Source organism: Melospiza georgiana, chromosome 18 (assembly GCF_028018845.1).
Source record: "Melospiza georgiana isolate bMelGeo1 chromosome 18, bMelGeo1.pri, whole genome shotgun sequence".
Classification (NCBI taxonomy): Eukaryota; Metazoa; Chordata; class Aves; order Passeriformes; family Passerellidae; genus Melospiza; species Melospiza georgiana.
The window spans coordinates 3,747,095-3,977,517 of record NC_080447.1 but is presented as its reverse complement, the minus strand read 5'-3'; the positions used below and the strand labels follow the sequence as shown (position 1 = coordinate 3,977,517).

General features: G+C 50.7%; 11 protein-coding genes across 17 annotated transcripts; 6 read left to right on the top strand and 5 right to left on the bottom strand.

Annotated features, from left to right (window-relative positions):
- Positions 1-418: 418 nt before the first annotated feature.
- On the top strand, positions 419-40,682 carry CORO1C (coronin 1C). The gene is made up of 11 exons (XM_058036634.1): positions 419-482; positions 16,897-17,096; positions 27,354-27,476; positions 33,013-33,142; positions 33,888-34,069; positions 34,568-34,687; positions 35,520-35,624; positions 36,485-36,630; positions 37,105-37,162; positions 37,246-37,491; positions 38,146-40,682. The coding sequence occupies exons 2-11, from the start codon at positions 16,902-16,904 to the stop codon at positions 38,263-38,265; spliced, it is 1,425 nt and encodes a 474-aa protein (XP_057892617.1). The 5' UTR covers positions 419-482; positions 16,897-16,901; the 3' UTR covers positions 38,266-40,682.
- Positions 40,683-41,912: 1,230 nt separating this feature from the next.
- Positions 41,913-44,070, top strand: SELPLG (selectin P ligand). Its single transcript, XM_058037164.1, has 2 exons — positions 41,913-42,022; positions 42,756-44,070. Exon 2 carries the CDS (start codon positions 42,761-42,763, stop codon positions 43,958-43,960), a length of 1,200 nt encoding a protein of 399 aa, XP_057893147.1. The 5' UTR covers positions 41,913-42,022; positions 42,756-42,760; the 3' UTR covers positions 43,961-44,070.
- Positions 44,071-47,655: 3,585 nt separating this feature from the next.
- On the top strand, positions 47,656-49,754 carry TMEM119 (transmembrane protein 119). The gene is made up of 2 exons (XM_058037241.1): positions 47,656-47,869; positions 48,967-49,754. The coding sequence occupies exons 1-2, from the start codon at positions 47,656-47,658 to the stop codon at positions 49,752-49,754; spliced, it is 1,002 nt and encodes a 333-aa protein (XP_057893224.1).
- A 1,587-nt stretch (positions 49,755-51,341) lies between these two features.
- Positions 51,342-53,901, bottom strand: ISCU (iron-sulfur cluster assembly enzyme). Its single transcript, XM_058036971.1, has 5 exons — positions 53,601-53,901; positions 53,414-53,527; positions 53,082-53,192; positions 52,394-52,472; positions 51,342-51,980 (listed from the first exon to the last, which is right to left on the bottom strand). The coding sequence occupies exons 1-5, from the start codon at positions 53,682-53,684 to the stop codon at positions 51,874-51,876; spliced, it is 495 nt and encodes a 164-aa protein (XP_057892954.1). The 5' UTR covers positions 53,685-53,901; the 3' UTR covers positions 51,342-51,873.
- Positions 53,902-54,240: 339 nt separating this feature from the next.
- SART3 (spliceosome associated factor 3, U4/U6 recycling protein) lies at positions 54,241-69,002 on the top strand. Its single transcript, XM_058037063.1, has 19 exons — positions 54,241-54,421; positions 54,892-55,018; positions 55,638-55,742; positions 56,682-56,866; positions 57,945-58,050; positions 58,761-58,885; positions 59,300-59,455; positions 60,215-60,353; positions 60,703-60,810; positions 61,183-61,260; positions 61,466-61,524; positions 61,966-62,075; positions 62,272-62,384; positions 62,857-62,933; positions 63,315-63,480; positions 64,550-64,992; positions 65,652-65,804; positions 66,896-67,080; positions 67,922-69,002. The coding sequence occupies exons 1-19, from the start codon at positions 54,254-54,256 to the stop codon at positions 68,100-68,102; spliced, it is 2,784 nt and encodes a 927-aa protein (XP_057893046.1). The 5' UTR covers positions 54,241-54,253; the 3' UTR covers positions 68,103-69,002.
- A 473-nt stretch (positions 69,003-69,475) lies between these two features.
- Positions 69,476-75,694, bottom strand: FICD (FIC domain protein adenylyltransferase). Its single transcript, XM_058037064.1, has 4 exons — positions 75,653-75,694; positions 74,586-74,915; positions 72,895-73,342; positions 69,476-71,447 (listed from the first exon to the last, which is right to left on the bottom strand). Exons 2-4 carry the CDS (start codon positions 74,863-74,865, stop codon positions 70,835-70,837), a joined length of 1,341 nt encoding a protein of 446 aa, XP_057893047.1. The 5' UTR covers positions 74,866-74,915; positions 75,653-75,694; the 3' UTR covers positions 69,476-70,834.
- An 8,709-nt stretch (positions 75,695-84,403) lies between these two features.
- On the top strand, positions 84,404-94,582 carry CMKLR1 (chemerin chemokine-like receptor 1). 3 transcript variants are annotated; one of them, XM_058037021.1, is made up of 3 exons: positions 84,404-84,497; positions 90,952-91,041; positions 91,480-94,582. In XM_058037021.1, the coding sequence occupies exon 3, from the start codon at positions 91,556-91,558 to the stop codon at positions 92,642-92,644; it is 1,089 nt and encodes a 362-aa protein (XP_057893004.1). In that variant the 5' UTR covers positions 84,404-84,497; positions 90,952-91,041; positions 91,480-91,555; the 3' UTR covers positions 92,645-94,582. The 3 variants fall into 3 exon arrangements, with proteins under 3 accessions (XP_057893004.1, XP_057893002.1, XP_057893003.1); XM_058037019.1 differs by lacking the exon at positions 84,404-84,497 and adding an exon at positions 85,735-85,954; XM_058037020.1 differs by lacking the exon at positions 84,404-84,497 and adding an exon at positions 87,188-87,257.
- A 3,796-nt stretch (positions 94,583-98,378) lies between these two features.
- On the bottom strand, positions 98,379-114,062 carry WSCD2 (WSC domain containing 2). The gene is made up of 8 exons (XM_058037050.1): positions 113,522-114,062; positions 110,756-110,870; positions 108,743-108,927; positions 107,910-108,031; positions 106,677-106,851; positions 105,167-105,331; positions 103,250-103,450; positions 98,379-99,944 (listed from the first exon to the last, which is right to left on the bottom strand). The coding sequence occupies exons 1-8, from the start codon at positions 113,895-113,897 to the stop codon at positions 99,592-99,594; spliced, it is 1,692 nt and encodes a 563-aa protein (XP_057893033.1). The 5' UTR covers positions 113,898-114,062; the 3' UTR covers positions 98,379-99,591.
- A 23,574-nt stretch (positions 114,063-137,636) lies between these two features.
- Positions 137,637-171,097, bottom strand: RPH3A (rabphilin 3A). 5 transcript variants are annotated; one of them, XM_058036864.1, is made up of 22 exons: positions 170,980-171,097; positions 168,205-168,260; positions 162,803-163,000; positions 162,049-162,063; positions 160,790-160,924; positions 153,517-153,646; positions 153,260-153,346; positions 152,795-152,957; positions 151,988-152,014; positions 149,557-149,691; positions 149,354-149,452; positions 149,123-149,182; positions 148,846-149,049; positions 148,167-148,246; positions 147,544-147,618; positions 145,176-145,285; positions 144,473-144,599; positions 143,997-144,053; positions 142,560-142,711; positions 141,397-141,478; positions 140,899-140,995; positions 137,637-140,030 (listed from the first exon to the last, which is right to left on the bottom strand). In XM_058036864.1, the coding sequence occupies exons 3-22, from the start codon at positions 162,877-162,879 to the stop codon at positions 139,900-139,902; spliced, it is 2,043 nt and encodes a 680-aa protein (XP_057892847.1). In that variant the 5' UTR covers positions 162,880-163,000; positions 168,205-168,260; positions 170,980-171,097; the 3' UTR covers positions 137,637-139,899. The 5 variants fall into 5 exon arrangements, with proteins under 5 accessions (XP_057892847.1, XP_057892846.1, XP_057892848.1 ...); XM_058036863.1 differs by lacking the exon at positions 168,205-168,260; XM_058036865.1 differs by lacking the exon at positions 168,205-168,260 and having other exon boundaries at positions 149,123-149,179.
- A 22,867-nt stretch (positions 171,098-193,964) lies between these two features.
- Positions 193,965-214,790, bottom strand: PTPN11 (protein tyrosine phosphatase non-receptor type 11). The gene is made up of 16 exons (XM_058036871.1): positions 214,727-214,790; positions 210,424-210,546; positions 209,204-209,398; positions 208,009-208,201; positions 206,824-206,940; positions 206,232-206,345; positions 203,511-203,607; positions 202,925-203,004; positions 202,664-202,822; positions 199,867-199,998; positions 198,642-198,796; positions 198,007-198,074; positions 197,703-197,854; positions 194,936-195,048; positions 194,623-194,724; positions 193,965-194,319 (listed from the first exon to the last, which is right to left on the bottom strand). Exons 1-15 carry the CDS (start codon positions 214,738-214,740, stop codon positions 194,655-194,657), a joined length of 1,782 nt encoding a protein of 593 aa, XP_057892854.1. The 5' UTR covers positions 214,741-214,790; the 3' UTR covers positions 193,965-194,319; positions 194,623-194,654.
- Positions 214,791-215,191: 401 nt separating this feature from the next.
- Positions 215,192-218,921, top strand: RPL6 (ribosomal protein L6). Its single transcript, XM_058037247.1, has 7 exons — positions 215,192-215,286; positions 215,840-216,088; positions 216,180-216,278; positions 216,656-216,799; positions 217,601-217,649; positions 218,162-218,346; positions 218,727-218,921. The coding sequence occupies exons 2-7, from the start codon at positions 215,840-215,842 to the stop codon at positions 218,877-218,879; spliced, it is 879 nt and encodes a 292-aa protein (XP_057893230.1). The 5' UTR covers positions 215,192-215,286; the 3' UTR covers positions 218,880-218,921.
- Positions 218,922-230,423: the final 11,502 nt, after the last annotated feature.

Below are 230,423 nucleotides of genomic sequence, written 5' to 3'. Positions count from 1 at the left end.
CAGGGCAGACACGGCCGATCCCTCAGGGATGAGATGATTGATCCCCAGGGATGACATGACGGATCCCTCGGAGCGGACAGGACTGGTTCACAGGGAGGGCATGGCCGGTCCCCAGGGCGGACACGATCGACCCCTCAGCTCCCTCATGACCTCCCGCCCCCACTCGCCGCTGTGGGGCGGCGGGGCGGGGCCTGAGAGCGCGCGACCGCGCGTGGTGGCGAGAGCAGCACGGCAATTGGCTGGCTGACCCGTCACTCACTGCTTTGACCCGCCCTCACCGAGCGCGGCTGGAGCGGGCGGGGCCAGACTGAAGGGGCGTGGTCCTTTCTGGGCGTGGTCACTGAGGGGGCGGAACCCGCGGCCGCTCTGCCCCGCCCCGCCCCGCGGCGCTCAGTCGGGCGGCGGCGGCGGGCGGAGGAGGAGGCGGAGGCGGCGGCTCCGCCGGGCTGAGGAGCGGACGCGGGAGGCGGCTCGAGATCGCGGTGCGGCTCGGGGGCGGCTCGGGCGAGCGGGGAGAACTGGGCAGCACCGGCCAGCGGGGCTGCGGCAGAGCGGGCGGCGCGGCGCCCATGGGAGGGAGCCGGGCAGGGCGGGGGTCCGGCCGGGCGGGCCCTTCCCGCGCGGGGCCGCCGAGCCCTCCGTGAGGCGGCGGCCGCTGTCAGCGCGGGGCCCGCGGCGGCAGCGCCCTCCCCGCACCGCCTCGGCCCCGGCCGCTCCCCGCTCCCTCCTTATTAGGCAGCGGCGCGGGGTCGCCGCCGCATCCGCATCCGGCCGGGGCCGCCGGGCAGGGCAAGCCCGGGGCGGGGCGGCGGCGCCGGGCGCTCCCGCCGCGCACCTGATGCCGCGGCGGGGACAGCGCTGGGGGGCTTTTGTTCGGCACGTTTTCTTTTTTTTCTTTTTTTTCCTCCCCATTTTTTCCGCCCGGCGATGCAGCAGCCGCTCGGTGCCACCGGCGTGTGCCGCCCCCGGAGCGCCGTCCCCGCCGTGCTCCATGGCAGAGGACAAAAGATGAGCGCCCTGATGGGGATTTAGTTTGGGGTTATTTTTCGGAGGCTCCTGTAGAGCAGGTCCTTGTCACGCTGTTATTAGGGGCTCTTTGGAGGCTGTGCAGATGTGTGGGCTCCTCCTGGGCTGTGTGACATGTCATTGAATCACCAGGGGATCCCAGAATGGTTTGGGTTGGAAAAACCTTAAGGACCATCTCATCCCATCCCTTTGCTGCGGGCAGATGTCCCTGGGCTTTGTTTTCCTATGCAGGAAGCCACGTTGTTTAACAGTGATGTGCCAAAGGCTGGAATTTAAATGCTGGTCCATACCTGTGCTTTATGAAATTCCCACTGATTCCATTAACAGCACGAGGGAAGATCTTGGACACATGGACAGGTGTCTGACACAGAGAGAGCTTCAGCTGTAGGACATTGTGATGCCTTAACTGACTGATTGCACAGGAGACAGGTCTGAAAAAAGCAGGAAATAAAAAAAAGGCGGTGAAAGGTGCCAGGAAACAAAAGTGAGCCCGATGGAAGCAGTTTTATTGTTGAAGATAAGTGAGATGCGTTAGGGTTGGGGTTTTTTTTAGCAGCTGGAGTTGGTCTGAGCACGTCTGTTCGTGCAGATGTGCGTGGGGATTACTGGAGCAAGACCAAGGACGGTGGCAAAATCAGAGAGGGATGTTCTGAACGCACCGGGCTGCGGCTGATTTTTCGTTTCGCTGCTGAATCTCCCGATTTTGTTTTAATTTTAGGCCAGGCTGTTCCCAAATTACCTGGTGCCATCCTCTCCCTCTGTGGCACGCACGAGGGGAGCTCTGGAGTGTGGGAAGATGGTGTGAACTGGCACAGCACGTCCCGGGAGCAGCGGGTTTGGATGTGGGGAAAGCAGCGGGTGCCGTGTGCGGGAGGCAGGAGAGGGTTTATTCCATTTTTCATTTGAATAACCAGCATTGAATCATCTTTTCTGCTCAAGGAGGAGTGGGGGGAAAAATCCAGATGGCTGTGTGCTTGCAGGAAGGTTTTATTGCAGCTAATAGTGGTGTTTGCTAAGGACTGTGTACACAAAGGTAGAAGATCAAATACTTTTGTGGCAATGCGTGTTTATTTTGGGTATATGTGTTTTTTTTGTGTTTTTGGTAGCCCCAGTCAGACCTGACACACATGGGGACATGTCAGGCAGCATTTGCTTGGTGTTTGTTTCAGTGCAGCACTTCATAATAGTAATTTTTCAATGGTCACTGGTAGCCTTTTATCCAGATTGCTTTAATCAGCATTTGTGCTCTCTGTTGGCATTGCTCTGTCTTCTCCTGAGCTGTCTTTTCAAACATCATTGGATTTTTTCGAGTGAAATCTTCATGCTTATTGCATCTGTCACTTCTGGGATTCACTCCAAGCGAGAGGCAGGGATTCAGTTTAGTGGCAATGAGGAGGAATGTGCAGAAGGGGGGAATATCAGCTTTTCCCTGGGTGATGCAGCACAGGGTGCCCGGCTCTGCCCTCGGTGACACCGCGGTGGCCACGTCCAACATTTGATTAAATGGCTCATTAAACCAAAACCTTGTGTTGTGATGGGGAAGGGATTTATGCTCCTGGGTTTCACTTGGTGATCGATTCTGAGAATTATCCCTGGGATGCCAGCTTCCTATTCTGAAGACACGAGCAAAACACTTCCTGGCCTGAGTTTGCAGCTGGGTGAGGTCATCAGTGCACCACTCCCAGGGCCAGGAATGTCCTCTTGGGCAAGCTCACAGGCACATTTTCACTTGACTTTTAAAGTCTGGCTTTGTTTGTTTTGATTTTTGTTTCACCGAGGTTTTTGCGATAATCTCAGCCCTTCTCCGAGGATGTGTTGGAACAGAAACTCACTGAGGATTTGAAGTGCCCCAGTTTAAGCCTTTGCAGGGCATAGGAACAAGAATTAAATGTCTGTGCTCTCCTCTAGCTTGCTCCCTGTAGTCTCCCCTCACTTAATATTTTTTGGGCTGGCATATTCTGGTGGGTAACCCTGAAATTTGTGTGATTAGAAACTGCTTAGAGCTTCGTTTTGGAGCCATGTGTGAGGAGTCAGGCTGCTGGTGGCTCGTGGCTGACAAGATGGGAACTGCTGAGTTTTTGTCACATTCTGCACAGTTGCTGGTGGTGGTGAACACCAAGTTAAAATGAAGCCCAAAAAGGTTTTGGGCTCAGCTGAGTGACTCAGGAAAGCAGCAGTGAAAGTTCATTTTTCTGCATGTGTTGGCTCCACCAGTATGGTTGGGAATTGTTTACTGGGCCCTTTCTTTTTATCTGTTAATGGGATTGCTTTGTTCTGCTTTTCCTCCTGTGAGTAACTGTGCAAAAAAAAAAAAAAAAAAAAAGGATTATTTGTTTCTTTTTGAGGTTATAATTGTTCAGTACATGACTTTTTGTGGCTTTTCGCATCTCAAACCACACACAGGCATGTGAAATACCAGCGTGACACAGAACTGCTCAGCTGCTCCCAGGTTCCACTGGCAGCTTTGCAGGGCTCGTCCTTGGAGGAACAAATTGTCTGGAGAGGATCCTAATGGAATATCCCAGCCATTAGTTGTATCACCAGCCATTAGTTGTGTTCATGGGCTTGTGTAGGGAACATAAATCCAATCAGGATTAATGGCTGGAGGTAATGATGTAGGGAAAGTAGAGGGTGGCTGTTGGTGTGGCAAGTTGATGATTTGACTTTATTCCCCTCCCATGAAATTCCTGATGCTGATAAGACAGGGGGGATCCCTTGGAGAAAACACCTTCCTAAGGAGTCACAAAGTGCTCCTCAAATGGAAGAGGATTTTCTGATGGAACATCCTGAAAACTTTAAAATGCTGCTCTGTAGGTCAGGAAATTGACAGAGAAATATTGAAAATGGCATCTGCTGGGAAATACCTGTGGGTTTTGAAGGTTTCTGATGTGCCCATGGTGGATAGAAGAGATCTCCTTGGTCTGAAAGTGACAAATTGTGGCCTTTTGGACAATTTCTCCTCTGTGCTGATGATTTAGAGGGAGAACCAAGGCAGAATCACTGCACTAGGGAAAGGATAATTTCTTCAGCACGACCACTTTGCTTCTTCAGCACCCCTGGCTTTGTTGGTGATAACAAAAATGATCTCTAATCTGCTTTTTGCTGAGCCTGTGGTGATGTTTGAGGTCTGGCTCTTGGTGGGAGAAGTTGCAGCGACTCTGACATTGAGCTGGGCCTCTCAGCCCAGCATAATTAGGTTTGTCTTGTTTTCCTTTTTTAATAATTGAATTTGAAAGAGCAATGGAAATAAACCAGTGGTGGGATGTGACTTAAAGTGATTAAAGCTCAGCCTGATGCTGAGATGAGCTCACAGCTCTCCTTGGGGTGTTGCTGAGCTGTGCTTGAGGCCAAATGTTCCCCTTAGGAAGAACCAGGGTTTCCCTGTGGTTTTCCACATTTTGGCTGCCATCTATGTAGGAACAAGCACATAGGTAATAATTCTTCTGAGCTGAACATTAAGGCACATTTCTGCATTTGTAGCAGGAAAAATAAAACTCCATGGGAATGGTGTGCCTGAAACTACTCCTTGTCTGCATCCCTGTATGAACCTGGGCAGTGCTTTGCACCTGCAGCTGCTGGTTTAAGTAATCCCTGGAAAATGGAGTTCAAATCACTCAGTTCTGAGTATTTGGAAATATGGGAACTTCCCCTCCCTCCCCCTGGTTCTGCATAGAGTTGCCATGGAGACAGTGTTCCGGAGTCCTTGAAAATCCATTGTTTCTCCCAAATAAACACAAAATCTGCAGTGTTAAAGCAGCACATTTTCCATCATCCTTTTCCTAAGCATTCCTTCATCAGGAACTGTTGTGGCAGGACAAGGAGCAATGGACTCAAACTGAAACAGGGGGAATTTGATTTAGATTTAAGGAAGAAATTCTTCCCTGTGAGGGTGGCAAGGCCCTGGCACGGGGTGCCCAGAGCAGCCTCATCCCTGGAAGTGTCGAGGGCCAGGCTGGATGGGATTTGGAGCAACCTGGGAGCATGGAAGGTGTCCCTGCATGGCAGCAGCTGGAATGGGTTGGGCTCTGAGGTCCCTGCTAACCCAAACCAGTCTGTAAACCTGATGGAGACTTGACATTTTACAGCGTGCCAGACCTGGATGCTGGACAAACTGATAATGGGTGTAATTAGCAGCTCCAGGGATTAGCAGGCAGCCACAAATTCAATCCTTGGGAAGCAGGGTGTCCCTTGGGAACTGGGCAAACTGGCCATGCTGGGCAGATGATGGCTTGATAGGGAAGATTGTCATCAGCAAAGCCTCAATGCTCAGGCACCTGCTCAGGGCTGGAATCACCTCCTGGAATTGCTTTTTTTTTCTCCCCCTTTTCGCTTTAAATACTTAAAAATCCCTCATGGTTGTTGCTTCCTGCTGGAATCTGGATTCCCCAGCTGACTCAGGGTGTCTGCTTGGCATTTCCTTAATTTTCCATCATACCTGTGTGAAACAGATTGGGATCCTTCCTTCCAAGCTGGGAATGTGGGGTGACACATTTTACTCAGGGTCTGGCAGGTCCTAGGCAGGGAATACTTTTAGCATGTACTACTTGTAGCATGTACTACTCAGTGGAGTTGTTGTTTTACACATGCTTCAGGTATTTGCCCCAGCACACATAGTGGGGTGTGTACATGTGGATAAATTACAATTGTTACACTTTTAATTTCTTAATTCCCTTCTGCAGTACTTATATAATGATACCTTATCTTGGAGGCCCAAAGCTGTCTCATTCACAACAGGAGGTGTATTGCATTTTTTTTTAAGTTTTCAGTGATACTTTTTAAAGTTTATTTGAATTTTTGGATCTGCTGAGAGATCAGTTTGCAAGGCAGGAGAGAATCCTGAGCCAATTTAGGCAAACACAAGTTGCCAGACATTCCTCGGCAATATATTCTGCTTTAGCACAGCCTGAAGGGTGGGCACAAAACCCTTCTAGCTCAGTGGTGCTGTGCTTCCAAGCATCTTTTTCTTGGCCACTGCCAGGAGAATTGCTCCTTTCTGGAACAATTTGTTGTGTGTGGTGTTTTAAGGTGGGTGCCCCTGGTTAGGGTCAGGCTACCCTGGGGTTATCTCTCTGTTCTTCCCTTGGCTCCCTGATGTTTCTTTGGGGGTAAAGGTTATCTTTTTGTTCTTTGTATCCCTGCTTTGCCACATCCATCTCCTGCTCCACTCAGGGTATTCTTAAGTGCTCTGCAAGCTCCCCATGAAAACCAGCTGGGCTTATCTGGGTGTAATTGTGTTGTTTTGGCTGGGCTCCTCTGGAGCTGCTGGAAATGCCACAGGGATTCCCAAAGGCCTGGAAGTGTGGGCTGCACGTGCAGCAACGTGACTGTCAAAGCAACAGGTAAGTAAAGCTTAAAGGTCATCAAGGCACAGGCTGGAATTCTTCACTGGAAACCAGTTCTCCAGCTGAAGGGCCAAGAATTCCCCAAGGAATCAGCCTTTGCCCAGTGTTGGGGTGGGGGTGACTCTCCCTGTCAGGGAAGCTCAGACGTGGATGTGGGGCCATGGAGGTGTCAAGGACATGGGTAGGAATCTGAAATCTGTCTTGACAGCCTAGAATGTTTATTAAAGCTCCTTAATAGATTAATCCACTTCCCTAAGTTAATTTTTTGCTTCTTGCCTGCCCAGAGAAGAAGTGAGATAAGTGCTTTGTGTCACCCTTATGGTTTGACACCAGGTAGTGCCCCCTCATTGTCATCCCACAACAGGTCGGTGACAAAGAACATCTGTAGGACAAAAAAAAGTGTTCAAACTTGGAGGCCTCTGCTCAAACAGATGTTTGGGGGGCTGTAATTGACACCATGAGACAGGGGTTTAAAATCAAGTGAGCAGATTGAACTATCTGGATTTGAGTTTCAGCCTCCTCCTGCCCCGTCCTCCCTCCCCCAGCCCTGATTTCAAATTGCACGGTACGGAGACAGGCCGGAATGACAATGGTGCTCTTGGAATTATAGGCTGCTTGGCCAGAAGAGCTGGCAGGACAGCAAATGGAAATGTGGAGAAACACAAGCCAGTTCCAACTGGGAGCACTGAGATTCATTTTGCAGCTTGTTTGTACTGCATTAAAATCTGAGATGTTGGCGTTGTCCGGCCCAAACCTCCCACGTCCTGGGTGAGGATGGTGTCTTGTCTTTGACAATCACTGTTGTTTGGGTTATTTGGAGAGCATTAAAAGCAGTTCAGTGTGGGGCCTCACCTGTTGGGTGGCTGTTGTTGAGGAGTGGAAGAAGGTGCTGCTCAGAATGTGGCAGCCAAGCTCATTGTCACTTTTTGGAGCAAAGCGTGTCCACTGGAAATTCCAGTGTGATGCACCACGCTGCTCTGTGCTGTACCTTCAACCTACCTGAGATGTTCTCCAGGACTCCAGCCCATCCTGTTAGCTGTTACAGCAGGAGATGTGGTGTTACCCATTGCACTGGGCCATCCTGCTGCTCCCAGCTCCGTTCCCCAAGGCAGCTCTGGCTTCTCCCAGCTGAGCTCGGAGCCGCTGTGGTCAGGCCGGGTCATGTGGAGAGCGCTGCTCCTCTCTTGGTCAGTCTGACTCACTCTTGGCCAGGATCTTTGGGAGCCTTGGTTGTGCTGATCTGTTGTTTCTGCCTTATTCCAGATCTGGGAGGAATTTTGTTCATTTGGTGTTTGGAGCAGAGGGTTCTGCAGGTCCTGGTTCCCTGATGGTGCAGTGCTCTGGGAGAACTGAGACCTGCAGCCTTTTATCTGTGAGATTGTTTATCTCTTAAATCACCTTTAATGTTTAGAATTTTTTCCTATGGATGCCAAGGGATGTTGCAATTGAGGAATAAAAAACAGCTTATCTGTTTCTTTGGGGATTGGGCTGGAGCCCTTCTGCCATGGAGCCAGGCTGGGAGAGCTGGGGGTGTTCATCTGGAGAAGAAAAGGCTCCAGGGAAACCTTAGAGCCCCTTCCAGTGCCTAAAGGGGTTCCAGGAGAGCTGGAGAGGGACTTTGGACAAGGGACAACACCTTTAATATTAGAAAAAGGTTCTTACTTGGTTGGTTGGGAATGCTGAGATCTGGTGGTGATTTGAGAATTTCATGAAGCTGTGCTGGGGAGCAGCTCTTTTTCTGTTCATAACCACCAACCTTTGCCTAAAAAAAAAAAAAGAAAAGCCTCCAATGTATCTCAGGAATAAGGTCTGGAAAACGTTGGCATGTAACCTTTGAGTGAGAGAGGAATCCAGCGGGCTGGGGCAGCAGCTCTGACCAGATTGCTACTTCCCTGTTAGCTCTGATAACAGAACTAGGTCAGTGCTGGGGAGAAGCATTTTCTCACTGGATTCCCTCTGCTGGAATCCTGGGAGAGCCTTGCACTCCTGCTTGTGTTTCCCTTGGGATCACAGCATGGTGTGGAGCCCTGCTCTTCCCTGCTCCCCACGGGTGTCAGGAGCATCCCTGGGGCTGCTCTGGTGTCTCTGGTGCAGCTCCCAGGGCTGTTGTTCAGGATATTGCTCTGTCTCTTGGCAGTGGATGGGATACAGCGTGCAAAGAAGCTTCTCTGGTGTTTATTCCAGTGGAAAAGGAAAGGAAGGATTTTTGCAGGGGATGATGTGAAAGGCCACGACCTTCTGTGGTCGGCTGCTGGAACAGCGGCGTTGGAGGTGGGAGTGTGTGGGAGGCTTCCCTTTCCTTGTCCAGCAAAAAGCTTCTGTGGTGTCCAACCACCGTGCAACTGTCTCTGCTGGCAGCAAAAGCAGAAGCTGAAATGCAGAGATCACAGAATCCCAGAATGGTTTGGGTTGGAAGGGACCTTAAAGCCTCATCTCCTTCCCCCACCTTCCATGAATGCACCGAGGCACCTGGAGTGTTCAATCCCTGCTCTCTTATTTTGTATGCTACTTGCCTTTATGAGGTTTTGTCCTGAGTTTTAATCCTTTATTTTTAGCTCCACTTTGCTCTCCTCTTTTTTGTCCAGCTCCACTTTGCTCTCCTCTTTTCATTTTAATACCCTTTTTGTGGTAACATCCCCCAGCACCTCTGTGGTGCCAGCTGCCAGAGGATGCTCTAAAAGACATAAACCCAAAAGAAAAGGTTGTTTGGAGTGCAGCAGAACTCCCATTCCTGCTGGTGTCTCCCTTTGCTGGTTCCCCATCACTCTGTGGCTCCTGCTGAATTATTTTGTGTAATGATTTTTGTGTGCATTCATTGCTCTGCCTTTCTGGTAGATGACACAGATTAAATGAAGCCAGACAACGCTCTCAGTTCAGGGTAATGACTTTAACTGCAGCGTCCTTTTGTCACTGCAAATTATGGTCAATGATGTAAGGCTGGATGTGGAGATATAGTGACAGAGTGTGGGAGTGGTAAGATCATCCCAGAAGGGTTTGGCTTGCAAGGGAGATTCAAGCTCATCTCATTCCACCTCCCTGCCACAGGCAGGGACACCTTCCACAAGCAGGTGATTCCCCAAGAAGATGAATTACACATCCCTGGAAATCTTGAAGTGAAAGTAGCCCCAGGGGGAGATGTGAGACGAGCACACACAGGTGAACCCTCAGGAAATAACGAGTCCTTGGTGATCCTGGGAGATTTGAGCTCTACAGGCACTTCTGACTCAAGAGTTCTTCATATTCTGAAGGTTTTCATATGATCATTTCAGGTTAAAGCTCTGAAATCCAGAGTTGTATCAAGTGTTTCACAGGTTGCAGCCAACACCTTGCTCTTGGTCCAGAACAGAAATTTCAGTTTATTCAGAGTTTGGGTTGTGTTAAATTTTTGAATGTGCTGGGCTCCCCAGTTGAGATATAATCAAATTCCCTGGTAGTTTGTGGTTTAGGTTCCCATCCCAAAATAGAATCTTGCCAGTGGTAGAACAGCTGGAAATTTCAGTATTAAGTTCATATTCCAGCTTTTTGTCTTTAAAATGAAGTGAAATCAGATGGCAGGGTCTTGCTCAACCTAGGCTCAAGTAACCAAAGACTGAAAATAATCTGCACGCAAATAAGATGTGTTTTGGAATTGTGACCATCTGTAGTAGTGTTCACCTTTGTTTTAAATAACTCTGAACAGCTGAAAACAACAATTCTGTCAGCAATGGACTGGATATGGATTGATGGGAAAAGGGATCCACAGAGGGAACAGAATTGTGTTTAAAAGCACAGAAACTGCATCAAGGCATTCGTGGCTGTTCCCTTTTTCTGCTGAGCTTTCATGTGAAGTTGTGGGGTGAGCTGAACCTTTTGTGGCCATGTGACATTTCTTCTCCCACTTCCTTCTTTGCCTGAGTCTTGCAAGACTTCAAATCACGAGACTGAGTTCTTTGGTTCCATGGATTCTTGGAGAGGGGAGATGAAATTTTCCAAGAGCATGGAGTGACAGGACAACAGGGAATGGGTTCAAACTGAACCAAGGGAAGGTTTAGAGGAGATATCAGGAGAAATTGTCCCATGTGAGGGTGGTGAGGCCCAGGCTGGCCAGAGAAGCTGTGGCTGCTCCATCCCTGGAAATGTCCCAGGCCACGTTGGACAGGGCTGGTGGAAGGTGTCCCTGCCCATGGAACTGGGTGAGCTTTAATGCCCCTTCCAAACCAACCCAAACCTTTCTGGGATTTTATTGTACTGATTCCTCCTCCAGCCTTGCTGGTGACAGTGGTGGCAAGGTTTCCCTGGAATAGGTGTGCAGCTGGACTGAATGTGTCCCTGTCCCTGGGTCACTGGGAACCCCAGAGCTTGCACAGCCAAGGCTCTGAAGTGGAAAAAAAAGCCAGAAAGGAAGGATTAGGAAATAACCTGGAGGTCTCTGGGCTCAGTCCCTGCTCCCTTGGGCCCACAGAGGTGGGATAGAGCCATCCTTGCTGTGAGGAGCACGAGGGCATGGAGGTGTTTCAGTGGCCTCAAACCCCCTGAAAGCCTCTGCCCTCCCTTCCAGTGTGGCTCTGTACTTTATTTTTTATATTTATTTTTATATAGGATGTTCAAAGTGCTCCGAGGAAGGAATTGGCAGATTCCTTGTGGGCTTTGCTCTGGTGCTTATCTCCATGATGGCAAACTGCTCTGCAGATGTGGCTCAGCCCTGCTCCCAGAGGGAGTTCTCTCCATGCCAGGGGCAGCTTGGAACATCCATGGCCTGGTTTGGATTTAGGATTATCACACACTTCCTAGATTTTTTTGTAAGATTTTTTTGTGCTCAGGTTTTTTGTACGATTTTTTGTACGATTTTTTTGTGCTCAGAGCTGGTTTGCTGGTGAGGTTTTGCTGATGAGGCCACTGAGGCCTCACAGTTGGTATTTGGGAATCCTCTGGGCTGTCCCATGTTGCAGTTTCACCAGTGGGACCATGCCCTGTCCCTGCTGACCCCAGCACCCCCTCCATCCCATAGCACCATTCATAACTGCTGTTGGTGCACTGCCTATAGAACCATGGAATTATTGAGGTTGAAAATACCTTTAAGATCATCAAGTCAACCCATTGACATCTTCATTTTTATTTTTCTTAACCTGCTTCTCATTTTTTTAACAATTAAGACTGGACCTTTATTCCAAAGCTCCTCAGCAAGGCTCAGACTTGGGGATTCACCATCAACAGCTGCAACTTGACTTTTTCCACTTAAGGAAGAGCTTTTTTAGTCCCAAATACCAACCTTTTATAAATGCTGCTCTCCCTATCCACTGGATTTGTATCTCCTCACCCCCCTTAACAGCAGCCTCTGGCTGTCTGACTTCAACTGGCCTTTTATTCCAATGCCTCCCTTTCCAGAAGGGATCACAATCACATGGGCTGAGCAGGATTTTGCCATTAGTGGGGGGTTTTCCTGTAAGTGTTCCCTAGCAGGATGCATTTCCTCTTGCATAAGCAGGCTGCAAACCCTCTGAAGCCACAGAAATCCATCTGTTGGATTCTTGAGACAGATAAATCCTTTATAAACAGGAAAATGGGCAAACTCATGGCAGCTCTTGTGACACATCGTGATGGGAGATCAGAGAGGAGTGGGATGAAAAGTGTCCCTGTGTGAGCATGGCCACGAGCAGCATCCAGCCTTGCCAGGCTCCTTTCAAAAGCTGCCACAAGGGCTGGGCTCTTCAGAGGGCAGATGAACCCCAAGTTTTGGTAAAATTCAGCTGGAATTCACTCAGGGAGGGAATAAAGGAGAGGTTTGCTGTGTCCCCACCAAGATGCCGTGTGCGGCCGAGCGGGATCCAGGAGCTCAGCAGCCGTAGATCTGTCAGCACTTCTATTGTGGAGGCCTTTGCAGGGTGTCCAAAGCTTCTGTTTTAATTCTGCTGAGGGTTGTAACTCTGGCAAAATTTAAAGGCCTTTCAGCTCCCAGTCAGGAGGTTTTAAATGCTCTAATTTTGCACTTTACCCCCCCCCCCCAAAAAAATATATTCTGCCTAGCAAGTGGGTAGGGAGTTCCTTAGCCAAGGTTTAACAGCATAGATAATGATCTAATTAATTTCTTTTTTTAATGCTCATGTTCCAAGTCCACTTCCTAAGCGAAAATCCCCAGCACAGCCCCATTTGCCATGGATACACTTCCTTACCCACTTGGGTATTTCCAAAGTCACTTCCCAAGGCTCCCTGAACCACCCAGGTCATCCTTCTGCAAGTGTGATAGAGGCTGAATCAGCCCTTCCTTAGGGTGAATCATCTCAGGTGTTGGTGTCTCACTTGATAATCCCAAAAGTGGCACAAAAAAGACATGGACCTGTTAGAGCAGGTCCAGAGGAGGTCACAGAGCTGCTCTGAGGGATGGAGCCCCTCTGCTCTGGAGCCAGGCTGGGGAGAAGAGAAGGTTCCAGGGACACCTTAGAGCACCTTCCAGTGCCTAAAGGGGCTCCAGGAGAGCTGGAGAGGGATTTTGGATAAAGGATGGAATAACAGGACAAGGGGGAATGGCTTTAAGACAACAGAGGGTAGATTTAGATGGGATTTTGGGAAGAAGTTTCTGACTATGAAGGTGCTGAGGCCCTGGCTCAGGTTTCCCAGAGAAGCTGTGATGCCCCTGGATCCCTGAAGTGTCCAAGGCCAGGCTGGGAGGTGTCTCTACCCATGGCAGGGCGTGGAATCGGGATGGGACCTTTCAGGTTCCTTCCAAACCATCCCATGAACTGGCCAAGCCTGGAGCTCCTGCCTGTGACTCTGCTGAGAGAATTTGCAGGTACCAAACTGAGCTGTGGATTTTCTTGGAGATGGATGAGGAGGAAGAGGAGAAGGATTGAGAAGCAAAGAGGAAACAAAACCCCCTTCCCATTTAGGGACATTCTGTGGCAGGGCTAGGGACTCTTTTTGGGGTGCTCGGCTCTCCCTGCCCCCGTTGGGTTTTTCACCTGCTCTCCCTGGTGAGCTGAAAGAGCCACAGCGCTGCTCCTTCCAACCACAAGCAGCACATTCCCCCTTCCTTCTCCTTGGAGAGCTGCCAGATCAAAATGGCTCTGATCCAACGCCAAGAATCACTCCCTTTGCTATGGAAATGAGCGCTTGGAGGCTGCTCACCATGTGTTGATCACAGAGTTCCTGCTAAGGATGACGAGCTGTAGGTGGGGAAGAGGGCAGGGAAGGTGTGTTCCAACAGATCCCTTTGGAACAAATAAGGGTATTTTTGGAGGCATCTGAACTCTCTGCATTTTTAAAAGGTAATTTATAGAAAATCGAATGATTACCCTTTGCATCAGAGGGTGAAAATGAGGGAAATCAAACAGTAGGATTTTACCATGGGGTAAAGAGTTTCTCTTCTGTTAAAGTGGAAGGGGGTGACAGATCCCCAGCATCAGATATTTGAAATTTAATTTTTTTTTTCCTGCTGTTCTGGTATTGATCAAGTGAAGAAGTGATACAATTATCCAAGTGATACAAATAATCCTTTGTAACCATCACACCTGAACTGCCAGCGCTGGAGGTGCCCCATTCCCACCCCTTGGCCCTGTGGGATGTGAGTCTGGGCAATTTGCTGTGCTGGCTCAGCACGACAAGTTCAAACCTTCTCTTTACCTTCTTCCCAGCAATCTGATTTTAATCTGGATTCACAGCAGGGTGGGAATGTTGCCAGGGGGTGAACACTCCTGGAAATCCACCCCGCACAGAGCAGGAGCCTTTTCACAGCTCCTGGATGATGAGAAGGGGTGGGAAAGGGCTGAGGTGTCACACTGGGCTCGGGAGAGCATTCCCAATGTCCTGGGGGTGGCCTGGGGTCACCTGCAATGGTGTAAGATGATGGTGCTCACTGCCAGACCTGGCCACGGCCTCAGAGGTTCAGCTGAGCCTTCCCAGATCTGGGAGGAGCCCTGGGGATGGAATTGTGTGACAGGGCTGGGAATGAGTCGACACAAATCAGTCACTGGGTGTGGAACTGCATTTTTTATCATGTGTCTTATCTGAACCTTGAGACTTCAGCACTTCTTGTCATTTGGGCATCTTGGAGTTGAAATCCACCTTTTGTTCGTGTGCATGATTTGGTGAGGCTGGGATTGTGCTGGAAGTGTCCCAGGCCAGGTTGGACAGGAGTAGTGCAAGGTGTCCTGCCCATGGCAGGGGTGGAACTGGATGGGTTTTAAGGTCCCTTCCAACCCAAACCATGCCACGATTTTGTGTAGTGCTCTCACCTGCTGGCTGGAGCTGGAGAGCAGCTCCTGGTTTGTGATTTCCCATCACTCTCTGGTGTTCCGGGGCGTGTCCAGGCCTTTGATTTGTGCTCTGAGGGAAACAGTTGGCAGAAAGTTCATTACACAATTCCAGTAACTGATGGAAGCAGGGAGGGAGCCCAAGTTCAGCTTCAATAGGAGAGAAATCATTAACAATTTCCATGTAGCTCTTTTCTGTGGACATCTTAAACACCTCAGCTCTTCCCAAAATTTTGCATTTAAAATCCATTTTTTCTTAAATGTTGTTAATTATCTTTAAAATATCAGTATGGCAGAGGTAGTGTGGGGAACCCCTGCCTGCTTTCCATGGCTGGGAATGACCATGGAGCCCATGGAACATGAAGGTGTTCAGTGGCCTCCACCCCACATCTGGGACAGGTGTTCCCACCACAAAACTGACCCCAAATCTGCCTTTACTGGAGACACTGGCACTGGTACATCCCTGTCCCAGCAGCTGAGCCACCATGGAAGTGACCAGTGCCAGTCCCCAAATGGGCTCTGGTGCAAAACAAGTGCTCTGCTCCTTCTCACTTCCCTCTGCAGAGCTGGAGAGTTTCACTGCAGAGCTGTCTGTTTGCTTAATTGGAACATTTCCCTCCTCTTCAAACACATTCCGTGGCATTTCCCGCCTCTGATGAGCGCTTCCCTGCAGTTATCCTGCTTTTTGTCCTGGTTAATTTTTTATTTCACCTCCCAGACTACAAAACAGCCATCAGCACTCGCTCAGCTCTTCCCTGGGAGGGCTTTGCAGTCACAGACAGCCCTGGGAGCTTTCATCACGTTTGCAGCAGACAGCCTGGGAGCAGGGATTTGGGATGGAACCACATTCCCAGTCTCTCACTCTGGAACATTGCACTGGAGTGAGGAGCTCCAGGGACTGGGCAGTTTTTCCCAGCCTCTCCATGTGCTTGGGGACCTTCTGGGAGGAGAGATAGGAGCTGGACTCTGCTTATTTTTATTTTTTTCCCTTTTTTTTTTGCTATCCCTAGAGACTGGGACAGAAATATTTTTCCCATATGTAAAAGCAAGATGCTGTATGGAGACTCCTCTTCTGCTCCATCTTCTCTGAGGGAGAAAGGGTTTTTATGACTGGGATGATGGGAAAAGCCCTTCTCAGATGTGAGGACTTCATAGGTTGCATCCCTAATCCAAGTGTTGTCCCTGTGTCTTCTCCCAGGTGCTGGAATTTTCCACACCAATTCCCTTTCCCTCTATTCTAACTCCAGCATTCTTGAAAATAATTTTTCTCAAGAAATGCTACAGACACACCAAGTTAATTGGAGTCATTAACTTGTTTCCATTACTCCTTTCTGCCTAGGAAACAAATTTTTTTTAGGGTGATTTTGGAGTTAGAAGAAAGAACTGGAAGCTAGGGAACATGTGGAACCACTTCACAGGAACACCAGATTTTGAGAGCTTGCATTTTTATTTACATCTTCTGGACCCTGTCTGACTTGAAAGTAAACAAGTTCAATCCAAGACTAGATTTATCCCTGAAAATATGTGGAGACTTGTCTAAAAACTGCTTTTGGGATTAGGAACTTCCTTTACTGCAGTCAGGGAACAAACACATTTACAGTGGGGAAATTAACGCTTAACTGGCAAATTCTGTAAAAGCCCCCTGGAAATGCAGTTGGGTTGGGTTGGGTGCAAGACAACCTTAAATTTGAGTTAATAAAAGAAGGAAAAGGCAAAGCTGGCTGAGAATTTGGCAGGTCTTGAGATGGAGGTGTCCAAGGCCAGGTTGGATGGGGCTTGGAACAACCTGGGATGGTGGAGTGTCCCTGCCCATGGCAGGAGGTGGAATGGGATAGATTTTAAGGTCTTTGGTGCCAAGAGGATGGTGCCAGACTCTTTCCAGCAGTGCCCAACAACAGGATGAGGAGCAATGGCCATAAACTAAACCAGGTGGAATTCCACCTCAACATGAGGAATAACCTCTTCCCATGGAGGGTGGCCGAGCACTGGAACTGGCCAGGGAGGGTGTGGAGTCTCCCTGTCTGGAGAAACCCCAAACCCGCCTGGATGCATTCCTGTGTCACCTGCTCTGGGTGACCCTGCTGTGGCAGGGGGGGATCTCCAGAGATCCCTTCCCACCCCAACCATTCTGGGATTCTCCCAACCCAAACCATTCCACGATCCCGCGAACCGCGAGCGAATCTGTGCCGAAAGCGCGGCCGCGGAGCTGCTGAGAACATCCAGCGTTGATCCTTGTCCAGGAATCTCCTGGCCAAGCAGGACATCCCATCCCCTTGCCTGGAACTGACCCTCTCCTTTTGCAGACACCATGAGGCGGGTGGTACGGCAGAGCAAATTCCGGCACGTCTTCGGCCAGGCGGTGAAGAACGACCAGTGCTACGACGACATCCGCGTGTCCCGCGTCACCTGGGACAGCTCCTTCTGCGCCGTCAACCCCCGCTTCGTGGCCATCATCGTGGATGCCAGCGGAGGGGGAGCCTTCCTGGTGCTGCCTCTGCACAAGGTAAGAGCTGCTGGAGTGTTTCTGGAGTTCCCTGCTCGGCTGTGCTGTCACCCCAGCACTTTGGGGGATGATGAAGGTTGTGGTGACAGCGGGTGCTCGGTGGTGTCGTGTATGAATGTGTTTAATGTCTGTAATCAGCCTGATGCTTTCTGTGTACATTAAACACAACAAACAAGCTGTTTGCTTGACTCATCTGAGCTGATCTGGCAGAATTTTCCATGTAGAATCGTATTTTAGAAGCCTTTTTATGATCAAGTCTGGTTTTTGTGCTGTCAGGGATTCAGCTTTTTTTTACCACCTAAATCCAACTGCTCCTTACAGATTTAAACCAGGAACCACCTGAGCCCAAATTCTCCTTGAGACTTAAACCAGGAACTATCTGAATCCAGCTGCTCCTTGCAGAATTAATTCAGGAACTATCTGACCCCCAGCTGGCTCCTTGCAGATTTAATTCAGGAATGCATCTGAGCCCAACTCCTCCTTGCAGATTTAATTCAGGAATACACCTGAGCCCAATTGCTCCTTGCAGCCCCACGTTGGAGGGATGCAAAGGAATGAGCTGGTTCCAAGAAGGGCATTCCTGTTGCCACTGGTCCTGCATGGAAAAGTCACATCCATCTTCTAGAGGAGATTCTTCTCATCTCTTTCTGTAATGCTTAACCAGCAAATTCTTGTGATCAAAAGAGTCTTTTTTGCGACACTCTTTTCCCTGTGACCCTCAAACTCCTCTCTTAAGACTGTGGTTAAGTTGTCCCCAGTCTGTCATCAGTTCCCAGCTCCACTTCCAGCTCTGCCCTGTGGAACACAGAATTAGTGCCCAGGATTCAGCACCACTTCCCTCCTGGCCAGGGCAGAGCGGAGGCAGCGACGTCTCCGTCGTGTTCAGCAAAGCCAAACCCCAACCTCCCAAAATAGCTCAGTTTGCTGCTCTGATGAGCAGCCCTTCCCTGCTTAGGGCTCATCCTCAGGCCACGTGTCCTCCTCCTGCCTGGACCACGCGTGGTGGCACTTGGTGGCACTGCCCTAGGTTAGGAATTCCTCCTTCAGCTGCATCACGGCACAGATGTTGACAGCTGGGGATGTGCAGCCCTCTTGTCCTCTCTTAAATCCCAATGTTTGGAGCTCAAATCTGATGAGGGAGACTGAGGACTCAGCCTGGACAAAAGGAGGCTCAGGGGGGACCCTCTGCTTCTGCACAACTCCCTGACAGGAGGGGACAGCCAGGGAGGGTCAGGCTCTGATCCCAGGGAACAAGGGACAGACCCAGAGGGAACGGCCTCAAGCTGTGCAAAGAGAGGTTTAGATTGGATATTGTGGAAAATTTCTTCATGGAAAAGGTTGTCAGGCATTGGAACAGGCTGCCCTGAGCAGCCTGTGATGGAGTCCCCATCCCTGGAGAGATTTAAAAGCTGTGTGGATGTGGCACTTGGGGACACGATGGCCTTGGCAGTGCTGGGGGAACAGTTGGACTCAGTGGTCTCAGAGGGCTTTTCCAACGTTAATGATTCCAGGATTCTGTGTTTTCTCAGTCCTTGGCAGAAATTCCTGTTATTTCCGAGTGCCCTTTTTGCATTTTGAAGTGCCATCTTTGTCATTATGTTCACATCCATTCTGTTCTTCCTCCCACCCTCTGATTTATCACTGCCTCGGTGCCCTCAGCTCCATTCCTGCCTTCCACAGGCATTTAAATCCACATCTGAGGGGGTTCCACGGGAAGCTGGAGGAGCTGTGGCCCTCACCCCCAGCCTGACACGTTCTTTTGCAATGCAGTGCTTTGCTGGCTCTGCTCTAACCAGTTCCTGTGTTCTGCATTTATTTTTATAGCCTGGGCTGATGAAATTGTTCCTTTAGTTCCTTCAACACCCTAAATAACATTTGGATTTCTCTTTGAGCTTGTTTAGCACAGATACTTATTAAGCTCCCCGCAGCAAAATCTTTGTTGTTATAGTCAAAAAAAAAAAAAAAAAAGAGGCAATTTTAAACCATGAGATTGGGCTGATTTTAAAATCGAGCCATAAAAATACACTTGCTGCATTTCTGCAGGGGATGTCCCATAACGACATCGTGGCTGCTCAATCCCATCGCTTTGCGGCTCACTGGGAATTACCTGGGATGCGACTGACCCTTGGGGCGGGAGCACAGAAAAGGGGCGATTTTACTCCTTTTAATGTGCTTTTCTTGCCAATTCTCAGTGACATTAGAGGGTTTTGTTACGGCCGGGGTTTATCGGTGCCGGGCTGGAGGCTCCCAGCTCCCTCCGGGCGCTGAGCGGGAGCTCTGGGGATGTTTTTGGGGTATTTTTGGGGTGTTTTTGGGGCGGGACGAGCCCGCCGGGACCCCGCTCCATGTGCTCGGGAGGGGGGGGGGGGGGGGCGGACACCGGCGTGAGGGGAGGCCCCGCCCCTCGGGGCAAGCCCCGCCCCTCGGCGCGCGCGCACCCGCGCTCTCCGCAGCGGCACTGCGGCGGCCGCGGCTTTTTACCTTATATGGTCATGGCAGCGCTCGCGGCCGCCGCGCTGATTGGCGGGGGCGGGGGCGCGGCGCGGCAAGTGCGCGGGAATTAACCCGTGAGCGCGGGAGAGAATTAACCCGTGTGTGAGAGCGGGAATGAATTAACCCGTGTGTGTGTATGTGGGAATTAACCCGTGTGTGTATGAATTAACCCGTGTGTGTGTGTGTGTGTGTGTGTGTGTGTGTGTGTGGGAATTAACCCGTGAGCGCGGGAGTGAATTAACCCGTGTGTGAGAGCGGGAATGAATTAACCCGTGTATGTGTGTGGGGGGGGGAATTAACCCGTGTGTGTATGAATTAACCCGTGTGTGAGAGCGGGAATTAACCCTTGAGCGCGGGAGGGAATTAACCCGTGTGTGAGAGCGGGAATGAATTAACCCGTGTGTGAGCGCGGGAGTGAATTAACCCGTGTGTGTATGAATTAACCCGTGTGAGTGTGAGCGCAGGAATTAACCCGTGTGTGTGCGCGGGAATGAATTAACCCGTGTGTGTGTGCGGGACTGAACCCGTGTGTGTGTGTGTGTGTGTGTGTGTGTCTGCGGGGAATTAACCCGTGAGCGCGGGAATGAATTAACCCGTGTGTGTGTGTGTGTGTGTGTGTGTGGGAATTAACCCGTGTATGTATGAATTAACCCGTGTGAGTGTGAGCGCGGGAATTAACCCGTGTGATTGTGAGCGTGGGAATTAACCCGTGTGTGCGGCAATGAATTAACCGTGAGCGCAGGAATTAACCCGTTAGCGCGGGGATTCATTAACCCGAATTCATTTACCCATGTGCAGGATATAACCCGTGTGTGTGCCCGAATTAACCCGCGTCACCCACGTCCCCGCCGCCTCCCCAGCTCCCCCGTGCTGCCGAGGGTCTCTCCGTCCCCTTGCACCCATGGCAGGCCCAGGAGCTGCATCCTCTTCCCTCCCTGCATCCTCTTTCCATCCCCGGAGCAGCGTGGCCGAGCCGCCTTTGCTGCTGTGGAAATGCTTTGTGCGAGCTTCCTGTTTTCCTGCACGCACATGTGCAGGGGCTTTGCCAGGAATCGCCATTCCCATGCTCCGGCAGGAGCTGCTGAGCATCAGACAATCTGAATTCCCACAGGTTGCTCGGTCTGGGGGTTTGGCCTCTGTTGGAATGAGCCACATAGTTTGGGAAAGCTGTAATTCCTCCCGGTCAGGGTTGTGGAGGTGATAAGAGTCAAGATAATCAGTGTTAACTCTGCTCACCAGAGGAGCTGGAAACTTCACTGCTTGTTCTGGGCTGTGGTTGTAGAGTTGGTTTTCTCTGAGGGAAAGCTCTGAGTACACAGGGAAGGTACCAGATAAAAATTCCTTGGGTTTCCTGATATGTTGGGCAGGATGACTTGGAAACACCTGGATTCAGGGGGTGGTTCTGGTGCTGGATGTGTGCTCCAGCAGGACTAGAGAAAAATTTCTTTTTTTTCCCATCCTCCTTCTTCCCTTCCCATCCTGTGCAGTTTTTATCTGCACAGAAAAACCTGCTGCAAATGTTCCTTTTTGTTTGAGTTCACGCAGAAAGATCCATTCAGCCACGAGCTGTGTTACATAAGGCTTTTACCAGAGGTTTATTCAGTCCCTTTTGGATATGGCTTTAATTAGATTTTTCCATTTTCCTGATCCCTTCGTGCACCCCCTTCCCAGCAGGATCTGGGATCAGATGGTGCCCTCAGAGGCAATTAGCATGTGGGTGGGGGCGTGCACACCTCGGGAATGATCTCCTCCAAGGAATATGTTGTTCTGCAAGTGACAGGCCTTGGTGTTCATCCATGAGAGCTGTTAAGCAGCTCTTCCCAATTCCTATTCCACCAGGAAGGATCTGAGGGAAAGGAAATCATCTTTTTCTGAACTGTGTGTAGAATAAAACCAGGAGGTTTTTGCTGTGATGGGTTTATTGAGCCTTTCCTGCCCTTTTAGGGGGAGTGTGATGGATTTTGTCCTTTTATTTCACCTTGGATTTTTCTCTATAAAAAGAAGTTTCTATTTATCACTGTCAGCTTGATTCCAATGGATCATCAGGTTCTAATGCAGTGGGGAAGAGAGGGCAGCAGAGGGGCTAATGGATCTCATTCCTCCAGGGAAAAAAAGCAGCAAATTCCATCCCCTGTCTTACAGCCAGAGGTTTGTACAAATATCTCTGCAATTTTAAGGGTTTGTCCAATAATAAAAATTGAAGTTTTACTTGGTGGAGCTCTGGATTATGTGTTCCCAGCTCATGGGGATGATTTTTGTGGATTCTCGTGGATCTCTGTCTCCTTGCCCAGCAGATCTGCTCTCTCTGGGTGGATGCTCATCCTCTGAACAGCAGCAGGATTTTTCCACTTTATCCAGAGCCCTCAGCTTCTGGGATACCCATTGGCTTTCCTTCAGTTGGGAAGGAGCAGGGGGATGAATTGCTTTGGGAATTACATTTTAGAGAGGGAAAAAAGCACTACTTCTGTCCCTTTTAATTGTAATGTCATTTCTGGGACAGATATCTATGGAAATGCTGGGGCTGAGCTCCTCTCCCAGCTCCTAATGCTGGGATTTTGCAGGTTGGGTTGGTTGTGAGGGCTGTTTTGTGTTGTTTTTTGGGATTTTTTAAAAAATTTTTAAAGCCAGCATGTGTCCATTCTGTGGCAGCCTGGGATGGAATCCTTGAGGTTGGAAAAGCCCTCCAAGCTCATCAAGTCCAACCTTTGGCCAAGTGAACTACATCACAAAATGCTCCAACTTCTTGTATTTTAACATTTCCAGGGATGGTGACTCCCCCACTTCCCTGGGGAGCCTCTTCCATGCTTACCCACCCTTCCAGTGTGGAAATTTTCCCCAATACCCAGTGTCACAGCCCTGCAGCTGCCAAGGTGACAACAGGAGCACTGCTGAGGGATTCTTGGAGAGCACAGTGGCCTCTTATTGCCTGACTTTGCAGTGGATCTTTAGGGAATAACACTTCCTAATCTTCCAGATTAGTTCAGGATGCCTGATGGCTGCTGGGCATGGGCAGGAATTTCCATTTCACCCCAATTTTCTCCCAGTTGCCTCCTCCAGGCCCAGCTGCTGCAGCCAGAGATGGAGGCTCAGTGCTCAGAAGTTCCCTGGATGAAATTCAGGAGTGGTTTTTTTTTTGTTTTTTTTTTGAGGAAAACCCACAATTTAAAGAAAAGAGGAGTATTTTCTCTAGCAGAGAAAAGGTGCAGTGGGTTGGGGTTTCAAACTTTGCAGTTGTGACCTGATTTCCTTCCTCAAACTTGTGCAGAGTGAGGGGGGGGAGCTGCTTTGGCTTGTGCAACTCAATGCCACTTCCCTAATTTAAATGGAGATTTCAAGGAGCACAGCCATGGGCTGGGGAAGCAGCTGTTCTCCCTGATATTTTTACCATAATCCATGAGCTGTTTCCTGCCACCAAATGCCCTTTTCTGGCAGAGAAACGATCACAAGACACTTAAATTAATTCATAAAACTCCTACTTTTAGGAACACTTTTCTTGTGTTGCTTATCCATCCCTTTTGGATTTAATCATAATTTTTTTCTTCTCATCTGTCACTTTTTTTTTCTGGTCTGGGTTTAATATTTCTGATGATTTAACTATTTTTTAAATTTAATCTGGAATACATTAAATACATTAACATTTAATTTTAATAATTTCAATTATTTAATAAGGCAGATTAACCCCTTGCTGAGTGTGTATTCAGAAAACACCATCTTTATTTAAAAATCCTCATATTCACCTTTTTGACCAACATTTTATAAAATACAACTCCAGATTTCAAAAGTTATCAGGGATGTGTCAAACCACAACCCCGGTGGATTATGAGAAGGATTGAATTTCTTGAAGTTAATTTTAAGCTGTGTATCAGCACTCGAGATTTATTTCAAATCCTCTCCTAATTATAAGATTACATTTTCCAAATAAATAAATAAATCCCCAAACCTGGGAGCATTAGGGTAGCATGGAAACACACCCAGCTGCCAAACTTCGTGGTGTCCTGATTGTAAAATAATTGTGTTGAAGACCATGGGATTGGTGATTTTTGCAGCCTGGTGGGTTTTTATAACCCTAGTGCAGCTTTTCCTTTTGGCAAATCCCTGAAAATACTGATTTTTTTTCTGAGCACAGTGCAGTGCTGGGAATTGGGGTTCTCTGCTCCAGGGGGCAGAATCTGATGGAGGAATCTCCGGGAGGAGGAACCCGATGGATGGAATTTGCAGAAGCCACGCTGAGAGGTGGTAAAGCACATCCCTGAGTTCAAAGCTGCTCATTGCTCACTCTGAGGGCTCAGCCCTGAGGTGGTGCTGAGGGTGGCTGTCCTGTGCTGTCCCCTGTGGGGTGACAAGGCTCTGCTGGAGGTGTTGGTGACGAGGGGCGGATGCGGCGCCGAGCTCTCGGAACGTGCTCAGGAAGACGCCGCGGTTTCCTCTGCTCTGCAGAGACCGTTGGGTGCCTCTGACCACAAGGCAGGAGCTTCTCCCCAAGGGTTGGAGCTCCTGCTCGCCCTGCTGGGGCCTCCTGCAGCACTTTTATGTCCTTATTTAGTCTCGTTTTGGTGTTTGCTGCTCATTTTTGTACATCCCCAGAGGCGGCCGAGGAAGGGCCGGACGTGGCACGCGGGGCTCTGGGCTGGGTGACAAGGTGGGGATTGCTCACAGGTTGGGTCATCTTGGGGGGCTTTGCAACCTGAATGATTCTGGGATCATTCCTGAATGATTCTAGGATAATTTCCAACCTGAATGATTCTGGGATTATTCCTGAATTATTCTGGGATTATTCCTGAATGATTCTGGGATAGTTTCCAGCCTGAATGATTCTGGGATTATTCCTGAATGATTCTGGGATTATTCCTGAATGATTCTGAGATAATTTCCAACCTGAATGATTCTGGGATTATTCCTGAATGATTCTAGGATTATTCCTGAATGATTCTGGGATTATTCCTGAATTATTCTGGGATAATTTCCAACCTGAATGATTCTGGGATTATTCCTGAATGATTCTGGGATAATTTCCAACCTGAATGATTCTGAGATAATTTCCAACCTGAATGATTCTGGAATTATTTCCAACCTGAATGATTCTGGGATTATTCCTGAGTGGTTCTGGGATTATTCCTGAATGGTTCTGGGATTATTCCTGGTGAGCAGCAGAGTCTCTCCTCTCAATCCCAAGTGAAGATGTTGATGCCCCTGGGCTCTTCATCTCCCTGGGATTGTCTTCTTCTGCCAGATCCCATGGAGATGCTGTGTGGGACATCTCCTGCTCTGCTTTGTCCTCTCTCCCTTGGTTTGAGAATTCTTTGTGGATAAACAAGCCTGAGGTTGCTGCCTCTCCCCCACTGCTGCTAAATAACATCTCCTTTCCCCGTTGTCCCTGTCTGTTCCCTGTTGGGAATGGGGTTTGGTGTCACTGTCCTGGTGCAGGTGGGACAGGGCTGTCTGTAGGTGATGCACAGGGAATTCTGTCCCTCTGCCCTGCTCAGGTGAGACCCCACCTGCAGCACTCTGGAGTTCCAGCACAGGAAGGACGTGGAAGTCTTGGAGAGAGTCCAGAGGAGGCTGTGGAGATGCTCTGAGCTGAGGGAGCTGGGGGTGTTCACCTGGAGAAGGCTCCAGGGAGACCTCAGAGCCCCTTCCAGTGCCTAAAGGAGCTCCAGGAAAGCTGGAGAAGGATTTGGGATAAAGGATGGAGTGACAGGACCTAGGGGAATGACTTTAAGACAAAAGAGGGTAGATTTATATGGGATTTTGGGAAGAAATTCCTGCCTATGAAGGTGCTGGGGCCCTGGCTCAGGTTTCCCAGAGAAGCTGTGGCTGCCCCTGGATCCCTGGAAGTGTCCAAAGCCAGGCTGGATGGAGCTCAGATGGTGGAAGTTGTCCCTGCCCGTGGCAGGGACTGGATGATCTTTAAGGTCCTTCCAGCCCAACCCCTTCCATGATTCTGGAAGTTCTGCTCCTCGAGGAAGTGCAGGATCCTGGTTTAGGAGCCAAGCTCCATCTCAGGTGGTGGGAAGCAGCTCCTGGGTGTCACTGCTGTCACAGGCTCTTGGCTGCTCCTGCTCAGCCTGTGCAGGTTCATCATGATCAAAACTGAAAGATGAAGTTTGGGGTTTAATTTGCTGAAATTAATATTTTTTTTTTTGCTTCCCCACAGTAATAAATGACTGTAAAAGCCCAAAACTGAGCTGACAAGTGCTTGTGCAGCCTGGAAATAGTTACCAGGAGCTCCTCCTGGAGGATCCCACTGATTCCTGCCAGGGAGCCAGAACAGGCAGTCCCTGACATTTTACATTATTATTCCTATTTTTCCTTTTTGGTTCAGGCCTGTATTTGTCTGTGGCCTGTCATGTGCCTTCTGCAGTTCATGTGCTCTGCATGGTTCTCCTTTTAATTGAGTAAATTAAAATGGATGAATTCTACATGGCAGTTGGGTGTATTAATTTTTTAAATCCTATTTCACATTATGGCATCCAAGAGGGATTACACAGGCTTTAATTTTTGAATGGCAGGTTTATGGCTTTCCATCTCCAACTCTTCCCCTTTTAATAATTCCACAAGCAGTTGAATCACTGAGTCTTTTTTTTTTTTATTTTTGAGGCCTAAATTTGGCCTTTTAGGTGCTAGTGGGATTTTTTTGGGGATCAATATCTTGTTTTGCTGTTTGTGGAAGGCTTCAGGTCAGTCATCCTCTAAAGCCAGTGTCCAGCATTATTCTGGTTATCAGCCTTGAATAGGAGGGTGGGAGGCATAAATTAAGGAATGTCACCTCCAAGGTTGGGGAATGTGCCCATCCAATGGCACAAGTGAAATTCCAACCATTTCTTCTGCATGTTTAAACACAAAAGGAGACGACCCCATCCCAGACCTCTCCCTGCTGTGTCTCTTCTCCCATCACTCATCATGAAAAGGTCATTCCCTGGAAACAAAACCCCATGGAGCAGGACCAGGGGTGAGGCTGTGGAAGTGGAGGAGTTTCCTCCTCACCCTGCTGTTATTGCTGTGCATCTTCAGCATTGTAAATATTGCTTCCCTTGTGGCCAAGAGAGAGGATGATGAGGGTGATTTTCCTTTTCCTTCTTTGTGGGATCAGGTCTTTCAGGGGCTCCTCAGCAAAATGTAGACTCAGGGGCAGAATTGATGTTTCAGCATCACTGGATTTGTGCCAGTTCAGGTTTAGGTGGCTCATTAGCTCATTTTCTTGGAGATGTTATCCCTGTAGGGAGCTTGGCATTGGTGGCCTCGGTCCTCTGGCCATGGAGAGGTTGGTGTGGCTGTCACAGTCCATGTTGGCAGCTTTTATTCCTCAAAACAAATTTTCCTCTGCACAACTGCATCCTAAAATCTTCCCATCCAAGCAAAAGCCTTCTGTTTTAAGAAACCAAGCAGACCTGGTGAATTCAGTGACCAGCAATGCCCTCCAATGACATTTTTAGCTTGGTTGTCTTCAGCTCTCTCTGTTGAGGAGCACAGAGGAAACCAGAACTTTGCTCTTCCCAAAAAGCTGGGATGGAAAAAGGGATGGTGTGGCAGCAGGTGCTGAGATGTGGGATCACAGCCCAGCTGTGCTGGATCTCTGAACCCTTTCCTTTGCTCCATGGGGAGCTTCCAGCTCATTGATGCTGGAGAGCTGCTGGTCTGTTCCTCTGCTGATCCACGGGTTCAACTCTCATGGAATTGTGGATATGAAAGAGCAAACAGAGGGTTGGGAAGCACCTTCCTTCAGGATATCACAGCTCTCTTTCTTCTTCTTCTTCTTCCCTCCAGACAGGCAGGATTGACAAGTCCTACCCCACAGTGTGTGGGCACACGGGGCCGGTGCTGGACATCGACTGGTGTCCCCACAATGACCAGGTCATCGCCAGCGGCTCCGAGGACTGCACTGTCATGGTGAGTGTCCCTTCTGGGGTGGGCTTTGCTCCTGCTCCAGAGGATGCTGGAATTCCTGGAGGTGTCTCCAGGAACCTTCTGTTCCGAGGTGAGGTGAGGGCAGAGTCGTCGTGGAAGGGTTTGGTTGGAAGGGACTTAAAGCTCATCCCATTCCAACACCTTCCATGGACCAGGTTGCTCCAAGCCCTGTCCAGCCTGGCCTTGGACACTTCCAACCTGTGCCAGGCCCTCACCACTCTCACAGTGAAGATTTTTTTTTCCATTTTTCCTTCCCCTTGGCATTTGTTTGCTGTTTGGGAAGAGGAATGAGAGTGCTGGTCTGTGGTGAGGTGTTCTGATTTGTTGAGCTTTGAGAAGACAGATGGCTCCTTACCTCAGATATCCCAATGGATGTAGAGGTGTGTGTTGGGAAGAGGTAGGGATAGGAAGGAATTGAAAGGGAATGAGCCCAGCTCATTGGTAGGAGCAGGGCATGGATGTGAGGAGCCCAGGGATCCGGAGTTGGAAGGTTCCAAGATTCCTTCAACCCTTATTTAAGGAAGTTGCTTGAAATTTTCCCTGTATCTCCCAGTTTTGAGCAGGTGTCAAAAGGTCTGTTTTTAATAAATAGATAAAAATAATTTCACAAATTCTGCACCTGCCAGCCTTGGATTTAGACCTGTTTTAAGTCAGTGATGGCCCAGCCGGGCTCGCTCCGTGACGGATGTGGAATCCCACGTATGCAAACACAGCAGAATAAGTGAAAGAAAATCCTTGGAAGATGAAATAATGCCAAATAACTCCAGGGATCTTTGGCCATATTTAGAAATGCTGTAGGCTGAATGTTATATTGAAATCTTATTATAGATCATGTCAGATAAATTCCTTTGCTTCTGTTCATCGTTAAAATGTTTGAGAGGGGATTCATCCCAAGAGGCTTTTCCTGGGACAGCTCTTGCCTGTGATCTCTCAGTCTTGGAAGCTGAAACATGTTAACAAATTGGGCTATATTTAATATTAAACAAAACAACAACTTCTGTGTTAGCAACTCTCACTACTGGGCTGGAGCTGAGCTTTGGAAGGATGCAGGAATGTTTCTCCAACCAGAATGGAGAAGGGCTGCACATTGGGAATGTTTGTGAAATGTGAGCATCAGTGAAGGGCCAGAGCTGCCTCCTTGGAGGCAAAATAAGTCTGTAATCCAAGTGCAATGAGAAATATGTTTGGGAGGCTCCAGAGGGACTGAATTGTGGAGAAAAACTGACAGAGTTCAGTTGCAAGTTGTCCAAGTGGCCAAGCTCTCTCCCTCGCACCATCCCAAACCCACTGTGTCCCTCACACCATCCTGATGGGGACACAAACTGCAGGAATCTGCACCTCCTGCTGGACTCTGGGGGTTCTCCACACATCCCAAGGTGGGGATGAGCTTCCCATCCATCCCTGGAGGCAGGAACCGTGTGGGAAGGAGGGTGGAGCAGGGTGGGGTGGAGCCCTCTGGGGGTTTTGTGTTTGATGTGACCTGTCTGGAGTGGAGGGGGAAATAGGTGAGTCCTTGCTGCACTTCTAGGATCAGGGATGTGCAGGGTTTGGGAGATGCTGGGAGTGTGTCAGCTGGAGGTTTGGAATGGGAGATGATGGATCCCAAGTCGTTCAGGACAGTTGGGAACTGCACATCCCAAAGAACACCCCTGGCTTGGACTTTTGGGAATGAGCTAATGAGCTTTCCCAATTTGAATTGCTTTTCTGGCCTGGCATGGAGAGTTCAGTGTCCTTTATTTCCTGGAGAAAGGGTTTGGGTTCTGATTCCTGAGCAGAATAAACCCAGGGAGCTTTACAGGACACGAGGCTGCTCGTGGGCTCCGAGCTCTGCTGATGGGAGGCACAGAAAGTGACGTGGGGGATTCTGTGCAATTCCAGCTGCTGGAGAAAAATCCTGGTTCTTAAAGACCATCTGTGCCCTGGCACTCAGGGATTTAGGATCTCACAAGAAATCTCAGCTACATCAGCCAGACGTGTATTGAGGGGGGAGAGCGTGGATTTGGGGTGGTGTGAGGGAGAAAATGTGAATTTGGGATGTTATTGAGGGAGAAAATGTGGATTTGGGGTGGTATTGAGGGGGAGAATGTGGATTTGGGATGGTGTTGAGGGATAGAACATGAATTTGGGGTGGTATTGAAGGATAGAATATGGATTTCGGGATGGTATTGAGAGGGAGAATGTGGATTTGCCATGGTATTGAGGGGGAGAATATGGATTTGGGATGATCTAAGGGAAGGAACGTGGATTTGGGACTGTGTGAGTGAGAGACAGCATGGATTTGGGATGGTGTTGAGGGATAGAACATGAATTTGAGGATGGTATTGAGGGATAGAATACGGATTTGGGATGGTATTGAGGGATAGAATACGGATTTGGGATGGTATTGAGGGATAGAATACAGATTTGTGATAATATTGAGGGATGGAATACGGGTTTGGGATGGTATTGAGGGATAGAATACGGATTTGGGATGGTATTGAGGGATAGAATACAGATTTGTGATAATATTGAGGGATGGAATACGGGTTTGGGATGGTATTGAGGGATAGAACATGGATTTGAGGTGCAAACCACTGTCTCCAGGTGGACAGGGCTGATTCCCTGCAGCCATAACTCTGCAGCCCCCCTGTGGCACAAGGAAGATTCACTTGGCCCTATCCAAAGCCAGAAACCTTTTCCTCTAAAGAAATTCCCAGATTTTTACAAAACCTGTCCATAAACCTTGAACAGGTTTGGTGTTAGGAATACCAGACAGCATTGGAGACAAGACTGGGAAAGAGGAGAGGACCTGACATCCCTCTCCAAAGGGTTCCTTGCAAATACCTTCTGTGGCCTCTTCCCTTGGAGGAATTGTTTCTTTGTGCCAGCAAATGAGGAATTACTTAAATATTCCTGCTTGATGTTGTGCTGAATGGCTCTGATGTACTGCAGGCTTTTTGTTCAGCTGGAAAATGTTTTAGTGGATAAAGATTTCTAGATGCTATCGAGGCCCTTCCTCAGAGATGGAAAATTTTCTTCATCAGAAGGTGGATTTTAAGGAATTTGTGTGGAAAGGCCAGAGCAGAGCTCATGTGATGGAGCAAATTCCTTTAAAAATCAAAGAGAGCTCTTGCAGTGACCTGAGCCACCAAGCAGGGCAGGGGGAATGAGGAGAAGATGTGACCCTGCAAAAATGATGCACCAAGAGCCTCTTCCTGCAGGGCCATGGATAAATCCAGGCCCCAAATTCAGTTGTTTCCTTACTTAAAGTGATAAAAATTGATATATATGATGTAGGAAGTAATGCTTTTTATAAACATGGATTTAATCTTCTTTTCAACTTGTGCAGAGCCAGAGGAGGCCGTTTTTGCTTCTCTTTAAAGGGGGTGAAAGAAAAGTTTGCTTTGTTTTCTTTCTCACATGCTGTTTGTGCAAAACCTTCCCCTCCTGCCCTTCCTGCAGCCCCAAACCTCTCCCTCAGCTGTGCCACCACTCCACTTCCTCTTGCACAAACAAACAGCCTTGATAACATCATAACCCCCTTGATAACAACATAAACCCCCTTGATAACAACATAAACCCCCCCAAAAACACTCAGACACCCACGGGAGGGAGAGCTGACAAACCCTTCCCAAAGCCCAGGCAATCCTGCAGCAATTTGAGGTTTCATTGGAGTCATCCTGAGTCCTCCCTCTCGGCAGGGTAAGTCCTGCATCCAGAATTCTGTGATTTCCCTGTGAACCTGATTTGATCCCAGGCTGAGGCCAGACCCCCACCCTGTGCAGGAACGAGGGGCTGGGCCATGCCCTGACCTTCCACATTTGTTTCTTTGTTATTTTTGGGAATAGCAGGCAGGATTATTGGGGCAGTAGTCTGAAATCTGCCCAGGATTGCAGTGCTCTGCAGCTGCTCCCAGCTCTTTACCTGACAGAAAATTCCATCTGTCTCCAGTGGCTTTTTTAAAAAAAAAAATCTTTTTCACTGGGATTTTGCCTCCCTTCCCTTTCCCACCCCTTGCACTTGCTGTCTCATGTTTAAATTTGGTTCTGGAGTTTTCTGGCTCCTTTGCACTTGCTCAGAGGGATCTCAGGATCCTTCCTGGCTGAGATGGTGCAGAACAGAACTGAGTCCTCCCCTTTGGCAGGGTGAATCCTGCATTCAAAGCTCTGTAATTTCCCTGTGAACCTGATTTGATCCTGGCTCTGCACAGACACCCCAGCAATCCCACTCTGTGCCTGAGAGCTCCAAAGGCTCTGGAGCTCTGGCAGCCTTGGGGCTGTGACCATTTTCACCCCTTGCAGTGGAATCCTCTCCTGGGGAAGTGTTCCCGTTGTGGTCATTCCTCCTGGAAGCTGAGGGTGTGGGAAGGAGGGCACTGGGAGCTGTGTCCATGAAAAGCCAAATCAGTTTTGGGTTCTTTAGAGGTGAGCTGGCACCCACTGAGAATCTCTGTATCTTGCTGGGTTTTTTTCCAGTGCAAGTCATTTTCCTTTGAGAAGGGAAAAAGGGATGGGATTAGCACAAAAATCCACGTGTCCATCTCAGTCTGCCTCACTTCCTAAATCCACTCCCTCACATCCCACAGCTTGTTGGGCATGGTGGGCAGGGGCTGGCAAGCCCCATTCTCCCAACTGCAGGAAAAGCAAACAATGGGAAGCAAAGCAAACGTGCTCTGATGCTGCCACCTACCTACAGCAGCTCCAACTGCTCCCCGAGGAGCTCTCCCTGGAATTCCATGGCATTTTTTAATACACTCTATGTAGGTCAAATTCAATTCCAAGATGATTGTCCAGTGCTGAATTGCAGGAATAGTTTTGGTGGGGCTGATCCTGCCCTGGGGCTTTGGGGTGATGGGTTTGTCTGTCCCATCCCTGGTCGCTGCCAGCTGCAAAAGCCACCTCCCTCCTGCTGGAATTCCAGTGCTCTGGCATCCCTGGGGGGCTGTTCCTCCTCCTGGTGGCCCTTCCCTGAGGAAGTTTGCAACACAAGGGTTGTGTAACCAGGCAAGAAGTGAACGGGCAGAGCTGATTTGGGCTGCTCTGGCTTCTTCCAGGACCAAACTGCTCTTCCCTGATTAAATGGGATCTGGAAGAATCCTGAATCTAACAGGAAAATGAATTGCTGGTGTTCCTAAAATAACCAAAAGTAGGCAGTGGTAGAGCTGCAGCAGGACAGGCATAGTTTGGAAAGACAGCAGCTCTTTCCATGGAATTGGAGCTGCAGGGGAGATTTTCCAGATTCCTTGGGGAGCAGGAGCAGAGTGGGTCTGTGCACATGGAAATACTGGGGCTGCACCACGAGGAGCTGTGGGTTTGTGCTGGCCCATGAGTGAGGAAGGATGTTCCTCATGGGTCAGCCAAGGGTTTATTGACAGCTGGGGGTGATTCCCTCCCTGATTCCCTCCCTGATTCCCTCCCTGTTCACACGGGGCACTGACAGCTGCGGCGGCTGCGGGACGCGGGAAGCAGCCGAGCCACGCACTCTGCAGAGGGGCTGCCCTTGCCTGAGCAGCTTTCCTTTGCTTTCCTGTCCCTCCCAGGTGTGGCAGATTCCCGAGAACGGGCTCACCCTGTCCCTGACAGAGCCTGTGGTAGTGCTAGAAGGCCATTCCAAGAGAGTTGGCATCGTGGCCTGGCATCCGACGGCGCGGAACGTGCTGCTCAGCGCAGGTAGGAGCACAGGAATGGGCATCAACAGCTCCTCTCCCTGCCTTCCTTCCTCTCCAGCTTTTCCTTCTTCCCTCTCCCAGCTGCTCAGATCCCTGGGTATCACAAGACCTGTGGCAGTAGCTGGGAGCACTGGGACACGTGGCTCACAGCCCCTTCTGTATCTCAGTCTTTTTTTATCCTCAGTTTACAGGGATAAGCACCAAGGAATTGTCTGGAATTGGAGTATGAAAGTTGTTCCAGACTTTATTTGATCTGCAAGAACAATTTACATCTGCATTTCCCACATCCCTGTTCTTAGATACTTCTAGAACAGGCCCAAGTGTTTCTCTTTTCCCTTGATCCCTGCAAGGTATCCCAGAGTCCAGTTGTTCCTTCCACAAGCTCTCATGGTCAGCATTTTCCAAATTGTCTCCTTGGCCAGTACAGTCCATAGAATGAGATTCTTTTGACCACTGAAAATTAGTCACACCATTATGGAAATAAATTGGATAATTCATTATCCATTGGTACCATCTGAGACTTCCATAGGTTGGATCCCAAGGAAAGAAATGAGTCCTTTCAGCTGGATTGTTGGATGAACTGGGTGTTTTCCATTGATAAAAATCCCTCCTGAGCTCCCAGTCTGGGTTTTGGTTTCCCCAAAAACCACTTTGGAGCTGTAGGGGGTTTATCCCTTGTTCCCCACCTCTGGCTTTGCCCCTGTGTCCCCCAGTTCTGTGACTGGAGCTGTTATTTCCCATTTTAGGCTGTGATAATGCCATCATCATCTGGAATGTGGGAACAGGAGAAGCCCTCATCAACCTGGATGACATGCACGTGGACATGATCTACAATGTGAGCTGGAATCGCAACGGCAGCCTCATCTGCACAGCTTCCAAAGACAAAAAAGTCCGAGTTATCGACCCCAGGAAACAAGAAATTGTTGCTGTAAGTTTGCTTAATCATTAAAGAAATAACTGGATTCGCTCCAGCAGGAAGTGAAGAAAATATGGAAGAAATATGTGGGTTTTACACACCACGTTCAGTCTCTTTCTTCAGAAATTACAGGAGGAATAGCAGGAGTTGGAGGATTTGTCTGGGTTTATTGGGATTAGTGTTTGAACTGGGATTTTAGGGCTCAGTTTTAAACCTGCAGGAGTGTAATTCCACATCTAATCCTTTTGTATAATTACAGTTCCAGAGTTGTGCATGCAAAGCAGAGCTTTAGCTGTAGCTTACAAAGAGGTTTTCCTTCAGCCTTGCAAGAGGCAAAGCTGGAATGAGCCAGGAGTGTCCCCTTCTCCCCTGGCTCAGTGTTTGGGCTCTTCCCTCAGGCAGCAGGGGAGGAGAGCTGGGTGCTGGAGAGGAGCAGTGTGTCCAGAGAGGAGCCACCACTCCAAGGATTTTTCTGTTCACTGCTGATCCTGATCTGCTCCTCTCTTCCAGGAGAAGGAGAAAACCCACGAGGGAGCCCGGCCCATGCGAGCCATTTTCCTGGCGGACGGGAACATCTTCACCACCGGCTTCAGCCGCATGAGCGAGCGGCAGCTGGCCCTGTGGAACCCGGTACGAGCCCAGCCTGCATCCCTGGGCTCCTCACATCCATGGCCTGCTCCTCCCAGCCCAGCCCTGCAGCCATGGAATCCTGCAATGGGTTGGGTTGGGTTGGGTTGGGGCATTAAAGCAAATCCCGTTCCAATCTCTGGGCAGGGACACCTTCCACCAGCCCAGGTTGCTCAAAGTCCATCCAAACAGGGATGGAGCAGCCACAGCTTCTCTGGGGTCTTCTTCAGGGCTTCACCACCCTCACAGAGAAGAATTCCTTCCTAAATTCATAGTTTATATACTTGAGGTTATTCCCACTCCATCTGCTGCCTGCTCCTGCTTCCATGATTTTGGCTGTGTGGTCACTCAGTGAAGGAACTGAGCAGGAGCTGCAGGTTGGAAGTGCCTGGGAAGATGCACAGGGAGCAGAGGGGCTGTGGGAAGGTCACTTCTCTCTGTGCATTGTGGAGAGCAGGCCAGCAGCAATCCCAGGAGGGTTCAGGGTGGAAGGGACCACCTGGATTGTGTCCAGGTGGCTTTTGAGTGTCCCCAGGGAAGGAGCCTCTGTCCCATCTCCCTTCCTACTGACACTAACTCACTGTGTCACATATTTCCCTTGACTTGGTGAATTTTCCTGGCTCCTGTTTTTATTTAATTTAGTGATTAAAATGCTCTTGGGGAATGAATCAGTTCATGAACATTCCCAGCATTTGTTGTAACACACGGATCCTTCTGGGTGGTGCAGACACCACTGGGAGCTCACTGCCTACAGAGTGTTAATAATTTAGACCCTCCCTCTATGAACAGAAGCTTTTCCAGACTTTATTAACATCCCTGGCATTTTTATTTCCAGAAAAACATGGAGGAGCCAATAGCCCTTCACGAGATGGACACCAGCAACGGGGTCCTGCTGCCCTTCTATGACCCAGACACCAACATCATTTACCTGTGTGGGAAGGTAAGGAGAGGCTTTGGAGGCACCTGGAGGGACTGGGTCCTGTGAAGTGTTCCCCAAAATATCAGTGCTGCTGTGAATTTGGGGCTGCAGAGAGACCAGGCTGCTCTGGAAGGGGCTTGATCCTCATTCTGCAGAACCTGAGAAGGACTTGGATGTTTCTTGGAGATGGGTTCGGTAAAGCTGCTCCTAATGCAGTAAGTCCCACACTGTTGCCTAAACATTTCTTGCTGGTGTTGACCTGGATGATTTTATACTGGTATGGGTGGAAGGTCCATTTTGGATGTTGTCCTCCGTGTCCTCAGAGATGCTGGAGCATGTGGCAGCTCTCTGATTTTATGGGTTTAAAGATTAGAAAACTGGAATTAGGTGCTCCTTTCTAAAAGCAATTTGTAGGAATTTGGTGCCCACATGTGATGGACTCCTACAAATAGGAGCCCAAGCCAAGATGAGCAAGGAATTGCAAAGGAAGATCCACACAAGTATGTTCATAAATCCCATCTTTGTAGCAGCTGATGAGGAACATTTGGTTTCTGTCTGCCACCCCTCCTGCAGTTTCAGAGACAGCAGTGTGGTGGAGTTGCTTGGAATTAAGGATAAACTGGTTTATAGCATTTCTGCCTGATTGTGGCAGGAGGTTTTTCCACAGGAGGTGACTTGGGGCCACTCCCAGCCTGGGAGCAGAGCTCAATCCCTGTCCCACAGTGTTTGGAACAGGACTTGGAGGAATTGTTCAGTTGATGGACTCAGATTGTGGAGGGCTCCAAAAACAGCTGCGAGCTGTCCATGGCAGCATTCCTGGAAGGAAATGGGAGCAGCAGTGTGGGCACAGGTGCTGCAGCTTCTCCTGGGGTTCCTTGCAGGGTGACAGCAGCATCCGCTACTTCGAGATCACGGATGAGTCCCCGTACGTTCACTACCTCAACACCTTCAGCAGCAAGGAGCCGCAGAGGGGCATGGGGTTCATGCCAAAGAGGGGCCTTGATGTCAACAAGTGTGAGATTGCCAGGTGAGGAGAGCTCATCCCAGGGCTGGGAGCTGGGGCTGGGCATTTCAGGAGTGGTTAAAGCAGCAGAGCAGTGAGCACAGGGCAGTCGTGGTTCAGAAAACCTGGGGAGGGCAGGAAACATCTCAGGATGTCACTGTGGTGGCTCCAGGAGGGAACATCACTGCTGGTTGGGAACATGAGCCATCTCTTCTTCCAGGAAACAAGTGATAGGACAAGGGGAAATGTCCTTGGATATTAGGAACAATTTCTTCATGGAAAGGGTGTTCAGGCATTGGAAGGGACTGCACAAGGCAGGGGTGGAGTCCCCATCCAGGAGGGATTAACAGCACTTGGGGACGTGGGTTATGGTGGCCTTGGCGGTGCTGGGGGAATGGTTGGACTTGATGGGCTCAGGGATTTCTGTGGTTCCTTGGGGTTGCTCCTTTCCCATCTCCCTGATCCTCACTCCCTGTCCCACCTCTCCTCTTCCACCAGGTTCTTCAAGCTCCACGAGAGGAAGTGTGAGCCCATCATCATGACGGTTCCCCGCAAGGTGAGCACTGCCCTGGGGCCAGGCTTTGGAGCCAGCTCCTGCCTCCCAGAGCTCCTGACTGATCCATGTCTCCTGCCTTGCAGTCTGACCTCTTCCAGGATGACCTGTACCCAGATACAGCGGGCCCAGAAGCAGCTCTGGAAGCAGAGGAGTGGTTTGAGGGGAAGAACGCTGATCCTCTCCTCATCTCCTTGAAGCACGGGTACATTCCAGGCAAAAACAGGGATCTCAAGGTGGTCAAGAAGAACATACTGGACAACAAACCTGCTGGCAACAAGAAGGGTGATCTCATAAACGCTCCAAAGAAAGCAGTGGATGCCTCAAACTCCGTGAGTAAACTCCAGGAATTGTGGGGGTGATGGCCTCTGGTGGGAATGCCAGGGTGGGACCAGTGACAGGACCTGAGGGAATGGCTGGAGCTCTGCTAGGGGAAGGTTAGATTGGATATCAGGAAAAGATTCTTCTTCCCCCAGAGGGTGCTGGGACACTGACCAGGCTCCCCATGAGATGTCACAGCCCCAGGGACAGCCTGGGATTGTTGGGGTGTCCTGGGCAGGGCCAGGAGTTGGACTGGATGATCCCTGTGGGTCCCTTCCAACTTGGGATATTCCGTGATTCTGTGATTTTAATGCTTCTGTAGATTGGAAGATTACTTGAAATTGCTTTTTCTAAATCACAGAACCACTAAATATTTGAAAATATTTTCAAGATCCCCCAGTCCAACCCTAATTCAAGATCCCCAAGTCCAGTCCTAACCCAGCACCAGCACCTTGTTCACCACTAATCCCTGTCCTTTGGGACAGAGAGGAAAGTATGGCTCTTATGGTCCTGGATGGGTGCACTGGAGATGCTGCTCCATGCCCTGAGCATCCCAACTGCTCCCAAATCTGTCACAGCCTCATCCCTCCAACAATCCCACAGGGAGGAGCCCTTTCCTTGGAGAACCCCAGAGCTCTCCTCACTCATCCTTTCTGATCTTCCAGCAAAACGACGCCAAATTGGACGAGATTTTGAAGGAGCTGAAATCCATCAAGGACACGATCTCCAGCCAGGACGAGCGCATCTCCAAGCTGGAGCAGCAGATGGCCAAGATCGCGGACTGAGGGGGCCCCAGCCCAGGCACAGCCCAGCTCCCAGTTCAGCCAGCAGCAGCCTGCAGCATTCCAGTACGAGCTTTCCTGTTCTCCTAAATCCACGTCAAGAGAGCCGATGATTTCAAGCCAAGCTTTTTAGTGAAAGATCTTTTTCGTTTCCCGATGTTCCAATGAATTTCTGTGACTGTGTCAAAAACAAGAAGTGCTACTTTTACAGGTTTTTTTTTTTTTTTTTTTTGGGTTTTTTTCCCAGATGTTATTATGAATCCTTGAAAAACGAATCCATTCTTGACTTCCAATGTCATGCCCAAATATCTTTTTCTAGATTTAGGGACCAATGCCACATTGTTCTTAAACCTTTTTTTTTTTTTAGAGTTGCCAAAAAATAGAAAAAAAAATTGCTTTTATTTTTCTTATTTGCCACTTTGCAGTATTTGTGTTTCCATTCCAAGGGACAGGGGGTGTGGGGGGTGTTTACACTGTGCAGAGAACAAAGCTGAAGCTATTTTGTATAAATCCTCCATTTGGAACAATCAGGTGGGTTCCCTTCCTTTCCCTTCCCTGTGGAATCCCCTTGGAGATGGGATCAGCTGCCTTTCCTGCTCCACAAAGTGTCCCCAGCCCTGTTGGTTGACAGAAAAATACAAATATATCATTCTGAGTGAGGGGATTTATTTCCTACTGAAGTTTTAAGCCAGCACCATGTTCCCATTTTCCTACAATCCCAAAGTTTGTTTCCATGACCAAACTCACCCGTTTTTTACTTGCTCATTTTTATTTCCATTTCAAGGCAGAAATTACTTCCATGCAGGAATGTTTTTATCCATGGAGCATGGAGTTCCAGGTGAGCTGTGGGATGCCAGCAGTCATTGCTGTAAATCCTTGCTCTTGCCCCCCGACACTCCTGAGCTCATGGATTTTAAGGAGCTTTTGGAATCCATCAGCCCTTCACACTAGTGCTGATAATAGGAATTTTCTGTGCTTCCAAAGCAGCATTAGCAGCAGAAAGATGATTTTTCCATGATAATTCTCCACAAACAAAATGGCTCTGTTGTTACTTTTTTTATCATTTGTTTTCTCCTGTCCATCGTTCCCATTCCTGCCTCCCACCCTTCCATGCAGGAGAGGATTTGTTCCCAGATCAGATGAGCGACGTCCAACCCCAAACCCCCCCTGCCCTCCCGGCCCTTCAGAGAGCAGAAGGGACTGGGAGGGTGGATTTGATCCCAGTTTGGAGAACTGGTTTCTCACACAGCTCCTTTGGGATCCTGCAGGGAGAGGCCCTGTGAGTGCTCTAGGCTGGCAAGCTCCTCCTGGCATTGCATGGCAGCTCAGCAAAGCTGTGCCCTGTGGAGGGGCTGTCAGGGATGGTGGGGCAGGCTGGCTCCCTGCTCCCAGGCCGTGTCCTTGTGCTGGGAATGGGATCCAGGACACCCCACAGAGCTGTGCCCAGCACGATTGGTGCTGCCGTTCCTGGCACAGCCCATCCCTGCAGTGCCAGGGAGTGCTGATAACCCATCCTGAATCCAAAGGTGGGCAGAGACCATCAGGTGTCTGAGAGCTCTGGATCCTCATCCCAGCTGGGCTCTGTCCCTGTGGCAGCTCCATGTGCTCCCACCCGGAGCACCCCAGTGGACACGAGTCCCTCATCCAGGCTGAAGTGATTGATTTTTTATTATTTTCCATTAGTTTAGCTAGGAATTCTCTGATTTTCCATTTTCCCCAGTGTTTGCATGTTCAGAATTCCAGGTTAAGGATTCCCTGTTGTGGAGGGATGTGTGTGTGGAGGCAGAATCGGCCGGGGGACGTAGCTGGAGAGGCATGAGGAGGACGGGATGGAGGAGACAGAGGATGTGGTGGGATTGCAGAGCAGGAAAGCTTCAGAAAAGTGGGATTTCTGTGTTTTAGGGACAAGTGGCATCCCCTGCCCTGTGCCCGTGGATCCACAATCCGGCTGCTCCAGGTTCTTTGGCTGTTTGGTGACGTTTCTGTATTGCAGTAAATGCCTGAGATGTGTATTTTTATGGATTTTATTTTTTTTTTTTTTCCTTTTGGATCCCAAACCCGAAGGTTGTTCTCCCCACAGTGGTGATTTCTGTGTTGATTTGTACGTGTGACTTCAGGGTTGTGTGCTCGGGGACCTCGGGTTTGTTCCTAACATTGGAGGGAAATCAGTTTTGGGAGCCGCTGGATTGAGGTGCCCGGGGGTGGGGGTGTGGGAGATTTTAGTTCCTAGCCTGTATTTTATTTAAATGAACTGATGCCTCGCCAGGCTCAACCGGAGTCAGTGCCTGAAGCTTTTTGTAGCCGTGATATCCCGGGAGAGAACCAGCCCAGTCCGGAAAGACGCGCTCTTATAGAGCGGCCAGAGTATCTGTCCAAATATTTGCTTCCATTTTCAAAAGATAAAAGTCATTGATTATAAACTGCCTCTGCTTGGCTTTTCCTTTGGCTCTCGGCATTCCAGCTCTGATTGATCACTGGGATGTGGAATGAGGGATGCTTCAATAGGGGGCTGTGGATGAGGGGATCCTTGGGGACCTTTTGCTCTTGTCCCAGGAGAGCCAGGGCCATTCCTGGGGTCACACATGGAATCTCCCTGGTGATTCCCAATGAGGAACCCAAGAGCTTGGCTGGGTGTGGGATGTGATGGGATCTCGGGCTGGATGTGGGTGATGTGTTCCCAGGAAGGAACAGCCCTGCTTGGGAGCTACCCTGGATCTGGGGGGGCTCACTCTGCTCTTCCCCAGGTGAAATTTGTTTTCAGGCTGCAGAAAGTCTGAAATCACACAGAGCTTGGGCTGGAAACAGCATCTCTTACCCCACCCAGGTTTGAGCTTTCTCAGGGCTGAGACATTTCAGGGGATGTTGCACAACCTCCTTCAGAACACCCTGACCCTGACACCACCCCAAAGCCGTGCAGGGATGCTCCCAGAGAATCAGTGCTCCCTGATCCCATGGATCCATCCCGGGGATGCTCATCCCACATCCTGAGCCCCTTCTCTTCCCTTTTCCAGCCCCCTGGCCAGGTGTTTCGGAGCGGGGACGGGCCGGCCTTTCCGAGGGCGGGGGGTTGGTGACGCCCCGAGCCCGTTCCTGCGGATGCGGCTCTTGCAGCACCTTCCTGCGGCTGCGGCTGCCCCGCCCGCCCGAGCCTGCGGTTGGGGCGGGGGCTTTCCTGTCGTGCCAGTGCCACGAGGCCGGGACAACACCCAGGACAACACCGGGCAGCCCCCCCGAGCATCCTGGGCATGGTGCAGAGAGAAGGAGCCCGGCACAAGGGCTGTGCAAAACATCGAGTCAGGCCCTCACCCTCCTCCTCCTCCTCCTCGTTTCCCGGTGCTGAGGTGTCTCAGGGCACCCTGGCCCCCTCCCCGGCCATGCCCACACCGTGCCCGCGGGGGTGGCAGCCCTGGCACCAGGTTTGCCGTCACTTCTGCTTTCGGAGCGACGCCAGCCCCGGCGCGCAGCTGCTCCGCTGGGGCCGAGCCCTCCGAGGAAGCCCCTTGGTGGGGAGCAGCCCACGCCGTGCCACCCTCGCCGGGGGTGCCCGCAGCCCCCGGCCCTCGCTGGCCCCGCTCTCGCCGTGACGTTCTTCCCCTCCCCGGGCCCTGGAAACCGCAGCTTTCCGTGCTCCCTCCCTGCCCCGCCCGGCCGGAGGTGCAGGCGGAGGGCGGCCCACGACGCCCCTCGGGTGCCGGTGCTGCCCTCGGCCCTCCGTGCCAGCCTCGCCGCTGATTCCTGAGGTTGGCATCCATCAGCACAGGTGAGCCCTGCTGGGAAGGGGCTGGATCGGGGTTTGGCCCCAGGGATGCTCTGGGTGCAGAGGGGATGCTCAGGGAGGGACCCTGAGGGTGCCACGCTCCGTGCTGGTCCCTGGGGTGTGGGGAGGTGGGAGCCTCCTGGGGATGCTCGGAGCGTTCAGCCGTGTCCGGATGCTCTTGGGTGCGGATCCTCGGGGACCGCGGTGGCCGCCGCCCACCGGGGCTGCCGAGGGAGCTGTGGGGGGGTTGGTGATGGAATGGGGGGATTTGGGGTGAGTTTGGGGTGGATTTGCCCCTCTCCTGCTCCAGCACAGAGACACAGGCTCATGGTGGCCTCAGCCCTGGAGCCCTGTGCCAGCCCAACCGGCGGGTGGAGGGGGGGACGGGCACCCTGACAAGGGGTGTCTGTCACAACGAGGGTGACATCCCTGTGGTTTCATTTCCACATGGACGCACTCATCCCGCAACTGCCCCGTCCCGCGGCAGCCGCCTCCATCGCGGCTGATTTCCCATTTCCAGACACTCAACTTCCTTATCAAAACTTGCTCCTGGAGCAGAGCCGGGCTGAGCTCCCGCAGGTGGGGGCCGTGGCAGGATGCTGGGTGCCTCCTCCATCCCCCCAAACCCGAGGGGGACAGGAGGATCCTCTGTTGGAGAGTGATCCCACATTGGGGCTCAGCATTCTCCCGCGGGGAGCAGGACCCCGATGTCACCTGCCCTTTCTGTCCCCTGCAGGTGCCATGGCGCCGGGCCGGGCCCTGCTGGTGCTGCTGGTGCTGAGCCCCCTGTGGCCGTGTGGGGCTGAGCCAGGGCTGCCCTGGGGCGGGCAGTGGGTCTGGGGGGAGGCCAAGCCCCTGCCCCTCTCCCGTGGCAAGAGGGATGACAGTGGGCAGGAGCCCGGTGCCACCGCCATGATCAGCAGTGACAAAGGCGATGGTGTCTCTGTGCCACCGCCAGCACCTGGCACCAAGGCCAGCCTGCTCCTGGTGCCAACCACAGCTGATCCCATGGATGATGATTCCCCCGAGCCTGAGCTGCTCCTGAGCTCTGCAGCACCAGTGCCCAGCACCAACTCCAGCCTGCTCCAGGCGCTTGCAGTGCCCACCACAGCCGAGCCTATGGATGAGACAGATTCCCCTGCTCCTGACTTACTGGAGGACTCTGTGGCACCAACAGCGACCAGTGCCAGCACCAGCCTGCCCCGGGTGCCCACCACAGCTGATCCCATGGATGAGACAGATCCCCCTGATCCCGAGCTGCTCCCAAGCTCTGCCCCACCAGCAGCACCCAGCACTGAGGCCAGCCGGGCACTCATGGTGCCAACCACAGCTGATCCCATGGATGAGACAGATCCCCCTGATCCCGACCTGCTGCCAGGCTCAGAGCCTGGCACACCATCAGCAGCCCAAAAGGGCATCCCCACCACCACCCGGGGCTGGCTCACGGCACTCATCGAGGAGGACACAGTGACTGATGGCCTGGACAGCGACTCCTCCACAGGGCCACGCTCAACAGCCCCCCCAGCCTTTGTCCTCACCAGCGCGGGCTACGGGAAACCCAAGAAATCCGGAGCTCCGCCTGCATCGACCCTCGCGGCCACCTGGGACACGACGCCGGTGGGCACCGCGGTGCCCTGGGAGCCCAGCGGGGCGATGGGCAAGTGCCTGCTGGCCATCCTGCTGCTGGGGCTGGTGGCCGCCGCCTTCCTGGTGAGCACGGGCGTGCTGGGGACGCTGCTGTGGCGGCGGGCGCGGACGGGGGAGCGCCGCTTCAGCCCCACGGAGATGGTTTGCATCTCCTCGCTGCTGCCCGACGCCGAGGCGGCCGCGGGCCCCCGTCCTGTGCCAGCCCGGAGGCACAAGCTGCTGCTGCCCGACGGCAGCTCCGAGCCCGACGGAGACAACCTGACTCTCAGCAGCTTCCTGCCGGAGCACTCCTGAGCCCCAGCGACGGCTCCTGCATCCCGCAGCGCTGCGGGGCCCGGGCCCCCGGTGGAACCGCCGGCAGGGTGTCCCTGTCCCCTGATGTTGTCGCTTGGACCACTGAGACAGAGCTGCTCCCCCGCGTCCAGCTCGGCCCCCGAGACCCATCCCAATAAAAAATTACACGGACACGGTGGTCTCTTCCTGGCAGGGACCCGCCGGCCCCCTCCCGGCCCCGCCGCCTGCCCACATCCTGCTGCCAAAATTTCGCTTCTCCATCCTCCCCCTCAAGCCCCTGCGGGAGCAGAAACGAAACCCGCGGCCAGGCAGGGACCGGAGCCCCCGGGACCTTGGGGATGGGACCGCAGCCCCGGGACCTCCTGCCCGGCCTCGTGGGAGCTGGAAGGGCGGCGGGGACGGGGCGGAAACGGGGGGGACGGGGACAGCTCGTGGCACAACGTGTTCCTGCCTGCGGTCGCTGCAGCGAGGCGGGGACGCCTCCGGGGCCGCCGCTGCCTGTCAGGGGCTCGGCCCCGAGGGGAACGGGGGTGCAGGGGCTCGGCATCATCCAGCTGGGACTGGGAGGGATGGGGAGAGCAAATCCATGAGAGGCCAGCGGAGGTCCCAGCGTTTCACCGGCTCAGTCACCCCTCAGGCCACCAACTGATCCCTTCCTTGGGGGAGTGAAAATAGCCCAGGACTGGCCCTGTCCTGCCAGGCTCAATGTCCTCATTTTTCCATTTTTCTCCACCCAGGCTCCCCATCCCCACATCCTCACATCCCCATCCCTGCTGTGACCAGCTGCAATGTCCCTATCTCTCCATGCTCCCCCCTGCCCCTCCAGATTCAGCATCCCCATTCCCACACCCCCACATCCCCTTCCCCACATCCCCAAGCTTGCAGACCCCTCGAAGGCCACTCTGGGCTGGTTATCCAGGAGGAATTGCCAGCGTGGACATTCACCTGCATCCCAGCCCTGCTGCCTGTTTACATTCACCCTGAGCTCGGGATATTTTCCATCTGGATGCTGGCAGCTGCACAGCCCCGCTCCGGCTGTGAATGTAAATGTTTATGGGTGAGTCAGCCGGGCCAGGGGACCCACAGCTGGTGGCCATGGCCGGTCCCCACGCAGGACACCCTGGCTGTGGGCTCCTTGCTGATGCCACCCTGCTCTGTCCCAGTGTGTCCCCATGCCAGCCAAAGCAGCCGTGGGGGAAGAGGGATGCTCCCATCCTCAGGATTCACCCCACAGCAGCTCATCCAGCCTCTGCCCCCGCTGAGGATGAGGTTGGTGAGGAATAGGATGGGTGCAGATCCGAGGGATTGCTCCCACTCTCCCAGCCCTGTGCCAGCCACTTTCCAGCAGGAGCCCAGCGAGGAGAGACTTTCCTCCACCACGGGAGCAGGAATCGCCCTATTTGGCGCAGTCAGCAGCTCCTGTCGGGCTGCCACGGCCCGCCTCACGGCACAGGAATTCACGGGAAGCCTGCGCGGTGTCACAGCAGGATCCTCAGGGCAGCGTGTGCTGGGGTGGCACCGGGCTGTGGTGGGTGACAGCGGGCCGGGGGTGGCACCGGGCTGTGATGGGTCACAGGAGCCCGGGGGTGGCACCGGGCTGTGGTGGGTCACAGGAGCCCGGGGGTGGCACCGGGCTGTGATGGGTGACAGGGCGCTGGGGGTGGCACAATCCCACTCGCGACACCGCACACGGAGCTCCACACGCCCCGTGCCGCTCTGCAGGACGGGCGCCCTCCGGGTATTTTGCTGGCACAGCAAAGCGCAGCCCAGGGAAGCAAATTAGAAGCAGAGCAAGGCTGCGATGCCTCAAATTGCCGGTTCCCCGGGCGGGCTGTGCCGCCGAGCCCAGCCCTGCACGCCGCGCGTTCCTGCGGCCCCAAATTACACGGCGGCACCGGGCGGTGCCGGCCCTGCCCAGCTCCGAGGGGCCGGGCCCGCGGCCGCGGCAGGCAAAAACGGAATCGTAATGGGATGGTGGGAGCTGGCACCGGGAACCGGGCCCGGGATCCCGGCTGGAGGGTGGGGACGCTGGGCAGGGAGGGACGAGGACTCTGAGGTGGGGACGCTGGGCAGGGAGGGACGAGGACTGTGAGCAATGAAGCGGGGGAAGCGAGGGCACGGTGGGATGCAGATGCCGGACAAGGAGGGATGGAGACTCTGGGGGAAGCAGGATGGGGATCCTGGCTGGAGTGGGATGCAGACCCTGGGCAGGGTGGAACGGAGACGCTGGACAAGGGAATTGAGCCCAACACGGGCATTATTGGGTGCGTGGGGAGAACTCGGCCCTGTCCCCACCTGGGCTGCAGGAACAGGGCCGGATGCTGCTGGAACTCTGGCCTCCCCTCGCCTTTCCCCCTTCCCCTCTAGGATTTCATCACTGAGCACTTAAGGCCGGGAAAAGCCGCCCGAGCAGCTGCAGGGAGCCGCCGGGACAGACAGACGGACGGGGCTTTTATTTTGGGGAGCGGCGGCGACGCCGCAGAAACCCCAGCGGCGCCAGCCCCGCTCCGGCCGAGGGGACAGAACCCGGGCCCCCACCCCGCGGGGGTCACGGTCCCCAGGCGCTGGCCGCGGCTTTTTGGGGGGTCTGGCAGGTCCCCAGAGAGGAGCAGAGGAAAATAGCAGCGGGATGAGGTCACACAGCGGCTGCAGCCTCTTGAGCAACCTCAGGCCAGGCCGAGGGGACCAGGGCAGGGGGAGATAGAGACTGGGGGGGCTCAAGAGATGCCCCCAGACCCCAAGACTGGAGATCCTGGGAGCTGAGCAGCTGCTGTGTTTGTCTGGGGAACCAGGGGTGCCCCTGCCTGTGTCCCTGCCTGCACCCCAAGGCAGAGGTGCCCAGGCCAGAGCGTTTCCAGGCTGGGATTTTAGGAAATGCTCTTCTGAAATTACGGGGATGATCCCAAGCCATGTTTGCCCCACTGCCTCAATAATGCCAGGGCACTGAGCCCACATCCCTCACTGTCCCCCTTGGACCCTTGGATGGGCATTACCCCCATCTTCGTGGATAAAAACATTAAAAACAACCCCCTGTGTGTGACCCTCATCCCCACTTGCACCCCAAAATGTGGCCCCTTCCGGGGTTGGTGATGGGGGGCACCGTGGCTCCTTTGCTGATGGGATAAGCCAGGAAACACCCCCAGCCCCAGCTGGATTTCATCTGGGAGGGGGCTGGGGGCTGCCTGCCTTTCCCTGGCCTCCCACACCCCCTCCCCATCCCGGCCGTAATGAGAACAAGCTGGTCCTGGGCTGCGACGCAGGAGGAGGAGGAGAAGGAGGAGGAGAGGAGGGAGAAGGAGGAGGCTCCATCCCAGCAGGCTGCAGAAAGGGGCTCGAGGTGTGTGGGACAGATCTCGTCTTCCCGGCTGCCTCCCGCCGGCCGCGGGCGAGGTGAGGATCCCACTGGATGTGCCAAGCTGCTCCCCAATTTTTGGGGGGCTCTGGAGCAGGGCACAGGCTGTGCCACAGCCAGGGGTGCTGCAGTGAGGGCTGGGCATGGTCCCCACGGCGGGACAGGGGACGGAGTTGGCCACACGGCTGCATTCCTAGGCAGGAATCGGAGCGTGCTGCCTGTGGACAACACCGAAATCCTGAAATTCTGCAGCGGTTGGGAAGCGGAGCTGGGAAGGAGCTGTGGGTCTGGGGGTGGGCAAGGAAGGGCTGGGATGGGATTGGGATGGGGTGGAGGGCTGGCAATGCCCGTGGTGCCAGGCCCAGCTCTTGGCACTGCTCTGGGCTTTGCTCAGCCCCTGCATGGCCACGGCTGCTCCTCAGCTCTGATGGCTGCCGGGGAATCGGTGCCGTCCCCATCCCGGTACCCCTTTCCCGCTGAGGGGCCCCTGCCTGGGGCGGAGAGGAGGATGAAGGGGCTCATCTCAGCCCCTCCAACCCTTCCTTCTCCCGGTGCTGGTCAGTGCTGTGACCCCACAGCCGCAGCAGTGCCCATGGGGAGCCGGGAGGGTTGGGGGTGAGGGCACCTCCCACCTCCGCTGCCGTTTTTTTGCACCGGATTAATGGAAACCAGATTGTGCAGCCAGGAGAGAGTCTGGAAGCCAAATCCTGCTGCTGGAGTCCCTCTCGTTCTGTAGAGCTGCTGGCTTGGGTTTGTTTGGGGGGGAAAATGGGATGTGGGCTGGGATTTGGGGAGCCTGAGGCTGGGGAATTGTCATGGGGGGGTCCCTGCTGATGTACCTGGGGAGCTTTTCTTGAGACCTCCCCGTGTGGAGGGGAAGAGCCCCGGGAATGGCTCGGTGGCGTTACGTGGCGCGGCACGCGTGGATCCCTGGGGAATGTCTCGCAGTGGAGACGGTCACGTCTCTCTCCCAAACCCCAAATCCCGTGGGGTGCAGAGCCCAGCCAGGGGCTCACCCCAGGGGTGGGAACCGTGCGTCCTGTGTCCTACAGCACGCTGTGGGCTGTGGAATGGGGCAGATCCAGCCCCATCCGAGTGAGGAGCACAGCACAGGGACAAAGCCAGGCCTTCCCCCTTCCCAGGGACACTCAGGCAGCTGGAACCCCATTCCCTGCACCCCAGCTCTGGGGCTGCCCCTTTGTCCCACACCCCATCCCGGCTCCACTCAAGCACATGGTGGCACCAGGGTGAAATCCTGCCCCAAACTATTTTTAGCTGTGTTCCAGCTGGGAATTAACGGTCTGGGACGGCGGTTGGGAAATGCATCTTGCGCCGGGCCGGCCCTTTTGTAGCGTTGCCTGTGTCAAAGTTTCCACTGCAAACCTCCATTTTTCAGGAATTCTCTAATCAGCCAAATGACCGTTGTCTGGAGCCGGGCGCTGGCAGCAGCCCCGGTCCCCAGCCTTGAGCAATCCCACCCAGCTGGCTTCGAGCTGTGCCCTTGGAAAACAAACAGAGCCCCCTGCTCTGTCGGGGCGAGAAAACCAGAGCTGCCTTTCCACTTCCATAAGGAAATCCAGGCGGGTGAGGGCTGGCTTGGGGGGCTCACTCTGCTGGGGTATTAACCTGTCCCTCACCTCTCTGCATCCCACAGGTTTCCGGTTTCCTGCAGGAATCCTGGGAATGGGCTCAGCCATGGGCACGTGGTTGCTGCTCTTGGTGCTGCTGGTGGCAGCCCCGGCGGAGGCGGCGGCGCCGCGGCACCGCCCGGTGCTGCCGGACACTGCGGGCAGCGGGGACGGGGATGAGGCCTCAGCCACGCTGCCCGCCCAGCCCGTGACCCCCCGCATCAGCCCCACCGTGGGGGCGGCACCGGGGACCACCGTGACCAACAGCTCGGCGCCGGGCGTGCTGGACGGGCTGGTGGACTTCTTCAAGGAGTACCTGCTGCTGGTGGTGGTGGTGGGCTCGCTGTCCTTCGTCCTCCTCTTCATCATCTGCGCCGCCGTCATCGTCCGGCAGAAGCACAAGGCCTCTGCCTACTATCCCTCCTCCTTCCCCAAGAAGAAATATGTGGATGAGCGGGACAAGTCGGGGGGAGCGCGGGACTTCAGCGAGGTGCCCGACAAAGCCCCCGAGGCCGGCGCGGAGGAGCCGCTGGACGGCGGCCGCCAGCTGCAGGCCGACATCCTGGCTGCTGCCCAGAACCTCAAATCCCCCCACAAGGCACCGCTGGCCAACGGGGCCCAGGGCGAGCAGAATGCCCCTCAGGAGGAGGAGGAGAAGGAGGAAGAGGAGGAAATAAAGAAGTTGGGGGATGAGCAACCCAAGCCCCGTGCCCAAAATGCGGGCGCGGAGGAAGCGGCAAGCGCAGGAAGCAAGGATGGAGGATGCAGCCCTGCTGCCTGCCAGGATGGCTCCCAGGCTCCCTCTGGAATCTGAGGCAGGGACACGGTCCCAGGCAAGCCTGAGGAGCTGCTGCCCTGGGACACACGATGGACAGGGTGGATCAGGCTCTGTATGTACGTGGTGGCTCAAGGAAGCCCCGATGAAGATCCCGTTCCCTCCCAGCTGCCCCGACCCTGGTGCTGATGGGATGCTCATGGGGGGGATTTGCCAGCTGGTGGTTTTCCCCAGCACTGGAACGCTGTCAGCCCCAGCTCCTGCTGCCCAAGGGGCTTCTCCCACCCCAGGCACTGCAGCTCTGCCCGCCCTGTGCCAAGAGCTTCCTCCCAAATGTCATTTTAATCAGCAGCAGCAGCCTGGTCTGTGCCGGGCTCCTGGCTGGGAGCTGTGTCCCTCTGGGAGAAGGGATGGGACCAGGGCTGGAGGTCTGTGGGACATGGGCCAGCTTTGCCCAAGGCCATCCAAGGGAAAGAGGAATGAGGATTTAGGGACAAGGACTCTCCTTTCCTTCTTCCACCCCAGATCCCAGCTGGATTTTTTCCTCACTTCCTGAACCCCTTCAGCTAGAAATAAACGTTTCCTCCGCACAGCTCCTCTCCCGTGTGTGTCTCGGCCGTGGGGTGCCCAGGGGACAGTCCCTGTGTCCCTGTGCTCCTGCAGGGGCACAGCTGGATTGGACTCCAGGGCCAGTGGAGCCCTGGGCAGGGTGTTATCAGTCCCCACATCAGCACATGACGTGCCCTTCCAGGAAACCTTTATCTTGTACCCACAGCTGTGGGGCTGAGGAGGGGCTGTGGGGACTCAGCCACGGCCCTGGGGTGCAGCTGCTGCTGTGGGAACAGCAGGGAACCCTGGAAGGTGAGTGAGGCCGTTCTGCCCCAAAAGCAGCACAGCCCTGTACCCCTGAACCTCCTGTGTCCCCGTGTTTTATCCTATTATGTCCTTGCCCCAGGACAACCTTCCCTTGGGAAGCGTGTGTCACCACACAGAGCTGGTTTTCTCCCAAAGCAAATGTAGAGTGGGTGAAGTTTCCCTGGTTTTGTTTTTAAACCAGGAAATAGCAGGATGGTTCCATGAGGGAGAGGTACATTCCTCACTGCTGGAGGGTGCCAGGAGCTGAGGAACCACAAGAGGGACCTTGTGAGTGACAAACTCGCAGCAACGTGTGACCTCTGTGTTCAAAATTACAAATATTGTGCCCGGATGGAGCAGGATGAGACAATTATTTTTTTTTTTTTAAATGTGGTTTTAAATGTTTAACAACACCCTCAGTATGAAAAATGGGAAGTGATGTGTCTCGTGGGGGGTTAGAAGGTTAAAAAGTGAAGTCTGCCAATGTGTTGTCTGCTTGGTTTGGAAATACTCCTTCAGAAAAGAGGAACTCTGGGAGCTCCCCCTCAGCTCTGCACTCCAGCTCTGCTATTTCCCCACTGGGGTTCCACTCTGAGGGTGTACTTTAGGGAATATTGGAGTGGGGTTTGGGTATGAAGGGATCCTTAAGGTCATCCAGTTGCAAACCCTTTCCTTGGGCAGGGACACCTTCCTCTAACCCAGGACTTACAGCTCTAAGAGAGCACCTGGTGAGTGAGGAAGTGAATTCTTAGAGAAAACACCCCAAAATTCAGGCTGCTCCTCAAACAAGTGCTTCAAAAATTAAGTGGTGACAGGATGAGAGCAGAAACCACCGGTGTTTCCTGGTCACTTTTCCCTTTGGCACCAGCAAAACATTCCCAGAATTCCAAGAGCAGGAATTTGCTCCTGGATTACGAAACCAACCCTGACCCAGCCAGAGCCAGGGACGGCCCCACATCTCACACACACACACACACATCCAAACCAGGGCAACGCTTCCCACCAAATTCCATGAGATATTAGGCAAAACTAGACATCTTCCCAAAACAAAAATGAAAAGTGCAGCCCTTCCAGTACCGGACAGCGGGGTTGGGTCTCCGGAGCGGAGTCGTCCCGCGGCATTCCCGAGGGGACAGCAGCCCCCAGCCAGGGGAGCACTAGGGGGTGCCTGGACACCACAGGGACACGTTGTGCGTAACTTGTGCGTATCTTACAGCTTGAGTAGTGCACAGGGTCCTACAACAGCTCGGGAATTGCACTGCAGAGTGAGGAGGGAGTGAGGAGGGGAAGCTGCGCAGGCAGTTCAGGCATTGTCGGCTGTTTTGTCGGATTCTTTGTTGGATTCTCTGTTTGGATCCTGCTTCAGTTTGTAATCAGCCAAGGCAGCCTTGATGGCGTCTTCAGCCAGCACTGCAAAGTGAAAAAAAAAAAAAAAAGGATTTGCATTTTAAGGACAATTCAATGGCTTTTAGGACAAAACAAATAAAAACAAAAGCAGGCAGCAGTAAGCAAACGACCAGCAGCACAGACTGGCCTTAGGAGTAGAATCTGAATAGAATTCCTAAAATATTGAATTCCTACAATGCTGATTTAATGTAATATAACTTCAGATAATAACAGAATTCAAAATCTGATTGTTTATTATCAGTCTGCTGAGCTACAGGCTCCAAAATATTGAAGTGATCTGATAATTCTTGAATTAACCCTGAAATCTGAACATGTTTTCTCTTAAGGACAAGGTTGTGCAGAAATTGTTTGGAAAACAGCCTTCAGAAGCATCTGTGCTATTTCCAGAGTGTCTGAGATCCAGGGTTTTTACTTACTGGAGCAGTGCAGTTTGACAGGGGGAAGGCAGAGTTCCTTGGCAATATCTGTGTTCTTGATTTTCAGCGCTTCATCAACCTGGAACACAGGCAGAGGTGGTCAAGGGCCCTGCTCTTTGTGTTTGCTAAGAAGGTTTAATGCCCCAGAGCCAGCAGAATCCACAGGAGAGATCCTCTCAGCTGCCCAGGGCAGTGAGGGACGTGGGAATTAAGGAATGTCTGATGACATATCAGTGTCACACACTGTCCCCACTTGGCCTGTTTTGAGTCTGTTCATCCTCTATCACAACACTGAGGTGCATTTGCTGCTGACAGAAATTATCTAAAGGTCCTCTATAATTAAAATTTCTGCCATCAGCCTGGTTTTGCTCATTGCATAAGACACAAAGAAATTTCCTGGTGGAATTGTTCCACGTAGATGTGGCGCTTGAGGATATGATCAGTGGTGGAGCTGCCAGTGCTGGGGGAATGGTTGGACTTGATGTTCTTAGAGGGCTTTCCCAACCTTAATGACTCTCTGATGAGAAAAAGACAATTACTGCCCTACAAGTGAAACCCTGACAGTGCTGCCAGTCACTCCACCAGCACAGAGCAGTGCAGGGACCTCCCTGAAGAGCATTTCCTCCACGATCCCAAAAGAGAACACAGGCACGTGGGAAGCCCTGCAGCCTTCCCGGAGCTCCCTCACCGTTTTCCCTTTGACCCACTCCGTGGCCAGCGAGCTGGAGGCGATGGCTGAGCCGCAGCCGAACGTTTTGAAGCGAGCGTCCACGATCTTGCCGTTCTCATCCACTTCCACCTGCGGGAGCATTTTGGGGACACTTCAGTGCCCATTCTGGGGACACTTCAGTGCCCGGTTCAGCGCGGCCAGGTCCCCCCAGCCGGGCCCGAGGGGAGCGGGACTGGCCCTGCCCCGGGCACAGGGCGGGCATGAGGGAAGGTGAGGGGACACGGGCAGCTTTAAACCTAGCAACAGCGCCGTGTGACCCCACCCAGGTGCCAACGAGTCCCCAAGGTCACCTGCAGCTTCATGACGTCGCCGCAGGCCGGGGCGCCCACCAGGCCGGTGCCCACGTTCTTGGAATTGCGGTCGAGGGAGCCGACATTGCGCGGGTTCTCGTAGTGATCCACCACCTGCCGAGACACGGCGTCAGCGAGGGTCACCCCGCGCTCCCGCGTCCCTCCCCGCGTCACGCTCGCCCCTCACCTTCTTGTGGTAGCCCAGCACAGCCGGGGCCGGCCCGGCCCGGGGCCGCAGCAGCGCCGCCCCCGCCGCCCTCAGCGCCGCCATCTTGACTGAGGGGAGGGGCGCTGTCCGCCTCCCTTTTATAACCTCGGTCTTGGCCACGCCCCCAGGCACGCCCTGACCACGCCCCTTCGGCTCCGGAGCTCGCGTCTCATCCCGGTCATTCGTTGGCGGCGCAGACGGTGTGAGCGCTGGAGGCCGCGCTGCGGCTGAAACGATCAGTAAATAAACAAAGGCTGGGAACGGCCTTTCGGTCGCGCCAGGGTTTCTATCGCGACAGACGGCGCGCGTGCGGCACGCGGCGCCACACTCAACATGGCGGGCGAACGGCGCCGCGCACGCCACGGACCCTCTCGGAGGCCCCCTGATGGCCACACAGCGGGGTGCCCGCTGCGCTGCCTGCGCCACGGACCGGCAGACAAAGGGTCGCGCCGCGGCCGCACTCGGCGCAGCGCGGCCCCGGTTCGCGGGCGATCGAGGGGCGGGGAGGGCTGAAGATCCCGGTTCTTCCCGCCCGGTTCGGCCGGCAGTGGGGCGGAGCAGCGGGACAGGCGGCGCGGGGGCAGCCGCGGTGGCCGGCGGAGCGCGGCGGGCGGCGAGCGGAGCTGCATAAGATGGCGGCGGCGGGAGCTGAGGCGGCGGCTGAGGAGGAGAAGCGGCTGCCAGAGGGAGACCCCGAGTCGGGCGGCGACTCGGACGATGAGGGCGATTCAGACTCGTCTGGGGACGGCGAGGATGAGGAGAAGGAGAACGAGGCCGAGATCCAGCGGCTGGAGGAGCAGGTGGGCCCGGCGGGTGTGGCGGGAACGGGGATAATCCGTGTCTGCCCTGGCGGTTCGGTGCTGGCACTGGCAGGGTGTGAATTTCCCTGTCAGGATGTGAATTTCCCTGCTCCTTGTGAGTTTCCTCAAACTCGGGATATTCGTTCATTTTATGCCGTGAATGTTTGGTGTCTGAGATGGAAATTGACCGGCTGGGGATTGTTTTGGAAGGAGGGAAGTCCCCGTAAGCAGTTAGTGTTCATTGAGAAATCTGAGCCGGCTGCCCGCGGGTTTTTATTGCCTTTAAAAAAACTTAAGCATAATTCTATGGTGGGACCGAGGGAGCGGCTGGGGCTGTGTCAGGGATTTTATTAAATCTGAGAAAACTCTGCGTTGTCTGCCTCTGTGATCACACCACGAGAATTGTGTGATTTGTTTTCTGACCTCACTCAACACGACTTCTAAAATGGATTTATTTTTATTTTTTTAAGCTCTCCATCAATGCTTTTGATTACAACTGTCACTTGGATCTGATCAAGCTGCTCCGGCAGGAGGGAGAGCTGGTGAAGCTCCGCAGAGCTCGGCAGAAGATGAGCGAGCTCTTCCCCCTCACTGAAGGTACGGAGCCTCCTCTGCTCTCCGCAGGTGCAGGATTTTATTTCAGCAGTGAAATAAAATATTTAGGCCAATTTTCAGCACCCTCAGTCAGGGAATGTGATCCAGAGCTCACCAAAGTCCTGCTAAAAATTTCATAGGCGGACAGCAAAGAAAATTCCCTCTTGGTGGAAATTGTGGGGGCTTGAAGTGGGGATTTCTCTTTTTGCTCATAACTCGGAGGTGATGGAAATATTGCAGCGGTTGTGGGATTTTATTCTTGGAAAGGGATGGCACAGAGTGCTCAGAGAAGCTGTGGCTGCCCCTGGATCCCTGGAACTGTCCAAGGCCAGGCTGGACAGGGCTTGGAGCAGCCTGGGAGAGTGGAAGGTGTCCCTGCCCATGGCAGGAGGTGGAATGGGATGATTTTCAAAGTCCTGAGAAATTTCAACTTCTCCCTTTAGCACCAATTTAGGAGGTCTCTGCCCAACTTTTATGTGAAATTAATTAGAATTTGTGGAGGTTAAAATTCGTCTCTTTGCCTTGCTCTCCCTCCTTTAACTCTGTTGTTAAAAACTCATCAAGTGGACATAACTTATTATTTCTGAATATTAATGATATGTTCTAAATGTTTTCCTTCCAGAAATCTGGCTGGACTGGTTGAAGGATGAGATAAAAATGGCCTCAGAGATCTCTGAGAGAGAGAAGGTTTATGAGCTGTTTGAAAGAGCTGTCAAAGATTACATCTGTAAGTCACCCAAAAATGCTCTAAAATGGGGCCAGATTTGGCTTTGTAGGGAGCTCTCTTGCTTCTGTTTGTAGTGAAGAAGTTGGGGCAAAATTTCAAATTAATTTCTGAAATTGGAATGTGAAGTGATGCAAGGGAAGGATGTGGTGTCTGGTTTCTCTATTCCTCAGGAGCTGCTGCAGGTGTAGTTTAAAACTTTGGGGACAAATCCCTGAGTTCTTTGGGGATTGGGGTAAAGAGCTGGAAAAGCAAAGCCTGAGGAAGTGGAGGGAATATGGAGGTAAATCCCCCTCAAAAGCTGTGTACAGAATGTCACATCAGTGACAGTACCTGGTGTTGGTGATCCCTCAGGAAGAAGGAATGGAGGTGAAGGAGTGAGGAATTATCCTCTGGATCTGCTGGATTGTATCTGGGGTTTGGAGGCACCTCTGGAATCCAGGGCAGTCCCACCCTGGGGGTCCCTGAATGGAATTTGGTGTTGGTGGGAATGGTGCCAGGCAGCCAGTGCTGTTCTCCCACCTCCCCTTCAGCTGCTTCAGGAGATGCTGATCAGGAGTTTGGAAAGAGGAGGAGGAGGAGCTGCTTTAATCTGAATTATTCCAGAGTGTGACAGCTCTGTGGTCCCAGCTCAGGAAATGGGAATTTGCTGTTCAGGCATCTTGGTGTGGTTTGTGTGGCAGAGATGACAGCCAGGGCCAGTCCCTGTCAGCAAAACCACAGGAGTGGCACCACTCAGAAGGAAACTGGGGCTGCTGCTGCTGAACCAACAGCATAAACACAATTCCCAAATATTTTAACTTTTTAGGATCAATAAAACATCGCTACGTGTTTTTCTCTTTATATGCAGCACATGAGGCATTTGGGGAAGCAGAGCTGCGTTTCCTCGTTATTATTTTTGAAAAAAAAACCAAATCACCTGCTTCTCCTCACCTTGTTTAGGTCCTGAAATTTGGCTGGAATATGCCCAGTATTCCATAGGGGGCATTGGGCAGGAGGGAGGCATCGAGAGGGTCCGGTCCATCTTCGAGCGGGCCCTGACGGCCGTGGGGCTGCACGTCACCAAGGGCACGGCCCTGTGGGAAGCCTACAGGGAGTTTGAGAATGCCATCCTGGAAACAGCACAGGTGAGCCCCCTTCCCCTTTGCTCCCACCCCAAAAAAAGCTGTGATGCAGCTCCTGGAGTCACCTGGAGCTGTCTCCTCTCTGTCATGTCCCAGTTGTTTCTTCCCAGCTGTAAAAATCAGCCCTGTGCTCCAGGAAAACCATTCTGTGGATTTGGCTGATAAAGTAAAGGATTTGTGTTTCTGTATCATGCTAAAATCATCTCGAATCCAGGAGCAAAGTTTGGCTGTGCTGCTGACTGAGGTGCCAAAACCAGCTTTAAATTGAAATGTTCCATTATTAAATAATGTTCTGTGGCTGTTTCTGCACAGAGTCAACCAAGTTTAAATTCCTAGACTGTTCAGCTTTTAACTTACTCATTATTCCACAATTTATGGATGAGGGTACTTTATCCACAAACTTTTGGATGAGGGTATTTTATCCACAGGCTTTTGGATGAGGGTATTTTATCCACAGGCTTTTGGATGAGGGTATTTTATCCCTGGAAAGTACAGTTTGGTATCTGCAAAAGTCACTTTTCCAAGATGACCAGAATGGGAATATTTCCTTATTTTTGATAATTTGCTATATAAGAGATGGAAGTTGAAAGATGTCCCTGCTCATGGTAGCAGTGGGAACTATTTGGTTTTAAAAGGTCAGTAACAGGAGGATGTTCTTTCATTCCTAACAAAGGAGTAACAGGAGGATGTTCTTTCATTCCCAAACACAATTAATGCTGGAAGTTTTAGATCCTCTCCCCACTCCCTAGGGATTTACTGAAACCCTCTTTGGCAGCATGATGGGGTTGTGAAATGGCACAGTCACCTGCTGCTTCCTTGTTCTCAGGTGATCATTTCCCTGTGCTTGTGTCAGCTTTCAGTCAGGAATGCTTTTCCCATTCATCCACCTTCCAAAGGCAGCAATTCCCAAGTTTTAGCTTTCCTGACAATGACAGAGATGCAGCTTGGCCCTGTGTGCCCTTCAGGTATCACATATTCACTTGGATCTCAGTTCCCTCAGCTCATAAACAATTCCCTCTCGTGTCCATCAGCTGGGGCTGGAGGATGGATTGAATTTCCCTGGGTTTTTTTTTGCTTGCAGCCAGCTCCTGGCAGCATTCCATCCCCGGAGCAGCAGCAGGTGCTGTGCAGCCAGCTCGAGAAGATCCACACGCTCTTCCGGCGCCAGCTGGGGATCCCTCTGCTGGGTAAGGGCTGCACTGCTGGGACAGGGGCCTGGGGGTGCTGCAGGCATCAGGATTCTCCTGGCACAGCCTCACCAAGTGCAGCTGGAGGTCTTGTGCTCCCTTGGAAGAGGCAGAGATCCCTCCGGGTCAAAAATGTTCCGAGTTGTTGGAACTTGGCTCACCAGGTTTGGAATTTGAACATCCTCAAAGTGCAAGCAAGGAGCACAAAATGTGACTTAAAAATGAGGAGTTCAGCTGTGATTGCTGCATAAAAACCCTTGGTAGGAAGTATCTGGCAGCTGGATGGTTGGAATTCTGCCTTCTCTAGTTCCTGCTTTAAACTCCTCAAGTCCCTTGTCTTGCTCATGGAAAAAATTTAAGCACAGTTCTTTTGACTTCATTTCCATCTAGAAAGAATTTGGGTTCTCTTTTTTCTGATGCCTTGGGGAAAATTTTGCCACTTTGGTTTTCTAATTCCAATTAAGCAGCTTTAATACAACTTGCCTTGAGTTTGTTATAGGACACTGTATGAGATGAAATGTCTGAATCCTTTAAGAATGCAGCAGTGTGGCAGCAAGACCAAAAGAAAATAAAAGTTTAACTATTTGTTCCAAATAAATTATAAATATCATATAAATAAAATAGGAATTTGTCTTAGAACCTAACATAGGTTGAAATCTGAATTTATAGTTTCATAAGTGCATTATTGATGAGATTTCATGTTTTAATAGACATGGAGGCTTCATATGCTGAATATGAGGAGTGGTCAGAAGAGCCCATTCCAGAAACAACAGTAAAGAACTACAAAAAAGCTCTGCAGCAGCTGGAGAAGTGTAAACCCTACGAGGAGGCACTGGTAATGCTGGCACTTACACCTTCCTTCCAGACTAAGAGGGAATTACTTTGGGGGGATTTATTTTTTTTCGAGATTTAGTATTTTTCTAGTCCCCAACTGAGGGACTTTGTTAGCAATGGGAATACTGACAATTATATACTGGGAATACTGGAAATTATGGGGTGCATTGAGTGTGCCACACCACCCTGAGGTGCACATGAGGACTCTGGGTGTGTTTTTGGGTTAAGGGGAATAAACCCAGGATCTGACTGATTTCAGGCTCAGTCAGAGATGTCTGAAAATCAACAGCTGCTGATACAGAGACAAATCTCTTGTGTGAAATCTTGCACAGGAGCTGCTCTGAGGAACAGCTGAACTGTTGGAGTCTTGCTTTGCTGAAGAGTTTGATGTTGTGTCTCCCTGGTTGTTTTCCAGCTGGGTGCTGAAACCCCAAAGCTGGCAGAATACCAAGCTTACATTGATTTTGAAATGAAAGCAGGTGACCCAGCTCGGATTCAGTTGATCTATGAGAGAGCTTTGGCTGAGAACTGCCTTGTCCCAGACCTCTGGGCACGCTACAACCAGTATTTGGTAAGGAAATAAACCCAGGAATGTTTGCAGATTTGTTTTCCTGTCTTTACTTTTGTTTATTTTTAATCTCAGTTCCTGATAAACAGCCACTAAGTTCTACCTCAGTCCTGTCCTTTAATCTGTAAATCTTCCAGAAAACAGATTTTCACCTCACCTTTGGTTTCCTCCTGTTTTTAGGGATGTGTTTATTCCTCTTGTGAGCATTTCTCACTTTTCTCTGCTCTAGCTGTGTTTTCTCTGCAGAATAACAGGGTGTGGGCACTGAAGCAAACCCAGATGTTCAGCCCCTGTTTCCAGGGGGGTTTGTTAGTGCACTTTGAGCTCCAGAGGCAGGACAGAAGGTGGCTGGATTAAGGGATCAGGGCTGACTCCCTGCAGGAGCTTATCCAGGCTCAGTTTTTCCATCATCTCTTTCTCTTCCCAGCTGGACACAGCAGGTTGCAGGTGGAACAACACCTGCACAAATAGGCTGGGTGTGCTTCTTCTTTCTATCCTTGACATTCTAGGAACAGTTGGGAATTCACTCAGTGCCTTTATTACATTTATTTCTTTGGCAGAAAACACCTCAATGGCCTGGTAGTTCCTTCCTGAGCATATTCTTCCTCATGAAGGTGTTTTTAGGAATACAGAATTTAAAATACCCATCTGAGCTTTTTAAATACAAAATGAAAATGCTGGCTTTTAGGTGTTGGCTCTTTTTTGTCTCAGGTGGTCTCTGTGGCTGACAGGAACTTCACTTTTCCTGTGTGATCCTTTCAGGACAGGCAGCTGAAGGTGAAGGAATTGGTGTTATCCGCTCACGACCGCGCTGTCAGGAACTGCCCCTGGACTGTTGGGCTGTGGATTCGGTACCTGCTGGCCATGGAGAGGCACAGGGTTGAGCACAGCATCATTTCTGGTGAGGAAAGAAGCAGCAGTTGCAGTTCAGAGCTGCTCTCTGCCCCCAAACAGGCTGGAACAAAAATGGGATTTGCAGGATCTGTTCTCTGCCTGCAGGTCCTGCAAGGGGCAAAGCTGCTTTGGTTGAGCAGCTTCACCCTGAGCAAGCAATGAACAGCTTGGAATGAACATTCGTTAATTCAGCTGCCTTTAAATTCACTTCCTAAACCAATTTATTGTGTAGGATTTCTTTTCCTGTCTTCCTAGAAACCAGTGGTGTTTGTCTAGTATTTCTTTGTGCTATCACTGCAGCTTGCTAATTTTGACAGTATATGGAAGTAACTGTTTTTGCCCCATTTTTCTTTCAGAAATGTTTGAAAAAGCTCTGAATGCAGGTTTTATTCAAGCAACAGATTATGTAGAGATCTGGCAGGCCTACCTGGATTACCTGAGGAGAAGAGTGGATTTTACACAAGGTCTGTATGATAAATACAAAATAAATATCTATACTAGTTTCTTTGTACTTCTTGAGTGTTACTTTTTTAAAGAAAATTAACAGCATTTTCATCTTTCACAGAAATTAATGTCTGTAAAAAATAGGAATTTGGTTGGTTTGCTATTGCAAAAGTGCCCTGCCTTATATTTCTGATAATTTTAAACATTATTCATGTAGTGAGTTTTACTCATTATAAAATCATAAATTTAAGCAATAATAACAACGAGAAATAATAAATTAAATCTCCCTTTGCTACCCAATAAATTAATTGTGGGTATTAAGGAGATGGTTTTATTGGGAAATAAAAATTAAATTATTATTTTAAGGCTGTTCTTTCTTTTTTTCCCTGCAGACTCCAGTAAGGAGCTGGAGGAGCTGCGCTCTGCGTTTGCACGAGCTGTGGAGTACTTGAAACAAGAAGTAGAAGAAAGTAAGTGAAATCATCTCAAGTAGTGTTTTCTCCTCTTCAAAACCACTTTTATGAGACCAGTTCTCCACACAATATTTGTCTTCAAGTATCTTGACCATTTCAGAAGGCTGCAGATAAAGATTTCATCTCCTTGTAGGACTTGTTTAATAAACACTTTTATTTGTGAGAGCCAAGTGCAACAAACAGATCTTGTGTTTCTTCTTAGGGTTCAGTGAAAGTGGAGATCCATCCTGCACCATCATGCAGAACTGGGCAAGAGTTGAGGTGATATTTCTCTCTGCTGTATTTAAAATTGCTGAACCTGATAAATGCATTTAAAATAAAATGTTATAACATTCCAACCATGGAATTCATTCCTTTCCCAATCCATTTCCCCTCTTCCTAAACACAAACCAAGTTCTTAGTCTGGGGAATTATTAGGTACATTAATCAAAAAACAAAAGGAAGAAATTCGGAAACAGCTCTGTAATTTATTTTATAATGACCAAAATCAAATGGATGTGGGAGCCAGAATCAAGATTATGGGAGAGGTGGGCAGAGAAGGATTATTCAGTAGTAGGATTGTGTCAGGTGTTTATTTTGACCCCTGTAAGGCTCAGATGTGTCTTGCTGGATCTGTCTGCAGCGTCTGTGGGGTGTTTTTGGTTTGAAATTCATGATGTTGAACAAATAATCCTGAAGGATATTTTGGGTGCTCCCTTGCAGGCCCGCTTGTGTAACAACATGCAGAAAGCCAGGGAGCTCTGGGACAACATCATGACTAAAGGAAATGCCAAATATGCCAACATGTGGCTGGAATATTACAACCTGGAAAGGTAAGAATTCAGTTTTTAGCTTTCTCATCTGTGGGAGAAAACAGTTTAGAATAAATGTGTTTTGTTTGTGTTTACAAAACACCTTTGAGCTTCTTGGGGCAGCTCTGCTGTGGCTCCCAGGAGTGTCCCAGCAGCTGGGGAAGGAGGGGCAATGTTTGCATGGCTGGAATTGTGTGTGGTCTGTCCCCTCCTGCAGGGCCCATGGGGACACCCAGCACTGCAGGAAGGCTCTGCACAGGGCAGTGCAGTGCACCAGTGACTACCCCGAGCACGTCTGCGAGGTGCTGCTCACCCTGGAGAGGATAGAAGGTACCTGGGCACTGCCAGGGCGTGACAGGCAGGGGGTAATTAATTAACAGAAGGTAACTCAGTGACTGGCAGAAGGTAATTAATTACTGCATCTCTTAGCCTGGTTAGGCAGAGGTGGCACACAGGCTTTTGATCCCGTGTTTTGTGCTCTGCTGAAGTCTCACTTTTCACTGCTGTCAAATCCACAGACAGCTCTTTTCTTCCTTGCTTTTCTGAAATCACTGGATTTTTCCATGCCTTTTTGGAGTCTTGCATTATTAATGAGAGGTTTCTGCTCTGCTTGGCTCTTGGGTTTTTGTTTTTTTTTACCTTGCAGGCTAGTTGTTATAATTAGAATTTTCATGTGGAATGTTAAATATGAACAGCAAGTGCCATGAACTCAGTGACTCTTATTTTTCCAGAATTGTATCTTTGAATTATGAGGAAGCTAAATAAAAGGCTTTTTAAAATTTATTTTAATTTTATCCTTTAGGAACACTGGAAGACTGGGATGCAGCTGTTCAGAAAACTGAGAACAGATTGGCTCGAGTGAATGAACAAAGAGCAAAGGTCAGAACTTTCTGTGAGCTACCAAAGCATTTTATACCCCTAAATTAAATCCATGCTACTCTGAATGTCACATTTTTAATGTGGCTTCCCCCCAGATAAACCTGACATGCCTTCAAGCCCTAGAACTATTGATTTTTACTTTAAAACTATGATTAACAACCTCTTGCTGCTTTTTATCTTTGTCCTTTTGCCTCTTGGCTGGCCACAAGAGTGATGTGCCCTGCAGGAAAGCTGTGAGAGCAAAGAATTGGGATGAGATTTAAATGATGTCCCTGTTAGTGCTGGGCTTAGGAGAAAACCCTCTGGGCTCAGTGCTCTGGAAAATGCTCTGCAATCTGCAGCCAGTGGGAGAAAAAAAGAAATAAATCTTCTGTGTTTTAGGCTGCTGAGAAAGAAGCTGCTCTGGCAAAGCAGGAGGAGGAGAGAGCTGAGCAGAGAAAGCAAGCAAGGGCAGAGAAGAAAGCTTCCAAAAAAGCCAAAAAAACCAGAGCTGGGGACAAGCGCAAAGCAGACGAGGATGACGAGGGTGAATGGGGACAAGAAGAAGGTAAAAATTAAATTAAATTGAAACTTCAGGGCTTTTGTGGTAGAGGGAGCTGAGGAATTGCCAGCACTGGTGTCTTTCCAGGGCTGCTTTCTCCTGGGAAGTGTTCAGTGTGGGAGTGAAATGCAAACAAGGCTAAATGGTTTTATACCAAGAGAAAAACAGGTTTCTAGAACTTCCAGAGTTTTCTCGGGGTTTCTTATTTTGGATATTGTGATTTTTGGTTTTTTCTTCCTTAATGTTCCTTTAAAGTAATTTTTTCTGACTCATCCTATGATACTGAGCCATGTGTCTAAATTGGGTTATTCAGAATTGTAGCAGCTTCTTGGAGGTGGGAACAGAACACTTTAATAGGTTGTTTCCCCTGGGATTTTTGTGAGCTTTTAGATTTCTTTTTTTTTTTTTTTTTTTTTTTTAAATAAAGAACTATTAGACAAAGAAAAGAACATGAATCAGCGACTGTCAGTTATGACTGGCTGAAAAAAGGAACAAATATTCCAGTTGCTTTCATCTAAAGCATGTCTTGGTGAAATAATCTGTTGTTATTTGTTCTTTAAAACCTGAGATAGGTTTTTTTTGTGGTGTCTTTTAAGACCTGTCATTGTATTTTTGCTTCCATGTGCCATTTCCAAGCTCCACATGGGAATGGAGGGCAGAGGAGTTTCAGCGGGGAAGGAAATGGGGGAGTGGGGGGAAAGGAGGATAGAGTGAGGTGTTCCTGTAGTTAAATTTTGTAAAAATGGTTTTTCAGGTCATAAATCTCAGAGAGAGGCCAAGTAGGAATTTATGATAGGATTTGTTTTATTTTTAGGGTTGTGCTTTGCTTTGGGGGGTTTGGCAGTTGTGTCTAGCCCATCTCCTTATTATGGGTTGGTTGTAGTGGCTGTTGCAGGGTGTGGTTGGGGGTTTCTTTTGTGTCTTTGGTGCTTGTTATGGTTTATTTAGGGGGATGTTGGTAGTGTTTGTTTATTCAGTGTTGTTGGTGGTGAATCCTTATCCTGAGGCTTGGGGGTTGTTGGTTATGGTCTTGGGATTTTCTCACAAGGGATTTTCTAACAATTCCATCAATCAGAGCTGCCCAGCAAGAGGCACAGGGCAGAGGGTGATGGAGTGCTCCCTGAAGAGGACATGGAAGTGGAGACTGGGCTCTTTGGGAGGAGTGAGAAGCCCGATGGCCCCGCAGCCCCGAAGGAGAAGGCGTCCACCAGCCGCAAGGACGTCCCCAAAGTGTTCCACGACAGCAGCAAGGACAAAGTCACTGTGTTTGTCAGCAACCTCTCCTACACCATGGCAGAGCCCGAAGCCAAGCTGAGGGAGCTCTTTGGGAGCTGTGGGGAGGTCGTGGAGGTCCGAGCAGTGTTCAACAACAAGGGCACCTTCCGGGGCTACTGCTACGTGCAGTTCAGGGAGGAGGAGGCGGCTCGGCAGGCCCTGGGCTTGGACCGCACGGCCGTGGAGGGCAGGCCCATGTTTGTGTCCCCTTGTGTTGACAAGAACAAGAATCCTGACTTTAAGGTAAAAGTTTTGGTGGTTCCTGTTGGACAGTGGGTGTGGGGAAGGGAGTTGGTGGAATCCGTTGCGTCAAATCAATTAATGTTGTACTTTAAACTCTTTTTTGGGAACTTTCTGCATCTTGTTACTCTGCCAGACACCAGGATTGACATAATTTACTCAAGATTTGCAGAAATCTGCTGATGTGAGCAGTTTCGTAGTGGGACCTACCCAGGTTCAACCTCTGAAGAGCTTTCTTGGTCAGCATTTGTTACCCAATCCCCTGGCTGGGGATGTTCTGTACCAGAACTCAGTTGTGTAATCAGGAGATTTCTGCATTCTGGAGTTCCTGCACAGAAAAATTCAATGTTCCCATAGTGATAGCTGAGTAAGAAGGCAATATTATAAATACATTATTATAGGAATTGGGCTCTGATCCTTCTGGATCCCTTCCAGCTCATGATATTCTATGATCTCAGTGTCTTTCCTCATTGGGAAAGGGTTTAGTAGCATTTAGTTGCAAGTCCTTGGGGCTTATATACAAATATCTTCCAAAACACCACTTTGCTGCTGCTTTGAGGCACTTTTGGATCCCAAAAACAGGAATTACTTTTGGGGTGTGGAATTGAAATCCTTGGAATTTCTGGCTGGTTTTTGAACCAACATCCATTTTGTTCCTCCAGGTGTTCAGGTACAGCACTACCCTGGAGAAACATAAACTCTTTATATCTGGTTTGCCATTTTCCTGCACTAAGGAGGAGCTGGAGGAGGTGTGTAAAGCCCATGGGAATGTGAAGGACATTCGACTGGTCACCAACAGAGCTGGCAAACCCAAGGTAGGCATCCTTAACACACTCCTGGATTTAAGGAATCCTTCAAAAAGAAGCTTGTCATGGAGTCTGGAGACAAAATTTGGGTTTGTTAAGTTGCCAGTGTGGTGTTGTATTAATACTTGTGGAAGAGCTTGGATTTATACAGCCCAGTGTGCCTTTGTGCAGAAAACCAAAAGGAATTTTTCCAAAGTACTTCTTAAATTGCCTGAGAAAAATGGGATGGAGGGGGAATTGTTTAGAGCACTTTCAGTACTGTAAAAACAGGCAACTCAGTAAAAGATTAGTTTTTAAATAACTGGCTAAATGGGCTTTACCTGGTGCAACCAATTCCCATCCTCCTTTCTTCATTTTCCTGAGGCTTTTGTTCCTAACATCTGCTGCAGGAAGGGATTTGCCAGTGAGAAATGATCCCCCTCTCTGACAAGGCTCATTATTTCTATCCCTGAATAAATGACTCCTTGTTAAATAAGGGATTCTGAACCAACTGCTGCTCTGCCAAAATTCTACCTGACACCTGGGCTGTGTCTCTGTGGTGGGTCCTGTCCACAGGGACATCCTGGGAATGGTGTTCATGGATTTAAATTGAATTTTCTTGCCCTCGGGTGAAGTTCCTGTTGTGTGCACACCTTGTAATGAGTGCTCTCGGGAACCCCAACTCTTATTCTGAGCTTAGTTTGAGCAGGGATTGTGTGTAAACCACAAATAAATGTATTTTGGGAAAGTTATGTAAAACCTGAAGCCTCTCCTGTGAAACTGGATAATCCAAAAAGTGCAGCTTAAGGCTTTGAATGTCATTTAAAAGAGTAACAGCAGGGAGAGGTGATGCCCTTCTCTGTGTGAGCCTGCCATGGTATTTCATTATATTTATTTAATAGCATTTTTAGAGTGGTTCTTTGCTTTTTTAGAGTGGTTCTTTGCTTTTTTAATACTTTGTCTATACATGAGGGCATCAGGAGTGAGAGACCAGAAATACAGGTTGTAAGGAGAGTGATGATTGGAGTGAGCCATGTTGAGTTTCCCTCATTTACAAATTCCTCATCAGCTGTTACGGAAGAACTAAAACCTAATGTAGGTTTTTCATTTTCTTAATTTAGGGCCTGGCTTATGTGGAATATGAGAATGAAGCCCAGGCCTCTCAGGCTGTGCTCAAGATGGACGGGCTGACAGTGAAGGACCACGTCATCAAGGTGATGATCAGCAACCCCCCTCTGCGGAAGCTTCCGGAACGGCCCGACCCCAGCAAGGCCTCCCTGGCACTACCCCGGCAGATCTACGGAGCGTGAGTCAGGGAGGGAAATACTGGAAAAGGAAAGGAAATGCTGTGTTTCTTCATGTGCTGAAGTTGAGGAATCTCAGCTGGAATATGATGGTTTAGAAAAAGGAGGAGAGGGATTTTTTTTGTGTGGGCAAGGGAGAAGGGGTTCCTGCAAGAGGGCAGGGTTAGGTGAGATATTGAGAGGGAATCCCTGTGAGGGTGAGGAGATCCTGGCATAGGTTGCCCAGAGAAGCTGTGGCTGCCCCTGGATCCCTGGAAGTGTCCAAGGCTGGGTTGGATTGGACTGGAGCAGTTTGGATAGTGGAAGGCATTCCTGTCCATGGCAAGGGTAGGACTGGGTGGTCTTCAAAGCTTCTTCAAACCCAAATAGTGTAGGACTCTGTGAATCTGAAAGAACATTTAAAAGGTACTGCACCATAAAAAATGGGTTGTTGGATTGATGAAGGAAAGATTTTTCCTCTTTACCCACAGAAACAGCTCTGTAGCAACAGGAGGATGAGGCACTGGCCATCCCCTTGGATCTGTTCTTGGCACTGATCCCTGATAACCTCTCCCTCTGGAGAAGCAGCCATTGTTCCCAGTGAACATTAAAGCTGCTTCTTCATCTTTTAGTGTTCCTGTATGGGATGAGCCCCTGTGGATAAACAGAGCTTCAGCCCTGGGGACTGTGGGGCAGTTGTTGTCTGCCAGAACTCAGGGATGCTTCGAAGACACCCATGGAAAGCTTTATCCCTGAAACAAATGACAGGAGTGACATTGAAATGTGCATTCCTCATAGCAAACAAGTCCTTGTTGTTCCCCCAAGCTAAAAGAGTGTTTTTAATGGGAATTTTTTCCCTTCCAGGCGAGGGAAGGGCAGGACACAGCTCTCCATGATGCCCCGGGCGCTGCAGCGTCAGAGCAACCCCGTGGCCAAGGCTGAGAATGGGATGGTCCAGAACTCACCAGCAGCGTCCTCTGAGCCCCCTGCAGAGCCTAAAAAGATGTCCAATGCTGATTTTGCCAAGATGCTCCTGAAGAAGTGAGCGAGGAGTGTGCACTCAGCGGGTCTGGTCCAATGTGAAATGCCTTTCTGGAAGCCATGTTGTGTCCTTAAGCTTTGCAAGGAGAGAATGCCCGTCCCAATCCCGTGTAAATACTGGACTGCTGCATTCCTCGGGATCAGTGGAGGATGGCACAAATCCAGGTGGTGGTTTTTGGTGTTTTTGTTGGTTTTTTTTTTTCCTCTAAGAGCAAAGAGTTACACTTTTGTTCTGTTGAAATGGCATTAATGTGATCCCTCATATTGAGGGTAACGAGGGGGGAAATATTTCCTGCACAGCTCGGATGCCACATGGAGTTTCTTGGAGTACTTTCCAACAATTTTCTCTTTCATTAACGAATGAGATGCCATGGGAGGACCTCAGCAAGCTCCACTGGTCAGCTCAGATTGGGATTGCAGACATTCTCTCTGCCAACAGCCCCATTCTTCACCCAAACCCACGCACGCAGGGACTGTCGTCTCCTTCCATGCAGAATCCAACAGCAGATGCTCCAACTTCACCACAATGGCCTCTTTTAGTATTGGGAGAGTTTCTATACATATGTGTGTATATGTAGATACACAGATATACATATATATGTATCCAGTTCCTGTTCTGTTCCAGTTGCCCTGTTTTTTATATGGTGTATTTGTAAAGGACATAGAGATGATTCTTTTTAAGTGTCAGGAGCTGATCCTTAGGTGGTAATTTCTGTTTCCCATGAAGCTGGACGTGCTGTTGCTGAGGACCAGGTTTTTTGGTTGTTTTTTTTTTTTTTGGTTGTTTTACCTAGCTAGCTCATGTCTTTTTGCAGGTGGTTTCTGTATGGTTTTGTACAACTGTGAAGTGCAAGCTGACGTTTCTCGGTTTATTAAACTCAAGTTCTCAAAGGTTTTCTATAAATACTGTTGCTTTTGTTTAAATGTGGGTGTTGGAACTGCACTTCTCCTCTGGCAGTTGGGTGATAGTGATGTACCTCACCTCTCAGGTGTGCTCAGTGTCCCTCAGGCCTTGAAGCTGCTCATCCCATCTGCTCTGAATATCCTGAAATCACTTCAGTCATCACATCAGACTTTCCAACAGTGGTGTGACTTTGGCTAGAAACATCCCTGCTTGTCAAATACCCTGGAAGTCATGCCCCAGAGGGGTGGATGTGAGGGGGGACCCCAGTGCTGAGTTCACTTGGACCACACTGCTGCAAATAAACACTATTTTCTGTGCTGATTTCACTTGGCTTTACTTTGAAATGATGACTCTTCTCATGTTGTCACATGGCTGAGGGAACCAGGATCCCTCCCATGGCTTCTCCTCCTCCACAACCACTTAGTTCACTGCAGCCAAGTGTGCTCTGACAGCAGCCTCTTCCAAACCAAGGCTTTCATATTAAAATAGTTTATTAATCTGTTACTAAAATAACATTTTTTCCCCCCACAGAGCTCTAAAGTGCATTATTTATACTCAGGTTGCACTACAAAAATAACATGCTTTGTAAAGACAGGACACCTTTCCTCCTGTGTTGTCTGCTTTCCCTGGCAGCAGTGCTCACAGAGTCTCATCCTGGTTTCTGCTCCTCTAAAACATGTCCTAAGCTGCCTGTCAGGTAAGAGAGAGTTAAAAGGGAAGAAAACTAAGCCTAGGACAACCTGGCAGCTTTTGTCAAGGGGTTAAATGCTCTAAACTGGGATTTTAAATGGAAGTTTTGTGAGCTTGGAGTCGGTGGGGTCAATGATGCTGTTACAGACCTGGCAGGTTTGGGGTAGGGAGATCTGTGGGTACTTTTACCTTAAAAACCAAGGAAAAGGGGATTCTTTGAACTGCTCAGCAGCTCCAGGCACTGCACTGCCCCTGCAGCACACAGAGGCCTCGAGTGATTCTTGACACATTTAGCAGAGTAATGACGTGACCAGTGATTAATTGTGGAAGTTCCTTTACCTAGACTAAAGAAATGGAAGTTTTTGGCAAACTTCCTGTACACATTCTTCCCAAATTGGCACAACTGGTGTCTCCTGGCTCTGCCTGATGACCTTTTCTGCCCACAGTTCTGCAGACAAGCTCCTTCCAACACCTCCACTGAAATGTCTAAGGACAATTGTGCTTTCCCAGGGCTCCTCTTGGCTGAGATTTTCTGAGTCCTCCCTCAAGTAAGTCAGAGCTTTCTTCCTCTTGTTCCACTCCTGTCACCTGCACCAAACACTTCCCACTTTTACAAAACTCACCCCAGGAAAGGCAGCTGAAAGTAAACATGCAAAGTGCCACAGAAACAGAACTGGGAGAGGGGAGAGATGCCTTTGGGCTGGAGTTCAGCCTCCTTCCTGCTCAGTACTTGTGTGACTGACACCAAAGTGTCTGGGGCACACAGCTGGGAGAGTGCTGTTCCTTTAGGGATGTGTTTTGGAGCTACAGGGAAGAGGCCACACAGAACCAACTCAGTTTAGGCTTTGCTGAGGTCAGACAGTAGAGCTCACTGCCTGGGTAAAGGGTTGTGATGGAAGCAGCTCCTCAAAGCTTATTTCTAAGGAGAAATTCAATTTCAGTTCCTCTCTTTGAGCCCTCTGACATCTCTCCCCACCTCCTTCCAGTGCACAGCCACCATCCCCCAGCTCCGTTTGGCATCACGTATATAAATAAATTATATTAATTTAATCAAATTTAAATAAAACACTCAAGTGCCACCTCCCATCCAGTCATTTCCCTGCAGGAACAACTTGGAGTTCTGTTGAACTTGCCCCAAACCCTCAAGTCTTGACGGGGATGGTTTGTTTGGAGCCAGCCTCGGGCAGGCCCACGGAGTACTCGGTGGTGGCGATGAGCAGCATGTCCAGCGTGGTCTCGGCGCACTTGGCGATGAAGCGGATGAAGGGGCGCACGTCGCCCTCGTTGGCCACCTCCAGCACGTGGTAATACTCGGCCCGCTGCTCCTTGCGGATGGTGATGGGCGGGTACCCCGCCTGCATCAGGATCAGGTTCATCAGCAGCCGCGACGTGCGGCCGTTGCCGTCCACGAAGGGGTGGATGTAAACCAGCTTGTAGTGCGCCAGCGCCGCGAACTCCACGGGGTGCAGGCTGCTGGCGTCCTCCGAGTTCATCCACTGCACGAACTCCTCCATCTGCTTCTCCACGTCCTGCGGGTGCGGCGGGATGTGGTGGCCCACGAAGACCTGCGTGGCGCGGAAGCGCCCGGCCTCCACGGGGTCGGCGTAGCCCAGCACGCGCCGGTGGATGTCCAGGATGTCCCTGCTGGTGACGGAGCCGATGCGCGACACCAGCGTGGTGTTGACGAACTTGAGGGCGGCGTGCATGCCCAGCACCTCGTTCTGCTCCGCCAGGCTCTTCCCGGGAACGGCGTACCTGCGGCACACATGGGTTCCGTGAAAAACACTTTTGTAAAGATTTTTTTTCTTCTGAGAAGCTGAGAGGATGTGGGCATTTGCAAGCAGCCCCAACACGGGAAGAGATGAGAATCTTGACTCCAGCTTTCAGAAGGCTGATTTATTATTTTATTATCATTATAGATGATATTATTTCTTTTATTTTTTACATTATTATATTATATTATATTATATTATATTATATTATATTATATTATATTATATTATATTATATTATATTATATTATAGTATATTATAGTATATTATAGTATATTATAGTATATTATAGTATATTATATTATATTATAGTATATTATATTATAGTATATTATATTATAGTATATTATATTATAGTATAGTATAGTATATTTATTATGTTATATTTATTATATTATATTTATTTTATTATATTATATTTATCATATATCATTACATTAACTATTTAATTATATTATTTTATATCTTTATATATAATTCTAGAAATTAATTATTATATAATTCCATAGAATTATTATATAATTCTATAAATTATATAATACCATTATATAATATATATTTTATAGATTATATAATATAAATATATATTGTAATAAAATAATTATAATATATTTTAATATATATTATATAATTATATGTAAATATATCATACTTATAATACTAATATTATACTATATTAAATAGAATATTGCATAATATTCTATTTATTGCATTATCTAAATATATATTTCATATTATTTTATATTATGTTATATTAATTATATCTTTATATATTATTATTTCTTTTATTATGTATATATATATATAAAATATATATTGTATTAAAACTACACTAAAAGAATAGAAGAAAGGATTTCATCAGAAGGCTAGCAAAGAAAAGGAATGATAAAAGCTTGTGACTCTCAGAGAGTCCGAGACAGCCAGACTGTGACTGGCCATTAATTAGAAACAACCACATGAGACCAGTCACAGATGCACCTGATGCATTCCACAGCAGCAGTTAATTATTTTCTTTTCCTCTGAGGCTTCTCAGGAGAAAAATCCTGACAAAGGGAATTTTCAGAAAATATCATGGCTTCAAGAGGCCTCAGAAATGAAACATAAACAATAATTATCTGTTGCTATGGGATGCAACAGGTGCATCTTTGATTGGTCTCCTGTGGTTGTTTTTAATTAATGGCCAGTCACAGTCTGGCTGTCTCAGACTCTCTGAGAGTCACAAGATTTTATCATCATTCCATTTTCCTTTCTATTCCTTGCTAGCCTTCTGATGAAATCCTTTCTTCTATTCTTTTCGTATAGTTTAAATACATCATTTTCTTTTAATATAATACATATCACAAAATAACAAATCAGCCTTCTGAAACATGGAGTCGAGGTTCTCATTTCTTCCCTCATCCTGGGACCCCTGCAAACCCTCCCAGCGTACCTGGTCTCGATGATGTGCCGGATCTCGGACAGCGTCAGCGTGTTCCCCTCAATGGCCACCGTGTGGTAGATGTGGTGGTAGTAGGATTCCTCCATCACCCTGCGCAGGGCAGAATTCCCCTTGGGAATGGCCATCACCTTCTTGACCTTGCTGTCGATGATGCTGAAATACCTCTGGTCAATCTCCTCCACCAAGGGCAGCGTCCGGCCGCGGTTGCTCAGAGCCTTCTCGTTGTGGGGGGAGATGGTCAGAGCTTTGGAGTACAGGTAGTCAGCCTGCAGGATGTCCTTGTCCTCCTCTGAAAAGATCCCAAACTCGTTGAGGGCATCCACGTAGTCTGGGTCCATTTTGAGGGCGTACAGGAAGAGTTTGTGAGCCTTCTCCCGCTTCCCTTGGCGCTTCATCTCCAGGGCTTGATTCAGAGCTGCTCTGGCTTCCAGCTTCACCTCTGGAATGAAATGGTAACAAGAACAGATAAAGGGCCGTGAGTTTTACTGGAAACCTCTGGAAATCTGGGTTCCACCATCCTTGTGCCTCCCTTCCCACTCAGGATGTTCTATGAATGCTCACTGATATAAAAGCTGAACAAGAACTGGAACAGAATTTGTGTTCCAGAGGTTTATGCCACGTTTCCAGGCTGAATGTGAGGCAGCAGAGCCATTCCTGGCAGCAAGTGTGGGGAGGGCAGGACCTGTGGGCAGCAGGCTCAAGGTGGCCACAGGTGGCCACCAAACTGCTTCAGGTGGGAGGAAACTGTTTTAACAGCGTTTTCTTGGCATTCTTTTAGGTGAAATTATAATGTTAACATGATTATCTTGGCTGCCAACAGCACTTCTGTTTTTCCACTCAACTATCCAACGTTTTCCCAGCAGTAAGAGCTTTAATGCAAACACAGATACAGTGCTGGAATCGGAATAATTCCTTTAAGTGTTTTCCAAATGAATGTCCTGGCTGATACTGGCCATGGCTACAGCCTGACATTGCCTGAAAGGCTGTTCTGTGCCAGGATTTTGGGATTAATGCTGTGTAGCCCAGATTTCTGTGCATTAAACCACCTCTCTGTGTTCCAGTTACCTCCACAGAAGTTGCTAGTACTGAAAACACGAGGAAAAACTCTGGAGTAGACAGAGCAATGCCAGCACAGGGCCCTGGAATGCAGTCAAGGAGCTGATGAGGGCCTGCCTGACCTCGGGGGCATTTACAGCCAGTGTTAATTACAGTTAATTACAGTTTGTTACCATCAGGGTACAGTGTCACTGCCATCAGGGGTACAGGACACGGTCAGGAAGGGGGTGAAGATCTCTGGGTTGGTGTCAGGGTTGGAAGGGCCCTCTGGAAATCACTCCAAGGCAGGGTCACCTGGAGCAGGAAGGTGTCCAGGTGGGTTTGGAATGTCTCCATGGAGGGACATTCCACCACTCCACGGACAGCTGTCCCTCATGGAAAGACGCTGCTCCTCATGCTGAGGTGGAACTTGTGTTTTAATTTAGTGCTCTTTGTCACCACTGAACAGAGCCAGGCACCATCCTCTGGAGATGTTTGTATGGATTGCTGAGATTCCCTCCTCCAGACTGACCAGGCCCTGCAGTCTCCCCTCATCACAAAGATGCTCCAGACCCCAAATCACCTCTGTGCCCTCTGCTGGACCCTCTCCAGCACCTCCTTAACCTGAGGAACTCAGCCATGCTCACCTGGGGATGCTTTTCCCTTCAGCACCAGCAGCTCCAGCCCGCGGGAGGTGACGCTCAGCTCGGTGCTCTGTCCCATGATCCTGCTGATCCCCGAGGAGGAGCCCAGCCTGTTCCTCAGCAGGGACAGGCCCTTGAGCACAGCCTGGCACTGGTTGTCCAGCGGCAGCAGCAGCATCACCAGGGAGCTCAGCAGCAGCACCAGCACGGCCGCCCAGCGCACGCGGAGCCACAGGGACACCCACTGCAGCTCGGGGTCGGTCGCCATCGCCACGAGGCTCATCCTGAGTCCAGCACCGGCACCTGGGGCATCTCCCCTGTCGCTGCTCCCACCTGGGAATGCACGGATTTAGCCAGAGCTCTGTGTGGGGTAAGAGTGGGTCTGGGTGATGTGGTGTGGGTGATGTGCTCGGGGTGACGTGCTGTGGGTCTGGGTGGTGTTCTCTGGGTGTGGGTGATGTGCTCGGGGTGATGTGGTGTGGGTCTGGGTGGTGTTCACTGGGTGTGGGTGATGTGCTGTGGGTGATGTGCTCTGGGTGATGTGCTCGGGGTGATGTGGTGTGGGTCTGGGTGGTGTTCACTGGGTGTGGGTGATGTGCTCGGGGTGATGTGCTGTGGGTCTGGGTGGTGTTCTGTGGGTGATGTGCTGTGGGTCGGAGTGGTGTGCTCGGGTTGTGGGTGATGCGCTCGGGGTTTGTCACAGCTGTCCCTGCCACCCCCAGCCCCATATGGGATCCGCTCTCGCATGCGCTCCCATGGATGCCCGGGAGCAGCGTGGGCACGGGGCTCTGCCAGCCGGTTCCGTGGGCATCACGGAGCTCCCCGTCGCTTCCCCACCCTCCTCCAGGCTTGCGCCCCCCGCCATGCCAAGGGTCCCTGCAATCCCTCCCCATGCTCCGCTTCTCCCGCAGCCACCGCTCCTTCCTCGAGCCCGAACCGGCCGGAATCCCCCCCAGCACCACGGCTCCTCTCTGCCCGGTGCACCCCAGGCTTTCCCCCCGATCCCCTCTGCCCAAGACCCTCCGGGGCTGTCCCGGCCCCTGCCCGGTGTCCCCCCGGTCCCCCCTCACCTTTGCCGCCTCCTGGAGCCGCCCGCTGCCGGCTCCCGCAGCCCCGCCCCCGGCCCCGCCCCCGCGCGCTGCCATTGGCTAATCCGCCCCCAAGCTCCTCTCCCATTGGCTGCAGCAGCGGACGCGTCTCTCGCGCTCCTCCCCTCCGCTTCCTGCACCGGCTTCCGGGTAGCGCCGCGCCCCGGGCGCGGGAGAGGCTCGTGGAGGGTGGGGATTGGTGAACATGCACGTCAATCACAACGCACACAGCCAATGAAAAGGAAGGACGGGGAGTGGGCGGGCACGGTTGCCATATAAGGGCATGGCGTGCTGTTGCTAGGCGATGGGAGCGCGGCGGGGCTCACAAAGGGTTAAATTCCATTGCCTTCAATTTCTGACCATTTCCATGGAAAATCACCTCGTTCTGTTGATACAGAGTTCCCGTCGCCTCTCCGTGGCCCTTCTGCATATTTCGCTCTTTATTTTTGGCCTTGAGCAGCAGCTGTTCCACACCTGGAGGCCAGGAATGGAGAGAGAGTGGAAGAAAATTAATACAATACAATACAATATTTAAAAATGTATAAATATTATAAATATTATATAATCTATTAAAGCATTATTAATAGAAATTATATTATATTATATTATATTATATTATATTATATTATATTATATTATATTATGTCATACTATTATTGTATGATACTCTATAATAATATAACATAATAGAATGAACATAATAGAATATATATAATAATATATATAATATATAGTATATATAATATATATGATAATATATATTATGATATTATGCATAATATTATATAATATATTAAAATATTATATATTTTAGTATATATTAATTTATTAATTATTTATTGATTTATAAAATGAATACTTGAAAATTATCCAGAATCATCAAGCTGTAATGACCAGGAGCCCACTGTTCCTGTCTGTCCGGTGGATTTGGGAGCTGCAGCCGGCAGATGGCACTGACTCCTCTCGCTGCTCCACGGAAACATTCCTGCCTGCTCCATTCCCCTGCCAGGACCTGCCCAGCACCGATCCCGAAAAACATATTTGGAGGTTGAGTGAGGCCCTGGCTGCCTTCTGGAACTGTTTGTGCTGGGATAAAATTCCCTTGTGTGTGCACTCAGAGATTCCCGGGTACACCAGCAGCTTGGAGCTTCCCAAAGCTTGCGGGGTGAGGCTGATCCTTGCGATCTTCCCTGGCCTCCATGTGGAGGCTGTGATCAGGCAGACACATCAGAGCTGTTTATTTCTGGCTGGGCTGGAGCATCCTGGGGCAGGGAAGGTGCCCTGGGATGATCTGGTCAGAGTGACCCCGAGATGAGCTAGAAAGTCTCTTTTCCCAGCCTGGTGGTTGAAGGAGTCAGGGCTCTTCATTTCTCGTTCTCAAGGTTGTTTATTGTTCCTCATCTATAAAATTTTTTCTCCTGTCCAGCCAAGGTCCACTCAGCAGGTCAGGCAAAGGCACTCTGCCCGCCCTTGGGGTGGTGTTATCTTTTTATACTAAAAACTCCATCATTTACATGAACTTCCCAATACCTATCACCTGTGTTAGACAGTGAGCTTCTACTCTAAACCAATCTGTAAGTGCCACCATCACAGCAGAAGATGGAGGCCAAGAAGAAGAAGGAGAAAGGCTGGACAAGCCCAGATCCCTCCTTCTTGCCCCCTGAACCCCTGTTCTAAAAACCCTAAAAAACATATTTTTCACCCTGTGATAAATTCACTATCATTCTACTTAAACTTTCATGGCTTGTAATTCTTCATATAAAGGTTGGTAATTGTTTGTTTGTTTTTGGTTTTTTTTTTCCAAGGGCTAAATCAAAGGCACAGAGGTCTTGGGCTCTGTGCCAAGGTCTCTGAGCCCTCCAGGGCAGCCAGAGGGATTTCCTGTGCTCTGATACCAGAACAAGCACAGAGGGGACGTCACCGAGTGCTGCATCCTCCAACAGGTGTGGCTGTGCCCCACCATGCTGCCCTTACTGGTGTTACTGGTCCAGCTCTCCTTTTGGGATCCCTGTCCTGGAATTCCTGTGATCCCTCTTTTCCTGTCATCCTTTGGAGCAGCTCATGGAGCCCACGCAGCCTCAGCACCATCCTGGCACTGGTTTGTACTGGGAGCACTGGGAGGGGGAGGCTGTGGCCATCTGGGATGGGGAAAGGGCTGATCCATGAACTGGATGGAGCTGGGGGATTTGGGTTCCCTGTGGGAGTGATCTGGGTGTTGGGGACACCCAGGAATCCTTGGGATGAGCTCTGGATCCTCCACCTACAGCACTGATTCCCACCCAGCACAGATCCCTTTTTTTCCCCATTTTTTATCAATTTCTTTCCCTCTTTCCATCCTGGAGCAGCTCTGGGCTCCGTTTGGCGGCAGGATCCCACATTTTCCTTGGCAAGGGATGGAAATTTTCCCAGAGGAAGGGGAATGCACTGCTGCCATAAATGCCAGGAGCCATGCCAGGAGCTCTCCCATGGCAAACCCACTGCCAGGGCTCCTGAAGGAGGAGCTGTGCTTTGGATGTGCCAACCTCTAATGAAGGAAGAGCCTCCAGGCTTCCATTAATTAACAAATTAGCTCATCAAGAGGCTCCCTAATTTGTCGACTATAAAACTGCCCTATTAATTAAACAAGAGGACAGATTTTAATTTGCCAGAGCACACGTTTAATTGATAAATGACTCATTTAAATCCTTCATGGTGGAATTTTCCAGGAGCAACGATGGGAGAGGAGCAGGTGGGGTCCTCAAGAGCAAGGAGGGATTTGGGATCTCCAATATCCCATCACCTCTCTCCTAATTGACCCATCCACTAATTGGCTCTGCTTACATCCAGCCTCTCATTCCTCTTCCCCTAAATCCCATTAGCTCCCTGTTTTCCACAGGGGAATTGTTTTGCAGGAGCTGGGGATTCGCTGGGTTGGGAAAATGCCAGCGTGAGGGATACCCCAATTCCAGCTGGGATATCCAGGGAAATGCTTAAAGTTTTAATTAGTTTTTAGCTTTAATTCCCTTGGGGATTGTGGCTCCTTGAAGGCAGCTTCTGCTGGTGTTGGGAGTGGTTGGAATTCCGTGGCCAGAATTAATTCCTGCGCTTGAAGGCCAGGGATAAATCAGAGGTCCCCTGACATTCCAATGATTTCCACACTGAATTCATTCCTTGGGCATCCTCTCCCCAGCCAGATGTGCCAGGGAAGCCACGTCCAGCCAGGTTATCCCAAATTCCCCTTTCCCAATCTGTTTTTTCCCCAAAATTCTCAAGGGAGGGTGGGTGAATTATGTGAAGTCCTGCCCGAATTTTCAAATTTTCAATTTATCCCGGTTGATTTATAAGGTATTCCCAAGGTGTGAATCCTTCTGGATGTGAGCTCCGTTCTCCATCAGCCAGGAACAGAGCTGGGGACTTTCTGCACCCACTCCAGGCCATGGGTGACAGGGATTCCCTCTGTTTAGGGAATAAAAATCAGGAATTCATTGGAGTTGGTGGATCTGGCTTCCATCAACAGCACCCTCTGGATAGATCCCTACATTTGTGGATCTATTTAAATAATTCTGAGATAACAGCTGGATTTTGGAACTGGGAAAAGGTTGTATCCAGCACGGGGCTGAGCTCTGGATATTGGGATCAGTGATCCAGATCCCTCCAAGGGAGATGCTGTGGGGAACCCCAATGAGGGCACAGGTGCCCCCACATCTCCCTGGCACCACTGAGCGCTGCTCCCTCATTTCAGAAATAATCCCAGCCTGGCAAAGGCTCAGGAATAAATCATATTTTGCTGTTATTTTTACAAATTCCAGGGCAATTGGAGCCCAGGGAACCTGCACCGAGGCCACCCCCAGCCAAAAACACCCCGAAAAAGGCATGGATTGCTCAGAGCTGGCAGGAATGCTGGAATTTCCCACAAGGAGCCCAGAGCTGGGCAGCCCCTGTGCCCATCCCAGGGATGGGGAGCAGGATGGGGCCATTGGCAAAGCCAACTTCAAAATTAATTGTCCCTGCAAAGCTCTGCTCCATGGAATGGTGAGTTCCCAGATGCTGATTGCAAGGAAAACTGGGTTTATTAATTAAAAAAAAAATCATGAATAAGGCAGGTTTCTTTATGGATGTTTGGGAATTTGAAAGAATCTATTGCTATTAAGTCATTGTTATCAGACAAATCCAGCTGGTGCCTGAAAGGATTGGGAGTTTCCTGAGGGGTTTTATCAGCCAGATCCCACTGATTTTTTTAAATTTTTTTTTTTTTTTTTTGCTAGGAAATTTCAGGAATACTCTCTTCTGTCCCTGTTTGGTGTCTCAGCACACCAGCAGCAGGAAAAGCACATCCAGAGGATTTTAGGATGATGCTTAAGGAGTTCAGGGTGAAAGATGAGCTTGAATTCAGCTCCAGCAGTTCTCAGCACAAGGAATTGAAACCTGGAGCCCTGTAGGCATTTTAACGGAATTTCTTATTTTTTTAATGGAATTTCTTAATTTTTTAATGGAATTTCTCATTTTTAATGGAATTTCTCATTTTTTAATGGAATTTCTTGTTCCAAGGCCAGGCTGGACGGGGCTTGGAGCAACCTGGCCTGTGGAAGGTGTCCCTGTGCACGGCAGGTAATGGAATGGGATGAGTTTAAGGTTTTTCCAAACCAAACCACTTTGGGATTTGGTGCCACCTCTGCTCACAAACCCCCGGGCAGGTGACATCCTGTCTGTCACCTGCTGAGGGGCTCCAAGGCAGTGATAAAATGCCCATGCCTGGCAATTCCTCATCCCTGCTCCAGGAGCTGTCAGCGGCCTTTGATTTGGAATTGGAAATCGTGGATAAATCTCCTGATGTGGCACTTCCATCACTCCTGGGGAGCAGGTGGGGGAATCCGTGGAAGAGCTGTGCCCTGGGGATGTTCCCATCAATCCTCCTCTGTCAAGGGTGGGGTTTGGGAGCCCAGAACTGGGAATTCTCCCCTGGCCTGTGGGCGTGCATGGCTCAGATCCAGCTCCTGGCACAGCTCTGAGAGAAGTGGAAAAATGGGGGAAATCGTGCAAGATTGGAGGCAAAGACAGGCTCTGTGAAGGTGTTTGGGGGCTCAGCCAGGTGGAGATCCCTGACCTGCCCATCCCAGGGCTGGAATGCAGCAGGATAAGGTGCCAGCCTTAGGAGCGCACATCCAGCTCCTGGCACAGCTCTGAGAGAAGTGGAAAAATGGGGGAAATTGTGCAAGATTGGAGGCAAAGAGAGGCTCTGTGAAGGTGTTTGGGGGCTCAGCCAGGTGGAGATCCCTGACCTGCCCACCCCAGGGCTGGAATACAGCGGGATAAGGTGCCAGCCTTAGGGCACAGTGGGTTTGGCCACCCTGTGCCAGCCCCGCTGTGTTCCTGGGGCTATTTATAAACTCGAGTTGCACAAGGTCGGCGCTGGGATTTTGGTTTTTTGCTTTTTTTTTTTTTTTTTTTTTTTTTTTTTTTTCCGTGGTTGTATCAAATCAGCGAAAAAAAGGGAACGGGAGCCGTCTCCCGAACATCCTGTCTGTGGCTTCTTTATTTGTGCAGGGAGTTTGAGCCCGGATCGGGAGGCGGTGGCGGGATCCGGAGCTCGGCACCGCAGCGGGTGCGGAGCCAGGGATGAGCTCCCGGGGGAAAGGCAGGGCACAGTCATCCCCGGGCACAAAAACCCGGGATTTGGAGCTGGGATATGCAGTGGGAGCCTCCCGTCTTGTCCTCGTGGCTGAGCTCAACTCCTTTTCCAGCCATTCCCATTATCCCCACGGCTCTGCCCGGGGCGAGGGAAAGCGCTGCTGGATGCCTGAGAAAGCTCCCCCGGAGAGGGAAAACTTCCAAAACTTCCTCCGATTTCTTCCCCATTCACCGCCGCAGCTGTTTCGGGATGAGTCAGGCGCGTTCCCAGCGCCTGCCTGTGTGGGAGGGAAGAAGGGCGAGAACCGGAGGGGTCGGGTCGGACCTGCCGGGCTCCGGCCGCGCATCCCGGCCCCATCCGCGCATCCCATCCGCGCATCCCATCCGCGCATCCCGGCCCGATCCGCGCATCCCGACCCCATCCGCGCATCCCATCCGCGCATCCCGTCCGCGCATCCCGGCCCCATCCGCGCATCCCATCCGCGCATTCCATCCGCGCATCCCGGCCCGATCCGCGCATTCCATCTCTATCCGCGCATCCCGGCCCCATCCGCGCATCCCATCCGCGCATCCCATCCGCGCATCCCATCCGCGCATCCCATCCGCGCATCCCGGCCCCATCCGCGCATTCCATCCGCGCATTCCATCCGCGCATCCCATCCGCGCATCCCGACCCCATCCGCGCATCCCATCCGCGCATCCCGGCCCCATCAGCGCATCCCACCCGCGCATTCCATCCGCGCATCCCGGCCCGATCCGCGCATTCCATCTCTATCCGCGCATTCCATCCGCGCATCCCGACCCGATCCGCGCATCCCATCCGCGCATCCCGGCCCCACCCGCGCATCTCATGCGCGCAATCCTGGCCCGATCCTCGCATTCCCGCTCGATCCGCGCATCCCGACCCCATCCGCATCTCATCCGCGCATCCCGACCCCATCCGCATCTCATCCGCGCAACCCATCCGCGAATCCCATCCCCGCATCCCGACCCCATCCCCACATCCCAGCTCGATCCCCTCATCCCATCCGCGCATCCCGGCTCCATCCGCGCATCCCATCCCCATCCCGGCTCGGCAGGGAGCAGCTCCAGGGCGTTTAATCAGCCCAAATCAATTTAGGGCTTTAATTGCTTTGCTCGGTGTGGGTGGCACTCGGCGCTTGCCAAGGACACGGAAACTGCCAAAGGCTGCGGCGCCTGCAATTGCCGCTCCCCGCGGCTGCTCCTGCCCGGATCCCGCTCCATCCCCAGCCCTGGGAACGGGGATTTGTCCTTGCTGAGCAGGCCCGGAGGGAAACCCCAACCCGCAAAGGCTCGGGATGGGAAATCACATCCCAAGTCAGCGTGTTTTCCTCTCATCTGGCCAAACACAGGGGTGAGACCGGGATCCTGCGTCCTGCCTGGGTGTGGGGAAGTGGTAGGTGCCTGGGGAAGGAGGCACTGCCCAGGGATGGGCTGGCTCTGTGGGGCTCAGCCTTGCTGGGAACGCCGGGATTGTGCCAGATCTTGGCTCTGGACCTCTTGGATCTGCTGGAATTTTGGTCGTTGCTCCATGGTCTGAGCTCAGGCCTTGGCAAGGCCACGCGCAGGAGCATCCATGGCTGATCATTCCCAGCCCCAGCAGGTCCTGGGGAGGTTTTGGGAAGCCCAAAGATCCCCCCCAGGTCCCAGCTGGTGCCACCTGGAGCTGCCTGGGCTGAGCATCTCTTGGTGGCACTGCTGCGCTCCGGACACACAAAAGGAAATCCCATCAGTTTGTGGTTGTTTCTGTCCCTTGCTGGCTGGATTCAGGATGTTTTTTGCTCTGTCTTTACAGCTGGGGGTAATTAATTAGCCTTAATTAGCATCCTGTGGTAGACAAACTTCCTTTCTGCTGGGGAATGGCTGGTGACAAAGTCAGGGCAGTGCTGGGGTGTCCCAGTGGGGCAAATCCTGCTCCTTTTCCAGGCTGGAGGAGGATGGGGGGGGGTATCCCTGCCAAATTTTCTTGTGTTTCCTTGTGCTGCCTTTGCTCCCAACACCTGCACTGACTCTTATCCCACTGGGAAGGATGCTGGGACTGGGATGGATGCTGGGAGTGGGATTGGGATGGATGCTGGGATTGGGATGGATGCTGGGGTTGGGATTGGGATGGATGTTGGGGTTGGGATTGGGATGGATGCTGGGAGTGGGATGGATGCTGGGATTGGGATGGATGTTGGGGTTTGGATTGGGATGGATGTTGGGGTTGGAATTGGGATGGATGCTGGGACTGGGGCTGGGATGGATGCTGGGATTGGGATGCCTGCTGAGGTTTGGGATCTGCGTGGGGAGGGAAGGAATTTTCCCCGTGCCACATCAAGCCCGGGGTTATCCAAACCTCCTGCTCTGTGTGGGTGGGGGCTGCGCTGCTCAGTGCTCCCAAAAACCTCTTATTTATCCCCCTGAACGCCATCCCTGCATCCAGCCTTCCCCATTCCTCCCACCCAGGAGACCCTGGAGCCTCTCCCAGCCCTCAAAGAACTTTTCTGGCAGGTGTCAAAGGGGCTGGGGGGTGACGGATCTGCCACCACAGATCCTCTGCGGGCTGGCGGGGGGCTGCCTGGGAGCAGCTGCAGCATCCTGGTGCTAATGAAATCCATCGGGGGAAAAAGCAGCCCCTGAGCAGCAGGAGCGGCGTTTGGGAGCCAGATTTTGCCTGAAGGGGAAGTGACTCAACGTCTTGGAAGGAGTTGGGGGCGGTGAGGGGAGCAGAGGACAGCGGCTGACCCAGGGTGGGGACAGCACAGCCAGGGTGGGGGGCTGGCAGCCACCTGCCCGCCGTGGTGCCCCCGGCTGGAGCAGCATCCCCACGGGATGGCGATGAACGCAGCTCCGGGCTCCGTTATCCCTCGGTGGGACGGCCCGGGGGGCGGCACAGGAAAGGAGGCCCCTGGGGAAGCAGCTTTGTTGCTTCCTCACGCTGGGTTGTGATCCAGGCCAGCGTTCCCAGCTCCCGGCGTCACACCCTCTCTCTCCCAGCTGTTGCCTCGCCGAGCATCGCGGGCGCTGCCAAGAAAACCTTTGGTGGTGGATGCAGCTCCCGCCCCGCTGCCTTAAAAGCGGCGGGGAGCGGCACCGGGCCTGTGTCTGTCCCGGCACGCCGGGATCCGCCTGGGAATGGGATCCCGCTGGCACCCAGGGCACCCCCAGCTCGTCCTGCCCAGCCTGGAGCAGCGGGACAGCGTTGGCACCGCACGAGGTACCGGGAGATGTCACTTGGTGGGGACACTGGGCAGCACAAGGGACGGGATGGGGTGGCAGAGTGACGGGGCACATCCAGCCCGTGCCAGGTCGGTGTTTCTCATGGTTTTTATAATTTTTTGCTGCGTTTCCCACTGTCCTGAGGCAGCTCCTCTGCACCTGAGCACCCACCACAGGTGCCACAAGTGTGGAATATCCCGGAGCTGCCACCCCATCCTGGCTGTCCTGGGAGAGAGGGACACGGGGCAGCCGGTCACGAGTCCCCAGCCCGGTTCCACACGGGGATTGGCACATCCCTGCCCGGTTCACACTTCTGGGGCTTCTCCTTTCCCCGGAGCAGCCCCACGAACCGGCACATCAGCATTTTTTCAGCCCTGATTCAGCTCGGGGATGTTGCGACACGGAGTTGTGCAAAGCTGGCAGTGCCTCCGATTCCTCTTTCGGGGCTCTCACGGGAGCTGCCCCGCGTGGGACGGGGTCAATGTCCCCACCTCGGGCTCCCACCTGCTGCCACTCCCTGCTGGCATCACCCCCGGTCCCCTGCTCACACGGGGCTGGTGCTTTCCCAGCTTTGAGCTGGGATTTGTCCCCTGGAAAACTCGTTGTGGATCTTGGTGACACAGAGCAGGTGGGGGCTCTGGTGGAAGAGCCAGCACGGTGCAGCTTTTGCTCCAGGTGTTTTGTATCTCCCTCTGGATGAGCTGTCCTGGCTCAGGGCAGGGATTTGTGTCCAGGGATTTGTGTCCATCCAGGCTCAGCTTGCTCGGGATCACTGGCAATTTCCAGCTCCTGAGGTCAGGATGGTTGGGGACAGCCCTTGGCTGTCTCTTTAGGGTACAAACCAGGCCAGGCTTGCTGATTTCCTCACTGGGAATGCACTGTGGGATGGGCAGGACCTGATGAGCAGCTTCTCCTCTTCCCTGCACCCCAGGAAAGGCTTTGGGTTCCCCCTCTCCTGTGTGAGTGAGGCCAGGAGCATCCCAGGAGCAGGGCGTGGATTTGGGGAGCTGGATGAGGGGCAGCCATGGTGGAGGAGCCCAAGGGGACCCTCTGGGGATACCCAAACCCTTCCCAAAGGCTCCCAGGAGATTCCAAGCCCCTGTGGGCAGGCGTGGTGGACGGGACATGTCACTGCTGCCACATCCCCTTCTGTGTCCAGCCAAACCCTGCAAACCCAACATCCTCCCCCAGAGCTTCCCCCTTCCCCTGCAGCTCTGCTGAGGCCAGCAGCTGCTTCATCCCACGGGCTGAGTTTGTTTTCCTCATCCTCCCATCCCATGTGCTTCTCCTGGGGATGAGAAATCTCGGCAATATCCGTGTCAGCTCCAGCTGGATGCCAAAGCCACCAGCCCGGGGTGGTTCCCATGCCAGCCCCCAGCGGGGCTGTAGGAGAAGCAGAGATGTCTGATCCAGCCTCTAAATGCTGAAAATTCCCTTGGGATTTATCCAGCTCAGGTAAACACCTCTGGGTTTATATATATTTGTTAATTTGTGTTTTTTAATAGGGATTTGGGAGCAAGGGTTTGCAGCCAGCTGAGGTTTTTTGCTGCCCTGTTGTTACACAGTGGGTTTGGGATCTCTGGGATCCCACTGCCCTTCACTCCAGACCCCCTAATTTTCCCTAAAATCCCAACCTCTTTTGGAAGCTGGGCTTTGCAGCCTGCAGGGTGGGAAAGCAGCACGGAGGAGAGAGGAGCTGGCAGTGGGTTTGGGGGGGTTGGTGCCCTGACAGAGTGGCAGTGTCCCCTGCCTGGGCACAGGGAGAACAGGGTGGCTTTTCTTTGAACGCTGATCAGCATTCAGCTGGGGACACAGAGCACAGCTGGGAGGATGCTCCCATGGATCCAGGGTGACTTCCTCACTCAGGGGGGGCTGAGCCTGCTGTCCCCAGCCATGCCACATCCCCTCAGGGGTCACGTCCCTCCTGCAAGAAAAAAAAATTTCTGTTTTCTTGGGTTTCTTTCCCTTTGTATTCCCCAAATCCAGAGCGATGTCCCCAAGGTTTTGTCCCCTGCCATGGTCGGGGACAGCATCACTGCACTGCTGGGATGTATCAGGGAGGATGCTCTGGAAAAGGGAGGTTTTATTGTCTTTGTATTGCCTGAGAAGTGCCAGGAGAAAACCTTGGATTATTAGAGGAGAGCAGAGGAGATGAAAGAACTTTCATTATCTTTGAAGCCAAGTCACTTTAGGCAGCTCAGAAGTACAAACTGCCCTTTTTCAAGGGAATCTTTGCCTGTTGTAGGTGCAAACGCCCCAAATTTTCCCCTTTAATCCTCAAACCTTCCCAAGAACAGAAGGGATGGAGCAAAAGGCCAGGACTTTACAAACAGGGTGGCTCTTTCAACACTTGGTGCCAGGGAAGGCTGGGTTCCTCTGCCAGACTTTCACCCTGGGAGGGGCTTTCCTGACCCAAATTTTGAGGTTAAACCCCTTTTTCTGGCAGGATTGGGGCGCTTATCCCATGGGGGTGACCCCACACTGTGGCCAGGAGGATCTGTGGGATCCATCCCATCCTGTGCTGCTCAGCCTGGCTGCCTGTGCCCAGATAAACACTGACTCATGTTTTTCTGTCCCACCCTGGGCACAGCAGCTTTTTTAAGGCTGCCTTTTCCAGCCATTCCCTTTTCCCTGCGCCGGTCACACGGGCGTGGTGCAGCCTCAGGGATGCAGGGACAGCCTGGGGATGCCCGAGGCTGCTGCACAGGGGGGTCCTGGATCCAGGATGGAGAGCTGGGATGTGTCTGAGCGGATGCAGGTAGGGGTTACGCTTCCCACTGCCCTCTGTGCCTCAGTTTCCCCCTTAGCTGTGCCTCCTCCATTTGCTCTGAGAGTCTCCAGGTGCTGGGGGAGGTTTGGGAGAATTTCCAGCCTGGATCCTCAGCCTGCTGCTGCTGCTCCCGTGGCATCCCACGTCCCTGTGCCCTTCCCAGCCTGCTGGAGCGGGACAGACGGGTCAGGGGTGGTGGCAGGGCTGGAATCAGCCAGGAGCAGCTTTTGGGCAGGCTGGAGCTCAGGGTTTGGAGTTGCAAACTCCCTTTTGATGGGCTGGTGGTGGATTAACACCCAGGAATGGGGGCTTCATGCCGGGTATATCCCGGTGGGGAGGGGGATGCTGGGCAGCCTCATCCCTGGGGCATCTGTTGCCAATTTTGGCAGCAATCACCTGCTAAAATAAAGGGGAATTGGAGCTGGGTACCCAGAGCTGCTTTGCCATTTGGTGCCTTCTCCCTAAGACTCCTGAGAGCTGGATCCCCGCAGGGATGTCCCTCCTGTGTAACCCTGGGCTGGAAACACGTGGGGATTGATGGGGTGGCCTCGGGTGCCAGCTTGGAATGGGGTTTCCATCCACTTTTCCTGGGCCGTGGGATGCCATGGAATTCTCAGGGATGCTGGGATCCAGCCAGAGCTGTGAACCCCCATGGAATTGGGACCAGCACCTGCCACATGTCCCCAGGGACATCCCAGCCCTCCAGGGATGATATCCCTGCCCCTCAGTGACATCCCTGTCCCTCAGGGACACCCAGAACTGTCTCAGGGCTCGGTGGGGGCCGGTGCCAGCAGCTCCAGGGGGTTGTGGAGATCCCGTTTTGCCCCCAGCCCTTCCCACAGCCGAGCTCCGAGCATCTGCCGGCAACTCCCCTGTGCCGGGGCTGTGCCGGGGCTGCCCGCGCCTCCCACGCCCGCAGGAAGTGGGTTTGGGGTTTGGGGTGCGCTGGGAGCTCGGAAACCTCAGTGGCAAGAGGAGAGGGAAGCGCTCCAAGGAAGGAAAGGCAAAGGCGGAGCAGCTGCCGGGGAGGAGGCGGCGGCAGGGCGGGCACGGACCCGGCTGATCCCGGCGGATTTGTTCGTCCTGTTCCGGGGATAAGAATTTTCTAGAGGGGACAAACACCCACCCAAGGGCTCCTCCAGTTCCCCCAGAGCTGCAGAGCCTGGCAGGTCCCAGCCCGGATTCATTTCATGATATCCATCAGAGCGTGATGCGCTTTGACAGCTCAGGCAGGACCTGATGTACTCAAAAAGCTGCTCCGCTGGTTTGATTGGATTTAATTTGATTTGATTTGATTCGATTAGGTTCTATCAGCTCTCCTCAACCTGCCCCGCTAAAAGCCGGGCCCGGCGGGCAGCAGGCGGTGCTGGCAGCCTGCCCATCCCCATAAACCCTGGAGCGGGGATGCGGCACCGCCCTGCCCGCCGGGATGCGCTGCCCGAGCATCCCCTGCCCTCCGCGCCTCCCATCCCGCCGCCTTTCCCCGCTCGCATCCGTCCCCCGCCCGCCTGCCTTGGCCGGGGCAGAGATTTATTTTTTTTTTTCGCCCAGAAAAAGCTGGATTTGAACATTTTCTGCTGTTCTCTCGGTTTCCTGTTGCTTTCCCAAGAACAACATCCCTGACCTCATCCTCCCCCGGTATGCGCCGGGATGCTGCCGGTGCTCGAGCCGCCCCGTCGGGAATCCCACCCGGCCTTCCTTGGGTACCAAGGCAAACACAGCTGCGGGGATGACGGAGAAAAGGCTATTTTGGGTAAACCCTCTGCTCCTTTTTGTTGAGGTAGGAGGACAAGGATGAATAGATTGAAGGGAGAGCAGTGGTTTTGGCTTGAGCAGTGAATTTTCAGCCCGGAGAGGAGCGATGAAACACTCTTAGTGTTCTGCGGCTTTTTTTTTTTTTTTTTTTTATTTCCTCCCAGACTTCTGAGGTTTTTTTGCTGTGAGAAATGAGGAGGTTTCAGGCAGCTGCCCCTGATATTCTCCATTTTTGGGAGGGTTTTGGAGAGGCAGGTGGGAGTTTGCTGGGTGATTTTTCCAGCAGGTCTGGGCTCCTGGTGCCCATCTGGAATGTTCATGGTGGGATTGTCCTGCTGCTGCTGTGGAGTTTGGGATTGCTCCTCACGAGCCCTGGAAACAAACCCATCCTCTGCCAAATCCCACGGGGAAGCAGAGTCCTGGTGTTCCCATTGCTCTCTGCCATCCCCCTCCCAGCTGGGAGCAGAGACCAATCCCTGCCCAGCCTGCCAGGGCAAAATTAACGGAGAATTCAGGTAAATAATCCAATAAAATCAGCTTTGGAATGAGCTGAAAATCATCAGGGCCAGCAATTAAAACTAAAGGGAGGATTTTACATTAAAAACGTGGGAGTGGACACAGTGGGAAGAGGAGTGGGAATTTCCTCTGCCCCTCTGGAGCAGGGGCTGAATGTGGGGTAACAGTGAGGGGTGGGAGTGTCTCACTTGCCCCGTGGATGACACCACAGTGGAAAAGGTGAAAAGGGGGCTGTGGGGCATGTCCAGGGAGCTTTGGGGTTATTTAGATGATGGGAGATGGGGATGGGATTGGGATATGATGCAATGGGGTGTGGTGCAATGGGAGGCAATGAAGCGGGATGGGATATGAGGCAATGGGGTGGGGTGGGATGGACGTGGGGTTCTGGTCTCCCCCACCTTTCTGGAGCTCAGCCTCTGGGAAGGGGATGGCCTGAAATCCCTGTTCCATAAAGCAGCCCTCATCAATCACCATTAACATCTCTGGGAGAGTCAGTTCTGCTGATTCTGTTCCTTCCACCGGATCATCGACTTCAATTCATCTCTGTGGCCATCGAGCTTTTCCTGGGACGAGGCCTCTCCCCAGCTCCAGCCCATTCCCAGACTTTGCACTCAAATCCCATTTATTCTGGCTGCTTATCGTGCCCAGGAGCTGGGCCAGGGGGAGGTGACAGGGTGGGATTTCACCCCTGGCTGGGGACTCCGCAGCAGCAATGGCAGGAAGGAACAGCAGGAAAAGCCCAGGGAGGAACAATAGACTCCAGCACAAACACCATGGGAATTTCAAAGCAAGGCTGGTGGGAGGGTGAGGCTCGGGGACCTTTGGGGTGAAATTCCTCGGGAACAGGGAGGGTCCTTGGGCGTCCCCATGTCCCTCCTGCGAGGACACATCCGGGTGGGATGCTCTGGGCTTCTTGTCAGCCTTTGGGTGTTTTGGTTTAAACCCCCCTGACCCAGGTAGGAGGTTTTATATCCTGTATTCTCACAGGGGAGAGGTTGAACCCCCTCAAATCCAAGCTCTGGAGCCTGGAGTCTGACAATGGCAAATGATGCTGCTGGTTTACCACAATTAACATATTTAAACATACAGGGCATCAATTGAATTGGGAAAACAACCCTGTGAGAATGCAGGATATAAGATAGACAATGTCCTCCTCATTTATACCTTGAATTAATTATTATTTAATTTATTATTTATACATTTCTATTATTTATATATTTATATATTATTTAATTATTAGTAACTCGTGGTTAACTGGTTCTTTGTGTGCACCTGAGCATCCTTGGCCAGCACAGTCCCCCGAGGGAGGCTGCACAGGGTTAATTATTGCCACACCCTGATTGGGTTTCCTCCCTTAACCCCACATCCGGGGGTGAGTGGCCTTTCTTTGATCCTGGCTTTCATCTTACAGCTCATGCCTTAGGCCGGTGTGGAGGGAGCTGCCGCTGTGCCCTGGGACACTGAAGTGCCACCTGTCCCCATCCCAACAGAGAGGAGAGAGGTGAGAGGGTGCCTGGTGTCACTGGGGTGTGTGGGGAGCTTCCCTTCGGGTTTTCAGTCCATTAAAAAAAAAAAAAAAAATAGAGGAGCCATAATATGTTGCAGATTGGAAAGTCAGAGCTGTTGATGAGCTGTTAATGAGCATTATCCCGGTTTTCCCGCTGGAAGTAGGCGGGCAATCAACGTTTTCTGCAGGATGAGGCTGCAGCCACATCCTGGTGGAGCTGAGGGGCTGAATCACGTCCTGATGTCTCACGGATGGGGGTGGGAATCAGGGAGGAGCTGCGGGAGCATCTTGTTCGGGACCAGTGGGGTTCCATGGGATCCCCCATTCCTGCATTTGCCCCTTCTCTCCCTGTCCCCAATTCCCACATGTGTCGGGGTCCACTGTCCCTCCTGCTCTGCTCACTGTGATTAACACCGAGTGTTTGCCCATCAGGGGCAGATCCCTGGCTGCAGATCCCAGCATCCCATCTCCCCAGGATCACACGGATCAGCTGCCATTCCCAGGGACGATGGCGCTTCCCAACCTGTCCGATTACCTGGACGGCCTCAACAATAACTACAGCGACTACCCCGACTACACCTACGAGGACACGGGCAGCGTGTGGGCAGACCCGGCCCATGACCCCAAGGACATCACCAGGATCCTGTCCGTCATCATCTACAGCGTGTCCTGCATGCTGGGCATCCTGGGCAACGGCCTCGTCATCGCCATCATCACCCTCAAGATGAAGAAGTCGGTGAACGCTGTCTGGTTCCTGAATCTGGCCGTGGCCGACTTCCTCTTCAACATCTTCCTGCCCATCAACATCGCCTACACGGCCATGAGCTACCACTGGATCTTCGGCACGGTCATGTGCAAGCTCAACTCCTTCCTCCTCATCCTCAACATGTACACCAGCGTCCTGCTGCTCACCACCATCAGCTTCGACCGCTACGTGTCCGTGGTGTTCCCGGTGTGGTCGCAGAACCACCGCTCCACCAACCTGGCCTACGGGGTCTGCGTGGTCATCTGGACCCTGGGCATCGTCATGAGCTGCCCCTCGCTCGTCTTCCGGGACACGGCGCAGACCCGGAGCTCTGTGATTTGTTTCAGCAATTTCTCCCTCTCCAGGAATAAATCCTACGAAGGGCTGGCTCTGGTGAGGCACCGCACGGTGAACATCACCAGGTTCCTGGCCGGCTACATCCTCCCCATCACCATCATCACCTTCTGCTACGTCGCCATCGTCCTCAACCTGCGCCGCAACCGCCTGGCCAAGTCCAAGAAGCCCTTCAAGATCATTGTCACCATCATTGTCACCTTCTTCCTCTGCTGGAGCCCCTACCACCTGCTGAACCTGCTGGAGACGGTGCCTGGCGCGGTGCCCTGGTCCGTGTTTGAGATCTTCATCCCGCTCACCACGGCTCTGGCAGCCTCCAACAGCTGCATGAACCCCGTCCTCTACGTCTTCATGGGCCAGGACTTCAAGAAGTTCAAGGTGACCCTCCTTTCCAGGCTGGTGAACGCCCTCAGCGAGGAGACAGGACACTCCAGCATCGTCCACAGGAGCTTCTCCAAGGTCTCCTCCATGACTGAGAAAGAGACAACGGTTGTGTAAACTCAGCCTGCAGGAGGGACAGGATCTCCTGGTGCTGGCGCTGTGATGGTGACCAGCCCTGGTGTGGTCAAACATTGTCCTGCACTGCCCATTTTTGACTGGTGTTGCTAGCAGGGGATGGAGACCCCTTAAGGGATGGAGAAGACACAACCACCCTTGATCTGGGATTGCAAAAATCCTCGTGCCAAACTAAACGCATTTTTGGGCTTTCCCTTCCAAACTGTGCAGTGCCTGACCCAGGAAGGGCTTTCCTGGTGTTTCCAGAGTGGGGTGCAGGATATCAGGAAGGCATCTCCTGTGCCATGGCCAAATTAGTGACACTCCTCTGTCCCATGTCTGTGTGTGGCTCCTCATGGTAAATTCCTGAGGTATTTTGGTACCAGAAGAAGGTGTTTGTGACTTTTTTTGGGAAGCGTCCTTATGAGGGGGTTGGATTATCCCACCTCAAAGAACTGGGAAGTCTCAAATGTCTTCTAAACGACCCAGACCCAGGGCCACCTTCCAGTGTGGGGATTGGGCTCATGCACAGGGTCACCAGCATGGAAAACTGGGAGAAGGAAGAGGGAAAGGTCAATTTGAAATGTGTTTTTAACCCTCCTTTTGATGGGCACATTCCACACGGTACATCCTGCAGGAAAGGTGGGTGTTTGGGACCAGGAACGGGCCCAGGAGCTGGGAATGAGCTTCTGGGGAGGACCTGCTGTCCCCTCATGTACATCTTGGGACACTCTGGGAATCTCCTGGGAGACTCTGCTGCCACACACCGATCTCTGCAGGAAAGGATGAGCCACCACTTCAATCCCATTTCACACCCAGTTAATTTGGGAGCTCCTTCTCCATTAGAGCTCCTTCACCACAGCCCTGGTGTCACCCTCATTTATGTGTCACTCCCTGGAGCTGGAATTAGGCAGCCCTCAGTAGCCCTTGGGGACATTTCAGGAGGTCCCTCGGGAGGATTTGTGCAGGTTTTGGCGGTTGAGAATCTGCTCCCAAGTGCCCACAGGGGCCGAAATATTTATTTATAGCTTTCCTTGGAAATCAGAAAATGGAAAATAAAATGGAGAACCATCTCCCAGGAAAAGGCAGGGAGCTATTTCCAGGCAACAGATCCTGAAATCCTGTGGCAGGAGTGGAATTTCAGATTTCAGGATTTCAGGTTTTTCGGTATTTCAGGATGCCAGGATTTCAGAATTTCAGGATCTCAGGATTTCAGATGGATTATCCAGCATCCTCTCTGCCCTGGCACTCCTCGCTGCTCCACCTTGATCTCATCACCTCCTCCATGTGATGGGACACTCAGCACCTGGATTGTCCCTGTGTCTCCTGGGGTTGGGATGCACCCTGGGGAGCACTGCCAAGCCCAGGGCTACTCCCAGTCCTGATCCACAGAGATTTTTCACCCCAAATCCATGCTGGATCCATACCCATGGAAGATGAGGTGCCTGAGGAGGCTGCAGGGCATCTCTGGTGGTGGGAGGAGGCTCCTCTTGCTCATTTTCCCCAGTATTTAATTAATATTGCTGGAATGTTGCCAGGATCCTATTAGGAGTGGGATGGGACAGATGGACACACAGAACTTGCAGAGGATCTGTTTAGGGAGCACTGGGAATGGGAGGTACCCAGACACAGCAGCTTCTGTGGCTTTTTGGGCTCAGGGTTTGGAGAAGGCCTGGATGTGGAACAGTGGGATGAAGCCTCAAGGACTGGATGCCATCCCACAGCCCCTCAGGCTGGTGCTGGGATGTTCATAATGGATTCAGGATTTTCCTTCCTAATTCTGGTGTCTGTTTTTCCCAAGCCCATCTGTTATTGCTCCAAACAGCTTTCAAAAAAAAAAAAAAAAAAAAAAAAAAAAAAAAAAAAAAGCAGTGCCTTGGTACTTACCCTGGGGTTAAATCATCCCTGTAATGGCTGCTTGGCAATCCCAAGTTTCCCAAATATTTGGGTGCATCTTTGTAGCTGTTTTGCTTATTTAATAAAACCTCTGTTTTCCAGACAAATAGCTTGATGTGTGGAGTGGGAAGGATCCCAGGGTTTTTCACTGAGAAATCCCTTTCCTGTGTGTATGCCTGAGCCCTGGGGTCCAGTTTGGAATTATGGAAAGAGGGATGGGGCTTGAGTGGCTGAGGTGGGGTCTGAGCCTCTTGGGTGGGCTTTGGGAGAGCTCCCATGGATGATCCAAGTGCTCCACCCCAACATCCATCCAGACCCCAGTGCTGCTGCTCTGTCCCCTCCTCTTCCTGATTCTCCTCATCCTGACAGGGTTTGGGAAGAAAAAGGAAAAATCCACTGAGTTTTTTTCCTACTGGACCCTGTTAGCTTTGAATTCAGGTCCCCAAAGAATATCAGTGATTTCTGTTCTTGTGTCACCCACTGAGACAGCAAACGGCTCACCCAGGCAGCATTAAAAAAGCACATTTTTTATATGTCTATAAAATAGAAGCAGGGGAAAAAAATAACATTCCTCAGAAAACTTCAGCCTCCTCAGCCAGGTTTTTTCTTCCCTTTTTGGCAGAGTGGCAGAGAAATGCAGCTCAGTATTGCCCCAGTTCCTCTGATATTCCCAAAATACTGCAGGAGCTGCAGCTCTGGAATCTCCCGGGGTGCTGAGGATGGATCCTGTCAGCATTCCTCGGGTTTTTTGCAGTGCTGGATGTTTTGTTCATGGAGAGGAGGGGGCTGCACTCCCCTAGAGCGTTGGGAAGCTGCAATATATTAAATTAAAGATCCTTGGATGCATCCAGGTGACCCCAATCCCACCCCTGTGCTGCTCAGCTGGAGACATCCTTAGCTGTTAATTAACAAAGTCCTCTTGATTAACGGCAGCAGGAGGTTAATGACCAGGGGCAGCTCCAGGGGAACGTGCACAAACTGGAATCAGCATCCAGGGAAAGGGCTGGGTAAGAGCTGCAGCTCCAGGGCTGGTGGTGCCGGGATCTGCTGCACTTTTTGGGGCAGAAATCGGTGAAATTGGGGTGCAGATGGATTCAGCACCACCAACACCCCATGAAATCTGGAATTAGGGCAGTTGTGAGGATTTTAGGGTCAGTCAAGGGTCATGGTAAAGAAGAACAGCAGGTTTTGGAGCTGGGGCACAAATCCCCCTATCCCAGAACACCCATCCCCAGCCTTGGAGCACCAATCTCTGTCCAGGACCTTTATCCCAAACCCTGGGACCCCCAATCTTCAGGCCAGAACCCCCATCCACATCCCTGTGATTCTCAGGCCAGAATCCCCAGCCCACACCCTCCGTCCCCACCTCCCAAATCCTATTCCAGCCATCCTCCCTCGCCCTCCCTCAGCTCCCCAGATGTGCTGTGGGGTTCAGCACCCCAGATCCCAGAGATGGGAGCTGTGGCAGGACTGCTCCTCGCCCAGCACATCCCAAACCTGCCCCATTCCGTTTTCTGCTCCCCTGGATTTACCCAAACCCAAGGCTGGCTCTCATTTTCTGGGAGAAATTACCCTGGCATAGAACAAACCCTGCTCCTGTGGAACGTGTTACCATCCTTAATGACAGCTCTTTTTCACTTGGCTGTCATGGCCCTAAAATAAAGCTGTGCTTTCCCTCTCCCATAAATCACTGTCCTTATTCCGAATTGGAATGAAATTTAAAATTAAGGCAAAAAAAAAAAAAAAGAAAAAAAATAGAGGACTAAATGTGTTCCCCTCTCCCTTTGCTGGGAGCCAGGCAGGTTGGAGCCAGGTTTAAATTATCCCTGCTGTGTTCAGGCACGTTGTCAGCTGTAAATTTTAGGGGAAACAGCCAAGCTGATACATAAACCTGTTGGTTTTGTCAGGGATGGAGGTAGGTGCTCTCAGATTTATGGCCCATCTCCCCATTCTGGGGTTTTTATGGAAGTTCTGCTACTGAGGGGTGGGTGGGGTGGGGTGGGGGGATTTCCCTTTTTTTTTTTTTTTTTTTTTTTTAACACAGCTTTATGGGATTTAATTTGGGAAGAAGAGGAATTCCTTCTCTCTGAGCCCCCCCAGCATTGTTCGCATCACATTTGCGGATTCTTGGATTTAGGGGGATTCAGGAATTCCTGGATTCAGGATGATCCAAAGGATCACCCACTCCCTTTGCCAGGAAGGGACCCCAAGCCCTCCATCATCACCACCGCCAGGGAGCACAAACCCCACCCGGAATTGGGGGAAATGCGGGAGTTTTTGGTGCAGACGCCGTTGCTACGGCAACAGCCGAGCAACCCCTGCAGCCCTGGAGGCAGGAAAACGCTCCCGGGGATGCGAGATTTGCCGAAAATAGATGATTTTTCCTGCAGGAATCCAGCGAGGAGGGGAGGTCGCGGTCCTTCCAGCGGGGCAGGGCGGGCTGTGCCCACCCAGGGATGCTCAGGCTGAGTCAAGAGGAAAAATTTCGGCTCTTCAGCTTTTCAAAATCCTCATGGAAAGGCTGAGTGCTGCCTCCCCCAGGCAGCCGGGCGGGCTCGTAAATGTCAAGAGCTTTTCCCAGGAAAATCATGCAGGAGGGGGTGGTTGGCTCCTTTTTTCCAGGGGGAATAGGAATTTTGTCCTTAAGCGCCAGTTCCACGTAGTTGAAACACAGCCCAGCGTTTAATAAATAAATAAAAAAAATCAGAGTATGAAGCTCTGGGATGGGGAAGCTGCTCCTGCATCAATGGGATGAGGGGAAGGGGGATCCCAGAATCCAGAGGTGCAGCCAGATGTGCTGACATGGCCATAATATCTTCCAACTGCTCCATTTTGGTGCAATTTAAATGTGTTAAAAAAAAAAAAAAAAAAAAAAAAGCAATTGCGGTACAATAAAAGGGAAAATAAAAAATAAAATATGTAAATTGATACTGGGGAGATTCCCAGGTTTTTTTTTGTGGTGTTTGTGGGGGTGCAGATGTGGGGTCCCCTCCCCTCTCTCCTCCTTATCTGCAGCCCAGGCTCCGAGCGCCGCATGCGATGTCATCCCTTAATTGTTTTATCTGGCGATTAATTGGCTTTGAGGGGTTAATTACTGCCGAGGGGAGGCAGGGAGCTCTGCCCCTTGGGCGGCCGGGGCCTGTCAGAACAAATCAAGGTCTAGGTTGAGGCTCCATCCCTGCTAAAATAAAAAAATAAAATAGGAATTTCACCCACTCCAGATTAGAAATCAGGGATAAATTGCACCCAGCTCTCGCTCTGGTGCCGAGGAAGGTCAGGAATAAATCCTGCAGCGAATCTCCCCCTTCTCAGCACACATCCCATTAAATCTGTCTGTAAGGACACTCTCAAGGTACAGAAGATCCCAAAAAGGAGCAGCTTTGGCGGCGCTGCCATCGCAGAATTGACATTAATGGGATTGAAATACCTGTTAATGGGTTTAAATACAGAAATGGATTAATGGGATTAAAGGGGAGAGGAGCTGTTCTCCCTTTGCTCCCAGAGCCCTTGTCTGGGGTGAGTTGGGAGTGCTCAGGTGGCCCCACAAACACACAGGGAGGCAGAACAGCAACAAAACCTCTCCTTTAATTGCTGGGTTACCCTCGGGGTTTGTTCTGACACGACAACCCCGGGGCTGCCATGAGCCAAGAAGAGTGGGCTCAGCTCCAATCCCACCCCCAGGAATCCCAAAATAACCTCCAGCTGCTTGTCAAGGGAAGAGTTAAAGAGTTAAAAAAGAGTTTAAAAGAGTTTAAAAATGGGGCAGCTGCTCCGTCTGATCGCAATCCCCCACCTCCTTCAAGAAAAACAAGGAGCAGCCCAGCTCTGCTCCGCACACACGTTAGAAAAATAGATTTTTATTGAAATTCTCCTTTTTGCTCCAGGGAGTTTTCTTCTCTCTTGGAAACAGAGACCAAGCAGGGTCTCTGGATTCGAGCTGTGCCTGCATTTCTATCAGGATCAAGAGTTAAAAGCCAACTGGTGAATCTCTAACTCTAGAAAAGGCTGCGTACAATATATGGCTTTTGCACCTACATCCAAGGGGTTTTGCGGGTTGGGAGCTCATTTGGGACCAAGCCAGGATGGGGAGGGTGGCGTGGGATGAGGGGACAGCCAGGGACCACATGCAGCTGTGCACAAAGCCAGCCCGGAAATCGGCACATTCCCGGTGTGTGGGATCCTTTGGTTTGGCTTTGGGGCACCCCCAAAGCTCAGCCCCAGGGTTTGCTCCCCACGGGGGTTGGGTGCAGTGTGGACCCTGCTTTTAGTCCCCCAAACTGCCCCTGGCCCCCCAGAAATGCTCCTGAGGGGATTTTCTGGCTCGTGGGCTCTGAAATGAGGCCTGGATGAGCTCGTGGGGCCCAGCAGCTCCAGGGAAATTTTCCTCCTCTGGAGCTGCATCCACAGGGAAGGGGAGCTTCCCCTGTGGCCACACTGGTGGGGGTCATGGGCCCCCCCAAGGGCTGGAGCAGCAACTTGGCCTGGGGCTGTGGCTGGGGAATTCCAGGGAATTCTCAGAGAGCCACAGGATGGCTCAATGGGCCGCAGGCACCAGGTCTGGGGACATTGCACAGCACAGCTTTGCCATCCCATAACCTCAGACAGGATCCAGGAGAGTGCCACACCCTTGGTCCATCCTCCCTTGGGACGGCTGAAGATTCCATCCAAGGACAAGTGGAATCCTTGCAGGGCTGGGATTTTGGGGACACCCACCCCAAGGAGCTCAGCTCTGGGTACACCAAAGCCTGAGCAGCTCGACGTCCCCAGGAGAGCCTGAGGGGACACAAGCATCCCCCTGCCCTTCCCAGGAGGGCTGGGGCAGCCAGAACAGGAGCAGGGGACCCTGTGGGGAGCAGGGAAGGCACCCATGTCCCCAGGTTGGCCAAAAAAAAGCTCAGCAGTGGCTGGGGACCTGCGGCGGCTCATGCAGGGAGTGACCGACAGCTACAGCAGCACATGGAGGGTTAAAAGAGGAGCCACCCACTGGGTGGAATTAGGCAGAATCTGGGAGGACAGAGCCACCCCTGGGCGCCATCCCCCCGCTGTGGTCACCATCATCTGGGGTAATAATCCTCAGGGACCCCCGAGAGGTTGCGGAGCTTCAGGGCGGCGTCCACGGTGCGGATGTAGCCGCTGATGGCCTTCCTCATCTCGGCCGTGTAGGGGTCATACTCCAGCTTCCTCAGCCCAGAACGCTTGAAGTTTCCATCCTTCTGTCCCTCCACGCACAGCAGCCTGTCCTCACAGGCCGTGACACCCAGCAGGGCCACCATCCTCTGCAGCTGCACGAACAGGTCGCGTTTGAGGTCCTCAAAGTGCACCACCAGCACCTTCTTGCCATAGCGCAGCCAGTCCAGAGTGTGGGTTGCCCACCACGGGGCATAATTAGCCACAAATTCCGGCCATTCTGGGGGAAAAAAAGGAGAAGGGGATGTGTATTGGGGTTTCACCCAATTAGAGAAAATGTTGGAGCCCAGGAGAATCCTCTGGAGGACTCAGGACCCTGGCAGGGGGTTTGGAGACCTTGGCACAGAGTCAAAGACACCCGTGCCTTTGATTTTAACCCATGGAAAAAACTACCAACTCTGTGTGAAGGTGTACAAGCCACAAGGGTTTGAGTAGAATGTTAGTGAATTTATCACAAGGTGAAAGATGTAGAATTTTGGGGGTTTTAGAATGGGGGTTCAGGAGGCAAGATGGAGGAATCTGGTGGGTTCTGTCTTTCTCCTTCTTCTTCTTAGCCTCCATCTTCTGCTGTGATGGTGGCACTTTTGGATTGGTTTAGAGACAGACTGTCTAACATAGGTGATAGGTATTGGAAAATTATTGTAAATAATGTACAGTTTTTAGTACAAAAAGATAACACAGTCTCCAGGATGGTCAATGTGCCACAGACTGACTTGCTAGACAGACCTCAACAGGTCAGAAAAGGAATGTTATGGATAAAAGAAAATAAACAATCTTGAAAACCACAGCTGAAGAATCCTGACTCCTTCTTCGATCTCAGGGCTGGGAAAAAGTGATTTTCTAACACCTCAGGGTCATCTTGACCACAGAGACTCAGAGAAGAAAACTATGCAGATTTGTGAGGAAGGAGGTGCAAAAAAGACACCTAAGCCACGCCCAAAATTCTCCATCTTGGCACCCATACATCACCATATACTAAATCCCCAAATCTAAGTTTTTTCACACACTTCTAACCAACTCCATCCACACCTGTTGTGGTGTGCTGACACACCCATAAACCCAGTGCTATTCATCAATTTTAGAAGCCGTCTCCACAGCCTCAGGTCAAATGCAGTGTTCTCTTGGGGGTCTGTGCCTTTCAGCACAGATAGTTTAAAATTCTCAGCATCCAGGGTTCCAACAGATGTGAGTGGATGTTCCCTGTGTCCTCTCCCATCCCTGCTGGAACATCTCAATTAACCTTCTGGCTAATTGATCCTGCCATTCAAATCAGGTGGTGAGTGGGATGATGAGACGCCGATAATCAGCCGCCTCTCTCCTGGCAGTGCTGCATTAAAGCTCCAGGCATCTCCCTCTTCCTCGAGTCCTCCCCACAAAACCAAGGCCTGATTAACAGCTGGACTGGGTTAAATTCCCTGAGGAATCGTTAACCACAGGATGTGTTCCATTAAACAGATCCAGGACAATTCACCTTGTGTAATCACAGCACATAAAACTTTGCTTTGGAGCCGCTCCAGGGATGTCGTAAAATTAATGCCACGGAACCAAACAGGAGTTTGGCCTCTGCAGGACTGGGAATGGGCTGGGAGAAATGGGAAAACACCCCCTCAGCACTGGGCGTGAGGCTGGAGAGAGGGCCCAGGGATTTTTTTCCCAAATTAGCCCCAAAATTAGTTACTGGGAGAAGAAAATAATATGGAGAGCTGGGCTGCAGGGAAGGCCAGAAATGGGACCCTCATGCTCTGTGTTCAGGGGCCTCTCCAGCTGGGAATGGGGTCCCCAACCATGCAATGGAAAATCTCCATCTTTCCCAGTAGTGGTTAATTTACCTGACAATTAACCCTAATTACTCCACATATCCTCTGGAAAAAAATTGGTGATATATTTGAAGTGCATCCAAACAAGGCTGTGCTGGCATGGTCCCCTCTGGATCTCCCTCCCCTCAGAGACACGAAGGGACAGGCTGGGGAGGAGGTTGGGATTGGGAAAGCTCAGGAGGCTCCCTATGACCCGTGGACAAGGATTGAGAAGGCTCAGGAGGCTCCATGTGGTGCTGGGATACCAATCCTGGCTCTATCCACGAATGGATGGGGAAAAAAATCAACCAACAGTGTGCCACCACAGTGGGGTCAGTGCCAGCCCAGGGATGTTGGTTGAGGAAGTGGGGGACACCACACCCCGCTGGTTTTATGGGATGGGGAGAGCAGGGCTGGGCTGTGCCCAGCACTGTGAGCACATGGAGATAACGAAATCCAGGCACATCCCAGCCACAAGCAGCCAAAGCTCCCCTTAAATAAACTCAGAATTAAGGGTAGCAGATGTTCAATCAAGCTAAACATTTTAACTCTTTCCAATGAAGTCAATCCCACAACAGCAATTTGGAAATTGCTGTAATTAAGCAGCCTCTGGCACGTGCCTGTGCGTGGGAAAGGTGGTGGCTGGGGAGCAGCTGGACACGTGGAAATAACACCTGGAAACCACAGGGATGGGCTGGGGACTGCCACCCCTCCCTGGGGACAGGAGATGCCCATCCTTGCCTGGTCCTGCTGTCCTGCTCCATCCCTTCCCATCTTATCCCACCCAACACAGGAACCTACGACCAAGAGATGATGGTTACACCAGGAGATGGCCCAAAATGGTGGCACAGCCCAAAATTTCCCCCATGCACACCCAACTCCAGCTCTGCTGGGCTTTCCCAACTGTTGGGGAAGGTGAAACAGGAAAGTCTTATAAATATGATTACCTGGCAAAAGATTTTGAGAATATATAGAAACTATAGGCGGGATTGAAATGAAAGCAAGCTTTGAGATACCTCAGTTACTGAACAACTGGAAAACAATGGTGTGGCTGGCTGAAGGTAATCCCCTTTTGATGAAACAATTCCTTCTGCTTGCAGATAGGTCCAGGGGTCAGAGCAGATCCTACTAGCTTGGCAGAAGGGGCCCAAAGAGGAGTTTTTAGGGTTTAAAATATAACACAGTATGGTGATGTAGTGATTCTTATAGGCTGTATGGAAATGCTATAGGATTTGTATATTGTACTAGATTGGTTAGTGAGAATTAGGATATTCAACACAGAAGAAGATTTATTGTATTGTAACGGAACCTGACTCTCTTACACTTTTGATCTCTTATCCTTTTACTCTCTCACCCTCTCATCCTCTCTAGCCCTCTCTTCTCTCAGGCCTGCTCCAGCTGTGGCTGGCAGCTCCCAGCAGGGCCCTGCACCCAGGCCCTTTGCAATAAACCCCAATTTCCAGGACCAGAAGATTTATTGTATTGTAATGGGAACCTTGCTCTCTCATCCTCTTTACCACTCTCTTTATCTCTCTCTCCCTGTCTGGGGCCTGCTCTGAGCTGTGGCCGGCGGCTCCCAGCAGGGCCCTGCACCCAGGCCCATTGCAATAAACCACAAGTTCCTCAACCTGGCTGCAGAGATCTCTTCTCTCCGTCCATCCTGACCCCCCAACGCTCCTACACCCAGAGGATTCCACCTAACCAATTCCCAGAGGATTCCTTGCCCTACCTTTGCCCTTCCAGTGGGCGTGGGCGGCGAAGCCGATGTGTCCCCCGTACTTGCGGTTGAACTCGGCCATCAGGGCCTTGTAGGGGTTGCGGATGAGCAGGATGGCAGAGTCAAAGGACTCGATCTCCTTCTGCCCACTCTCGTGGGTCTTGATGCAGATGGTCCTCCCGCTCCTCCAGTGGTCCCGCTCGCCCTTGAATCCTGCCCGGATAGAGCTGGGATTAATGGGAGTAATGGGGAGATGGGAAAGGGGGTCAGCCTGGGGAAAAGGAGGCTCAGGGGGGGACATTCTGGATCTGCACAAATCCCTGACAGGAGGGGACAGACAGGGGGAGTCGGGCTCTGCTCCCAGGGGAAACCAGACAGGATTAAAGGAAATGGCCTCAAGCTGTGCTGGGAAGGTTTAGATGAGATATGAGGGAAAATATCCCCACCCAAAAGGTGATCAATCCTTGGCACAGCTGCCCAGGGCAGTGATGGAGCTCCCATCCCTGGAGGGATTTAAAAGCCTTGTGGATGTGGCACTTGGGGACGTGGAGGCCTTGGCAGAGCTGGGGGAACAGTGGGATTCAGCCTCAGAAGGCTTTTCCAACCCAAAGGATCCCACGGTTCCATGAAAGGGAACATCACAGGGATATCAGGTTGCAAAATCCAGTTGGATGATGAAAGCAGCTGGGGCGTGAAGGAGGATTTGCATCCCTCTCCCAGATGGAAATAATTTATTTTCCCATGTTATGAGTCTCATAAAATTGATGAGTGGGTGGCTCACAGGAACAGAGGCCTCTCAGGGTGACATCTCCCTGGCCACACTCGGCTCTTGTGCCTGTTCTGAGGGGTCAAGGGCAGATTTAATGGCTATAACCTCCCTGAGCACAGCTGAAACTCTCCCAGAAATCACAGAATAATGAGGTTGGAAGAGACCTCTAATAAATAAAGAAAGGGAAACCCTTGTGCCTGTGGGGCAGGGGATCAGCCCAAGGTGGGGGTGATGCCATGGGGGGGTTCAGAGAGGGGACCCTGCACTGAGCACGGGGCTGAGCCAGCATCAATCCCAGCCCCTGGAAGGCACCTGGAGTGGGGGATAAGCTGGAAGGAGCTGTATTCCATCAATTAGAGAGGTGTAATTGGCTCTCAGCAGTGGATAAATCTGCTGGTTGCCTGGATACCTCCTGGCCCCTCCGACAGGGAACGAACACGGAGCCCACGCTCGTGTGGCTCAGCAAAACCCAGCCAAGGCTTTTCCCACTGCTGCTGCCTTCCCTGGGATGCTGCTGCACCCTGGGGGCTGGGATATTGCTCCCTCACTGAGCATCGCCCGCCTGCAAGGCTGGATTTGGCAGGAATTGGGAGGGAATGTCAGGAAAATGGGGATTTAGGGAATAACCTGGGTACAGACTTCACCAACATGGCACAGGCATAGATCCCAGCTCCACCACAGCTGAGGAGGAGGGAAATTTCCTCTCAAAGCCACAAAAAATGAAGGAATAACAGGGGAAATCTTCAATGTCTCCAGATAAAATTGTCATGAGTGGTTCTAAATTGAGGGAGCTGGAAATGGGGCGGGTTATTAGAACCAGAATCCCCAAATGCTTTGGGGTGGAGGGGATCTTACAGCTCATCTCATTCCCACCTCCTTGAAAAGGAACATCTTCCACTACCCCGGCTTGCTCCAAGCCCTGTCCAGCCTGGCCTTGGACACTCCCAGGGGTGGAGCAGCCACAGCTTTTCTGGGCAACCCCTGCCAGGACCTCCCCACCCTCCCAGGCAGGAATTCCCTCACCAGGACGCTCCAGCCCAAACCACCCCACGGAGCAGCAGCGCTCACACCCAGCCCTGCTCCGCCCTTCCTGCAGCCCCTGGGATGCCACCAGGGCTGTCCCCAGCTGGGGTGGCACCCCAGGAGTGCCCTCCCCTCACCTTTGTTGTACAGGGAGCCATCAAAGTAGTAGCTGCCGGTGTAGAAGCCGGTGGCCAACTCGATCAGGTGCCGGGCCCAGGTGTTCCCAGCTCCAGGAAAACTGGCCAGGGCCACCAACTGCTTGGCACGGCTGGGCAGGAACCTCCTGTCCATGCAGCGGTTGTCTGCAGGGAGACACGTCAGGAATGTGTCATGGAAAGCTGCTGGTCCCACTGGGATGTCTGAGGAAACGCTGCCTCTCCCGGGAAAACGCTGGGGAAGGGGCTGGGCAGGGAAAAGGGGCCTTGCCTAAGGCTTAGAGAGACTTCCCAAAGGATTCTGGGCATCTCAAAGAGCCCTAAACACTCAAAAAGTCCTAAGAGGATTTTTCCCAAGTTCCCAATGGCAAGTTCTCTGCCATTCCCAGCTGCGTGCTTAGGGAAGAGTGACTAACAGGGATTCCTGTGCCAAGAAACACTCCTGCTTTTTCAATGAATCAATGGAACAGCATTTCCAGCACAGCCCCAAACACCAAAGGATCGTTGTCTGACAAGACAGACCCAAAACCACCCGAATTTGAGTCCTCACTTGCTCCCTTCAGCCTTTTCCTCTCCCGGGAATAGTTTTCCTTTCTCCCAGTGCTTCCCTGGCTCACTGCTCTCTCAGGAATGTTCTGCCTTTTGCCACCCCACATTTCTCCCTGGAGCTTGTCTGGATAGCAGACTCCCATGAGAACACAGAGAGGTGGGAAAACCCTGGGAAGGAGGAATCCTGCCAGAGGCAGAATCTGCTGTGCCCTGCAGCTGAGCCAGGCACCAACCTCAGCTCACCAGGGGAATTAAAACCCGCTCATTTTTAACGGGATCCTCACACTGAGGTTGTTGGCAATGATTAGGATGAGTGTTGCAATTAAGGAAAATAGTAAGTAAGTGAAGAATTTTGTGATGTAAGGGTCTGAGGCAAATCATGTTGCAAATTGTATAATAGATCATGACACAAACAGAGCCATAGGGAAGAAGGTGAGTGAGTAGAAGTCTCCCTTCTGTCACAAACATCTTTTATGAAAATCTTTTCCTCAAGATTTTTTCTCCTGAGAAGCTGAGAGGCCTCAGGAACAAAATTTAAACAATGATTATCTGCTGCTGTGGAATGCAACAGGTGGATCTTTGATTGGTCTCATGTGGTTGTTTCTAATTAATGGCCAATCACAGTCAGCCTTTATTATCATTACCTTATTTTTCTATTCTTAGCCAGCCTTCTGACGAAATCCTTTCTTCTATTCTTTTAGTATAGTTTTAAAATAATATATATCATAAAATAATAAATCAGCCTTCTGAAACATGGAGTCAGATCCTCGTCTCTTCCCTCATCCTCAGACCCCTATGAACACACTCACACCCTTTTACTCACTCAAAATTCCCATCATTTTTAATCCGATGGGAATTTTGAAGTTTATAATGAATTTCCATCCTCAGAAGGAGAATAAAAACTCATTTTTTTGGGGGGGAAAAGGTCGGGGGAGAAGCTCACCCTGCACTTGTGTCTGGTAGACCAGCAGGAAGTCGGCGGAGCCGCAGCTCTCGAACTCCTCGGCGGCGCATTTGTGGGCGCAGAGCTGCTCGTCCTCGCGCTCGTGCAGCGGGAACAGCGTGCTGGGGAAGCCGCAGCGGCACGTGGTGCCCGCCAGCGCTGCCAGCGGGAATTCCTGCCGGGATGGGCACAGGGAACGGCGCTGGCACCGCCCCCCAGCCGTGGCAGAGCCTTCGCGCCCCCGCGCTCGTCCTCGCTGGGCAGGGCGGGGTGGTTTGTAACAGCCTTCCAGAACGTTCCAGCATCGTTCCAATTCCAGCATCATTCCAATTCCAGCATCATTCCAGAACATTCCACAATCATTCCAGAACATTCCAACATAATTCCAGAACATTCCAACACCCTTCCAGACCATTCCAGCATCATTCCAATTCCAACATCTTTCCAGACCATTCCAGCATCCTTCCAGAACATCTCAGCATCATTCCAAACCATTTCCAGCCTCCTTCCAATCCCAGCACTGTTCCAGACCATTTCCAGCATCCTCCCAATCCCAGCATCATTCCAGAACATTCCAGCACCATTCCAGACCATTTCCAGCATCCTTCCAGCATCCTTTCATTTCCAGCGTCATTCTAGACCACTCCTACATTCTCCCAACTCCAGCATCTTTACACCTTGTTTCCAACTTCCTTCCATCCATTTCCAGCATTCTCCCAGACCATTCCACCATCATTCCAATTCCAGCATCCTTCCAGACAATTCTAGCGTTGTTCTAGCCCATTCCATCCCATTCCAGCCTCCTTCCAACCCTTTCCAGCATTCTTCCAATTCCAGCATCTTCCGCCTTATTTCCAGCATCCTTCCAACCTATTTCAAGCATCATTCCAGACCATTTCCAGCATCCACCCTCCATCAGTTCCCACTGCCAACTTTTCCCCTCCTTTTTGGAGGCACCACGCCCCAGGATGAGACCCCTGGACCAGAGCAGGACCCCATGGTGGCTCCTGTAAATGTCCCTTCCAACCTAAACTCCAATTCTGCGATGCTCATTCCCAAACTTTCCCAGGGCTGCTGCTGACTTCACTCCCTCCTGTGGCAGGGACACAAATCCATTTATCCCTTTCTTGGATACACAAAAATGATATCCCTAAACCAGGTCCAGATCTCCCAAGTGTGACTCTGATGATGGTGATGGAAACAAAGATGAAGAAGAGGGGTTTATCCCAGTACCTTCTCTGTGCAGAAATCCACACATTTATCCACAGACATGTTGAGCATGAGCTGGCTGGCAGGCAGGGCGATGGAGACGTTTTCCGGCCGGCGGAAGCACCCCCGGAATATCGCGCTTCCATCTGGGAGAGAGAGACAGAGAGAGGCCCCAGTGACACTCCAAAAATGCCACTGCTGCCATTCTGTGTGGCACGGCGTTCCCAACTGCTCCAGCGGCTCCAGCAGTGCAGCCACAACCAGAGCAAAACACTGGTAACAAAATCAGGGATAATTTTTTTTCCTGGCTGTATTTATCAGCTCCGTGATCCCAGGGATGGAGCAGGGCCAGGTTTGGTCAGGTCTGGAATCCCACCCTTGGTCCTGGATACCGTCAGCCCCTGGTGCATTCCTGGTTGTTGCCATCCCCTTTCCCATTCCTTGGACATGAGGAAAGGTGAGCAGGGAATGTGGGTAATTATAATTGGGAGCCAAACAAGGGAGCACTCTCAGCTCTGTCTGGAATTCCCACACATCCTGCATCCTGCAGCACACACAGGAGACACTGGCGGTCCTGTTTGTCCATGGGGAAAGAAATCTCCACCCAAAATCTCCCAAAATTCCCTGAATCCCCGCAGGAATCCTTGGGGCTCCTCATTCCACCCAACCCCAGCCAGCAGCATCCCCACAAGGAGACTCCTGATGTTTGCAGCAGCAAAACTACCCCGGACTCAAGAACCACTCTCCAAAAACCTCCATGGAGCCACGACCTGGCTCGGGAATGCCAGGATCACCCCTCCAGCACCAAGATAAGTCCCCCCCATCCCAGAGCTGAGCTGGGGTCAGCCCCCACTTACACCTGCGTGCGGACTCCTGGGCCAGCTCCAGGCGGTAGATGGAGAGCCGGTTGATGCCGCCGCAGGTGTTGCTCCGCTCCCCCTTGCACTCCATGTTGCACTCGGACTCGCTGGCGTTGGAGGCCTGGATCTTGTGCCCGCAGTAGCACTCGGCCCCGAATTCCAGCCCCGCGTACAGGTACCCCCTGCCCAGGGGAAACGGGGTCTCAGCACATCCCCCCCGGCTCCAGGGGGTGTGGAAGGAGCATTGCTGCTCATCTGGGATCAGCAGTGCATCCCAGGGATTCATGCTTTGGTTAATGATCCTTTTAGGGCAATTCCAACTGAAAATATCCTATCCTATCCTATCCTATCCTATCCTATCCTATCCTATCCTATCCTATCCTATCCTATCCTATCCTATCCTATCCTATCCTATCCTATCCTATCCCATCCTGTCCTGTCCTATCCTATCCCATCCCATCCTTTCCATTATTCCATCCCAATCTGCAATTCTTTCATATCCTATCCTTATCTATCCTTATTCTTTTCTAGTCTGTTCTATCCTATTGCTCCACTCCATTCCATTCTATCCTATCCCATCCTACCTCCTATCCTACCCATATCCTAATCTATTATATAATATAATTTAATTCCATTTCTATCCTATCCTATCCTATCCTATCCTATCCTATCCTATCCTATCCTATCCTATCCTATCCTATCCTATCCTATCCTATCCTATCCTATCCTATCCTATCCTATCCTATCCTATCCTATCCTATCCTATCCCATCCCATCCCATCCCATCCCATCCCATCCCATCCCATCCCATCCCATCCCATCCCATCCCATTCATTCCATTCCATTCCATGGAGCATTCCTGTTTATGGCCAGTGCTGGGATCAGCAGTGCCTCCCAGGCATTTGGTTTTGGGCTAATGATTCTTTTAGGGCACTTCCAACTGCAAACATGAGATCCTATCCTATCCTAATCCTATCCTATCCATTATTCCATCTCATTCTGCAATCCTTTCCTATCCTATCCTTATTTTTTCTAGTCTGTTCTATCCTATTACTCCACTCCATTCCATCCTATCTTATCCTACCTCCTATCCTACCCTATTTTCCTATCATATCCTAGTCCGTTATATAATATCATATAATTTAATTCCATCCTATCCTATCCTATCCTGTCCCGTCCCGTCCCGTCCCATCCCATCCCATCCTTTCCATTATTCCATCCCATTCTGCAATTCTGTCCTATCCTATTCTTATTTTTTCTAGTCTATTCTCTCCTATTACTCCACTCCATTCCATCCTATCCTATTTTCCTATCACATCCTAATCCATCATATAATATCATATAATTTAATTCCATTTCATCCTATCCTATCCTACCCATTATTCCATCCCATTCTGCAATTCTTTCCTATCCTATCCTTATATTTTCCTGGTCTGTTCTATCCTATTATTCCATTCCATCCTGTCCCATCCTACCCTATTTTCCTATCATATCCTAATCCATGATATGATATGATATATGATATAATATGATATGATATGATATGATATGATATGATATGATATGATATGATATTCCATTTCTATCCTATCCCATCCCATCCCATCCCATCCCAACAGACCGATGGAGCCATTGCACAGGGATTGATGGAGATGGTGGGAAAGGATTGATGGAGCTGGTGGGCAGGAATCGAGAGGGACAGTGTGCAGGGATTCATGGAGATGGTGGGAAAGATTGATGGAGCTGGTGGGCAGGAATTGAGAGGGACAGTGTGCAAGGATTCATGGAGATGGTGGGAAAGATTGATGGAGCTGGTGGGCAGGAATCGAGAGGGACAGTGTGCAAGGATTGATGGAGATGGTGGGAAAGGGTTGCTGGAGCTGGTGGGCAGGAATTGAGAGGGACAGTGTGCAGGGATTGATGGAGATGGTGGGAAAGGGTTGCTGGAGCTGGTGTGCAGGGGTTGATGGAATGTGCAGGGGTTCGTGGAGGCCCTGTCCCCGTCCCCACCTCTCGGCACAGTTGTCCTGGCAGCGGAACACCGTCATCTTCTTGTAGTCGAAGAAGGACATCCCGCGCAGGGTCCTCTGCCGGGTGTTGTCCTCGTAGCAGCCGACGTACCGGGCTGGGGACACACAGGGGACAGGGTCACAACCCTCTGAGCCCACCTCCCTTGGTTTATCCCTAAGTAGGGATGTGCAGCAGCATTCCCTGGTTGTTTGGTTTGGAAACTCCGGGTCCAAACCAGGCAGGGACACCTTCCACTGTCCCAGGGTGCTCCAAGCCCTGTCCAGCCTGGCCTTGGACACTGCCAGACTCTCCAGGCACCCTGTGCCAGAGCCTGTCCATCCTCACAGGAAGGAATTTCTTTCACTGTGCCTCTCCAATTCCAAGCCACACTCTGGGATAACACTTCTCACCTCCTCCCTGCTTTCCACACCTCCGTGGGGTCCCTGAGCCAGCTCACCCCATCCATGGTGTGCCCCAAGCACAGATCCCCCATCCCCAATTATTCCAGCACAGCACAGACCCCACCAGTGCTGGGGCCTCCTTCCCAAGCCAGCCTGGAGGCCAAAGAGGAGGAAGATGGAGAGAAATGTGCCAGATAACTCCAACCAGCAGAGCCATCACTCCCAGTTACTCCACACAGCATTCCCACAGGGATGAGCAGGTCCTGGCAGGTCAGAGGGTTCCAGTGGGTGTGGGATGGCTCCAGACACTTGCACGGAGCCAGTGACTGATGTGCATTACCTTCAACCCAGTGCTCCTGGCATATGCGTGCTGCCACTTATTGGGAAGCCAGCTGGAATAATTAGGGACAGACAAGGACACAAGAGGAGGGGGAGAGTGGGACTGGCAGTTTGCAGGGAGAGCTGGACCTCTCCAGGAGGAATTCTGGAGCCTGCTGGAAACACAGCTGTGAACAGACACACACATCCACCCAGTGATTGTCACTAAATTCCCCAAGCACCCCATTTTTCCCAGAGCTGGGGATACAGGGATGGTTCCAGCTCCCTGCCTGGGGTGGCTGCTCCCTCCATCCTCATGGAATTGCTTGGTTGTGTGTCAGAGGTGGGAATGGCTGGACTTGTCCAGGAAGGCACCAGAGATGGATGTGGCTGAGGGTTGGGGTCTGTTCCTGCCTAAAAATCCTCCTGGATGGAGGCAGGAGAGGCCCCTTCCCACAGGGATTTGCATGGGCAGACAGGGCTGTTCCCCACCCACACCTTCACCTGACACTGCTGGGAGAGGGAGGAAGAGGAAGAGGAGGAAGAGGGAGCTGCACATCACTCCCTAAACCTGATTTTTGGAGCAGTATTCCCTCTGGAATGATTTCATGTGGCAACCACCTCGTTAAGCTGTCCCCACTTAATTACCAGCACCATTAAATCCACCTGTTCCTGCCAGATATCCCAGGGCTCCAGAGGAGCAGGGAAGCGAGGGGGGAGCTCTGCCAGCCACACCAGGAACACCGGGCACGTGGGATTTCTCAAGATGCTGCATTTCTCTCCACACCATCCCACTCAGGAGCTGCCAAGATGCTCCAAGGGGAAAATGATATTCCCAGAGCAGCTGGGAGCAGATAAACCCAGGAATCCCAAGGCCAGCATTCCCACCCCTGCTGGCAGAGCTGGATGAGGTTAATCTTGGAGCACACGGGACATATGGCCTGGGACATGGGCACTGCTTGGGGTCTTTATAAGGACAGACAGCCTGGCCTCAGGGACCTTCTGCTGAGGCTGCACGGCAGTCAGTTTGCATTAAGAGAGACACCAAAACACCCCAGAGACCCCTCAGAGAGGGGTCACAATGGGGGAACCCCTCCAGCTCCTTTTAGCAGGACAAAATCCTGTGAGCATCACTTTTCCTGGACCAAGCATCATTCCTGGAATGAACAAACCACATCCTGCTGGAGGAGGAGGAGGAGGAGGAGGAGGAGGAGGAGGAGGAGGAGGAGCCCTCGATGCCCTGGGAGCAGCCCAGGTTGGGGGGATCAAGCCTGGACCCCTGGGAAAGCCCCAGTTTGCTCTGGGGTTGGGCGTTTCACCCAAATCCCACAGAATACACAGTTTTGGCTGCCTTCGGGATAAATAAATGTAATTTTAAAAATCAGTGGGAATTATTCCATTTTTTCATCCTTGATCGTTAATAATGGACCCACTTGACAAGACCCCAGCCAGGCAGGGATCTCCTGGCTCCAGAGGCCACAGCCCAGCCCTGTGTGCACTTCCATGGGAATCACAGCCAGCCCCTGCCTCAACACAACACCCACACAAACCTGGATTTTGGGTTGATTCAGGCCAACAGAATGAAAACTGAATTTGGCCCCTGGCAGAGCCAAAGGGTGGGAGGAAGATGGGGCACAGCATCCCCCCAAAATCACCTGTAACAGCAAAGGGGGGGCTCAGAACTCGGTGATGCACCGGGGGGAAAGAGTGAAGATGGAACAATAAAAGCACATTATTGGCACTTGGGGAGGGAGGAGAGGAAAGAGGGAAGAAGGAGGGAGAAGATCCTTCTGGAAACATTCTTTGGACTGATGTTCTCCAGAGTGGGATGCTGCTCCCCAGAGCATCCCCGAGGGATGGGGGAAGAAAACCTTGGCGCTCCAGTACCGCATGCATGGCGTTTATGGATTAATAAATAAATAAATATACATTTCCTGGGAGGGATTGTGGTCCTGCCTAGCTCAGACACCACTTCCCCAACTCGTGATGCCCCCATGGAGAGGCAAAAAGCAGGGACACCCCTTTGCCACACGTCCCCTTCCCTCACCTCTGTCCTCCTCCTTGTCGCGGCCGCTCCTGCCCCGCACCGTCCGGCTCCTGGTGCCGCCGTTTTCCCGGGGTTTCCCCCTGTCCGACGGCTCCTTGGAGGTGCTTTTGAACCATGGCCCGTGTCGTCGGGCCCCCGCCGGCATCGTGGCCGCCGCCTTGAAGCCGCGGCTGAGCTGCATCACCCCCAGGTAGGGCAGCCCCGGCCCCTCTGCGGCCGCGGGGCTCCGAGGGCTCCCCGGCACCCGGGGCTCCCCGGAGAAACCGGAGTGCAGGAACACCAAGCTGCCCGCCGCCAGGTACAGCGCCAGCAGAGTGAAGAAACGCACGGGTCTGCGCCGAAAATAGCGCTGGAGTTTCAGCAAAAGCTTGGCCATAGCGTCTTCATCCCTTCCCCGGCAGCCGGCGCCGCGGGGATGATGCTCTGCGGCTCCGGGGATGCTCTGAGCGTGGGGATTATCCCGCCTGGCTTGGAGGGGAAGCCCAGCGAGCAAATGGGGTGAGAGCTGCAGGGCGAGGTCGTGCAGAGCTGCTGCCCGACCCTAAAAAAGTCTTGGAGCGCTGGGGAAGGTGGATTTTGTCACCCCGTGGTTCCAGCGCTGGCTGTCACCTCCAGCCCCCGGTTTATTCTCCTGCCCGGCTGTGCCCCGGGGACCGCGCTGATGGAGGGATCATGTTAAGGGAATCGAGGTTTGAAGGTGATTTGAAAGCCGATCGGCTGCCGCAGCTCCTCGCTCCCGGCGGCAGCGGCTCCGTCAGGCATCGCTGGGGTGGGAACGGCCCCGCTGCCCGCTCAGACAAAGGATGGAAGGTGCCTGGACGCGCCTGGAGCCTGGAATGCTGCCCGGCACCCTTTGTGTAAGGAAACCCCTTTCAGCTCACTCCCAGGGCAAGAAATCTCCACCTGCAAGTCAGAGAGAGAGGCACACTCAGGAGAGCGCCCCAGGATGGTGGCCCTGTCCCTCCAGGTGGTGAGGAAGGCCACCTGTGGTCTTCATGGCCTTCCACCCCCGAGGAGGGGCAGCTCCACCTCTCCCAGGTGAGGAACTGGGTGCAGTGGGAGCGGGGCTGGTGGGGTGAGCCCAAATCCCAGAGCCTGCACATCTCTGTCTTATCATACAGGACAGGTGCTCCGGGATGGCTCTGGGATGTGGAAAATTTCCAGTTCCACCCCCACGAGGACGAGCTGTGCACACACACATTGCACCCCGAGATCCAAACATCTCTGCAGCAGCAGATCCCAGGTGAAATCCATGCATGGGCAGTGCATGGGTACCCCAGTTGATATTCCAGCATCCCACGGGGTCAGGAGCACAACATCCCCGAGTGTCCCTCCAGTTCCTCACATCCCCAGGGACTGGAGATTGCCACGCCATCCTCTATCCTCCAGCCAGGAGCATTCCCTGGCGGCATTCCCACCCTGCCACCGGGATGGCGCTGTCCCAGGAGCACCAGGACCATCCCTGGTGCCTCTTGGCACAGGAAGGGCAGAGATGGGACAGTCCCCTCCAGCCCCACCAGGATGGATTTCCCTATAAATCCAGCTGGATTTCTCTCCTTCCAGCCCCCCCCTTCCCCCCCAGCTATGGGAGATTTGCTCCAGCCCTTCCTGGGAAAATTCCACGTGGGAAATGCCCCTGCTGACACATCCCAGTGCCCGGGGTGTGCTGCCTGTCACGGCCTCCTCTTATTTTAGGAAAGGAGACGGAAATAAATGGAAAGACAAAGTGCCATTAGTTTAATGGCCTCTATGTTCCTGCCATCTGTCTTCAGTTGATTAAATAAAAAATATTGGTGGAACATATGGCATGAATTATACATCAATATTTTAATTTGGTTTCCCAGAGTGGTTATTCAGATACCTCCGGCTCTGCCGCGGGAATTTCGTGCAGCTCAGGGCTGGAGAGGCCGGGGCAGAGCAGTGGAGGGGCACAACCCCAAACAGAGCTGGAGTAAAGGCTGAGCAACGTCGGAGTAGCAGCATTTTGGGCTTTCCATGTGCAGGATGTGGCACCACCATGGCCATGCTGGGAGTGCAGCCCCCAGCCCGATGATCCCGGGGGTGTTTTGCTGCTCTCCTGCACTCCCTGACCAGGAATTCTGGCTCCCCTTTACCCAGAACAAATCCACCTTGCCGGGGTTGGGATGGGAGCTGGATTCGGGGTGGTTTGGGGAGCAAAGAGAGCCTCCCCAGGGCTGTCCCTGCTCCCCAGTGTCCCCAGTGTCCCCAGTGCCACCTCCCTGCCCTCCTCCCCTCCCCGGCTGGGCGCTGCCAGGCTCTGGCACAGAATATAAAGAAGGGGCTTAAATTACTCTCATTAAGCCATCTGGAGCTCATCCTTCTCCATCATGAACTGCGGAGTCACAGGTCAATTACTGCGCATTTGCATATATTCCATTAATGCTTCTGCTAATTGTCTGGAGCGGATAATGGGCTCCGGCTGCCGGGGGCGGCACCAGTGCTCCCAGTACGGACACCAGTGCTCCCAGTATCAGCTGGAGGTATCGGGAACCATCCCAGAGCGCCGTTCCCTGCATCCTGGGTTTTAAGGATGGATCCACCCCGTGCAGCAGCGCTGGGGTGAAGGAGCGGCCACCGCTGGTCCCCACGGCCACTGTCACCGCCACGGTGTCCCCAGGGGTCCCATCGTGTCGCCGACCCCGCTGTCTGAACCCTGCCGTGCTCGGTGCCAGCGCAGCCCGCGGCGTGGCCGGGGGACAGCGGTGACACACTTTGTCATCCGGACTAATGAAGCAAACGGGGACAGTCCCCAGCCAGCGCAGTGCAGCGGCCTCAGCCTGGCCTTCCCGCGGCTGCCTGGATGGAAAACTGCTGGGGCAGCAGGGGACGGAGGGAATCATCCACCAGGGAATGATCTGTCAGCCCTTGCTCGGGTAGGACCCGCTGTGATCCAGCCCAGGGGAGGGACCCAGCCCTGGAAGCTGCAGTGTGGGAAAATTTCCCCAAATCCCCCCCAGCTGGCAGTGCCAGGGTTGGGGAATCCCTCCCTGCCCCCCCAGAGCCAAAGCACAGCGGTTTCCCAGGATGTGGGGCCAGCCGGGATCAGGGAATGATTCTCTGCCTACATCCATCACCACACTCCCACCAGGAGCCAAAATCCTCATCCATCAATGGGATACCCAGCTCTGCCTCAGTATAACCCCATCCGGAGCCAAAATCCTCATCCCAGCACTGAGATAGCCAGCTCTGCCTCAGTATAACCCCATCCGGAGCCAAAATCCTCATCCATCGATGGCACACCCAGCTCTGCTTCTTTATAATCCCACCAGCAGCCAAAATCCTCATCCATCAGTGGGACACCCGGCTCTGCCTCAGTAAAATGCTACCCGGAGCCAAAATTCTCATCCATCAATGGCACATCCAGCTCTGCCTCAGAATAATCCCACCAGCAGCCAAATTCCTCATCCCAGCCCGGGATACCCGGCTCAGCATCACTCCACACCCAACCCACCTCCCTGCACGATGTCAGCTGTCCCCAGCGTGAGGAATCCTCCATAATTTACCAGCTTTTCCCAGGTTTATCCATCCCTCTGCGCCTGGAGAGGTGGGAGCAGGTCCGGGAGCGGCGGGAGCTCGATGAGTGAAGGGCCCATCAATTATGGATTTGGGGCTTGTCTTCAAATTGCCCTGCAATTATTGGGCGCCAAGGTTCACTGGTCTTCAGGCACCACCTCCCAAACACCCTCACGTGGCTCCCCCAGCCGGGGAGAACAAAGGGCCCATTAAAACCAGCAAATTAACCACCAGCAGAATTCCATTAGGAGGAGGAGAAGGCCGCGGGAATATCCAGTTTCACCCCCTCGTTAACATTTCTTATCACAGGGACGGCGAGAGAATAGGGCTGGCAAGCGGAGGGGGGGTGACATCAGCGGGGTGACCCCACGGGAGGGCTGTGACGCAGGGAGTGACCCTGTCCCACGCCATGGGGACATGGGGACAGCAGGTTCTGGGCACCCTGGGAGTGCTGGAATGCCTGTGCCAAGCCTGGAAATGCAGTGAAGGATGGGGGGAAAGAGCCCAATCCATGGGGTGCAGGATTTATGGGACACGGAGCTCAGGGCATGGAGGTTCCCTGGACTTGCTGTCACCAAAAGTCACCCACTTGGGTGCAGGGACCACCAGAAATTCCCATGTCCCTGTATCCCAGAGCAGTTCCTGCAGCTCCACATCCTCCCCAGCACCAAAGAGTGACTCCAGTACAACCCCAGTGACACCAGCACAAACCCCAGTGGCACCAGCTCAAACCCCAGTGACACCAGCTCAAACCCCCAGTGACATTGGGCACCCTGGGCACAGCCATCCCTCAAACTTTCAGCCTCCATCCCCCAGTGCCAGCCTGGAATTGCTGCCCAGGCAGAGTCTGGGCAGCCCAAATTCCAGGTGGAGTTGCCCATCCTCTTTTCCAGCCCCGTGGAAATGGATTTTCACCCTTTTCCACTCGTTAAGGAAGCAGCAAATGGGATGTACAGGGCTGAATTTAAACCCCATAGTGGCTGGGAATGAAGCTGAGATAAACCACAGGATTATTCCAGCCCAGCAGGGCAGACCTGGAGCATCCAGAACCTTCCAGCGCCTCTCCCAGGGGCCAGCCGAGCACAGGGAGCTGTCAGTCGCCCTCAAATCAAAGCCAAGTTTATTTATTCTGCTTCTCTCTGCCTTCGTTTTGCTGAGAAATGGATTTGTGCCTCCTCTCCTCTGGGGGAAGCCTTAAAAGCAGCTGAGTCAGCAGCTCCCAGACTCATCCCAGGATCAGATCCTCATCCTCAAGGGTGAGACACTTCCCAAGCCTGGGCTTCCCTCTGGAGCCACCAAATCCCCTCCCCAGGCCAAACCAGCCAGGGCTGCAAAGGGAAAACATCTCCTTAGGGAATTATTGGCTCGATTGGAAGATCCAGGGCAGGATTTGCCCATCTGCTGGTGGATTTTTGTGGGGGATTTCCATTTTGTGGGGTTTGCAAATCCTCCTCCTTGCTGGGAGTCCATGGAGGAGTTTGGACTGGAATTAAGGAGCTGGTTTTGTTTATGGATATAAAACCGATTTTTAAATATTCTGGGGATTTATTGGTGGCCTCAGCACTTTCCCAGGGCGTGAGGCACCGAGATCCAGAGGGATCCAGACCCAGCAGGATCCAGGATCCATTCAGGGCTGCCCCAGACTAATTGATTAAGGCCTCCTCTAAAAGGCTCCTCTGAAATGAGGTCGTGCTAATTGCACAAGCTCCTCTCAGTGCTCCCTGTGCTCTCCAGAGGACAGAGCCCACAGGGCACCAGCCCCGTTTCTGCCAGGGCCGAGCTATAAATAAACCCAGGAAGACCAGGATGGATCCTGCCCTGGCTTATTCCACTCACTGGACAGAGCTGCACGAGCCCAGGGCCTGCAGCCTGGCCCAGAAAGGCAATTTTGTTTAATCAAGTTATTTAAGGAAGTTTAACCCCATTTTTAATTATGACATTGAGCTGCCTGGCATTGCAAATTCTCAGACCTCCATCTAAGGGATGCCAATTCTTGCCCAGGGGATGCTGATTCCTGCCCTGGGCATGCTGATTCCTGCCCAAGGGATGCCAATTCCTACCCAAAGGATGCTGATCTCCGCCCTGAGGATGCTGATTCCTGCCCAAGGGATGCTGATTCCTGCCCAAACCCCACACCCGTGGGCCGGCACAGGGTGGGATCACCATGATGGTGGTGGGAATTTGCTGTAGGACAGCTGAGAGACTCCCAAACCCAATCCCAGCTGGGATGAGCAGGCTGCTCCAGCTCCCAAAAGCAAAGATCTGTGTGGCCTCCAGGCCACTTAATTCCCAGGTAATCCCATCTCCATGGCTCTGCTCCTCTCCCTGGGTATTCTCCTCCACAATGGCCCAAGCGGAGCTGAAAATGGGGAGTTTTTTACTTCACATTCTGCTCCTCCACCCACAATTCCATCAAAGCCCGTTCCGGGTTCTTGGAGGCTGAATTCCCCTCACAAGTGTGAAAAGCAGCTCATAAAGAAAAATGGTTTAAGCCATGAATCATTTAAAAAAGCACCCGGCGCTGCCGAAGGCAGGGAAGGAAATAAGGGAGGAAATCGCTGTGGATTGCTGAGATTTGGGCAGAGAGAGGGGCCAGGGAACTGTGGGATGATGGAAATGAGGTGGCACAGCCGGGATCCAGCTGTGGGACTCACTGTTCCCCTGCCAGCATCGTTATGATTTTCATTAATTAATTAATCTGCAGCAACCCCGGGGGTCTGGGCGTTCCAGTTCTCGCCAGCAGCATTATCCCATCTGCCCGGGGTGTTTGGGGTGAGGCTGTCGAAGGAGCAGGAAGCTCCCTCCTTTGGGATCAGGGTCATTAAATTTGGGTGCAGGATCCCAACCTTCCCCCACCACATCCCTGCCAGCTTCCAGCATCCCTTCCCTGAGCATTCCTGCTGCTTCATCAGCCCCGTCCATGCGACCAAAGCTGAGAAACCTCCATTTCCCCGTTAATTCCCTATTTTTGGGTGGTATTTAGGAGAGGCCGCCCCAAATTGCGGGGTCTCAGTGACACCCAGGGATGCTCCCAGCCTCCCTCTCCCGCTCCTTCCCACCCTCCCGACACTCAAGCCCTCGGAAAAGGTGATGTAATTCCTTCGGAGGACGCTGAGTGTCTGTGACAGGCTTTAGCCCGAGCAGCTTTCACGTCTCACGTTCGGGGGGTTTCATGCCCAGCCTGCAAAATCCAGGCACGGTTTTCAATCAGGCTTGGGGAGCCGGGATGTGCATCCCAGGGAGGAGGAGGAGGAGGAGGGGGCGGGAGGAAGGCCGGGGCTGTTCCCTAGGGAAGCACAGCTGGATCCGAGCCAGCTGCTGGCTCAGCAAAGCTCCCCCCCAGACGGAGCTGCCTGAATCCCGGAGGAGAAGGAGGTTTGGGACACACGGGATGGACTTTTCCAGAGGCAGTGCTGGGGCTGGAGGGATGCACGGCCCTCCCTGTGTTGCTCACCCTCCCCAAATCCTCTGGGCTCTCCATCCATGACACCTGCACGTCCCTGTGGCTGTGGGAGAGCATTTCTGAGCCTCAGCTGCTGGCACATCCCGAGCTGGCAGCTCCTGATTCCAGGGAAAGCCAGGACGCTGCTGTTCCCCTCCTTGTGCTTAACGAGGAGGAACAAACCCCGCAGCAGCCAAAGGGTTTCACCCCGAGGTTTGGAGCACCAGAACCCAGGCGCTCCCCAGGATTCATGTGGAGATGATGAGAAACACCAAAAGGAGATGGAAATCCAGGTGCACCCAGCTGGACATGCCTAAATCCCATCCCTGTGGGATCCATGGGGACAATCAGGGGGAATTTGGGAAGTGTGACCCCTCATGGGTGTGACAGAAACCTCTTCCCATGGGAGCACCCAGCACACCCAGCTCGGGATGGAGCCCCCAAGGGCTCCCCAGGTAGGGAACAGCAGAATCCAGCCTCCCCACAAATCCCACGCTCAGGTCTGCTCCATGGAGATTTGCCTCAGCCCTCGTTAATCTGGGATTACAGCAGCACTGGGGCAATTAACTAACGAGCTTTTGCAGCGGCAGACAATGCCTTGCACAGCCCACAGACATTAATGGAGTGAGAAGGAGGATTTCGTGCAACACTTCCCTCAAAACCTCCTTCCCCAGGAGAGCTGATTCCTCTCCTTCCCCTCATCCAGGGAGGGATCTGCCATTCCCATGGATGCTGCAGGCTCATCCCTCAGCACCTCCTGTCCCACACTCCCTCCCCAGCCCCAGAGAGAGCCAACACGTTGGGAAGGACAAAATCCCACCCCAGAGCTGCCTGTCCTGCTCAGTGAGTCCCTGCTGGCCCAAGGAGGGGTGGGAGAAGCAGAGATTTTCCCAGGATCTGGACTGAGCTGGGGATGGTGCTGAACACTCCTGGATCCTGCCTCAGCCATGGGAATTGTGACTCTGGATGGGAGCCTGGAGCTGCTGAGGCTTGGCACAGCTTTCCACGGGGAAAAGATCCCCCAGGAATAAATGAGCTTTTATCTGGGAGGGAAAATCCATCCCCAAATCCCCCAGTGGGGGGTTCCCATCTGCCAGGATCCCAAACATCAAGGACCCTAAAACACAGGGACATTCACATGGAAGAGCCCCACTGGACCCAGGTACCTGCAGCCGTGATGCTGCAGCTGGATTTGGGTTTTTGAGTACCAGGATTTGGGAAAGGCATCCCAAAAACCAGAGCAAAACCCTCTGGGGAATTCTCCCTGTGCCTAATAACTGCTAGTAATATGTGGAATATTATAATATAATGTATATAAAAACCATGGTAGGGGCTAATAATATAACAATATTATAATCTAATATAATAGAACAATAAATATAAAACCATAGCATCTGCTAATAATATATAAAATACATGTAATACAATCTATATACAACCACAATAATTGCTAATAATATATATAATATAGTAATATGCATTAAAAAAACCCTAACAAGTGCTAATAAATCCTATCTTGGAGGAGCCCCTGGAGCTCAACAGCTTTGGATATTCCAAGGGAGAGCTCTTTGCCAAGCCCAGGGAAGGGACAGCCCCTCGTGAAGGATAATTCCCAGCTAAATTCCCAGAGGAAGGAAGGATGCAGCACTCACCAGACGAGCAGGTGCAGTGGGCCAGGGCCAGGCTGTGTGGGGGCACCCCGGGCTGTAATTCCCAGGGCCAGGCTGGGATTCCCAGCTCTGCATTGCCAGCAAAGTTTCTTTAATCCTGCCTTGACGGAGGCCGGGGTTTACAGGGCTCAGCTCAAGGTTACCTTCACGCCGCTCTGCAACAGCCTCTGCTCTCCCTGCTCATCTCTATGTTAAATTATTCCCCCAAGTTGCTAGCATGGATGTGGGAAGAGGAAAATAAACAGGGGAGAGGCTTCTGGCAGGATTACGTTCCCTTATGTTCCTTATTTCCCCGGCGGAGATGTTCCTGCACAAAGTCTGGGAAGGAGGATGAGGATGAGGGGAGCTCTCTCCTGCCTGGCTCCCTCAGCGAAGCAAAACCCTTCCCAAACCAGCGGAAACCAGCGAAAAATCCCTGCCGGGATGAGGCGGGAACCATCAGCTCCCGCAGAGCCGGGGGGGGACCCGGTGCCCCCCAAATTCCCGCAGCCGCCGCTTCCCAAACGCAATTCCCGGCGGGCCGGGCTCCCCGGTCCTTTTAAAAATTTTTATTTTGCGCAGGAGGGCTGGGGAGTGGGGGCGGTGTTGTTTGTTTTCTCCTCTTATTTTTTGGTTGTTAATTCGGGCTTTTTGTTTTTTTGCATTTTTTTTTTCCCCCTTAGCCCCGGTTTCAATGCGCTCCCCGCACCGGCAGCTCCTCTGCTCCCTCCCCCGATCCCTTCTTCCTCCCCCGAGCGGTTTTTCCTCGCCCGCCTCCTCCTCCTCACCGTGCCCGGGCCCTGCTGCCGGCCGCTCCATCCCTGGCTCCATCCATCCCTCGGTGCCTCCATCGGGAGCGGCGGGGCCGGGGGGGCTCGGGGCGCTGCCCGCGGCCCGGCCCCGCTGCCGGGGGGGCTCCGCCGGTGCCGGTGCCGCCCGGGGAGGTTCCGCTGGTGCCGCTGGGGCCGAGGAGAGCCCGGCCCGGCTCGGGTGCTGCCGCCCGGCTCTGCCCGCAGCCGCTGCCGGGCGCCGCTTCTTAACGTCTCCATCCAGCGGCTCCGCTCCCTCCGCCGGCTGCCGGCCTTAACCCCTTCCCTCCCGCCGCCCCGATGGGAAATATATATAGATTTTTTTTAAAAATTTATTTCTTGTTTTTCTCTGTTTTTCAGGGATGCGGCAGCGCCGGGAAGCCGCTCTCGGGTGGCCCCGGCCAAAGCGCCCAAAGCGAGGGATGCTGAGGATCGGGATCCCCCCCCCCCCCCCGGGAATCCGGTTCCATCCTCCCGGCACTCGGGACCGGCCCGAGGGTTATTGAATGGAGGCAGCAAGGATTAAACCAACATTTAAAATATAAATAAATAAATAAATAAATAAATAAATAAATAAATAAATAAATAAATAAATATAAACACGTACATTCCATATATAGCTACATATATAAATGTAAATACATTTATATATATATATTTATATTTATTATAAAGTATATTTATCTTATATATTTATTATAAAGTATGTATATATTTATTATAAAGTATGTACTATGAAGTATATATATTATCATGAAATATATATTTATTATTTATATATAAATAATACATAAATAATAAACATAGATATTATATAATATATAATATAAGCATTTAATATGTATTTATATATTTAATATGCATATTTATATATTAAAATGTATAGATAATAATATATAAAATAGAAATAGTATAAAAATATATTTATTCTAATTAAATATATTTATTTAGAATAAATATATATAGCTACATATATAAATGTAAATACATATATGTATATATTTATTACAAAGTATATATTACAAAATATATATTATTATAAAGTATATATTATTTATATATAGATAATAAATAATATAAAAATATAAATAATATAGAAATATATTTATTATAAATAAATATATCATAGCTAAATATATAAAAATAAATAAACATATAAATATATCACCGGATATATCTGTGGGTATATTTGTTTGCGTATATGGATTTTTTTTTTTTTTGGGTGCTGTCAGATCAACTAAAAATAATTAATTCCAAAACTTCCCGAGCCTGAGAATAAAAAAATTGCGACTCAAAAGGGATTAACTTGAGCGGGAATTTTTTCCCATCCCTTTTATTGCCAACTTTAATCGCTGGGGAGGATTTTAGGGGATGCTGGTGGCAGCTGGGACCCTCATTTCCTTCTGCTGTGATCCCAATCCCTCAGCATTCCCGGCTGTGGCGCACAAGGATTCCCTCCAGGTGAGGAGAGAATTCCAAAGGGCTCCAGATGAAACTCCTGAACCTGATTAGGGCAGCGCCTTCTCCCAGGTTTTTGGGAATCTCCGCTCCCAAAGCCACATCCAGGGATACGAGCCGGGAGCGCGGGTTTTTCCCGGTACCAGGAGGACTGGGGGTGTCCAACACATCCACGGGGGTTCCTTCATCCCGCGGGGATCCCCATTCCTGGAGGGCCGGATCCATGCGGGATTCACATTCCTGTGCCAGGATTCACCCGGGAGGGACGCAGGGAATGCTCAGGGAACGCTGCCTCAGGGCCAGCCTGGGGATGAGGAGCTGGATTGTGCTGTTTTAATCCTCCCGGGATTGTGTTTGGCCACGCAGCACTCCCTCCCTCTGGATAAACTCTGGGAATTGCGGGAATGGGGCGAGGTGAGACCCCCCATGAGCTGGGCCAGTGGATCCCATTGCCCAAGGGCTTTACAAACTCATCCATATTCTCCCCAAACCCGGCGATTCTTCCTTGTATTTCCTAAAAACAGGGATATCCCCTCCCTCTGCAGCTCTTCAGGGGGTGTTTGCAATTCCAGATGCAATTCCAGATCCCTCTTCTGATGGGATCACCATCTGTTGGAATAAAGTTTGGCTTCCCAGGACCCTCCTGGGACGGCAAATCTATTTTCCTTATGGAAAAGGAGAATGGCCCTTACAGACTATGGTGCAATGGAAGCGATTCCCAATCCCTGCTCCCAGAGATGCTGTACCAGAAGGACCCAATCCTGCAGGGTTTTCAGGGGTTTTTTAATCCCAAAGCCATCGAGGTTATTGACAAGGGACTTTTGACATTGGCCTGAAGTGTCCCCAGATAAATCCCTACGTCAGGGACGCTGGGTTTTGAGCCAAAAGTGATTGTGGAGGTTCCTGGCACCAGCCTTATCCAGGGAAATGCAGCCAGTGGCTCCCAGTGCCCAGCACCGGGGTGGATTTCACTGGAAAAGGGCAAATTCTGGGTCCCCACCCCTGTGGGGACACTGGAGTGACAATCCCCTCCTCCCCAGCCCTGCACCCCTCGTTTGTGGGCATTAAAAAACCTTCTAATTACCTGAGGGCTCTGGAAAAGGAGGATGCAGTGCATTTTAATGTTGAAAAAGCTGCATCCAATCTCATTTGGAGGATTAGGAAGTGCCAGCACACACACAAAAAATAAATAAAAAAAGCTGGAAACAAGATGGCTGGAAAGATCCTCAGCAGAAAGGTCAGAATCTCCAATTTAAATGGGATGCCTGCTACTGTTGTGCTCTGCTCCATAACGAGCCGGGGGTGTGGGAAAACTAATTTTGGGATTGAAGCCACACTTGGGGCCTTTTGGGAGTGGAAATTCAACTTATTTTTTTCAGCTGGGGGGTGCAGGGTGCAGCTGAAAGGGAATTTCTCTCCTGCTGGTCCCTGCTTTTTCCTATGGTTTTGCTTTTCCAGAGGTTTTGCCTCCTTCCCAAGGATGAGGCTGTGCTTGTGCTTCCAGGTCTGGATTATGAGTGTAATGACATCCAGGGAAGGGCAGGATAAGGAGCCTCATTTCATTTCTTGGTGGATTTATATCCCTGCTGACCTCCCAGGGTGGAAAATGCAGGCGGAATATCCCTGCAATCCTGGTTTTCCCGGATTGGAGAGCTGGGCTGAGTTATCAGGGATTAAAACTCAATTTATCAGCTGATTAAAAGTCAATAATCAGCAAACTTTACACTCTCGGTGCCTCTGCTCCACCTGGAGCCATGTGGGGCAGGAAAGGGAATAAGGAATCAGGAAATTTGTGGAATAATGAACTCCTGGTGGCCTTTCCTGCTCTTCCTTCCCACATTCATTTTCCAGCAGTACAGCCTGGGCAGGAACAAGCTGGAATCACTGAAAAGGGGGCTGAGCAGTTTTCCCGATGGGTTTGAATTGCTTTTAGGGACAAATTTTGGGATCTGGAGGGGTTGGAGGCAGGAGATCCATGCGAGGAAAGGACGGGGTGGCTGCGGGGGAATTTTGGGAATCCTCTCTTTGGAACGGGAAAATCCAACACCCCGTGGTCCCCCTGGAGCTGCTGAAGGCTTTTCCTGGGAATTCCATGAGCCTCTCCCACGAATTCCCCGAGGGCTCGCACCTCTCCTGCCCCGCTTTTCCTTGATTAACTCATTATGATTCCAGGGACAGCGATGTGCCCATGGGGGAGCGCCTCTCCCGGTGATGGATTTCCAATTCCCGCTGCCTGCAATCCGAAAAAACGCCCCGGGGATGCAAATCCGGGGTCATTCTGGGGTAAAAAAGAGGAGGAAAAAATAGGAATTGGGATGATGTAATGCTCAGGCTTTTGTGGATGCTCGCGGAGCCGGGAGCTTGGACACGGAGCTCTGGAGTCTCGGTGTTGGTTTTGTGATTATTTGGAGTGGGGGGAATTAATAAAAAACCAAACAAGAAAGAGGCAACCGTGTGGATTAGAGCTGGAAAGAAGAGGATTAAGGGATTGGAGGGGAAAGAAGTGCTGGGAATGCAGATGGAGGGGATATTTCCCCTTTCAGCCACCGTGCCTGTGGGAAAAGGGGAAGAAAAAAAAAAAGGTTTTGATAAGCTCTTTAAAAAATTCATGAGGTTTCCAGCGCTGTGTTTGTTTATTTGCTCCCCGGGGATAAACTCCTGGAATACAACATCCCATTTGTCAGCAGGGCCTAAATGAGATTGTCCTGCTAATAAATTATAAAAACCAACACGTTGGGATCGTGCTGCTGGCACGGGGTGGGGGGGGGGGGGGGGGCGGGAGAAGCATTTTGGGTCAGGAAAGAAAGATTTAGGGCAGGAGGGGATGCTCCATCCAACCTGGCCTGGGACACTTGCAGGGACCCAGGGGCAGCCACAGCTTCTCTGGGCACCCTGTGCCAGGGCCTGCCCACCCTGCCAGGGAAGGATTTCTTCCTGAAATCCAATCTAAATCCCTCCTTTTTTAGTGTAAAACCACACCTGCTTTCCCCCTGCAGCACAATTCTCTCCCAAAACGCAAAGCATTCCTTAAGCCAGGCAGGAATTCCCAAGCAATGGGCATTTTGCAATCCATGCCCCTGCCTGCTGCTGATTTTGGGCTCAGGGCTTTGTTTTCCAGAGCTGGTGGAATTCAAAATGAGATGGAGATTCCTATCAGGAGTGTCCTGAATATTCCTGGTGCTCTATGAGGATGGGAGGCACATCCATTCCCCCAGCCCCCCTCAGGCACAGCACCTTCCCTTTAAAACTCAAAAAGGGATCAAATTTCCATCTCTTCCCACTAATTCATGGATCTGGGTTTGTCTCTCACGTGTTGTTGTTGTTGTTCCAAGCTGCCCTGGGAGCTCAGCAGGAACTGGGATGATGAGTCTGTGCCAGGTCCTGCCTGGAGAATCCACTGGTGGCATCACCAAATTGGAATTTCTTCCTGCCCTGCAGACTCAGGGCTTTTGGAGGAGGGAATTTTGGGGGGGGATGAGGGGTTCGGATCAGCGAGGGGTTCCCCAGCTGCACCCACCCTGGAAGGGCAGCATGTCCTGGGTGCAGGGAAATAAATCCTGCAGCAGCTCCTGGGAGCCTCAGGGATGATGAAACCCCCGGGATAAGGGTGATGGATGTTTGGAAGGGCTAGAGCAGAGGCAGGGATGATGATCTGCCCTGACCTGGGCAAGAGGCAGCTCCGTAAAGCCTCAATCATGGGTGGACAGGAAGGCAGGGCTGGAAGTTTTCCAGTGAACATTTGGAGTTTTGGAGGCTGTGGCTGCTCCTTGGTGGTGCTTTTGGTGTGGATCAGGACGTTCCCAGCTGGAGCAGGTGCCCAAACCCTGGTGGCAGCGCAGGTGTTTGGCTGGGGGGGAGCAGAGGAACCATCTGTGTGCACTGGGATCATCCTCACGCTTCCATGGAGCTGTGAATCCAGAGGCAAAGCTGCTTTGCCACAGGATTTTGGCTCTTCCCCCAGCTCTGGCTGATAAATGAGCTGTGAGCTGCTCCTCACCCTCCAGCTTTGCACTCCAGAGGGGGAAAGGCTGGAGAGCAGCGAGGCAAATCCGGATTTCTTCCAATGTGGAATGGGGAAACTCAGGAAAACCTTCCAAAATCCCAATTTTTGCCTCGTTTTGCAGCTTGGCAGCTCCTGGCAGAGGGATTTGCTCTGAGGATGAGGAGCATCTCAGGGCCGGGATGAAGGCAGTGGGAAGGAGGAAGTGCCACATCACTGTGTGATGGCCCCCAAGCCATCCTCCCACAAAACAGGAGGAGATCCCAGGGGTTCCTGGGGAGATCCATGCCCTGCAACCTCTCCTTGCTGGATTTAGAGCCCTGGAGCACCTGGAAAGCTGCTCCTGGCCAGAGAGCTCCCAGCACAACGATTCCCCAGCCTGGCCAAAGGCAGGAGATTATGGAGCTTTGGAGCAGGCACGTGGAATGGCTGTGTCCTACTTTTGGAGAGCAGAATCCAGTATTTAAAAGGAGGGAAAAAAAAAAAAGAGAAAAAGGCACGGTTGTGGTGAGAACAAATATAGCAACGGGCTCTTCTGGAGTGCTACGAGTGACAGAGCCCTGCCAGGGTGACATCCCCACCACAGTGACATCCCCACAGCCTGGCATGTCCCCTGGGAATATGGAAAAGGGGTTGTTTGTCCCCCAGAGTCTCCTCTCCCCACTGGAGAAGCATCTCCAGACACATTTCAGGCTGACACGAGCAGGAACTCCTCTCCCTTCCCTGGGGATGAGCAGCCAAGCGGCTCCTTGGCAGTGTGCTCCTCTTTGTCCTTGTGATCCCATCCCTGTTCCTGCCACTATTCCTGTTTATGGCCTCATCCCCATCCCCACTCTGTTATCATCCCTCATTCCCCATTCAATTCCATCCCAGCCCCATTTCTCACCCCCATTCTATCCCCATTCACCATTCTCCATCCCATCCATTTCTCCCTTCTCATCTCCATCCTAATCCCCATCCCATCCCACTCCTCATTCACCATTCCCCATCCCATTCTTAACCCCATCCCATTCCTCATCCCATTTCTCCATTCTCATCCCTATCCTAATTCCCATTCTATCCCATTCCTCATTTCTCATTCCCCATCCCATTCCATTTCATCCCATCCTAATCCCACCCCATTCCTAATTCCTCATCCCAGCTCTCCATTCTCATCCCCACCCTAATCCCCATCCCATTCCTCATTCACCATCCCATCCCATTCCTCATTTCTCATCCCCTTCCCATCCCATCCCATCTCTCCATTCTCATCCCCACCCTAATCCCCATCCTATCCTATTCCTCATTTCTCATTCCCTATCCCATCCCATTTCATCCCATCCTAATCCCCATCCCATCCCACTCCTCATTCACCATTTCCCATCCCATTCTTATCCCCATCCCATCTCTCCATTCTCATCCCCATCCTAATCCCCATCCCATCCCATCCCTCATTCCCCATTCCATCCCATTGTAATCCCCATCATAATCCCCATCCCATTTTATCCCATCCCATTCCCCATCCCTCATTCCCCATCCCATCCATTTCTCCATTCTCATCACATCCCATTCCATATTCCCCCCCCCATTCCCATTCCCCATCCCCTCCAGAAAACTGGTGATTCCACTCCCTGACTGGGAGCCCTCCCTCACCAATCCATGCCCAAACTGGAACCAATTAACCCCTTAATGACCGTGTGGAGGCAGAGGGAGCTGGGGCGCATTCCCAACCTTCCCCCGGGAATTCTGTGGCTCAGCCATGGATTTACTGCCTGTGCTCCATTATCCCCGATCAATAGAACAGTTATTACTTAATGGGCTAAAATTGTCATTCTGAGGGCCCAGATCTGCCTGTTCTGGCACTGCTAATTGGGGGGGGGGCTTAATGAAAATGCAAATCCAGGCCCATTAATCAAACAATTATTTGGGAACCACGAGACAGCCGGCACTGAACCTAATTAAGAAATAAACAAAGTTAATCAGCGAGCAGAAAACATTTACTAATCAGAGAGGTAGGCTGTGAGCAAGAAATACCAGGCAATCATTTATTAAACATTCCCAAACCTGCTCCTCTCCATAATAACCCGAAATTCTGGCTTCCAGGAAGGCCCATCCTGGGTTTATTACAGCATTTGTTCTGCTTTAGGGTCCGCTGGGTACTGCAGAACAGAAACTTATTACTCTGCCAGAAGAATAATTGCATCAATTTGAAATAATAGGGCCAGGGCCCCTTTGGGGACAGGGGGTGGCACCTGATCCTGGGGCTGTTTGGGTTTAATTATTGGCATTTAGAGCTCCAAAGTTAATTCTGATAAAAATAGAAAGATTGCAACGACACCTAAAGATGGAGCTGGTGACATTTCCTTTCCTGGAAAACCTGCTTGTCTGGGATAAATGGGAATATTCACTCTGAACTTCCTCCTGCCCAGTGCCACTTCCCGTCATCTCCAATATTTCCAAAAATAGGAAAAGCTCCAGGTCCCTAAGCTGCTTTGCAGTTTCCCCTTTGACCCTGCAGCAGGGCTGGGATGTTCCTGGGGTTTTATCCATAAATCCGTGGCTGGGCAGGATGCTGGTGCTCCCATCTCATTCCCGCTCCTTTCCACCTTCAGGAAGGAGAGGGATGGGGCTGGAATTGGGGAAGGTGGGAGCAGACCCCAGCCTTGATACCCCCAAACCCCCCAGCACTCATCACCATCTCTTTTTCTTGTCTTTTTCCAGAGCCACAATTAAGCTCATTCTCCCCCCGGCCAGGCTCAGCAGCTGTTTATCCAAAACCTCCATCATTAGGTTAATGATTCTCAGCAAATTGTTTTACCCACAGCCTGGCTCATCTCTAAAATGGAGCAGGAACGTCAGCAGCTCCATCAGGAGAGATGGACACCAGAACCACGGGATAATCAGTCCATTATCCCCCCTTGGATATCCCTTAAATAAATGTGCAGCATTCCAGTTGCTGCTCCCAATCCCAGCTCCATTGGTGCAGGATCAGATCTATCAAGGTGTGGAGATGGTTTTGGTCTCCATCCATCCATCCATCCATCCATCCATCCATCCATCCATCCATCCATCCATCCATCCATCCATCCATCCATCCATCGTTTCAGAAGAAACAAACTTCTTCCCACCTCAAAGGCGCTGTTAGGATTCGGATGAAGAAGTTGATGCTGACCAGACAGAATCCTGTGTTTGAATGGAATTTCCACATCAGGTATGAGGCGTATGAATATGCAACAGGCTGTTGCTTTTAAGGGTTAATCCTTTGTTAACGTGTGTCCCTTTTCGGGCTCGTGAAAAAGACAGAAAGGTACCTGCCCAGAAAAAGCTGCCTGGATGTCCGTATTTGCATTTATTGTCTCATATTGTCCTAATTCCATTTGTCCAAATCATTATCACTCTAATTGTATTACTATTTTTTACAACCATTTTATTACTACTAAACTTTCAAAATTTTAAAAACAAGTGATTGGCGTGCAGGGGTTGGGAAAAGGCAGAGTGACCCCCACCTGTGTCCCACCAGCAGATTCCCTCCCCCTCAGCCCCGGGATGATTTCCAGGGCACCCACGCCATGCCCGGGTCATTTTTCAAACAATTAAAGATAACGAGGCCCGAGCGCGGCTCATGTTTCAGCGTTAACGCCGCTGCCAAATATCATCACGTCAGCGGCGCTTGTAAAACAAAGGAGATCGATAAGATTCCCACTCCAGGGTTATCCTGGAGCACCGGAGCCTGCCAGCTCCTCTGAGCCCTTCCCAAGGATCTGCTGGGCTTTATTTCCCATTTTTTCCCAGGTTTGGTGAAAAACCCCAATCACTTGTTTTTAAAATTTTTAACGTTTAATAGTAATAAAATGGTTATTAAAATAGTAATGCAACTAGAGTGATAATAATTTGGACAATTTGAATTAGGACAATATGAGACAATAAATACAAAGAGTTAATGACATCCAGGTACCTTTTTCTGGGCAGCAAAAAAGGACCCCCGTTAACAGAGGATTAACCCTTAGAAACAACAGCCTGTTGCATATTCATACACCTCATGCATGATGCATAAATTCTATTCAAACACAGGATTCTGTCTGGTCAGCATCAACTTCTTCCTCTGAATCCAAACAGCGCCTTCGAGATGGGAATAAGTTCATTTCTTCTGCTAAGACGGCAATAAATTCTCTTTCTCTGAAAGATTCAGATGTCCTGTGGCTGCTATCTCACTGCAAGCCCTTTCTGTTAAACAAAGCATCTTACATAGCATCGTTTCTATTTTAACATTGTTTATAACCTAAAACTATATTTAATGCAGTACTTAAGAGAGTTAATACAGCATCACTTTCTAACACAACATATATAATATTCATTTCAATATTTGCAAAAGCCAATCATAAAATACATGCGTTTTTCACACCCCGGAAAAAATTTGGGTTGGAAGGGAAATTAAAATTCACCCCATTCCTCCCTCCTGTTGTTTTCCACTGTCCCAGGTTGCCCCAACCCCACCCTGAGCCCTTGCAGGGATGAAAGGAATGCATTTTCCAGGGGTATAACCTACCTTGATTACACCTGGCACAGCAGCTTTTCCCTCAAGCAGGTTTTCATTCCCGCTTTTCCTGCAGGTCTCCAAAGCCTTGTTCACCTGAAAAAAACTTTCCAGCTGCTCCATCACAGCCAATTTGCGAGGCCAAGACATTGAAAACACCCTGGGAGCAGCTGGGGATGAAAGGTGTGAGCTCCAGCCAGGTGAGAGCTCCTGGAAACTCATCCTTTGGGAGAGTTTTGGAGATAAGGCAGGGCCTGAATTCCCCCTCTGGAAGCGCCACCTGCCTTTACAAAGGAGCAGGAGTCACACGGAGCTGAATAACTCGGGTTTTGAAAGGAAAATACTCTTTGTTGGAGGCTGGATAAAGCGCTGATTTTGCCGAGGCTCTGGAGATCTTGGCTGTGGCACTCAGGGTTTCCATGACAGGGCTCTTATCAGGGTGATACCGATCAGCTGGCCCCTAATTAACGATGCTGACCCTCATCAGGGGACAAAGAGGAGTGACAGAGACACCCGCGAATTTCTCAGACTCCTTCCCTCTCAAATTCGGCCCATCCTGTTTGCAAACACCCCCAAGGCTTCTCAGTGGCAATTCCCTTGGACCCGAACTAAATTAAATTTTCTTTTTTTCTCCTTTTTGTCTGTCACAGCTTTTATTCCCTTTTTGTTCAGGCAGCTTTTGAAAGGAGATTTTGTGGGGATTTTTTTTTTCCCAGCAAACCTGAGAAATCCGTTATCTCTGCGGCCCTAATGGATTCAGGGAGCTGGTCAGATCTCTGAAGGCAGAAAATTCAGTTTTCCAGCCTCATTCCAGCTGCTCCGTCCAGCATCCTGGCATCCTGACCTTTGGTAAGGGGCTTGCTTTTATTGCCCAGCATTCCCAAAATGTCCCCAAAGGAGGTGTGGCTGTGTCCCCACACTGAGGGTGCAGCACCTGCTGCTCCCCAGCTCCCATCCTGCTCCTGCCAGGCCCATTTTCCACTCCCAGATGATCATAACCCACCTGGATTCCAGCAAAAAGGAATTTTCCAGCTCTTGGTTCAGCAGCAGGATGGGAAGGGCTGGATGCACATGACAGGGAGTGGGAGAGGGACTGATCCCCTTCCCACCCCTGCTGGGAATAACATCCCAGCTAAACATCCCAGTTTAAACCCATTCCCTCTGTCCTGCTCTTTGAAATGCATCCCCAGGAGCAGCTGAGGTGAGCTCAGCACCACAGCCAGGCTGGGATGGAGTGGGGTTGGCTGGAAAACAGCAAAATCATGGAAGCAAAGCCAGGGGATGATGGGAGCAGGGTGGAAAATGTTGGATTTTTGTGCTTGTTTCTAATGAAATACCACTATCCTCGTTGGGCAGCACGGGCAGGTGCACAAATCATCCCAGTTAAGTGGGAGAGTGGCATTGAGACATTCTGTGTGCTGGAGATCCCATCCCATCCCATCCCATCCCATCCCATCCCATCACCAGGTGCATCCCTCACTCTGACTCCCCCTCCTGGGCTCTCTCCCAGTACAAACCAGTCACCGTTGTGCCCAGTTAATATTTAAGCTGGGCTTAATCAGATTCCCTTTCCGTTTCCAACTCCCTTCCCATTTTCCCATGCTTGGAGTGTGGAGTCTGTTGGAATCTGGGATTTATGGCAGCTGCTCACCACTCCTCTCTCCAACTGCCGTAAGTTACACTCCCATTCTGCTGCTTGCAATAAAAAAATAAATTAAAAAAAAAATCTGATATTTACTGTCTGGATTCTCCTTTCCAAAAAAAAGTCAGGAAATTCTCAAACCACTCAAACACAGCTCCAAATTTCACTGGCACGGGAAGAGCTGAGCATCCCCTGGGGGTCCCCACTGGCCTCTCCCACTCCAGATCCAACATTCCCCTGTGGAATAAACATCCCAAAACTCAGATTTTTTTTCCCCCCAGGAAAGTCTTCACAGCCTCTCCAGATGGCAGCAAGACCCTCAGCACTGCAGTGGCCAGCAGCCCAGAGGAGGGGTGGGAACAGAACCATTTATTGGAGGCTGATGAGATGAAAGCCATTGATCCCAGCTCCTAATTACATTGTTATCTCTGCCCTGGGAGATAAAGAGATTTCTCCCTGCTGGCTTTTGGAAAAGCGGATAGAGGAGGGATTTATTTATTTGAGCTCCTCTGTTTTTTAAGTGAAATGTTGAAGAGGAAATGCTTGGTTTATTTATTTTAATTTTTTCCTCCCAGGAGGTGGGAAGCCAGGGAAGGTTTATGTCCTGCTCCTGATGCCCCAGGATCAGGCAGGAGATGAGGAGAGCTCCATAAAATAGAATTTTAAATGAATTATGCTACAGGAAACAATCAGCTGCCCCAGGCCCTGGCAGCTGCTGAAGGTGCTGCTGCCATCCCCATTTCCCAGCTCCTAGAGGAAGAACAAACTGGAATTGATTTCCCAACCACTGCAAATTCCTGCTCCTGCCTGGCCTGGCCAGCACCAGGATGAGAATCCAAATTTTGATTGCTCCAAAGGTGCAAATCCAACGAGCACAGGAGGAAAGGGGCTGGGAGAGCAAAATGGTTCTGATGTGCTGAGCTGGAATTAAAACTGGGGAGCGGCCTACAGAAGCAGGAGACTCAAAGGGTGGTCCTGAACGAGCCAAATTTGCAATTCCTCCTGGAGAGGCTGAGAAGAAAATGGGAGGAGAAACAGGAATTAGAGGGAATAAATGTTCCTCTCTTATTCCCATGGATTTGAGCAGAATTCCTCTTTGGAACAATTTCCCATGCAGGAAATCACAACAACCATGGTTGGTTCTGCCTCATCCACAAACACCACAGCACCTTCATCCCAGAGGATCCTTATCCCAATCTTCATCTCTGGAATCCATCTCTTCAGCTGGATGGTCTCTGCTGGGACCTCCTGGGTTGGATTTCTTGGCTGGGAGGTCTTGGGTGGCACTGGAATTCCTCTCCTGGGATTTCTCTGCTGGAAATGGAAAAGAGGATGAAAAATCAATGCGGAGAACACAACGCCAGAAAACAAAACTATAAAAAGAAGTTAAAGCTCAGTTTTAAGGCTGCTGGGAAGGTTTTTTTCCCAGAGGACAAAGCCTCAACTCTTCCCTGCCGCTGAAGGTTTGAGCGGCAGGAGGAGCGATTGCCCCAAAAATTCCCGAATTCCTGAAAATATCGGGACATCCTTGCGGCGCATCCTCCCCGCTCCGTGCCTGGAGCTCCAGTGACATCTGCTGCCGTCTCCGGGCATCGCCACCGGCCCGGTGTTTGCAGGGGTCTCAGGACGAGGGAAGAGACAAGAATCTTGACTCCGTGTTTCAGAAGGCTGATTTATTATTTTTATTTATATATTTATATATTTTTATATTTATATATCTATATATTTAGATATTATTCAGATATTATATTATAATAAATATAATACTACATTATATTATTAATATAATATAATATAATATAATATAATATAATATAATATAATATAATATAATATAATATATATTTCATATATTAAATATATATAAATTAATAAATATTAATTATAAATATTTATAAATTAAATTAATATTTATAAATTAATTAAATATTATTTATAATAAACTACTATTAATATTAATAGATTAAATATATTTCGTGTTATTTATTATATACTAATAATTTATTCATTCATTTATTATATTTTTATTTATTATATACTAAAAGTATTTTATTATAGTTATTATTGTTCATTATTTACTAAAATATTTATTATTTACTATTTATTATATACTAAAACTACATTAAAGAAAGAAAAAGCATTTCATCAGAAGGCTAGCAAAGGAAAAGAATGGAATGATAAAATCTTGTGGCTGACACAGCTGGACTGTGATTGGCCATTAATTAAAAACAACCACATGAGACCAACCACAGATGCACCTGTTGCATTCCACAGCAGCAGATAATTATTGATTACATTTCGTTCCTGAGCCCTCTCAGCATCTCAGGAGAAAAAAGTCCTGGCAAAGGGATTTTTTATAAAATATGTCCATGACACCCACCAGCCCTGCCCTGGGAATTGAGCCTAAAAATGCCCCGATAAAAGGAAATAGAAGGATAGAAATAAAAGGAAATAGAAGCATAGAAATAAAAGGAAATAAATAAAAGTAAATCCTTTCTTGGTTGGAGCTGCCACTCCCCAAGGGAGAAGCTCCTGTTCCCCAAACTGGGGGTGAGAGGGAACTGGGAAGGAAAAAATTCTCCCAGCACCATTCCTGCTTTTCCTCAGGGCTTTAACTCCCAGGCACCAAGCGAGGGGACCCCATGGATGATTTAAACCTGCACTACTTTACCCAGGATATTCCCAAACCCAGGAATTCCTGTTACCCCAAGCCAGGATCTCCCTCCCAACCACCCCAAACTTCTCAACATCTCCAGCCCAACCCAATTCCAGCAGCCCCAACCCACCAGGAATTCCCAGAACCAGCCCCTTTGTCCACCCCACGAGGTTCCTGTTCCCACAGGCAATGAAAGAAGCCAAAAATCTGTAATTTTTTTTTTGTTCTTTTCCAATAGTCTCACTTTATTAGATACCACATCAAGAGAGGATGTTGTGCTGCATGCAGCGGAAGACTGGAGGATTTCTAATTCCTGTGTAAGGTTTTCTTTTTCTCTTTAACAGTTGTAAACTGATATTTGGCTGTAAAATCACTGCATGCGAGTCTGAATGCAAACAGCAGTAGAAGAGGCTTTTAATTTTCTTTTTTTTGCTTTTTTTTTCATTTGTTTGTTTTTCACCATTCCCAATCCATAGGTGCATGCTTTATTTACAACAAAAAGAACTCATTCAGGGCAGGAATAACCATCAGAAAAACTGAGAAGAGGAGGGGGCAGAGACCAGGGCTGTGGTTTTGCACATTACTGAGGAGATTGGCAAGTTGCACTTGATTTTTGGAGGTGCAAAGAGATGATCTGAGTATCCTTTTCCCAAAGAAAGCAGGCTGAACAGGGAATGGGAATACAGGATGGGAAAAGGGTAACCTCGAGTGAGTTGTTCTGCACATACAAAGGAGGCTGGGCTGCTGCAGGACTGGGAGAAATTAAGGAATTGCTTAAATAATGATTTTTAAAGGTTTTTTTTACCCTCAGCCACACATTTCCCCAGCACAGCTCCGTGCCCAAGGGCTGCTCTGGGTATGAACAGGAATTTTTTGGGCCAGGTCCATCCCTCTGGAAAGGGTGGTGGCAGCTTGGAGTCATTAAGGTTGAAAAAGGGAGAATCCAACCATTGATCCTGGATCCCACCATCCCACAGCTCAGCTGGGCCTGGAGCAGGGAGGTTTCAGCACGGGGTGCAGAGGGGAACAGTCCAAAAAAAAAAAAAAATGGAATTGTTTCAGTCTGGTCCTAGCTCAGGGATGCCACCGTGACTGGCACAAAAATTCCGTGAAAAAGAGGAAAATTTCCAGGTATCCTCTTCCATTCCACCCCAAGAACCATCAAATCACCTGGGGTGATGGAAGAGGATTCCCAGTTCTGGCTGGACCCTCTGGGATGGGTTGGGTTGGCTTTTCCCACCTGGAGATCCAAGGAGGGAGGGAAACCTGTGCCAGGCTGGGGTTTGTGTCACCCAGGGCTGGGGACACTCAGGGCACCTCAGCAAGTTCTGCTAGGGCTGGGGGGAGATAAAGAAAATACCAGGAAAACCAGAATTCATCCAACTCAAAGAGAGGGCAGCAGCAGCAGCAGCAGAGGGTGCAGGGGGATCAGGGGGGAGGTTTCACACACCATGCTCAGTGTGACAAAAAAATCCATATATTCCATTAGTGCTTAGTGTGCTCCTATCCACAGGGCCTGGGGTGTTCCAGAGCCAGGGAAAGGTTCCAGAGCCCAGCAGCAGCAGCAGCAGCAGCAGAGAGTCTGTGCTCTCCTGCTGTCCAGACCAGATCCAACAGCTGCAGGCCACCCTTAAAGTGCAGACTGAGGGGTTCTTGTGCAGAAAACTGGGAAAAATGAAAGGAAACCAAACCAAAACAACCCAAGTTTGGAAGATCTCAGATTGTTCCAGCTAATTCCAGGAGTTGTGGAGGTTTAAAGCAAAAATCCTTGCACACATCAGGGGTTTGGGGGGAAGGAGCAGCTCCCTCAGCTTCCCTCCTGAGGAACCAAAAATCCTTGGGAGCAGGAGGGGTCTGAGAGGACCTAGGACCCTTCAGGGCTCGGCCAGTCACTACTACACAGCTCAGGGGTGAGGAGGAGGTAGTCACAACCCTAAAACACAGCTGGGCTCCTGCAGCAGCGGAGCCCCCAATTTCCTTGGGCGAAAGGACAAAAACCAACCCAAACCTGCTCCCCTGCGAGCACAGAGCTCCCTAAACCCTCCTTGTCGCTGTCATGGTGTTGGTGGTGGATCTTCTCAGCAAAGGATGTGCCACAACATTGCTCAGGTGGGCCAGAGCAGAGGTGAAGCTCAAGCAGGACTCGCAGGATGACTCCGGTGACACCGGATTTTTTGGCCTAACCACGACGACACGGACACCAGGCGAACGGTGACACCCACACCAAAGCCAAGGAGCTTTTTTTCCTTATTGCAACTGAGGTATTGAGATCACACAAGCGAGGACAGGCTGATGCTCCCTCCCAAGCCCAGCACTCCCATCTCCTCCACGGGGAGACGCGAGGAGCGGAGGCTGGAGGGACACGGAGCGTCAGAAACGCGACGGGAACGGAGAGAGAGGGGGGAACAGTCAGGAGGGAACTATTGCTTGCCAAGATTACACACCAGGAGAACTCAACAGCCTCCCTCCCCCAGCTGAAAATAAATAAAGGAGAATAGAAAAGATCTGGGGGAGTTTCCAGTGGAGGGGGTTTGGAGGAAGAGGAGGAGGACCCTGGGATCAGAGGCTGTAGCAAGGCGTGGCTGCGCTGGAAGACGGGACACCAGGGACATCGGGGACATTGGGGACCTACAGGGGTGTGGCAGAGGGCAGGGAGGGCTGGGCAGAGGCTCCCTTTAATCACTGGCCACGTGGTTCTCGTTCTGCAGGGTGTGCCAGCGCTCGATCTTCTTGTCCTTGTTCTTCAAGCACTCGTACCAGTGTTTCAAGCGCTCGCCCTTGGCCGTGATTCCCAGCTGGCAACCGCCTGGGGAGAGGGGAGAAGAGCAGAGTTTGTATCCACAGGTGGTGCTGTCATGGATGTATTTTATGAAAAAAATCTTTTTGCTAAGAATTTTTTTCTCTTGAGAAGCTCAGAGGCTTTAGAAACAAAACATAAATAAAAATTATCTACTGTTGTGGAATGAAACAGGTGCATTTTTGTTTGGTCTTATGTGATTGTTTTTAATTAATGGCCAATTACAGTCCAGCTGCCTCAGACTCTCTGGTTAGTGACAAGATTTTATTATTATTTTTTCTTTTCTTTTCTAGCCTTCTGATGAAATCTTTCTTTCTATTCTTTTAGTATAGATATAGATACATATATACTGTTATTAGTATAGACATATATAGAAATTATATATATATATAATTTTCTTTTAATATATATAATAAAATAATAAATCAGCCTTCTGAAACATGGAGTCAAGATTCTCATCTCTTCCCATGTCAAGATTGCCTTGCAAATTCAACATTTAGTGAACCCTGAGTGAAGAACATTGCCACATTTGGTGACCTCCAGTAAGTGGCATTGATTATCCCCTCATGGAGTCATAACCACATAACATGGAGTCATAACCATTTCCTGGCTGATGTGCCAGGAAATCCTGCCATGGGCACACACCTCACACCTTGCAACTTTTTTTCCTTCTCCTGGCTCAAAAATCTAATGGAAACACCTGGAGATGCTTTTCCTGCCCAAAAGATGCTGGAGGCGGGGCCGTGTAGGGGTGCACCCACCAGATTCCATCATCCCACCAGGGCAGGTGACCCAGGACCCCCCTGACATCCAGCAAACCCCATTCCAGGCACCAAACCCTGCCCCAGAGGGCAGAGCCTCCCAGCTCAAGGCTCACCAATGTAGTCATTCGATTTCCCAATGTCGTAATCCCAGACGGAAATGTCCAGGGATTTCTTGGCCAGGTCGCTGTGTTTGATGTCATAGAAGAACTCCTGCAGAAAGGAAAACACACCCTAAAAGCTGCAGTAATTAATGCAATTAATGAAGGAAAAACTCTCCCTCCCTGTGGCACCTCTTTTCCAGGGGCTGAGCTCACCCCTTGCACCTACGTGAGCCCTTTCCAGCTGTCCCATCAAAGCAGCACCAGTGGAGAATTTCCAGCTTCCACCCCCAGGAATGCTGATCCCACCCACATCCCCAGCTGGGATGCAGGGAGCTTTCAGGGTGTGTGGTGCTGCCATGGCAAAGTCATTCCCAAAAATATTCCTGGGCACAGGAGTGGGAAAGGAGCTTGAGCAAAGAGCCAAAGCTTGGGGAGTTTGTCTTCCACCTCCTCCACTCAACACAGCACTCAGTGAATTGATTTAATAATATAAAAAATATCCATCCATACCTCATTAAATTCAGGATTCAGCGTTTTCTTCTTTATCTGTGTCTTGTGCTTGGCCTTTTTTCCCATGTCAGGTTTCAGCCAACTAGGGGCAAGAGAAAACAGTTCAAAATTCAAGTGCAAGAACAGTGGGAGTTCATAAGCTTAAAAAGTGAGCTTCTGGGCTGGAAGAGATTTATTTAGAGCCAGTCTCTCCTCCCACCTTCCAGAGGATGTGGGAAAAGTGTGGGGCTGGGGCTGTGCAGCCTGGCTGCAGATCCAGAACTCAATTTAGGGCTGGGATTAATTAGATCACTGATTTAAAAATATAAAGCCACCATCTTCTGCTTCTGGAAATGGAAAATGCAACATATTAAGAGAGAATGGGAAGGGAAGCTGCTCAGCTCTACTGAGCTACAAAAAGATGAGCAGAATATGTTCAACATGAGAGTCACTGAATGAGTTTTAGCGAGAATAGAGGTTTTTTCTGAAGGCAAAGGAAAACAACAGGAATGGCTACAGGGATTTCTCTGTGGTGCAGCTCACAAGGCTGGATTAGAAACCCCACAGGATTCCCAGGAGCCATGTGGGTTTATGGGGCAGCAAGCAGGGCACAGAGGGACACGGAGCCAACTCTGTCCTGCAGCCAGGGTTGGTCAGAGTTGGAGAGAAGGATTCCCTTTCCTCCAGCTTCCACTGTCCCAGGAGTCCCACCACGCCCTTGGTGAGTCACGGGTGGGAATCCCACACCTATGGATCCCAGGGAAGTTGGAAACTGGAAGTTGGAAACTGGAAGCTGGAAACTGGAAGCTGGAAACTGGAAGCTGGAAACTGGAAGCTGGAAACTGGAAGCTGGCACCAGCCCTAAACCCATCCCACATCCCCCACGTGCCCTCTGCTTGCAGACACAAGGTGATCAGTCAAAGCTTGGACTCCTGAAGTCTTTTCCAGCCTTTAACAATTCTGGAATTCTCCATGAGGCAACCACAGAGATCTGGGCACTTGGAGAGCCACAGACCCAAGGGCTGGGCCAACACCACCCACACTGGGGACACCACCAGAGGTGAAGCTCCAGCAGGACCCTCAGGATGACACCGGTGACACCGGGTTTGCCCCGAATTCCCTTAATTTGCTCCAGAGGAAGGAAAGCGGGCAGCTCCAGCCCAGAGCCGCCCCCGGTGACTCACAGCTTGACGAAGGGATCCGAGTATCCGTTGGCGTCCATGGCCGCCAGGTGCACGCAGCGCACGATGCCCACGATGAGCCCGCCCTGCTGGGTGCTGTACATCAGGGACACCAGGATCTTGCCGCGCTCCTCCACGTCCCCGCCGCGATCCACCTGCGGGAGGAGCCGCCAAAAGCGGGTCACGGATGCGTTTTATGGAAAAATCCTTTCCTTAGGATGTTATTCTCCCTAAAAGCTGAGAGCCCTCGGAAAGGAAATGTAAATAATGATTATCTGCTGCTGTGGGATGCAACAGGTGCATCTGTGATTGGTCTCGTGTGGTTGTTTTTAATTAATGGCCAATCACAGCCCAGCTGTGTCAGGACTCTGGTCAGTCACAAGATTTTATTATCATCCCATTTCTTTTCCTTTCAAGCCTTCTGATTAAATCCTTTTTTCTATTCTTTTAGTATAGTTTTAGTATATAATTTTCTTTTAATATAAGATATATAATAAAATAATAAATCAGCCTTCTGAAATATGGAGTCAAGATTCTCATCTCTTCCCTCGTCCTGGGACCCCTGCAAACACCACCACAGGTGTGGGTGTCAAATGTGGTAATAAAGTTTGCTTCCTCACACCTCTTCTCTGGCTCATCTGTTTGAAACCTCAGCCATGTCATGGGCTGGAAATGACCTGCTGTAAGTTAAGATCACAGCTATGGATTGTAAAATCCTGGTGGGAAGGACTTGTAATCTTTTTTTATAGCATCTACCAGACTGGGGCCCTGATCTTGGTTGACGCCTCTAGACCCCAACCTAGGCTTAAGGTAGTAAAAATAGTAATATTACACCTAGTACTCATGTCATGGGAGCAGATATTTTGCCTTAATTTTTACTTCTCCTTGCCAAGCTTCTGTCAGATCAGAGTGCAGTTTTCAGAGTCAAGTTTTCAGTCAGGTTTTTTTTTTTGTTTGTTTTAAATTAATTTGGTGTTCTATGAGACAGAGCAGACTGCGTTTTAATTATAATTTATGTCACCTATGTGTTTTAATAATAATTTATGTCAGACCGTGTTTTAATTATAATTTATGTCACCTATGTGTGTGTATATATATAATTATTTATTTATTTTTATTGTGGGTTATTACTGCCTATTTGATAATTCCATTCAGAACGAAGGTGCAGCAAACAAAACATTAAGGTCAGAGCTGGTTTTGAACATTACATTTTCCTAATTTTTCTCTTTCTCCCTTGGTCTCTTTCAGTTACTTCCCTCCAAAGCCATCTCTTGTGCCAAGGAACCTCTCTTGCATCAGGAGGGAAAATTTGGCGTGGAGGAGAAGGGATGGGATGGATATCAAGGAATGTGGGATTGCTGGGACAGGGGGACAATGGGGTTGTACACAAGGGATGGTGGAAAGGACGTGGGTGGAGCTTGTGCTGCTCCAAGGACTCACCTCCTCCTCGTACAGAGCCATCCCACGGGACGCACCGGTCGTTCCGGCACGCTTCGTCTGGGGTGGGAAAGGGACAAGGAGAATGCCATGAATGACTGGGAGAGGCACCATCCCACAGCAAAAAACACCCTGGGAATGCATGCAGCCCAGCTCCTGGAAGAGCCTCAGGAATCTCCATCTGCTCCATCAATCCCCATCCTAGTGGATACAACGGAGGACAAAGCAACCTGTGCCCTCCTCCACAGTGACATCCATCCCCAAGGGCTGGCAATGCCAACAGGAGCAGGCCCTGGAGTCACTTCCCATGGATTCCCACCAGGCTCTCATCTCCTGGCCTTGGAATATCACATCAGCCCAGGCACAGGTGGGAATGCAACTCTTAAAGGTGCCAGGGAAGTCAGGCACGTCCAGCCCATCCCTGCATCCCTCAGGTGCCATTTCCAATGGGAACAGAAGGGATTTTCACGGACACTCACTGGTATTACTCTCTCCAGGCAGATGTTGAAGTTCTTCTTCTGGTTGGCTTTGAGTTTTTTCAAGGCAACTCTGGTTTCTCCAATGAACTCGTTGTGGCCAAATTTGTCCTCGTCACACACGGAGATCCTGGAGGGAAGAGGGGAAAGGGAACATCAACCAGGCTGGAGCAGTGCCTGACTCCAGAGCCAAACCCATCCCTGCAGGGGCACTGCTGGGGGGAGGGAAAAACAAAACAAAATCCCCCAAACCCACCCTTGATGTGGATTTCCTCTGAACAACAGCCATCAACCCCCAAATTTCTGTCTTGATTAAAAAAAAAAAAAATCAACATTTTTAATATTTGCTTTGTGATGGGGCAAGAAATCAAGGGGTGGAAGTTTTCTGAGGGGGGAAAGAGCCATAAATTTTAAGAGATATTTATATAGACTTTTTTTTCTGGGTTATTGTCAAATCAGCAGAGACGCACATCTCTATGATGATAAAAATGATAGCATAATCAATGATTTACTATTAAATTACAAGGTCAACATGCCAGTTCTCCTGTCTTCAAACAACCATCCAGATGACCAAACTCACGTTGATTTTAACCCAAATCTGCATTTCTCACAGCCCTAACCCTCCCTGCACTCCTGGGGGTGGTGCTGTGGGTGAGGACACCCCAAACCCAACCCCGTGGCACCCCCGGGCTCCTGCTGGCCTTGCCTGAGGGTTTTCCTCTGCATGTCCTCGTCGGTGATGCCGTGGTACACCAGGGTCTCGTTCCACACCGGGTTCCGAGTGTTGCGCAGCGTCTTCGTCCTCAGCTTGTTGGACTGTGGGGTCGCACAAACACAGGGGAATCAGTGGGAGTTCAGGGTTTACCCCAGAACCCCGGGTTTCTCCCCTGAAGATTCCCTCCCAGGTGTGTCAGTCACCTCTCCTTTCCCCTCCCAGCACTCTCCTTTCCCTTCCCAGGGTCTGTCAACCCTGGAATTCCAGAAGGGATTGGCAGATTCAAAAGATGCCTTCTGCTTCTGGGGGGCATTTGGCCATCCAGGTGTCCTTTGTCCCTTTGTCCCTCCCCTCCTGTCCCTGCTTGGTGGCTCCCTGCCCCTCTCCCCAGGTTAAAAGGAAACACAAGGTCCAGGAGTTCTGTTGGAGCTGGTGCTGCATTCAGAGGCCTGTGGGCCAGAATAAAGCTCTGGATCCAAACCCTCCATCAGAACTGACTCCTTTCCTTCACCATCGCCTTAAAGCTTCTCCAACAGAGGGAAACCTGAGGAGCAGCCCCTATTATGGGGGGAAGCTCCATCCCAGCACCACCAGAGCTCCTGCAGGCCTGGACTTGTCCCCACGAGCCCAGTGCAGCACCCAGCCAGGCAAAAGTGTCTGTGGGGTGAAACACCACACACCCACAGCCCAAAGTGTCTGTGGGGTGAAACACCACACACCCAGCCAGCCCAAAGTGTCTGTGGGGTGAAACACCACACACCCCACAGCCAAAAGTGTCTGTGGGGTGAAACACCACACACCCAGCCAGCCCAAAGTGTCTGTGGGGTGAAACACCACACACCCAGCCAGCCCAAAGTGTCCGTGGGGTGAAACACCACACACCCAGCCAGCCCAAAGTGTCCGTGGGGTGAAACACCACACACCCAGCCAGCCCAAAGTGTCTGTGGGGTGAAACACCACACACCCAGCTGGCCAAAAGTGTCTATGGGGTGAAACACCACACACCCAGCCAGCCCAAAGTGTCTGTGGGGTGAAACATCACACACCCAGCCAGCCCAAAGTGTCTCTGGGGTGAAACACCACACACCCAGCCAGCCCAAAGTGTCTGTGGGGTGAAACACCACACACCCCACAGCCAAAAGTGTCTGTGGGGTGAAACACCACACACCCACAGCCCAAAGTGTCTGTGGGGTGAAACACCACACACCCAGCCAGCCCAAAGTGTCCGTGGGGTGAAACACCACACACCCAGCCAGCCAAAACTGGGGTGAAACACCACACACCCACCAGCCCAAAGTGTCTGTGGGGTCAAACACCACAGAGCCACTGCTTGGTTCAGCACCAAGGGCCAGACAAGCCAAGGCACGTCCTGTCCACAATGTTGGTGGTACCAATACCCCAGGATTCCTCCCTGCCCAAATCCCAGCTCCTGGCAGGGGTGCCCCATCACAGCTGGCACAGGTGAGCTCTCAGGGAGGATCAAGGTGGAATTTTGCACAAGCATCGGGAATTTGGTGACATGTGGTGGCCAGGAGAGACTGGATTTTGTCACTCCCTGGGGTTTATTCCCTCAAGGAGAGGGGAAAAGGTGCCCAGGGCAGGATGTGGGGTATCAGGCCACAGCTCTCATGGTCTAAAGGAGGGGACAGTGAGGGATTGAGGAGCTGTTACTTTCCTTGAGTGTCTTTCACAGCCACACATTCAAAATTTAAAATAAAATTAAAATAAATATCAGCAAATGAGAGCAGCAGAAATCAAATTCCCAACATCACACCTGAATTTCCTCTGAACAATACCAATACCCCATGCATAAAGCAAGGCTGTAAAATCAATCCAATGATTTTATTATCAGTTTTCCCCTGGTTTTACTCCTGGTTCCTCTGAGCAAAACTCTGCTGCACCCTCTAAGCAAAGAGCCAGCACTGCTGGTGCTCATTCCTTCCTCAAGATTTGCCCACCCAGATCAGCTCAGCCGGGCTGGGGAGGGACATTCCCAGGAATTTCCATGATGGAGACAGAGTTTCCCCCACAGTTCTCTCCCCACAGCTCCAAAAAGAACGTGCTGCATCTTCCAAGCAAATGGATAATTCCAACCCTGGGCATAATTAGATTTTTTGGGCAGATGTTTTGTGATGCATTAACAGCAATGCCTCCTCTGGAGCTCCCTTCCATTCCTGAGCAGATTCCTGCCTGCAGGATGAGCTGTTCCTCGGGTCTGGGAGAGCATCTGGGAGCATCCTCCCTGTTCAGAGACACCCCCAGGGAAAACAGCAGCCAGCAGAGAAATCAACAGGGAAAATCTGATCTGATTTGAGAAACCTCTGCTCCATCCCCAGCACCAAACCTGTCAGAGCCTCACCTTGCTGGCTCCAGGCAGGAGGTGCAGCTTCACATAGGGATCAGCCAGGCCATTGGAATCCATTGGTTTTAAGCCCTAAAAAATGATAAAGGAATCATAGAGTGTGAATCCTCCTTCAGCAAAGAGAAAAACCTGCTCATGAAAAACACAGAGAGAAAATGTGTTCAGTGACCCAGGATCCTCTGCCCTGAGCAGCTGTGGGTGCCAGGATGTGCTGAACCAACCTATCCTGGAAAAATCAGCATTGTAGAATCACAGAATGGTTTGGGTTGGAAGAGACCTCAAATATCACCAGATCCCACCCCTGCCACAAGCAGGAACATCTTCCACTATCCCAGGCTGCTCCAAACCCTGTCCAACCTGGCCTGGGACACTCCCAGGGATGAGGCAGCCACAGTTTCTCTGTGAGGACTGTTCCAGGGCATCACCACTCCCACAGATCTCTTGGATCCACACAAGGAAAAGTCCCCCAACCCTCCCCAGCCAGGAGCAGCTGTGCCTGGAGCCTCCCAAGGGAGCAGCCTCTGCCAGCGGCCACATGGCTGCCTTCTCATTGCACCAGAGAAACTGGCAGCCAGATGGATTTAAATCAGGAAAAAGAGGGGGAAAAGAGGAGCTCTTGCCTTGGCCTTGATGAGGGTGCAGTGCAGGGAGCTGTTGTCCTGGTCGTAGAGCAGGCTGAACTCCAGAGCTCCCAGCGTGGCTGACAGCGAGGGAAGAGGAGGAGGAAACAACCTCGTTAAAAGCCCAGCCAATAACTGCATTTAATCATCCCCGATTAGTAATAATTAGAAAGATTTGCGGGTCAAATGTAAAAGCTGTTTAATGCAGTGACACTGTGCTGGCAGCAGCCAAAGCACCACAAATCCAGGCGGATTTGGGAACTCTGCACAGCCCAGGGAGAGCAGCCTGGGGCTCTGGAGCTGACTCCAGGCAAAGGAGGAGTAACCCTACCAACCCTTCCCACAGCAATTCCACCCTGGATGACCCTGAGGAGATGCTCCAGCTTGGGCTCAGCACCTGGCTCCTCTCTTGCCTCCCTGGAAACCATCTCAGGCTCATGCTCCTTCATCCCAGGGATGAAGAGCGGGCACAGAGGGCATCAGCTGCTCCAATCCAAGCACCTGATCCCGACCCCAGCAGCTCTTCTCACCCAGGATGTTCCCAGGGTGATCCTCCCCATCAAACTCCCACCCATCATTCCCCAAGGACTTTCCCTGCTAGACACCAACCCGAGTCACACCCACCCTCCTCCAAATCCCACACTTCCCAAAGAATCTCCCTCCCTTCCCGGGTACATACTGCCTTCATCCGAGTCGTAGCTGTTGGCATCCTCCTCCTCCTCCTCTCGGGGCTGCTGCTGCCTCTGCGGAGCTGGGGCTGCAGGCTGGGGCTGGCTGGGGGCCGGGGGCTGCCAGCCCGGCCTGTCCTCCCTGCCGGGGGGCGCAGCCAAGCCCCCTCCCCGCTCCTCCCTGGCAGCTCCACGGGCCGGCTCTGGGGGGCTCGCTGCGGGAAGGGGGGACCCTGTTAGCGCCCAGCCCGCGGTGCCCCCCAGACCCCACAGCCAGCCCGGGGTTACCTTGTCTGTCCGGGAAGCGGGCAGGACCCCCGGGACCTGGCCTTGCTGCTGCTGCTGCTGCTGGGGACAGAGGTGGCATCAGCACCTGGGACATCCCCTGGTGCTGATGCCCGTGGGGTGTCCCCAGGGACAGAACCATTGGCCACACTTCCATCCCATCCCATCCCATCCCAATCCCACCCACATCCCAATCACATCCCCATCCCCATCCCATCCCCATCCCCATCCCACCTGCGGGCGCTGCCGCTGCCGGGGCAGATCCAGCGGTGGCTGCAGCGGTGGCCGGCGGGGGTGGCCGCTGGCCTTGCACGGAGTTGGTTCTCTTCACACCTGCAAGGACAGGGGACAATCAGCAGAGAGCACCCGCAGATGGCTCCCGGCGTTGTGTCCATCCATCTGTCCGTCCAGGGATGCGGCAGCAGCATCACTCTCACCGGGGCTCCTGCTGACGCCGCTCTCAGCGTAGTCCCGGCTGTCGCTGTCCCCAGCGGTGTCCTCGCTGCCACACGGACCCGGCCGGCCCTCGGCCACTCTGCGGCTCCCCCGGGCGGCCGCTGTGCCCTCGGTGCCTGCAGGGAGAGGGAGGAAGGAGCAGTGAGGCCGGAAAAGCGAGATGCCATCCCTGGCCTGGGTGCCAGCAGCAGGGGGATGTCGCAGACATCTTTTATGAAAAATCCTTTTCTTGGGATTTTTCCTCTCGAGAAGCTGGGAGGCCTCAGGAACAGAATGTAAACACTGATTATCTGCTGCTGTGGGATGCAACAGGTGGATCTGTGATTGGTCTCATGTTGGTTGTTTTTAATTAATGGCCAGTCACAGTCCAGCTGTCTCAGACAGAGAGCCCAGCCACAAACCTTTGTTATCATTCTTTCTTATTCAATTCTTAGCTAGCCTTCTGATGAAACCTTTTTTCTATTCTTTTAGTATAGATTAGTATATAGTAATATAGTTTAGTATATAGTAATATATACCATAAAATAATAAATCAAGCCTTCTGAAACATGGAGTCAGATCTTCGTCTCTTCCCTCATCCCAAGACACCAGCACAGGGGGACAATGGGTACAGCCACTGCAGCAGGAGGGCTCTGCACCATCAACCCTGCACTCAGGAAATCCCCAAGGACACGGAAAAACAAGGCCTGAGGTATCCATCATCCATCACCATCCTCAGCACCCATCACAAACAAACCCCTGATGGCACCACAGCTCCACATTCCATTTGAGGGGTGAATCCTATTTTCCTTCAGCCGATCATGTCCCATTTGTTAAGCAGACAGCCGTGGCAGCTGCCTGTGCCTCTCCCTTCCATCACCAGCAGTCCCAGCGGATCCATCGCAGCCCGGCGCTCCGGGGTGATGGATGGCGACCCCGCGGACGTGACGGAAAAGGTCCCGGCGCTCACCTGGCTGCTGCTGGAGACGCCAGGGATAAATCTTTGCCGTGACATAAATGGGCTGTTTCTCCTTGGCTGGGCTCTCAGGGTCACCGGGCGCGAGGACAAAGCAACAGATTGTGGCGGGGAAAAAAGGAGGAGGGAGAGAGGGGAAAAACACCGGGAATGCTGAAGAGCAGGGAGAGGGGGGGCATGAGCAGCCAGGAGCAGGAGCCCCGTGGTGCAGAGAGAGCCGTGCAATAAATAATTTTCCGAGGGAGCTGTAGGAAGATCATGGGCACGGCAGGAGCATGCTGAGCACCAGGAGGGACGGGCGGAGCTGGCAAAGCATTCCCGACTCCAGGAGCAGTCCGGATTAATAAAAGCTGCCCTTGGGGCTGGGAGGTTTTCTAGGGGAGTGATTAAATTGTCTTAATTAAGTGCTTCCCCCAACTGCTGCTGCATGGGAAGAGGGAGATCATCAGTTGGGGCATCAGAACTTGTGCTAAAGGAAGGATGGGATAGAGGGGACCATTCCAGGTGGGAACTGTCCCCTCAGCCCCTCTTTGCCTCTTCCATGGAGCCAAGGAAGAGAAGAATTTGCAGCCACTGCACTGCTCCCAATTTAATTATTGCCCAAATGAGGAGCAGACGGTGTTGGAGGGGGATCAGGGATCCTAATCCCCTTGGCATCCCATGTGGAAGTGTGAAAATGGGGGCTGTTACTCAAAATGAACTCCCAGGGAGAACTTCTCACTCTCCACATCTCCCGGACGGGACCCACATGGGGTTTGGGCTCTTCTCCCAGGCAAGAATCAACAGGACAAGAGGAAACGGCCTCAAGTTGTGCCTGGGGAGGTTTAGGTTGGATATTCGGGAAAATTTCTTCACTGGGAGGATTGTCCAACCCTGACACCACTGCCCAGGAGTCCCCATCCCTGTGGGGGGATTTAACAGCACCGTGGATGTGGCCCTTGGGGACATGGGTCAGTGGTGGCCTTGGCAGTGCTGGAGGAATGGTTGAACTCCATGAGCTTTGAGAGCTCTTCCAAACTGAATGATTCCACCACTGGAAGTGCCGGAGGGTGCAAGGAACAACCAGAACAAGCCACTGCTGCGCTGTGCACAGCACAAGGCTGGGCTGCTCCATCCCCCACCAACCTCCTCAACTTTCCCTGGGAGGTTTTCCAAGGATTTCTGGTTAAATAACCAGAAAAAAAAAACCCAAACCCCACCTGCCCCTCCCAGCAGGACCCACCACCCACAGAGGCGGCTCCGGCTCAGCCCCGGCGTGTGCGGGAGGTGGGGAAGCCCTGGAATAACCCTGGAATAACCCGGACCCCCGCAGGGTGGGTGGCAGCAGCAGCAAGGAGCGATCCTGCTGCAGCATCCCCAGGGAAACTGGGCAGGAAAACACCTTGGGAGGAGAAGGAGGCAGGCACAGGGCTCAGCACAGGGCTCAGCACAGGGAGGGGACAAAGGCCAGTGCTTACCCTCGGTGTCCTCGGCATCCGCCTGGCCTTGGGGGCACAAACAGAGCGAGAGGGGGTGAAGCTGCGGCTCACACACCCCCATCCCCATCCCAGGATGCCCTGCCACTGTTTTCCCAGATTTCCCTATTTTTTGAAGGCTTCCCCATCACCACATCCCAACCCAGGCACTGCCCAAGCTCTCAGCAGGGCCCTGATCCCCACCCGGGGCTGCTTCGTTTGAGGATGTCCTGCAACCCCATCTGTCACAGACATCTTTTCAATAAAAATCCTTTCCTTAGGATTTTTTCTTTCTGAGAAGCTGAGAGGCCTCAGAAACCAAATGTAAACAATGATTATCTGCTGCTGTGGAATGCAACAGGTGCATCTGGGATTGGTCTCATGTGGATGTTTGGAATTAATGGCCAATCACGGCACAGCTGACTCTCTCTCTGTCCGAGCCACATGTTTGTTATTCATTCCATTCTATTCTTAGCTTAGCCAGCCTTCTGAGATGAAACTTTTTCTTTTTCTTTTAGTGTAGTTTTAATGTAATATACATCATAAAATAATAAATCAAGCCTTCTGAAATATGGAGTCAGATCCTCGTCTCTTCCCTCAGCCTGAGACCCCTGTGACCACCATCACACCCATCTGGATAAAACCTGGATCAAACACCTCCAACTGCACACTGCCATCCCCTTTAGGACACAGGCAGCAGCCACACGACTGCTCTGGATGCTTTTCCCCCACAATTTTCCTTTGCTGAGGATGGGAAGGAGCTCAGAGCCTCGCTGGCAGTGCTGGGGGGCAGCCCCTGCTGTCACCTACCTCGGGTGGGTGCCCGGGAGGGGACTTTGGGGTCGGGGGCGGGCGGCTCGGCCGGGCGGGGCTCGCTCGGGGTCTGGGGTCCCTTCTTGCTGATGGGCATCGGCTGTGGCAGCATCTGCTTGGGCAAACCCTTGAAGAACCAGGCACCGGAGCGTTTCCACACCTGCGGGAAGAGGGTCAGGCCTCTCAGGGCTTCATACCACCATGGTCCTCCTCCAGTGACCCCACACCCCCACCCTGCAGCCCATCTTGCTAATTTAATTAATCAATTAACTCACAACAGCTCCTTGGAGCCCCGAAGCTCTGTTTTCATGAAATAAAACATCATTTTATGTAGAAAACAAAGCCATCCTGTAAGAACGATGCTCGAACAGCCGCTGGGTGAGACTGGAGGCCCGTGGGAGGTGAGTCGGGCCTGCCTTGGAGGTGTGGGGTGGGGACAGAGGGGGCAGGGGCCACACTCACCTCCCGCTGCTCGCTGCAGATCTTGCAGAGCCAGATGGCCTGGGGCCTGTTGTTGGTGGTCTGCACCCCGCACTTGGTGCACACATTCTGCGGGCGAAGCAAAGATCTGAGTGACACCGGCGCCACCAAAATGTCCCCAACACCAGCAAGGAGAGCTCTGCCCGCGCAACCGCCAGCGAGCCATGGAAATGGGCACCCAAAATCAGCTGTGCCCCCCAGCTGGGGGGGTTTGTGGGGCTTGGAGGGGGGGGTCTCACCTTCTTGCAGTCCTCACAGACGACACAGGCAGAGCCCCTTGTCCCCAGCTGCTCCCCGCAGAGGATGCAGCGGTTGACGCCGTCGCCCAGCACGCTGCGGCGCATGTCCTCCAGCCGGGTCATCAGGCGCCTGCAGAGGGGACAGGGATGTCAGGAAGGGCACAGGGAATGCCAGGAAAAGGGCAGGATACAGGGGCAGGCCCTGCTCCCTGGGGGTGACCACTGCCTTGGGTTTGGTTGTTCCTTTTCCAGGTGTTGCTCCCCACGGAGCATCTCCCTTTTCCAGCTATGGGACAAAAGCGCATCCCGGAGGGAAAGAAGATTCCAACAGGTGTATATGGCACAATAGCGACTTGCAGGGAGCTCCATGGACATGGAAAATCCATCCAAGGCAGCAGCTCTGCATGGAGCAACTTGTCCCCAAATGGAAGCCTTTCCACTAAGTCCAGGCAGCTGCCCATGAAGAGCTGAAGGAGGAGATCCTGGAAGGGCTCAGATGAGGACTGAATTTTAATTAATAAATTTTCTTATTATTTGAGGAAAAAATGCTGCGTATATTTGATGACAATTCCTACAATGAAACGAAAGCCCACTGGAGATCAGGCTGTGAAAACACACCTGGTTCCTGCAAAGGTAAAAAAAAAAACAAACCAAGAAACCAAAATCAGCTGAGGAAGTTTTGGGAAGGCAGCATTGGCTGAAGGAGTTTGGGAAGCAGGAAGGAGCTGCAGCGTCGGCGTCCTGAGCTCAGCTAACCCAGAATCCTGGCCCTAAAAATAGCATAGCAAGGGAAAAAAAGCTGCATTATTTATGTCATTCAGTGAGGAAGGAACAGAGAAAGGGAGGAGGAGACCCGAGCCCACCGGAGGGAGCAGCCCCCCGTGGCAGCCTGACCCAAATCCGACAGAGCCGCGGCAAAAGGAAACCAGCTGGCATGGAAAAGGGGTGACAGACATCCCATGAAGGGTGACAGCTTCAGATTTGTGGTGACTCGGCTGCCAGGGCCTCCGGAATGCTCGTAAACCATCCACAGGTTCCCTGCACACAAAAATGCCTCTGGGGTTGGGGTTGGACAGCCAGAATTCCATGGGGAAAAGGTGAATAAACGAACAGCAGCACGAGGAGGGGAAATTGTCTGAGCATGGAATGGTTTTGGTTTGGAGGAGCCTTAAAATCTTCCAGTTCCACCCCTGCCATGGGCAGGGACACCTCCCACTAGACCAGGGTGTTCCAGGGATGGGCAACCTGTGCCAGGGCCTCACCACCCTCCCAGGGAGGAATTTTTTCCCAAAATGAAGCATTTTGGGACGTGCAGCCCATCACAGCCCAAAAATCCTCGCTGCAGCCAACAGGAGCACCTCAAAGCCACCAAGCCCAGCCACACTCAGGGATGTGGATCCATAATTCCACAAATTATCCAAGCAAAGCCACGTTAACACCTCAGCTCTGCCCAAACCCAGCCAGGGATCTCCCACTGCTCCCCACGCGGGGGCTGATCCCGCTGGGCTCCTGCCACTTCCAGATGAACCTGCAGCCTGTTCCCAGCTGGAAGCTGGGCTGGGTGGGCAGCAGCAGAGCCAGACAGAGCCAGCAGCGGGGACCAGGCTCTGTTTTCACAGCTCTGGTGTCACCAGACAGCAGATGGGAGAGTTCACGGGTTCCTGCCAGCGCCAGGAGCACGGAGGTTGGAAATGCAGCAATTGCGGTTCTCATCCTGGTGCTGACAAACAGCACCCTCAGAACCACAGACAGGGGGGTTTGTGCTTTCCCACTTCAGGGAGAAGCCCCCTGCCAGTCTAACTCCCTGCTCCAGGGTGGGATGCAACCCCTGGAGCAACCCCTGCCCATGGAATGAGAGGAGATTTGACATCCTTCCAACCCAAACCATTCTGGGATTTACTTGTGGTCCCATCCCTGCCCTTCACATCCATGGGTGATTCCTCCCCAGAGAATAACCCAGCCCTGGAGCCACCATCCAGCCCCTGGTGCCTTCCCAAGCTCCAGAGCCCGTGGCAAACACAGAAATCCCAGAGAATCCATCACCCCACAAACACCCAGCCAGCAATTCCAAATAAAACCTGGAAGCTGGCTGTTCCCCAAGTGTTATTTAAAGCAATTAACCCCAGCCCACATCTCATGGAGTGCATGATCCTCACAACAGCCAGCTTTTATCATCCCCCACCTCACCAAGGGGAACATTTTGGGGGAAAAAAAAACCTCTCTTTTATTCATGAAAAACACCAAATCCCCTGCAGTTCCTCCTGCTGAGCTGCAGCAGCTCCAAGCAAAGCAGCTTCCAGTTGGAAATCTGCAAGCCCAAACAAACTTATTATAGAAACTGGAACAAATGGCACAATCAAAGGGAGGGAGGAAAAAAAGTCAAAAAAAGAGGAAAAAGCCTTTGCATTTCAAGAGGTTCATTATTTAGCTGCAAAAATCTCTCCCAGGCTCTCATTTACCACGAGCTTCTCCTTAAGTGGGATTTTTGAACCACTGGAAGAGCTCAGCAGCCAGGACACACCTGTGGCACCACTTGCAAGCCAAGTACATTTCCCTAATTAAAACATCCATTCAAGAGGGAGAAATTGGGCTTTTTTTATTTTCTTTTTTTTTTCTTTTCCCTATGACTCAAATGCTGCTGGGAGAGAAAAAGTTCAATTTAAAGTCCTGGTGTGAACCTGGCAGGAAGAAAAGGGGGGTTGTGCCCAAACCCTTGGGGTGAGAAGATCTTGATAAAGGCTAAAATTTGGATTAAAAAAACCCAGGTTTGCTTCCAGCTCCATCCAGCCCCTCCAGAGATCCAAATCCATCCCATTCTCCCATTAATAAGCAAGGGAAGCCCTGCCCTCACCAGGAATGAGATTTCTGCCTTCCCAAAAGCTTTTCTCTCCCCTGGAGAGCATTTCCTCCTCACTTTTATTGCACACAACCAGCCTCCAGCTCATACCTTTGCCTTCCACAGCTCCAGCAGCATCTTCCTCCCCATTACCTGCAGTTCAAAAAGCAGGAAATATCCTTCCAATTGTTAAAATAGGGGGGGAAAAATTGGGAGTAGACTAATTGGAGCCAGTGGCAGGGAGCTGGCTCAGCCCAGCCCAGGGATGGGAGAGATCCCTCACCTGCCAGGAAAACAGGGATTACAGGGTTTGGGCACTGATAAGGGAGCAGCTTTATCAGCTTTGAAACAGGGCCCTGGTGATGGAAATCAGCCCAGTCTCTGGAATGTGGTTTGGAATGGGGAAGGTGGGCACTGAGGGACATCCCTGGGTGCTCCTGCCCCATTCCAGAGCCCTGGAGCAGGCAGGGAAGGGCCCGGGGGCACATCCAAACATTTTCCATGATTTTTGGAAGGAAAAGGATCCCACAGGGATGAGGGATCGCCTTAAGCTGGGTTCTGGATGGGACAGAACCCATGGTGGCTTTGGCAGGGCTGGTTTGAGGTTGGATCCCATGACTCCAGAAGCCTTTTCCAACCTAAAAGATGATCCCATGGAACTCTCAGCATTGCAGCAGGAGGAGAGGGATGGGAAAGGGGACAGAGTGACCAGAATGAAGCCCTGATGATCCCAGGAAATGAAGCTTAACAACAGAGCAGGAGTTTGCTGCGTTTAAATATTCATCAGCGCTGCAGAAATGAATGGCCAGGATGTCCTTAACGGGCTTTAAATTGTGGGCAGGGAGGACTTTTAATGCAGCAAAAAGGGTGGGAGAAGGACCTGATCCACGAGGAGGGACCTGATCCAGGACACCAAGATCCACGTGCTCCTCGGTGCAGCAGGGATGGGCTCAGCCACCACATCCATGGGGAAAAAACTCCAGAGAAACACAAAGGAGGTCACCAAGAGCCTCCAGAATGAAGCCCAGCCTCGTCTCCATGGGGAAATCGTGTGCCTTAAAGGGATGAATATTAAATTAAGGCTCATTTTCCTGGTGGGAAAGGGACAAGAAAAGCAGCCAAGCTCCAGATTAAGGGAAGCATAATTAAAATTGGGACGAGAAATGAGAAGCAATTTTCCTCGCCTCCAAGTGGGCAGGGAGCTAAAGGTAAAGCACCACTGGGGTTATTCCAAGTGTCCCATCCCATGCTCATCCAGGTGCTTGCTGGATGTGCTACAGCAGGCTGGGAATTTTTGGAAATAAGAGAGGAGGGGTTTTTAGGAGGGGAAAGCTCAACCAAACCCCCACAAAATTTCAAGCTTTCCCCTGGTCACCATTGAACCTCATCTCCTGCAGAAATTGCCATCGCAGGAGATGCTCCCAGCTGTCTGCAGTAACCCCCCTGCCCTGAGCCTGAATTTTATCCCTGTGCTGTCTGCACACAGGGATGAAGATCCCAGGCTGTGGTCCCCAGACAGCTTCCCTGCCACTGAGGTTAATGATTTAATCCCCAGGGACTCCCATCTGCTCCTGCATTGTCCCTGTGTCATCCCGGCCATGAGCAGCCGAATGAAACTGGAATCCAATCCTGCTGCAGAGCAAAGGTGGCACCCAGGGGGACACAGCCAGGCCACTGTGCTTGGAGAGGGAACCACAGGGCCAGAGCCAGCTGACAATTCCCACCTTGGGATGGTTTCAGATCTTCCCTCAGTGCCAGGAGCTGCTGGAGCTCATTAGGCAGCAGAGCAGCCCGGCTGGGTTATTGATGGCCCCCAATTAGAGATGCAGAACGGAGTCAATTAGTGCCTGCAGGTGCTCCTGGAACACAGGATCCTCATGGATGGCAGCTGGAATTGCAGCACTGTCACCAGAGTGTCACCAGAGCCACCACAGAGACCCCCGAGCACAGAGCTGGACAAGAACAGATCCATCCCTGCCCACGTGGATGATCCCTTTTCCCTAAAAACTCCCAGCCCCGCGTCCCTGATCCCAAAGGCTGATCCTGGTCACCCAGCAGCTCCTGCTGTGTCACGTCCAGGATGATTTTCCAGCTCCTCTCGTCCTTCCCTGCGCCACGAGACACAGAAAGCTCCCCCCCACAGCAAGTGTCCCTGTCCTGCAGGCCTCATCAGCACCCAGCTCACGTCTCCCACAGGATCCAGCCACCCTCAGAGCTAAAAATACTCCTTGCACAGGATTAATCTGAGCTGGGTTTGACACCGAGTCCGATTCCACAAACAACAGCTCGACGAGAGGCATCGATTTCTTCCCAAGACAAGGGGCTGGGGGGGTGGAGGATGCAGCAGATGGAGGGCAAAAAAATTTGGGGAGGATTTGAGGCATGAGGAGGTTCATTCACAGCCTTGGTTGTGGGATTCAGGATTCCTCAAGGACTGGGTGTAAAGCTCAAATGAATCCCTCAAACACCCTCCACTTATTGAGTCACCTCCAAGTATTCACCACAAATTCCCCCTTTGGAATCTCACTCCGTGTGAGCTATCCCTAATATTAACCCAAAGCAGTGTTTTCGTGGAATAATGGAATGGTTTGGGTTGGGAAGGACCCCCTGCCATGGGCAGGGACACCTTCCACCATCCCAGGTTGCTCCAACACAGCTTTGGACACTTCCAGGAATGGGGGAGCCACAGTTTCTCTGGGTGAGTTTTAATGGATTTAACTTTCCTTTTACAGGAATAGAAAAACCCCAGAAAATCCCCCCCAGAAAAATCAGGCTTTCCACGAGAAGCCTGGCCAGCCGAGGGCCAGCCAGCACCGCTGCCCCCCTGCCAGAGGCCAGCCCGGATTATTCTGTAATAGAAGCAGCCACCCTGGATAAGGGAATGATTCCCGATTCCCTGCGAGGCTGATCCAGCCGCTGTCCCACATTCCCGGGGCTGAACATCCTACAGAGCTCTTGTTGTGCAAGGCGACAAACACAAAGGGGCTGGCAGGGCTCCCGCTACGCCTCCTCCTCCTCCTCCTCCTCGGGGAATCAGCTGCACATCCGCCAGAATTCCCGGCTCCAGCAGCCCCTCCGCCCGGCTTTTCATGAATGAGGATGAGCAAACCTCCGCCAGCTCGGCGAAGGCAAGAGCTGGGAAACAGCTGCACGGAATAAATCCCTCCCCGAGATGATTTGCGGCTCATCCAAGGAGCATCGCGCCTTGGGAAGGGGTTCTTTTCTCTCCTTCTTTTGCAGCGGGCTGCAAAAAGGGAAACGCCAGGGAGAGCTGTTTGTGAGCTCTCGTTGGGTGTGAATCACCGTCAATGAGAGAGAGAGAGCCGCTCTCACCTGGCTTCTGCCAAAAAGCGAGGTGGGAAGTGATGCCGAGCGCCTCCAGCCCGAGGGAGCTGCGCATCCATGGGGCAGGAGCCGAGCCCAGGCAGGCAGAGCTGCCCCTGGAGAGGCAAAACCTTCCCAGGATGGTCAAACCCTGGCATTTCTGAACACGAGGAAATGAATCCAGCGCCTCTCCACAGCCGGAGCATCCCAAAATTTTAGGGGCAGCAAGCTGTCCCTGAGCTGTGAGAGGGAATTTGGCACTTCCCAAAGCAGAGGGGAGTGTGGCTCCTGCCTGGGGCTGAGTGGGTTTTCCCTGCTAGGAAAAAAAATAAAAAGGAGCAGTGGGTGCTTAAAGTCAGTGAGAAGAGACTGCTCCTCTGTCAGGAAAACAGGATTGTGGAGATTCCAATGGGATCGGGGAGATCCCCTCTGGAAAACCATTGCCAGCAGAGCAAGGGGATGGATGGGGATGGACACCTTGGCTTTAGCTCGTTTCACCTGGCAGGAAAGGAAACAGGGGCACTTCCCAGCCTGTGCATGGGCACCAGGAATGCCCCTGGTGGAAAATGAAGTACCAGTGGCTCTGGGAACCCCAGGACCCAGAAGAGAAAAATCCCAGAAGAGAAAAATCCCAGGAAATCAGGCTTTCCATGAGCAGCTCCCTGAAGCAGCCTGGCCAGCTGAGTGCCAGCATCGCTGCTGCCTCCCTGCCTGGCAAACCCGAGCATCACAGCCCTGGGCACCACACAGCTCCTTCCAGAGCGGGATGAACCCCAAAGATGGATCCATCACCCCTCCAACAGCACTCCCAGAACTCAAACTCCTCCGGCTCTGCCTCAGCACTGCACAAGCAGCGAGCTGCTATCAACGATCCCTTTTCACTGATAAAAAATCTCAGTGATCCCTGGGATGGGAGCAGAAGGCTCCAGCCCCCCGAGGCACTCAGAGCCGCTCCCTCCCTGCCTGGTTCCTCCTGGCCAGAGCCCAAAATCCCCCGCAGGCTGCTCCAGGAGCGGCTCCGCAGTGCAGAGGCTGCTGCCCAGCAGAGCAGCCAAGCGGAGCCACCCCGGGGTCCCCGCCGTGTCCCTCCCGGGTGTCGCCAGCCTGCTGTACCCGATGCGCTCCTGCTCCATCTCCTCCATCTTCTCGGCGCGGGCGATCACCCGGTTGATGATTTCCTTCTCCTCGTCCGTCAGCTCCTCGCCCTTGCGCTGCCGCTCGGGCTGTGCCGCCCATCCCGCCGGGAGCCTGCGGGGACAGCGGGGACAGGGATCCAGACACGGATCCAGCCCACACCTGGATGTGTCCAGGCGCCGAAACACAAACCCAGCCCAGCTACCCAAGCTCCAGATCCCAGACCCAGCCCAGCTCCCCATCCTGCAAACCCAGCCCAGCTCCCCATCCTGCAAACCCACCCCTGGCTGTGCCCAGGTGCCAAAACACAAACCCAGCCCAGCTCCCCATCCTCCAGATTCAGCTCACCTCCCCATCCTCCAAACCCCAAAATCAGCATTGCTCCCCATCCTACAAACTCCAAACCCAGCCCACCTCCCCATCCTCCAGACCCTAAACTCACTCCACCTCCCCATCCCTCCAAATCCCAAAATCAGCCCTGCTCTCCCATCCTCCAGACCCAAACCCAGCTCACCTCCCCATCCTCCAAATCCCAAAATCAGCCCTGCTCTCCCATCCCCCAGACCTAAACCCAGCTCACCTCTCCATCCTCCAGACCCTAAAATCAGCCCACCTCCCCATCCTCCAAACCCCAAATCCACCTCCCCGTCCTCCAGATCCCATCCAGCCTGCAATGAGCCGGCACCCACAGCTGGGAGCTCTGATCTCCATTTTTAGGGGCTTTCATATGGAAATGTTGGTTTCATACAGAGGGAAAACCCCTTTTCAGAGCCATTCCCATTATTTCCACATTTCCTTTGGAGCATCTTTCCTTTCCTGGAACACCAGTGCTGGCAGCCACGGGACTGGGGTGGTTCTGCAGGAGTGGGTGGCTTTTTTTTGGGAACACTTCTCCAAACATGGGAGTGTTTGTCCCTCTAACACCATTCCCAAAGATCCTCTCTCCCTCCCAGCCTGGGTGTCAGGCAGTGCTAACCTGGTGACAGGGACACGTCTGCCACTCAGGGGTGCAAAAGGCAAACATTCCTCACCTCCCTGCTCGTCCACAGACCTTTCCTGGCTCTTTTCCTCTCTGGATTAACAGACCCACATGGCCTTGAGCCTTAAGTTCATTAAAATCCTTAGTGCGACACTTCCCAAATTTAATTTTTTTTTTTTTTTACATGCAAACCCAGTTTTTTTCCTGACTATCAAAGCAGCAGGAAAAGAGGAATAAGTGAAAAATAAAAGATACTTACTGCTCCTTCTCGCTGCTGGGAAGCACAGGGAGGGAGAGGGAACAAGGATTAGGTGAGAGCAGGGATGAGGAGAGCCCAGCCAGTGACAGTCCCCAACTCCTGGTCCCTCCCCATGGAGCCCCAATGCCCCCAAAGAGCAACCCCAAACCTCCAGGCACCAAACCCAGCCCCCATCCTGCTCCAGAGTGGACATGGCATCACCTTGCAGGGTGCCAGGACAGAGGGACAGCTCCATGTCCCTGCACACCCCGGCTCTGTCCCCTCCACCCTGCTCAATATCACAGACGTCTTTTATGAAAAATCCTTTTCTTTAGGATTTTTTTCCTCCTGAGAAGCTGAGAGGCCTCAAGAACAGAATGTGAACAATGGTTATCTGCTGCTGTGGAATGCAACAGGTGCATCTGTGATTGGTCTCATGTTGGTTCTAATTAATGGCCGATCACAGTCAGCTGGCTCAGACAGAGAGGCGAGCCACAAACCTTTGTTATCATTCTTGGCTTTTCTATTCTCAGCCAGCCTTCTGATGAAACCCTTTATTCTATTCTTTTAGTATAGTTTTAATGTAACATATATCATAAAATAATAAATCAAGCCTTCTGAAACATGGAGTCAGATCCTCATCTCTTCCCTCATCCTCAGACCCCTGTGAACACGCTCACAGCTCAGGGAGCAAACCCAGCAAAACGCCCCCATGCCACAGCACTGAACCAACTCCTGGTGTCCCCACCCTCGCTGGGAGTGTCCCTGCTGTCACCTGGCTCGGAGGGACATGGTCCTGTCACTGGGGCACATCCACCGGTCAGAGGAGCCGCCCAGCACCGCGTCGGTCATCGCCGGCCACACCAGAGCCTGGGGACAGCAGTGCCCTGCTGGCTGTCACCAACCCGGCGCTGCAGGGACTTCAGACACTCTGCTGCCAGGGGCCAGCGAGGGAATGGAGCTCCCAGCCAGGCTGTAGGGAAAAAACAGCAAAAAATATCCCTGAAAATCATGCTGGGAAAGGATTTGTTTGTGGGATTGTAAGGGGGTTTGGAGCAGGAATGTCACTTGAGTCTGGGTGTTGAGAGCTTCCAGTCACCTCCTTCCCATGAGGGCAGCACAGCCTGGATGTAATTAATGAATGCCCAACCTCACATTAATTATGAGGCTTCAGAGCCAGGAGGGAAGAGGGGGATCCATTTCGGAGAAACAGCTGCAAACGAGGAAACTTTCTCCCCAGATTCCAGCATTCCTCACTGTCCTTTCCCACACCACCCTCTGGAAAAAAAAAAAACAAAAAAAAAAAAAACCAAAAAAAACCAAAACATCAAAACAACACCTTTTTTTCCCTCTAGAAAAACAAAACCTCCTCCTTTCCCATTTTGGTTTTACTGAAGTTTTTTGCCAAGTAGATCCAGGAGGGAAAACACAGCACCAGGACTCAAACAGGAGTATCTGTCCACTCCTCCCCAAAGGCTCATCCAGAGAGGGTTCTCCAAACCCTTCTCCTTAAAATCCCAATGGATGTCGAATCCACAGCCTGACTGTTGCTTTATTCCAATTTTTGGAGGGGTTTTGCCCCTCCACCCACTGCTCCTACTCACTGCAGGGGGATGGGGATGGATGGATCCATTCATCCATCATCTCTTCTGAGGGAAAAGCAAGGATTTGATAGATTTGCCTGCAGCAGAGCTAAAAAACTCACAAAAAACCAGACATGGACAATGAGGCTGCTCCCAGCCCATGGAAAATTTTCCTTCCCATCCTGCTGCCCTGGGATGATGCTGCCTTGGATTCCTCCCTGCCTGGAAGAGACCTCTCAGTTCCCCTCATCCCACCAGATCCTAAAATCAGCATCCCAGCAGGACCAGAGCTCTGCCCACACTGGTAAAATGAACCTTTGTAGGGCACAAAGCAACTCCAGCAAAACTCCAGCAGAGAAATTTGGGGGATTATACCAAGGAAATGAGGGAAAACGGGAGCTTGCAAAAACTGTTCCAGCTCCAAGCCAGGAAAAAACACCCAACACCCAAAAAGGGAAAAAATGCTCTGCAGGTTCCTCATCACTCCCTGAGGAGTTGTGGAGGCTTGAGGCTCACCTTGGCTCCATGGAAAACTTGGGGGATGCAAAAAAAGTATTTTTGGAAAAGCAGGAGAAGCGAAGCACGTGGGTAATTATTGCTCTGCTGGTTCACACAGCGCCTGTTCCCGTGCCAGAGCAGGAGGCTCCAATTAACAAGGTCACTTAACGAAGGAAATTGTTCATTTAAGTCCCCACCACCACCTCCAGAACCCGCACTGCAGCACAGAATTCCTGCTGGGAATGAAACATCCCAGGGTGGGCAGAGATTGAGCAGGGAGCAGGGGCAGCACCGCGGTGCCAGCACCCAATTTTGGGGGGATGCAGGAGGAAAAGGGGAACTGTCCCCTTTGTCACATTTTGGAGAGATGCAGGTGGGAAAGGGGAACGGTCCCATTTTTGGGGGGATGCAGGAGGGAAAGGGGAATTCTCCCATTTTTTGGGGAATGCAGGTGGGAAAGAGGAACTGTCCCATTTTGGGGAGACGCAGGTGGGAAAGGGACTGTCCAGTTTTTGGGGAGATGCAGGTGGGAAAGGGGAATTCTCCCATTTTTTGGGGAATGCAGGTGGGAAAGGGGAATTCTCCCATTTGTCCCATTTTGGGGAGATGCAGGTGGGAAAGGGACTCTCCTGTTTTTGGGGAGATGCAGGTGGGAAAGGAACTCTCCTGTTTTTGGGGAGATGCAGGTTGAAAGGAATTGTCCCAAGGTCACCAATGTCCACCCCAACCCTGCAACAGGGGGAAAGAGTGGAAAATCCCTGTTTTTTCCTAGCCAAGAAGGATCAGGAAGGAAAACTCTTTAGCCCAACTGGAACTTTGTGCTCATAAGAGCGAGGCCAGGAGCGTTCTGTTCTGCTTTTGCTGCTCCTGGAGGAATACACAATCCCTTTCTCCACCTATAAATAATAGATTTGGAAAAATCTACTTTGCATTACTTCCAGCAACTACCCCCGCTTGCCCTAATGCTTCTTCCAGCATTTTTAGCACATGGGAAAGAACAAAACAACAGCTCAGGGTGGCTCTTCCCCCCTCCCCTGCCAAACCCTGGCTCCTGAGCAGCAGGATGTGGCCATCCAAGCGGGGATCGATGGGATGCAGCAGCGTTTCCTTAATGAAATGGAAATATCCCAAACCTAGCAGGGTGCCAAGACCTTCCAGGGCTCGGCTGACCCCGAGGGGTCCCGGATCTGCTGCCCTGGTGTGGGAGGGGATGGCAGGAGGTGCCTCACGCCGAGGTTTTCCGAGGGATGCTGGCAGCTCCCGCCGGCGCCAGCGTGGCACGTCCTGGGCAGAGCCAGGAATAGCAGTGAGGTCTTAATTTGTGGCCTTGAGGAAGGGCCACATGACTCCAATCATGCAGCTCCATTGCTGCTGTGTGACAGAGCCCCCGGACTCGGCCGTGCTTTGGTAAAAGGGGATTGAATGCCTCCCGTGGATCCCTCTCGCTGCCAGCACCCAGAACCTGGCAGGGGCAGTGTGAGGGCTCGGCAGGTCCCACTCACCCTGCAGCAGCTGTGGGAGGGCTGGGAAGGCAGGGGGACGTCCATGGAATGAGCCCATCCCACCCCATGGAGCTGCAGGGCACAGAACCACCCACAGCTGGGCACCTGCAGGGAGCCCAGCGTCCCCGAGGAGCCACCTGGGAATGCCAAACCGGGGGGGAAGAGGGAAAATCCCACCTTTCCCACGCTGCCAGGGTGAGGGTGAGGTTTGTGCAGCCAGCTCCACGCTTGCCAGCCGATGCCTGCAGAGATTGTCTCCAGCAGCAGACACTGACACAGGCAACCTATTTCTCCCTCCAGCCTCCTGAGCTCTGCAATGCAGCTTTCTTAAATATTGAATAAGTCTGCTGCTCTCACCACCTGCCAGTGCCAATGATGAGGTAATTTTTCCATTGACAATGTGATTAATCCGGGTGGAAAAATGCAGATTTTGGGGCATCGTCCGCTCACCTGGGACACGGAGCAGCAGCCAGACCCCAACCAACCAAGCCAAGCTGCTGCTCTGCTGCCAGGTGGGAGATTATTGGGTGTCCTCGGCAAGGAGGAGGTTTGGAAGTGGGATGGATCCAAACTGATTCTCTGTTGGGATGGCGGGGTTTGCACGTTGGTGTCAGAGTGGGTTTATGATCCACAGCTGGAGCCAGGGGTGGAAAAATTGGGGATGAGGATGGAATTGATTAATGGGGCTCAATTTGGGGGTGACAAGGACCCACCCAGATGAGCAGATGCCAAAGCTGGAATTGTCTCCCCAGCACTCAGGGCACACATCCCAAAACACCAAGGTGGGCTGGAAACACTTCCCAGCTCCTGGAGACATTTCCAGCCATCTCCAGAGTCCACCAGCACCAGATCCTGCCCTGCTCCATGCCTGGCACCCAGGAAGGGCTGCAAACCACAGGGAATTCCAGATGCTGCCCAGACACCTGGCACAGACACCACACCCCACATCCAGGCTCGTCCTTTCCCAGGAAAAGGAGTTTTCCCACTGCCCACCCCTCACCATTCCCTGTGGAACGCCCTCATGGCTGCAGGGACAGGCAGCAGGTCCCCACTGTCCTCTGCTCCAAGCAGGGTTTGGCACTGCTGGATTTACCTAATATTTGGGAAATATTCCCCAAAATAGCTGCAGGAGCAGCTGTGGAACACTGCAGGGGGATCAGCAGGGAGGGGTAGGAGGGCAGCCCAGCCATAGAGGGTCCCACACACCCAAACTCCCTCAAACCCCAAAATTCCAGCATTGGTGTCATCATGTGCAAATTCTTGTAGAAAGTTTGGGCAAAATTGGGCAGTCTGCCCACAGATGGTGCTCAGGGAGCAGCCCACAGGCCAGGCTCTGCTGTAAAAGCAGCAGGGAAGGAGGGAGGCAGAGCTCAGCTGGCTGGAGCTGCTGGGAATGGAGCTCCTCCCAGACACCTGGGCAAGGGACAGGACAGTCCCAGAGGTGCCACAGGCATGGCAGCACACCCCGTGTGTCCCCACATCAATCAGACCCTCGATTGTCCCACGGGAGCTGAGGGCTCCTGGGGATGCAGCTTTTGGGAGAGACCCAGAGCCACAGCCCTGGGCTCACCTCATCCTTGAGCTCCACACCAAACCCTGGCAGGGAACCCCACAACTCCCCTGCTCAGCGTGCTGCTAATGAGTTAATTAAAGCTCAGTGTGACAGCCTCAGCCCACAGGTGACGGTGAGGGAGCAGAGACAGGAAAAGCAAAGCGATGCCTCCAGCGCCCTCCGGTTAAATCCACACCACAGCCTCTGGGAGTCTTGGGCAGCACCAACTCCTTGTGGCTTGGCTGATGGCACTGCTGCCTCCAAACCCCCACGAGGTGCTGAGAACTGCCTTTATTCCTCGCCCCCTGAATTCCCAGCTCATCCTCCAGACAAAGCCTCGTCCCAAAGGCAGCTGAGCAGCAGCTCAGTCAATTTTGTTTAAGCAGCACGTTGACATTTCCTCCAGCAGCTCCCTCTCAAACCAAACACTGTTAGGATGCTGTCACAAGGATTTACTCCCCTTGATTAATTACAGGAAAGACAACGGCAAAAAAAAAAAAAAAATTAAAAATGAAATAAATAACCCACTGCTGGGTGTATCCACCTCACCCGGGCAGATCCAGGTGAGCTCTGAGCCCACCCGGTGCTGCCATCGCTCCTCAGGAGCTGCTTAGCAACGGGAAGATCCCTGCAGGGCTCGGGCACGGCGAGCTGGCATCGCACCCTCCGTGCCAGGGACAGGGAGAGTGGCCAGAGCCGCCAGAATTCCAGCAGGGACCCTGGGGCAGCGACAGGACCAGCCCTGGGGAAAGGCTGGGAAGATCCAGGTGAGCTCGGGGGTGGCGGCAGGCGCAGGAGGGTGACAGTGCCCGGCAGGGGTGGCGCAGGGCTGCGGTGTCACCCGCAGGAGCCTCAGCGGGGCTGGGCTGTGGGGAGGGGTCCCACTGCTGGGGGGGACCCCTGAGCACCGCAATGTCGCCGTCCCCAAGGGCCACGGGCAGGGAGGAGCACAAAGCCACCAGCCCGGGACACTCCGGGCTCCCGGTTCATCCCGTTCTCCCGGTTCATCCCCGTTCTCTCCTCCCCACACCCCACTCCGTACCTGGGTTCACGGAGCCCCCATCACGGCACCCCAGATCCACAGAGCTGCATCCAAACCTGCCGGGGATGGAGAAGGGAATGGCTGCCCCTATCAGTGACCCTTTATCAGCCACACAGCCCCACCGCAGCCAGGGAATCGCTGCCCCTGACCCTTTATCAGCCAGCACAGCCCCACTGCAGCCAAGGAATCGCTGCCCCTATCACTGACCCTTTATCAGCCAGCACGGCCACTCCCCGGCCTGGGGAAGGCGGGCAATTCATCAGCCCGGCCTGGGCGAGCCGAGCCCCCTCCCTTCCTTCCTTCCCTCCCTTCCTCCTTCCCAGCCCTTTTGGGCTCGGCTGGGAGCACCTGGAGCGGTTCATTACCATCAGCGCTAATTAGCGGTGACTGCAGTGACAGCGTCACCGGGCTGCGGAGGGCACCGAGCCGGGGCTGGCCCGGGGGTCACCGCTGCTGTGGCGACACGGGGGACACGGGGGACAAGGAGCGGTGCCATGCCCACCACGGGTCCCTCCAAACTTGAGCACAGAGCCGGGTGAGACCCCGCATCATCCCGCAGCAGTTTCCCACCCTTCACCCTTTCCAAAACCGGGAATGTTTCACCCCACGCAGAGCCCTCAGTGGGCTCCGGGCTGTCACCCTCGCTGGCAAAGGGGCATCCACAGCAAAAAATAAAACCTTTGCCACGGCCAGGAGAGCAAAGAGAAGTGTGTGAAGGAGCAGGGAGAGGAGCTGGAGCCGGCACCGAGCAGGGCTGGCATTCCCTGCATGCCCACCCTGCAGGTGACACTCAGGGCTGTGGGGCTGGCATTCCCTGCATGCCCACCCTGCAGGTGACACTCAGGGCTGTGGGGCTGGCATTCCCCGCATGCCCACCCTGCAGTGACACTCAGGGCTGTGGGGCTGGCATGCCCACCCTGCAGGTGACACTCAGGGCTGTGGGGCTGGCATGCCCACCCTGCAGTGACACTCAGGGCTGTGGGGATGGCATGCCCACCCTGCAGGTGACACTCAGGGCTGTGGGGATGGCATGCCCACCCTGCAGGTGACACTCAGGGCTGTGGGGCTGGCATTCCCTGCATGCCCACCCTGCAGGTGACACTCAGGGCTGTGGGGCTGGCATTCCCTGCATGCCCACCCTGCAGGTGGACACTCAGGGCTGTGGGGCTGGCATGTCCACCCTGCAGGTGACACTCAGGGCTGTGGGGCTGGCATTCCCCGGGTCCCCACCTGCAGGTGACACTCAGGGCTGTGGGGCTGGCATTCCCCGCATGCCCACCCTGCAGGTGACACTCAGGGCTGTGGGGCTGGCATGTCCACCCTGCAGGTGACACTCAGGGCTGTGGGGCTGGCATGTCCACCCTGCAGGTGACACTCAGGGCTGTGGGGCTGGCATTCCCCGCATGCCCACCCTGCAGGTGACACCCAGGGCTGTGGGGCTGGCATTCCCTTAATCCCCACCCTGCAGGCGACACCAGCAGCTCCCACCGCATCGCCCAGCGCTGCCCGAGGCTCTGCGGCGCTCCCGGTGCCGCGGGATGCCCGGCCCGGCGCCCACGGGATGCGACAGCGACTCCCGGTGCCGCGAGTGGGGCTGAGCGCTCCCCACGGAAAGGCTGAGCGGGTCTGAGTCAGCCTCGCAGCTCGCCGGATCCCTCCCGGATGAGTGATGCATCATCAAACAGAGCCCAGTGTCACAACATTAACAATATTTATTTTCAGGCTTAAGCTGCAGCCTGGGCTTTTGATACCAGTAATTAAAGCAAATGGTTCATCTGTTCTCGTCTCTGCATCCCTGGAGCCAACTGGCCGCGTTTGGAAGCTTTATCTGTTAATTTTGATTTTTGTTTTTTGGTTTTTTTTTTTTTTCCTTGTAACCTCATGGGAAGAGGGGGATCAGGCTGATCCACACACATTCCCAGGATCCCGGGAGCAGCGTGGCATGGCCCGAGCCCCGAGCAGAGCCACGGCCGGGGCAGCCGCCTTTGCTCAGAGCAGGGAAACCAAGGAGCGTTCATCACCACACAAAGACAAATTGCTGCTCCAGCCTATAACCAGAATTATTAGAAAGACACCAGCAAAGCGACACAATCAGGTGCCTTTTCTGGAAGAACGCATCGCTGGGAGCGACAGCTTCCAGCAGCCTCAGCCTCATTCCCGAGGAGGTTTTGCCTCCTGGCTACTCCAGAAAGGTTTTTGGTGCCGTTTGCATCACTCGGGTCCATCCTGGGAAAGGAGCAGCACCTGCCACAGCCCGCGGGCCACCCTGATGCCCCTGCAGAGCCCCGACAGGGAGCAGAGCCCCCCAAAATGTCCCAGCAGCAGCGTCAGGGCTCTCCCCCCATCCCCTCACTGCCAGGATTCTGGGATAAGGGGCTCAGCCTTGGTGCCACCGCCGGGCACGCTCCGGGAACGGGGGAAAAACCCCAATTTTGGGGGCTTCAACCCCCGCAAATGCCCAACGCGCCTCAAAGTTGCCCGCACACTGCCCGGACGAGCCGCAGCACCCAGAGCCTCGCCCCACCCGCTCCCAGGGGCGCTGCCACCCCCACACCCCGCCGGGGACCCCTCCGGCCGCTGCCACCCCCGGCGGTGTCACCCCCGCCCGCCCCGCGCTCCGGGATGCCGCAACTTTCCCCGGGCCGGGTTGCGGGGCTCGGAGCACCCCCGGAGCAGCGCCCCGAGCCCCAGAGCCGCATCCCCATCCCCGTCCCTGCGGTACCTCCGGAGATGCCCCCGCGCTGCGGCGATGGGGGAGCCCCGATCCCCCCTTACCTGGGCCGGGCTCCCGGGTTTGGGGGTCCCGGGGGTGCCGGGTTTTGGGGGGTCCCGGCGCTGCGGGGCCGCTCCCCGCGCTCGGCCGCGCTGGCGCTGCGCGGCTCCGGCTCCAGCACTGCGGAGGGCGCGGGGAGGGGACACGGGAGGGGACACGGGAGGGGACACGGCCGGGGCCGCCCCCAGGAGCCGCCCCCCGCCCAGGCGCAGCCGCTCGGCCCCTTCTGGCACTGCCCCCCGGCCTGGGGGGACAGCGGGACCCCCTGCGCTCGCCCTCTCCTCCAGCCCATCCCCTCCCTGTGTTTTCCATTCGTTCTGCTCCACAACCCTCTCCCACCCTCATCTTCCATCCCCCTTTCATCCCATCCCATCCCATCCCATCCCCTCCCAGGTGAGCCCCCTTCCCCTGCAGAGCCACCCCCAGCCCTGGGGTCCCAGAGCCCCTGGAGCAGGTCCAGAGGGACACAAAGAAGGTCCCAAGGCTGGGAAAGCTGGGAATGTTCACCTGGAGAGGAGAAGGCTCCAGGGAGAGCTCAGAGCCCCTTCCAGTGCCTCAAGGGGATCCAGGAGAGCTGGAGAGGGATTGGGACGAGGGATGGAGTGACAGGACACAGGGAGTGGCTTCCCACTGCCAAAATGGATGGATGGATGGGATATTGGGAAGGAATTCCTCCCTGTGAGGCACAGGGTGCCCAGAGAAGCTGTGGCTGCTCCTGGATCCCTGAAGTGCCCAAGGCCAGGTTGGACAGAGCTTGGAGCACCCTGGGATGGTGGAAGGAGTCCCTGCCCATGGAGGGGTGGAACGGGATGAGCTTTAAGATCCCACAGTCTCCTCATCTGCAGCATCCCCCAAAAGCTGTGGGAATTGCTGCCCCTCCCAGATTCCTGCAGATCCCACAGCCTGGCAGCCCTTCCCAAATCCCAGAGACCCCCTGAGCCCCAGGACCACGCTGCCTCTGGCCAAGACCTCGGGGGAGCAAAGTTCCTCATTCCTCCAGCTGCATTTCACCACTTTCCCCATAAAAGGTTTTTTTCCCCAGCTGCAATTAAACCTCCCTCGTGGAAACCCTGCTTTTGGGGGGATGTAAACAGAAATCCCTGGAGAGAGAAATCCTTGAAGGATGGAGCTTTTCCCTGCCTTCAGCCAGGCAAGGATTGCAGCACTGAAGGCTGAGTGTTGATTGGCATCAGCTGGATCCTTGATGGACATTTTCTCCTCTTCCAGGCCCAACTCTGTGTTTTTATTTAGCAAAAAGAATTGCCTCACTTATGCAAAACACTCGGGGAGAGCAGCACAGGCACTTTCAAGCTGATCTGTCTTGACACCTTCCTTGGAGAAAAAAAAGCTGCAGCAATTTGAAAATCAGATCTAAAAGTGGCTTTACAGAAAGGAAACAAAGCAACACCTGCACTTGTCTGTTCTAAATCCCTGGCACTTCCACTCTCCTTTTTTTAGCCCCTCTTCAGAAATAAAAAGAGCCAGTTGGAATTTTTTTTGTGGAATTGGAAGTACAGTTTGGCAGTCTGGCAGATCCTCCAGTGGATCAAAGCAGGGAGGGCTATATATTTATTTATATATTCATTTTTATATTCATTTATTCATTTATACATATATTTTATACTTTTATATAAATATATTTTATATTTGTGTTTATATACACATATTTGTATATACATATATTTTATATTTTTATATACATGTATATATTTATTTTATATTCATTTATTTGGTTTTGTGTTCATTTATATTTTATAATTTATAATGTAATTATTTTATAATTTATATATATTATTTATATTATAATTATTTTATTATTTATATTATTTTAAAATATTCATTTGTATACTTATTTATATATTCATTGAAGGATGAAAAGAGTGCCGGTGGCAATGGATAAATTCTCTGGCCCACAAAAACTCTGGATAACTCTGCTGTCACTGATTCCAATACTGGGAAAATAAATCAGGAGCACTTCAGGCCCTCCCTGAGCAGCCCCAAAGAGTTAAATTCAAAAACACAAGAAAGATGGGAAAGGATCCACAATCCAGCCCCCCAAATCCATGCCCAGCCTCCCAGAGCAGCTCCTCCAGGGAAAAGATGAGGAGGAGAATGGAGAAGGAGTGATGGGAGCAGCAGGAGCTGAATCCAGTGATGCTGTCCCAGAACTTTGGGGACCACAGAGTTTGCATCTCCTTTTTCCAGGAGAGAAAAGCCCAAGCCAAGATTTAGGCTGGAGCAGGAGAAAACCATCGCTGGGAATTCTCTGAAGGACACAGCTGGATCCTCCCCCATTTCATCAACACCTCCAACCCTCCATCCCACCCTGAGAAAACACCAAACCAGGCACAAGCCTAAGGAGGCATCCTTGATTCATCCCCCCCAGTGAAAGTGCTGGGATTAAAAAAAACCCCAAAAATATGGAAAAAGAAGAAAGGAATTTCCCCCCTTGTCCCTCGGTTCGGCGGCGCCGCAGGGAAGCTCCAAGGGCTGGGGAAGGGATTTTCTCCTCTTGAGGAGGAGCAGCACCTCGGGAGGCTTCCAGGGTGTTTTTCACCACCTCCTGTGCCTCCCCCTGGGCTGTCAGTCCCCTGCTCCCAACCTGCCAGGAATCACAGGGAAATTCTGCAGGGAGGAGGTTCCACCATCCCACCCTGCTCCATCTCATCCTGGGTGAAAAATTTCCCTTCCCTGGCACTTCCTGCCTCACCCCAAAGCTGAGAAAACCCCAAACAGGGACCCCAAACCCCTCAGCAGCACCCCCATGTCCCCTCCCAGTGGTGGCACAGGCAGGATCTGGCAGAGCCCCGAGCTCAGCAGGCCCAGCTCGTTGTGTCTGCAGCTCATTACACCCTTTTAATGAGTTCTCTGCTGGTTTTACATCCATTTCCCATCCCTGATAACGCCCTGCCCTATAAAACTGCGCTGTTATCCTTGCCGAGGTGAGGGGAAGAATACATTTCCTCACAGGCTGCCTGCATTAATTTTGCAGCAAGTGCCATCAAAGATTTAATCTCCGGCTCCTCTTTTGTTAATGGGATTAGGAGAACTTATTTACTGATTTAATTAATTGGCCTGTCTTGCACTCAGCTGAAGGCAGCGGCCCAGAACCTTCCTGGGTTTGGGGCTGGGGAGAGCTGGGCCTTGTTTCATTTCTGAGGCTGCAAGGAGCACGTACCTGTGAGCTTTAAATAATTGAAATTCCTCCTGACAGCGCATTTAAAAAGAGGGGAGGAAGCAGCTTCCTCTTCAGCTTCATCTCCCCTCCCACCCCTCCACGAGGAGCAGCAGCTTTGCTGAAATATTCCATGGATTTATTCCATAACCTCCAGAGGGAGGGACCCCCCAGAGCTGCTCCTGCTGCCTCCTTCCCAAACACGGGAATTTATCAATTTAAACTCCTCTTATCCCTCTGAAACCCGCAGGGATGGTGCTGGGAGGGTGCTGAGCTGCAAACCTGGGGCTGGGGGAGCAGCACCCCTGACACAATTAAATCCATGGTTTAATTTGGGGGAGCAGCACCCCAAACACCTCTCCATTATTTCATTTAGGGGAACAGCATTTCCAACATCTCTCCATGGTTTAATTTGGGGGAACAGTACTCCCAACAGCTGTCCACGGTTTAATATGGGGGAGCAGCACCCCTGACACTTCTCCATTATTTTACTTAGGGGAGCAGCACCCCAAATACCTCTCCATGGTTTTATTTAGGGGAGCAACATTCCTGATCCCTCTCCATGGTTTAATTTAGGGGAACAGCACCCCAAACACCTCTCCATGGTTTAATTTAGGGGAACAGCATTCCGAAAACAACTCCATGGTTTAATTTGGGGGAGCAGCACCCCCGACCCCTCTCCCTGATTTTATTTGGGGAAGCAGCACCCCAAACACCTATCCATGGTTTAATTTAGGGGAGCACCATTCCCAACACCTCTCCGTGGTTTAATTCAGGGGAGAAGCACCCCAAACACCTCTCCATGGTTTCATTTAGAGAATCAGCACCCCAGACACCTCTCCCTGATTTAATTTGGGGGAGCAGCACCCCAGACACCTTTCCATGGTTCTGTTTAGGGGAACAGCATTCCCAACACCTCTCCATGGTTTAATTTGGAGGAGCAGCACCCCAAACACCTCTCCATGATTTCATTTAGAGAATCAGCACCCCAGACACCCCTCCCTGATTTTACCTGGGGAAGCAGCACGCCAAACACCTCTCCACGGTTTAATTTAGGGGTTCAGCACCCCCGACCCCTCTCCGTGCCTTTATTTAGGTCACCCTGTGCTCGGCGGCCCCGCTCGCAGCGGGGGAGGTTGGACTTCACACTCCTGCTCCCGGAGCTGCTTTTCTAGGTCACCAACCCACAGCGGTGGTTTAAAATAGAGCCTCTCTGCACTCCCCATCCCCGCGGCCGGGGGCTGCTGCCGTGCCCGGGCTGGGGAGCCGCCAGCCCCGGGGAAGGGATGGGGACAGGGAGCTGCGATCCCGGGATTTGGGATGCTGGGGTGGGCATCCCAAAATCGCCAGCCCCAGGATGGACAGGGAGCTGCGATCCCGGGATTTGGGATGCTGGGGTGGGCATCCCAAAATCGCCAGCCCCAGGATGGACAGGGAGCTGCGATCCTGGGATTGGGATGCTGGGGTGGGCATCCCAAAATCGCCAGCGCCAGGATGTGCCCGGGCTCCTGGAGGTGCTGCTGTCCCCAAACCCGCGTCCCTGCGGCACCAGCCGGTGACCAAGGACGATCCCCACGTGGCAGATTTGATGGGAAGAGATCCCAGCTCGCAGCTCAGGCCTATTTTTGATCCACCCGCATCAATTCCCAGCTCCAGCCGTGTCCAGGCTGCATTCCCAGAGCCCGGGAGCGCTCTCCCGTGCAGAGGGGGCGGCTCCAGGGAAGCATCGCCCCGCTCTCATCCCGCTCCCAAATGGAAATTTTACACTGGGAAGGACGAGCCCGGCACGGCGGGTGTCTGCTGGCTCCAGGAATATCCATCCTGCCGTTCTGGCAGCGCACGGAACAGGGATCAGCCCGTCCAGAAGGGGATTTCAGCTGGCGGGCTCCTCCGCCCCTTCCCAGCACATGGATCACAGGGAGAGGCACCGAGGTTTCTCCAAGCCACCATCCCGTTGTTATCCCATCCAGACACTCCCTGGTGGGATTTGGGGTCCCAAATTTGTTGTTATTTCTCTTCTCTCTTGATTTTTAGGGGGTCCCTTTTCCCACACCCTGGGCATTCTGCTCTGCTCTCCCAGACAAGCTGGGGCTGCTCCATCCCAGGCCAAGCTGGAGCACCCTGGGATTAAAACAAAATAATGAAAAAAGAATTATACCCCCTATTTATATAGTGAGAGGTGTCCCTGCCCATGGTGGGATGGGATGGGATGGGATGGGATGGGATGGGATGGGATGGGATGGGATGGGATGGGATGGGATGAGCTTTTTGGTCCTTCCAACCCAAACTGTTCTAGGAGTCCATGAAAATCTCACTTCCCCATGGAATGGGGAAAATCTCCCTGTTGGATCAGGAGCTGCTGCAGCAGCACACACCATTCCCAAAGGGAATGAGCAGGATGGGAGAGCCTCCCCAGGCACAGGAGGTGTTTGACAAGCCCAGGGATCGATTCTGCCCTCAGGAGTTTGGCTGTTCAGTGTTCCCAGCATGGAATGATCCATCCCATGAGCCAATCCAGCCTGGCCAGGAATAATCCAGGAGCTGGATTTGGGACCCCAGCTCAGCACCTCACCAGGAACCAGCTCATTCCAGGGCTGTTTTCTGCCTTGTTTTTTCTCCCAGCAATTCCTGCAGGATATCGATCCCTGCTCTGAGGAATTAAAGCAGCAGCAGCCGAAATTCCCACAGGAGAATGGGAAGGTGGCTGGGCCCGCAGCACAAGGCTCTGATTTGGGAGCTGGTTGGGATATCCAGAGCTGCCAGAGTGCCCTGTTTTGGGAATAAACTCAACAGATATGAGTTTATATCCCAGCACATCCTGGGATGCTCCAGCAAAGGCAGGAGGCTCCTCACAGAGCAAACTCTGCAATTCCCCAGCCCTGGAAGGGTTAATCCTGGAGCATCTCTCCATGAATATTCTCTCCAACACCTGCATCTCCTCCAAGGGGAGGGAGAAGGTTTGAGAGATGCCAGAACTGTGGCTTTGATCTTCAGTGGAGTCACCTCGGTGCTGCTAAAAGGGAAAAACAACCTCTGGGCTTTGATATTCCTGAATGCACAAACACCGGGGGAAAATGGAAATATTCCTGAATGCACAAACACCAGGAGAAAATGGGAATATTCCTGAATGCACAAACACTGTGAGAAAAGAGGAGAGGAAAGGAAAAGGGAAAAAGGAAAGGGAAAAAGGAAAGGGAAAGGGAAAGGGAAAGGGAAAGGGAAAGGGAAAGGGAAAGGGAAAGGGAAAGGGAAAGGGAAAGGGAAAGGGAAAGGGAAAGGGAAAGGGAAAGGGAAAGGGAAAGGGAAAGGGAAAGGGAAAGGAAAGGAAAGGAAAGGAAAGGAAAGGAAGAAGGAAAGGAAGAAGGAAAGGAAGAAGGAAAGGAAAGAGCAAGCAATGCTCCAGCCAGGACAGGAATCACCAATCCTGCACCACAACTGGAATTTCACACTCTTTTTACCCCTCCACTTTCCCAAATGTGCCTCTCCCTGAGCCTGCAGCATCCCAGAGACCCAAATCCCTTCCCAGACCCTCTCCAGAGCTCCAGGCAGCCTGAAAACCATTTCTCTTTTTCTTTTTCCCAAATCTCTGCCCCAGGAGGGAAGCCAGGAGCGGTGCCAGCCCCTTCCCAGCCACCCAGGCTGAGCCTGTTCCTTTCCCGGCCTGTAAATCCTGACACAGAGATTTTTTTTTTTTTATTTTTTTTCTCCCTGCTTTTTCCCATTTGGCAGCTGTTCAGGTTGTATTTGTGTTTTGGCTGCCAGCAATGCAGCATTTACAAACCTGCCCTGGATTTCTCCGCTGCAGAGCCGGGCTCTGTGAATTGACTGACACAAAAGTTTGGGATGGGGCTGGGAAATGCAATTTATAATTTAATAAATTATAAATTTATTATAATTTATAATATGCTGCTGGGCCTCTCCCACCCACATCGTGCTTCTCCTGCCTCAGCTCACTCCCCAAAGTGGATTAAAAACACATTTTTCCTTTTCTTCCCAGCTGAGTTTTGATGCATTCCCAGGGGGATCCAGCACTCAGGAAGGGCTGAGGAGCGCAGCTGGAACAGGGATATCCCTGCAGAAAGGCAGAAAAATCATAAAGAAAAGGTATAAAATCAGGGAGGGAAAATTATAAAGAAAAATATTAAAGAAAAATACTAAAAAAAAAAAATACAGAAAAATAATACAGAAAAATAATACAGAAAAATAATACAGAAAAATTAAAAAGAAAAATTATAAAGAAAAATTATAAAATCAGAGGGAAAAAAACCCAAAGAAAAATGATAAAGAAAAATTATAAATCATAAAGAAAAATTTAAAAAAACCAGGGGGGGAAGTAATAAAGAAAAATTATAAAGAAAAATTATAAATCATAAAGAAAAAATATAAAGAAAAATTAAAAATCATAAAGAAAAATTATAAAAAATTAGGAAAAAATCATAAAGAAAAGTTACAAAGAAAAATTATAAATCATAAAGAAAATTATAAAAAGAGAGGGGAAAAGCAAAAAGAAAAATTATAAAGAAAAATTATAAATCATAAAGAAAAATTATGAAATCAGGGGAAAAAATAAAGAAAAATTACAAAGAAAAAGTATAAATCATAAAGAAAAATTATAAAATCAGGGGGGGAAAATCATAAAGAAAAATTACAAAGAAAAATTATACAGAAAAATCATAAAGAAAAATTATAAAATCAGAGGGAAAAATCATGAAGAAAATTTACAAAGAAAAATTATAAAATCAGGGGGGAAAATAATTAAGAAAACTTATAAATCATAAAGAAAAATTATAACATCAGAGGGAAAAATAATAAAGAAAAATAATTAAGAAAAATTATAAATCATAAAGAAAAATTATAAAATCAGGCCTGCTCTGCCTGGCCTGTCATTTCTCCCAAGTCAAGCTGACACTTTGCAAGTTCCCACGTGAAAGCAATCCTGAGCATTTTGTTAACAAAACAATCCATTCCTGGGTAAAATAATAACAACTTACACCTGTATAAACTGTTGAAATAAAAAAATGAAAACTATATCCCACAAACAACTTTTTCTGCTTGTACACACCGAGGGTTTGAGTGACCAATCAATGCAGAATAACAGCTTGTTATTAATAATTGCTATTAATAACAACCTGTTAATAATAATTGATACGGTATGAAAGACATAATTAGAAATAATAAGATATAAAAAGAAATAATGAATATGGTAATAGTGGCAAGAAAGCTCCTGACCGATCGGAGTCACACATGAGGGCTGTAAAAAAAGGGAAACTGTAAAATTGTATAAAAAGGGAAACTGTAAAATTGTATAAAAAGGGAAACTGTAAAACTGTATAAAAAGGAGTTGTGGGGATAAAGAAGGGGCTTTTTCCACCATGGAGACAATTGGGTCTGTGGGATTTATTCCCATAATATCCCTGCACCATCCTGGCTGTCCCAACTCCTGTGATTCAGTCCTGTGCTACCAAAATTGGCTGATAAAGAGGTTTCCCACCCAGAACTGTCAGAAATTCACCCAAACAGAGCCTGGTGACCCCAAACCAGAGGATTTTCCAGAGCTGGATCCAACAGTGCCGCGTGGAGTTTGTGGCCAGCTCCTGACTGGCATTTTGATGAAAGATTAAACACAGATTAAACCCCTGCTCTGGCATTTTGGGCTTTAATTGCTCCAGGGGAGAAATGAGCAGCACAATTAAACTTATTAGATGGAAAATGATGCTCAGAGCAAAGAGTTCAGCTGAAATTTCGGGGGTGAGGTGTTCCTGAGCTCCCAACCCCCCAGGACAGAGAGAACATCGATAATCCCAGACGAGTTGGCACTCACAAGGAAAAATTGGCACCTCCTGTTCCCAATCAGAGCTGATGGGGATTTTGGAGCAGGATTTTGGTGCATTCCCCTGCAGGACAGAGCCCAGCCAGATCCTCCCTGAGCCACTGGCACTGAGGTGTCCGAAAATGAGGGAATTTTGGGGAGCAGGGTGATGCTCAGCGACATCCCTGCCTTCCCAAGGCACCAGAGCATCTCCAGCAAACCCAGATTTTAACTCCTCTCTGAGCTTCCAGCTCCCCCTCTCCCCTTTAGGATTTAACCATTCCAGCTCCCCCTGCTCATCCCTGACCCTGCTGGTGGGAATTGAAGGATTTGGGTTTAATTCTGACTCCCCTGAGGGCAGAGATTGGGGCTCAGCAGGTCCCGGTCTCTCACCAGCACCCCCAACCCGACGCCACCATTTCCCCCTCCCCTCATTTCCCTCGGCATAATTGATATTCTGCCTCGTTAGGTTTTAATGCACATCTCCCGGAGCTTATTTAAAATTCACCGGGCGCTTCCCCGCTCCAAGGGATTTAAGAGCCGGGAAAGGGAGGGGAGGGCGGGGGGGTGGATGGAAATCCGGAGGGGTTCGTGGAATTCTGCACAGCCCCCGGAGGCACAGGACGGAGCGGCTCCGCAGTGCGGGGATGGATAAATCAGGGGTGGATAAATCAGGGGTGGCGCAGCGATCCCTCCCCGCCATCGCTGCCAGCACCGCCGCTCCTCCCTGCAGGGCACGGGGAGAAACCCCCTCCGGCAGCGGGGAAATTCCTGACCCCATTCCCGGCCTTCCCTTCCCTTCCCTTCCCTTCCCTTCCCTTCCCTTCCCTTCCCTTCCCTTCCCTTCCCTTCCCTTCCCTTCCCTTCCCTTCCCTTCCCTTCCCTTCCCTTCCCTTCCCTTCCCTTCCCTTCCCTTCCCTTCCCTTCATCCTGGGATGGCTCCAGTGGCTGGGATGAGCATTGGGATGGAGCTGAGCTCAAAGGGTGATCCCAGGAATTCCTGGGAGTCCCTGAACCATGGAATCCTGGGGTGGTTTGGGCTGGAGTGACCTCAGACATCAGCAGGTTCCAAGCCCTGCCATGGGCAGGGACACATTCCACTAGGGATGGGGACAGGGGCATGGCTGCAGGCTTCAATGATGAGAACTGGGGCTTTCCTTTCCTTTCCTTTCCTTTCCTTTCCTTTCCTTTCCTTTCCTTTCCTTTCCTTTCCTTTCCTTTCCTTTCCTTTCCTTTCCTTTCCTTTCCTTTTCCTTTCCTTTCCTTTCCTTTCCTTTCCTTTCCTTTCCTTTCCTTTCCTTTCCTTTCCTTTCCTTTCCTTTCCTTTCCTTTCCTTTCCTTTCCTTTCCCTTCCCTTCCCTTCCCTTCCTTTCCCTTCCTGCCAGGATTTGGGATCAGCAGGGACTGGGCACCCCCTGAGCTGCACAGCATCCACGAAGGAAGGAGAGATTCCTGTGGATTTTCCTTTCTTTTTTCCTTAATTCCCACTGAACCCAAACCCCCGTTCCAGGACAAGCTGTGAAATATTCCAGAATAAAGGAAGATGAGACAAGGAGCAAGAGGGGAAAGCAAATCGAGTTTTTCTGCTGCCTGAGACTTCTTTTTCTTCCTTTCTTCTTTTTTCCTTCCTGTTTTTCTTTCATCTTCCCTTTCTTCCTCTATTTTCCCTTCTCTTTCCCTTTACACCCCCGCCTTTTTCTTCCCTTTGTTCTTTTCCAAGGAATCCTTAAGGTTGGAAAGGGCCTCTCTAAGATCATAGGATTCAAATTTTCACCCCCTTCTTATTATTATTCCCTTTCTTCTTTTTTTTCCCCTTTTCTTCTGTTCTTTCCTTTTTTTATTATCTTCTTTTTTTTCCTTTTATTCTCTTTTTTTTTTTCCTTTTCCCTCTTTCTTCTGTCTCTCCCTTCTTTTTTTCTTCTCTGTCTACGTTTTTTTCCCCATTTCTCCTTTCTTTTCCAGCCTGTTTTTCCCTTTCTTCCTTCCAACAGCCCGGGAACCTCTCACCCCACAGAGCCAAGAACCGGAGGCTTCAAGAGAGAGCATGGAAAGGGAAATTTTAAAGGATTTTTAAAATCCCCAAGGACAATCGCGGATTGTGCATCTTCGCCCCCAAGGCTGAGGCGTTTCTTCCTCCTCTTCCTGCTTTTTTTCCACTCCAAAAGAAAAGAAAAATAAGCGGGGAACGAAGCGAGTGAATGTTTGAGAGCAAATCCCTCGGCTCGGAGCCTCTCAAAGGAATTGGGGTTTTTATTTACTCCCGAAAATGACCCGCTAATGGCATTCGGGAGGATCCAAAAGCACAAAACCTCTGGCCAGGGGCGGATTTGGTGGGATGCGTTTGTCAGCAGCTGTCCAGCTGTGCCCACAGCCCTGGAATTGCTCCTGGAAATCAGGGATGGGGATGCTGCTGCTCCCCCAAAATCCTCTGGACGCGAGGTTGGGAATCCAACATTCCTGTGCTGTTCCCCACAAAAGGGAATATTGGATTTGTCTTTCCAAACAAGCTGTGGATAAAACCAGCACTGGGAGATAAAAGAAACAAAGGGAAGGGTTCCACTGATTGATGAATGGAAAAGGATATTTGCTTTTACAGATAAATTTTAGGTTTGCTGATAGATGAAATGAGGCGTTGAAAGATGAAAGAAGCAATGGGGAAGAAAACCCCCTAAATTCCATAAGAATTAAAAGTTAAAAGGGAGGGTTGTCCATTAGAGGGAAATCTTTGGTATCAGGTGTATTAGCAAGTCTGAATTTCTCAAGTACCTCGGCCAATGGGGGAAACATGGAAGGCTTGTATGGAGGTAAAAATACGAAGTGCACTTCCTATTTCTAAAGAGACATGGAACTGATCAGAAAGCTGGGTTAGCTGTGGAAAGGTCTGTGATGTGGGATGCTGCTGATGCAGTTTTGATAAAGGATCATGAAAACAAATAAATTCACTAAAAAATTGAATTATTTTCCAGACAATAGTAAAAAAGGAATGCTGATGAAGCTCCCAAAGAGATGTTCAGCTATCCATGTAGCCTTATTGGCTATGAGACCTGATTTCTTCTTCTATCTTAATGTATCAGCAATAAAAAAAAAAAAAAAACCATGCAACTACTTAGGAGAAAAGATTTTCCTGTGCTGACTTGTGAAAATAAGGGAAAAATAGAGATCATTCAAGAGAAGAAAGCATCAAAATCTATCAGTTTTCTTATAAAATTCATAAGAGGAGTTGAAGATAAGACTTGGAAGGAACCCAACGATCTATAGTTCGAAAGATTTCTATTAAAAAAAGACACTTTCTCCTTTTTATGCCCATTCTAATGAAAATTACTGAAAACTTTGAAGCACACTGAAGGCGCCAAAAACACTTGGCTTTATCAGAATGACTGTTTGGGCTCCCAACTATTACAGCATCCTGAGTGGGTCGCTGAGGGTGAGAGATGCACGAGAATCTTGTTTCTTGATCAGAAGGCTGGATTTATTGATATATGATATATAATACATTATAACTACACTAAATAGAATAAAGAGAGAAGTTTGCAGATGCTTGCTAAGCTAAGAATAGAAAGAAAGAATCTATAACAAAGTTGTGTCCAGGGACTCTGTCCCTAGCTTGCACTTGTCATTGGCCCTTAATTATAAACATGGGAACATGAACCAATCACCAATCAAAATAGGTGCATCCTATTGCATTCCACAGCAGCTGATAACAATTGTTTACATCCTCTTCTGAGGCCTCTGCCTTCCAGAAGATGCAGAAATCTAAAAAGAAAGGATTTCTGTGAAAAAATGTCTGCGACACCCAACACACCTGCCTGGAGAGTTCCACACCTGGACAGGGTCTCGTGGTTCAGCTCCAGGCTGTGCCCATCCGCGCCCTGCCCCGCACCAAGGATGGATCACAGCAGCTCCGGTGCCCAGGGACACCCAGCCAGGCTGTGACAAGGCTGGATGGAGCCTCCAGAGGTGACTCAGCCCCGGGAGGACACCCAGGGATGCTCACCCAGCTGCAGTGACCCGCGGATCCCAGCCCTTCCCAAAGGCGCGGATCAGCGGCTTTGCTGCTCCCAGGGCAAAGCAGCACAGCCCGAGCTTCCCTGAGCTTCCCAGGGATTTGCTGGATCAGTGTGTGGAGGGGACACTCTGCAGGGGATTCCCACCCAGCAGCAGCCACGGGGAGGGCTCCCAGCAGGATCTGTCCTGGAGGATGCAGGGATGAGCTCTGATCCCCCTCGGAGCAGGTTCATTCCTGTGATCAGAACATTACACCAAATACCAGCAATTATCCCATCAATCCAGACACGACCATGGCTGCAATTAATAGGGTCCCACACTGGCACTAATTACCCTGGGACCCTCTGGAGCAGCAGATCCCAGCACCAGCTGGGAATATCACTGGAAATCCCAATGTGCCAAAACAGAACCATCAGGAGTGGCTGGGGGGCTCCAGGGGTTCTCCTGCCTCCCAGAGCCCCCAGTGTGTTCAGGGCCTTCCACAAAGCTCCTTAAAACTCCAGGAACCCAATGCCTCTCCTGGCAGCACTGTGGCACATTCCCAGCCCTTGGATGTGCTGGTCCCTGGCCCTGCTGTCACACAGGATTTCATCCAGGGAAGAGGCTGATCCCATCCCCATCCTCATCCTCACTGGGCTGCACATCCCTCCAGGACCATCCCAAGGGTGCCAGGAGGATGCAGAGAGCACCCTGCCTGCTCCAGGCCTTTTTTTGGGAATGGGAAAGCACAGGGACACCAAGCACAGCCATACAAAACCACCCAACCCCTTTTCCTTCCTGTCCCATCCCCATCCATCCCATCCCACGGATCCCAGAGCCACCTCCCCTCATACCAACAGGTTTGAGCTGCTTCCTCCCAATTTCCAGCTCCTCCAAGAGGGATTTTTCCCTTTGCAGAGAGCAAAGGCTCTGCTGACAACCACTTTACTCCTGGAGTAACCTGTTGGTCTCTGCTCAGATCGGGCTGCCACGGAAGGGATGTCAGCAGGAATTAAACCAAATGTCAGGAGAAGATTCCAGGGGGAAAGCCACTTTCCTGATTCATATTGCCAAGCAATTATCCCCGTGACAGCCCGGACAGCAGGGCTTTGTCACAGCTGGGAAGGGGAATTGTGCAGATCAGCTCATCCAGAGCTCCTTTCCCAAGCCCACTGCGGTGATCTGCGCCATTCACTCTCTGGAAAAATCCCTTTGCCCAGGATTTTTCTCCTGGGAATCTGAGAAGCCTCAGAAAAAGGGAAAACAATTGTTATCTCATTTGCTTCTCCTCTGTTTTACTCATGTGGAACATGTTTGGAGATTGTTTCATTGGGTTCTGCTGTGAGTTGTTTTCACTCTTTGGCCAATCAGGGCCAAGCTGTGTCGGGACTCTGGAGAGAGTCACAAGTTTTCATTATTATCTTTTTAGCATTCTGTCTGTATCCTTTTTGTATTCTTTAGTATAGTATAGTATTCTTTAATATAATATAGTATAATAAAGTAATAAATTAGCCTTGTGAGAACATGGAGACAGAATCATCATTCCTGCCTTCCTTGGGCATTCCCAGCAAACACAACAGTGATCAGCAGCTCATGCTGGGTTTGTCAGCCCCCAGGGACACCCAGTCCCCATTGTCACTGTTTGTCAGCCCCCAGGGACACCCAGGACATGCCAGAGCTGAAGGTTTCCCAAGGAAAAGCAGCTCTGACAGGGAAAGGATGGAGATTTCTGCATTCTGCCACAGGCACGAGCCGGGCTCAGCCATCCATCCTGGGATCCTGTCACTGTCCTGGGATCCTGTCACTCTCCTGGGATCCTGTCTCTGGGAGCAGCTCAGGTGCTTTGGGCAGGAGATGGAAAGCCAAGGTCGGGATTCCATCAGGAACACAAAGGGATTGGATGTGGTTCCAAAGGGACTCAAAGTGGTTCCATTGGAACACAAAGGGATTGGACGTGGCTCCAAAGGGACTCGATGTGTTTCCATTGGAACACAAAGGGACTCGATGTCACCCCAGGCAGGGACATGGCCCCGGGTGTCCCCGCAGTGACACCGCTGGCGTCACCCAGGCGGCACTAACGGGCCCAGCGAGGCTCACTGGGCTCTGCTCAGGCACAGAATTCGTCCCTGGTGTCTCAGCAGTGATCCCACACAGCCCCCAGGGTGGAATCACAGAATTCACACAGTCACTGGGTTGGAAGAGACCTTAAAGACCATCGAGTCCACCCCAGCCCCAGCACCTCAGTTCAACCCTGGCCCCCAGTGCCACATCCAGGCTCTGTTAAACACACCCAGGGATGGTGACTCCACCACCTCCCCGGGCAGAACATTCCAGAACTTTATCACTCTTTCCATAAAAAACTTTTTCCTAATATCCAACCTGTATTTCCCTTGGTGCAGCTTGAGACTGTGGTTCTGTCAGTTCCTGGAGAAAGAGCCCAACCCCACCATACCAAAATCACTTTTCAGGGAGCTGTAGAGAGTGATAGGGTCACCCCTGATTTCACCACCATTCCCCACATTTTGGCCATCCAGAGGAGCTCCCATCACCACAAGTGTCGCAGCAAGGTAGAAAAATCATAAAGAAAGGCTTCATAAAATCAAACCTGCTCTCCTAAACCAGTGGCTGGCCTTGTCAAAGTGGCACTTTGCAAGTTCCCATGTGAAAGCAATCCTGGTGTGAGCAGCTCGTTAACATAACAATCCATTCCTGGGTAAAAAACCAACTTGCACCTGTATAAACTGCTATTTAATATCTAATAACAGTTATATAACTGTTTTTACATTGTTGGATAGAAAAATTAAAATTATCTCTCACAAACAACTTTTCCTGCATGTACACACCGAGAGTTTGAGTGACCAATCAATACAGGGTAACAACTTGTTATTAACCAATAAACTAATTAGCAAGAAAGCTCCTGACCAATTGGAGGTCTGCAAAACTGCATAAAAAGGAGTTGTGTGAATAAAGAAGGGGCTTTTACCACCATGAAGAGAAATGGAGCCCATGTGATTTATTCCCACCCATAACCCCACAGAGGCGGCCCTGGGTGTCCTCCCCACACCCCAAACACTCTCCCACCCTTTCCACGGGCTCGGATCCTCAGCAGGGCAGGATCCCACATGACACAGCATCCAAAGGGCCTTAAAATACCCAAACACCCTCCCAGTACGTGCCCACTCCTGCCGAATTCCCGGCGGGATGCAGGAGCCGGCACGTGTGCGGCCACAGCCCCGCGTGTGCTCCCCAAAAACAAAAAAAAACAAAAAAAAACCCCAAAAACCCAACAACAACAACAACAAAAAAGCGTTTTTAAAACCTCTCAGAATTTAGCAACGATCGCCATGGAGACCAATCACCGAAATCCCTGCGTTGCCATGGCAACGCCTTTTTTCCCCCCCATCCTGCCTGTTTATCCCGGAGCTGCCGCACCGTTCATGGGCAGGGAGAATTTCAGAGCAGCCTTCCCTTCCCTAAGTGCACGGAAGCAGAAAAATCCTCCGTGAGGAAATCACTATTAATAGCGATAAAACAGCTCCGGCGCGGATCAGCCCCGGCCTGAGGAGCTCTGGGAGGGTGCAGAGCTGCTAAACCCCAGGGAAAGGCTGGGAGAACACAACTCCAGCCGTGGGGAAGGCAGGCAGAGCACGCAGGGATGGAGAACACCAACTCAGAGCAATTTTTGCACATTTAAAGCAGAAATAATTAACACCTAGGTGTGTGTGAGAGAGGCTGGGCTGCAAAGGAGTGGGATCCTGGATTTGGGATGGTTTGGGAGATGCTGCTGGGAGCTGCCCTGGAGTCTGTGGGTGATGCCCACATAGCCCAAAATAATCTCATTTCTTGCAAAATTGGATCTTCCAGGGGTGGATTTATCAATCCAGCACCTGATGTCTCACTCAGGTTCTTATGGTGTTCATTGGGGTAAAGAGAGAGGGTTTAGATGGGATATTGGGAATATCCCACCCTGTGAGGGTGGTGAGAAACCTCTGGCACAGGGTGCCCAGAGAAGCTGTGGCTGCCCCTGGATCTCTGGAAGTGCCCAAGGCCAGGTTGGACAGGGCTTGGAGCAGCCTGGGATGGTGGAAATGGCAGGGATTGGGACAGGATGAGCTGTAGGGTCCCTTCCCAAGCCAAACCAGCCTGGAATTCCCTCTGAAGTTTCATCCCTTCAATAGAAGTCACGACTCAAGGCCCTTTGATGGACTCAGCTGAATTCCAGGAGCAATTCCCCAGCCTGACATTCCTGGTAGATCTCAGCCTGGGAAATGGACCAAAGAGAGCAGGAATTCCTGCAGCCACTGCTGATTTGGACAACTATGAGCTTCTGGGGATCAATGAGGTTCACTTCCAGCAGATCCTCGTGGGAGAATCCTCAGGGATTGGTTCCAGGCAGTGTTTAGCCCAATCTCCTTAGCAGGGGCAGCAGCAGCAACTGGGAATGGCAGAGATCCAGCAGGAATGCTCCAAGCGCTGCCTTCCCTCAGCTCAGCAGCCTTGAGGGATGGGAAATCAAGGTGCAAGATCCCAAATTTGTGATGGGCAGGAGCCTGAAGGATGGGAGAACATCCCACACCCACCCCAGCAGCCATTCCCCAAATACAAAACATCAAATGCACAGTGGGATCAAGGAGTTCGGAAAAGTTAGCACTCTTCTGGATTTCCCTCTCCTGTTTTTTATGCAGCACTTTGTGTCCCTCAGCTGTCATCCACAGCAGGAAATATCCATGGGACTGCCAGCAAATTAAAAATTCCAGCCAGGAAAACAATCCTGAACTCCAGCTCAGACATAACACTGTTAAATAAAAAGAACAGAAGGAGTCACAGCACTTCCCAGCCTGATTTCCAGCCCAAGAGAGACGGGGGAGTTCCTCCCCCTCCCATTCCCAATGACACAGATAAAGAGACTGAGAAAAGCACCAAAAATCCAAGGATTGTTCCTCCATCAGGAACAAACCTGCAGAAAGTCAGGAAAAGCAGGGAGCTGTCAGGATGAGATGTGCTAAAAATGTCACAGCCCTCCCAACACTTGAGGCATTCCTTGGGAGAGCTGGGGATTTTCAAATCAAACCTTTTGATCTTGGGATTGTTCTGCTGCCTGGCTCCGTGGGGAAAACGGGAAGAGAGCAGCATGTTAAGGATCCTTTGAAGGTATCCTGCCCAAGATTTACCAAAGAGGAAAAAATAGAGACACAGCTGAGCCTCAGGCCCCCCTGTTCAAGGCAAAGGAAGATTCCGGGAGTTGAGACACAAGAGCTGAGGGAGCTCCAGGGTGATCCTGAGCAAAAGTGAGCATGGGAAGGCTCCAAAGGCACCACCAGGGACATGAGACAGGAATTGCCACCCTGCAAACAGAGCCTGGTTTGCACCAGCTCCGCCAAGGGAGTTGGGCTGGGAAAAGAATTCCTTGGGTCACAGCAAAGATGAGGATTGAAGGACACCTTCCCCTTTCCTGCGTGACTCAGAACTCCCCCACCCCAAAGCGAGCAAGAATTCATCCTGGAGAAAGAGTCAGCCAAAGTTTCAAGGGTTTAGGGAGATAAGAAACTTGTCCTTGAGCAGTATCTGATCACCTCAGTTTGTACAAACACCGAGGACGCCGGGAGAATAAATGGATTTGTACTCACCTACGTGGGAGACACAGAGAGCTGGGAGCTGCAGGAGGGGCTGGAAGTGTCACCTCAAAGCAGGAAGGGCTGGAAGTGTCACCACAAAGCAGGAAGGGCTGGAAGTGTCACCACAAAGCAGGAGTCAAAGCCAGGAGACACCAAGTGTCACCCCAGCAGCATCACCTTCAATCTTCGTCAAAGTTCTCAGATTGGAACAGTCCCTCCCTCCCCTCCTTCCCTTTCTCCCTCCCTCCCCAGCCCTGGCAGGGATTATAAAAACCCCCAGAGATGGATGCAAACTGTTGGATGTGTTCATAAAAACAAATCAATCAACCTTCCCCTGTGGGATAATCGCCTTAGAGGCAGCTGCTGCTCCACAGAGCTCCCGGCCCTGTTTGGATTCCAGGGCTCTGCCTCCTTCCTGCCATTTCACTGGATTATCCCTGGGATGGGCCTTTGCCATGAGATTAAAGCTTGTTTTACTCCAGATTCTGCTGCTGTTCAACCAGCACTGCTCAGGCTGAGCTGATTTATTCCCTGGAAAGTTTCAGGTCTGTTGTTAAAGCGGGATGGAGGGAGAGGCAGCACTCGGTGGGATCTCCCTGGAATACAAACCCCTTCGTGCAGGCTGATTTCTGGGATCAACAACAGCAAGGACATCCCAAGTGGGAGCATTCCCAATGGATCTGAGAGGTGAAAACCAGACAAACCAGTATTGATGGAGGTAAGAAATGGAAAACCTCAGGGCAGTGTTCACTCCTCTGCTCTGGCCCTGGGGACGTGACACTTTGGGAAGCGTGTGGCTCCAAGTGTGAGGGATCAGGGATGCTGAGAGCTTTGAAATGTGGCAGGAGCAGCTGGCAGAGGAGCCTGGGACAGAAACCAGCTCCTGCTGCAAGCACAGACCTCTCCTTGAATGAAAAGACCTCGGAAACAGCAGAGCCACAAAAACAAACAGAGCAAGAGCTGAAGATGGAAGGAAGGAGCAGCAGGAGTGGGAGCAAAATCTCCTCTCCCTCATCCCAGGAGAGCTGGCTGTGATGAGTGGGATGTGGAGAGAAAAGAACAGGATTGTCCTTCCTTCCTTCCCAATTCCAATTGATCCTACACAAAGAGCAAGAGGAGAGGCCAAGCCCCATCCAGCTTTGAGCAGGAATCACAAAATTCTGGAATGGTTTGGGTTGGAAAGGAGCTTAAGGATCATCCAGCTCCATCCCAGGGTGTTCGTGTCCAACCTGGCCTTGGGCTCCTCCAGGGATGGGGCAGCCACAGCTTCTCTGAGAATTCTATCCCAGTCCCTCCCCACTCACCCAAGAAATTGGGAAAGAATTCCCAAGAAATTGGCAAGAATTTCTTCTTCTCAATATCCCATCCTTGGTGCCTGCAGCTGGAGAACACAGGGACTGACAAATCATGGTAAGAAAATGATTTTTATTTCTTTTTTTATTTTTTTCTATTTTGAATTTCTTTTTTTTCCCTTTTTTTTTTTAATGGAATTTCTGCTGTTTACAGATATGGTTTATTTCTGACAACACAGCTTGGCAGCAATTAAAAAAAAAAAAAAAAAAAACAAAACAAACCAAACCCACTGCAACTGAATTAAACCCCATAAATACCAGCCCAGAAAACAATGGACAACCACCACTATTTCTATACAGGAACTATTATTTAATGTCACATTTTGACAACTGTAAATGGGCTACAGACTGTGGGCAAAAGGCAAGAGGTGAAATCTTTTTGAAACACCAGATGTAGAATAAACAGCTCATTTCTCAACATTTACATGATTCACATCAAATTGATGACATCCTAAATGTATTCCTTCTAAAGGATAGAAATTTTGCAATAAAATATTACATTTCATTTAATACTCTGGTACAATACTTCATACATTGCAGGAAAAAAAAAATAAATGCAAGGCCTATTCCACCTAATAAGATCCTTTTTCATTAGTCTTTAGTACTGCAATAAAAAAAAAATCACAGTAATGTCATAAATAAACAGGCTTGAAATTATTCATTACCTTTCACTATTGAAAAAGGAGAAATGAACAATTAATTTGAAATAATGGAGTTATGGGTAGAAAATCTAACCCTGACAACACATCTTAGTCCCAGCTGCAAATTTCCTCAGCCCTACAACAACAACAAAAAAGGGAACAGGTTGGATACCTTTGTTAGCTGTGTCCTGGTTAATCAGGTCTCAAACACATCTTTTAGGAGGAAAAAAGGACAGTTTGGTCAGGATTAATAGAACCAATCAGGCCTAACAGGAGTTAGCTGAAATTAAAGTGTATTTCTCTAAAACATTCAGTAAATGAAGTCTGCAGCAAATTCACACTGGCATCAATCATTGTGCCTTGGGAGTTGGGGGAAATTTCCCCTGGGATCCCTTTTCCAGCCCTGCTCCAGAACAAGCTCAGCCAGCACAGCTTCCCACTGAATTCCCTAAACTTGGGAATCCCTGAACCACATTCACGATCTCCCCTGAGCCAAAGGATGGTTCTCTTTGTTGTTCACCTGCCAGAACCCCAAAGTTATTTGGGAGAATTAATGCTGGAATTAATGCAGGAGACGCTTTCAGAACCCTCCCTGTCTCTGGGGACAGATTTTAGGGTGCAGGGGCTCCCCTTTGGTGCCCACCAGGACCCAAACCAGGTTCAGAAAGGAGAATTCATCCCTTTAGTCACAACCCCCTCACTGACATTCCCCCACACATTCTGCACAAGAGCTCCCTGCTCCCAAGGAGAACAATTCCAAGTAAAACCCTGCAGAGGCAGGCTCTGAACGAGCTCAGGAGGCCACACTGTGCTGACTGCTGCTTGCACAGGCCCAGCTTTTAAGACACTTCACATGAACTGAGTGCACAGAGTTGAGATTCCCTCAGGATCCTTCCCTCCTCTCTCCTGACTTTTCCGCTCCAGCTTGGAGCAGAGCAGCTCCAAACCCCACCTGGGTGTGTCCCTCACCTTGCTCCAAACTCTGAAGGGCAGAATTTGACTTTGCACAGAGTTTGAGGCAAATATTTAATTACTCCATGCAAATGTCAACACTTCCAAGTGATCCCTGCTCAGCTGGGAACAGGGACAGGCTGGCAGGGGATGGAGAACAGGATTCTCTCCACCAAATCACCACATTTCTCTCTTCCATCATCTATTACCATCTAGGAAGGGCACAAGGATTCAGGGCTAGAGCATAAGGCTGTGCCAGTCAAACACATTTATGGTGTGCTGGTGACAGGAGTTCCAAAAAATCAAGTCCCAAAGCCCTCAAAGACAAAAAGGACAAGAGGCCAAGGAACAAAATTCTGCTTAATATTAACGAAGCACCTTCACTCAGGCCAAACAAACTGCTCAAATATCGGGATTTGCAAAGCACTCAGGACCAGTGATGGCATCTCCCACTCCACCTCTCCCAAAGCTGCATTAATTAATTACATTCCAGGCTCCAGCAGGATTCCACCAGCAAAGCAAGGCCAATAATGCCATTCCAGCCACACAGGAAGGTCAGGCATCCTGTGTGGGGATGGGAATCACTCCTCAATGTCACTGAAGTCCCAGAATGTCCCCAAAATCAGGGACAAGGTGCTGGGGAGACACCAGACCCCACTCCTGCCATCCACAGCTCCAAGGGGAGCTGCTGGTCCAGGAGAGAGCCAGGGGAAGGAATTACATGGAAGCTCACCAGATCTTCCTTGGGGAGTCTCTGGAAGAGGCTCTGTCTCCCTACAAGTGGTGCCAGGGGGTTTTCCATGCACTGGGACAGGAAGGTGCAGGCAGCTCCCAAAGGCACTTGGGGTGGGACAGTGCCCCCAGTGTGGCCTTGCTGCCCCTGTCCCACCAGGAATCCTGGGATCCTTCCTTCCCTAAAAAAAAAAAAATCCAGGAGGCTCCTGCACAGCTTCCGCTTCGGTTACTGGTTTCACTGGGTTTAACATCCTGCAATTCTTAATTAACACCTGAATTCTGCCGGTTCAGTCTCACTTAATTGAGCACAAAGTCACCACAGAGTGTCCTCACAAAGCACCCCCAGGTCACTGAGTCTCCTGAAGGACACAAGGAATTCCTATTCTGGGCACAGATCACGGAAAAGAAACTTTGTTTGATGTAAAAAACAACTTTGCATAAATGCCTCCAAAATAGCCCATCCAGCCACACAGCAAAATTGGAATCAAAGCCACCAATTATCACAAAAAAAGCACCTTCATCTCAAGAACTGCTCACCCCAGGAAGCTCAGTCTGAGTTTGAAATGTATCAGGACTAATTTGATCATGCACTTGGTTCTATCCACGCTGGTGATCCACTGTTTTCCAACAATCCACATTGTTCCCATCAGTATTTTACATTTCATGGCATGGATTTATCCATGGCATTGCTCTCCCACCACCCACCCCCCACCCAGTGCCCCCCAAAAACCCCACAACTGCTCAAATAAGGAAAAAAAAAAACAAAACCCCACTAACAGCCATACTGTGAAACCAAAATACTATTTAAAAAAACAAATGGATGACAGTCCAACAGTTTGCAGGATTCAAAACTGACTCTACAAAGTAATTGTCTACCTTGTAGAAAGGATTTCCTTTTATTTGGAAAATGAGCAATTGGAAATTGGAGAGAAGAGATAAAAACAATCTTTAGATGCTCTGAAGTTTTGCCTACTGAAGGATTAAAACCGTAAATAAAAAGGTACCAAGCCCTCAGAGTTCACTGCTCACGTGAAGCTTCTTCCATCTCATTCTTGACCTTTTTAAAAACCATTTTCATGTCTGGGAAAGGAAAACAAAAAAGAAGAATTATTGAGGACAAAAACCCAGCAGGTGTTTGAGTTGATTTTAAACTCAATAAAGTTTAAACTCAACTCAAAGTCTCAAGCCTGGCTTAGAAACTGTGTGGGTGCTTTGGCAGTAAAGATGAGATTGTGTATAAAAGTCATTAAAGTTAAATTTAAATTAGCTTTTGGAACTCAGGCACCCTGTGGGGATCAATTCCAAGCATTCTGGGCATTTTTGGGGGCACTTTCTCCCAAAAATGCCCAGAATGGACACAGCCCCTCCTCTGGCCATACACACCTGCCTTGGCTGGGAAGGCTCTGAACATCTTCTCATCTGAAACTCTTCTGCTGCTGCATCAGCCCCACATTTTCATATACTCTAGCACTATCTTCTCTCATTCTGAAATGAAATCAGGATTTAGAGTCCCACCAAAAATACACAAATGTCCTATAATACACACCCCATAATTCAGAGACAATTAATTTCACTTGATTTATTTTCAGAGGCAAGCCCAGCACAACAGGGCAGGTTCTGGGGTAACTCAGCCTCGTTTGAGGCCTCTGAAGATGAGACAGAACAGCTCAAAAACTGAGGGCAGGGCTGGACTTACTCTGGACACGTTGGGGTTGGGGTGCAGGGGGGGAGAGGGCTCTGATCCCCGCCCGTCTGGTCCGATAAGGAATATTTAATGTTTGTGTACTCGTGACCTTTCCTCTTGCTCTTCTGTGAAGCAAAACACACAACAAAAAGCCAGGTTTGGGGTTAATCCCAGCAACCAATCATTGAGAAAGTGCAGCAATTCCACAAGGAGATACCCATGGGTGTTTTTAGGTTTATCTGTGAGGAGAGAGCTCATCCTGCAGTGAACACATCACTGAGCACACCTAAACCTGAAAATCCCCATCTTCCCCCATCCCACCATCTCCAGCAGGAGAGACCAACCCTCTGAAACGTACTCAACCCTCATCTCCTTGGCAGAAAAGTCCCCATTTCATTCTTGAGCAGCCAGTGGGCTTCCCACTGACCTCATTTCCAGCTCGGAGCTGGGGCCAACAGAGCAACACCATTGTTTGCAGGAGCTCTAATAAAATAATATCTGAGCCCATTAGGTTTGATATAAAAAGCAGCCAAGCTGTTATTTGGACTGTGCACATATGCTCCAGGCTGCAGCCAATTGTGCTGGCACCCAGCTCCAGATCCTGCCAGGGAACCACACTGGGAAAGAAACGGGAGATGGATTTTTCCTCTTCCCAGGCATCCACAATGCCTGCAAACACTGAAACCTGCAAGGTGGAAATCGAAGTTTTGCAGAGAATTTGAGGTTTGGGGAGGGGTTTGTGGGTTTATTTGGGGTTTTTTAACGCTGCAACAAGTCCTGAGGGCTGACCCAATCTCACAGCAGAAGCTGGCGGAGCCTCTGGGGAGTTCTGGCCCCTGAATTCCCATTAAGAACATTCCTGGGATTGAAGCTTTTCCAGGATGGACTCCTGAAACTCCCTCAGCTCCTTCTGCTGATTCCTAAACCCCTCTTAGCCAGGATTTATGACAAAGCTGTCCTGAGCACTTTGTGGGAACACAGCTTGGGAAAAGATTTGTTGAGCAAACCTGGATTCGCTTCATCGAACAAAGTCTGGGAGAGAAAGATGGACTGGTGGACACATGGAAGGTAGGATTTGTGGGATGGATGGATTGGTGGACACAAGGAATGCAGGATTTGTGGGATGGATGGATTGGTGGACACAAGGAATGCAGGATTTGTGGGATGGATGGATTGCTGGACACAAGGAATGCAGGATTTGTGGGATGGATGGATTGGTGGACACAAGGAATGCAGGATTTGTGGGATGGATGGATTGCTGGACACAAGGAATGCAGGATTTGTGGGATGGATGGATTGATGGACACAAGGAATGCAGGATTTTTTGGGATGGATGGATTGGTGGACACAGGGAATGCAGGATTTGTGGGATGGATGGATTGCTGGACACAAGGAATGCAGGATTTGTGGGATGGATGGATTGGTGGACACAGGGAATGCAGGATTTGTGGGATGGACCACAAGGACATTTTGTAGGAACCAGCTGATAAAGAGGAACTAACTCAGTAAGTGTTGGAAAGTCCCCAGCAGGGAAAAAGATACTAAAAAGAGGAAAAATCTGGACTAATTAGCATAGAAAGCAAAAGGTACAAATCCCAACTGCTCTGAGGTCAGGGCAGGGAGCAGCAGGGACAAGGAGAAAACATCAGCTCTTTATCACAAAACCAGGAAACTGCTGTAAAACCCCCCAGAACTGGAGTGCAAGGAATTCCCTGAGCAGGAAGGGGCAGGGGAAGGTCTCTGTGGCTCTCACCACTTATTCCCAAACATTTCTGATCCCTCCACACTCCTGAAAGTGCTTTTTGTTGGACCACCACACTCACCCTTTCGTTTTCCACTCCAACAAACTGATTTCCTACCAATAAACTCCAAAAACTGGAATTGGAGTGATCAGCATTTGATTTTTCCCTTTTAGGAATGCAGGGAACAAGCTCTGAAATCTCTTTGAAACACAAAGAGCACGAGGTTCTGCTTTAATTAACAGACCCTTATCTTTTATTCTTCCTCCACAGGAAATTTGATAACAGGAAGGAAATTTGAGATATGGGGACAGGGAGGGTAGGAGAGAATTCCACTTAAATTAAGGAGAGAATTCCACCTAATATTTTGAAGAGAAAATTCCACTCAGTAATTTAAGGGCAGGGTTGCACTCAATAATGTAAGGAGAGGATTCCACCTGATAATTTAAGGAGTGGATTATAATTGATTTAAGGAGAGGATTCCACCTGATAATTTAGGGAATGGATTCCAGTTGATTTAAGGAGAGGATTCCACACAATGTTTTAAGAAGATTTCATCTGATAATTTAAGGAGTGGATTCCACTTGACAATTTAGGGAGAGGATTCCACACAATGTTTTAAGATGATTTTACCTGATAATTTAAGAAGAGGATTCCATTTGATAATTCAAGGAGAGGAATCTACCCAATAATGTAAGGAGAGGATACCACCACATTTAAGGAGAGGATTCCACCTGATATTTTAAGGAAAGGATTCCACCTGATAATTTAAGGAGAAGATTCCACCTGATAATTTAAGGACAGGATTCCACTTGATAATTTAAGGAGAGGATCCCATCCGATAATGAAAGGAGAGGATTCCACCAAATTTAAGGAGAGTATTCCACTTGATATCTTAAGGAGAGGATCCCACCTACCAATTTAATTATTTCTTAAGCACAATGAACTAAAATACAGGAGACAATTCACACCTTCAGCCTTCCTAGAACACAATCCCCAGCACTGCTGCTCCCTGCTGGGATCCTTTGGGGTGGACCCACCTGCTCCTCCTCGATCCTGCGCTGGAGGGTCTCGATGTAGTGCTGCACTGCCATGTAAATGAACCTGTACTGGGCCTCTGTCTGCACCATCCCTGAGCGCTGGGACCTCACCATCTGGATGGTCTTGGGGACATCGATGTCACAGTCCACCCCTGGGCACATCCACGGCATTGGGGAGAGCAGGAAAAGAACCAAGGTGAGGGTGGAGCTCACCTGAATCCTCTGTCAGCGTTCCGGGGTGGATCCAGGAGCAGGCAGGGAAATCAAAGGGGTAAGGGCAGGGCAATCAAAGGGTTAAAGGTACCTTTCTCTCGGATGATGTCAATGAGGATGTCAATGACAATGAAAGTTCCTGTTCGACCAATCCCAGCACTAGAAGAAGGGGAAAAAAAAAGGAATGTTATTGTTTTGATCTTTCTGAATGCACAGCAAAACCTCAGGTAAAGGAATTCTGGCATTAGGAGACAGGAGGCTTGCAAATTATAGCTAGGGGCTTCCAAATTACAGCCAGAGTCAAACCAGAGACCCCAGGGAAGGCACAGAAATCAGCACTTCTGTCCCTCAGTGTTTATAAATCAGAAAAAAACTGTAAGGTCAGATCTAACATTTCTCCGCCTAAAAATGATACCATTTACAAGGTGAGAACACCCAAAATGGACAGAACCCTCACAGGTGGGATGAGATGCCAGAATTCCCATGATCCTGCACTTGAAATGCCCCAGCCAAGACTGATCCCATCTTCTCATCCAACAGCAGAAATTTTCATTTATCCAAAGGTTCAGAGCCTGAAATCCCTTCCCAAGGGGACCCTGTGCCACCCACCCAGGATGCGACATTGTACAGACAGAAAACAGAGAATTTTGAGCAACTCCCAGGGGAAGTTGTTCTTTTTAAAGTCTCATCTCCCTGGGCCAAAAGGAGGAGCGGCAGGAGCCTCACCTGCAGTGGACCACGACAGGTCCTGCATCAGGGATGCTCTCCTGCTTGTGGTGCACCTCCTCCAGGAAGTCCAGGACGCCCCCGGGGTCGCTGGGGACGCCGTGGTCGGGCCAGGTGCGGAAGTGGTACTGCCACACCGTCCTCTCCGTGTTCCCCTGCAGCACAGGGACACAAAACTGCTGCTCAAAACACAGCCCTGCAGCACAGGGACACAAAACTGCTGCTCAAAACACAGCCCAGTCCTCATGGAGCACAGAGGGATCCCCCAAATCCAGCCTGAGCACAGCTCCACAAATCCCAAGGGAAGGAACAAGGCAGGGCTCTCCCTGGCCTGGCACATCTGTCATTAAATCCCTAAAGCTAAATAAATCCCCCAAACTAAAATATCCCAGAGGCCAGGGAGCAAGACAAGATTCCTGTACTCCCCAGATTTTTTGGGATACACCATTGCAGGGAAAATTCCTCTTGACAGCATTAAATCCTGCCAGGGCAGTTCCCAGCTAAGCAGCAGCATCTATATGTTCAGTCCTGTAAGAATAAAATCCCATAGTTCTGCTTTTTTTAGGGAGGTTCATACAGGCTTGATGAGAGAAAATAAATGGCAAGACTTTTGCTGCAGGAGCAGGGAATTTTTCCCCTCAAGCACCCAGAATTCCTGCTTGGCCACATCTCCCATAAGTTTGAAATACAGAGATTCACATCCAGCAGCTGAAATTTCAGCAGGCAAACCTTAAGAAAGGGAGGCTTGATGTGACAGGAATCCATCCCCAATTCCCCTGCTCTGCTTCTCCTCCCTGATCCAAACTGTTCCTTAACAGGAATTGCCATTTCCACACAGTTTTCTCACCCTTTTTATCCCTTCCCTTAAGTGAATTTTCCACACACAACTTTTCCTTTCAGTGCAACCATTTCCATGAGGGAGCGAATGCCAGGCTGGATTGAAGTGCCCTCAGTTAAAAGCATTTTCCCTCCTCCCTGATTCCCTGCAAGCTCTGCAGCAGCTCCTCTCCTGCCAAAAGCTGCTTAGGTAGGAGAATTTTCAATTATCCCAAGGGCAAAAAGAGAAAGATGGATGAACTGAACGTGGAGCTTCAAAGAAAGGCAGGGCTCCATTTATTCACCTCCGAGTGCTTTTATTGATTCCAGAGAAATGGGCTAATCCTGACATTTTTCCTTTGGTGATGCACAAGCTGGGCTAAAAGGACAGAGCTGTTTTTGTTCTCACCTGGCCAACTTTGGAAAGTTTCAGCTCCCTCAGGGTGTAGTCATGGGCTGCACTCTCCTTCACGTTCCGGACACGCATCACCCCGTACTCCTTCAGGGAATATTCATCTGGCCAGTACTTCACACACTTACTCTGCAAGATTTCACATTATAAAGGAAAAAAAACAACAAAAAGAAAAGGAACAATCAGGCAGGAAAAAAAAAAAAAGTTGTATTGCAAACTGATTAATTCAACCCTGAAGGTTTTGTTTCAGAGCCCACAGAGGACAATCAGCTGATGAGGTGAAGAATATTTTAATGGGGAGTTTCTCCTCTCCATAACAGCCACTGGATAATTTCAGACAGGTACAGGTCACCTCTCCTCTTAGCATATTTTGGGATATTTTGTGCCTGGGTATTAAAATCATGCTTTTTGTACCCCCTGTCACAGATCTCAAGATTCCACCAGAATTCAGCCCCACAGCCCTACAGGCTGCATAAGAAGAAAGGTCAAAGGTATAAATCATTCCCAGTGGAAATTAAACTTGGATATTTGCTTTTCCATGGCTTGCAGCAGGAAGGGCTGACCCAGCTCTGGTTCCATCACCAAAGAGAGCTCAGGCCCCTGCAAAGGGAGCAGTTCATAGGTCTGTAGGTTCTAAAATGCAGAGTTTTTGGTGTGTTGCTGCTCCATCAGGATTATCTCTGCCCAGGAATAAATTCCATCCACTGAGGAATGGATTCACCTATCAGCACTTGGATTTGGCTCCTGTGACAGGTCAGGAAAGAGCAACTCCTGGGAATGCAGCATCAAAGCAGAAATTACTGCAGGGGCAAACACAGAGCAAACACCAAATCCTACAGAGCAATAGGGTCTATTTGCAGTTATCCTGAATATTCAGGAAAAAACACAGCACAGGGAAGCTCCTTCTGCCAGCCCAAGGCAGAGAAGATGGCTGAACACATGCCCACGTAGGCAACAAGATGCTTTCCTGCTATTTTTGCCCTTTTTTCCCTGTCACAAGGGGAGAAACAAGCAAATACTCTGAAACTGAAGCAAATACACTGATTTTTGGGGGGTGCCAGCAGAAATAACTTTGCAGCTTTCAATGCAGAGCTCTGAGCAGCAACATGATGTTAAAATAAGCTTTACTCTGCAGGGCTGGGTTGCTGAACTGCCTCCAAAAGCCCAAAACTCCTTTAATTTCTAAGGATTTGCTGCTTCTGCACTTTAAAGCACATCCAGGACTTGATGAAGGGCTGGGATGTTCCACAGTTCCTCCCTTCCTCAGGCTATGGAGGCAGCTCTGCTGCAAAGGTTCTCTCTTCCTGCAAAGAGCTTGGCCTGAGATAAAAAAGCTTTGATTTGATACCAGGACTGGCATTTGCAATTCTGTAAGAAGTGAAATAGGCATCACAAAACAATCAAGGGTACAGAAAGAAGAAGCAATGCAGCACTGATGAATTAAAGTGTTTTCTCCAGCAAAAGGGATGAGCAAACTTTGGGGAAAAAAATGGAGAAATTGCAGAGGAGCAAAGGCCATTCAGGAGGTTCTTAAAAAATAATAAATAACTTGAAGGAAGAAAGGTGTATTCAAATCAACTCCATAATTTATTTCTCCTCTTCCAAAACAAAGATTATCACTGGGAATGGGGAGCTTCTCCTCTGTCAGTGAATTCAAAGGAAGGAAAGACAAATCCTGCCCCTTTATCAGGGTGATGAAGTGGCAGAACTTTACAAAGACTTTAAAAAATAAATACACAAGACAAAGTCTAATGGCTGCAACAAACAGCACCAGTGGCAGCTTTGACACCTTAATTAGGGAGAGAATTCTGTAAAATTTTCTGTTATTTGTCTCCAGCCCACACACACAAAGTTCCTGGGAGTGAGGACCCCCTGCAATCATCAGTCACCCACATAAAAACTTCAGCTCTTAATTTGATTTGTCCCACAAATGATGCTCCCCTAAAAAAGCAACAGTTTTCTATTCAGGAACAGATAATGAGAACATGGAAAAAGGTAAAAACGTGGACAATAGTGTGTGGAAGAAGCAGAGAAATTTAAAAGGAGAGAAGGGACAGTATTTATCAAACAGAAAAAAGATCAGAAGCAACAAATTCCAAAGATAAATCCTTACAAACCCCAGGAAGCTGTGTGTGGCTGCTGCCAGGATATCAATGTTCAACTATTCCTATTCCTTCCTGCCTTGTGTCATTAGAAACCAGAAAAAAATTAAAATATCCCCAGGTTTGCCAGAGGCCAGGGAGCAAGACAAGATTCCTGAGCTCCAAAGGGAAGTGGGGATTTTTGGGATACACCATTGCAGGGAAAATTCCTCTTTCAGAGCATTAAATCCTGCCAGGGCAGTTCCCAGCTAAGCAGCAACATCTCTATGTTCAGTTTTGAAATAATAAAATCCTATAATTCTGCTTTTTTAGGGAGGTCCATCCAGGCTTGATGAGATAAAATAAATGGCAAGACTTTTGCTGCAGGAGCAGGGAATTTTTCCCTTCAAGCACCCAGAACTCCTGCTTGGCCACATCTCCCATCCCAGTGCCTCCTTCCCTAAGTCTGAAATACAGAGATTCACATCCAGCAGCTGAAATTTCTGCAGGCAAACCTTAAGAAAGGGAGGCTTGATGTGACAGGAGTCCATCCCCAATTCCCACAGACACCAATAAAAAAAGGACACTCAGCACTTTCCAGAATTCCAAGGAATCCTGTGCCTGATTCCAGTCATAAATCAATTTATCCCTGTCAGATCAGCTCCTACTTGTACTCAAATGTACAAGGGCCTTTCCCACATGTCTGGTTTTACCTTTCCTCTTTCCACTTCTTTCGTGGTCATGACAATAACTCTGGAATTCTCCTGGAACACCATCCTCCAGAAATCATTCACTGTGTTCTGCAGGCAGCCTTGGGTAGCAATGTAACTTTTTTTTGGCTTTGAGTTGTTGCACTTGGTTTCAAACTCAGGCTAGAGGGAAAAAAATCAAACCAGCAATTCAACAGATTGTGTGTGACAAGATTCCCTTGGATTTAGGGAAGAGGAGGTGGGAATACACTCAAATACACTCACCATAATAATATTAGCATTGATATAGTCTGAAACAGGTTCATTGGGATCACCATCGTGGAGAACAACTCTGGTGTGATCAACTGCAAAAACACACATGGATGTCAAGCACTTGCATTCCACAGTTGTGAACACGCAGCAGCTATGAATTAATTATCAAACTTAGTAAATAAGTGATCAGAATATTCCAAATTGCCTGTTTTGCTTCCTTTAGACAAGTGGCTGTGACCAGCTGGACCAAAACATGTCCATGTCTGGGAATTCAGGAACACTCAAACACCAAGTCAAGGCAAAGCCTTGGGATTTGCATGTGCCAGTTCTGGCCCCCAAATTAATCCTCTTAAATTTAAGTATTCCAGCCTGTTGAGTTGAGGGATATGAGGCTTTTAAATGAAGATAAAAACCAATATTACAAATATCTACAAAGTGCAAATGTGTGAACCCAAATTGGAAATCACTGGATAATCCTGATAAGAGGGGAAATTATCATTAAAGAGAAGCCAAAGGCCAGTGGCACTTAATTAACCCTGTACTAATGAGGAAAATAAACCAGAGTAACGTTAAATGGCAAGGAAGGGTCGATACTTACAGGGTAAAATGTTTTTGTATCTATTTTTGTTCTTGTTTTCCTGGCGCTGCCCTTCCTTACGGCTGTAGAGGAGTTTGCATTCCTGCTGCTGCAAGGTCTGAGGGGAGAGCACAGACAGGGGGGCTCAGAAAAAGCAGGATGGACTGGCCCATGCCCACAGCAATCCCAGAGAAAAGGGAGGAGAGGGGCATTAGCTGGTGGGCTATCCATAATTTATTTATCCATAATTTATTTATCTGTGAATTATCCCAGTGAAGGAACAAGCTGCAGCGGGGATTTCTGGAACACAATGTCCCAGGGACAGCAGCAATTCCATACTTGCACAGCCAGGCTGCTCATGGCAAATCTCCCCACTCCCAAAGCTCCCTGGAGCTGGAGGCACCAGGATCCCCATGCTCTGCTCCAAGTTTTCATCCTCAAAGCAGTTCTGGTCCCAGTTAAAGGAACATTCAGGTTTTGGGAGCTGCTCCCCTCAGCATTCCCACCCTCCAGACTCTTACTGTTTATTTAACTGGCACATTTGCTCACTCCTGTCTCAGTCTGATACTCCCTCACTTGATGACCTTGGATAATTAGGCTGATCCTAAAGGCAGGGAAAGCAAAAGAAATTTAAGAGATGAAAAGTTTCAAGCTTGTGACAAAGGGCAGGAAACAGCCCCCAAATTCCAGCCTGTGGAATTCCAGGCAAAAGGTCTGAGAGCCAAACTTTCCCAGCAAGTTAAAGAATTGGAGCAATTAAATGTGTGTGGAAACCACATCTTCCTTCCTAGAGTTAATTATCATTGCTTGGAGCATCCCTGAGGAGAGATCCATGAGCAGCAGTGATCCCAACAAGCCCATTCAGAGCTGGAACAACACAGCCATAAATCTGAATATTCTCCTCCACCTCACCACAACATCCCAGCACTAAGCTCAGAAATAACCATTTTTCAGAAGGAAAAACACTACAAGGGCTGTGAACATCCCTGTCTGGTGCTTCCTGGGACAAGAGGCTCATTCCTGCCTGGAGACAAGTAATTTAAATTCACCATCTGGGCTGGCAGCTCCTGAGCAGCACAGACAGGGATCCATGGACAGCCTGGAGTGTGCTCCCCCCTCCTGCCACCATGGGGGACAGCTGGAGCTTCCCTGAGGGAATGGAAAACAGGGCACTGAAACTGCTAGGAGAGGGCTTCAATCCCAAAAAAATGAGGGTTAGTGCTGACCTCAGTGACAGCAGCAAAGGGGGAAAAAGAAGTGCAATGTCCCACAGGTAAAATCCTTCATTTATTTGCTTTTCCTGCTAGACTTTTCCTGCTGTAAGGAAAACATTGAGAAATCCACTCCAAGAAAAATTCCTTTAACGTGTAGCAGAGGTCAGGAAAGAACTGTGAATTAATAGTTCAGTTGTGTTTTGCCAAACCAACAATCCCTTCCCACACACATGACCTCTGCTGACTTCCTTCCCTCTCCAGATGGAATTCTGGCCATTCTGACCATCCAGCAGCCCTGCATCAAGGACTGTCCCCTCTCTCTGGAAGGAGAAAGGAGAAAGCTCAATCCTCATTTTCTCATTTCCCAATGCCATCACCTCACCATCTGACATGCCCCTCACACACCTCTGTGCTAATTCCTTCACTTTTCACTGATTAATTTTCCTTCTCCAGGCAATAATCAGAGCACACTGGCCAGCACATTTAGCTAATGGATATTTCTGATCAAGGAAGGTTTCTCCAAGGATGGTCACTTTGCAAATCCATCACTATTCAGGAAGTTTCTCACAGCAGCCTCTCTGGAGCTCCTTGAGAACTTCCCAGTTTCCTGTTGCCATCTGCTGGTGGAATTCCAGACTCCACTGGTGGTTTTGTGTGTGTGAGGTATAAACCAGTCCATTATCCAGCCTGGAGTGCTCCAGACCAGGCTGGATGGGGCTTGGAGCCACCTGGGATAGGGAAAGGTGTCCCTGGCCATGGCAGGGGTGGGGTAGAATGGGATTTAAGGTCCCTCACAACCCAAATCATTCCACTATCTCAGGTTGCTCCAAGCCCCAGCCAATCTGGCTTTTAACACTTCCAAGGACTGGGCACCCACAGCTTCTCTGGGAAGAGTTTCTTCCAGATTATGGAAGGATTTCTTCCCAATATCTCATCTAAACCTCTTCTAGTTTGAAGCCATTCTCCTTGTCCTGTCCCTACACACTCCTTCTGGAAAAAAATTGGAATTTTTCCTACAGAGAGAAATGAAACACCACAACAAACCAAAAATAAACCTCCAGAAGTCCAAGGAATGCATATAATCCATGTTGTTTCACCCCAGAACTTTCTACCACTTCCCAATGGCTTTAAGATGCCAAAAAAGGAGCATCAAAAAGCCACAAGGGCAATGGATGGTCTGAGAAATGGAAGTGTCCCTAAAGAAATGGGACACAATTTGGTTCCCAACTTCCCAAACAGCAGAAGGAATTGGAAGGATTGTCCTGGTGGGACAAACAGGGAAGGATATCCAGGAGGATATCCTGGATAAAAAGCACTCTGAGAATCAGGGAAAAAAGGCAAATATCTCAAGCCACGAGAGTGGAGCTGGCAAAGCCCTGGAGATGGGAGCAAAACCAGGGATCTGAGGTGATGGAGAGGAGGAAACACCAGGAAGGCAGAACCCAACTTTGGCAGTGTGAGAGTGAACACTGCAGGAAAAACTGCAGGAAACACTGCAGGAAACACTCCTTGGAATGTAAGGAATTACCTCAAACTCTTCCCAGAAGCCCTGCTTGACTTTATCCGTGGTCTCTGCCAGTTTGCTGAGCTCCCTGACTCGGCTCTCGATCTCGGCAGCGTTGATCCGGGTGGTGTTCAGGGGCTGGGGGACACAAACAGCACAGGCTCAGCAAAGAACAGCCATGGAAAGACAACTCAAACACAAATCCCCCAAGACGAGGATATTTTAATGGGATTTTAGGATCCAGGCGTTTTTTTGGATGTCAGTGTTTTGGGATTCGAGCAAAGGGCAGTGAGGACGGGGAGGGTGAACAGTTGGTTTTAAAATGTCACGGTTTTTATTTAATTATTCATTTAATTATTTAATGCATTAAATTGTCTCATTTCTGGACATGCCCTGCAACTCTGACAGACCAGGATGACACCAGGAAATTCTGCACATCAGAGACAACACAATCCCTTCCCAAGCCTAACAAAAATTGACTTTTTCATCCATTTCATGAAGTTCAACTCCTCATTTTTTCCCTCAGAAAAAAAGTCTTGCAGAGCATATGGAAAAGCTGCATTTCAACCAAATATCCTGGAGATGGCAAAGCTCAGGGGTGGCCTGTCCTTCTCACCTGCTTGAGCTGCAACACAGTGCCCAAAGTCTCCACCATGGGGTTCTTCTTGTAATGCTCCACCAGATCTGTCAGAGAGTCAAACTTCTCCCCTCCACCAACGTCATATTTGAGATCCTGAAAAGACAAATGCTCCTCCAAATAAATGCACTTCCCACCACCACAGCCACAGCACCTCTAGGCTGTGCCTTGCATCAGAAATAACCTCCAAAATTATGGGCAGAAGGCTCTACTGAAATCCTTCTGCTAAAGGATAGAACTTTAATAAATAGAAACAGACACACTGCAGGACATTTCCTTTTTTGCCATCTCCTTGAAAATCGGTTTATCTGCTTTTTTTAGAGAGCTGATTCCCTCTGAACCAGGGCTCAGGCAGCTCTGGAGCTACAGGATGAGAATTCAGGAATTAGGGATTTGAATTAATTTCCAAAGTTAAGTGTATGATTGGGTCCTGAAAGGCTGGCACTGCCTGGCACCATCTCTATTTTAAGGAAGCAAATGCCAAATTATTTTCCTCAAAGGCATAAATGCTAACTGCAAATCAGAGGGATTTTCTTGAAAAAATAAACATATTCTGGTAATTCAGCATTTACAGTCCCAGTGGGTCATTTCTACCTCCAAACTACTTCTGTTACTGCATTTTAGGTGTTTTTATACAATTTAGTTATTGCACTGCCTTCGGGCACAATAGAAGTAAAAGAGAATAAGAAAAATCCACTTTTTTTTAAAATCCGTGATTATTTTTTAAATAGCAGCCCATGGAGACAGATTAAATATGAAAACTGTAATTTAGTAATATTTCAGTGAAGAACTACCTTATACTAAACAGAAGATTTAGATTTCAGGGCATTCCTTGGAGTGAACACTCATTTTCACAGACTGTTGATCATCCATCAGGTGTAACTGCCTGAACTGACAGGAGAGAGACATCTGTGGATAGATCTCCATTTATCCAATCACTCCTATTTTGATAAAACCCATCCAGGAGACTGCAAAGGCTCCCTGAGCGCAGCAAAGTGTGATTTGAGCCAGAAGGCCCTGACAGGAGCCAGTCAGCCAAAAAATATTGGAATTTTGATGCCATCAAAGGAGACATTTTGATCAAAGGGATGACCTGCAGCAAGCCCAGGGAAAAGAGGAGTGGATCCAGAGCTCCTGTGCCCATGGAGTCCCTGCTGCTCCTACCTGGCAGTGGATCATGACGTGTGTCACTTTGGATTTGCCGTCGTTGCTCTCTCCTTTGTCATCCCCCGTCCTCACAGAAAGGACAAAGTCCCCAGGGTGGCTCTGGCTCTCCCTCACCAGGAAGCTGCCATGTTTTCCTTTCTCTGTCAGGAGTTTCTCAGCTTCTCTCCCAGAGAGATGCCCGTGAAACCACCTGGAAATGAAGGGACATAGAGGGAGAAACCCTGCTCAGCATTCCAGCTGAATCCATTTGTTCCAGGTGTTTGTTATGGAATTGAATCCTTCTGTTCACTCAGCAACAGCCAGGTCTAGGGAAAACCTCAGTTGGTAAATATAATAAATAAAATAAGCTTTGGGAGTGTCCAGGTGCACATCAGTGAGGACAGGAACACTTCAAAGCATTTCCATGGCATTTCCAGTGAAGCTTTGATTTCGATCCTTCACAACAATCCAAATAAACACCAGGTTACACTCCAACATTCCCCTCAGTCAAGGCATTCATTCTTTTATTTCCTTCATGAAATTTCCCTGATGAACTTGTGGAAACTTCATAGTTTTGAGACCCCACCCTTCTATCCCATTAGGAACTGGAGAGGGCAATCCCAGCAATCTCAATTCTTCAGGAAATAGGGCCAAAAAAACAACAATCCTCCCCACCTCTGTTAAGGCATTAAGAGAACTTGTTTGATTATTTTTCCTCATTTTTTCACTTCAAGGAATAAACAGGCATCTGCTGGTTTAGTTTTGACCCCTGGTATTTCCTCAAATCCAGAGTCCCAAATTCTCCTTATTAACCACACTCCTCAAAAGAGGAGTTTGAGGAATCTGAGGATTTGTGCAGCCCTCACTTTCTACCCACTGCTAGGAAAACCACAAAAAGTTATGCCCAGAAATATCCCTGGGAATTCCTTGCAGCAGCAACAACATCAGAACTTCTCAGATTAAACATTCTCCCAGTAAAAATAAAGGGAATTTTGCCCTCTGTTTCAGTCCTGTCCCACCCAAGAAAGAATCCTGAAGGGAACAGGTTCTGAGGCTTGGATTCTTCACCTTTAACCACATTTATTCATCTATTTTGCAAGAAACCTCCCTGAAACAAATCCAAAGTTGTGGCCACCCTTTTCCCAGAGGGAGGCAGAGTGTGAAGAGGGATTAACACAGCATTTATTAAGCAGCACAAGGACACTTCTCTGACCTTTCTGAGGTGGGATCAGCACAGTTGAGGGGATATTTCAGCTCTATGACATCTCCATTCTTTTCCTTGAGCTGCCCATGGTGTTCCATGTAGTACTGCACCAGCTCAGCCAGCGTGGCAAACTTCTCTCCCCCATAGAGGTCATAGTAGTCACCTGTGTTCTGGATCTTGATGTGGGTCACAGCTCCAGTTCGTCTGAGATTTGAAAGAGAGGACACAAAAACCCTTCCCAAGTCAGCTGATCAATCAATCAATCAATCACTTTTAGATTTGGTGATGCCTGAGGTGGAGAGATCCATATTCACAATTCCAGCATGGAGCTACTGCTCCTCTGCTCCAGCTTCTCTGCCCACCAGGCAGGGAGAACAGGAGAAGAGTTCTGTGCTGGAAGTGGCAGCACAAACCCTGCAGCCTCAGGAGCCCCACCAGAAACCCCTCAGAGCCACACAAAATTCCACACACAAGCACAAAGTGGAGGGTGAAAGTTGAACATTCTGGAGATCCAGCAGAGCTGGTTTGCTCCTTTCTCCAGAATTCCCACCAGCTCCCAAAGTCTCTCCCTCAGGAAATATTTGCCTTTGCCTGCTGCCACAGTCTCAATTAATATTAAGGAAGAGCAGCTCCCAGCAGGAATCCCCTCCTGTGCCACAAGGGCTGTTATCTCACAAGTATCCAAGCAGCACAACTCTTATCACCAATCCCACTTTTCCCTTTTCCTTTATCTACTTCCTCTTGCTGTCTTTCCCCCATCCCTACCACGCAGTGTCAGGGGACAACTGCCACAGAAGGCCTATTTTGGAAGCTGAAAAAGCCACAGTTGCCCTTAAAAACTTGCTGACTTTTCCTGTGCAAGGAGAGTCTGGATTTCCTGCTGGATCACTAATTCCCAACACCTCTGGCTCCTTCCAGTTGGTGATCAAATGGATTTGTAAAGGGCTAAAAGCAATGTTACTATCAACCTATTTCTGCTTCCCCTCAGCATTTTTGTCCTGCTGTAAAATCAGAATTCACTCCCCTCCAATTTAGAGCTCAGTAAAAGTTTTTGAGAAGTTCTTCAGGGAAAATGGGAGAAACAGAAGAGGGAAAAGTGAACAACACTAAAAAGTGACCAGAGCATTCTTTCACCTCTTTCAAGGAGTTCATCCACTATTTCTCCACAGGACAGCAGCAAATTAAGATCATCACCAACCTGGGGCAAGATTGGGAAGATCCAAACTCACCTAACAGAGAGTGTGAAGTCTCCTGGGTTACTTTTGCTGGGCCGTGCCAAGAAGCTGCCATCGACTCCTCTTGTTAACAGCAGGTTTTCTGCCTCCACCCCAGTGATGTTTGGATGAAACCATCTACAAGAGGTTAAAAATAAAGAATGTTAATAAATAAACAGCAGGTTCTCAGAGTTAACTCACAGAGAGCAATGTGACAGCTTGCAAACTGAGTTTTGCACCTAAATTAATAAAATTTCATTATTAGTTTCACACTGCAACTTTATATATTGCAACTTTCTGTAAGCCTAAGAATTACACTTATCCCCACTCTGAGTGCCTGGATTAAAATGATATCAAAGGTACACAACATAAACACAGACCAGAAGTGGTATTTCCTTACTCCAGCAAAACACAGCACACAAAGAAACTGAAAGACAAACAGGAAAAATACCTAAAAATAAAACAAAACATCCAAAGTGACACTTGACAACATTTTGAAGGTTAAAAACTGAAACAAAACCTCATGGTTTAGGGCACAGCTGAGGGGGTCAGGAAGGAACTCCCTGCGTGGACACCCCACTGCTCTTCCTCGCAGGGATGTGGAGCCGGGGTCGGATCTGTCCTGTTTAAATACAACCCCAGAGGAATCTCCCATTGATCCTCACCACCCACAAACTGCTCTCAATGACTATCCCAGAGCCCAGGCAGAGCTGGGGCTGGGCTGGGGCCAGCAGCTCCGTGTCCCCACCTCTGGCATTGACTTTGGGACTTATTTGGAGGCACTCGGTGTCACCGCTGCCTCTGCTCTTATCTGGAATTTGCCCATTTTTATTGCAGCCCTGAGGGAGTTGTGCATAAAAAGGTTTGGGGAGAATTTTAGAAAGAAAATTCTAAGAATAAACTATTGGGTGTGAGCACCCCAACCTCAGCTCTGCCACTTTTCCACTCAGCAATTAAAAATCACTTTTAATTTTCAGAGCTAAATCCTCATTGTTGTGTGCTGAAAGAACCCAGCCTGCTCCTCTCTCTTCACCTCTGGGTTTTTCCAAAGTACAACAAAATATATCCAAAAAACTCCACAGCCAGGCTCATCACAGAGAGAGGAATGTTATATCCAGAAAAATGGAACAGCATTCCTGATCCTTCCTGATCCAGTCAGCATTTCAGGCTAAATTGCTAAATCAGCAAAATATGAGAGCACAGGTCTAAATTTAGGGTTATTATTTCAATTGTTGCAGCAATTCCTTCTCTACTGAAGAGTTGCCAATATTCCCACCAAAGCCTTCTCCAGAGCATTCTCTTCAGAAATATTCTGGAGTTTTAGGATTCTAGAAAATCCAAATCCCTAGCAAGTCATTCATTAGGATCCTTTTCAGAAATAAATTGTGTGAATCTTCTTGCGAATATTTTTTCCCCCTAGTTAAAAACATTCTACTTGCACCATGAAAATCTAGTGAATAGTCCCCATCTTTCCCTGAAGAACAACACAGAAAATATCAAATTTATGCACATGGAAAAAACCATTCAAAAATACTTCCAAATTATCACAGCAAATGGGAATGAACTAAAGAATAATGTTACATTTATCTAACAATTATTCAAAGGTCAAGGAAAGTTCTCACAAGAGAAACTGCACAAACATCAGTATCTGGCATGAAGTGAACATTAAATAACACATTTCAGCCCACAGCAGGTTGCCTGGAGAAGGTGATCACATATTTACCACATTTTCACTCCCAAAATTTTACTTCCATTGGGAAAAAACAAAAACAAAATGGAAAAAAAAAAAAACAAAAAGCAAAACAAAACAAAAAATGTGCAGTAATAATTTGAACACTTTGCAAGCTTTTTAAATATGCACAGGGTTCAAGAGAAACCTTGGTAAATTTTGGAGTTTATGGCAAAAACTGTCTAAATAGACAGAGAAGAAATTTTGAAGTTTATAGCAAAAAACTGTCTTAAACAGATAGAGGAGAAATTGTTGGGATTGCTTCTCCAGATTTATTATATTGACATTCCATAAACACCAACCAGTGAAATATCTTCTGTATCCCACCCTGAACCTTAAGCTGTGCATGAGCTGTTACAGCAAAGGAAAAATAATAATTTATGTACAGAGATAACTACAAATAACCTTTTATTTAACCAGCATTTAAAGGAGAGCTTAAACACACAACAGACGGTTCAAAAACCCTATAGATGGCCCAAAATCTCTCTCCCACATCCACACAAAGATGCCAAAAGCCCAATGCAGCAGAGCCAAGCTACACCTGGGAGGGTTTCTTGCACTTTATGTAACTGTGGCTCTGCTGGCACCTCGTCCTCCCGCTCCCTCAGCTCCGTATTTTTGGCTTTGAGTAGGAAGCTGCATTTGTCAGGCACCCCAAATAGCAGAATGGGGGTGTCAGGGATCCCTGCCAGCGGTTCCGGCCGCCAGGAGGATCCTCCTTGAAGTGCTGCTATCCCTTGTGCTCCCAACCTTGGGGCTGCAGCCCTTCCAAACGGGGAGGGGACAGCCAGGACCTGCTCTCACGCTTCCTTTTATAGGGATGGAATGCATTTTGGGCTTTTTTGTGCTCTTTTCCCTGCCCATGGCCGTGGCAGCAGGTGCAGAGTCGGTGCCCCGGCCAAGGGCAGTAAATACAATCCCAGGAGTCACCCAAACCCACGCCCTTGGCAGAGCTGCTCCTCACCATCCCTCCCGCAGCAATTCCCACTCAGGGGCTTGGAATGCATCACTGCCAGCCCATAATGAGCCCACAGCAAGGTGGGAAATAAGGGGCTCAAAATCAAGGGGGTATCAGCAAAGCAAGGAAACTTCTGATGGGGAAAAAAAAAAAAAAAATCCACGGTGGAAAATCCACAGTTATCCCTTTTTTGTTGTCATGGTCCAGCAGGATCTGTGCTCCCTAAGTCACACACTGCCAGCACATTTCTCTCTTACCAAACCAAAAGAAATAAATCGATACAATTTTCCATGCAGTGATTGGGGTTTTTAATCACCTTTGCAAGAGCAAAGGAGAGATGAAATCAGTTCTGTCTCAGCTGTCACAGCCCCAGCACTGGGGATGTGCTGACGGGTACTTTAATTACTCCTATTTATAGGCTCATCAGTTGATATTTCCCAGCTTTTTTCAGTCTCCCTCACAAGTTACAGTTTAGGGCTCTGAGCAGACTCACAGTAATTATTCTGGCAAGGAAGAAGCTCACAGTGCAGCCAAAAGGTAACTTGTAACCTTGCTCCCAGTGTGAGGAGGGACATCCAGAGAGCACAACATAGCCAAAAAACTCTCCATACAGCTCAAAAAACCCCAAATCCTACTATAAATGACCATGGATTTAAAACAATTCACCCCAATTCACCATCTTGAGGAGAAAAGAGAGGACAACTTACCCTTGGAGAAATTACAATTTAATAGATATTACTTATAGAGGTGAATCAATTGAAATTGTGGCGGCCCCATCCCTGAAGTGTCCAAGGTCAGGTTGGAGCAACCTGGGATAGTGCAAGGTGTCCCTGCCCATGGCAGGGGGTGGAATGGGATGAACTTTATGATCCTTCCAACCCAAACCATTCCGGGATTCTCAGAACAGGTTGGTTAAAAAAGATAAATACATTTATAGCATTTCCTATGACAATAATTCCTCTAAAGCCCAAAGCTCACCCAAAAGGACACCGGGTACAAATATCAAAATCCATTAAGGACAGCGAGAAGCTACAACAAAGAAACGGGTTTGGCTGTTTGCCGTCGTGCTCTAGCAGTGCCACAAGGGTTTGAAATTAGAGCGAACGCTGATAAGTGATTAAGAGCGCAGGTGTGGGGAGCTCAGGGACACTCCTTTTGTAGCCGGGCCGTGTTTTAGGGTCGGTAAATCAGCGCTGCTGGCCCTCGATGGAACACGAACCCGGCACCGAGCAGGTCCCAGTCACCAACAATCCACCCCTCGGGCTCCACGGGGACACTCACGGGAACCCCCCCAAACCGGGGGCACCGGGGCAGCTCCGGTGCCAACGAGACACTCGAAGCCCCCCGATCCCTGCACCCCCGGGAACGGGCGGGGAGCGGGATCGGGGAGCGGGGACATCCCTCAGGAACGAGCGGGGTGGGGGCTGCGGGAGGGGAACGTCCCCCGGGAACAGGCGGGAGGGGGCTCCGGGAGCCGGGACATCCCCGCGGGAACGGCGCGGTGGGCGCTGCCGGGGCGGCTCCCGGGGCTCCTGCCCGCGCGCCGGGAGCAGCCCCGTCCCCGCAGCCCCGGCAGCCGCGGCCCCTGCCCGCCGCCCTCCCCGCCGGCGCGGCCGCCGCTCCCGCCTCACCTCCGCGATGTCATCTTCCCCCGTGGCCCCGGCGGGTCGCGGTGCGCCGGCCCCCCCGCGCCGCCCGCCGCTCACATGGGGGTCCCGGCGGGGCCGCGGCCTTCGGGCGCTGCGGGGAGCGCGAACAACGGCGGCCTCGGGCCCGCGAGCGCGGCGCGGCCCGCCCCGCGTCACCGCCCGCGCCGTCATCGCCCCGCGCCGCGCCCCGCCCCGCGCCGCCGCTCAGCCCGGGGGGCTGCGGGACCCCCGGCACCGGAGCGCGGTGGTATCGGAGCCTCGTCCGTACACGGGGCAGGGCGCGGAGCCCGCCGAGCCCCGAGCGGACGCGAGTTAAGCGGCGGTGGCGCGGCGGGGCCGCTGTCCGAGCCGGGGGTCCCGCAGCCCCCGGAGCGGGCGCGGGGTCCGGTGTCCCCCTCGCTGGTGACCCGGGGCTGCCCCGGGCAGCGCGGACGGTCCCGGACTACAAGTCCCATGGTGCCCCGCGCGGCGCGCTGACGTCAGACGCCGCGCTGTCCTTAGCCCGCGCACCCGGATGTGAGTTCCTTTTGCTCCCCCGGAAGGTGAGGATGGCGGAGCTGCCGCTATCGGCGCCGGGCCCATCGCGCTCCATCCGCCGCCATCCGCCCGCCGGTGGCCCCGCTGCGGTCACAGGCGCGGCCCGGGAACCTCGGGGAGCGGCGGATGGGCCCGGATGGGCGCGGGGGTGGGGAGGAACGGGAGTGTCGCCGGTCCGAGCGGGCCAGGCCGCGGCGGGATGTGGAGGCCGCTCCGGAGCTTCCCGGGAGCTGGGCTGGGGCTGGACGGGGGAGACCGCTGGGGCAGGGCCGGGCAGCTCAGCGGTGCCGGGACAGAGGCGGCTGCAGGCTCGGGATGTGTTTCCGTGTCTTCGCGCTTCCCACCGAGGAGCGCTTGGATGTGCGCTGGAGTTGTTGTAACCAGCGTGCAGGAGCAGCTTAAGCCGTGTAGAGGCGCACAGGGAGCAGGGCTAAGTCAGCTGCGCCCGGAGGAGGTGGCTGACAGCTACTAGAAAGGTGTGAAGGATGGTTTGGATTGTTTTATTTTTATTTTGTGTGCTTTGTAACAAGCTCTAAACCCTGCTGTCCGTGATCGCAGATGGCGGGCGAGAAGGCGCCGGAGAAGAAGCCAGGTGAGAAGAAGCCGGCCAAGAAGAAGGGAGGGGAGAAGAAGCCGGCGGAGCAGAAGCCAAGCCAGAAAGCAGCTGGGGACAAGAAGAAGAGGGTGAAGAAATACCATGCCAGCCGTAACCCCGTGCTGGCCCGCGGCATCGGGAGGTATTCCCGCTCTGCCATGTACGCCAGGAAAGCCCTGTACAAGCGCAAGTACACGGCCCCAGAGACAAAGGTAGGGTGGAGAGATCTGGGGGGAATAATGGGGTTTATCGTGGTGCCTTTGGTTTGAAATGTGCTGAGTTTTCCTCGTTCTTTGCTTGCAGATAGAGAAGAAGAAGAAGGAGATGCCCCGTGCCACGATCACTAAGCCAGTGGGTGGAGACAAGAATGGAGGCAGTCGGGTGGTTAAAATCCGGAAGATGGTACGGAAAAGCACCGGGATGCTCGTGGTTTGCTGCAGGGGGCTTTAGGCTGGGTGATGGAGTCTTATGCTTGGGGTAATATAGGGGCCTCAGCCTGTGCTGTGCTTTCTGTGAGTATGGACCCAGCATTTGTGGGAGGTGGTGGGAATTCAGGTGGGAATTCTCTGTCCTGTGTGTTTCTGTGCCATGGTGGAAGTACACGCACAAATACAGAGCTGGACACTAAATATTCCAAAATATCCAGTGTGTTTCCAAGCCCATGTGCAGCAGAAATCCTTCAGAAAGCTGAACTTCAGGGAAATAGGGAGACGCTTTTTGAGGAGTTGCTGTGCTGTGAGACACCCAGGCGGTACAAGATGTTTGTCCTGTGCTCCCAGCCCAGGTACTACCCCACGGAGGACGTTCCCAGGAAGCTGCTGAGCCATGGCAAGAAGCCTTTCTGCGAGCACAAGCGGCGCCTGCGCTCGTCCATCACCCCCGGCACGGTGCTGATCCTGCTCACCGGCCGGCACCGCGGCAAGGTGGGCACTGCTCCTGCTCCCAGGCTCTGCCAGCCTTTCAGGCACCCTCAGTCTCCCAGCTGGGCCACTGGGTGTAAATGTGTGACTTCTGTCTGGGTGTTCTCCTTGTCCAGCCTTTAGGGGTGAAATGTTTGTAAATTAAGGTTGTTCTGAGCAGAGCTGGAAGTAAAACAGGCTCAGCCAGTTGTTTGGACACAGTGCAAAGAGTTTTGCTGCAGAGCAAAGCCAGTGCCTGTTTCTGCTCCTGCAAAGACAAAACTTTGTCCTACAGACTTTCATTCTTAATCTAATTATCAGGGTATAATTGATTGTTATATTGGGTTCTCCATCCTCAGGATGGACCATCCTGAATTCTTGTCACCATCTTGAATTCCTGTCTTGAATTCTCTGTCTTTGATGTTCATGGTTCCATAAAGAATGCTGTCAGAGAAGGAAACCTTGACCAGATGAAGCAAAACACAACAGGGGAATGGCTCTTGACTGTGTGAGGTTACAGAGTCCTTGTGGTGTTTATCCAGTTCCTGCCTGTAACTCACACAAAGGATTTGGGTGCTCAGATGGCTGTTGCCATGGGATGGGGAAGAGTTAAACTGGAGTAATTTCCTTTGCTCAGCCTTGGGAGAAAAAGCTCATGAAGAGTCACACTTGGCTGGAGAGGTGGCAGCTCCTCAGGTGGCACAGCTGACCCACCCCTGGAGCACTGTCAGTGCTTGTACCAGTAACAGAGGCACAATCCCAGTTTGGCTGTGGTGTGGGAGCACTGGGACCTGAGGATTGATGTCCTGTCTCATTTCTTTACAGCGTGTTGTGTTCCTGAAGCAGCTTGATACTGGCCTTCTGCTTGTTACAGGTAAAAAATTGTATTTAAGCACGGTATTTTTGTTTTGGGAGAGTTCTTTGGGTCTTTTAAGTACAAGTTTGTCTCTGGAGTCAGTAGTACAACAGATCTGCATGTGTTTGGTTTGCCACATCAATGTGAAATCACGTTTTGTGGTGGAGTCACCACTCCTGGAGGTGTCCAAGGAACAGCTGAATGTGGCACTCAGTGCTCTGCTGGAGTTGGCAGTGTGGTGATCTGTCAAAATGGGACTTGATGATCTTTGAGATCTTTTCCAACCTTAATGATTCTGCCATTTGTGACTTTGCAGGGAGGTGGAGAGGAGATAATTAAGCTTGAGTATCTGACTGGAAGAGCTCAGAAAGGAGATTTTTGTATTTCTAGAGGGCTTTGACTGTTAAGATATTATCTGTAGGCAACTCTGAAGGAATTGGTCATCACATAGACTACAGAAATTCAGCTTCAAGGCAGTGATTTTCCCCAGAAAAGCTGACCTTGTTCTCTTTTGTCTTCTCTGCCTTTAGGCCCCCTGGCTGTCAACCGTGTGCCTCTGCGCAGGGCCCACCAGAAATTTGTTATTGCCACATCCACAAAGGTGGATCTCACTGGGGTGAAAATTCCCAAGCATCTCACGGATTCCTACTTCAAGAAGAAGAGGCTGAGGAAGCCCAAGCACCAGGAAGGAGAGATCTTTGACACTGAGAAAGAGGTAAGGGACAGGGTGGTTCTTTCTTTCTCAGTGCTCCAGGCCAGGCTGGAAAGGGGGAATTAGCAGGGAAAAAAATGGTGGATTTTAAGTGGTCATTAAAAAAGTGAGGTGATGCCATTAAAATGAGGTAACCTCCTTTTAAATTTGGGGATTTTTCTCAGAGGAGGAGTTAAAGGTCTTTTGACCAAGAAATGCTGTCACTGTGTTGGCTCCAAGGAGCGTGTCAGTGCTCCGCCACCTTCCCGTTATCGAGAACAAATGGGAGAAAGATTTTTTTTTTTTAAATCCCAAAACTCAGGGTTTGCCCTGAATTTCCTCCTCTCTCTAAAGAATCCTTCAGTTTCTCCCAGGATTTTAAGGTTGCTCTCTGTGCTTTACAGAAATATGAGCTGACGGAGCAGCGCAAGACAGACCAGAAGGCCGTGGATTCCCAGATCCTGGCGCGGATCAGGAAGGTGCCTCAGCTCCGGGGGTACCTGCGCTCCACGTTCTCTCTCTCAAATGGAGTTTATCCTCACAAATTGGTGTTCTGAGCCTCCTGCAAGCACCACATTAAACTCCCAAGGGAAAAAAAAAAGCAAGGATTTGTGGTGTGTTCATTGCAGTGTGCAACAGCAGGTGTTGTACGGCTCTGGCAGTGCTTGTTGATGCTGGGTGAAACTCTGAGGGGTTGTGGGTAGTGATCAAAATTTGGAGAAGTTTGGGGTGTAGGAGTTTTGGCTGTTGTAGTTTTGGGTGGTTGTTGAATTTCTTTAACTATTTAACATAATCAGGAATTCAGTTTTCTTAACTCTGAATAAGCTGGGAAAGGATCCTGAACAGATTTTGCTTTGGAATAGCAGCTAAGGCTGGACTCAGTGCAGGATAAAATGAAGACAGAATATTTCTGTGCTGAACTTCAGCTACTGAATAACTTCTGAGAGGCATTTCAGGAGCTATGCTTTGATTTTGAAGTGGAAATGCTGGGAATGCTCCACAGTTTTGCAGAATGGAAGTGTCTGAAAGTGAGTGGAGAAGGTTAGTGCTGTGTTGAACTCAGCAGAAATCAATGCTCTACACAAAGCAGGGATGTACAGTTCACCAAGTCTGGCACTCTGGAGCTCTTCCTTAGCCAGATCCTGCAGGAATCCAGGTTTATGTAACTGCACCATCTGTCTGCCCAGTCATTCTGAGCTGAGGTAGCCAACGGGGTTAGACTTGACGAGAAATAGAGATTTCAACAAATTCACCCAGGCTCCATGAAAACAGGATGGGGAAGAGAGCAATGCAGCCCTCCCTGAGGTGGAAGCCATGCTCAGTGGGAATTGGGCTTGGAGTGCTCCAGAGGCAGTGGGAGAACTTGGACACCTGTGGAATACCTGGTTTGCACCAAGGGGCTGCAGTCTGGTGCTGTTAAAGTGTCTGAAGTGAAAGCTCTGGGCACTCCCACCATCCTCCTGTTGCTAATTACCAGCTGGGAGAGCTGGGGGGTGTCAGGCTGCAGAAGGGAAGGCTCCAGGGAGACCTTGAAGCCTTTTGCAATGTCCAAAGAGGCTCCAGGAGAGCTGGAAAGGCACTTGGGACAAGGCCTGGAGTGACAGGACATGGGGATTGGCTTCCCTCTGCCAGAGGCAGGGTTAGATGGGATATTGGGAAGGAATTGTTCCCTGTGAGGGTGGCGAGTCCCTGACACAGGGTGCCCAGAGCAGCTGTGGCTGCCCCTCGATCCCTGGAAGTCTCCAAGGCCAGGTTTGGAGCACCCTGGGATGGTGGAGTGGCAGGGGTTGGGACAGGGTGAGCTGTGAGGTCCCTTCCAAGCCAGACCAGCCTGGAATTCTCTGTGAAGTATCGGTGAGGCTCAGCAGAGGGGGGCAGTGAGCTGCCTGTGCCCTGTGCACAATTCCTGGCCTGGCTGGGAGGAGTCTCTTGCTCTGTGCTGTGTTCTGCCCTGTGTTCCTTATTTTCCCTGACACTGGAATTTTGTCTGTTATTGGGTACATCTCCTCTTGTGTGTGCTTTGCTGGTTAATGGGATTAGTCACAGGTTTTTAAGTTAAAGGGAGTTTCTCCTGCAATTCTGGGAATGGCCTGTTGATATAAATCCGCTATAAAATGATACAGAAGGGTTGTAGACATCTCCCTGCTACTCCTAAGATAGGTCTAAGAAAAACCTTAACCAAATATGCTTAGAAAGTTCACTTAAAAATGGTGTGTGGGAACAGCAAAATGGGGAAATCCCCATCCAGCAAGGAGACTCAGAAGAGTTTGTATGGGCACATGTTATTGTAAATTCAGTCACACCCTTGTGCTCTTGAGGGAAAACTGCAGGACATGTTAATGCTCCAGTCATTCCCTTCCCTGGGGTAGTGGGGAAGTTGCAGTAACAAAACAGCCCCAAAACCAGTTGGGTGTGGAGATGCAATGGTGTTCTTGGAATTCCTGGTTGCTGTGACACATTCCTGCTTTGTGGATCAGGAGGAACCATTAACCTTGTTTGCTGGGAGGGGAGGCTGTGTCTGCCAGTGCTGTCAGGAAGTGATTTGGAAATGGGAGCTGGTTATCAACAGCTGCTGGTCTGGAGCAGGGCTGCCATTGCCCTGTTCCTGTCACCTGTGTGATGAGGTGGTGACAGTAACACACCCTGCAAGGTGGGGAGGGAGGGAGGGAGGGATCTCTGCTCCTGTCAGTGCCTGGGCTGAGTCACTGGCCCAGCTGGATGCCAGTGTCACACCAAGGGATGTGGGAGCAGAGAAATTGGAACACCAAATCCTGCCTTGCTCCGAGGGCTTTGCTGCAGGAATTGGAGATGGCAAACCCCTCATACTGCAAAAGGAGAGGCAGCCAGTGATCAGCTGTGATGTGTCTGTCTCCAACCTCCCAAATATTTTCCCTGATTTCTGTGCAATTTGCCTTCTATGAAAAGCTGCAGGGTGAGAGATGGAAAACAGGACAAACGAGGCCTGTGCAGGTGACCAGCACAGAGGGATTTTTTTAATCCAGATAATGCTGGCCCCTACCTGAGCACAACTTGCAGCACATAAAGAGCCTTTGTGTGTGTTCTGGCTGGCCCCAGCATTTCCCATTCCATGTGAGCAGTTCTGCAGCTGGGCTCGCTGAGTCACTGCTTTTTCCTGGGCAGCCCCCACAGAAGGAGCCAGAGACATCCAAAGCCTCCATCACCCAATGAAAAGTGCTGGAGATGTGCAGCTCCAAAAATAGTGACAGCCTCAACCACAGCAGCACTTCATTAGCATCAAATGTGCTCTTTGCTTCAGCTGCCTAATAAAGTGAGATGTAATTATAATAAAGCATCCTTTGGAGAGGAAAGAGAGAGGGATGTTGGCTTTCCCAGGGAATTGATAATAAGATGTGATGCCTTGTTATCTCCAGGCACCTATTTTTACCTGTCAGCTGTGCAGTGACCTGGTGGCTGCAGCTCCAGCCCAGTGAGGCTCTGTCCAGCTGCCACAGAGGGCTCAGGGAGCAGCCACTGCCTCTGGAATGAGAGTCCTGCTGGGACAGGATCCTCAGGAGAAACTGAGGCTGATCTGCAAGACAAAGATAAAATCCTTTCCAGTGCCAGGTTTGTAGAGAACACTTACCTGTGGCATTTCAGCTGTGACACTCTTGGGTTTAACCTCAATTAAGAGAGGATGCTCTTGCTGGAGGGTGAAGGTGCTTTATGCGACTCCCACACCTTTTTGGCCAGGTGGTGAGGATAATCTGCCAAATTCCCAGATGTCCAGGGATTGGCTGCTCAGTTCACCTGTGCTGTAGGATGTGCCTTCTCATGAAGGAGAGGCTGAACCTTTTTCTCCCAGCCTGTTTCCACCTGATCCCTGCCCTCCCTCTCCTCAGAGTTCAGAACTGTTGCCAAGAAATTCACTGTGGATGTCCCCACAAACTCAAATAATCAAATAAATTCCAATCCTATGGATACACCATAAAGAGCTCCTGATTTGGGAAGAGGAACTGAGGTTCCCAGCCACTATTCCCCTATAAATTCCATTTCTCCAGTTCTCCTGCATTACAGTCTGCACTGAGCACTTGACAACTCATTGCTTAAGCAATTACAGCAATTAAATCCTTGTTTTTCTAAGGATCTTATTCATAATAGCCCTTGTTATGTTTTGTTCTGGAAGGCACTGGCTGAGCAAAGCCAGGCAGTGCCTGAGTCACTGCAGAGGGTGGGTCTGGGGTGCTGGCATGTGGAATTTGACATGGGTGCAGCCAGGACATTTATCTTTATTTAGTTGCTTTTTCATTTGGGGTGTTTAGATCAGAGCAGTCTTAACCCTCTCCCAGCTATCAGTCAAAACCCCCATTTTTGGCAGCTGGCTGGATTTTTTTGCCCCCTTTATCTATTTTTCCCCCATTATTTCAGTGTTTATCTCAGGGGAAATGACTTTGCATGATGGATTGCACACAGAGCCAGCAGCTTCTCTGACCTAAGCATGGTTCACACTCCATCAGACATAAACACTTATTAGTTGTAATAGTGATGAGGAGAGAGGAAGCACAGTAGTCAAAGTAGGACTTAAGATGAAAGAAATTCAATGGTTTTTCCTCAGCAATATTGATTTTCTGTGTGATCCTGAGCAAGTCACTTATTTTCAGAGAGGTCTGTGCTCACATACTGCAGAAAGCAGAAATACTTTCTCAGTCTGGTCTCAAGAAGTGTTTTCAACTTGAGAAAATGGAAAATTTATGTCCATTTTCTGAAGTACATAAAAGAATAAGCAGTGTCTGCTTGGCTGACACTGAGAGGGAACCTGATCCATTAATCTGATCTTGTTCTATGAGATCATATCAACATTTCAGACTAAAAAGTACAAAAGTTGTGCTGTCTTGAAGACTGGCACAGGTGGCACAAAGAATAAATGTTCTCATAGTCCTATTTATCAGTTTTGATGTCATTTTTTTGCAGAATTGAGGCTGTTTTATTTGTCCAGGGCAGCAGAGCTCAAAGATTCAGAAACTTTGGATCCATTGGGTGTTTCTGCAGTTGCCCAATGAGCAGTTCCTGGTGCTTTGCCTGCAGATTGGTTTTAAGGATGATCATAACCAGATTCTCATATTTTACATCTGCTGAGCACTTTGGCCTTGTGACACCCAGCACAGGGCAAAAGAAGAACACCAAGAAACCACACAAAGGTAAAATGATTTCTTCAATCCATTGGAACAAATGTGTAGGATGCAGAGAGCCACCCCAAGGAATGCCCTTAAATCTGATGGAGAAAATAAAGTTTAAACAAGAAGCAATTTAATTTTCATCTCTTTTGTCAGTCCTAGTGGATGTAGAGGTTTTCCACTGGCCTGACAGATGCTTTAGGTTTTAAAATGAAGGCTTTCAAGTATCACCACGTGCTGCACATGGGATGCTATTGTTCAAAATGGCCATTTGGACAAGAGGGAATAAAACCCAAGATAAAATGTACAAAAGCAGCCCTTGGTTCCCAAGGGAGGAAAGGCATTTTTCAGAATAAGGCCCTAAAAAAGGTGATGCACCCTCAAAATGATGGCACCATTCAAATTTCTGCTGAGAGCGTCCTGCTGAGCTGAAAGGAAAATCTCTTTTGTGGAATTTCATAGAAATTGGTGGGGAACCAGAATTCTTCCTTCAAGAAAACACAAACCTGAACAAATGTCCCTGTGGAATGAGGGCACTGAAAGCACAGCAACTCCTGCTCAAAGGAGAGGCACATGGCAGAGCTCCTGTACAGTGAACATCACCCACATCAGCTTCCCTGGGGGCTGACAAGGTGCAAAAAGGCCACTGGAAACCTGGAGCTTTGTGTTTGTGGAAAGAAAAAAGCCAAACATGCCCAGAACAGGGGGAGAAAAAGGAAAATTGCCTTTTGAGGCTGCTGATGTAAGAGAAATTTTGAGAGGGTTGGGTTTTGTTTTTTGTTCAAACCCTGGCTTTGGTCAAAGCACTGAGCATAAAAATGTGTGGTTTGTTTAATCCAGCACTCCAGGAAAGACTTGCCTGCTTTGTAATTAAACAGAACTTCATCAAGGCAATGTCTCACATCATTCTGCAACTGCCTTCTAACACAGACAACCCATTAATCCCCAAACTGCCTGACAGCTTGAATAAAAAACAGAATTAAAATAATCCAAATAACAGCACAAATTGTGTGGTTTGGGCTCCCTTGAAATAACTGCTGATTTCACAAGTGCCTGAGAAGGGTGTCCCAGTGTGAGCCAGGCAGTGCAGCTGCTCCTGGGGATTTATAATTCTCATTAGAATTTCTATCACTCTTCCCATCCTGTCACCCTGAGCTTCAACTTTTCATGTCATTCAATTGCCACCACCCCAAGCCTGGGCAGACTGGGTAATCAAGCCTAGAAAATGGCTTTTGGATGTGTTTGTCAGGCCCAGCACACAAAATGTGCTCCCTGTGCTGCAGGGAGGGCTGGGCTGGTGTCACCTGCCTGGGAAATGACAATCTCATCAAAGGGTGATCTGGTGGCTTTGGGTGACTGACAGCACTGCTCTGCTTCTCCTGTTGGTTAATTGATTGATTGTGGGGTTATTTTAGTGGAAGTTTAGTTCTTCCTGGCTCTCTGTAGGCTCCTTGTGATGTTCTTTTTAAAGAAACACTGTGCTGTTGTTAAGCATAAAGTGAAGGTTTATAAAACAATTCCTATTCCCTGTCAGGACCAGGATTTTATAAGGACTGCAGCGCCATAAACTCACCTCTACCACAAAGAAAGAAACTCTCCTGAAGCTGAAAAGATTCTCAACCACTCTGGCTTCACCCAGGGGCCAGTCCAGCCTAAATGTGGAATGATTAATTATTTGGCCTTTCCTGGTTTGTGCCATCTGGCTGGAAGGAAAATAGGAAAAAAATAGGTGAGTGATGATAGAGAGCACAAGAGGACTGCACCTCTCACATAAATCAGCAGCATCCCAAACCACAGCACACATCTCCAGCCTCTTCTGTTTGCTTCCCTCATATTTATATCCTGTCAACATGCTCACTCCCTGGGACTTTATTGTGTAATTGTTATTACTCTTCTTTTAAAAGCAGATTCTTTATTGTATAATTGTTATTACTCTTCTTTTAAAAGCAGATTCTTGGCTGGAGAAAGAGGAAAGAGACACTGTAAAGAACAAGAGAAATGCTGCAAGCAAGGAAGGAAGGCTCCATGGGAAGAGCACCTTTGGAGATGGGGGCACTTAGAGCTGCAAGACAGCACCACACAGAGAGCAAAATTGTTCTTCCCAGAGGAAAACCATTGCACTTATCCCACTTTGCACAGCTTGCCTTCAGCTCTCAATTAGTGGCTTTCAGTTTGAGCTTTGTTTTGAATGCCTGTCACCACTGAAGAGAAAATCAGCACAGACTAACATTTGCTCAGGCCAGGGATTCACTGCCCTGCCTTCCTTTGCCAGGAAAAGGGGTTGGTAGTGCTGCAATGCCAGTGCAAAGCTGCTAATTGGGAATTCACACTCTTGGATCTGATTTAGGAATTGCAGTAAAAGACAAAAGATGATGGAAGTTCAAGCACCACCCCTTTTAAAATCCTCATTTAAAATCCTGGTTTCCCTCTTTGCTGTGGTGTCCTGTTGGTTGAGACTCTCCACTATCCCAGGTTGCTCCAAGCCCTCTCCAACCTGGAAAAGGAAATTGTCCCTAACTGTATTTTTGTCCCAAATGATTGTCCCAAAATGTACTTTTGTCCAAATGATTGTTCCAAAATGTTCTTTTCCCCCTGGAATGTTACATTGCAAATGTCAACATTTCAGCTTTTTATTCTGATTGGGATTGAACATTGTTAATAAATATTGTGTGCCCAAATCTCAGCTTTGGCCAATGTGTGCATGGCTGGGTGGGGAGAGAGAACTTTTCCAGGGATATCAGTTCTGGGATTTGGCCATTACAGCTCTTGTTCAGGGTGAAGGAACAGGAATTTCCCGTGTTGGAACCAATCCCTGTTTGGGGGAATCCCTCAAACACAGGGATTGCAGGATCAGTATTTCAGCCAACTCACTTGGGAAATCAGGGAAAATTCTGGAAATACAAATGTAGACACTCAAATATTTCTTGATGGGCTAAGAGAAAACTAAGAGAAAACCAGCTTATGACACTTTCTCTTCCCAAGGTTTTAAATAAAACTTCAAGTAAAATATGAGGTAAATATGAAGCCAGAGATGCCACCTTGTCACGTTTATGTGTTTACAATATTGAGCAGAATATTGTACCAGATTCTTCTTTTTCCATTTATTTATCCCTCATGTTACTGCACCAGTTTTTAGAAAGGTTGAATTTTAAACCAGCACAGAATAGCTGTATTTAAACCTACCTATTTTTGGATAGCAATAATGAGTCTTCTGAGACACTCAAGATTCAAAAATTCAGGACAACCACTCAGGGATCTGCTCAGCTCCCAGCCACACTTTCTCACCGATGGGCAGCATTTAGGTACCTCCAGAAAAGGCTGCTTGAGTAAGAAAATTAAACCTGAAATTTGGGAGAGCACTGTTAAATGCCAGCACCTCAAGGGAGCAGGAAATCCCAAAGAAAAGATCAGACTTCCAACTTTCCAAGTTTGAAAGGACAGGGATGATTTAGTGCAGGGATGGCAGGGAGGAGCTCTGCTCACAGCCCTCGTGGATGAGGACAACAGGAGAGGGAAAACAAACTGTTCTCTGTGTCTGGAAAAGGAAATGCAAAGGGTTAAATTGCAATAGTAATGGATTGGGAAACTCCCTAAAGGTAAAGAGAATTCAGCAGTGGAAGAGGCTGAACAGAGCAGCTGTGGCTGCCCCATCCCCGAAGTGTCCAGGGCCAGGTTGGGGACGGGGTTTGGAGCCACCTGGGATGGTGGGAGGTGTCCCTGCCCCTGGGGATGGGCTTTGAGGTCCCTTCCAACCCAAACCATTCCAGGATTCCCAGATTCTGTGATTCCACAATTTCCATTTGTTTCCTGTCCAATTTAAGTAAGGCCATCTTTGCAAGGTAGTGATTCATACTCTGTTTCCTATAACCCTTATTCATTTTAACAAAAATATCCATTTGTTCTTCCTCCCTCAAGCCCACCTTGCAATCTTCAGCAATTATTGCTCTTCTAAATGAGGAAAAATGTGAATCTTTCCATTTGCAATTAAAATACATTTCTGAGGTTTGGAATTATTTGATTTCACTGTCTAGTTTCTTCCTTCTCCTCTGTCAAACACTGATTTTTTTTTTCCCAATTCAGTGCTTTCTATGTTTTACTTGGAGAAACTGTATTTTTTAATCCCAGATAATGTGCCAAGAAATGCCAGTATTCCTTGGGTAGTGGCCTTATTAATGATGGCATTTGGGCTCCCTAAATAACAAGTACCAGGCAGAGGAGCCAGGATTCAGGGGCTGCAAATCACATAAAAATAGCAGCTTGTTTTTCTTTTTCACACATTTCTTAGTGCCACAATGGTCACTGAAAGTGTCATTTCTAAATGAACAGAAAGATACACAGCAAAGCCTTGGGATGAAAAGAGTTTTCCCCACTTATAATAGCTGTAAATGTAAAATTTAACTGAAGGCTGAGACAATGCTGCTTTAAATCCCATTACATAACAGGCAAATTCCAAGCAGGAATAGGGAATTTCCATTTGCAGCTCACAGGAGGGAATTTTTGCCCACAGCCCATGAGCATCCTCTGCTAAATCTCAGTATCTGTGATGTCCAGAGAAGCACAAGGACACAGGAGACCTGCACAGGAAGGAGCTGATCCCAAAATCCTGCCACCAGAGGCTGAGGCAACCACAGCACATCAAAGAACACTCAACATCTGCTCCAAAATAATGGGGAAAAAAGCAAAATAATGGAAGCAAAACAGTGGTTTTCTGTAGGAGCCTATTTACAAGTTGAGTTTTGTTCCTTCAGCTTGATGATCTGTGTCACAAAGTTATTCTGGTCTATTTTTTAAGTCATCCCATAAAGTATTCCAAGAGTTCTTTGTAGTTCTGCTGTGCCCCTCTGACTGCACGTTGAAGCTGACATTTGCTGGTGACAGGCAGAACACAAATATGATTTTTTTTTTTCATTTCATTACACAACATCTTCTGCAGCACATTCCAGGCAAACTGGAATGGGGTTTGCTGCATCCAGTGCAGCCCCAGTGCTGAAAATCCCATGTAGGAATTCTCATTCCATGAAAGTTTATAGATTATACATTCTCAATTCCTGAATGGCAGCCACTTCAAATCATTCAGGAAATTTCATTCAGCAGTAATTATGTTATTTACCTGCAGTGAGGCAGGACAGGGTACATTTCTCAGGTTTATTCCATTGTTTTCATTCAATAACTGCTTTTTAACGTGGAATTGTCAAGTCAATAGAATTCAGAAGAACTCCAAACAAGCAAATCAATAACTATAAAATGGTGAATATCCCTTCTGTTCAGCTTGGGAAGCTGAACACAAAGTGCAGGTCAGAGCCAAGGGGGCAGCTCAGGTTACCTCCCACAGATCCCACATGGATCAGGATCCTTCCTGGGAGAAAGTGTCACCATTCCCCAGACAAAGGACAAAGCCCAGCCCCTGCCAGGGGAATAACGTGGCCACACAGCTCCTTCAGTGCCTCACCTGCTGTGGAAGCTTCCAGAGCCTCTCCTGGCTCTGAGTCAGCTCCTCATTGCTGCCAAAGGCCTTGGCTTGCATCCCAAGGCAGGAGTGAATCCACAGCCACACCAAACACGGATTCTCCGTGGGATAAAGCAGCCCAGGAGGCCTTGGGAAGAGCTGCAGCATTTTCACCTGGGTTACCCAGCCTGTGAAACACAGAACAGGTACACCCAAACCTCTGGGAAACGCTGCAAACCCCTTCTGCTGATGTCCCTCTCCCTCTCCTTGCTTGTGAAGGGAACATCCCATTGACTCCCAGCTCTGCTGTTTGTGTTCATTTTGTGGAAGGTACTCACCAGCACCATGATGGCACCACAAGATTTAAAGATGGAATGATTTTTTTGCTGGAATGTTACTCCCACTAAAATGCACACACACTTTGTGTTTCTCTCCCTCTGTTCCTTTCACGTGTGGATGAATGGAAACAATGTCAAACTCCCACTCCGGGAACAAAACAACAACAAAGCCACCAGTGGCTGTCTCCCCGTGAAATGCTGTGACTAATCCAACCCCAGGAGTTTTCCCCTTGCTCCGAGGAACCTTTGGGAGCCTGGCTTATCTCCCCTGCCAGAACTCAGCTGCCACCTCCCACCTGCCATAAAACCTTCCAATCTCAGCATTCCCTCTCTTCTGGCTCCTCCCAGGGCTCCCACGGGAGGATCAGGGTCTGTCTGCAGCCGTTGTTCTCTCTGTCACGTCTTGACCAAAAATAACAGATGCCCATGAAGCTTCTCCCTCATAAAAACTCTCGACAGCAGCTCTGCACACTCTCCCTGATCAAAAATTACTGCTGCACGGAGGCAAATAATACCTATTTCTAGAATAAACCAAGCCTGGAGACTCTTTTACTCTCCAGCACATGAAGAGCAGGGATGTCCTAGCAAACAGTGCACAGAGCTATCACACAGATCTCTAACTTACTGCTTGTTTGAACTTACCTGAACCCTGTGTCAACTGAACTGGCCTCAAAAACAAGCTACACAATGGTGTGAGTGCTCACACTGCTGAATCAGGGCTACAAAAGGGCTTTGCATAGGTCCTATGTTGAGTGGTCATCCATTACATGGAAAAAATATGCTTTTCCCCAACCAGATTTAATAGGATATAAAGCACTGGTGGTAGATCTCATTTTACTCCTGCTCTGAATAAGCTTTTCCTGCAATAGCACAGCACATTTGTTATAATGCACTAATATGTTAAATAATTTAATCTGATCAAACAGGTAAATAAATGCATAGAGCCCTATCTCTGCTCAGTTGTGCACAGTCACTGTTCCATGAAAAGCAGACACTTGCAATGGGAATCTCCACAGCAATTATCCACTAAAACTATTTAACATTTATCACCACGTCTCTCTCATTAACATGATTTGTCTCACAGCACGTCCTTTGCTGAACATCCAGGTACAGCTGCCTCTGACACTTTGTGCCTCTGAACAGGCTCAGGGCGAGGGAACTGAGGGTGAAATTAGGCTGAGAAAG

Excerpts from the sequence above, each read along its gene's own strand:
- CORO1C (XM_058036634.1), top strand. The coding sequence starts at position 16,902 with ATGAGGCGGGTGGTACGGCAGAGCAAATTCCGGCACGTCTTCGGCCAG. Across the intron at positions 33,143-33,887 it reads GAACGTGCTGCTCAGCGCAG|GCTGTGATAATGCCATCATC; the intron begins GTAGGAGCACAG and ends TTCCCATTTTAG. Across the intron at positions 35,625-36,484 it reads TCATTTACCTGTGTGGGAAG|GGTGACAGCAGCATCCGCTA; the intron begins GTAAGGAGAGGC and ends GGTTCCTTGCAG.
- SELPLG (XM_058037164.1), top strand. The coding sequence starts at position 42,761 with ATGGCGCCGGGCCGGGCCCTGCTGGTGCTGCTGGTGCTGAGCCCCCTG.
- TMEM119 (XM_058037241.1), top strand. The coding sequence starts at position 47,656 with ATGCCCGTGGTGCCAGGCCCAGCTCTTGGCACTGCTCTGGGCTTTGCT. Across the intron at positions 47,870-48,966 it reads CCTTCCTTCTCCCGGTGCTG|GTTTCCGGTTTCCTGCAGGA; the intron begins GTCAGTGCTGTG and ends TGCATCCCACAG.
- ISCU (XM_058036971.1), bottom strand. The coding sequence starts at position 53,684 with ATGGCGGCGCTGAGGGCGGCGGGGGCGGCGCTGCTGCGGCCCCGGGCC. Across the intron at positions 53,528-53,600 it reads TGCTGGGCTACCACAAGAAG|GTGGTGGATCACTACGAGAA; the intron begins GTGAGGGGCGAG and ends GTGTCTCGGCAG. Across the intron at positions 53,193-53,413 it reads GCGACGTCATGAAGCTGCAG|GTGGAAGTGGATGAGAACGG; the intron begins GTGACCTTGGGG and ends ATGCTCCCGCAG.
- SART3 (XM_058037063.1), top strand. The coding sequence starts at position 54,254 with ATGGCGGCGGCGGGAGCTGAGGCGGCGGCTGAGGAGGAGAAGCGGCTG. Across the intron at positions 60,354-60,702 it reads TGAGCACAGCATCATTTCTG|AAATGTTTGAAAAAGCTCTG; the intron begins GTGAGGAAAGAA and ends TTTTTCTTTCAG. Across the intron at positions 64,993-65,651 it reads ACAAGAATCCTGACTTTAAG|GTGTTCAGGTACAGCACTAC; the intron begins GTAAAAGTTTTG and ends TTGTTCCTCCAG.
- FICD (XM_058037064.1), bottom strand. The coding sequence starts at position 74,865 with ATGAGCCTCGTGGCGATGGCGACCGACCCCGAGCTGCAGTGGGTGTCC. Across the intron at positions 73,343-74,585 it reads GAAGGGAAAAGCATCCCCAG|AGGTGAAGCTGGAAGCCAGA; the intron begins GTGAGCATGGCT and ends ATTTCATTCCAG. Across the intron at positions 71,448-72,894 it reads CGGCACATCATCGAGACCAG|GTACGCCGTTCCCGGGAAGA; the intron begins GTACGCTGGGAG and ends TGTGTGCCGCAG.
- CMKLR1 (XM_058037019.1), top strand. The coding sequence starts at position 85,920 with ATGCTGAAAATTCCCTTGGGATTTATCCAGCTCAG. Across the intron at positions 85,955-90,951 it reads TTGGGATTTATCCAGCTCAG|CTCATGCCTTAGGCCGGTGT; the intron begins GTAAACACCTCT and ends TTCATCTTACAG. Across the intron at positions 91,042-91,479 it reads TCCCAACAGAGAGGAGAGAG|GGGCAGATCCCTGGCTGCAG; the intron begins GTGAGAGGGTGC and ends TTTGCCCATCAG.
- WSCD2 (XM_058037050.1), bottom strand. The coding sequence starts at position 113,897 with ATGGCCAAGCTTTTGCTGAAACTCCAGCGCTATTTTCGGCGCAGACCC. Across the intron at positions 103,451-105,166 it reads TGGCTCCCTGTACAACAAAG|GATTCAAGGGCGAGCGGGAC; the intron begins GTGAGGGGAGGG and ends CTATCCGGGCAG. Across the intron at positions 99,945-103,249 it reads CGCCCACTGGAAGGGCAAAG|AATGGCCGGAATTTGTGGCT; the intron begins GTAGGGCAAGGA and ends TTTTTCCCCCAG.
- RPH3A (XM_058036864.1), bottom strand. The coding sequence starts at position 162,879 with ATGACCGACGCGGTGCTGGGCGGCTCCTCTGACCGGTGGATGTGCCCC. Across the intron at positions 149,050-149,122 it reads CCGCTTCCCGGACAGACAAG|CGAGCCCCCCAGAGCCGGCC; the intron begins GTAACCCCGGGC and ends CCCTTCCCGCAG. Across the intron at positions 145,286-147,543 it reads TCCTGCCTGGAGCCAGCAAG|TCCAACAAGCTGAGGACGAA; the intron begins GTGAGGCTCTGA and ends GCGACCCCACAG.
- PTPN11 (XM_058036871.1), bottom strand. Across the intron at positions 203,005-203,510 it reads ATACAAAAACATTTTACCCT|TTGATCACACCAGAGTTGTT; the intron begins GTAAGTATCGAC and ends GTGTTTTTGCAG. Across the intron at positions 202,823-202,924 it reads TCAATGCTAATATTATTATG|CCTGAGTTTGAAACCAAGTG; the intron begins GTGAGTGTATTT and ends TTTTCCCTCTAG.
- RPL6 (XM_058037247.1), top strand. The coding sequence starts at position 215,840 with ATGGCGGGCGAGAAGGCGCCGGAGAAGAAGCCAGGTGAGAAGAAGCCG. Across the intron at positions 216,089-216,179 it reads ACACGGCCCCAGAGACAAAG|ATAGAGAAGAAGAAGAAGGA; the intron begins GTAGGGTGGAGA and ends CTTTGCTTGCAG. Across the intron at positions 218,347-218,726 it reads TCTTTGACACTGAGAAAGAG|AAATATGAGCTGACGGAGCA; the intron begins GTAAGGGACAGG and ends TGTGCTTTACAG.